This window comes from Cydia strobilella, chromosome 11 (assembly GCF_947568885.1).
Source record: "Cydia strobilella chromosome 11, ilCydStro3.1, whole genome shotgun sequence".
NCBI lineage: Eukaryota > Metazoa > Arthropoda > Insecta > Lepidoptera > Tortricidae > Cydia > Cydia strobilella.
Window position 1 is genome coordinate 7,057,112 of NC_086051.1, and position 288,358 is coordinate 7,345,469.

Genomic DNA, 288,358 nt, shown 5'->3' on the forward strand with positions numbered 1-288,358 from the left:
ACACGAATACTGTGGTTACTTCAAACACGATTTTCCATTACACCCGTCAACTGCGTTTTTATAAAAAAAGTTGACATGAAAGGGTGCGTGTATAGTAGCAGACAGTGTTTTTTATAGGTGAGCAATTGCTGTTCCTGAGAATCCTATTACCCAAGCGTTCTGTGCTCAATTTTTTGGTGTAAAAATCACATTTTTTTTCTAACATAACATTAAAACCTATAAAGAACGGCGTTTTTCACCATCTGTCACCCGCAACTCAATGATAAACAAACAACATTTTCATAAGAAGAAAATAACAAACGCAGACACGGATTGCCTCTCATTCCGGAACGACAACAAAAGCTAACAAATCCTGTTTGTCCCGCGGTGATTTAATACAAATTATTATTAGACGACATAAATAACGTTGCGAGGGCGACCGGCTCCTTAATAAGTAATAAAGGGGTCATCGTTCATAAGGAAGCGTGCGGAATTAACCTGCACATATGGTGCTTTGTCAGTGGGCCGACTTGCGTGTGTTTTACTACCTTTTATCGTATGTTATGGCCATTACTTAATGACTTAGATATGTTGAAGACTTTTGTAAGTTATGCAGTTTTATAATGAAGAGTAGGTATTAAGTTATTTGAATGGCACTTAAGGCCAGGTGGGACATTGAAACCATGTGGTGCTTAAGGCGCACTTGAGCGCCCCGAAACGCTTTTAGCTTTTTTTTTTAATTTATTTATTCACTTTAAATATTCATACAGAGTACTTACCATCAGCGCTACGAGCCATAAAGCGTGTATCGATAGGCTTATTAAGTTATTACAAATAAATGCTTACTATTATTCTGGTTATCGTGAGTTTCAAATAAAACCGGCCAAATGCGAGACGGAAACGGAGACGGAATCACACATTTTTTACAAAATTTCTTTTTTTCCTTATGATTGAATCACATTTTTTTTATATAATCACGCTTGGTTTTTCTCTAGATGTGGAATGTATAATAAACAGTTTTCTGTTAATTAATATTTTTCAAAATTTTAGGCCTAGTACTTTCAGAGATAAGGGGCGGGGACGGGATGGTCCTAAATATATAACTTCGAAAATTATCTAACCGTAAAATTATAAAATATATATACATATTTAGAATTCTCACAACAAGCCCTTTCATTTGATATATACCTAACACGATAAAGTTTGAGAAACTTTTTTTAACATTCCTAATTAAGTAATTTATTTACGTTAACCTCCTCGGGTCACCGACTTCTAGTTATATATGTGTACCAAATTTCAACTCATTCGGTTTAGTATTTTCGGAGCAAATTGCCTGTGATAAACGGACAGTTACTTTACGTGAGATAATGATTATTCTAGTAAGTGTAAACCTAGCTTTACCCATGATTTGTAATAAACCCCAACCCAATACCCAACATGACACCAAATTACCGACAAAGTGTCACAATATGTCACAAAGTGTCAAATTACAAAATTGAATTTTATGCGAGGCGTTAAACTTCTATTGTATAACAAAAGCAAAACGTAATGCTGCATAATAATGTTTAAATTGCAGTTGACCCCTGGGCCGATAGCCGATAGTCGCTTGTTAGCTGTCGGGTAACAGGTCTTAACTATTTTCCTGGAAACGCTCTTGGCTCTGGGCATGTTGGATTTGCCCGTTGCATATCGTTAACTCTGTGGACGAGATCAAATTTCTGTGGCTTGACGATCTTGGACGATATTTAAATAGGGTTAAATTATGATATTACTTTGTCAATTTTTCATACCTTGAGGCAGTGTAGGTGTTATTTTATGAAGAAGTTATATAGAATATCTAAAGAATAAAATATTCCCTAAAACAACCATTTCCAACATTTTTGCGTCAAATATCAAAGATAAATAATGAATATTTTCAGCCCCGTTTTTGCTTTTCTTTTTATATAAAGAAAGTCGTCACACAGTGCTTTTATTAAAATCTGGAAGGTTGGAGCTGAAAAAAAATATTTTTTTTTCTAAGCCCGTGCACAACGAAAACGCTACAGCCGCTTTGGGGATGCTCTATACATCTCAATCGCAACGCAACGCGGGACAAAATTTAGCTTTAGCAATCCAACGGCACCTTAGTTATTCGCTTAGTAAAATTAATTTTCAATGCTGACTGTCTACCGTGTTTTCAAATATGACAGCGTCGGCTAAGGGCTGTATCACACTGGCGATTAGCGAGCGAGTTGAAAGCGAGGCGAGCGCTCAGCGAGTTCGCCGCGAGCGCGCAACGAGTTCGCCGCGAGCGGGCAAAGATCTCGCTGCGAGCGCATAACTATTTTGCCGCGAGCGCGCAATGTATCTGTTTTCAAAGAATCCCCGTAAGTACGCACCTACGCAGCGAAATCATTGCGCTCGCTGCGCGAGTGCGCGCTCAACTCGCTTTCAACTAGCTCGCTAACTAACTAATCGCCAGTGTGTATAGATAATTATGATTTTTTGGTTTTAAATTAGGGCTTAAACATTTTCTTCTGTTTCAAATAGAACCTCTTTTTATTGAAATATCCACACACTTTAATGTACCGGAACCAAGTAACCCTGGAAACCAAGCAAAAATCTACACAACCGTACCACAAATAAATTTACGTCAGTTCATCGGGAGCGCAAAATTAAGTTCGATTTAAAATCATAAAGCAATCGAAGGGAAGGGCGGGTATTTCGTACAGGAGTGTATGAGGGTATGGGGTAATAAATGAAGAAGGCCGTTAATAACTTAACGCCCGTGCGGGATAAAGTAGCTGCGGCGACGCGCGACGGTTCGCCAATGAGGGTCGCTGAACAGACCGCTGATGGTTGTGCACTAACTATTGTTAGTGTTGTGAAATAAATTGGATTTAGCCCAGTTTCCGCTGTAGTTTTCAGTGTAGTGGATCACGTATTTCAGGGCTTCAACTTAGTTCAGGGCAATTTTATCTGAGCGGTGGATTGTATATCTGAACAGCAGGTTGCTAAGTAATGACAAGTCTAGGCGTGGCCATTCATCAATGAGATTCGGTAACGCGCTTGAGTGAACATTGCGTGTTGTGTATTCAATATGTCATGGTTGCTCCTGCTTTATATAAGATCTCGAAGATCATTTCTCATGCCTTTACCTGCTCATACTGACCCATACTGTATCATACTGACTTCAGGCCAGGCACTGATGACATTGCTTTGAAACAACATTTGTTACGAAATTAGACAGATAGGTACTAGTTATTTAAGTGGGTAAACAACAAAGCTTAAAATAGCCCTCTTAAAGCAGTTACCTATTATTTATCATTATCTTACTTGATAATGGTTTGGTCACAATTGAAATAACATCTACCACTGTATGAACAAATTTATTGTGGCTAAATGAAACAAACAAATTTCCTTAACCTTTATTGCAAGAAACATCTTTTTAATAACCACATCAGGTGTGGGTATAATTTCATTTGTAGTAATAAACTGCGTTAGATATTTATTAGCGTGCTCTATTCATTGCTTATTAGTGGGTGCGTGCCGGGCATGCCGAGAGCTACTGTGGCCGAGTAGGGTTAGCAGTTAGCACCTTTATTTGATGTCTAAATGTGTGCCAAGGGTTACGGCGAAACCCTGATAGAGAGAGTGAAGAAAGATTGGAATTATGAGTAAAGGACAAAAAGTAACCGTATTCTATCCACTTCCCCTTAAACTTAAACTTACGGTCCTCCTTCTAGACCTGTTAGAGCGGGAGGCACCTATTAACTAAAATGATATGATAATACCTATTTTTTTATATTACTCTAGCAGATTGCTGCTCCCTGCTTTCGCCGGACTGCAAGTAGGTAGTAATTAGGTGGTAGTAGTAAACGTAACGTGCGTATTATACACAACAATCCATATACGCATATCGCACCTAACTTTTAACTTAACTATGCCCATAGTAAAGTCATATTTAAGACGTGTGATATGAAACTAACCCTGAACAATAAATGATCCTGAAACATTGCCAACCCTAGTTCAAGCAAGGCTTGATTCGTTTAACCCTTGATTGCATGAGCTTAATCCTTTCTTAGCTGGGGTCAGAAATAAACTAACAAGTGAAACGTATCACTAAAATTACATTGACGCAATTTCTGAAAAATGTCGGATGAATGTAGATGTCTGATTTCTGTTACAATCTGATTACTAATTTAATACAACAGTAGGCACTCGGTAATCCCGCTCAGTTTACATCTTGTATGGCCCGCTCTGTAATCCGGCAGTAACACAGCGGAACGCCGGATTACAGAGCCGTTGCAATTTAATATAAATTAATTGTTCGTTAATGCATCATCTTCCTCTTGCGCAACCGAAAACGTTTTACATGTTGAACATAATAATAATGAGAACCAACATGTTGCCATTGTTTTCTATATAAAACTTTTTACATATTTTTTTTTATAAAAAAAAATCATACAAATCCAACAATCCGGCACTTCTTACAATCCGGCATGGGGGAAAATTTTCCAGTGCCGGATTACCGAGCGCCTATTGTACTTACCTTTATACATTTTATCTACTCACATATCATAAACCTTTAAACAATTTGATTTGTCCACATTTCTGAAATCAGTCGAGATGAGTGAGATGACTTTTTATTCGAAATGGCGTAACATGGGGTGCCTGAACACATCACATATAGAGAGAGCTTACTCGTATAAGTACTTATTATGAGCATCAATACTATGTTTATTCTTTTACGAAAATTGGTATCGTATTATACCATATTATGTCACGGTCGTTTAAGTAATTAAACCCGATGTCATGCTACCTGAGGACGGTGATGATGTCACTATCAGGCCAATTCGAACGTACATACACTGACATCAGAATGATATCATTCAGTTATCGTGCATTTCGCTCGTACTTGTCCGTACATGTATCTTATGGCGCCAGCGAAATGCTCGATAGCTAAATGACATCATTTTGATATCAGTGTACGTTCGAATTAGCCTGTCGCTCTATATACTCTGAAATCTAGCTAAAGTTCATGTTGACGGATAATCTTTTAAAAAAATATGTTTACTACACACCTCAAAAACATAAAAGTAATTCGCAATTTACTATCTGTAAATTCCAACAGCAGCGCCGGCCTCATGAGCCATCGGAGCGTAGATAACTCCGCGCGCCAACTCTGTAATACGAAACTCACTTGTATTAAGCCCTCTCTGAAATAATTTTGATATCCTCAAAGCTGAAAGGGTTCGCAAAGCGCCGTAATTCCCGTGCCACTGGCCACAGAGCCTCCATTACGTTACTAATCGGCAGAGTGCCGACACTCTAAATATCGCTTTTGCGTAAATTTATCCAACCATAAATAACGACTCTATGAAAATATAAATGTTTCCCTTTTTTCTATCGTTTTCCGAATTTCGTGCTTTTTTTCATAGAGTCAAAAGCTTGAACAGACCACTTTCGCATTATGGAATTGCCAAAACTCCATTTGAATACGACGGTAGAACATTTCATGAAAGCGTAGACGCGTCAGCAAAAATTTACTTTATCCATAAGGCAGAGTGGCTCAAATTGTTTTGACGTGAAATTTTGTTAGGACCTTTCGGGCCCAGCGTCCGCAGTGAGCGTAGAAATTCTAGAAATGAGATATTTTGGCAGTATTACGCAAATTGGATAGCTTTCAACACTCAACGGAGTAGGTTCTGAACTTTCGCGGGGAAAATGGAATTAAAAATATCATAAGACGTAAACATGTCGTAGGTAATGATGTTGCTTCTGCAGTGCCTCACTCGGATAAACCAATTCAAAGTTTGAAGGAAACTGTACGGAAATGTTAAAAATGTTACCCGTTGGTTGCCGAGTTTCAAAATAAGCGTTCGTCAAATCCCCATCCACTGAGATAGGTACGAGGAAGCTTTGGCATTAGTTCAGGTAGAAAGTTAATGATGGTAGAGATGATGAGCCGGCTTCACGATCTTGCATATTGATATGCCATGCAGGTAAATCCGGCTTTGAGTAATTAAGGACCTATAGAGTCCTATTAGCCCCAAGACTAAGATTAGTCATATTCCTGCGCGTACGCTTACGTAGGTACAGACTAACCGAGCAAAACAGGGGAGAATAGCATTAGGTAGTTGTTCATGAAAAGAAGATGCATAATTTTCATGAATGACTACATTATATTGTCTTCGGTTACCTTAATAGTTACTCATGAAATAAAACTATGAAAACGGATTGACCACGAACGCTGTAAAGGGTTCGAAACGTCGGGATGTATTTTAAATTCAATATAAGCGATATAATCCGTTTTCATAGTTTTATTTCAATGGCTACATTAATTTTAAATATTCAAAGTATATATTATAAGTATTAGGTTATATGGAGTTTGGAAAGATTAAAAAAAAATATGTCACCCAAAAGTACGAAAATATGACGAATTAAACCGATTTATTTGGTACCATATATATATGTTAATATTTTAAGATTATTAGCTACCTAATACAAATCTTGTTATAGGTATACAAATAAATAGGTGATGGTTGGTTACTATTATGCAAAATTTTATATTCGTTAATAGATTTAAGTATATCTATTTTACAAAAAGGGTTAATTATTTAATTAGTTAATTTATTACTCACAGTACGTAGATATTTATGTATCTATCGTTTTCGTTGTCCATCCACCTAGGTACGTATATGGTTCTACAACACGATACAAATTAACCTGATTATTGTGTGCCCAAATTAGATCCCCCCTTAACTGCCGATGGATTATGGCCCACTTTAACGGATTAATAATTATTATAATAATGATCTCATTTCCATAGCTAATGCCACGGTTTCCGAGCAGCAGCATGCAGGTAAAGATTCATTATGGCTGCTTATCCTTGTAGACTTCTATTTTGGAAAGAAATGTAATTAAATAGACATGAAATGTTTGCAAATGCCTGCTATGTGTTTAATACTACAGTCTATTTGTTATTCTTTTTGGACCTTAAGAAAAAATACCTATCGTTTTCCAAAGATATAAGTTTCAACATGACCTAACAATAATTCAATTGGTTGATCATAATCTTACCACATAAGCAAGTACAACACATTAAAATAACCTACGTTACGTACTTACTTAAAGAGTTCAAGCAACTGCCAATGAGTCACATTCGGAGACAACCAAGCCCTCGGGAAGCATGTGAGATTAATAATGTAATGGTCCATCAAACTACCCAGTCGGTAGCCACACTCCGCTGTCAGTGAACTATATCATGTATCTAATCAGATACTCCAAATGCCAATAAAAACAAGGAAATTATCTTAAAAAATCTCATCTGTAATTTTTGATAATTACACTATATGCGGACGAAAATTAACCAGCGTGGGACGTAGACACACATACAAATATAATTGTTTCTTATTAAAATCGATGTTAATCTTTTTTCGGAGCAGATTCCAGTCTGGGCTCCATCGCATTATGTTTAAGAATCGACAGCTATAATTTCTGTTCAATCAAGATTTAATTGTTTTAATGAGGCACATGCGTGAATGGCCGGCCCAATTATTGTTTATTTTTAATCGCCTCAAGTGGTTTTTATGTTGGCAACCCAGCACGCATGGCGGCCCCGAGCAATCATTTTCATTATTTTAATAATGTAAACTTCCAATAATAATTTACAGTGATTTGGGGTTAAACACGTTAAGAGATATTTATGCATTCCTGTGGAGATGCGAAACGATGTTTAGCTGTGTAATTTGATCCTCCGTTGATGAGCCTATTTTTCTCAGCCTTACTGTATGGAAATAAGGAGAAAATATTTTCGTTTTTGATACATTAGAAGCTGTCCAAACTGGAATTAATCGACTCCTTACACACAAGAACAGTCATACGAGTAGGTATTTTTTTACCTAATTTAATTACTGATCTTGAAATTTTCACATACCTTTAAGCATACTGTTGCAAACCTATCTATTTTATTAAGTATACTTATCTCTGTTTTACGCACTCGTAAGGAAATCTGGGTACTTTTATTAGCTCTAACAATGTAATTCAGCAGTACTAACACTATTTGGAGGGTGTAAATAGGGAGGCCATGGTCATAAAGCTGAGTAGTGGGGGCTAACAAGTTAATCCACCCGCGGGCTGGCGTATAAAGTTTATATCACGCTTTGCATTATGCTTCATTATCTTAGCAATTTTTGCTTTGTTATGTTGCGCCAGGGCTGTGCAAATGTGGAAATATGAAACCTTTTTGCGAAACACGCCGCAATAAGGGTTTTAATCAAATAAATGGAGATTTTATGTGACACTGTTAAACATACATATTACGTTAATGTAAAATAAAGAATAGCGGTAGGTACAGGTACACAAAAAACCAACAGTTTTATTTTTGGAAAGTTGGGGTTAATTGGCAGTTTGGCATAACCCTTCAAGATTTGCAGGAAGGAGCTTATGGTAATTCAGTTCTACACGGTTACTTCAGCCACTGAAAACCTGAGACACCCCAACAGTTTTTTTTATTTTGAACTCATCTTGAGTATTTATTCTTTAATCCGATACATATAAAAAAAAATATTTATTGTTTACTTTTCTTAACAATTTTATTCGACTGATAATTCTACACAAGATACTTCGTCGTTTGAGTGACGTCAAAAAATTGCTAGTTACCATCGTAAACACTGCTAACAGACCATTTGCATACCTTACTGCTACTTAGATAAGGTTTACCAATGGCCAGTTAAGGGTGTTGCTCATTGACAAATAACGTGTCAAATGCTAGTTATATGATATTGTCGCATTACAAACTTGTAGACTTGGCATGTAAACATAATAAAAAAAGATAAAAAAAAATTACCCCCATTAAAATATAGCGCAACCGATTCTCCCATCGATTCTGAACAAACTGTTTTTAGGTTTTCAGTGGGTCATGAGTCATGAAACACCGTGTATAAGTAGGTCTCGACTCTCACCTCTGAAACTACTAACTAGAGAAATTATATCTGCAATCAGCTGCAATGAAAACACCCTCACTTTGTACGGACTTCCGATAGTGACTTGCATTATTTGTTTTTTTTTCTGTATATCCACTATTGGTAATAAATTTGGTATTAGTAACGAATAACTTATTATTAGTAACACCTAGCTATCTAACGTACGTACCTAGTCAAGGTCTAAAACATATAACCGACCATATTTCTGTAGAAAATCTTAGATCCATCTTGGTTACGAGGCACGTACGTACTTAAATAAATCATATAATTCGGTAGTTGTTTAAAAACGTTATGAATTATCAGACACACCTTGATTGTATGTTTGCAGTAACTAGCTACGTAGGTTTTTCTTCTAAGAAAAAACCGCAAAAGAGTATTTAGTAGTAAGTTACATGTATGGATTGGAAGGCAGCTACTAATGCAAGTGAAAGATCGAGAAAGTCTATTGGAAATAACGTTTAATAGTCCTTTAGGCAAGTGGTAGCTCGAAACTCGCACGAACGTCCGTTTTCACTCCAAGTGTGACCAACAAACAATAGGGAGTATTTCTGGAAGCTGACGTACGCCATATTCTTAGTCATAAAACGCAAGGGAATAGTGTAGAGTATTCTCAGTAGTGTTTTGTCGGTGTCTTAAGTATTGTTTTGAAAGCAATCCGCAGCCCTGTGTCGCGCAGGTGAGACAGTGCGTCGCCTGGGGCGCACCACCGCGTCGCTGCGCCGGCGCTCGTCCCCCACTTCCCCGTTACGGCTCCGCGTGTAAGTCACGCAACGCGTTAAGCGGAGAGGCGATTTTTAAATTGTGCCTTGCGTGTTGGTTTAAAAGCCCTGTCGCGCAGATACAAAAGTTCGTTTGCCCCCGCTAATCCATGTTTCGGCTCCGCATGTGGGACGCGCCTTGGCGCATGAAACAGCAAGTGGTTTTTGACATTTCAAGGTGCTTTTTTATTGATGGGGCGCAGAAAGATTTTTGTTTGGTATAACTGTCTATACATAGTCTAGAAGTAACGGGATTTTTTACGAGCTGATGGATAGTTTTCAGTAATTAATATGTCTACAACTACATATTAGATTAGTATTAGGATCTCTTACATTTATGACATGTGGAATAATAATGATAATCGTTGCGTTAGGTGCGCGATTTTCGGGGCAGGTTGAAGTGTAGGTACTTACTACAATAAATCTACTCACTAGTTAATTAGGAACCTTCATAATTGAAACATTCAGGTTTGCTTTATGAGGAAAGGGGACGGCTGCTTCTCCGTACAAACGTAGTCCATATTTTCCTCTCTGGATATTGACATGTAAAATATTTTTTACATCATTTGATGTATATGAACCTTAGCTATGCCCCTACGTTTGACTTTTTTTCGTATTTTTGGTTATTGTTAAAATTAGGAGCGAAAAACAGATTTCATACAAATTTTAAATAATATTAAGGACTTATAATAATTAAAAATTTAAAAAAAACAAACGTAGGGGCATAGCTGTGGTTGATATACATACAACAAATTGTGTCAAAATATTTTCAATAATGTAAATTTTTTGAACTATTTTAGTATTTTGTACAACAGGTTGAATGCAAAACTAGACTTATACCCACTTAGCTATGCTTGTTGTAAGAATACGAACGAATACGACGCGTCCTTCAAAATATGGCGTACGGATCGTACGATGATACAGATAACTTACTAATAGTCGTAACACGATTGTGTATTTTGATATTTAATACTTAATAACCATTTTGTTAAGGTGACAAGACTTTTATTGTGTAAGTACTACTTATAATTTATAATTAAGTGAATAATTAAAAATTAACTAATTCTGTCCTTCGCTGCCTGAAACACATAAATAATTTGTATTTGTATTTTGCAGAAATATCCAGAGAGGAAAATGAGGACTACGTTTGTATGTCCGGGCCTTTACTTTCGTCTTAAGCATAAAGGTCTGTTACCCGCTCCGCTACTGCACAGACGTGTCCCGAGCCCTTCGCAGATCGATCACTGGCGTAACCGTCAATTAAGTTATACCACGCAATCTATGCACTAATCATCGGCATTTCCCGCCGAGAGCCTCGTTGTGAACTTTGGTATAGATTCAATACATTTCCGTATTGTGCGAGCCCTATTGCGTAAATATAGAGAAAATGGTCGGTGCGGGGCGTATTTGAACCGGCATAACTGTTCCGGTAAGACTTTCCTGGCTTCTTTAAATTGTTCTATGGAACAAGTCCAATTCTTTTAATCAGTGACATCATTTTATCGTCGCCTAGTTCCCATAGTACAAGATGTGCTTAGTTTGGGGCTAGGTCGATCTGTGAAATATTGGCCCCAAATATATATATATATATATATATTATTTATTTATTTTTACCTATGTAAATGTTGGTTTTGATCAAGTAAAACTGTATAAATTAACCTAGGATGCCATGGCCTCGTAATTACCTAATGGTAAGGCCCCAGCTCACCTCGCACCATCCTGCAACTTACGCTACGGGCCAAGAAGTCGCCCCAAAAAGCCGAACATGGTAGATACCTATTGCACTTGCGACGTCAACCGAACGTTGCTGAATATTTCTTCAGAATTTTTCCCAGAATCCAGGGGAAACCTCGGCAAATTTGAATAAAATACTCAAATAAAATGCAATCCATTAATAGTTTTTGTTTTATAAGTAAGTATTTAATTACGTTTCAAAAAAAGCCAGTGCAAAAATTTTTGCTCTTTTTCATGTGTGTATGTTTTAAGCAATTTTGCGTCTTTTATCTCATAAAACGAAGTGAACAAATCCCGATTCAGTCCCGTGTTAGTTTCAAAAGTATGAGTGAAAATCGTGTTAGTTTAAATCAATATGAAGTGAACAAAGTCTGTATCTAGGCCCCTTAAATGTTTTCTCCGAGTTAAAACACATAACTTTCAAAGAGAACATTACATTTATTTCACTTTACTCAAAATTGGTGTTATTATGAAAAGCAAAACAAGCAAGATACACTGTTGTGTCATTTAACGACATCAACTGACCAAACAGCATTAGAACGAAATTGGCCATTTTACTAAAAGCAGACAAACCTCAATTAGAAGGAATAAATGGTGACGCCATGGAAATGACTAAGGGTTTTCATACAAGATGTTCTAATTCTTACTTGATCGTAGGGATCTTATTACCCAACTAAGAAGAAGGTAGAGTAATATTTTTTGTTAAGGAGACCAATATGTGTGTGTTTTAGGTACCTATACCTGCTGTAAGTATATATCTTTGGCATCCGTCTTAATTGTGGACATGGTGTGTTGTATTCTCTTGGAGAGTACCTAACATCAGGACCAGCATAATTCGTGAATAAGAACTCTTTTAGAAATATCTATATATATTATTTGAGAAATCGTCTCTTTAAGTTAAGATCGTGTGTTGTCTGAGAGAACGATGGAGACCGAAGTCTTTTGAGGGTTGGTTTAAATTTTTATATCATAAAAATGGTTAGAGCGATGTGGAACTACGCATTTTGTAGCCGTTGTAAGACCACGGACACTAGCTCCATCTGTTCATTGCCATGGCGGTGACAGGAGTCTCCATGCACGACTCATGCGTGTTTGTTTGCCACGATCGTGAAAGAAAAAGCGTCGCATAAAGACGAAAGCATTAGCAGCAGCCTGTATGAAGGAGCCATTAGAGGAGAGTTAATCTCGATGACGGAACACATTACCGCGTAATGAGTGGAGCGTGAACCGAGGCCGACTTACCCGAGGGTTCCGAACCACCCCTTCATTCCGTCGAGTCAACCTCTAGTGAACCAGTATAAGAGCGCTCTCTGATTACGTATAGTTGGTACGGTTTCCCTAATCCACAGTTAAATTGGCATCTTCGAGCAGTTGCTTCAGGCATGATCGCTAGGTATTGTGAATACATGTCCATATAATATAAAGGCATTTCTCACTGCGTCGTGCCAACGGAATGGTAACAATAACCAATAGAAGAGTACTGATTTTAGGTTGTCCTTAAGCATTGTTTTGAGTAAATAAAAATCTAGGCACTACTAGGCTAGGCTACGGTGGCTAGTTTACCGCTATAGTCCAGCTTTAGTGGTATAAAAAATGTATGCATTGCTTTGCATCGTGTCAAATTCGTCACTCAATTAAGGGGTCATCCATTAATTACATCACACGTTTAGGGGGAGGGAGGGGGGTCAAGAAAATGTGACATGCTGTGACAAGGGGGACGGGGAGTCACAAACTTTGTGACGTCACTTTAACTTATTTAAATTATTTTATTCGCTGTACAGTTAAATAACAAGTTTATGGAACGATAATCATTTTTATTCGTTTAATTTTCTTTCCTAATCAGTTTTGGGTCATAAAATTACTAATATTTCTTTAGTCAAAAATATTTTGATAAAATATTAATAATACCTACTTAATTCGATTTGCCGATTTCTTTCAAAAAAATGTTATGTCAAACCAGGGGGAGGGGTTTGCCAAATATGACCAAGTGTGACAAGGAAGGGGGAGGGGTCAAAAACTTGACGTAATTAATGGATGACCCCTAAGTCAAAACAGGGTTACGAATCACTACTCGTAACCCTGTTTCGACTTAGGGGTCATTTATATATGGGAGACCGAGCTTTGCTCGGAAAACATATAAAAACTTAAAAATGCGAGTTTTTCCAGAGATAAGCCCTAGCTAGGTCGATTTTTCGCCCCCGAAAACACCCATATAGCAAATTTCATCGAAATCGTTAGAGCATTTTCCGAGATCTCCGAAATATATATATACAAGAACTGCTCGTTTAAAGGTATAAGAATTTTTCTTCGTTAATAGTGTCATGAATATTGTTAGGTTAGGTTGGGTTTTATTAGGAGAAATCGGAAGAAGTGTTAATTAGAGGCCAAGACACAGTAAGTAAGTAGGAAGACGTCTGTCAAATCCGAGTCATCAACATAACTACCATTAGGTAGATGTGTTTCAGGTGTTGCTTATCAGCATTGGGCATACTGCAGGTTTTTTTAAAGCGCTCCCAAAATAAGCTTATATTTGCCCTGATGTACGAACTTGTGTAAATGGTGTGGGGGTGTCACATGGATAAAATTTAATGAATGTTAACTTTTTTAATACTTACCAGTTACAAGAAAATTGCAAGTTTCATTATACATTGAAACCATTTAATAAGGACAGGACATAATAGTATTATGTGACTGCTACATAATAAAAGGCATTAAAATACGGGTGTGGGTTTAAGAAACGAACGAAGTGAGTTCTAAATTAGAAGTGTGCAACTGTGAACTTGTGGGCTGGCTGCTGCAGTTGGAAATGGAATGTTGGCAGCACCTTTCAATGTACTTGTACAGTATACATATTACATACTACCTATTGTCAAATATCTATCGAAGTATCCTCGCGCAAACTTCGATAGCAAACAACTAAATATATATTATAGAGTTGTTTCGCTGCGGCACTCAGTTACGTGATAGGTATTACTACCAGGTAACAAGATGGCTGATTAACGTTATTGAAACTTGATCGAGACACCTGAGATCCAGATCTAAATTCTGTTGTGCCTTACCTCTTATCAAGTATTTTTTTTAACAGCATGTACATATATTTTTATTGACCAATAATTCCGATCCACGTCGGCACCTAATAAAAGGTAGCTGTTGTTATTTTAAATACACCTCATGTTAAGTGATTACGTTAGCCAATTTATGTCGTTAATAATAGCTTTCTGCGAGATTGTTGTGATAATTGTGTGCTCGACCGCGGCGATTAGCGATTACACAAAACTTGTTGGTACTTTGTTGCAAATTGCGCCTGACTGTAGTTGCCGAGCAGTCAATAAATACGATTTACTGACGCCTCAATTTTGCCAAAGGTCTATAAAGTTCGAAGAGATTACTGTAAAATTAGGAATATCCTGGTTTGCAGGTGAGGGTGAGGAATGGGTCGCCGGCGGCGGCGCGCGAACAATACGGCGCACACGCAGCGACAAAGCTCTGTAGCGCCGCGGGCACGCGACAAGGACGCCCTTACCTGTCACCTTAGCAACCGACAGAGACAACTGTTTTTGCACTCGTGAGATTTTGATTTATCTCGTATAATTATCGAATAATAATCTGCTTTGCATCTCTCGTTACAGCATTACGATAATTTCGTCCCATTACATCGGGTTCTAAGCGGCGACCGTTCGCTAGCGCACAACGATTGATAATAATCGCTCGCGAAGTATAATGGCGTACACCCACGGGTAATTATTGTTGTGCAGTCGTGAGTTCGTGAGCCGGTGGAATGGCGGAATGCATCTCCTTGGGGGTTGCGCCGTAAACCAACACGGCCGGGCTGGTCGCTCGCGTAAATAACCGATCGCTTCCCGCGCTAATGATAGTGAGCGCGCCGCGAGCTCTCGTCCCGGTCCTCCGCTCTTTAATCGATCCAGATAAAATAATTACGAGTATTTATAAGTGCTCACACTTAATCGCAACTTGATACACGTTATTAAGCGCCCCGCGTGCGTGACCACTTAAAGTTTCCTCGCGAAATCTCTGGGAACGCGTTTGTTAATTATTGAACCGCAATCGGTCCATGGAAACACCACTTAACCTGTAATTATCGCAGACAACGTGCGATTTTGTATCCTCCACAATAACAGTAAAACCGGCCGGACTGTATGCTACAATGAAGTCATTCCTTTGTGTCGGAGGAATCACCTCGGGGATCGAAGGAATTCATCTCTGGCAAACGTACGCGTAAAATACGAGATGTTGCATTGATGTTTGGTCACGGCGCATCACGGACGGCGGTTACATAGTTAGTGGCGCTGTCCGCCGTGGGCTCCGTTATCCCTCGTAGCTAATGATTGCCTGGCATTAAGGCCGGCTGTTCCGGGCGATTATTGGATCAAACAGATAATTTTATATCGCATTGTCCTGGAGCGTAAAATTTTCTGTTGTTATTACGGGGCAGCGCGGGCGGCCGCTGCCGAGTGCCGGTAATCCGGTATCGGCCGATCGGGCGCGGGCTCCCAGAGAGGATCACGAACCGTACCTTATCGATTCAAATGTAATTAACACTAGTATTAGAATTGTATCTAGTGGCTTAACGAGCTTAGAGCCATAAATTAGGCAATTAAAAACACCGAGTCAGTTTGCAACAAAATCATAATACTATTTATGATTGTTTGATTATTTATTCGCTAGTTATTTCATCAATAACAATTCTAATTAATAAAGTTGTTTAAACGCCAACCAGGTATCACGACATCAATAAACATACTACCATTATGCTATTATCATGAAACTATTAAATGACAACGTTTTGTGCAATAACGGCTTTTATTGCGGCACTTAAATTGTAACAGAAAATTATGAATAGAGCTCTGGTTGGGAACGGCGCGGTAAGTCCGCCGCTCACGAGCGCTATTCGCTATTCTTCCTTCGTGTAATGAGCCCTCTAAATCAAACAATAGCATTAAAGTGTCAATACGGCCTCGATAACACCTCGCCGTTTTCTTTTGCACGCAGAATTATGGCCATAAATCCCCCCAGAGGCCTTTACACGGTGCGTTCAGATCTTCATTTGCTCGGCCGCTCGCGTCCGTCTGGGGTGCAGTAATATTTATTCCAATTAGGCCTTCCGAATTCAATTTAAACGAATTGATGCTATGTATTTGCATGATTGAGTAATAAACAAGGAACCTATTGATTTTCCGCTCGGGGAATGCACCCCTTGGTCCAAATGGGCGCTTTGAAGTTTTTTGTGAAATCTTTTTAGGAAGGTGTAGGGAAGTAGGGGTAGATGATGAGGCGGTTTCAGTGTACCTACCGTTCTATGACTTGTGCCATATATTTCACAAGAGAAGACGCGTTGTTTCTCAGAATCACATTATGTAGGTACGTGCGTCTCTATGTTTAAGTTCCTAGCATTGAGAAATTTAATAATGTATGAAATTGTTTTATGACACAAGATATCTGTTTTTTTAAACATGGGTGAAATATATTTTTTAACTATTCTTATTTAACTTCCCTTTCCAACAATTGGATTTTTTGTTTATACAATGTGACTTTGTCATCTATCAGCTCCATTTTTAACGTGGATTCGCATTAAGAAACGAGCTTTTAATGCAATCACTGTAACTGCTCGAACGTTGTCTGTCTGCATTCGTATCTCTCGGGCTGATCGTGTAAAGGCACCTCTAAGGTCGGAAAGCGCTTGGCATTTGGCGCTACTCGCCGCAAATGACTGTCTAAATTATGCGGTTAACTCCTTGACTAGGGCTGTTTCTCGGCACCCTTTCATAGACGACCTTTTGAATACATCTACGTTGGGGAGACTACGAAATACCGATAGAGGTTATAGGTACATTGTTAAACATACTATGTAAGCTTCCTCGGATAATTTTCTATGTTGTAATGTTCACGTTACAGTTGGGGGTCGTGTGTACTTATGCAGTTGTAGATTATTTTATACAAGATGAGGTCGCAATATATTAGCGCTGGGACTACAAGATAGATCATAGGGATCATAATATGGTAACCTACCCAACTATATGTAGGTACTTGTTGGATAAGTACATTGGTAGATATTTTATCTAAAGTTCAATCGAAACGTCGGAAGTCAGACAACCCTTAAAGTCATCTACTAATCTCAAAATCCAACTTGACATTGGCATTTGGACGTTACAAACAAGCGCATTCGGAAGGGGTTGAAGATATCGCAACCCCTGCAGGTCGGGTAAACAGTGCCGCAATTTGTACTGCCGACGCAACCCCGGTAATGTCCGAGTGAATAGGGGTGAGTGAAGGTCCGGTCCCTAATAAAAGTTAAGATTCCTCTTTTAGATGTTTTAATTTTGCAAGTTAAGAACGGGTTTCTTTCGAAAAGGTGAGTAGGTAACTTCTATTCAAGGGTAATGAAAAGCTAAATAGTAACATTTCTTAAAATATAAAATAGTCAGGTGTTCAAAAATGGGGAAACAAATTTACTAAGTTGATGTTCAGTTTATATTACCTACACCGAAACTAAAGAAAAGTTTTTTCAACACACTTGCTCAAAACGACGTTTTTATTCCACCGATTTTTGGCTCATAATCCTAGATATTAAACACGCGTGCTCTTTCAGTGTATTATTCCACTCGTGCTTTTTCATTATATTATCCGACTGAGCTAAGAAGGTAACTGCGATTGCTAATAATATGCATGGAAAGGGAGCCTTCTTTAATTGGTCAGACTGGCGGGCACCGGCGCGCCCGAACGCCTGCGCGGTGCGCGGCCCGGCCGGCCCGCCCGCCACGCCGCCCGCGGCCGGGGCGAGGGGCGGCCGGCAGTACGAGTATGACAGATGCAACACACAATACTAACTGTTTTAACTATTAAAATTTGATTAATATGAGTTTCTTTTTTTTCTCGCAAGTGTGTTGAAAAACGTCGTATGAAACGCGTGTGCATTGGTCATCGGCTTTCTTATTGCGCGCTCGCTTACACCTCGCGCGCACAATATCGCCTCGTGTGTAATGACCAACTTAGCACACTTGTATCATAATGTACTATTCCCTAATCATGGCCTTGCTTGCATTTACCTATATCATAGGTAAGTAATTCCGTCAATGACGCTTGTGTTTTTTGTGTGTTGAAGACACACTAAGCCCATTGAACTGTGTCCGAAAGGGATGCATTTTCCGATCCCTGACTCGTTGAAGCTTAGAGGGAGCGTTTCCTTTTAACATTCGAATGGCTGAATACGGTCCTTGCTACAGCAACAACAATTATGACTTTCCAAAACATATGCATGTACATTACTTTTCGATCGATTAAATGATATAACTACATATTTATACAGTAGCACAAAAAAGAGCTTTTCAAATGAATTGAGTTGTTAATATTGTTTTAAATAGAATTCTAGATTTTTTTATTAATACATGTACGGTTCTAAATTAAAAGTTTACATTCAAGATTTTATATATCAATATTAACGACAGGGCACAATTCTACAATTTAAAACTTGAGTTCAAGAATTTGAAACACATCATCGTAGTATTTTCACTAGACTTATATTGACCGTGATTACCTTTTGTATTGTTTAAGAGCTCCCGATATCTAAACTCCCGGTCAATATAAGTCTATTGAAACTAACCGTGAATCATTCAAAACTTATCGTAGTATTTTGTTACCCACCAACATGGGATAAAAAAACTTCTAAAAATGCATATCCATGCAAAAACATACCCTAGAATAGCAAGCTTGTGGCATTCTCGCCACGAAGTGACGCTGCTAATACTCTTGACAGTAATACTAGGGTGTTATTGCAATCGTTTATCGACCATTGAGTGAACCAGCGTAAGTGTGGTCTTCAATTTTATATTGAGACGTGGCAATTAGACGACTCACTCATTTTTACCAAAAGACGCGTCGTAATAAGATTCTTAAACAAGATAACCAACTAAGATCGTGAGATGAGAGCAGCGCACTACCGGCCAACGTGGCTCCGGAAGGAACGTTGGGTTGGTCCAACATCATCATTTACAGCCCATATAGTACGTATCACCTCACTGCGTCTACATTGCTCCTTGTACAAAAAGTTCCGTTAAGTCCTTGATGGCTCACTGCAAACTGGGGTCTTCACTGATACCTTTGAATTTATTCTCAAATGTAGTTTACAAGTCTTTCAGTCATTTCTTGATGAGCTCTGGATCGACATGACGACGGGTTATTACGGATATCATAGAGCCCGACTCTGATATTACTTTCTTGTTCTGAAACTGTTATGGTTTTGATCTAGCAGCTGTTAAAATAGATATTTCTAGACCGAATCGTCACTGTTGGACGACTGAGCAATCAAATCCATAACAGTTTCAGAACAAGAAATTAGTATCAAAACGGGCTTCAGGTCACAAACGATAAAAATAAAATTAAAAATCAATTCCAACTCGAATCGATACGCCTTTATAAATCTACGATAGCTTTACCAAATCCCTTTTTTTAACGTTAGGAAAATGCGTTTACGCATGCCACCTGGCCCGGGGGAGCCAGGAGCGATGACGGACTAACCAGTGGTAGGACTACCGTCTAAAACCACCAACGAATGCCGACTCCGCCTTGTAGAGGAGCTCCGCAGGATCACTATCAGCATTCGACTGGGTACAACTTTACCAAATCCCTAATAATAATATTATAAATGCGAAAGTAACTCTGTCGGTCTGTCTATTCACGCCTGAACTAAACTGCTGAACCGATTAAGATGAAATTTGATATGAAGATACTTTCAGGCCCGGGAAAAGACATAGGGTAGTTTTTATCAAACATCATTCACACATCATCATCATCATCATTAATTCATTCATTCATTCATTCATTCATCATTCATCAGTCACAGGCAGAAACTTGTAAGTTATATGTTGAGTACCTTACTGAAAAGTCTAAATTCAGATCTTCGTATTTGACAACTTAAACGGCTATATACAGGGTGGCTCAAAAAATAAGTGCATTCCCGTTACCATGCAGGGAGGTTTTGGGACTATACTGAGCAACTTTTACTATGGGACCAACCACGAAATCGCAAAAAATTACCCTCCCATAGAAAATGGACCAGCCAAAATGTATGAAACTGTCAATTTTTTTTTAGCGATTTCGGGGTTGGTCCCATAGTAAAAGTTGCTCAGTATAATCCCAAAACCTCCCTGGCAAAGGGAATGCACTTATTTTTTAGTCACCGCGTATAAGGTAGCCTAGAAAGGAGTATCGATGTGAGAATCTATGTTAACACACATGAAAATCTGTCATAACAAAAAAAAAAAACATAAATAACTGTGTGTCACATCATTCTGGTTGTGGTGAGTCGGTTGCTCAGCTCAGCACGCGTTGGTAACATGAGGCCTGCGCGAACGCCGCCTTCATTAATCACCCAACTTCGCGAACTCCACCTGACGGGATATTTTCCTTTAACTTTTAAGCTCTGTTCAAAGTTTTGATGGACTTTGAGTTTTAAGTAAGTTGAATAGTAATACATCTTGTGTCGCTGCTTCTTTATAGCGCTTTAAGGGATTACAAGTAGCTTCGTTATTCTTGATAGAAGCTTGATTTATGACATAAAGGTTAATATTTAGTTTATATACTACTCATGTATTAACGTTCTTATCATGTATCATGTATTGAAGGTTCGAGAGCTATTAAGAAGTTTATCTTGGTACCTATATGAGAAAAACCTACATTATGTTTATATGTTCCCTACCACATAATGTATACTTATAACTTTACGTGGAAACTGTTAGCAAAGCTGCCTACTAATCTACATTTCGTTTTTGAGTAAAATCTCCCTGATTTTATAATCGGTTGGCAACATTTCATAAATCATAACCAAACGTCAACACTACATCATCATGATCATTAATCCCTAAGTAGGCAGTTATGTAAAATAATTCCATTAGGAAAGGGCCATTTCTGTCTAACTCCGAATTAGTTCCACCTTATTGCCGACTTGAGAATTTTTATCACAGCTAAAGCAATCAGAGCGCCAATAATTTCCCTCATAATGACTCGGTGGTCGTAAAATTTGAGCATTGCGCCAAAATGGTGGCACATTAAAATTCCCTCTCAGTCGTTATAACCGGAGTTATCGGAGTCGATCCGGGCCGGTGCGCTCCCGACCGCCGTGCCGCCGCCGATTCGGCACGCTAATCCGAGATGGCGAGTTTGTTAGTACAAGTTGATTCATAAGAGCCGGTGCGATGTTTTTAGTGAGAGAAAGAGTCTAAAACCCGCATTAACTTTCGTGATTTAATCTGTAATACTATGCTATATGGAAAAAAGTTATACTGTAATACTAAATGGAAAAAAATCACGGGGGATCGAAAGCGTGGCTCGAATCTGATTTTTTGACCATTACTCGATAGAAAAAAAACCCTAAAATAATAAATTTGTAACAAATTTTGCACAAAAGCTGAAAATTGCTTGTAAAAAAGAGCAATATCATGTTTGATCGAATTCATCGATAACTTTTTTTATATTTAAACCTACAAAAAATTAAAATTAAAAAACATGATATCCGCGATCCCGGGCACGAACACCCATGGATCTCGCTCAGTAAGAGTGAGAGAAGAACTTAAACCTACAAGGCCTTAAAAGCAAGCCTATGATCTGTCTGATGGATGACTTATTGTAACGTTCAGCTTTTTGTGTTCCAAATTGGGATTTAGGGACAAATGACACATGACAAATCAACATTTGATAATTATGGTTGAATTGGATATTTATAGTAATTGAAATCCTGGATCGGGGATGCTGTCAAATCGGCGACGAGTGCATCGGCGGAAGCCCGATCGGGACAATCGGCATTTCCATCTCAATCGCTCTCCCCGCTCGCCACCCGCCGTTAGTTTTCTTTTTTAAATCGCGCGTTAAGGATTTGGCGTGAATGCGTAAAGGGTGGAGACCCCGCCGCCCCGCCTCCTCATATGTTCTCATCTCTTGCGAAGCAGAGCTTTTCTGAAGCAATTGTGCCCTTATAAATAGCGGAGTTAGCACTACGCCTCTACTAATTCGCCGCTGCCTTGTTTATGTCCGGATCCTTCGATTTGCAACACAAATGGATATAAAGTAGCCCTCCCGAGGCAATGTTCGCTAAATTTTCTCTTTTTTTCTGTCGAATTATTCGTTTAACAGGTTGTTTTTTAGGGCTGATAATAAAACCCTTATTACAGTCAGCCGTGAAAGACAGGTACCTACAGTTGTAAACATTTTTTTAATATTGACTGCCATGACTAACTTTGTTTATTTATTGAAATCAGATCATTAAATCATCGATAAATACACAAAAATGGTAGACGGAAAAAAATGACCCAGGATACCCATCAATTATAACTATCTAGGAAGCATTAACATAAATCAACAAAAGAAAAGATTACCCCGCATCTGAGCCCGGACCCCTTCCGTACATAACTACGGTCCTCCATCGCCCACACTCCTAAATTCTTCACTGCAACTATGTTTCATATATGTAAAATAATGCGGCTGATGTATCCTTTACCTCCTTGAGGCGGTGGGGTTTCCCCCCTCGCGACTTATTCCGATATAATCAATAACTTAGTGAGATCCCCTTTGCATCCGTGTGACAGTGCCGCCAATCGAACTAAGGGTTGTTTTTTACTTTTCTCTTCAAACACGGCCTGATTAGAGACCGTGTTTGGGGCTGTTTGAAGATTTTGTTTCACGACTGGCTTGCCCCCGAAAGACTCATTTTCCAGGCTGGGCGTAATAATGTTTACTTTATGTTGCCTCTTTTTGCATAAGTTGTGTAAATGTTGGCTCTGCAGGTTAGGAGTAACGGCGCTGGAACTTATCATTTATAAGCGACACAACCTAACGGGCTGTACCTCCCTCCAAATGTGAGTTTATAATGTATTATTTAACTATACATATATCTACCTTGCTGGCTTTTATCTCTTTCAATAATATTTTTTTCATATCTCCACATTTACATTCAAGTGTGTCAATCAAGAGATTAAAACTTTCACGATTTTTATACAATATTAAATTGTAAAACGGTACTTGATTGCGTATTTAAGTTCTAAGATGTACCTCTAACGTTTCGAGGACGGCGTTGTCCCCGTGGTCTCGGAGAAGACTCTGGCTAAAGCTGACATCAAAATATCGTGCGGCTAGAAGATGTTCCGTATTTTAATATATTATTGATCGTAGAGTAAAAATAAATATGTTCTAATTTGTAGAAAATTTTATGTATAAACTAAAAATTAAACATTTATCCGAAGTAATTATAATGCTATTCGTACAGATATTCGAGATATGAGCAAAAATATAAAAAGGTCCCCCCCCTCTCAGCACCCCCCCCACCCTCAAGGACTTTTAGTATGTTTATCTGGACACCACAACGTATAACTATATCAATTTTCAAAATTACACTAATTATTTTCGCTGATTGCCCATATTCGGCCTAAATCTAATAATTTTCCGAAAAATTTTAGTTAAATGCCTACAATCCCAAAAGAAGTTTCACTTGCATCGTGGTTTCATAAAACTACACAATAACTTTTTTTTATTAGGTACCGTAAAAACCACCCACCAACTATAATCCAGTAGGCTACAAGTTCAATAAGTAATTAAATGTAAATACTAATTTCTTTTTGGTTTTGTTTTGGTTTATTCTTTCATTTTAAAACTTATTGCATTCTCTTTCGACTGTTGAATATTACGCTACTTAAATACGTGATATAATTTACGGTCATGGTTTTATTAAAAAAATATCAGCCTAGAATAAATTTAAGTGGAAAAATTACTACCTTGGGTGAGACTTGAACTCACGGCCTCTGGATCGATACTCCAGCGCTCTGTCAACTGAGCCACCAAGACCTCATCCATAGTCAGCAAATCTTCCCACTATATGGGTCTAGAGGACCCTAGCGACATCTACCGTAAGAGTGTTACACTTCTTAAACGGCCACCGTAGTTCCAAGTCATATTGGAAATTCACCAGTTACGATGTGCTACCCATTCTAAATTAATTTTTAACAAGCAGAAACGTCTGCGATCGATGCTATTAAGCTTAGAATAAATTTAAAAGTGGAAAAATTACTGCCTTGGGTTACTGGCTGGAGTATCGATCCAGAGGCCGTGAGTTCAAGTCTCACCCAAGGCAGTAATTTTTCCACTTTTAAATTTATTCTAAGTTTAATAGCATCGATCACAAGACGTTTCTGCTTGTTAAAAATTAATTTAAAACAAAAATTGTGCATTTAATTCAAATCCTACTTCATTATCAGGAACTTGTGGTTATAATAATCTCCGCGCACGGTCGAGCAATTATTGTATATGTAGTAATTCACAAAACACAATTAAAAACACCTTGAAACCTATTCCAACTTAAAAATAAATAAAAATACAATTTATCTGATTTTGATCTATGTTTATGATATCTGCATCTATCGCTTGCATCAATATAGACCGGGCTGAGCACGGTACCATTTTTATCACCTGTCATCATGCCTGTCACGTTCTAACAAGTAGGTAAGTGCGAAAGTGACAGGCATAGTGACAGGTGATAAAAATGCAACCATGCTAACACCGCAGGAGGCGTATTCTGATTGTAATACGAGTAACAAGTTATAAATTTGATCTGGATTTGTTATGGATATGATCTCTCAGCGTTGATGCCTTTCTTTCTGGTTAAAGAAATGTGAATGATACGTTACCTAGCCTAAGAGAATTATGAATAATTAAATAAAATTAAGGGCGCTAACATTCATTGCATATATTATATAATAAACACATAAGCTGGCAAGTTATAACAAAAATACTAATATAAAATAATTAATTAGCACGTTATTGTATTGCTTGCAAAGCAATTTTGTTTTTTTAAATTAATATAAATGTTCGGAAAATAACACCTGATTCATTAAATTACTTGAAATTCATGGGCTTCCTCTTAAAAACTGATTATGATTTAAAGGCGTATTCAGATTATAACAACAGGATGGATTCGATCTGGATTTGTTTTGGATATGATCCGACAGTGTAAACCGTGACGTTACTGGTTGAGGAACGAAGACGACGCAAGAATACGCAATCGAAGTTACAAGTAAGGAGAATCAGGAACGGTATTCTGTTTTTGCAATTTGTTAAGGAGTTTGATTTTGATGTGATACCTACAAGTCAGTGCATTTCGTGTGCATCAACAAATGCAAGCGGTCATCAAGGTTACAAGATCAACCTGAACAATTTTTGTTCAGACACATTTAAGCAGTAGAGTGAGAAGATTCAAGCAAATCTCGTCCTTATGGTAAGCGACAAAGTGGGACCTTTGGCTAGACATCGACACATATGTAGATAGGCTAGATAGCTCTCTGACGTTGATCAGGTCTACAATGCACCTGAAGAGTTTATTTGGGTTTATGATATTGTTTTTATAATGTATGTAAATTGTTTAATAAATCGTCATAAACATTAATACAAATATTGTTAAAGTATAATATGTACTTGATTAATGCTTGTAGACTAAAAGTATTATACCGCTCATGGTGGGCTAGCACATGATTGGCGCGAGAGTATCTCGCCGCGACATAGACTACCCGTCCCTCTTTAGTTCATACAGTTAGTAAAAGACGGGTAGTCTATCTCGCGGCGAGATACTCTCGCGCCAATCATGTGCTCGGCCTACAGGGCTCATAGTATTAGCGAAATTACTAGACCTATTATGTTCGCGATAAACTCAAAAACTACTGAACGGATTTTTTTGAACGGGGTGGTTTCACCTATCAATAGAGTGATTCTTGAGGAAGGTTTAGGTGTATAAAATGTTAAGGTTTTGTGTAACCTGTGGGAAGCCGGGGCGGGTCGCTAGTACTCGTATAAAATATATATATATGTAAACACCGAACTCTCAAACGACTTGTAAGGTGCGTTGGGGTAAGATTGAACGGGTTTTTCATGTGGGGCATGTCCAGGCGGCAAGGTTGACTATTTAGGAGCCGGGAATTTAAATTCGAAACGTGTTCTCTCTTAGGTCATTTGTTCTATACTAACTATCTATAACTAGGTATGCGCTCGCACGTATAGCCTAGGTACTTAACTACTTAGACTAATTTGGACAGGTAAGATGAAAAGTCGCCAGTAATGCTTCGGCATTTTGCAGCAGTTTGTAGGACTAAAAACACGTGAGCTAAGCCGTACAATTAACTTAATGATTTCCTTTTAATAGTTTAAAAATAGATGATCAATATTACCCCACGAATCAAAGTAACACCAGCCCGCGCAGCATGGTTCCCCTATCACTAAGTCCGTCACTTTCGCACTCACATACTTGTTAGAACGTGACAGGCATGGTGATAAGCGTACCGTGCTACGACGCCAGGTTACCGGTATGTGTATCATCGCCAGATACTTAAAAGCCTTGCTTAGTTTTGGGCTAGGATGATCTGTGTAAATATACAAATACATAGTATACACATAGTACACACATACACATAGTATGTGTATGTATACATACTTACTGGTACTTACGTTCGTCGTTTATCGTGCAGATGAGTCTGGAATTTCTGAGGCGTCCGTGGCGTGTATCATCCTAGTTTGTCTTTTATAATAACATATGTTGTACATCTAAATACTTTCGAATATTATTTTTGATCTCAGGGCGTTCGTCTTATATCAATATAGTAGTGCAAATAGTACAATTGACTGACATATCACGTTGTTTTTTTTAAATCGGAATGTGCCACTTTGCAAGTCAAATGTTTACTGATATTAAGATTTTGAATGAGGAGGTTAACAATTAGTTAGGATTTTTTTTATATATGACTAGATGTACATTTATTTATTACACAACATATACTTGCAGTAGGTACGATAAATTATAGTCGCCAATTTCTCGAAGACTGCTTTAAATCGTGTATTTTCTCTCATATAACTGTACTTTACTTTACTGTAATACATGTACTGGAATGGAACAGCTGCTGAAGACCATAAACATACTTTTTTGTTAATAGGTTATAAAAACAAATAGTCTGGCAAACTAATTTTGTTAAAAATAGTAGAATAAACAAAACTATACTCATGCATCCTTTTGGGACAGACGGCATGATTCTCTATGCTTAAGTATGTTTCACTGACAAGCGATCGACTCTTGCCAAACTAATCATATGTAGGTAGCTTTGCCCAATATTGTTTAAAAGTAGTATCCGCAGAATCATTAAAAATAAACCCCAGACACTCAAATAACCAACTTAGGTACCTAGTTGTTTCTTTAAAGTTAACCCTCCTGCGCTTGAGAATTCATTCTAATATGAGAAAAATTCTCCCTGTGAGTACTTGAGCATGTTTAAGAACTACGCTCGTAATATATTCAATTGATTTTGCATTATTATTAAGTCCTAAACAGCTATTTGAAGGTTAGTAAAATAAAACTCCGTCGTCTGATAAACTAACTTTGAGTTTATTTTTACCATTTACACTTGACAATGTATTCGTTATCTGTTGTGGCTACGGCGGTCGTAGCGCGTAGCGCGTAGAGGCCTACGCGCAGCCATGCGGTATAAGAAACTAAACGCTACGTGTATGGGCTGCTAGTGCCGCAAATTAGCTTAAACAATATTTCTCGGAGAAGTGACAAACATTTGCTCAAATCACACCAATCAACAAATTAAGAACAAATTGACATTTCGAAGAATCAATAAAATATTACAATTTGAAAATGATTTATTCATTTGGATCAGTATAACATTTTTCGTTAGATTAAAATAGTAGGAACGGTATATTTCACTAGTAAAGAATTTTTAAAATAAGTTCTCGTTTACACAGTATTAGGAACTATGATAGACACAAGTGCTACCTTTTTACGATCGTAAACTTATTCGTAACCAACATTACCTATAGGATTAGGACAGTCTACACACTTTCATGTTTATAGAATAACAAAAATATAATAATTAATAAATATCAAGGTACACTGAGATTACATTTACACAAATGATAAAACAAAGAGAAGTATCCTATACAAATAAACAAATAACATGGCCGTGGGCATTCTGCAGCAGATACAACAGACTAATCCGAATTAATCTTAAATATTAAAATTTGTATTCGGAAAGTATAGTGAAACTCTAGATGCGATAATATTGAAATATACATAGGAACCATGATTCATTCCGCGGGCTGACGTCCGCGGAGACACAATCGCACTACCGACTTGTCCACCTACGCTAACTCAAACTTACATACTTCCGATTACAAAACCGATCCAAATAAAACTCCTAGGGAACCTAGAGCGGCCCGGCGCGGCGCGGCGCGGAGCGCAGGCGAACACAACTTCAACAACTACCGCGCGAGCGGTCGCTCGTAATACTTAGTCTTAACACATGTACTCAACGCACCAAATAAAATAATATGTTGTAGTAACGCGCGCCTTCGCGTTAACTCGCGGGCGCGTCGTCTCCGCTTCCGACAACACTCGATGGTGCTGTCGTCGCGTCGCTCTCCAAATATAATTGCAGCCGTATAACTCGTACGACATTCGATTTGGGGCAACTAATGCTTTAAATATTCAGCATGCGCACTCTTAAATAGTTGTCAAACGTTTTAATTTGCATATTTGTTATCGAGAGGAATTTTAATATGAGTCGTACTGCGCAACGAATAAGTATAAGTTAGCATTTCCCCGTATCTCCAAGGATTTCGTTTGCATTATTACTTGGTTACTGGAGGCGCTCTTCGCTATAATTTCCTCAATAATGAGTGTAGAATAAAATTTTCAATCAAAACGTTGGTGAATTTAACCAGTAGCGAACAGTGAGGAGCGAAACGGAGGCGGAGGCAACGCGCGCGCAGTCATTGCACACATACCTATAGGATAACAAGGACCTCCGGAAGGTAACCGGTGGAATAAAACATTGCACTTTACTAAAAAACAAATCAATGTTGTAGTAGGTTTCACTCGTAGATAAAATATTGTAGTAAACTCCACTAGATAAAATGTAAATATGTAAAATATTTCAAATAACTTGATCTGTGCCATCGAAAATATAAGGGACTCCACGCACACGGTAAAGTGATGAATGTACATGCGAGAGCATTACATGCGATGCGATGCATGTACTTCCATGCCCTTGGACTCACTTACGCCACTACTAATAATCATTACTATATCAATAAAAATTCAAGAATCACACTTAGTTCCAAAATAAACTCACTTGTTTGCGAGGTAGGCTGAGCGCTGGCGCGCAGCCCGAGTTTCGAGTTCGTTCGTTTTGGAAAAGTTTGCTACGATAATAATTATAATTAACTGTTACCAATAAGCCTACGCGGTGTCGCGCCCCGCGGGCGGCTCGGGCGCGGCCGTGGCCTGGCCTGTACAGACATCACTTTCATCGAAAGGTAACGCGCGGCGAGCCCGCGTACAGGCGCGCCCGGCGAGCTGGGACCGCGCGGGGCCGCCACCGCTCTACTGCTTAACATACGTACCTAACTTCGCTTCATGTTTTAAAAAATCATATACGTATATCACTATATATATCTTCATACATTTACGATGCGTCAGGAACTTCTTACGAGAACGTATCTATGCCTAAAATTAGAACGATTATATGTATGTATTACATAGCTTTAAACAATAATTAAATCGTAATTATCAATATCGATAATATTATATGCCATAAAGATAGGAACTTGCTTTCCTGGGAGTTGATGTTAAAGAAGAAAAGGCGCCAACGCGGCCGCGGTCGCGTGCTGTCACGATAAACGTATATAATAAAACCTGTCTAACGTATGATATGAGTGCGCACGCGATACGCGGCCGCGCGGCGCTCGCCGCGGCCGCCTCCCAGTGCGCGGCGCGCGGCGTCGGCGCCGTCGACCCGCCGACTAAACGCCGGCCGTCGGCGCAGCCCGCCGACTAGATTCTTAAACGGGACGACGGTCGGCTCGTGATTAACCTAATACTTAAACTAAAAGCTTTAAATGTTTCATTAGGAAAGTGCCGCCTCTGCGGCTACATTCATCAACGAAAAGAAGCGTTAAGATCTAATAGTGAACTGCTGCGTTGTCGGACAACGGAGAGAGCGAGGGGCTCTAGGATAGTAACTATACATTTCGTCAGATTAGGATTAGTGTCCGGCGCTAGCGAGGGGTAGTTCGCCGGGCGGGGGAAAGCGGGGGCTAGGCGCGCAGAAGTTGGCGTTGGAATCCTTCGGAGATGAGGCATCTTGCGCGGCGCGTGCAGCTAACAGAGTGATCTGGTTTACCACGTCCTCCATCTCGTGCGTCAAAGGTTCGGCGGGAGGGGGCGGAGGTGGCGCTGCGTTCCTTAAATGCGCTTCTGTCTCCGCATGACGCCGGAAGTCTACTCCTGTGCGGAAGCGCTCCCCGGGGCAGGTACGGCACTCAAGCGCTGGCTGGACGACTCTGATAACACCGCGCGCGTTCTCGCGGCCCGTGTAGCACGAGCGAGCTTGATGCACTTGCAGCGGCCCAGGCGAGGGAAAGGCTACTTTGCAGTGCTTGCACACGTAGCAGAGATCGAAGTCGAGCTCGCGAGCGCCGGCAGGTGGCTCAGGGGCGGGCGGGGGGAGGCGCAAGGTTGACGCTCCAGGGTCGGAGGCGATGTGGCGGATCTGCTCAAGCGTGGTGGCCGGCAGCTGAAGCACGCTGGCGCCGTTGCCCGTCTCCACGATCAGACCCTGCGGCTGTGGCTGAGGATGCGGGTTGCTAGGGTTGCCACCTGTAACAAAACAAACCTTACGTTAGTCTCCTTGTGTTTTGGTTACTTACTATTGCTATTCAGTTAAGACAAAATGGGATTTTGCATCTATAAATAAAATATATGCTACTTCAAACAGTGTAAATAGGTCGCAATACTGCTATAAATAAATCAGCTGTCTATAGGGTTAAGTATCGACACGTGTTATGTAACGCCTTCTCGCGAGCTCTCAGACCCGGCTGCAAAGGGGTTAAGCCTCTTACAGTGAGGGTCATCGTCGCTACGAATGCCTTTACAAATTGTACGTTTAAAACCCTGTAAATTGACTTATGTACCTACCAACAAATATTTGTTTTAAGAAAACATGTTTGTTTTCTTAAAACAAACATTTGTTGGCAGGTACATAAGTCAATGCTGCATGTTTGCAGTAATGTGTAAACTATTTAAACGAAACAGAGCAATTTAAACTAGTTCCGAACAATACTCGCACCAGCTGTCATAGATATAAACCGTACCAAAAAGACACTATCACCACCCAATTTGGGCTCCCCATTGTTCCAGGATCAAGAAAGTCGCTCGCGCAGGTTATTTTACATGCGTGATGCGTTTCTAACGAGCCCCGCGCTGTAATTGATTCGGACGCTGCTTTATGCGGGCTATATTCGCGAATGCATAATACATAGCAGCCTCAAAGTAAGGGCCATGCCACAAGAGCGATTGTGCACCGATACAGATACTCGCTCCAGTTTCCCTCCTATTTTCTCTGGTTAAATGGTACCAGGCCTTATATCGCTAGTGCGAACTGTATAATGAAGCAGCTAGATGAAATTTATTTTAAAAGATTCAGGGCTCCACGGATACATATTAACTTTTTGGAACGGACACCTTTGAAGTAAGCGAAGAAGGGATTCGATTCGATTGACACTAATAATGTTCACAGTTAAATATTTAAAAACTTCGCCATCGGTTACGTCAAGAAACGAAGATTAATTAGGAAAAGATAACATTTATTTTCATATTATTGATCCGCCTGTATATACATTTGTTCATCATATACATCAACTATCTTTGCAGCTGACTGTACCTTATATACACTTGATAGATCATAATTGTTATGGTTTTGTACACTTTTGCAAAGAAGACGTAAATATCACCAGGAAGTAAATATGGACTTTATAACCGAGCTTTATACGATCAGCTTGAACTGCCTCTACAGACTCCTAAGTTATACTTATCTCTGCACCGACGCGATCCCGGCCTAATCTCATGCGGGAATCTGCTTGAATAATGTCGTGCGAAACGGAGCATAGCTTTCAATCAGGCTGTTAACAATCGCCCGCTCCGATTGGTGGATCGTGGGCTTGGTAATGAGACCAGCAGCGGGCGTTGCTCATACGTATGTCATGGATCGACATGCTAATGATCGCCGTAAATGGCCAAATGTTCCACCACGTTAATAGGGTTGACGTATGGCTGTCTGGCTGAGCTACAAATTCAACTAGACGGAAAATGAACCATATTTATTCACATAGAAAGTCAAGCCTTAAGATGCTTTAGTCTTTTTGATCACTCTAATTTAATTAAGGATATTTGCTTCCAACAAATGCATTCACATCCTATCTGCATGATTGTATAATTGAAACCTATAAACGAGGTATTTACGGAGCACAAAGCCGGCTGCCACAACACGCCGCGGCCCTGACGTTAATTCGCAACCCTTTCTGCCAATTAGTTACAAAATAGCCACACTATTGTGATACTAAAACGACCACACATCGCATCCAAGAAACGTAAATCAAACTTCAAGATTGAACTTTACTCGGTTGGTTTAGAGTTCGTTTTGAGTTGTTAGGAAAGCGCATGGAATGGTCAGTTTCTTTGGTAGCCAGGTTTAAGTCAAAGGGCTTCTTAATCCGGACTTGTAGGTCGTTACGCGTTATTATAACGCGCTGGCGACGGCGTTTCTCTGCTCATTTACATCTCATTAAGGAAGCTATTATTGGACTTGAGGACGATGGTTCAGGGCTTCTACTGACTTCAGAGCTATAGCTCTTCTACTAATCAATTATAAATTTTAATTAGCTTTTATAAAGTCTAGGTACCTCTTTTCTTCAAAATGGCATTTGGAAAATGTATGTAGGTATTAGCATTAAAATGATGGTAAAAGTAAATATTTTACTTCGGAGTTGATTAAAGGTATCAACTATCTAAAGGACAGTTCGAAGTGATACCAGTCAGTCCGGCGTGATGGATCGTAATTAGACTGGGCAAAATAAGACTGAGCGACATCTAAAGGACAGAGATTTGAAGCGATTAGGTAGAAATGTTTTCCTCAGTAAACATAGATTCACTTAAAATTTTATTTTCTGGTTTCTTTGCACGAAATTGATAAATTTCAACATTTTGCTGATAACACGAGTATAAAGCGAGTTTCGGCATATCATTTGATTATCTTTTTCTGTAGGTATGTTAAGTATTGGAATACGTATGGTTTTGAACTAGTTACCATGCATTTCTATCATCAAATCGATCTCAGCATCGAACAGCGTATTCCGTAAGCGTAGTGGAGTGGACAGCGAGTGACAGCGCATCACTGTCGCCCGCCCATCGGCCGAGCAATTAGGCTAACGGAGTTTCGACTTAGAGCGAATGTTAGTGGAATAACGCCAGCGTTAACCTTAGCCTTCTGATGGTCACTTGGATAATTCTGAATGCACGGTAGGGCTTTTATTGCTTTGCATTCAAATAAAACAAAATACATATTTCGGGCAGAACCTTAACTTTTATTGATGTCGCGGGCCCCGCAGGCCGTAGTTTGGAAACCTCTGCTTCGAAGTATCAAATATACTGGAGCTTTAAAGGATGACTAGAACGGTCCGGGCCCAGGCCGGGGCGCCCGACACTTCTATTTCTATGACAGGTGACGGTGATCACACTTTCTATGAGACGCCCCGGCCCGGGCCCGGACCGTTATAGCGTAGCGTGAGTCATCCCTAAGCTTTCGACTTATCGTAGTCATTGGAACGGTGAATCGAGATTGGTGGGACTATAATGACACGTGTGTTTCAAGTCGTTTGTAGACGAAATAATAAAATGTAACGAATTTTTCAGTTTATAGTGTGTATCGATACACAGAGGTACATACTTATAGCGAATATGTGCCCTTTATACAGGGTGAAATTATAACCACCTTTATGCTACGTAGTGACTTTATAGGTCATACTGAACAACTTTTATTATGGGACCAATGCCGAAATCACGAAAAAAAATGGCTGTTTCATACACTCCGGCTGCACGGCTGATGTGATGCCGCTGATTTCTATGGAACAGCCAAATTTTTTACGCGATTTCGGCATTGGCCCCATAATAAAAGTTGTTCAGTATGACCTATAAAGTCACTACGCAGAGTATGAACAACGGTGGTTAAAATTTCACCCTGTATATCCTTAAAATGGATGGATCGATTTTGTTGTTGTCTTAACCAAGTTGTGGCATTAAGTCATCCTGAGTAGGCATCATGTACGAGACTCGTATCAATCATCTTTGAATTGTATACTACTTATATAATGTAGAGTTTTGTAGAGTAGGAATATAATTAACAACGTAGTTTCAAAGTCGCTGTTTTGATGAATACACATAATTGCAAGTATTTATCTGTCTCCCTGTCTCGTCTCTATGCAGACGAGTGCAACGGCATGGTATGATATACGTATTTACTTTGATGAAATTTCAATACGAGCTTCTTCGAATCAAATTGAAAGTAAGTCTTAGGTCAACGAACTTGTCATTGTACACTATGCATATTTACAAAATATCTCTATCTTACTCTTACTCTAATAAAAAACAAAATGTTTGGTGGAAAAATGGTATTAGGCTGACTTCTTTAACATAGGTAGGTACGTAATGAATTATTAGATAGGTACTTCGTCTCTACTTTTTCAATATCCTAATAAACGCATTCTCAGCATAGTTTATTTTTTTACTATATAGAAGGCAAACGAATAGACGAATCGCTTGAAGGTAAGTGATTACCGTCGCCCGTGGACACCGGCAACATCAGTGCGTTGCCGGCCTTTAAGATGGGAGTCCGGACTTTTCTTGAAGGGAAGGTCGTATCGGTCCAAAAAATTAAAACAGAAAACTATAAAGTATTGTTCATCATAAATTAACTAACGAATTAAAATGAACGTTTAAGGTTATACGGAAAAATTATAAAACAGACCATTTTATATGAGATTTGAAATACAAACTGTCTTATTTTCATCGCTTCTGACAAGTCTAGAAACTACAAAAGGCATATATGTGGGTTGACATTGACTCATGTAACCCCTTGCCAGTGCGTTTTAATACGATCGAAGCCTTAGGTGTCGGCGCTTTGTGCCGCCACCAGAGCTCAGAGTAAGTACTCGAATCCGCTTTGTCCGCGTTTACTTGTACCGTAGTAATTGAATTAAGACACGATGTTATGTGCTTATTACACGAAAAATGCGTGTTTCTGTTTAAAATATAGTTTGTAGTTAGTACTTTTGATACGTATGATTTAGTTTTTGTTTGATAGATACAGTTGCTAAATTATCTTAGCTTCTGTAGATAGTATGATTCTCATTGATCTGTTAAACAAGTGAAAGTGACATTCGCATGGCAACCGCAGCTGCATTACAGTTGTGATATTACTGTTGCGGCTTCGACGATCGTATGGCCTTGATCGTAAATAATTTTAAATTTTAATTGCATTTCAAACTGCTTTGTGAAGTCGGTTTTTTTCTGTTAAAGATTACATCCATATCCTTTGAACCGGATAGAATTAGGATGTTACGAAAACAATCGACGAGCGTTACTACAGCCGAGCAAACGATGTGTCACGCTATCTAAAGCGATAATCGCCACTGGCCAGTTGCAGAGGGACGGTCACCATCAATCAGCGGGTGGCCGGGACACTTTGAAGTTGTTCAAAAACGTTTGTGCTATTGAATCAGCATGTACCTATGTCCGATTGCTGTATCTCTACAGAAATTCGCGAAGATATGTTGTAAGTTCGGCTGACTTGTGAAGTTTGTTTGGTTAATGTGAATCTTATGTTAGGTACACATAGTAATCTGCACAGTAGAGCGAGCAAATAGCAAAATACAAAGTAAAAACAATATGTTATAAAATTGTTAATCAAAAAGTTATAAGACCAAATAAAAATCCGATAACTTCCTTCCTTCTAATGCAATAAAAATAAGTTAGTGCAGATTGCGCCGTAACGTTAAAATGCAAAAAAAACTCAATTTCACTCCCGCGGCAATCCTAACGGCTATTAAGCAATGATTTCATCGAATCTTCTATCCATCATATTAATGCTCGAGTGGCTGCAGTATTATCCCACTTCCCTGGCTGCTCGGGAAATCTCACCGCGTTCAAATATTTAATTACTTTAAGACCCGATCGTTTATAAATTCTGGCGAGAGTGCTATCATAAAACGCGCTAATGCCTTATAATTAAAATATTCTCAGCAAGCCGTGGCGTAATGGCACCTCCGGCGGCCGTCTCCTCCGTCGAAAAAAACGCATAAAAAATTACATTCACCCCAGAGGACTCACCCCTTGTGTCGGGAAAATCGATTAAAAAGAGGAGTCGCGGGGCGAAGTGGCGCGGGCGCGGGGAGGGAGTTTAATATGTACGAAAAAATGCACGACGCCGCGGGAGCGAGGGAGAGATCCAAGGAGCGACTCGAGTTGCCTTCAATTTTTATAATTACGTTCATACGTGAGCGCGGCTACTGCGCCAGCCGCCGAGTGCCGCCCGCCTCCACTCTCAGATTACTTATTTAGAATAGTTTCCCTCCCGACACCGTCCTCTCTCACTAGTAGTTACTTTTTAATTTTTAAATAGCTCCTTCAATTACTTTAACTTTAAAATGAACTATAACCATTGCAAATATAAACTCCCGGTGAAAGCATTTCCTCAACTCTATACTCTATTCGGAAACATCGTTTAAAAGATCCCGTGGACGTTATGAGAATAAAAGTATTAATGACAACACTTTGGAAGTAAGTCGTATTATAACTTTTCCGTTTCCGCGACAAAATCAATTTCCATCACTGAAAGAGCTCCAAACTTTTCCACATACACAGCAATCAAGGAAAGAAGGGGGCAATAAGAACGGGATAACCAACTGGAGGACGTCATCTCAGGAGACGGTTTGCAAATGAGCGGGCCACGTACTTACACTCGCGTGCCTACACACACATGCGCTAATCCTCGTCCACACACGTTACGTACAAGCGTACATTTTATAAATAGATATCGCTTTTTTTATCCGGGAACAAGAATACGTAGGGGGAACCCCCCGGAGGAGGGGGCCCTGCGGGGGACGTGTTGGATTTCAGATTGCTACGAACTGCAAAAATGAGGGATGAAAGAAATATAGCTTAAAACGCAGATATTTCCCGGCGTCTTAAGGCGCTGGAGGGGGCGTGGGGGCCGCAGGGAGTGTGTGGAACAAAGTAGAGTGGCGATATTGAACCAAAATGAAATGGTAAACGAACCGTGCGCGTCCGATCTAATGCGAATTTATAATTTGGACATTGCCCCGGCCAGCGCACTCTTTGAACTCCGCGAGGGTCGGTTACGGTTACGGAGGTGAATTTACAAAGAGTGCGGATGTGATTTATAAATAGGGGAGTAGATGCGTGTGCTGACCGTTCGTTTTCGTTAGTGGTTTTTTCCATTAGGCTTAAAAAATAATCAGGCGTGGAGTCAACCGTAAGAGTACCTACTTTGTGCCGGTAGCCGACTGTTTTTAAGGGCGCTGGTTTTATTTGAATCCGTAGGTCATGGTTTTGATTCCTTGCTTGTACTTGTATGGCATGGAGTTTTGTGGTATAACCTAACTTATGTACGAAATATCGTAATTTGATATTTGCCACCAGCTTTTAATTGAAGTAAAAACCACAAAGGGGAATGTTCTTACAATATAGAGTTATAAAAAAAATTAAGCTTTATCCAATTTTAGGATGAGGGAGCCTAGCAGTGCCGGGTTGCATAAAAATCCGATGGCAAGCCGCAACTATATAATTTATATCCTTTTATTCGAGCTTGTAATGAAGTAATAAATTGTCTGAAAATAGGAAAATCGACAGAAATCTTGTTCTTTGGGCGCTCAATCTCTGCAGCCTAAACAAACTACAAGGAAATACAAGTTATGGACGAAGTTTGGATGTCAATGAAGCAGTCGTTTTGGCACAATGAGCGGTGTTTAGGCGTTTCCTCATTGCGCTAACACGAGTGTCCGCTGCCCTAATTGTCGTCGCGCCGTCTAATCGGGATATGCGCCACGCGATAATTGCGACAGATTACTTAAAGAGCAAGCGTCTTTTATACGTACAGAGGCGTCGAGAATGAATATATCGTCTTAAACCCAAAAGTCAGTTCATAATAAAATTGTTAATAGCTCCGTAGATTCTACTGTTAAAGATATTTCTTCCGCTAACAGATTAACGTCTGCCCGTAAGTGAGTTTCATAAATCTGGGATTACGGAGATCGTTGTTCTTTTCATTTCACTTTCACCTTTGTCTTGCTAAAAGATGAGGTTTAAACGAGGTTCAACAAAGGATTCTTTTGAAGCTTTTTACAGTACGCAAGACACCCCTTTTCTTTGGGTGAGTACATTGTGTTTTCCAAGCACAGTTCGTTAAACCGCCTTCTTGAGAAAATATGTGGTTTTCTTTAGACGACAAGTTTACTTATAAGTCTACTAATCACCTGGAGTTATATTAAAACTATAGAATGCATATGTTTTTATCAAATAACGTTCATATATAATTCCACAAATCAGGCCATCCATACACCTATTGTACACCTAACCTGACGTATGACGATAATTAGATAACCTACATTATAGTAACAAAATAAAAACTTTCAAACAATCGAAAGGGGACCTCTTGAGTACATCGAATTTTGTTTTCCTTTTACCTACTCGATTTTTGTATCATGCCTTCGAGAATCCGCCTCTCAGTGTCCTGTCCTTAGTAATAGGTATTCGTAAAGGTGTTTAGTGCGAAATGTCAGGTCTCTTCGACTACGTCGCCAGATTGCGGACGAGTTAACTTTATTACCTCGTCGAGGACGACTCAACTGCAGTGTTAATGTTAATCGTTGCTAATTGGTAATGAGCCCGTAGGAGGAGCGCGGGCGAGCTAAACGTCGCCTTAACTCACTCAATGGCATGTACTAGTGACACACAATTTAACTATTTTTACACTTTATCTTTAAGCATGAAAATAGGTCGGGGGAAATTATGTTACACCACATAATAGTAAAAGTGGCATGAGTAAAAACAAATAATTTTGTCAGACACCTGTATACATAGCGCGTATAGCAATAGGAATTATTAGTGACTAGGTACTTAATTACTATTAGTCACATTGCTACGGGACTTTGATTAAAACGGCCCGGATCCGAAACTAAGAAGCAAGATTTCAAAAATGTCTATAGTTTTACTGCAGGCACGTGACTTGATAACTCCCGTTCGGAACAAAGTGCACCGTGTAAGTGGTAAAGTGAAAATTGCGTACGTGAACTGGAAGAAAAAATATTAAAAATTAATCAAGCCTCCGGGGGTAAGGGAGCACATGTGTCGACAAAAAACCGTCTCCCCGGTATTAGGAGCAGCACGTGCGAACAGCCGTTACGGCCGCTTCGCCAGCGAGTTAAAAGTTCCTTCGGACAAACAGAGGATTTGTCACAATTACGACTGGGCGGCGCGTCCCTACTTGATTAAAACCTAAATCACGTGACGTGTTTACAGCCGCGCCGGAGGTGTTTTCAATTTGCCCAGTCCTAGACTCGCCATTGGCGTTCCGGACACGTCCCGACGCACCTATCTGGGGGCAGACCGGCGTTTTGAATTTGTTGCGAATTAAATTATTGATGACCTAATCGGCCCGGCCGATCTCCTATTCCTCGGACGTGCTCGCCCACTGGGAACCAGCGCCGGCCTAAAAGTCACGTCGCTTAATTATTTTAAATGTCGCGCCCGAAATCCGTCGACGATGGCGACGCCTCGATGTTTCGCCACGGTAGCGTTTCGCTCGTAAAAAAAGCTACGTGAAAAGAGATTAACATTTGAATTAATCGGGAGATTAAGCATAATGAAAGAAAATCTCATTACGTCCCGCATAATGGCGGTGAGAAATATCGCCGGCGAACGGAAAGACGGAGGCGTTATAAAAGAAAAGGCGAGCGCGAAGAAAATTAAAAGCTCGAACGAAATTAAAAAATGTGAAAAAGTGTAATCGACGCGGGGCTACGATTAGGGGGAAATGCAAACACGGCGGGGCCGCGGCTGCGCCACTGGAAAGTTCTCAATTAAAGAAGGCCACGGAAAGACTCGTTGTAATTAGATTCTTCCTCATCTCCTTAAATCACCGCCGCTGACACTTGGCTTGTTTAATTTGTAATCGAGACTTGTTAGCCTGGGTTCTTTTTTTAATTTAATTTTCTCATTTATAGATTGATTAAAATCAAATCACTTACCTACAGTCGCTTACTGTCTGCCTCCCTAGATTGCACAAATCGATTATTTCCATTATCAGTTTTGTTTATTATGGTGGACTTAACGATTTTGACTTTGAAGTCCTCTAGACGAGAGACGTGACATTTCTCAGGGCGTGCGAAGCACCTCCGTAGTCCTCGAGAAGATCGAGCGGTAACGACTTCCTCCTCCGTCAATTGCGTGTCCACCAATTAATCGGAACTCAGGTAATCGAGTAAAGGGTAACTAGCTTGTCGTTGACTTAAATGTCCATTACACTTACTGACCGACACACTAATGTAACACGAGTACGAATAAATGCCTTAAGTTGTGATATTCACAACATTGTCCAAATAGTGCTTTAGAAAGCTCCGTCAACATATTGATATATTAAAACAAAACCCAAATTGAATAAATAGTTTCTATCTCTCTTTTTTTTTATATTGTATATTTTACAAAAGTATCTAATATCATTCTCTCATCATCATCTATCATTTCTCTCTTGATATATTCACAAAAGAAATTAAGTTGACGCTTTTATTTTCACATAAAAATTAATAACATCATAAATAGGTACGTAAAGCACAAAGTCATCTTCCCTAAAACAACCTCGTAATCGCAATTAGAAACAAAAATTAAAGCAATCAAAGAGCTCGACACCTCCGAGGGACTCCCCTAGCAAACAAGTACTCAAAGTGAACTCGGAATTAATTCCCGGTGTCCGAGGCGGGTAATTAAACAGCCTTGTGATTACCGACTTGTAGGAAGTCGGGGCTCGGATAAGCGGTCAGTCCGGACAATTAAGCTGGCTTAGTCAGGCTGGGAGACGTCGACGACACGACTTGTCAACATATTTCTTTCACGGTATTCATTAAGTACTTATAACCTGCCTATTCTCACCGATTTTATCTACGATAATTTTTCGATCGTAGAGACGAGTATAACTATGATGTTAACAGAGTGTTCCTTCGAGCCGGATAATTAATTCGAATGATGTAATTACTTTCAGAAAATAACAATTGCAGGTGGAATTTTTTAGGATGCTTCTGGAAGCAAACCATAAGTGTGTGTGTAATTAATACTCAAGAATTTAGCATAGGTTTGTTGTATAAATCGTGTCGGCGCCGTCTCGTGAGGCCTCTAGCGAGCCTTAAGCCCGCCCACGACGAGGCGATTAAGCAATTAACGCCGGAGGGCGGACACTCGCTCATTTAACTTTCCTTTGATTTTCCTCCACTCGGTTTTTGCGGTTTTCAGGAGGGGACAGACTTTGCTGTTAATGCGATTTAGGAGTTGTGAACTTTTGGTGGTTTCGGAAATGTGAGTTTTACGCTAAGTTCAATTAAAAGGTTTTTGGGAAGATTGAGGGAATCTTCCAAAAAACCTTTAAATTAAATTTCTTTTGTAGGTACAAAATTGATTTGAATTTCCTGTGGTTTAATAGTGGATATGAGCTTGTATTATAATTAATCACAGTTTCAGTTAATTAAGACATGTAAAATTTCATTAATCTACCTGCATTTACAGCTGCAGTTATTAATAAGTAGGTAATTGGTGAAGCTTGATTACTTAAGAAATAAAAGTCAATCTTAACAAAGCAATTAAATAATTCGCTTCCCAAAACAAAACAATTATCACCTCACAGCCTTTCAGTCCTAATTCCTAAACTCCGCAATTAAACAAACCTCAGAAGGGCAAGATCATTAATTAAACAACTAGAATCATCTCGCAAACAAATAAACCCAACCCTTTCCTTATTAGCCGATGTTCGCTTTAATTCAATGAAGCCGCGAAAACTGGCGAACTGTGAAGGGTTGATTTGCATGTCGGAAGGGTTAACTGGAGGTTCGTTAGGGCAACAATTAGGAGGGTAGGAGGAAAACTCGTGGGAAAATTGCGGCAGGTCAGGGAAACTGCGGGGCTTAATTATCACTTTGTGAGACTGCCGATGGTGCTTTTGTTTTACAAAGTTGTTCGTTGCGGTTTTAGCAGTTTGATTCGCGGTTTATGCACGAATAGAAAGAAGGTAATTTATAGGGTTTGTAAAATTTGCTAGTATTAAGTTACAATATATTTTAATTGTATAAGCAGTGAATACACCTGAGCATGCTGAAGACCGGGGAGAGTGGAGAAGATTGAGTAGGAAAGTGGACCCTGGTGCTAGGCCGGGAAAACGCTTGGTCGAAGAAGAAGATAAGCAGTGCATAGTAGGTATCGTTGATAAATCGAAATCTATATTAAACCGCAAATATAACTACATGCTACTACATAATATTGTCTTCGGTTACCGCGATAGTTACTATGATGGTTCATTATTTTTAGTATGTGGGTATTTTTCCACTTTGTTGTTTTTCCTCAGCCACCCGTTGACCACGAACCATGTAAAGGGTTCGAAACGTCGGGATGTATTATAAATTCAATATACGTGATGTAATCCGTTTTCATAGTTTTATTTTACATGCTACTTACATCAACTTTATTAATTTTTAACGAGATCCAACCGCTTGTTCCACCAAATACGATGTGTATTTATCTGTTACAAACACAAACTATAATTAGCGTGGAGAATTTAAAAAAAGCTACAAACGACAAAACGCTTGTTAGACAAATGAAGAAATATTTCAAAACACATCGGAGGCGTTCCTCATGCATTCCTTATTCACTAATAATTCGTTCCGAGCGGAGAAATTACAGCCTTACAATTATATTAGTATTAATGAGAACTTCCCACTTTGTTTTTTGTACGCCTTTTTCAAACAAACCCTCGCTTCTGACCCGAAAGAATAAAATTCAAACAGAAAAACACTGACTTTTAATAATTAAATACGAAGCATGCTATCAAGCGGTAGAAACACATGGTTATTAAATTATAGAAGTGTCGGAAGAACACGAGGCTATAATAAAAATTACACGATACACTGATGATAACATGTTTCAATTAAGAACAATTATGAGATACGAGTAATTGTTGGGTTTTTGTAAGCATTTCACGCTCTGTTTGGCTTGAAGAAGCTCGTGTGCACGCGAGCGCTTTTACAATTAATTTCCATAATTACACACATTCTTGTGTTGGTTTAATAGGTAACAAGCACTTGACATGGGAACAATTAATTCGTGTAGGTAGTATAAAACACACATGTGTCTTAACTATCTCACAATAGGTTCCGTACAATTTTTTCTGGAGCATATATTTATTTTGTTTCCTAGCCAATAAGTTACATAAAAGGTCATTTTAAAATTTGGGTTGTTTAGCTGCTTTTGTTGCACGCAAGTTTAATGGGCCGGCGTGGGTAGGGCGGCCTGCGTCCGTATAGATCGATGCAATTTTGATTGATTGCATTGCTTAGTGTAGTGTAACCAATCTTATTGAAAACTGCCATTGTATGCCATCGGAAAGACCGGAGCTGCGTTCGACGCGCCGCTTGTCAAATGGTTTAAATTGAAAAAAAAAAATAGGGGACAACCCTAAAGCGGAGAATGTGACATTTTATATTTTTGAGAGTTATTTTACTGAATTGTAATCGAAGGTTTGATAGGCATTTTGTGGGTATAGGGTATAACAATATCTAGGATCAGAAATATAACAAACTATGGAAAGTTCAATTTTAATATGTATGTATAGGTATTAAGTTTCCATACTTCACTATTAATATAGGTACGATAATAAGGAATAATTACAAGTAGGAAATTAGGTACTACGTTTAGTCACGCCTTTAGCTAATATGGATACATTAAGAATTTCAACTTTGACATTGTTCAAATTGACTTATGTATTGACAGTCCAAATCAGAACATCTGCACGATCGCAATGTAAACATTAGTGAAATAAATTAAAACCAATCAGTTATAAATCGGCACGTGATTGTTAATATGTAACACTTTTAGAACAACGCTAAAACCAACCCTCTTTCTGCAGCAACAAAGTCCTCATTGAGTTGAATCATTCCGTTGGTGCAAGCGACGTTGACATATCAAATACAAACGTCGATTTTATTTCAATTTAAATCGATTAGGCAGTCAGTACCAAAAGGATTTAATATAGGAGCCGATGTTTGGTCTCTGTTTGCACAAGTGATTTTGTTTAGCAATGATTTCTTTGTATTGACCTATCTAATAAATTCGTTACAAGGGATATCAAAAACACCAATCAACTCTAGTAGCTTCAGTTGTAGGTGGTATTTAAAATATGTATATCTTACGTAAATGTATTTTTGCAATAGACAGTTCGATTTGAACTTTGCGGCCTAACGAAGTGTATTTTTTCCGAATACAAAGGAATGTAAACATCCTCAGAGAAAACAACAATTAGAATAATGCCGATATCGGCGGATCGCCGCGAGCACCCTCGGTACCACCCTACCTCCCCATTATTTTATCTAATCAAAAAGTTTTAAAAGGAAAAATTATGCCGGCCTTTATTATGAGTCAACTTTCTTTCGGAGGGGAACAGAGGATATATTTTTAATAACGACGCTAAAGAAAGTCATCGCACGGAATAAGGAATTCCTTTCGCGGAAATGAGAGCCTTGTCGTTATCAGTGCGAAGTTAGTAAAGGCGCTTTGAATACTTTTTAAATCAAATGCGATCAAATAAACAAGGATGTACAAGAAAGTGTAAAAGAAAATGTTATTTATTAGCGCTAACAGTATCATATATGATAGCGTTGTTGGATAGGTGGGACTCCCCTCTGCTGCAAAAGCAGTGGACAAAACTCCACACTGCAGTAAAATAGGTAATTACGTAGGTATGTAGGTTAAGATTAGTTTTATAATTCCACTAACACTATTTTATAAGTTAAATGTAAATGTATGTAACTAACAACTTTAGATTTATTTCCGAAATAAAATTATTTTATTATTTGTTTTATACATTCATGTTTAAAATAAATAAAAATTACAACGACATTAACAACAAAATCTACTTTGTATTAATATGAATCCTTCAATACATTTTACCCTTAATTACAAAAATGTTGTATAAACAGGATCAGTTATGAAGTTATTGAAAAAAAATGGTAGATAGATATGTTATGTTATGTAGTAAGTCTAACTCCAATAAGAAAATCGTCGAATCTATCCAACAATTTACTTGTTAGAAAATTAGCAATTACATGGTTGCAGTTACAGCACTTTAATGGCTGATTATGATCGATAAAATAATACGTTCACGTTCAATTATTAATTCTCAATTTTCTAACATCAAAGCCACGCCAGCTAGTTTCTTTATAAATTAAGGAGGCGCAAGAAAAATACCCTAAAAAAGCGAGGGTGAGATCTCTCCCTCAATTTCTTTACTCAACGTTTTCAGTAAATATGGTTCGTTTATTAAAACTGGCTAACACTAAAATGAGCTCTGCTGGTTGAAATTTAAGAGTAATTTTTCTTCTGAACACGTTTGTGTGTTTGAATAATATTTTTGCGAGGCGGTATTATTATTGCACACCTTGTATGCGTAAATCAGGGCCCAGGGCGGTACATTGCTTAGACAAAAAGATGCAATTATATGCAAAAGGGGAGAAGGATAATGAGGTACTTTTCTTCGGTTTCAAAGGTTGTTTGAAAAGTTAGTAGATCCTTAATAATTCTTTCTAATAAGACTATTTATCTTACTAAACTGAAAACTAACTGCGGAGCGTTTCTAATAGGAAAACTATGGTTATCATTGTAATGAATAATAAGATTTAGTAGTGTTTTACTCAGTGAGCTGCAAAAAGGCCTTACTTACCTTACATAAGGCCTGACCCGTAAAGTTTTTTTACATGTAACTTTCGATCGATTTGCCACTAATATTTTGTATTCGCAGGAAAATTAGAATAAACATGTCACAAAGTCATAACAAACTTAAAGGTTCCATTCCAAAGAAGAAGGTCAAATCATTGCTAAGGCCTGACATTGTCGACAGAATATCATTGAAATATATACATACATATATTAAAATATTAAAGTAAATAAACCAGAAATACTTACCAGTCAGCCTTGTAAAAAAACTTTACGGGACAGGCCTTATTTTTATGTCAATAGATTTTTGAATACCATAAAGGCTCGGCCAAACACAAGGTACGACGCAGCGCCGCGGTCGCGCGGCGCGACCGCCGCCCATGCTAACAGGTTAGCGACGTCAAACAGACTGCGTCCCGCCGGCGTCGCGCCCCGCTTCCGTTGCGCCCCGCTTCTGTCGCGCTCCGTCGCGCGCGTCCACGCGGCGCGGACGCGCGCGAACGCTGGGTCACACATCAGTCGGACGTGAATGAGAAACCTTCCGCGCGCGTATGCTGCTGTATCGGGCGCGAGTCACGCCCGCATCGCGCCGCGTCCGCGCCACGTTCGCGCGCGCGATGAGGGCGTGTTACGAGCGCGAGGCCGGCGCGATCCGCGCGCGACCTGTTTGAACAGGCATCACGCGGCGCGAACGCGGCGCTGCGTCGCGCCTTGTGTTTGGCCGAGCCTTAACGGTGGCAAAAAGTGTGCGGCCGGCCTGATGTTTAAGCAGCCACCTCAGACTACGGGCGCGCTTGCTACTTTAGTGGAGTTTATTTTAATTATATTCCTTAGAAAACCTACAATCGTTGAAATCATTGAAATAACGACAAAAATAAATTTACTATAGGTATCTAGGTACTAATCTACTTATCATGAATTACCATATTATCACGGTCATAATCATAACAAACGTAAATCACTAAATAAGAATTTTTTAGGGTTCCGTACCTCAAAAAGAAAGAACGGAACCCTTATAGGATCACTCGTGCGTCTGTCTGTCTGTCCGTCTGTCACAGCCTATTTTCTCCGAAACTACTAGACCAATTAAGTTGAAATTCGGTATACATATGTAAGTTTGTGTCCCAAAGACGGACAAGTAACGTAAACAAATGAATTTTAAACATGGGGGCCACTTTTGGGGGGTAAATGAGAAAATTAAAAAATAAAGTTTTTCAAACTATATCGAGTTATATATCAAATGAAAGAGCTCATTGTGGGAATTTCAAATATATCTTGTTTATAATTTTAGGATTAACAATTTAGAAGTTATTCAAGAAAATAGGCAAAAAATGACCATTCCCCCCTTTATCTCCGAAATTCCTGGGTCTAAAATTTTGAAAAAAATACACGAAATAGATCTTTACCTACAGATTACGGGAAAACCTATTAGAAATTGCAGTCAAGCGTGAGTCGGACTTAATTACTTAGTTTTTGATCCGAGCCCTACGGGTTTTTTAAAGACATAATTTACTCACGTTTCACATAAAAAATGCATTGTTTAAATTGTGTAATGTACGGAACCCTTGGAACGCGAGTCCGACTCGCACTTGGCCGGTTTTCTTAAAATGTCTTACTGGATAGAGGTGAAGGTGACAATAAGTACACTCAAGAAGAATTTAAGCAGGTCACTTTTTTTTTTAATACCACGTCGGTGGCAATCAAGCATACGGCCCGCCTGATGGTAAGCAGTTACCGTAGTCTATGGACGCCTGCAACACCGGAGATATACACACCGGACATAGTATTGATATTGCCATTTTACCATTTTCCATTGTTTGTGAGTATAATAAAGTATCTGTATCGAATGTATAAGAATCTGTTTACAATAAACATAAGCAAAACCGCGGAATTAATAGAATAGTAAGTGCTAGAATAGTTTTTATGGCAATATTAGGTCAAGGTCGGGTAATGGTATGTATTCTAGTGATAATTGTTAATCTGTTTTTCAACAATGTAATTGTAAATTCACATTTGTTTTAGGAGGTAGATAATTTGAAAACTTGGTTTACCTATATTTGCGGCCAAGTATTAAAACAATAGCGTCACTGTTAAAAATATTGGTTATCGAAAATATATCTTTTATGTCTAAGCGATGTTATCAGAGCCATTTAAAATTTTCAAGTATCCATTCCTTGGTTTAAAAACTTAGTGACAAAATAGTATTTCCCAGGCATTGTACATTAGCGAGACGTTTAATTCGTCGACGGAGTGGTCGTGTGAGTTTGTTTGTTTACGACTTCCTCCGCCGCGCCTAAGCCCGTAAAGAACGAGTGTAGGGCCCCACGCTGCGCTCTTTTACGTCCACAAAAACACATTTCCGTAATCACCTTATAAAGGGATTACTATAAATAAAAAGGAAAAAGGAAATTAACCGCGTTACACGAGGAAAAAATCCCGTCCCCTCGCAATATGTGGGCTCCCACTGATAAAACACTTTATGTACGTTTTTCGCGTAAATGAAACAATATGTTATTATGTATTCCTGACAGTTCTAACGATACTCCCGGTGAAGCGTAATCAACTTTATGGCCATAAAAATTGAGCTCAAATTGGAATGAACTACGTTTATAAAATACACAAGTCAGAAATCATAAATATTTTTTATTTGTTAAAAATTCTTTACGGTTTCTTGTTTTTGAGGTAAGCGTTCTGGTTGTAATTATTGGGTAAATAAAATATATTATAAGGAGGGCCGCCCCTTGCCTGAGAAAATACATAAAAATATGCAGCTACCCCCGTAGGTTTAGGTTTATGCCCGGCCGGGCGGCGTGAGTAGGGGATAAAAAAGAAAATGAGGAGTTATGTTTTCGGTAATAAAGGACGGACGAGAGAAATCGTTTAAGACGCCGCCAAATGAGATGGAACGAATATATTTGATTATTTTTATGGCGCGGAATGGCGATACGGCCGGTCTCGGACTTAATGTCTATTTGTTTTACTAGAATTCAATATTAAATATTGTTTATGGAACGGGTTTAGGACACTTGTTAATTTTGAGTAAATGTAGCTATAAATAGTATGGGTAAAGTAAAAAGCTCAATAAATGCTTTTTTTTTCTACGTAGTTATTTGTGTGAAGCACTGGCAATATTGACATGGAGCTTAAGTCAAAAACTGAAAATGGACGGTCAGTGAGTAGACAGATTTTTAAGTATTTTAGGTGTAAGCACTTATACTTGTCCTCGAATATTGAAGAATTTAAATAATTTGAAGTAAACAGTCTCCTAAATTCTAAATGTCTGGCACTAAAAACTTTCTATAGTCAATATTAAACATTATGTATCAATGTAATTTCGACTACGTGTTAGATTGTATTCCAATCAATAAATTAAAATTAATGTTTGTAGCTAATGACTGAAATCGAAGCTAGGAAACGTGTCGTTCCGATTTATTGCAGTCACAATTGAGAAGCTCGTTAGTTTTATGGCTTCTAAAAAAGCGGACATGAATCAATACATGGGACACAAAGCGTAATTTATTTGTCCGTCCGTAATGCTCGGGTGCAGGAGAGAAATGGGTTCAACTAGGACTTTATGGAAAATTTAGCACAAAAAACAGAGAAGTAAAAGATGACTATGTGAGAAAAAAAATGTATTTTTTATAGACATAATTTTGATGTGTAGAAGATGCAGTAGCAATAGTAGCTCTATCTATCCGACCAAAATTCTACTGCATCCTCTTCACAAAAGGTCAATATAACGGGTAGGTGTCGCAGCGGGATAAGTGTAATTGGACTTCATACTGACTGGGGCCTGTTTGACCTTACCCAAGCTTAGCTTATTGCTACTCCTAATTCCTTTTGCGACGTCATGAGCTGGTGCATGTACCGCACTATAGGTCGATTTTAAGAACTTCAAATGCATGAAGTGGTAGTGTGTGTACCTAAATTACAAATATGAATGTGGCTACATACTTGCACTTGCTTAAAACTCAACATTTGTGTAATTTGTGGCAAGTTTAGCTAATATAGTAGACCGAGGTGAATCGGATCACAGGGCGAATCAGCCGGCCTAGCCAAGGTGACAATCGCTATCGCTTCGACAACGAAACGCTTTGTGTCTCTCTATCACTCTTCCATATTAGTGCGATAGTGACAGTTGCGTTTCGATCGCTACGGAGCGTTAGCGATTGGCGTGTTGGCTACGCGGCCTGATCAGACAAAAAAATTTTTGATATTGAAGATATTGCTTACCAATGGCTGGCGTCGCAGGCTAACAGAAGACATGAACAGCGCTGTTTTTATGCCCTCCATCAATGCAGTATTTCAAATATAAACGGAATACATCATGATCCGATTGACCCTGTGATCCGATTCGCCTTGGTCTACCCTAGTCGTATAATCTACTTGTTTTTCTTGTGAACTTGTTCAAAAATAAAAGTCAGATTTGCTTACTTTTCAGGAGAGACAAGAAACTGCATTATATATCCAATTAGCGACCAATTATCATGGCCAATTTTTGACTTACGCAGTATTGTTAGCTAAGCGACGATATGTAAATCTTTATCGTGAAAGGTGAAAAATGATATTTTTTTTTAATGTTTTGCTTTACACGCACTCGTATACAACATCCCTATGGAAAAACAGCGGCCGGCGACCCTTGCGACACGTAATGAAGGGAGGGCAGAATGATATAATGCACTTTTTTATTGCGCACTCCTTACCCACAGCTAAAAAAAATAATTTTATATCTTAACGTTTTGACAATAAGGTCTATAACACTCACCGTACGCAATTTTTACTATTAGCGTTTTTTCTGTATGTGTCTGAGAAGGGTTTGTGTCAGAGGGTTAAGCTCCGCTTGATAAAAAATTTACGTCTAGTTTCGCGAGGATGAACTTTGGGGGTCATTGGAGAGTTTTTGTAATAGTTTCTTGCAATCTTGCTCACTGGCAAGCATAGCAGGGTCCGGTCTGCATGATCAAATAAAATTTGTTTAGCGTTCTAATTTGGTCGAATGAAAAATACGAGTAAACTAGTGGAAACTGAGCAAACAAGTTATTTTAATTCATTTGGAATCAAGCGTCCCCTATAGTCGTTGAGATTCTCCTGATTATTTATTATTCTAATTTAATTCGGCTCCGAGCGTCTTCGTCGCCTGTGTTTTATCGTCAGGTAGTCTCAGTTTCTAAGAAAAAATATTTATATCTCTCTCTATTAGAAATCCCATTGTTCGCGCGAGGGCGCGTCAGCACGCGACAAAAGGAACATTAATTATAATATCCGATTAAAAAATGCCATTTAGCTACGCGTGAGATGTCCTTTGTTTGAGATGATTGAATTTGGAATTACCAACATTAGCTACCTTCCCGAGGGAGATGCGTAAAAAACACTCCGTACCTACCTACTTATACGAGAGATAATTTGCGGGTTTTTTCACCCGAGTTGGGGCGAAGTGACATAAAGATATCAGATTACGGAGAAAGTGCAACGAGAGGCGAGACACGGACAAACTACGGTATCAAGACTGCCGAAATATGAGGATACAATTCCATAAAGCACATCGGTTGGAGGAAACATGGGAGTTATGTCCGTACGTGCCCACACATAGTAATTAGATATTACGACTCCCAGCTAATCGTAACTCGCACGGGTGTTGTTTTACCCGAAAGGGGGAATAAATCACCGCACACTACGTTGGTAACATCGCAACACAATAAAAAAAACAACAAAAAAGAAACAACAACAGCGTGTGGAACAAAAGAAATTATACCGACGCGCAGATTCATCGCGAAAAAAATAGTTATGATAATAAAATAAAATGGTTAAATAAAAAGCAGTAATAATAACGGTGGAGAACAATGACGCGCATGCTACATTTTATGCGTTCCAAAATGAATCAAGGTTTGTTTAGCTAGGCTCGACATAGATTAAGCTTTTTAATGTCCGCGCGCGACCCAAGTTGGCAGCTGCCGCAAATTTTTGGATTAAAGTCACTCAGAACGAAGTGAACACTGCATTCAAATGAGACGTTTTGTTTCGCCTGTCCGCTTTTATAATAACTAATGCTAGTTAGAATTGCAATTGTGACTAAACACGCGCCACCTTATCTAAAGTGCATTTATAAATAAATTATGAGTATGAAATGAACAGTTTTATCCAAATCCAAACCGGCTAGGAGTGCTTTTATGACGCGGACATATTTTTATAATAACGTCGGCACAGATGCACTATTAATCTCTTAGTAGTTATTAAATCTTGGAGAAGCGGGACGATGTCGCAGGCGTATTATTAATGGAAGTGTATCACGGGAGCCATTAGATACGTAATTAACATCGATCGATGTAAAAAAACAACATCCCGAGTGGTCGGAGGAAAGGGAGAGTCGCGTCACTCTCACGACGAATAAAAACGTCATTAAAGATTGATCGTCTTGAGGAAGTATCATTAATATTATTCAATTAATAAAATGTAATTTCGCGAGGTACTCGCCCCGACGAGGAAAAAGCAATTAGTGGCTAGATTGCGTACCGTCAAAACAACTGCGTCGAGTGCTCAGAAAAAAAAACGCGAGGAGCATTCATTAAAACGGATTCGCGAGGGGTGAATACGTAAGGAGTTTTTTGCATAAGACAGTGGCGCCCTCGTTTTTCAAAGTTTTTTTTATACCGAAACCAACTATGTGGGCGCAGTAAGCGGTTTTCGTCACACTTGCAGTGTTAGTGTTGCAAAGTTTTTTTTAATTGCTCCCGTAATAACTGTTGTTATGGTTTTATGGTGCGGTAATGAGCAGTCGTGACATTTGCATATAAGCGGGGACTTTTTTTTTCTTCGTCACTTTTGTTGATGAGGTTTTTTAAGCGTTTTTTTTGTTTTGTATGTAGCGTGCAGTGTGGCTTTATTTCAAGTTAGTGGTTTAATATTTCAGAAGCATGGTTTTATAATGGAAGGGGTGGTTTTAAAGTGTTTGCATTGCCTATATTGTACGAGTGTGAATATAAATGTGCTCATTTTGGGTGATGTGAACGAAAAAAAGTTTAACGGTTCGTTAGAATTTCATGCCAATTCCATCGACAGGTTGGCAAATTGATTGAGAGAGTTGAAAAGTTGTTCGCATGTAAAAGACGAGAATTGCCGTCAGTAAAGACGGCTATCACCCCTCACTCGATCCTGCCGATGACATAAAGCAGGCACGCATAAAGCGGACGATTCGGCAATAGCGGCCGATTATGAACGACGATAGTCTGACGTGCCGACGGCTCCGGTTTGGTATTAGCAATCATTAAATTGATAATAACGCTATATTGCCGATACACCGCTTTTCTTTTATAAATATCTCTCACGTGAACCCGTGCCGTGTCGTGTCACGAACCTAACAGAAACGATCGAAATATTCAAATGGCGATATAAAAAAGACAAGTTAGGTAGCATTTAAAAACCTTGTTTGTTCAACGACGAATCGCTTCTAGACATGATATTATAGTGCATCCGAACCGAACGTCCCTACCCTACCCTAGGGCGACAGCGACAGCCCTACCATGTCGTCATTTTAACTCTTAACTGTAGTTAGTTAAAGCCTCTTTTTTCATGTTTATAAGCACAGTGACGACCTACCACTAACTGCATTTTAGACAATATCTAGAGTTAAAACAAGAAAATGAAAGAGAATGTATTGGGCAAATATACTCGAGTTGGTAGACACTTATTAGATATTGTATAGATCCAAGTAGAAATGTATTCTAATAAGTTACCTTTTGTCTAAATTGTTGGTGCTTGCATATTTAACAGGACATTAAATTTAAACGGAGGTAAATAATTTAAATACAGCTAGGAATAGGACAGACTCTCACTTAGGGCCACTTGCACCATTTACTAACCCGGGGTTAACCGGTAAAACCTGGAGTTACCATGGTTACCAGTACATTTTGACACTGAATTAACGGTTTAACCGGTTAACCCCGGGTTAGCAGGATGGTGTAAGTGGCGCTTAGGTGGGTAGATGGGTAACTGTCATAAAGAAATGTTTTAAATATTACTTTGCATAGAATATTTCTACATTTTATTTATAATAAATATGATATTAAAAACACATGGTACACGTGCGGCCTGCATGTAGCTCGAGTCACGCTATTTTATTACAAATCAATAAATTTAACATTTAAAATAAATACGATATATAAAACGAACCACCGTTCCGAAATTAACTACATGAATATTCATATAAATCAACATTACCGGGCAACAATGGCACATTATCGGGTAGCAATTTATTTGCCTATTTATTGAAATTTGTAACGGGTTTTAATATTTCCATTTAGTTAGCAAATGCATAGACTAATTCTGTTACTTTCCTTTATTGATTATTTATATGCAACAGAAAGAGACAAGCGTATGCCCCACACGATTTCTAATCAAATTGATTTTGTCATCCCAATGGAAGCCATTGATAGGATTTTTAATGGTTTTAAAAAAGCGACAATGGCGCGGAGTCGATGCGTCGGCATTATTTATTGCTAGTCGTAAATTGCAGTCGAAATTAAATCGCTGCCAAATCCCGGCTTCCTTTCCCGCGTAATGATCTTTGTTATTTTTCCAATAATTGGCAGATGGAGCTGATATCGTTCCCCGTTGATTTTAGCTGCAATACTAACATTACTGCCCATTAAATACAACCGAAAGTTAGGACGAAACCCGATCAAATGAGAATGAGTCAATTTTTGTGACAATAGTTCAAATTAAGTTGTCGGTTTTGTATTCGGTGATATGTCGATGATTATTAAAACCCTCCCAACTCTAAATTCTAAAGCTTATTTTAGATTTATCTCGCCAACAAACTGCAATCGCATCTCGCCAACAAACTGCAATCGCAGTTTGGCGAGGAATATAATTGTAAGAAAATTGTTGTGATGTACATTGAGATAAATAAATTAAAAAAATAAAATAAAAAGATCTCGCATTATTAATATAGAAAGGATAAGTACTTATTGATTTTTATTCTTATTGTCTTGTGAGATTAGCTGGAGTGACAGTTTGCTAATAAATTCAAATTTCCAGTTTCATATTAAACCTCTCTTTGAAAGACTACAATACCCCCTCCTTAGTTAAACAAAGCGGCATCTATAAACATCTCGGAGAGCACAAAAGAGACGCGAAATAACGCAACCGCACTGTTCTGAGGTGCCAAAGACAATGATAATTGTTCCACGTGAAATATAGTGTTGCCACCGACAAAAGGCATAGAGAAAAAATGAACATTTTTTTCATTGTAACGCTGGCCATTCACAACAGGTAGGGCGATGTGGGGTGGGCATGGACAATGGAACCGTATCAATGGACCATGCCAATATTTTTTTGCGTGAAAAATATTAGGTATTGAGAAAGTTTTGGATATTAATTACTTGTGGAATGATGAGCGAAAGGCGTGACAGGCGAGTTTTTCGGCGTTATGTAAAGTGAAATCCACTGCCTGATGTTGGTGTTTACATAGCGTTTATTATATTGTGGTGAACTGGTGAACATTTCCAGAAATCGAACTATCAATATAATTAATAATCATACGTCGCACTACAGCGGGCATTTTGCGGGCATGTCACTTCGTAAGGTTCACAAATCAATTTTCGAGTTTTCAGAATAAAGTATATTTTGTACTTAGTATTTGGTACCTAGTATTTGAAATGTGCATATCCAAATACCTTAGCAACTAAGGCTGTACTTACGTTAGTTAGGTATCTATTAGTTTATATCCCTTCAATTTTAAATAAAAATAAGACTGAAACATGTCGAGCGTTTTTGACTTAAAATACGTGAGTGACCCGTTATTAATATGTTTAATATGTCTGTGTCTCACGGAAGTTTTGTTATTAAAAATAAGACTGAATAATATGTAGTATATTTGATTTAACAACTTACTTATTATGCGAATATATTATTAATATTTTTATGTTGTATATAAATATATATGACCTTTCCGTGACTTAAGTTCGGACTGCTATCCTAGTATCTTATCCATTTCAATACGTAGGTGTGGAAATTAACAAATAAAGTAAATCTTTCTATTAAATAGACGCGACTGCACCAACAAATACAAGTATGAACGACAGTCATAATGACACATGTCAGCTATTTATTAGTTTTAGATGGCCACTTTAATGGGCTTATCAGTTGTCACTTCAATAGTTATTTGTTATACAAGGGTGCAAAGTTGTATTTTACCCGCGAGTGTAGAATTGAAACACGAGCAAGCGAAAGGATTCTATAGTTGAACCACGAGCGAAGCGAGTGGTTCTAAAATAGAATCCTGAGCGTAGCGAGTGCTTCAACACACGAGAAGTAAAATAAATTTGCACCCGTGTGTAACACAAAACTTCACCTCACGATAGCGAGGAAAGTGCAACATCCACAGGCGTTAGATCATCTTCATCACTGGAATCACTCATTTTTTTACGATATTATGACAGAAAACTCTGGAAGTTGTGTATTTTTACGGAGTCGGTGAGAAAAGTTTTTAAGTAAAAAATTTGTTGACAATGTTGACATTTCTGACGTATGAAATGTCAACGATGCGTTTTGAAATTGCATCGACTCAACTTGTGCGTTCAGAATTTTATTATATTTAACATCATTATAAAAAAACAAACGTTTCTTATGGAATTTTAAGGTTTACGACTTAAAATAATTAAATAAAGCTAAATTTGATATTTTTTATTAGATTCTCAAACTATTTATTTAATGATAATTAATATCGAACGAACCATTATCATGAGCGTTTTACGTTTTGTTATCTGTCAAGCTACTTAAACACGCTCCATCCAAGGTCAAATTACTTTCCCCACTAGTGGATAAAACGCGTTTTTCCCCGCTTGTTTTGAAGGTTAAAAGACAACTTTCCGAGCTAGTGAGGGGAAAAGAGTACACATTAAAGATTAATACATGATAACAGGTAACTATGTTACAAATGCTAAGTACATGTACTTGTAAGATGTTTTTTGTAAACCTTATCAAATGACTTGCCCGAAAATGCCCGCTGTAGTGCGACTTATGTTAATAATTGATATAGGGTGCGTTGGGATAAGATTGAACGGGTTTTTCATGCGGGGTAAGACAAAAAAACGTCCGTATGCCGAAGCATAGCGGGCGACTTTTCATCTTACCCCGCATGGAAAACCCGTTCAATCTTACCCCAACGCACCCTATTTATGTATATTGTGTCAAAGAAGAAAGAAGGTAAACAAATGGGCATAAGCACACCTATTATATACGATAAAAAATTATATCCATTGCTTTATAGTTTAAAGTTATAGGTACTACTATTACTATACTTTCAGAAGACGGAATGTTTATAACTTTTACAAAATTTATGAAATAATTAGTTACTTACCGCCAATAAAAAAACACATTAGAACGAAGTCAGTTTCATGGTAAACGACTATAATTATAGTTATCATTTTGGTACACGGATTCCGTAAAAAAACCGGTTCCAAAGTTGATTCAACACAAATTAATTACATGAAAAAAATTAAATACCCAAGTTACAATATGTATGAAAAACGTTTCAACAGAGGGTTATCAATAAAAGCTATTTGTTAAAATCGGCAGCTGCATGCGCAAACGCATCGAAGTGTGAACCCGAAGCTTGTGACAATGGGCCTCGCTTGATGAGCGCGATAAATTAATAACACCCTGTGTATATGTTGCTATACTGTCTGCTGTAAATGTGACGAACGTGTATTTTCGTTACACGCCAGAACGGCATTATAGGTAACTTAAAATATCTACATGAGTTACATTGATTGTAATGTTACGCACAAAACGCTTCTTGAAATACCTACAAACATTTATGGGGGCGGTGGCCTATGAGTAGATCTTTATAACTAGTAATAGGGTATGGTAATTGTCACCATTTAAATATCAAAACTAAAAAAGTTATATTTAAATTACATACTATTTTATTCGAAACTTGGCAAATTAGGCATAAAAGCGAAAATGAACGATGAAAAGAAAAAACCGGCCAAGTGCGAGTCGGACTCGCGCACTAAGGGTTCCGTACTTTTTAGTATTTGTTATAGCGGCAACAGAAATACATCATCTGTGATAATTTCAACTGTCTAGTTATCATGGTTCATGAGATACAGCCTGCTGACAGACAGACGGACAGAGAGACGGACAGACAGACGGACAGACAGACGGACAGCAGCGGAGTCTTAGTAATAGGGTCCCGTTTTTACCCTTTGGGTACGGAACCCTAAAAACAAAATAATTAATTAAATTGTTTTTCCTGGTGCATCTTTTACTGAGGTGTGCAATAAAGAGTATTCTATCTATCTATTATCTAATTAGCCTGTAGGCTAATAGCATAATAAATATGGCTTACTAACTAGCAGATAGGTACTTAGCTTAATAACCTTTCTTGGTTATCTTTTTTGAGTAAAGACTTGTTAATATCTAACAAATAGCATTTCTATAGCATTGTTTGTTATTGTAACACTTTGAAAACTTGTTTCTTATTTAGTGCCTAGGGTTTAAGGAAGAGATTAAGGAATGAAATTCTTTTGTTTTTAAAACAAGGTAATAACAATTGTACAAAAGATTAGCAAGCTGTTATAATCTTCTTTTACATATTATTCAACCTTAAATCTTATCATCGTTACGCAAGGTCGTTTTTCACTCGTATTTATTGTTCACAAGAATTTACGTCACAGGTTTAAAATAAAAGAAGCTGAGGCGTTTGTTAAGGGATTATGTCCCTTGAGATACGGGACTGCACCGCAATTGTACCAAGACAATGCGTATGAGTTCAGGTAGCTGTTCCTATTTACAAAATTTACAATCTTAACTTTACAGCTTAATATACAAAACAACTTCAAATATAGCTCTTATACTGTAAAGTTTAAAAATGACATGAACCTCGGCAAATGGAAAGTGACTAAACGAGAACGTAGGTTCCGCGAAACTAATGTGACTGCACATTGTTATTCGTAAGTTACAAAAATGTTAAGTTCTGTATTGTTAGCAGTGATGCTTGGCCAAGATAAATTAAATTTGTACCGATTTGAACACAAATGATTTCAGTTTGTATAGGAATACATTAGAATGAAACTGGCAGTTCAAACTGATATGGTAAAGAAAATTTAAATTCAAAACGTGATTGTCAGTTTTTGGAAAACGACACTATCTTTTAAAATACATATAATATCTTTAGATCTATAAACAAGATCTTCGATAATGGTCTGGCTTAGTTTGACACTGATATAAATTCCTCAAACACACGTGAACTCATGAGGTAAGATCAATAATGATCGTCCATCTTCAAATTGCGTGACCATATTTGGACTAGATAACGTGCTCAGATGTTAGTTTTACATATCTCTACCATGGATAGACAAACAAATAAGCCATATAAATTATAACCAATATCGATCCTATCTCAGAACAGGGTAAAAATGGAAACAAACGTATTGGAGTCACTTCGGCAAACCGAGATAAAATAAATATTTTAGGGTGGGCCGCCCTAAACAAACACATTCAGGATTTGCCGGCCGATATTCGAGTAGTTTCAATTTAATACGCCGAATTTTTCATCACGTCTCCTGTCTCTCAAAAATAGGTTTTACGCTTTGTTGTTAAGGTCGATAGTCTTTTGGACGTTATGATGGAGATGGATAGTCCGCTATCTTGGATGATATTTGTTTATGATTTTTTTCCCCGGCGTCTTCTATGCAATCAGTCGTTCATATTGCTCGGTAATAATAAGTATAGGGAAGAACAGTACGGTAGGTAAGTTAGGTAATTAATGAAGAACTTAAAGCTTCATAATAACTTGTTGATAATCACGTAAAGGTAATAAATAAGTATTGAAAGTCAACAGTCAATAGCGGAAATAAGTAAAGTCTGGTAATCTTGTCTCTTGTTTGCTCAGGTGTTTCGCACGGTACTGTTTCTGACGTGCAAAAACTTAACCCTCTAAAGATAAGTTAAGTAAATTAAGTCGAAGTATGTATTTGTTATCGTCTACTTTAGTTACAATATTTAAATGATAATAAATTATAGATGATGTGATATTAAGCTAAGGAAGGCCGTCTATCAGGTAAGACCGTCTACAAGCTCTTTTTCGCTTTTAACTCTTACTGAAAGCACTAACGCTATTACAGGAGGTCGGTAGAGCAGAAGGATCAAAGCTCTTCCTTTCTGTGTCTGAGCAAAGTACGTATACCAGAGTTCTTGTCCTATTCTTGCCTTAAGAAATGTATGGACATTGACCACATTGCCCTTAATTAAAATTTTAGTTGAACCTTATCGATCTTTTTAATCGTCATCACAAACATAACCTTATACATATCCAGACCTATACACAACAAGTTTTGTCTTTTCAGGTTTTAGATTATTCAACGTCTAACTTGACCTCGTGATTACACTGATTACCTACCTATTGACCTATTCACTTTCAGGGACTTACAAGTTCTTTAGTGGCAATATAGTCGGAAAGTATCCTGAAGGCCGATTCCAATTGAACATTTTATTAACGTTTGAATCTTGTTACGAAACGAGCCACCAGTTTCAGTGGTAAATTCATAGGCTCACTAACCACAACTGAGAGGTTCGCTTAAAGCGATTTTCGATTAAACACGCAAAATCGGAATCTCGGAGTAGTCGGAGTGTACAGGTTTACTAGAGTCAACCGGTTGCCTGCGCTTGGATACCAAGCTGTCATTCTATCCACGTGCGCGACGGTGAGTTGATCGCTCAAGCAATCCAGTTTAAGTGAGTTCACTGATTACACATAGTTGGGTCATGATACACTCTTTAGCTCTAAGAACTCTCGCCCGCGCTGGTCCAAGCAAAATGACACCTGGAAGACAATTCGAACTTATAGCTAGATGTCAAAACTATGACATTTTGTTATCATTCGCTCGCTCGTGTACAAGCGAAATGCACGCGCAAATGATAACAAAATAACATCATTTTTATATCGAAATGTAAGTCCGAATTAGTTTCCATAGATCGCCATTCTCCGCGCCTTATAATTATAATTAATACTGTAAGCTTCATTCAAGTCCCGGGGCGGTGCGACGCGTTATCGCGCCTTTATCGCCCGCGTGCAATATTTCTTCATTAAAGACGTGCCACAGAGAGTGTGGCCGATGTAGCAGCAGTATTGTAAACCGAGCATATTGACTTTATATTTTTATGCAAAGGGAGACTAGTCTTAAGTAATTCAAATTCCAAGAAAAATATGTCGAGTTATTTTTTTTGTTACAAAATCATAGTTCATTCGGTTTAGGGGTCAATTGAATTAGCTTAATTAATTTACCTTGCCACAACGGTTAAACTTCTTAAAATTGTGATTTAAATATTTAACGCATACCTACGTAAGGTTAAAATAATATTATACGTTAGGTTAAAAGGAATATGTCGCTAGTTATAATAATATCATGCAAGTAAAAACTATAACGCAGTCGTCCCTCAGACAATTGGAGAGAATAACAAAAATAAAAGTTGATTGACCTTTATACTCCACGAATACTATCAATATTAAAGCAGAGCAACTTACGAGGTTTGCTCCTTTGCATACATTCACATGTAAAGGGGTAACGAATCCGACACGAAAAATTATTGAAAATATTTTAGTTTAACTTCAATCTCGGGGTATAAGTTGTTGCTATAAGTACATAATATAATATATTATAGTCTGTGCGGAAAGAGAAGAATCGTGGAATGTATTGGGCCCCATAACATTTCAGATTTCTACGTCAAAAGGTCTCTGAAAGGTACCTGTGGTGGTTACCGAAGGTAAACAACTAAAATTGTATAGAGCTTATTATCCTCTCGTATCAATAAGTAATAGTTTATGTGAATTCCATGCTACAGAATAAAAGGCACTAAAACTCAAGTGTGGGTTTATGAAACGAACGAAGTGAGTTTCATAATAGAATCACACGTGTTTTAATGCCTAATTATGTACAGTTACATATACTGCATTATCTACACACATATTATAAACTTTCTATGATATATTCACTAACCTCATATTTCAGCTGACATTGGGGCAATCCCCAATGGGCATAGTTGCTCTCTGGCGGAACTCGCGGATATGAGGCGGCGTCTCCGAAATATCGTTATCGCACATTTTACACGAAACTTTTGCTATAGTTACTTATAAAAACAAAACAAATTATTTTTTTACTTACAATCTAATTAAAAAATAAACTGTACGTCAAATGGCGGCAAATGAAAACTTTTTTCACTCATATCACGCATTCGTAGTTTTTTTTCAGAGACAAACTAGAGTCGGGGTTTATTGCCATATCGTTCGATACCAACCAACTATCATGTGAGATTTGTCAAAATTGTATGCAATTGACATTTCATTTCAAATAAAACGTCATCACGACTGATATTAGAATAGGGGTCAAATTGTCTTTTTTTTCAGAGATGTTCGAAATTTGAATGAAGCTATTACAACATTTTCACAGATAAGAAATTTGATGTTACAAAATAGTTTATCTTAATGTTGGCTATTATTTACGTATTTTGAAGGCATCATAGTGGTTATGTGATATGTGTGCAGTCGTTGCAGAAGAATAAGCTGGAAATGTATAATTACACTAGCGTCTGCCTACGACTTCGTCTGCGTTGAATTAGTATTTTCACCGGTTCCATAGCAAATTACACTACCATTTTCACCCCCTTAAGGAATGAATTCCAGGATAAAAACTATACTAGGTATGTATGTCTTTCCCGGGACTTAAACTATCTCCATACCAAATTTCCCCTTAATCGGTTCAGCGGTTATTAAAGCGTGAAGAGGTAACAAACATACAGTCAAACCGAGTTAGACTGTACCTAAATTTGTACAGAAAAAAAAAACAAAATATCTAAACACGCTTAAAGTTAAGAACACCGACAAATAAACAAAGTAAACAGGAGGCTCTCGAGACTATTTATCACTCGCATGACAACTTGAACGATTATAATTTTAAGTAAACTATTGTGTTTCACAATTAATGAAGGTTTCTCTGAAGGGAACCCGATCGGGATTCGGATAGTCATTACTCTTTGTGCGACACTTGCCCAGGTGCGTTGATTTTTAGGGTTCTGTTGGTACACGAAATGTTTTGTAAGATTTCGCCGTTTAGACACAAGTTAAGGAAAATGCGCGTATACAATATACAGTGGCTTAAAATAATGGATTATAAATATAAACCGATATGAATAAGGATACGATAAAATAAGAGATTCAGTCCAATACCCGAATTTTTTTGTACAATTGCACGATTTTCAAGGACATAGGACTACAAGTTGTGATTAAAAATTTTAAACATATAATGTGTAGGTCCTCCTGGAAGGAAAAATTGAAAAGACGAGAGGCAGTGGAAAGCCTAGAATCACATACCTGAGCCAAGTAAAAGAGAATGCATCGTACGAGCAAATCAAAAGACTGGCTCAGGAAAGAAAGGACTGGCAATTACTCCACCGACAAGAGCAAAGCTCTTAAGTGATGATGATGATGAATGTGTAGGTACTACATATTTATGCGGAGGCCTGAAATATGTCATGTAAAATTTTTAAAATTGAAGCTACGCGAGTATACTTTTTAACACCTACCTATTATTTATTAACGTACTATTTATACCAAAAGCAAATTAAAAATTTGTCATGCGTCAAATAAACTTTACCACAAAACGTAGCAAAGCATCGTCGCTTCCTTTCATTAAATGTATGTTGTGGACAGGGATGGCGCTTTACGAGATAGCATGTGAGTAAAAAGGACGCTTGCAGCGTTGATTGATAACTGTGACATAAAGGTGGCAGATGAAAAATAATAATTATTTCACCCATTGTTAAAGGTGTATGAACTTGATTAGGGTTGTCACCGTTTCCGAAATTTTACTTTATAACAAAACTAAATACATAATGTAATAAACTGAAATACGATAGCGGAAGTAATAGGTGTGATTCCGAAGACGAGATCAGGATTAAATCATAAAACACAGGCAATTAATTTGCAATTTCCATGGTTATCAATGGCAGCCAAACACAACAAACAAGAACCCTTTATATTTTTAATTTGTAGCTTGGGCTCCTTAGCCCTTCCCTTAAAACCGCTACTGCCTGAAGTCATGAAGAGACAGCCATTTAGGCATTCCAAGGGTTGAAAAACAGACTGTATAGTTACATTTGTACCTAAAGAGAAAACAAATTAATTAATTTAATTAAAATAGATGTCATATATTAAGGAAAAAGAAAAAGTGGTGAAGGCCGGATTCGAACCGGCGTCTTTAATACCTAATTCATATTCATTTACTAGCGGCGTCGGGGTTTTATTAATTTAGTTAAATTAATTTACTCATTTATTAGAATCGTTCAGAAACTTGAGTACAAAAATAATTAAATTAAAAGATAAATTCAGAAAAGAAAAGAATAGTACATGTCGATGCTGTGTAGATATTACATTTTGTACATTTATTTCATTTCATATATTCCAAACTGCTAATTAGATTGACAACCCTACTTCAGTCAGCCGGCTGTGCAGTTCGCATTTAGTCAGGACTAGACAATACACTGTGAAACGCGCGCAGGTAGACGTACCTTCCTAAAACAACACCGCCTTTTACCGCTGGACAAACACATATACTGATCAAAACCACCCTTTTGCTCTTCAAATTAAGAGTTACAGGCTCGCAGAGTTGCACGATTCTTAATGCATTAGTTAATGTTGTCCAGGTGTACTTATATATTTTTTTAGTTTTCATTAGCTAAGTTCGCGCTTTATGGATCACGATCGACGGTTAGACGGACGTGTCTCATTGTTTCCTCAAATACATGAGAATTTTGTCAATAAAAGCTGGGTGGTTTGTTTTTTTTCGGTTTAAGGCCGAGTTTTTGAGTTTGTGTAATTTATTTTAGCCTTGTTTATTCAGGGTATTTATGTGTGTATGTTTGAATGGCAAGGTAAGCGTAGATACGTTAAGAGACTTCTAAGATTTGAATAATTTAGCTTTTAATCGCCTACTTGCTTATTATTATAGGTACGAACGGTTCGTGAACATTACGTTGAAACTTAAAAACAATTCAATTTACGTACCTACATATTTGCTCATATAATAACTACCTACGTTGTAGTATAATACTAATACATTGTTTGGTCATCGTGCAGTAGTTTAATAAGGCCGCATCGACCACAAAGCCTAATAACAGATCATCGCACAAACATGTGTAAACTACGCATTAACTAACCTTCTAACACGGTAATGCCACATCACAAGTAATACATGCTTGTTGCCTTAAATAACTATTACCTAAGATACATACCGCACATTCGATGTCACCGTGTGTTGAATACAGGTTGTTAACAGTTTCACTACATCGTTTAACAGTTTATAATTCTATTAATATAGGCACTAAGAAAGTGATACCAGCCGTCTAGAACTTAGAAGGCCGGGAACAATAATTACATTAGCCCGAGTACTGCGGTTACAAAAACGATGCACATTAGCGAAATGTGAGTTTACCTGCTCATTGCGATGTGGACGATCACTTTGTCGGCATCGACAAAGCCCAGCTGCCGTTCCGCCTTGTTTAACAGACTCTCGTTAATTATCCCTTCGACTAACCAAAATCTATAACGTTTTTATCCTTTGTATTAAGAACGCTCTTTGAAAACCACGCACTGGAAGCGAAATAGTTAAATCACGCGGACGCTTGAGATCATATAAATTATCAGATGTAAAGATAATGAAGCATCGCAGCTATCCCAGGAATTCCCGTCTCCTCGTTCATTACAAAAGAGCTAACAATGAGCTATGGCACGTTCGTTACGGTCATTATTTGCTAAGCTTAATTACCTGGCCTATTCAACGCTATCTACAGAACCGATCGATATGAAATAAATCAATTTAATCTAATTAAAAGCATTACATGTTTTTTGTTCGATAACGAAACAAGACGAGGTATTAGGAGATGGAGTCGTGGAGATTAGGAGGTGAGGTTGGAGCAGCGGGTCACCGATCATATCTCGACAGTACCTACGTCAAGCCGTCCATCCGCTGTCGAGGCTCTCTATAAATTATTTATCCAATCTAATTTAATTTACATCTCCCCTGACCTTTCGGTGTTGCATCGACTCTAGAAAAATAGCTCTTAGAATCCACGTGACTCATGCAACTTTCATGGCACTTATTGTATTACGGGAGGAATCGCATTAGGCGGAGTCCGGCGGGATGTTTCGGGAACGCGGGGAATCAGATGCGTGCGCCGACGACATGAATTTGAAATGTTCTGGTTGATTCCGATTAAATAATGTGCATGGCGCCGATGGAAACTCTAGAAGTTCAGCTATTCAGGTGTCGTTCGGTGCATCGGCCGCCTGGCCGGGCCAGGAGGCCGGGCTGGCGCGCCTCGCCACGCAGTCTACGGCGGAAGTTTACGACCGAACGCCAGCCACTTTTATTGACTACCTCACATCGAAGCCTCCTCGCAGCCTCCCATTCACTCCGTAAGAAATATACTTTTTTATTGCTGTGTCACTTGGGTAATTTATTGACAATGAACACACGTGCATTTCTATTAATATTTTATGTCGTAAGAGTTTTTATACTGCCTCGTCCGCTCGTCCGAGGCCATTGTTGTACCTGGCCGGACAGTTTGTTTTATGTCCACTCTAGGGGCCCGTTTAATTGTTGTTATTGGAATTAATTGTAAGAGGTCGCTTGGCATGCTTGCCTTTTGATGTATGGCTTAGTTCTGGGGGGTATAAAAGCAATTGCATTGCTGTTTGCATACTATAAGGCCACGCCGGCAGGACAAATTGTTGTAGTAGTTATATTTAATATAGCTCTATAAAACTATGTATTTTACGTTACAGGTAGAGTCCTAAGGCACGTAAGCAGCAGTTTAGCAGACAATGAGCTCCTTGGTTGATTGCAGGTTTAATCGACCGACCGACTGGTAGACTGACTGGTCAACTGACTGATCAACAGCGCCATAAACCATCTTCACTGTCGCCGTAAAAGTCTCGTGCGGTTTTTCATTTGCGCTGCGGAATTATATCCGAAATGATGCGGATTCTTCGCCAAGGGTAACCGGTCAAGTTTAAATGCCGACAATTTTATACGATATCAAGAATTGATTCAAGATATTAACTGATTATCTACACCTATGTTTATTTTGAGAAAATATTCTTCAATAAATTGTAGATAAATCATAGGATTTATCTACAATTTATTAAAGAATAAATTATGTACCTACCAAAGGTATACCTACATACCGAGTACTCATCATATTGCATCATGCGTTACAAACAAAACAAAAAAGTCTTGCAATTCTTTATTACTTACTACGGCGACGCAACGACCCAAAGTGAGAGTTGCAGTTCTTTGGACAATATTAAATTACTTTTTATTTAATTAGATATATCCGGAAATGTAAAGACAACTATAGGACGTTTTAACCTATAGTTTTTTGTACAGTCAGCTGCAGAGAAAAGGTACCCCACGTCCATACTAATTTACAGAACTTTGTATGCAGGGGGGGTGCCTTTTCTCTGCATCTGACTGTACAAACAAATCAACGATTGATCCTACATTACGATCATACACACTCTTTCAGTAACAGCATACCTATTCACTCTCGTTATGAAGAGACCTACATACATGGGTTGCCCCAGTCATAAACCAGAAAAACTGACGGAGTCATACTATTCTATTTCTAGAATGCGCTTAAAACTGAGCCTTAGAAAGGCCCATTCACACTGCAAACACTGAGGGCCTACCGCGAACCACGTTCGACGTGTTGCCTCTCTGTCGCACTTGTAAATTCGTACGAAAGTGTGACAGGGAGGAAATACGTCGAAGGTGGCTCGCAGCAGGCCCTCTGATCTATGCCCCGTCTCATTTCACAAACAAAGTCACGAATACAATTATCAGCAATAACATTTTCCGAAGCGCACGCAACGGGCCCAGTCATAATTCTCGTAAATATCGACAGGCCAAGTATCGGCATACCGCAGAGTATGTGCTATATAATTAACAGTTACCCGTTATGGTCACACACACAATTGCATTGAGAACAATAACAATTACTTCACCACCTAATTTTGTGTGAACAAAATGCCTTAAAATTAAGTTTATGCCTTTTTGTTTTGTTTGATGTTGAATTGCAGAATGCTGCAACATAACATTGTTTGCTATTTAATGCGGTCATAGTTTTTCACTTTTTGTTTCTTTGTGTAACAATAAATAGCACTCATTAATATAATTTAGCAGTTACATTTTGATCCGGTTACCTAATTCATTCCAAATTAGCATACCTACTGGCTAGCGAAAATTTAGGACTAAAAGTAGTTTTTTTATACCACGTCGGTGGCAATCAAGCATACGGCCCACCTGATGGTAAGCAGTTACCGTAGCCTATGGACGCCTGCAACACCAAAATCCAAAAGATAAGATGCAAAATCCCAAATGTCATCTCTAAAACTAAGTAGGTACTTACAAATACGGCAGCGTCATTTGAGCTGACGGATACGTACCTGTAAAGGAAAAAAATTGCGTTATTTTTTAAATATAAAATTGTAAGATATGTCTGTAGGTATATTGATACTTATAAGGTGTGTACCATATAAACGTATGTGAACATACAAATTTTACTACAAGCGGCCTATAACTTGCTTCGTAAACAAACCACAAGGTAGTCTTTCAAAAATGGAAAAACAATTTGAACAAACTAGTATAGAGGCACAGTTAATTCTCAAAGAGGGTATAGTATAAATACCTCCTATAATATATGGCTAGAAGAAACCACATATTTAGCAATTAATTAGTGATAAATGGACACTCTTGAATTCTAGCTTAGTTTTTATTTCAGATCAAAATGGATAAAGTGCCGGTAAGTGTGAAACTACAATTATTCGCAGGAAAACCTTAATTAATCTAACCTAACTTCCTACGGCAGAGATAAGTGACCTGCGCAACATATGCGCGTATTACACAGATTTAAAACAGTGAGAAGAGACCAAAGAAGTTATTATTTTATTATTTATTAATTAATTAAAGAAAACAAAAAAATGGTTTAGCAAATTTAAGCTTTAAACTTAAGCTTTAAGCTCTAAACTTATGTACGAAATATCATTTGATATTTAAAAGTCGCTTTTCGGTGAAGGAAAACATCATGAGGAAACCGGACAAATCCCAATAGTTAAGGCCAAGTTACCCTCTGTTTCTGGGTTGGAAGGTCAGATGGCACTGGCAGTCGCTTTCGTAAAAACTAGTGCCTACGACAATTCTCGGGATTAGTTGTCAAGCGACCCCAGGCTCCCATAAGCCGTGGCAAAAAAGCCGGGATAATGCAAGGAAGATGAATACTTTAGTCCCACATCTAGCACTGTCACATGCTGAATGCGTGCACTGTGCGCTGCGCCCGCGCACCGGAGCGCGCGTCGCAGGCGTCGCTCGCGCATTCCTACGCTTTTTCACCAGATTCCCTCACGCCGTCTCGCTCCTCTAATTGCGCTTAATTTTTCTTCGTGCCTGTTTAAATACGGCCTTGCGTCCGCGCCGTTTAACATTGCTCAGCCTGTTTTCTGACTTAGTCCAGTTCACTTTCGTATTCGGGATAGTTTTGGCACTACATAGATTATAGATTACTAAAACGGTATACGAAATCAAATTTAAACTATCGTGAGATAAATTAATTTAACTAACTTAGCGGTTTCACTCACTTATTTTTAGTCACTCGCGCGACATGTTTCGGAGAGTAGGTCTCCATTTTCAAATTTAACTTTAATTTTTTTAGGCTCTCCGAAACATGTCGCACGAGTGACTAAAAATACGTGAGTGAAACCGCTAAGTTAGTTAAGGTATATGAAATCTACGCACTTAGTTTCTTCTTTACGTAGTAAAATAAAAGAGCTACATAAAATTTGTTACTTGAATAAAACATTGCCTCATATAATTAAAACACTTTTGGCATTTAAAGCTGCTATTACCTAACACCTTTGTGTTCAAGCTAAATCAAAGTGAATGCTGGTCTATCTACAGTTGTTACGTTAAAGGGCAAGGCAATAAAGACAGCCTAATCAGTCAATGGGCATTCCCTTGAGCAAACCTCGTTGTGACCGGTCAATTCCGCTAACGACAGTAACGACCGCCCATCCGCGCGCTCTCATCAACATAGTAGCAATGAAACCCTAAATCACACTCAATTTAAGCACAACAAGAAAAACCTGTGATTCAGTACGTACAGAGAGCATGGGAACGCTGTAACGAGGCAAACCTATTAAAGAAGCGAAGCGTAGAGAAATATCTCACGATCCTCATTACAAATTATGACCGCATTCCCACTTCAGCCTCTATTAAAGAGCACCAGCTAGGAAATGAGTCGAGGAACGAGGGGACGCAATTAATATGTGATAATATAAGCAAAAACTAGCTCAGAATAAATGACAAATTGCCCTCGATAAAAAGTGAGTTTAATAAGTGCGAATGCGAGATTCCCGGGCTGATAGCCGGCCGAATGCAAGCTGTTGTCAGCTCTCATAACTATTTATATTCCGGGTGCTTGCTGGCTGCTGCAATTTATATTGAAATGACCGCGCTATTTCGCTAAGGAGGTAATTTAAATTTTAATATTTTTGTTGCATGTTTGGTATATTATTGGATATAATATTATGAGCAGACGTTTCCTGTTCTGATAACTTTGAAACTTTTGTAGATTATTTACAATACGAAGCTAGGTAAGCATTGTGATACCGACAGATCAACCAACATAACTATCTAATATACAATTAGTCTATATATTGTATAGACCCGGAGAAACCCATAAAACATTATTGTATTCTCATTGATAATGATTGATGGTGGGCGATTGATTTAAAATATGTTTTATCTGTAATGTCTGAAAATTACATAAAATACCTAATTTTAGTGTTTTAACCTCTAGCACTTGGTGCCAACGTAAGTACTTCACAGCTTTATTTTAAATAACTAACTGTATCACATAGCATCGATTATAAAAACGAACATAATAAAAACTAAACAATGATGTCACGAAACTTCATTCCGCACCGCACCGCTGACACGACGTGGCACCTCACAACAACCTTTGTCCTCTTGTTACCTCCAAAACGACCACCCGATAAGAATAGAGACAGGAATCCCACAAGCGCGAGCCGATTAAACTTCTAGGTGAAAATAAAAGAGATTGTTTATAAAGCCGGGGAAGACGACATGACAATAGACGCCGGTGATGGACCGAGACTTCGCAGCGTTCGGCGGCGCGCGCGCTCCACGCATCTCCTGTCCCGATCCAAATTCGAATTTACTGTCACTGATTTAGAGTTCATTAATTTGAAGACGCCAGTAAAACATGCGACTATAAGAAGATGATTTGGAAGAGTGGGGGCGTGATGCGGGACAGAGAAAGCTAACGGGGAGCAAGGAGGACGAAGCTACGTGGAGGGTCACAAGCGTGATGTCAGGTCAGCCACTTTTGCACCTCACCATAACAACTCGTCTCAAATTATTATGGACGCTTGATAAGTGTTGGTAGATTGCAGCGTCTTGGTACTTTACGATGTTAATTAAGTGTTTACGTTGCTAGGTGCACTAGCGCCGGAACAATGTTGACAGTCGTGGCTAGCGCCGTCCTATCTTTTTTGTTTGTCGACACGTCACTCATCGGCTACCGTGCTTTCACTGCTCTAAAGAGAGCGTTGACATACCTACAAAAAAACTACGCAAGTGAATACGAGCACTTCTGTCGATCAAGTGATTTGATTATCACGCGATGAGAAATTATCTACAGAATCTGACTCCATCTTAGCGACACCACGCGTCGATAAAATAAAAATACTTTAGACGGTCGAAACAATATTATTAAGGTAGTACCTACACATTTTAGATGACCGTAATAAAATAATATTATTAGTGTAATAATGATTTATAGCAGTAAAAACGGTTATGATGTTGGCCAATAAAATTCCCAAATCTCTTTGCGTTTTAAAATAACTCTAGATTAAGGATAAAAGACTTGGAGCTGGTTGAATCTATTACGTCGGTCTCTTAATGCGTCTTAATGTGTATTTTACGATTGGTATACAAGACGAGAGCTGTTTTACAGCAGTTCGAGCGATCTCTATCTGGTGTTATTAAATCCTCTGATGTTCCGAAATACAAAATTATGAATGAGGAATAAATCAACGGGGGCGGTCGTAAACCGCTTTATGTTTCGTTCTGGCGAATACTTGGGCGAATCCGCCGACTAATGTAAGTACACGGAGTACACCGCACTAAAACATCCGCCAGCCACAATTATGTTCAGCAGATGAGAGCTTACTCACTTTTGTGACGTGTCACAACACCCCCTATATTTTCTTAACATTAATTGGTAAAAAAGCGTTTGGCATTATGTCCGCCTTTTGTACTATAAGTTTTCTTTTGTGCAATAAAGTTTAAATAAATAAAAAGTCCTAAATATTTGTAGAAATTTTAAAATCGGTAAAATACAATCATATTTCTGTAAGGTAGGTATGACAGTAATACAGTGAACTTTGGTTTAATAGTATTTACAAAACCAATCCTTATACTCCTCCCATAAAATTAAGCATTTCTTCGAGGCTACCTCTTAAATATACATATATATGTCATAAAGGAAAGTTAAAACCAAACGTCATTAATTTGAATAAGTTCTGTCCCACCAAAAACATTTTCATGTAAAATGTTGCCAAGACGAAACCATAAGGCTCGCACTGTCAAAAAGTTATCAGATCTCTTGTAGATGTAGAGCCAAGCTCTAGGAGCCCTTACTTCACAAACTCTACACCTTAGTCAAAATATGTGGCTTGGCCGTTTCGCTACCGTCACATGGGCATAAGGTGAAAAATTTATGTTTTTTTACATTTTGGGGATGAAAACTATTCTATATCCTCATAACAAAAACTATCTACATTCTACATACCAAATTTCAACTAAATCGGTTCAGCGGTTATTGATTCCCCATACAAAATTCCACCCGCCTTTTCACCTCTTTAAAGGCTAAAAATGTCAAGTTTTTGAATTTTTTTGTTGTTTGTGTACTAATACTACCCTTCATACCAAATTTCAGCTTTCTAGGACTTCAGGAAGTACCCTAAAGGTTTTGATGATCATCAGTGAGTGAGCGAGTCAGTGACGAAATCGGCGTTTTTAAGGTTTCCGTACCCAAAGGGTAAAAACGAGACCCTATTACTAAGACTCCTCTGTCCTTCTGTCCATCTGTCTGTCACCATGCTGTATCTCATCAACCGTGATAGACAGTTGAAATTTTCAAAGATGATGTATTTCTGTTGCCGCTATAACAACAAATACTAAAAAATACGGAACTCTCGGTGGGTGAGTCCGACTCGCACTTGTCCGGTTTTATTTTAGATATGAATAAAATCTAAAGTAAGAGTTATGCAATTAAAATGTTTTATGCTTAATAAGTCCACTATTGACATCATGTTCCGAGAATTTTGTTTATCTGGTATAAGTCAAACCCAAGTTATGAGGGTTCAAAAAACGACGAAGCGCTTCGAGAAAAGGTAAGTAGTGCCCTTGCGCTTCGCTTTGCTCGTCTTGGCGGGGGCACTGCTGTGCCCCCAGATAACCTCGTTTAAAGGTGGTAATCTTTTAAAGTTATATTTAATTGATTTGATGGTTTTCAATAAGAACACATTTCCAATTCATTTTTTATTACTTTCATTGAGGTAGTTAGCGCTAATGTATCTGCGTCATTCGGTGAAAAATCGTCAGTCACCATTACTTAAGCAACAGATCTCGTATAGAGATATAGTCAAGGCGATTTTGCTTTTGATCGCGTATCATAAACGCATTAACACTTAATGAAACATTATGAATGGCTACATATTAATGTTAGGGGTGCAGCCACGTCGATATGATAAATGTATGGCGGGTGACTCGCGCGAAGTCCCGTCTTCGGTTCCCGATTGGCACGACATTAGAAGGCAGGCCCTCCTTATAGACTTTATTCAAGCGTCAGCGCGAGCCATACATGGTAGGCCCCTGTGGAATGTAGAGCGACGACGGACGACTATTATGTAGAGCGACTACGGACGACTATTATCAAACCTCGGACTCTGACTGTATCCATAAAATACTTCTCTTCATACATAAACACTTTTACAACGAGACCAATTGAAATAAATTAGGTATTTATAAAACCCACTTTGAATACCCATAACATTTTTCAAGAGCACCTCATGCTTAGTTAAAGGCAGTTACATAGTTAGAAAGGTAATGTTTTCAATAGTAAGCTACCCTAAACAAAATTCTATGGTGCAAAAATTCACTAGTTACTTAACTTTAATTGAAAACCAAAATCGTGTTCTGAGTCGTGATACCATCGCTTCCTTGTCACGTTTGCCTGAAGTCTCTCTGAGCTCAGGTAGGCCCGCATAGTGCTTCACACATTTATTAAAATTCTTTAACGTTTATTTATCCTTGTTTGTTTTAACCGTTGCTCCCAGCCACCCGTCCGTCCTCCAGTCAGTCAATTTATTCGTCAATACATCTTATAAATGCATATGCTTTATGAATGTACAATTTTAAACAGTATCCATGCATCACATTTGAAATTCATCAGATTATTTAAAGATCTCGCATTACCATGCCGTTGAGTTTAAAAAAGAAGAAACTGTTCCTTAAAACATACAAACAATTGAACGGTCGGAGAAAAAAATATGATCAAAACCTGAAGGAACACAATGACAACTGCATGCTGATGCTGAATCAATCACAAAAAACGGAATCCGGGCAAAAACAACAATTAAAGAGTGAGGCCCGGCGGCCCAAAGAAATATTTAGAATACGTCGGCCAAGCACAATCCGGCTTTTTAGTAACGGAGGGCTACACGTGTCCTGATGTCGTCTCTATTGGTTTAGCCCAATTAATGGCATCTAATGCGGTTCCCGGAACAGTCTCACATAATATATGACCAATTTACATTTTTGTACGGTCTTTTAATCATTAAATGAACCCTTGGTTGGACCGACTTTAGATTTAACTGTTATGGGATTAAGGATACTTCGTATTTTACCTATTCAAATTAGAACCCATTAAAGTATTAGTTTGAAGGATTTTTATAAGCTTTTTTTGTATAGATTTGCTTGATATAATATCTTCTTCGACATAACTATTAGGATAGCTTCAAATAAGACTACACTACGAGCTGCCGTATCTCACTGACGCGTTAAGATCAACTTTATAGTAAGCCCTTATTTGATGGTGGTTATACGTAGTTAGCATTAAACTTATGAACATAAGCAGGGATAGGCATAAAGATTCGAAATGCGATTCGTTACGCTAATGCCGAGATGTTATCATAACACGTTACTGATGTGGGCTACAACCTGGTCATTATCCGGTCCATTTATTAATGTACTTACTCAATAAGTAAGTAGAGTAAGCTGTACCTACAGGTAAATCATTAACAATGATTTAACAAGTAACTTTATATAAATATTATTTAGATTACCTACTCGTAATGTTAGTTACACTAGTACATTTACAGTCGTCTCTTATTAAATTGAATTCCAATTATTATTTATAATTAACAAACGATTTTAGGTAATTGGCAAGTAGTCCGTCTCGTCCCAAATTATTAATTGTTACGAAATTATGTCGAAAATTATACAACATCTCCTTAATATTTGTCTAGAACAATAAATAACACTTTTTAACAAAAAATATAAATGATTCCTGACGTGAGAGAGTAAAAGTGCCTATTAGTAGTACTGCGATAGTATCGCGTTTGATTTGCAAATGCTGGCCTTGTCTGTGATTGAGGTCTGCTGTATTGACAGTACGCATTCTATGTAAAATATGAAGTCGCATCCGCAGGCATATCGGTGGATGTGGCATAAAAGTTCCTATTTAACCCCATTTGAATACCTAATAGTGTTTAAATGTGCACATTACACATGTAAGTTGGTCTGTGTTACTTTGTGATAGAGAAGGGACTCATATTCTTTATATTATTTATTATTATATTTACATACTCATATTATTATTATTATTTTTATAGCCCAAATCAGTAAATGAATATTATTTTGGATTGTTTTATATATCTCTAATGTACCTAAGGTACATAAATATTGTAAACAAGTACCTATAATATGAACATTAGAATGATGTGAATATTTTAAACATAAACAACCATACATAATATTAAAACCAGTCTTACTGCCGCATCCATTGTATAGCCTGCACATGATCATCTTCCATGCTGGTCATCCTTACAGATATAAAGCAGCCTGCCCGATGCCCATACCTTCGCCCAATCGAACAACGCAGTAACCGTGTATGAAGACGGTTAGTTCTTCGTGCCTTTACCCTTTTGGACGGCAGGTAGTGATTGAATTATGGTGGCTGGCCTCCTGATTAATGCGCGTCCACATCTGACGTACTATTGTGTGCTGAATCTGCATCCAATAAGAAAGAAGTGAGATCGGGATGCGGAATGTGTGTAAGTATCAGCATTTGTCCCTGTTTATTTGTCTATTTTATTAGTCTTTTCATCTAGTTCCGACCAATAATGAGGTTTTAGGTTCCCGAAGAGGTATTTATTTATTTAATTTAATTAGAAGAAAATCTCTATAGGTATTATAGAGGTACGTTCAGTTCTCTAATGGGAATAATTAAATACTGAAAGTGTAAACTGAAAAGTAAGTGTAAAATTTTGTAGGTGTAGAATTATTAAAACATTTTAATAAACTAAAGTTTTTGTTCATTAGCGCTTTCATGGACCAGAAGCTCTTCCAGGCGTTCTCGATACGTCTGTCGATTTCGATAGACCGCCTGTCCGCCAAAATGGAGATGGCGGGACGACTTGGATGCATTCTACCCCAAATGGTGGGAAAATGCCGACGACAGGGTAGCTAACACCAAAGTAGGCTAACAAAAAAAAAGTTTTTGTTCAAACTTTGACGAGATAATCATGCATTTGGAAAATCATCAATTTACGGTCAATACGAGAAAGTTATTTACTTATAAAAAGAACTCACAAATCGAGTCAACCCAGGAGACCACTCAGCGTTCCTTTTCCTTAAACAAACAAAAATAAATGAAAATTCAAAAGCCGAAATAAAAACGATAAGCGGATTAGACGGAACGGAGATGACATTGGAAATTAAGGCTGTTTTCTTTTGTAATTTTCTCCCTTCTCACCCGGGGGTGGGACGTTAAAAATGTATGTTTCCCGACCGGTCAGCGGGGGCCTCTCCAACATGCCGACGTCTACACACTCACTGTTTATGATACGAGACAACAAATAAAAGATATTCCCTTTCTTCACTTAATTTTGCTCACAAGATTTATATTTTTCCAAAGAATAAAATGGGTACGTGCGTGAAATACGCTCCTCGTTTGTTTCACTATCGCATTACTTTTCAATAAATCAGTCTCTTCTAGTTAAGTAGGTAACTAAGGAAAATTAATCCGCCCCGTTTCTATTTGAATCAACTTTTCCAATTACTAAGTGATTTATAATACATGAGTTTGTGATAAATTTGTTGGCAAACTAATCAATTTTTCTTTTATTATTCATAAAGTAAATTGGCTGAAAGTATTTTCGAAGCATGGAAATACGGCAATATAAGTCAGCTTGGCGCTGCATACCCAAGTATAAAAGAGGCTCTCTTAGGGCACGTGCACACGTGCCATCCAATCACCACACATTCTAAAAAACCTTAAAAGTGCGAGTCGTACTCGCCCACCGACGGTTCCAATAGGGTTTGTGCTCGAGATTTCTCAAACTCAAGACAACTTGAGAATTTTGGCTTCATTCGAGACGAGAAAAGAATAACCGGAACTCGAGAATTCTAGAGCAAAAATAGCTTTTCAAAAAGTTTTGCTTCTGATACTGATTTCGATTAAGTATAAAAAAATATCTCAATGAACATTAATAAATACCTCCTTTATGCGCGATTAAATATGGGGAAATTAAATTATTGATGCTATAACTATAATACTTCAATGCGTTTTTGTGGCATTGTCATCAAAACGTTTTTTCGTTTGTTTTTTGATGATTATTGTAATTGAATCATAGTTTTTTTTTTTTATGAAATAGGAGGCAAACGAGCAGACGGATAACCTGATGGTAAGCGATTACCGCCGCCCATGGACACCCGCAACACCAGAGGGGTTGTAAGTGCGTTGCCGGCCTTTAAGATGGGAGTACGCTCTTTTCTTGAAGGTTTGAAGGTCATATCGGTCCGGAAATACCGCAGGCGACAGTTCATTCCAAAGTTTAGCTGTGCGAGGCAGGAAGTTTCTAGAGAAACGCACAGTTGAGGACTGCCAACCATCAAGTGGTGAGGATGGTAATGTTGTCGCGTAGGGCGATGGCGAAAAGAAGCGGCAGGGATTAATCCGAACAATTCCTCGGAGCACTCCCCGTTATACACGCGATAGAAAATGCAGAGCGAGGCCACATCTCTACGCAGCGCCAAGGAGTCAAGCCGTTCCGAAATACGCTGGCAGTCGACGGCTGAAGTTCCTTGTCATATTTAAATTTAACCTATTTAAATTGTAAGACCTTAAGTCAAGGATACCTATAACTGATTAGGAATTAGGAACTTATTAGGAATGATCGAAATGAAAAATAGAAGTTTATTACTGATTAAAATACTAGAGATATAATATTAAGTTTTTAACGTTTTGATCCTTAATGTAACGTTTTAAAAATTGTTTGTTTTAATAATTTAATTATAATTAAGGGCTTTAAATTTAATAACTCCCAGTGTGAGTATTTCCCCTCATCATCCTCTCTTTTTTCGTTCTTTTCGGCTTTACTTCGCGACCTTTCGGAACTTAGCACTAACTCTGTTTGTTTACTTGGAGCCCCAATTTGTCCTTCCCATTATAATTGTTGTTTGCTTGTACAATTGTTATATTTGTTTAAATAAAACTATGAAAACGGATTATATCGCGTATATTGAATTTATAATAAATCCCGACGTTTCGAACCCTTTACAGCGTTCGTGGTCCACGGGTGACTAAGGAAAACTAAAAAGTGCAAAAATACCCACATACTAAAATAATGAACCATCATAGACTATAAACTTTAAGGCTGGTTATACATGCAAAATCAGTTCACTATTTTCAAGTAAAGATGTATATATATATATATACACGCGATAAAAATATATATTTGTTTGTTTGAAAGAAGAAATTCATTTTTGTTACGTATTTCTAATCATAATGGTGCAATCAAAAATATTTTGTTTCTTTACTTTACCAAAATTTCACGGTTTATACAAAAAGATTCGAAACAAGTGGAGAATTTGGGCTCGCGGATTCTCGAAACTCGAGAAATAAAATGGGTCGGGAAATCAGAAACCCTAGTTCCGTACTTTTTAGTATTTTGTTGTTATAGCGGCAACAGAAATACATCATCTGTGAAAATTTCAACTGTCTAGCTATCACGGTTCATGAGATACAGCCTGGTGACAGACATACAGACGGACAGACGGACAGTGGAGTCTTAGTAATAGGGTCCCGGTTTTACCCTTTGGGTACGGAACCCTAAAAAAGATTTAAGTAAGCAGTTATCTTTTAAACCATTGAGATCTTGAAGGGAAAAAAGTCGCGGCAAATATATAATAATAATAATAAATTTCTTTATTTCAATAACACAACTAAAAGTTACATTAAGTACTTATAAATAGGTAAGGATGGAGGTACATACATCAGTCTGATTTAGGTACGTAAATAAACTAATTTAGTTGTAAAGTTATACATTATGAGAAGAATGAGTCCTTTACTCCCCGTACTAGTTAAAACTGTATCACGGTGAAGTAAGATTCGTCACCCGCAAACACAATATTATTGCATAGGATTTATGTTAACAGTAGTTACAAATGTGTAAGCAAAAATAAAATTAGAATCGTATACATTTATGAGACGAACAAATAATATCAGTTGACGGTATCTTGCATTATTTCTAACATGCCGGCATCAGCATGTTGCTAAGCGTTAACTTAATCGTAAACAAGTAGAGTATGCAACAATACAGATGCATTCTGTAATTACAAATAGATGTTTACTTAGTAAAATCGTACTACACAGTTAAATTAAATTAAGGGCTTAATTTTAAAAAACACTATGCACACCAGGTATAAATAATGTACGTACTGTGTATGTGGATGTATGTATGTATATAGTGTGTGTGTGTGTGTGTGTGTGTGCGCATATATATATATACATACATATGTGTGTGTGTGTGTATGTGTATGGATAGGTAGGTATGTGTTTTGCCATTTATTTTAATAATTTTTCTGTGTCTTCGTAGTTAAGGGTATTCAGAAACTTGTCTAATAGTCTTTTACACTCATATAAACTTAAGCTACGCAATTGAATGTATTTACTTATTATATTGTACAGTTTAGGGGCTAGATTTTTTTGAAACTTTCGCGCAAAAGCAGTCTTCGATGCGGGGATAGTATAGACAATGTCAAGTCTGCGGCGTGAAGTGGGGTGGTCTGGAAGGTTTTTATGTTGAGCTAGGATTAGGCCTTTTATAAATGATTGTCTTATTGTTAAAACCGACGTATCTTTATAAATGGACTGTGTCGGATATCTAAAGGGTTTAAACGTCATAACTTTGAGAACAGCACGTTGAGCGCGCTCAAGTGTAATTAATGTAGTTTTCGCAGCACCACCCCATGCTGTGATGCAATAAGTTGCTATTGATTGACAAAGTGCGTAGTATATGGTGGATCAGGGATATTAGTGCGTATTTTGTTAAATTAACCATAATCATAATGTTGATGTTATATGTTTAAATAGTGCTATAAACTAAATTACGGATTAGAAGGAAGCAGTGGAATGTAAAGGAGATAAAATCATAAATTATTAAGGGGATATTTTCATATGTTGCCTCTTTACGGTTGTGTTTAAAAAACATTCCTAATTAATAACTGAGACAAGGGTTTTCTTTTATTTAACGTTATTCTATTTACTTCCCTGAAAGAGAAGACTATAATCTTCATTATAATAGTCTTCACGTTCCGTTCTCTATTGTTACCTAGTTACCTACTAGCCTTAGCTGCCAGTATTTTATAGAACAAACGTATGACATTCTAATTTTAGCGGACACCGCAGCTTATGATCAAACCATATTAGATATAGAATTTACGGCAACCGCATCCAAAGCCAAAGCATGCTACTTAGTGCGCGGCGGACCTAAGCCGTCGTAATTAAAGCGCTACGCGGCGAAAAACCCGCGGGCGTTGCGCGGGCGCGCCAAGAATCACGTTTTTGCCGCGTCAAAAACACGCGCCGCGAACGCGTCGACCTGCAATAAATTAGGGCCAGCGGCGACGCCGACACCGCTCAATACCGCTTAAATAAAAACATTAACGCGCTGAAATAATCGAACAGAAAAAGCGATATTGGACCGATTTGGTCGCGGCGACAACGGCGAAGGACGTGAGCCTTTTATATTTGCGTCGGCGTTTTGCCGTTTCAAAGCGGGTGATACCGAGCTCAAGACTTTAAAAAATGGCTGCGAGTTATAGCCAGGGTAGCCCTCAGTTTAGTTATGGCTGTGTTTTGCAAACGAGCTGAGTGCTTGACACCATCTTCATCAGTCAGAAAGGCTACAGCTAGTCTATATATATAGTCCTCCTCATCGGTTTCGATGACGGCGACCTCAGCAATTATGGATTACGCCTATTATGGGCTCGAATGTGGCTGGCCAGGCCGAACTTGGTCTTAAAGACTCTATTGCAGGTGCTACAATAGAGTTGGCCAGACGCGTTATACGTATACGCGTACGAGGACTTCGGTCTCTCTTTACGTTGTTGGCGTTGACGTTTTGAAGTGAATAAAGGGTTCACAATCTATAAACTGGTAAAACAAAATTGCGAGAATATTTTTCTCATCATTAAATTGATGTTAAACTGTCTTTGCTGCGAGAATATTATCTACTTCACGAAGTAGTCTAAAACAATTTACGGGTTGCACTTCCCAAGCAGTTGCATTTTGTTATTATTTCTCAATTTCTACGTCATGTCTATACATATTTATTGACTCGGCATATAAGTAAGTCGGCGGAACGGCTGCTACTGAAGGGCGCGCAAGGTCAGGCCACGAAACCAGCGGGGATTATGAACAAGTTCTATAGAACCTGTCAACTACAGCGCTGTTACGCACAAGGGATGTAACAACTATTTTAAGTCGCACCTGTTAGTCATAATAAAATACGAGGTTGTTACGGAGAGTATATGCAGGTGTTGTTTAGCAAAACAATAAGATCTAACTACCTTACGTAACCTCAAGCAGATCAAAATAAATAAAAAATTGTGATTGAAATATTTAATTAAGCTAAATTCTAACAGGCATTATAAATCTTTTTCGAACGTACACAGGTGTTAAGTAGCTTTAGTTGATTTTGAAGAACATACCTCACAAACGACTATCAATTGGGCTTACGGGAGGCGAACACGCGGTTAAATAATTTAAAAAACTTTCGAGGTTTTACTGAGAAACAACGCGCAACGTAAGAAATTCTATAATCTTAATTTTCATGCATTAATTTATTTAAAAATAATAAGGTAGTGCCCTATCGAAAGAAACATTATTTTTAGTAAGGAACTTATATAAAAAAACTTTGTTAAGTATATAGGTATCATACTACCAATAGTACTCTTATTATTGGTATCACTCGCGCATCTCCTGGCTCCACATTAATGCTAGTATATCGAGCTGTGACTGTGACGTAGCTAACCTAAACATACCCTGTTTACGTTCGAAATGACGTCAGCAAATCGTTTCAGACTTGAGCTGACATTTGAGTGGAATACCTACTTCATATAACTAAGTAGTATTTTTGTACAAATAAATAATGGTTTTATGAAAGTAAATATTTTTACAGTACATAATTATGGTGCTATTTTACCGCCCCCGTGCGGTAACTAGCACTATACGTGCGTACGTCTAAAATTTAAAGGGCCACATGTACTGTAAAACGTTGTACAATACACGTGCGAAAAGGTAATTCGCAACTCGTGACGAGTTAAAATGTATCGCCATTCGTTGCTAATTTCCTACTTTTCGCACTAGTATCGTAAAAAGTGCTTAGTAAAATGAGGGTTACTTGTGATGTGTGGGACAGTAGGGTGTTATTAAATAAGTCAGTATACTTAATACTTTTTACTTATAGATCAATACTATAATTATTGTATATAGCAAAGTTTGGATATTTGTTCGTCTAACTAGCCTGAATTAGCATTGCGAATCAGGCATTGATATTAGAACGTCAAACGTAATTTTCTACACGTTCGGAGATGGTTTACTGTGTTCAGTCTTGATACTGTATGATATGAATTATGAATTACTATGGCATAACTTTACTACCTACGAAATTCGCATAAGACCAATGCACCTTTGGCGTTTGGTGCTACGCTAACTCATATTCCATGATTTGACGGGGGGCATGGCACCCCTGGCGGCAGACAGGTACCGTTGAAAATTTAAATCGAAATTCTTAACAATTTATATGCAGGGTTTCATAATTTTTATGTTTTTTACTAATTATCATATATTCTTAGATATATTAATTTTTTATCCGTAGTGTTCAAATTTTGAATTTAGTAGTGTTAATAAATAACTTAGGCCATTCATATTATTAGCTATATATCACATTACATCATCTTATATTACATGGTGCGATAATATAAGGAGTGCCACTGGGCAGAGTGGCGACACATAGAGGACTTTCGCATGGTACTCGCCGACATCCGTTGGATAGGATATGGCACGTTGAAGAAGAAGATTTAACTTGTATGTACCACCGGTGGTCGGTATACTAGGTATACCCCGTTGTGATTGTGTTAAAGGCCTATAATATATGTACTGTAAAACGTTGTACAATACACGTGCGAAAAGGTTTCAATTCGCAACTCGTGTCGATTTAAGTTAAGATTTATGAGGAAGTATAAACTGTGATAAAATTACTTAGCCAATGGTTTCAGTCCACTGTCACCATCCAGATGGTCAGCAAAACAGAATTAGTATTCGACAATGCAATTTCAGTGCACTATCTGATCGTAGTAGGGGCGGTCCGAAAGGGGTGGCGGTATATTCATCTTGTTAGGTATGCGCCCGGATGCGCCAGCTTCGGCAAACACAATAAGAGCTTTCTTGCCTCTTCTTGCCTTCTTTCTTGCCCCCTTCTTGCCTTCTTGCCTCCCTCGCTCTTATGGAAAACTTATTAGACCGAGGCCCGCCGGGGAATCCTTTTTCCTTGGGTAAATATTTGAGAGAGAAATTAAAATTTGACAGCGGACGCTCTGCCGCGAACGTATTCTGTATGCCCGTACGTGATAGTTGGGGCGTAAAATGAAATTTATATTGAATTTGGAGTCTTTGTTGGTGCTTCGGGATACAAAATGTATTTGTCAACTACATCCTTATTTGTTAGTTAAGTATATTATTAAAGTTATCTATCGGCTTTATTTTTTGGATTTTACCTACTGTCAAACTGGATACCTAAATGACATATTTGAAATATGAACCCTCAATTACAAATGCATGGAAAAAAGTTGGCCGTAAATTACGTTATACCACACCTTAAAAAGTATATTGCTCAACGCAAACAATCAACAATCATTCAAAACAAAGTTAATATATTTGGTGACTTGTTGAGGACAGTACCGACACTACCGTGCTCTCAGGTCCTTGTAACACATAGAGTTCATTTTGGTCAATGAGTAATGTATGTATATACGTTTTAATACTCAATTGAAAACATCGTAAACATAAAGAATTATTTCTATACTAAAGTTCGTACCTAATATTCCAATATAATCGCACAGTTCTCAAAATCAATAGGGAATATTACGCAAAAATGCGTAGAGGGTGTCACTAGCACAATCACAGGGCCTACCATGAAACACGAATATCTAAAGTTCGGTTTCTGCCTCTCTATCACTCTTGCATATTCGATCGATAGAAAGGAAGATAACGAAATTTCGATTTTCGCGTTTCGCGGTAGGCCACCTGTAAACAAACCGCCTTGATACATCAATGTCATAGAGAATACTTGTCAAAAACTGTTTAAGGCATAGTATGTATATGTTACTCTATGGTTTAGTATGTGCACGAGTGCTGCACTCTGGCGGCAGAGCATCGCAGTAATACACCCCTATTCCATTCAGCATTAAGGCACCTCCACACCGTCAATACGAACGGATTCTCAATTTCCACGGCGCTCCAACTTTTAATGTGCACCTATACAAAGCGACTTTACCAATTTGACTAGGCAAAGAGCCTGAAAACTTCGAATAAGGTAAGAGTGCTCGCGTGCATTTGAAATGAGGGTTGGCTATTACTCATATGTAAATACGAGACGTGTGGCGCACATAGCTATCTCTGTTGTAATTTGGGGGTCATTTGCATATACCGGGCTATGTTTGAGGGAGTAATAGCTCAATCTATGTTAAAAACGCCTTTGTAGTTGTATATTAGGTGTTTTTATTGATATTTATGTAATTGTAGCAACATATTATTTTTCATTTCTCATGCTCTGAAAGAGGGTCATTGTTGTTCTAAAAGGTGCGCAGAAAATGATACGTGTCTGCACTAGAGCATTTTACGTTCGAAGTACGACTTTTTTAATTTTTTTACGATACGCAATTGAAATTTGAGTTTAAATGGATTTGTAATAAATTTTTCATTTTGATATTTGACTCTCCATTCCATAAATAACGATACTTTTGTCTGAATTGTTAATTGAAAGTACCCTCAAGAAATACTATAAAAATGTATACTTAGTCATGTTTTAAAAAAAATACATGCATTTTACTTTCCTCGTATTCGAAATGAAAAGTAGAGTGTTTAACTCGGGTGAAAGGCATCATTTCTGCCTCGGACTATTGGCGCTCTCACTGCATTCGAGCGCCAAAATACCTCGGCAGAAATGAGTGCCTTTCGTCCCTTGGTTAACAATCTACTATTGATTAGGTACGACAGTGTGTCAGAAATCGTCAGAAACAAAACTTGTAAATAAATATAATGTTTGTAAGACTAATACAAAACAAAATAATATGACATCTATGTACTTCTTAGCGTTATCAACTAACCAACTAACTAAACTTGGAAAGTATGTAGGTACAGTCGACGCCAAAGATTATGTTTACATTTTTCGCCTTATTACAAAGGAAGTAAGGTTAAATTGAATAGGCGCATCCTATAGGTTACTTTAAATATACCCAACTAATTGTTTAGATTAGGTTTTGAATGATTCACGGTTAGTTTCACTAAACAATTACTAGACTTATATTTAAATAATACAAAAGGTAATCACGGTCTATATCCCGGTCAATATAAGTCTAATTGTAATGATTTAGATGTTATCTAAATAAGAACAAATACAATTTTAAGATCGTAATTGACTTTTTTGTTTTTAATAGTACGTCATAGGTCATAGGACACGGAAGCATTACATATACACAAACAGGCAAAAATGCGTAGATAGTATCTCATGCCCAAAAATGTGTTCCTTTCATAAACGGGAGATACATTTCTGTATACATATATAGAGGTGGTTTAACTCATGAATATTTCAGACTTTTTCATAATTACATTGGCTATATACCGTTCGGCACACGCGAAGCAAATGTGGTCATTTGTTAGGGCGCGCGCTCGGCACGCGTCTCACGTTTCGGAGCTTCCTCATTTTTCACTACATTGGTTTTACGTGTGAATTATTGTTTGTTTCTGTTCGTTTCGTTTGTTTACGCTGCAAAGACTTTAAGGTTTAGTGGAAATGGAAACGGGAGTTTAGACTGGCTTGGATGTGTACCAAAATGTACGGTGAATTTATATTTTTCTTCTAATTTTCAGCTTGTGTTTCAATAATTCATCCTGACAACGTTTGAAAAATAATTAGATAGGACAACCGGGGTTGTAATCGTAAAACATGATATCCTAAATAAATATACTAAATACGTTTGTGGTATAATAATACCTAAATTGTGAACTCTGGGTATGGTGGAGAATTATAAACTAATAAAAAGCTATCTTATGTGAGAATTCACATACTTACCCCACCCCACAAACTCAACAGGAAATAAGTAGGTAAGTACCTATAGGTACTTTTACATAGGTACAGGCAGTAATATCTTTTAATTATTTACATAAAATAACAGCATATCACTTACAAACATTTATTTACACATAATTAGAATCAACAATAAGGTGGAACTGCACACACACGAGCTTTTCCTTATATGACCCCATATAAATTTCAGCCCCTTTCAGCCACACACGCTTATCACCCCTTACATTAAGGGGTGATATCCCAGTAATTAAGCAGGGTGGGGGGGAGGCTGCGCGGCTGGGCGTGGCGCGCAGGCGTACTGGGTATAATTACCGCTCATCGTCGCTTCATTAAGGCAGGGCAGGGTGGGCGTGGTGATTAGTGTAGGTGCGTTATGTAATGAAAATGTTGTCTTAGGTTTGTGTGAATGCGTTTTACTTAAGGATGGATTGCGAGATGCAATAATAATGGCGCGGGCGACAAAGGAAAATGTTTACCTATGTACGGTGTCGGAAAGGTTTTGGGCGGGCGGCTAGTTTTAATTGACAAGTCGTTTTGAATTTAAACAAAATAATTTAATAAAAGAAGGACATATGATTGGATATGTAATTAAACTGCTATTAGTAACGATACATAATCTTACTAGACTTGTAAATTCATGTCTTATTTAAATGGACTTCAATAAAATATTTTTATTTATTAATCTAGCGTTATAAAGTGTTACGTTAGCGTTTACTTTTTTCATTTATTTCATAATACAGATTACATTATAAATTGCAGGTATGTTAATTTACAAGAATTCATATTATGATCGTCAAAGTAGTTGTCCTGGTAACGCGGGTAGTGTGACATTTGGGGGGGGGGGGGGGTTATTAACACATTTAGTTACGGAAACCTTCAGGTCAGGATTAAGACCTAGGATGTTTAATAAGCCCTAAAGTACAAACCAACCTTTCCATCTATAAGCACCTCATCAAAACGTCACTGGATTTACGACACATAAATAAACTGTATTATTTATAAGTAATAACGTATAATACGAATAAATAAAACTAACGTATCTGGCGCACATTCAAATGAAATGGGCTCGAAATCCTAGATAAGGAGGCTTTATGAGGGAATAAGGGGGTGACGTGAAGACCTAGGATGTTTAATAAGCCCTAAAGTACAAACCAACCTTTCCATCTATAAGCACCTCATCAAAACGTCACTGGATTTACGACACATAAATAAACTGTATTATTTATAAGTAATAACGTATAATACGAATAAATAAAACTAACGTATCTGGCGCACATTCAAATGAAATGGGCTCGAAATCCTAGATAAGGAGGCTTTATGAGGGAATAAGGGGGTGACGTGAAGACCTAGGATGTTTAATAAGCCCTAAAGTACAAACCAACCTTTCCATCTATAAGCACCTCATCAAAACGTCACTGGATTTACGACACATAAATAAACTGTATTATTTATAAGTAATAACGTATAATACGAATAAATAAAACTAACGTATCTGGCGCACATTCAAATGAAATGGGCTCGAAATCCTAGATAAGGAGGCTTTATGAGGGAATAAGGGGGTGACGTGAAGACCTAGGATGTTTAATAAGCCCTAAAGTACAAACCAACCTTTCCATCTATAAGCACCTCATCAAAACGTCACTGGATTTACGACACATAAATAAACTGTATTATTTATAAGTAATAACGTATAATACGAATAAATAAAACTAACGTATCTGGCGCACATTCAAATGAAATGGGCTCGAAATCCTAGATAAGGAGGCTTTATGAGGGAATAAGGGGGTGACGTGAAGACCTAGGATGTTTAATAAGCCCTAAAGTACAAACCAACCTTTCCATCTATAAGCACCTCATCAAAACGTCACTGGATTTACGACACATAAATAAACTGTATTATTTATAAGTAATAACGTATAATACGAATAAATAAAACTAACGTATCTGGCGCACATTCAAATGAAATGGGCTCGAAATCCTAGATAAGGAGGCTTTATGAGGGAATAAGGGGGTGACGTGAAGACCTAGGATGTTTAATAAGCCCTAAAGTACAAACCAACCTTTCCATCTATAAGCACCTCATCAAAACGTCACTGGATTTACGACACATAAATAAACTGTATTATTTATAAGTAATAACGTATAATACGAATAAATAAAACTAACGTATCTGGCGCACATTCAAATGAAATGGGCTCGAAATCCTAGATAAGGAGGCTTTATGAGGGAATAAGGGGGTGACGTGAAGACCTAGGATGTTTAATAAGCCCTAAAGTACAAACCAACCTTTCCATCTATAAGCACCTCATCAAAACGTCACTGGATTTACGACACATAAATAAACTGTATTATTTATAAGTAATAACGTATAATACGAATAAATAAAACTAACGTATCTGGCGCACATTCAAATGAAATGGGCTCGAAATCCTAGATAAGGAGGCTTTATGAGGGAATAAGGGGGTGACGTGAAGACCTAGGATGTTTAATAAGCCCTAAAGTACAAACCAACCTTTCCATCTATAAGCACCTCATCAAAACGTCACTGGATTTACGACACATAAATAAACTGTATTATTTATAAGTAATAACGTATAATACGAATAAATAAAACTAACGTATCTGGCGCACATTCAAATGAAATGGGCTCGAAATCCTAGATAAGGAGGCTTTATGAGGGAATAAGGGGGTGACGTGAAGACCTAGGATGTTTAATAAGCCCTAAAGTACAAACCAACCTTTCCATCTATAAGCACCTCATCAAAACGTCACTGGATTTACGACACATAAATAAACTGTATTATTTATAAGTAATAACGTATAATACGAATAAATAAAACTAACGTATCTGGCGCACATTCAAATGAAATGGGCTCGAAATCCTAGATAAGGAGGCTTTATGAGGGAATAAGGGGGTGACGTGAAGACCTAGGATGTTTAATAAGCCCTAAAGTACAAACCAACCTTTCCATCTATAAGCACCTCATCAAAACGTCACTGGATTTACGACACATAAATAAACTGTATTATTTATAAGTAATAACGTATAATACGAATAAATAAAACTAACGTATCTGGCGCACATTCAAATGAAATGGGCTCGAAATCCTAGATAAGGAGGCTTTATGAGGGAATAAGGGGGTGACGTGAAGACCTAGGATGTTTAATAAGCCCTAAAGTACAAACCAACCTTTCCATCTATAAGCACCTCATCAAAACGTCACTGGATTTACGACACATAAATAAACTGTATTATTTATAAGTAATAACGTATAATACGAATAAATAAAACTAACGTATCTGGCGCACATTCAAATGAAATGGGCTCGAAATCCTAGATAAGGAGGCTTTATGAGGGAATAAGGGGGTGACGTGAAGACCTAGGATGTTTAATAAGCCCTAAAGTACAAACCAACCTTTCCATCTATAAGCACCTCATCAAAACGTCACTGGATTTACGACACATAAATAAACTGTATTATTTATAAGTAATAACGTATAATACGAATAAATAAAACTAACGTATCTGGCGCACATTCAAATGAAATGGGCTCGAAATCCTAGATAAGGAGGCTTTATGAGGGAATAAGGGGGTGACGTGAAGACCTAGGATGTTTAATAAGCCCTAAAGTACAAACCAACCTTTCCATCTATAAGCACCTCATCAAAACGTCACTGGATTTACGACACATAAATAAACTGTATTATTTATAAGTAATAACGTATAATACGAATAAATAAAACTAACGTATCTGGCGCACATTCAAATGAAATGGGCTCGAAATCCTAGATAAGGAGGCTTTATGAGGGAATAAGGGGGTGACGTGAAGACCTAGGATGTTTAATAAGCCCTAAAGTACAAACCAACCTTTCCATCTATAAGCACCTCATCAAAACGTCACTGGATTTACGACACATAAATAAACTGTATTATTTATAAGTAATAACGTATAATACGAATAAATAAAACTAACGTATCTGGCGCACATTCAAATGAAATGGGCTCGAAATCCTAGATAAGGAGGCTTTATGAGGGAATAAGGGGGTGACGTGAAGACCTAGGATGTTTAATAAGCCCTAAAGTACAAACCAACCTTTCCATCTATAAGCACCTCATCAAAACGTCACTGGATTTACGACACATAAATAAACTGTATTATTTATAAGTAATAACGTATAATACGAATAAATAAAACTAACGTATCTGGCGCACATTCAAATGAAATGGGCTCGAAATCCTAGATAAGGAGGCTTTATGAGGGAATAAGGGGGTGACGTGAAGACCTAGGATGTTTAATAAGCCCTAAAGTACAAACCAACCTTTCCATCTATAAGCACCTCATCAAAACGTCACTGGATTTACGACACATAAATAAACTGTATTATTTATAAGTAATAACGTATAATACGAATAAATAAAACTAACGTATCTGGCGCACATTCAAATGAAATGGGCTCGAAATCCTAGATAAGGAGGCTTTATGAGGGAATAAGGGGGTGACGTGGGGTGGGAGCCGCATTAGTCTCAGCTTCCTAATATAAATAAAGGTACAATTGCTACGTGATTTCAAAACGTATTAGTACAGTTGGCGGAGCAGTGATGCTGGGATTCGGGAAGTAAATAGGTTTCGAAGGGGTGTTTCTTTGTGTAGTTTAGGTTAAATGTTACTTTAAGGTGAAATAACTAAGTACGCTTTGTTTTGGAGTTTGAAGTAGTTAAATAGGTATTTTCATTAGCTAAGTACCTTAACTGTATCAGCATTCAGTTAACTTTAGAATTAACTATAAGCAAAAACATGTTTCGATGTCCGTATTGAAAAAAATAAAATATTATGGTTGTCTACTTGCTTATATGTAATGCCAAAGTTGTCTAATGCGGTTTATAGGTATATACTATGTTGACAACTGTAAGGACTACTGACTTTCGTGTCCGTCAATTAGGTGTATCTTTCGTTAGCGTAATTAATACACACAGCGCAAAATTAAATACTTCATCATACTGCGATAAGAACAAATTTTTGAAAGTGTAGGTATTGGCAACAAATATGTTTTATTTATTTTTTACCTTTGTTACTGCAAGATCACGATGGAGATCGGTTAAAACCGCGTGTGTTTGGCAGCGAGTCGCGGAGCGTGCCCGCGAACCGACCCCATTTTTCGGAGTCGCTTAAAAATCGAGTTCATTTGAAGGTTCCGCGGGCGGGTAAAGAGAAATGTCTAGTGGCATATCTAAATAGTATGATTTACATAAAAAATCGTAGCACGCGACGAGGTGACGGTACTCATGTAAATCGCCTTTTGAGAAGCACGTCACGTAGGGAGGAAGGGTGCATATATTTTTGATTTGTTCTTGCCTAGGCAATTTTTCCGCGTACCCTTCATCTTGATTCGTAATGATGCGAACTTCGCCGCAAGTGCGGACTAAATCTTGATTTAAAATAGTTCCTGGATTGTCGCGCAGTTTGTCAATCAAAAGATCTACGAACCCTTATAAAGGACGGGCGTTACCCAGCTTTCAATCACGGGCGCGCGTTACGGCCGACGTAAGGTCTACTGCCTTCATTTGTCTACGTGTCGCTCCGACCCGAATTATGCGGCGAACATGTTTCGATCCCGATTCCGCAAGATATTATCTCTCCCGTAATTTTTCTTGCCTTAGTATTCAAGACACAATGTGTTCCCCGACATGCTTAATGTATAGATATGTAAAGGAACGTAAGGAAAACTCGAGTTTCGTTTGGGAGGGAAATGAAAAAATGTCAATGATTGAGCGTTATGCCCAAGGGAATGGATTTGTAAGGGTGGGTGTTACACGTGTCTCATAGTTGAATTGTCAATTTGATTCGGAAAGAAATATATAATTTTTTTCAAGACAAATAAATTGTTCGTAGAGAATAATAAAGATAAAGTATTACGTGGAATTTCCTTCCTTTACTTGTGCTATCTAATGTTATAAAGCATTTGAATGAGTTACGAAAAAAAGATTTCTAACTTCTTAGGGGCAATGTCTAGTTTTGTCTTCTCTGTGAAATAATTACGCTTTACAAAGTGTCCTCCTTATCTCCCTTCGCCGCTCCCCATCTTCGTTTGTCCCATTTATCCTGAAAACGTTGGCTACCTACATATATGGACGTACTTACAAGCTACATGCTTCTTTAATGTGTCTCAATTGTTTATTGTACAAGGAAGTTTATTTAGTAGATACTTGGTAAATATACATTTCACATTATGCACAGTTTATAGTAGTATAGCAGTAAAATACTATTAGGTAGTGTAAATTTCACAACAATTTAATAAGTTTACCTAATTAACGACGGTTCTGCAAGTTGTCACAGAACGCTAAATGTTGCTTTAGTTTGTTTGCGAAAATCTAAGTATACACATATGTAGGTACTCGAGATTCTGTACCTTTAATTTAAGTACTAAATTAATTAATTTCACGCCTTTTGGTTTATTTATTACTTTGGATAGTCATAAATGTGCACCGATGATAATATATAATATTTGCTCGCATTCGTTTTGGTCTTGTATTTATCTAAAAAGGAAAACAAAAATGTCGCGGCTTACCGTGCATCGTAAAAAACCCGAACACTGCGTCCAGACCAACAACAAAAATACTTTATTTATATGCTAATGTAATTTATATGATGCTTAATGTCTCATAGCTGGTAACGCACGATTCTGTTCTGTTCTTTCAGGGGTTCGTATCAATAGAAAATGATTCTTATGGGGTAGGTATAAAGTGTCGTTTGGTTTGCGGTGTGTGCCGTGTGTGTCGATACGATTATGAATGCGCAGTAGGAGGTAGCTTCCAGCTTCCTTGCAGTGGGAGGCGGGGGAGAATCAATAAAAATACGCAAGAAAAGCGTTGATTATACAACTGGAGTTTGGAGGAAAACGCTTTCAATAACGGGACATGTTACTGCTTATGACTATTTGAGTATGTTATTTGGGACAGTACAAGAATTTTCATGAAAACCGGGACTAAAATCCGTGTATCAAAAGGTGTTTTGATGGTATAAATCAACAAACAAGTTAGAGATTTCTACTAAGTTTTAGAATAAGATGTAAGTATGTACAAAGACTTCAAACGGATTTTTACAGTTTTGTCATCAATAAAATAAGGACCAAATGCTTTGAATGTCCATTTCACAAACGCAGGGCGATCCTGTATTTACGTATACTTATACATAATACGATCCTGCATATATGTAAGTTGACAAAGACTGCATCTGAACTGAACCAATCCTCAACTTGCAACCAAAAGATAGTCTTATTTTTAAGACCTTAAAGCACCGTCCACACATGTGTAATATCTGTACAATAAGGTCACACGCGCTTGGGCGCAGGTATTACTTTCTTGGCCAGAATATGTATACATACTTACCTAATATACAAATAGTTTGACTGACCTGACTGAGTCTTGTCTTGCAATGGAATACTTTTTTCTTAGTCTTTAATTAATTGGAAAATTTAATCCCTTTTAAATAGGTACCTCTAATTTATTAAATATTTACTTTATTTACATCACATATAAGTTTTATAATCATAACATTAAAATATATACTTTCTTATTATAAACATTATAGTATCAACGTTGGAAAGGAGAAATGGGATAAGCGATACGTAGCTAACTTTACAAGGGAGCCAAAATACTGCAATATTTAAATTTCTGAAAAAAAATCATTAAAAATTCGTAATGAAGTCGAATGTCTTAAATGAGTTTTATATTATCCTTTCTTTATTTCACCTTTAAATAGGTTATTTTAGAATTTAGTGTCGCTTAAGCAAAATGACCGTAACAATAAATTTAGGTAAAATTATCTTACCGACATGTTTCACAAGAAATTATTCAGGTAAAAGAGTCCAAGCTAAATTTGGCATAATAATTAATCGAGTAAAAATTATCTTATTGCAAAAGATGCTTATTGTAGAGTCAAGTAAAAATATACATAGGTATGTTAAAATCGACATAGAAAATATCAAGATAAATTATCTAATCACTTCTCAAGGAACCATTTAATTTGATAATTTGATTTGGGGCACAGTCAACCATCTTACATCCTATATTTTTTTAGTTATCAAGCACAAACACTAACTTTTGTTATTATATACATACTTATGAATGTTACGATTATATAATTTTTGAAAACATGACTTGGTATTTTGTGAAAATATTCAAAGTAATATCAAAAAGAAAGTAATTCAAAAATTGACTAGGTACATTATTTCCAAGTAATTTCAGGGAAAACAGAATAAACGACAAAAGTTTTAAATTTGATGTTAGGTAAATATAAAAGATAAACGCCAATAATTCAGATTTGACAGTTAAATTCCTACCTAAATAACCTACCTAAACCTACCTACCTACCTATATTTACCTAGGTAAATTTATCTATCGATGTTAATTTGCACATAAGCATATAGTTCAAATGTCTATTAGGGCAGGTAAAAAAATCTAACCAACAGTGAAAGGTTAAATTGTCATAAGGTAAAATTATCCAAGTGAAGGACCTGTACTGGCAAATAAGTAAAAAACTCTAAGGTATGTGGAATAACTTTTCATCTCCACTTTTTAAAAAGTTGCCATAAACGAAGTCGTTTAGTGATTGAAATGTGTCCGTGATTCTCTGAATCACCGACTGGACAAGCGACACGACACGAAATATAATAATTGTTTACTTAATTTATAGAAATATATATGTATCTCCCGAGATCATAAGATAAAAAACTATACCTTTAGCATTTGTCATCATCCTAAGATATCTTGGCACATGTCTGGCTCTGGCTTAAGAGAAATTCAAAATATATACTTAAACAAAGGAAACCATAGAAACCGAGTGATGGACATTCCATCTCAGCATCGCGAAACATTTGCATAAAAATCGAAGGGACAAGCCTGGACGACCGCCTTAAATGCAGATTTGAACTGCGAGGTAAATAAAATATAAGGAATGAATTACAGTTGCTTTTGGAATATGCAAATTAGGTTTGTGATGTTTAGCATTTGTACAGTATATACATAAATATATATAGTGAAAGACTTAAACAATTGATTGATAGCCGATCCAAGCCTTTGAATTACAATTAACATTCGTCTATCATACTCGTACATCGTCTAAATTGATATTGAGAAATAGGTACTAAAATATGACTCAAATATGTAGTACGTAAAATTTACTTATGGCATTTAAAAACCTTTTTTTACAGGTTTGCAGCAAGCAAATTAATGCCATTGATATTAAATTCGATATTAAATTACATGAATTATTAAACAATGCCCATTTAATTAGACTCATTTTTATTTAAAATAGTTGAAAATGTCAACACGTGCCACCTGCGTTAATTTATAGTATTCTTAATACGCTTCGAGGTCTTGACTGTAAAAATTATTAGGTCGTAAGGTCGTAACCGAAACGAAATTCAATACAAGATAGGCTATTTTAGTACTTACCTTATTTAGTGAAGGTGTAAAAGGATATCCGCTCGATAACTTACCTGGAACAGAAAAAGTGGAATTTGAGCAATGAAATGGGAATTTTTGTCTATTAATAACGCATTTATTTAATCGTCATAAACGACAAATTGCTATTTAGAGTTCCGTAGTAAGCAACGAACTCTGAAAGTTTCCTAACGAGCGTCTGTATGTCTCTCGCTTCGATGCTTAGGTCAGATACCTTTAGTACTAACATATGCGGAGTGAAATCTGGACAAAATTCAATGTCGTATTAAATAAAAACAACATGCCTCTTTTTTATAAATTTTCATGTTCTTTAATAATGTATTTAACACCGATACATACAAGATAAAGTTTATTCAAATGTGAGATTTTCACGGCAGGTATGGTACTTTAAAGCCATCGGTGCCGAAAACACCAATGTTGTTTTTCTTCCTTAGGAAAAGCAGCTGGAGCGGTATTCGACATGCGTTAAGTGACGTTTCGTGTTGAACTTCAGTTGAATGGAAGAAATCGTGTGTTGTCAAATAGGTAAATTTGACATTAGCAATCCACAGTTAGGTGACAACGAAACCAAACCGAACCACGCAGAGTTCAGAGCCATTTTAAACCGTATAGTAGTAAGAAAACAAAGTTGATTTTTGTTGCATAATTTTTTCAATGAATGAGTTTTGGTGTACAACCAAATGATACTTTCCACAGTTGATGAACAAATGATTCATTCCACTGTTGAACTGATGTTGAAGCCGAAACTGACAGTTGTGCATCTCGAATAGGGCCCCTGTTTTTTTACATTTTTGACCGAATGACGTACCCTCATTTTCAGAGTTATTTTTTTATTTTCGGAGACGGTGGGTTTAACTTTTCTTGAACGTTTGCCGATACACATATCTTCAAGATATTTTTTAAACAGTTTTACTGCGACAGTTGAATGTGTCGTGACCTCTCTGTAAGATTTTGGGACTCAGCGGGCCTTCATTTTGTTTAATCGATCTCTCCCAGAAAACTAGCTAATGCTGTAATGTTTCCCGGAACCAGACTTTTTAGTAGTAGTTTTGTTTAAAAAAAAGGATGCAAAAATATTATAAACATACCTACAGCTCTAACCCGCTTTCACGAAATGGAATAGTACTCTAGAAATTACACACAGGTTCGCGACGGTGTTCTTCTAGATTGACCATAATTTCAGGAGAAATATTCCAATGCTCATGAAACTTACCGGATTAATTAACAAACTTTCAATTGGCAGTTAGATATAATTTCAGTTTAATTTTTTGTTTACTTTTTACATGTTCAAAACTTTGTCCAGATTTCACTCCGCATACGTTAGTAAGCAATAATTTAATATGGGCAAACATATTCGTATAACGTAAGCAGAATAAATAAGTTTTTTTATTTTAATATTGTCTTCGGTTACCGCGATAGTTACTCATGAAATAAAACTATGAAAACGGATTATATCGCGTTTTTTTTTATCGCGTATATATATATATCTTTACTTGAAAAATAATTATAGTGTATAACTAGCCTTATGAACCGATTTTGCATGTACAACCAGCCTTAAAGTTTGTAGTCTATGATTGTTCATTATTTTAGTATGTGGGTATTTTTGCATTTTGTAATTTTTCCTCAGTCACCCGTTGACCACGAACGCTGTAAAGAGTTCGAAACGTCGGGATGTATTATAAATTCAATATACGCGATATAATCCGTTTTCATAGTTTTATTTTTTTATTTTATTTCGTCCTTTAAATATTTTAAGGTGAAGTCGCGGCAGCAGCTAGTATGAATTATTAGGTACTAAGTACATCAAATGAACCGAGGTATAAATAAATGTTTTACAATGTAACATACTTCTCATAAAACCTTTTAAATGACCTTAGATTGTATGAAATGACTACACCGATTTACTTTTTCTTGACAATTAAGTTATTATCCTTTTATAGTTGATTTGATTAGTCTGTAACGGCAATCAAAGTAATCATATTATGCGTAGAGGTATGAATAAATGTTTTACAATGTAACATACTTCTTATAAAACCTTTTAAGTGACCTCAGATTGTATGAAATGACTACACCGATATGGAAAAACCGTTTTACTTTTTCTTGACAATAAAGTTATTATCCTTTTATAGTTGATTTGATTAGTCTGTAACGGCAATCAAAATAATCATATTATGCGTAGACGTCTAACTAAACAGTAACAACCAGGTTTTTTTATTTCAATTGCTTTATTAGTACGCGGCTTAACATATGCAGGGCGCGGCGTTGTACCTACTTATGCAGGGTTGCTAGTATTAGCGAGTAAAGCTTTTATTTTTTATTCCAAAGCGATTGTTTCCGAAAATATTTAGTTAATGGTCAATGTAGACCCCTATTCGTTTTGAATGACCTATCCAACTGCCTCCAGACCATAGGATTAAAGCGAAAAAAAAAAGTATTCCCACTTTACGTATAGAGGAGGAACCCTAAAAAACGGACACTGCGAAACTAAAAACGTTCTACGGATAATTCGCAAATAAAAACTTAAACCCTTAAAAACATATAGATATTATTAATATTTTCGTCACGGCGAATTTAAGAAGCTATAAATTTTTGTCATTAAAAGATAATAATAAGAGCTGGTGTCGGGAACAGGATGCTATAATGCCTTTTGTTCGCGACCTCGCCTCATGCATACCAATCAACTTCTCTAAAAACCTACATACGAGTCGTTTTAATGTTTAATTATAGACATTTCTGCATTTGTAATAGTCATTTTTGCTTGAGCTTTTACTTATATAAAAGTTGAAACTGATTTGGGTTACCTAGTTTATTCCATCCAATACATAGGTATTTATCTACAATAGCTAATTAATTTATCTATATAACTAATATGAGATTGAGAAACAGTCCAAAGAGTAAAAGAAGGAAAAGTCGTACTGAGAAAACATATTCATACTTACCTGCATTATCAATACCTATTGAGCTTTCTTTTGCTGACTGTAACTAGACACTAAATGAGATTCAACATAAGACAATAGCGTTTTAAACCTTAGAAACCTAATAATGATGTCGTTATTTTGAGTTTTACTACAAATTTTACAGCAGGGAGGTTAACAAAGTGTCAACAATATTAGAAAACAAGCAATTGTCAGCTCGTAATGTTTAAACGGTTGGCACCATTTAAGATTCACAGCCACGCTTGATAGTTTTGCGGAATATGACAGCCAGTCATTACATTACGTATATAACTGCGTACAAAAAGCTGGCAAAATATCAGAAGCCATGGCGAGGCGTGGAGAATGATAACGACCAGGGAAAGTCCCAGGCTGATTTATAGCTATATTTGAACGGGGTTCTGATCACTTTATGATAGCGAAAACTACCTTCTTTACACAAGTACTTCTCACCCAAGGCATCGTGGATCACGAAAATTAAGACCTCTATATTGAAGGCATAAGAGCTAGTCAAACCTGATTTAACAGCGGGAAAGCTCATAAGGTGCGAAATGCAAATGGCTCGGATTAAGTTGAATGTAACGAAGTAAGATGGATATTACATGAGCGTGACCGAAGATCGGATGGACATCTTCATAACGGAAAGTGACGATTTGAGGAAATTGTGATGATGTCTTGATACTACTTGATTTCCCTGTGATGCTATGTTGAACGGCTTACCTACACCTAAACGTACCTACTATGTTTCCTTATTGAACAAAACTTTGTATCATATAATGCTTCTTAGCAAGAATGAAGTAATTACCATTTTTTTAATAGGTACTAATAGAATGAACATGAATATTTAATAAACTTACAGTTAATATGTGATGTCATTCATACAACCTACTAATGAATAGGCTGGAGAGTAAAGAACCCATTCAAATATCAAGACATGAGTCACTAAGTTAGACATTAAAATTTTACTAGCAAGCACCTGGAATTTAGCGACACGGCCATAATAAAAATAAGTTTATTTAAATAAAATGCAGCGCTTAGTATGCAACTGTGCGCGCGAATCTTTCCATTGTTTTCGCTAAATGACATCAAAGTTGTGTCGGCGAGTTGTATTTAGAATGTGAAATAATTCAGTGTTCTTGGAAATATGCGCGGGCTTAGGGGTTAGGCGCTGTCCATTGTACACTAACGGTGATAAACACCTACACAGTTTTTCACCTTATGTCATGGGACTAAGGTGGATATGTGAATACATGTTTCTGATTATGAATGCAGTTATCTTTTCTGATTCGTTGAACTTAAGACAAACTTATCGATGCCTCTTACTTTGAATAGGCTTTATAAGTAAAAAATATTATTCTGTTTCTATTCTACAGCATTGCATATATTTAATCGTCAATGGAATAGTAAATAATGTAAATATACTCTCGACCAGTACCTTAATGTAAATAAAGAATAATCTAGCACAGCGGTTCTCAAACTTTTTTGGCGACGGACCCTTTTGGAGAGCGAAATATTTGACGGAGCCAAAAATAAAAAAAAATGTCCGTTTGTCACTATTGAACTGTGGACCAGACATATAGAAGAGCTGGTTATTGTTTTCTTCCGTTTTTACTCGCGGAGGCCCCAGAGGCTTTGCGGAGCCCTAGGGGTCCGCGGAGCACACTTTGAGAATGGCTGATCTAGCTAATTCTAATATACGTTCCCATAAACAGAAGGCCACATTCGTCGTCAACCTCGCGTTGAAAGTGTTGCCATATTTAGAAGGACCCAAGGTGCATTGTTGTTGAGATAAGGCCGGACCCCATCCATCATTTATGACAATTAATTAAACGTATTAGAGTTAAAAACAGTCAATACCTACTTATACTTTATGGGCAGCGAGTACATGAAACAAAAAGGTCAATTACAATATGAAAGACACGGTAGTTAAGATCATGTAAAGCTTTTAGGGTTACTTTCAAAGGCTTGTGCGATTGCAGTAGGTTCACAAATGATGAGCAAAGTTATGAATGGTCGTCTCTTCCCAGTAATTTAACGAACTTAATAATAAATGATACCTAACTTCATGATCTGGAAAAGTCAAGATGAAAAGTCAGTGTCAAATAACAATCGTTAGGTGTGTAAAAAAAGGGCAATAGAACGCTATGGTAAGGAAATATGTACCTTATTTTAATATTTAATAAGGAAGTTTTAAGTTAGAATTTGTACTACCGAAGATAATAGAGTGTATAGAGAGTTATTGTCATAGTAAATTTTGTAATCACAGTTAATTTACTGCCACCTATCGACACAGAATTAAAACTAAAAATGAAAATGTATAAAAATAAAAAAATATATATATATACACATATGGCAATATGGTATAAACATGTATATTTTTTTTTTTTTTAGAACGCCATGTAACTTTACTTTTATATATCTTTGGTACTACGCAGCATCTTATTTTTCAAATTAAAGGTAATCTAAATTTTATGAGTCCGGTAATCAATTTAACTTCAAACGTTTCTAAGGATAAAGCTTTGCAAATAGACTTCAATTACTGGGACATTTAAAGTTTTCCTATTAAGGGGTTACACGTGAGCGATCATAAAACTTATATCAGCGGGTGTTTACGTGATTTTGCGCGTTTATACAGGCCACAAGGCCGTATGATAATGCCACTGAAGGTTCTTCAGGAACTGTTTATTATTTATCAGATTACGTGAAAATCAGACAGTGTCACGTTGCTCGACAAAAACTATAAAAAACGCGACGCGACGGAAAATAAAGTATAAAAACTTTGTTATGTATTCAGAGGCGATGAAGTGGGTTCCTTCTGAGGAGATTAATATTGGTCAGGCATCAAATCATCGCGAATATTTATCGCGAACATTCTTTTTGAAAAAGAGTGTACTGCTTTGGAAATTATCTACAAACTTTATTAAAATATTTAAAAAACAATTAATGGCTTCTATTTTGTGGTTAGCATACTACCGATGGTTACTTTAGTTGCTGGTACAAAACCAGCTAGTAAAAATGTTTTATTAATAACAATAGTAACTTAAATTAGGCGGAACCTTAAAATATCCGGGCGATATTAAAATAAGCGAGACACGGCGCAGTCGCACTGTTTGGGCTACAGTCACGTACTCCCGTAATGACAAATTCTCGACCATTGTTATTGTCGCTTGACGATTTTTTCCAACGTTCTCATTTTGAGTAACAATATGAACGTGCCAATAGCACATTTTACTGGAATTAATTATGCAAAAAGTCACCCGTTGAGGTTATTGCGTTTCTATATTAACACCTCAAATGAACAGGAACGTCATGGAATTATTTTTATTGAATATTTAATATCACGGTCACAACTTGCTTAAAAAACTAAGTGTATTATTAAAATTGCAGCACCTTCGATTAAGTAAGTTTCGTCTGAGCTTAACGGTGATTATTGGGAATTCGATTATTCATGTCGTTGTCTAGATTTTTTTAAAATTTGTAGGACTTGAATTCTATGCACGATACTAAATACCAAAGTGTACACTCAGTGTCAAATACTCTGTAGCAGTCAAAGTGGCCAAATAGTTCGGTACACCATACTAAATATATGGTGTTCCGAACTATTTTACTACTTTGGTTGCTACAAAGTATTTGACGCCGAGGTAAGTACCTACACGAATAAACAGACTGTCAATCGGAATAACGAGACTGTTGTTGTTGAACGAGTGAGTTTTAGCAACCGTTGTGAAGCCATTTAAACTAACATACCTATTTTGGCACTGATTCTATACTTAGCCATATCGCTCTTTTACTTGTTTGTTGTAATAGTGATAGAGATAAGGGTAGTAGTACACAACTTGGTGGAACTAAATTTCTAGATTTAAGTATTCTTCATGTGAGGAGACCTATTGGTCTAGCTAAGTCTCTTTAGAACCCTGAGCGCGTATCAAGTACGCATGTCGATTTTGATTCATATCCTATTTAACTATTGCATGGTGCGAACTCTTTATAAGCTCTCGTCGGTCATACTAATTCGTATCAAACTTCTTGGAGAATCTAAATCGAACCTTAGAAATATTTAATGTCTTTAAAATGCAAATAACGCCATTTAAATTTCATAGAATACATACATATAAGTACCTACCTACATCATAGACAATTCGCTCGTAAGAGCGAATCTTTCAGGACTTCGATCGAAATCCTATTAAATATACATATAGCTCGATCGATGAATCCCGGTGCGAAATGTATCTACTTACATACATACTGTAAATATTTTTTTTATCAGAAATTTGGCTACGTTTCAGGTGAATGAATCTGATAGCTAACGGTGTGTGTATTTATATTTATTTTTAATTATTAACCAAGAATGTCTCATTAAAAAAAACAACAGATTCCATTTGTCACCACACGGCCTCACAGCCTACCTACTCCTACTCAACCTAGCAGTTTTAGCTCACCAAGTTTCTATCTTCAGAAGAGAAATCTGTTATCAAGCGGTCGGCCCAGATGCACCAATGCGTGTAATTGGCCAAAGACACCACAATTAAACGTTTGACGCAACGTTTATTAGCCGAGAGGCGTACGCCGCGTACGGCAATTATCGAGACGCAAGGCCGCCATTGTTCTTACATAGTGAATAGCTCAGTAGGTTTGATTTGAGCTACGTGAAAACGGCACAGATTTAAATTAAATTAAATATTTAGGGACAATCTTCCACAGATCAACCTACTAAACCTAGTCCCAAACTAAGCAAAGCTTACTTTGGGCGTATAGACAAATATATTTGCCCAATAGATATATAACATTCATAACTCAGTAACAAATATTTGTGATAAACTAACTGCTAGTTCTGCGTGCAGGTAGCGCGCCTTGGGAACCGACTCCCCCTTAATATTGAAATTGCCCCAAATAAGTTCGCTTTTAAGAAATCTGTACGTGCTTTATTTGCTAATAGAATGAAGGATTCCTAGTTTTAGTTTTATAATTCATATATCATATTGTGTAGGTGTATGTATTTATATTATATCTATTGTATATATTTCGATGCTCTTGCACATGTATGTTAGATTTTAATTTAGCTTTGCGTTTTATATTTTGTTAGAAGTACCTAGTAGCAGTAGCACCGCCCACAATCTCTCTGCTTTCCCTTAAGGTTGAGTGGTAGAGAATGCTTTTGGCATTAAGTCCACCTTTTGTACGATAAGTTTTTCTTTTGTGGAATAAGAGAGGTAGAAAGTGTAAAAGAGGTAGAATCACAGCACAGCGGATGTCATTCCAGATCTAGAGAAAACCCGACTGGGGAAGGAAAACCGCAGCCAAATAACACTAAACCCTACTCATAGTGTTGTGTTCCTGCCGGTAAGTAAGGTTGCCAGAGCTCAACGAGGGTGCGGGGTGTTAGGGTCGGCAACGCGCATGTAACACCTCTAAGGAGTTGCAGGCGTCCATACTACGGTAACCGCTTACCATCAGGCGGGCCGTACGCTTGTTTGCCACTGACATAGTATAAAAAAATGAAGATTAAATAAATAAATAAACACACAAATAAATGCCCTTACCGGGATTCGAAACCGTGACTACTCACTACTCACTTAGGCTAGGAGGTCGTTAAGGAGATTAAGTAAAGGAGTGAGCAAAATTTCGGTACAGAATACTTGAGACGATTATTGCAGTCGATAGTTGACACTGTTATTGACCGTTCTTAGGCTTTACTGCACCGTGATAAGGTAAGTATAATTATATAAGTACACAGTTTGTTGCTGGTACTGACGTTGCCTGCACGTGTTATGCAATTTAATTTAACAACACTATACACAACCCACTGTATGCTACAACCGTGCGTCGGCAGGTAATGAGAAGTCTAAGAGTATTAATTACCGCGTCACGGGGTCATTAAAGTCCTCATTAACTGCCATAATGCCTGTGTAAACAATACGTTGCAGAGGGAACCACGCCACACTGCCTTCCATCCTAACCTCAACTAACCCTCCAAACGCCACTGGCTCCTGTAAGCGCCACTTTACCATAAAGTGTAACTACCATGGCAATATCATAAACCGCTTTTGTCCGTTTTCGAAAGTGAAACTTGCTAAATGTACAATTACAGTCTACGGTTTGTCATTTGGACGATTATTGTTGCATTGTACGGAGTGATAATAATAGTGTTGTCGTTACTTTGATATGGAGCATGTGAAAAGGGGGTCTTAGTATTTGTAGGGAAGAGACCAAGCGTATCACGACAGGAAATGTATGCTTAACGTATTCGCCAAAAATGTATGTATTAGGTTTATTTTTAAATTATTGTTAAATTTAAACAGTCTAAACGGATGGAAACTTGTACTGGATGATTGTGAAATAGGTATTGTCTTAACAATTAGTTGCACAGATAGTTTATGCGACAGTAAGTGGCAGTTTGCATTGTTTGGCGCAGTCATCGTGCTGAATAGGCAGTGTATTAGCATGATGCAAATACAGCCAGTTTAGTGTTAAACTACTGGCTTAAATAGGAACATTGCGCCCGCGCGTAGTTATATTAGATTAGAAACCAACATTTAACCCTTTATATTAAAACTCTCCTATCGACGATTAGACTACCGAAACTGTAGGTAGGCAATTGGGCGCAGGAATTTACACGGTTCCGTACCATTACTCAAAAAATGGCAAAAAAATCACGTTTGTTGTGTGGGAGCCCCACTTAAATACTTATTTTATTCTGTTTTTAGTATTTTGTTGTTATAGCGGCAACAGAAATACATCATCTGTGACAATTTCAACTGATAGCTAGTCACGGTTCATGAGATACAGCCTGGTGACAGACGGACGGACAGCGAAGTCTTAATAATAGGGTCCCGTTACCCTTTGGGTACGGAACCCTAAAAATATGATCCTAATTTGGTGTTTACTCTCTATGTACCTATGCCACTCGCGCCAATAGTTATCCTAGAAGTAAAAGATCTGTCAAAAGATTTTTTCATTACAATGCTCAATGCTAATTAAGTATCCGTATATACTCGTAAATATATCGCAAACGCATCAAAATCAATGTGTCATTGTAGCGCATTTGAGACCCACAGTTCACAGGTCGAGATCGTCAGTTACCCGAAGTGCAAACCACAGTATTCATTCAAAAGTCGTATGAACCTTTAAGATTCGTACTGAGTTAAGACTTTTTCAATTTGCCAGGATTGCATAAGATTGCGGCGAGGTCGTGCGCGAGAGCATCCCTAGGTAATTAATAGGTTCGTGAATACTTAGAGCGCCCTAGACTATGTATTTTGATTGATAAAGGTGAGTGGTTAACGGATTCTAATTTATGGTGTTTCTTTTAGACACAAGCTCAAAGAATCCAGCATTCACAAATTAATAGAAAGGTCTTTTGCGTCCTGGAAACAGCAAAAGATAGTTTTAGCGTGAAAGCAAATGGGCTGCCAATGCCGGTTTGTTATAAGCCATACGATAAAGAAATGCCAATTTAAATTAGTACTTATTTAAAAATTCGTCAGCAAAATTGTTATAGGTTATAGGTTTTCGCGGGCTTGGTTTCCGCAACTCGACGTCATATTTTGCGCCTATTTTGCGTGATGGGTTGGCGGCACTACTCTTGCCAACCCAACTCTTCCAAGAAGCCCAGCAGACCCTTGATGCAGCAAAATTGTTATCTAACTATTAAGGCACTCCGCCTACTGAAGTGCGTGGTTACTTTATATCTTTGATATATTTCAGTTAATGTTAGAAAAAATGCAAAAAAGACTATAACACGATAACGTCGATAACTTTATTCTAGTGTTAGATATTTTGCATGCCTTATTATGGCGTAATATGCACTCATGAAATTGTACCATACTGACCACTGACATGACCAGTATTGTATCTGTGTATATTAGCAAAATAAATAAATTGAAAATATTCCGTAGTTATCATATTGTATAGCTAACGGAAAATATTTACTTAGGTAGGTACCACCTACTCCAGTTATAGACATACAATACGTTTAGGTACTCATGTTAAAAAATGTACATTAATTAATAAAGTCTTGGAGGGGAAATCCAACAGTAAAAAGTTTCATATACCTGCCTGTAACACGAGCAAATAATTAAAAGATTGTACTCCTGAAACGGTGACACTTTTGTTTAATAACTTTTAAAAGTATGAAGTCTTCACACTTCCTATTTTTCATACAAAATAGATATTATCTTCAATGAGTACAGTCGAAGGCAAAAATATCGATCCAGACAAATGACTCAAAAATATGTGAACACGCCTTTATTGTCTAAGGTGTAAGAGCGTACACATATTTTTGAAACTAAACGATAACTTAACGATTTGGAGTGTATATCTATTTATGCCCTTGACTGTACGCCATCATCATTAAAATTAACGTTGCTTGTAAATTCGCAATACATACATTGCGTCTCAGAAATAAACTTTGAAGTGTGCTAAATATCAAAACACAAGTTATTTTTAAAAGTCGCTGAACAAATGTTTGTCAGTTTGAGGTACTCCTCAAACCAGTACAGCCTACAGTTTAATTTTTTGCTCCTGTTACCTGGCCCCACCCGGTATTTAAATCACTTCAGAAGTTTCATCGAGTGTAAGTGAAGTTAATACCTACTTACTTTATTAAGTCATCTATTCTGTAATGCTGCAGAAAAAAACCTACAATTTATATATATACGTATATACTGTATATAGTTTTATCATTTTTTATCCAAGAGCTTAAATGTGGTAAGTATACGGTATTAACTGTATTTAGCATACTTAATTTGAATTCAGCAAAGTTATTTGAAACATTTTTGTAATTTAATTAATGCACTGTAAGGCAAGGACCCTCCTTAGTATCCGATAAAAAAATTGATAGAACTATTCATATTACAATGGAATATTTTAATTCAGAGAACTCGAATATTCTTTCATTTGTTGATGAGACTGTGGGAATCACAGATAGTAAAAAAAATATGTCCACTCCTTCATTATCAAAGTTACCCATCGTAAAAAATTGCAATTGTTTCGTACACAAAAGGTTCTTTAAGGATTCCTTATTATTATTAAAATACAATCAAGTTTAATTAAAACTAAAGTAAAGACGCAGTTTGAGGGTAACCCCTGCTTACAAAAAGAGCATTTTCCGAAAGGATTGTGGAGTCAGTTAAGCTCTTCCGTATCGAAGAAATGTTGAAGAGGTCATGATTGTCATGAATAGAAAAGTCCGAGGGGGGCATTTGGTTTCGATACACTTCTCCAGTGTCCCGTTGCCAAATGAATAGAATAAAAGAAACTGGTTCTTAGGACAAAGGACCCTCATAATGAGGCCAGCATATTGTGCTAAGGACCCTTAAAATAAAGTCCGATCTTGCAATATGTTACTTTCAAGGAGTCTGGTTAAGTGTTACTTTGAGTGTTCGTTATTTGCTTAAGTTAAGATCTGAGAAAAGATTAAGAACGATTTGGAACGAAAACGAAAAATATTTATTTGTAACTGTTTTTTTCATCCTGTCGCCGATACAGAATACTTTAAAAAATATACATACTTACCTACATGTCCATTTGGCTTAATGATCACAAAAATGATAGGAGATTTTTATATTTTTTATTAGGAGAGAAATTATATGTCCTTTTAATTACTTTTGTATAAGTGTTCTTTGTAATTTTTAATTCCTTGCAAGTGTACATAATCCCTGTAATTTAGATTCAGACGTAAGCTGTAAACTTATGAAATAAATAAATATAATTACAAGTAAGTTTAGTAAGTACTCTCGGGACATACTGTTATTTTGGTGAGGCAGTAATGCTGGCGTATGCGATGTATAGAGGTTTTTCTAATAAGCTATCTCTTCACCGACTTTGACAGAATAAAGTGCCACTATAGACGTCATATTTGTATAAAAATTTAAAATTTCCAGTGGTACTCTCTCTCCCCCTACACCGTATAAACCATGTACCGACATACTAATTTAAAAGATAATTTCCAATGACCGAAATCGGCAAATGAGCACCCAATCTGTTCCCACCGCCGTCGGAAAAACTCACGCGCATCCTGCTGGACTTCCTTATTGTATTAACTGCTCAATGCGATAACAATCCCGGTCCAATCTGGACTATTTAGCGCGCGCTCAATTAGGACGGATATGCGGGCCCCTGCTGGTGCCGGGCACGTAAAACGACGCTTGCGCATCTTATCGTGATATTACTGTATTTTCCCATCTTTCACTAAAGATCCTGCATACGTTGGCTTAAAAGATGTTAATTGAAGCACCATTTCCACAGCAACATTTCTGAGAAAAGCGAAACGATTAAGACGTTGTATTGCGTATTTGGATGTAAACGGAAAATAAATTTATCAAAAATTAAAAATATACTATGAACGTAATGGAATTTACCTACATACCTACACGGTACATAATGAAATCTTAATTGATCTTGTGCTATTTGTAGATATAAGAAAAACTGATTCTTCTCTAATGTTTAGATGCATACTACTACCTACAATCTAATATTCACTTACTATGTAATATAGAAAAAACCATATAGAAGCAAGTGCTTACTAGGTACTTGGGAATGAGATTGTGGTTAACTGGCGAGCAACATTTTAGTGGCCCAGTAGAGCGCACTGATTCTCGGTTCTATTAGTGACAAGACTCAACAATGATTTATTTTGTAACTACTTATTAATTTTGCTGCCATTTACGCTGTTTATTTCAAATATTTAAAATTATTATTATTTCTATGTAAATCGATCAGGTAAGGGAAAATCAGACATAATCGGGAGTTTCTATTTTTCAGACTAAAGAACTATTGGGACGTAGCATTAAAATCTTTATTATTTATGTATTATTGATGCAGACAAAATGTTTTAGAAATAGAACCTCCACACGTGAGGCAGACTCACGTGTGGATGTTCTATTTCTAGTGGAGATTCTCTTTACATATAGAACTATTGAGATATGAATTGATTTTGTGAAGTTACACGTGATGTGCCAGCCACGTGTCACTGGCTCACTGCACGTGGACTTGATGCATGAATAATTCCTTAATATAAAATTTTAAACCGTACTTTTCATATTTATAGCAATTTTCGGTAACCAAAGGGTAGCTGGAATTTTCCACGACTATTTTACACTTGCACAAATAGTTCGGCCAGTCATAAATATAGGTAGGTAGGTACATCTCACAGTCAAATCTATAAGGTAATTTGTGATGATTTTGTACATCATTTATTATGCACGGAATATAAAGTTTCAGGCTGAATCGATTATTAGGTACGCGCGGCAGCTGCAATTCAAGATCTGACTCTCAAAGTGGCCACGCTGGGGACCAAAGCCCGGCATCGGCACTGTATTCATTATTATAAATCAAATATGGAGGGCGACTTGTCTGCGCTCACTATGCACGTAACTTTGCGTTATCTATAAAATTAACATCGCAAGTGCTGTACTCCACGTCGAACAATCTGGATGCTTAATAGCCCTCTAACGTTCTCAAATGTATAATTAAGTATTCATTTGGACATATTGGGATCACTGGAAAAGTTCCATTGCATCGCGTGTCGTTCTGTCGTCATCGGGGTGTTTACGCATCGCTTCTGATGTTTATTTATTTATTTATTACGTTCAATGATCCTCTTCGCGTATAAATGGTTATTTAACAGGTAGGTTCTTTGGCGTCGAACCTTTCTAGACGAGATACAGTACCTACTAAGTGAAGTCATCGTGCTTGATGTTAAATTTGGGGAGATGGTTTCCGTAGCTTCCGTTTAGCGTAGAAGGTAGTTACTATTATACTGCAAACGAAAAAAAAAAAACATTTAAATAGGATTCAAGTTGTAGCCCAAGATTGAAGTGAGTTTGTTTGGACAGAACGCCACCCTGCATTTTCATTAAAATTGATCACTGATATAGTAGAAAATAAATAAGTAGCTACCTACTTGGGAGTGTAAAGTCGACGTCTCAGGTATTATTTAAGCGGTAAGGTAAGCAATCAGCGAAGCCTGCGCGCACGCTGGCGCTAATGAAAATCCGCGGCACGGGCGACCACGACCGCACCTCGTTGTCTATCCTTGGCCGTACTTCTTGAGGACTATTCTCATTTAACCATTTGTTGTTGATGTCATTATGCATTTCATGCGCACCAAAAGTGCGAGCAAGACGCCTTATGACACGGCTGTGATTGGATTTCTTTCACATCAGCATGAGCATCAGCAGAATAAGATCAAAATTTTATGAAATACCTAAGCTTAATTAGGATCGGCCTCCTTGTAACCCCCTGTTCAAAGCATATTGAGCTCTATAATAAAAACTATGCACAATAAAAAGGTACGAGAGGTTTATTTTTGTTTAGACTGAAAGTATTGATTGTTGACCTTTGTACCTATTTTAGCCCCATGTGTGAACAAAGATGTTGTTTTGTTTTATAGCCTAACGGCCCGGTTCGAGCTTTAAGATATGGATTGGATATGTCAGTGTCAAAAGTGACGTTTCTTTAAATAAAAACGTCACTTTTAACACTGACACATCTAATCCATATCGTTTCTAGACCTAATATTTGACGTATCTTAAAGTTCGAATCGGGCCGTAAGTTTGTAAAAACGCACAAGTTGAATAATGTGGTGTCTATGTTCCTGCCATTTCATATTGCATTAAGGATATTTTTATTCATTAGGTAGGTACACTAGGTTCGTGTATTATAATTTGAATGATTGGTAAGTGAACCTGCAGCACAAAATCCATACATACATATAAAAATAGAAGAATCTTAACTGGGTACCAATTTTATTCTGACGAGATATCGGCATGGCTCTATGGCATATTTTTTGGTGGTGTGATTAATTTTTAAGGTATCCTATTTATCTATTCAAGACAATAATATAATGGACGTTTGTTGTTATTAACAAACTTTTTTATCCTAATTGAAGAGTATGAAAAACAACTGTAGGTATATTTGCGTCAATGTTGCCAAGGCAAAAGTGGATTTATAATAATTACAGTCTAGTCTCAGCGGATACCTACTTAGTTAAGAAGCGATTAAAATAATAATCGTTGGTTAAGTCAGTAATGAGGCGACATCTTCCTGGTTAGTAAGTGCCTTTAATGAATAGGTGTCGCTGTGGTCGACTAGTGTTGCGACTTGATTCTTATTCATTTTTAACGCATGACAAAACTTGGATAATTTCTATTAGTTTATTGTTGTTGTTGTTGTTTCTGAAATATGTCTCACGATAGTTTATTGTTAGTGAATGAATAATATATTATCTATAAATTGCAGATGTCAATCACACTGAAAAAATTAACGATAATCAAACTCTGGCTAACGTGGGACTCGAACCCACATCTTTGGATTGCCAGTCCAACGCATTAAGTACCGATTTTGCCAGCTAACCATCCGTCGTTCACCGCGAATTTTATCCATTGCAACTGTGACATTACGTCACTAGCTGACTAGCGACATCTACACTTCAAGGTTTACAACCCTCATTCATTTCATTCATTTATTCATTTGATGAATTTTTATCCAGGAAATCATCTACAAAAAGGTAAAATGGAGATCGAAATTTGTATGGAGAACGCTAAAGCTAAAAGTAAATTTGACTAAGGGCCTGTTTACACTGTTTGCGAATACGATTGATAATATAGTTGGTCAAGTAAATCCTGTCAGTAGAAAAAGGCGGCAAATTTAAAAAATGTAGGCGCGAAGGGACATCGTCCCATAGAAAATTTGAATTTCGCGCATTTTTCTACTGACAAGATTTGCTTGACCAACTATATATTTGCTACTAAACGCAAGTATAGCAAATGTATGAACACGCATTTAACACTAACCAATGTGTCAGGCCCGTCAGGCATCTGCTAGAAATTTAAAAATATTAAATCTATTTATATTTAATAAACAATCCATATTATGCAAGTTTTGCGTTCAACAACGTAAAATAACAGCTATCAATCCTTTAGGATGTATTTTAAATTGGTAACAATAATTTAAAATAACGGTTGAGCCACCTCCAACACTAGTGCTGTTTTTATTCTTTTTCATCAACATTTCTTGGTGATAATGTACATAGTACGAGTACCTACCTAGTTTGCTACAGTCAGCAAAACTATTAGCTTAGCACACCTGCAAACAAATAAGTAGGTAGGGGTGCTAAAAGCTAATACTTTACTGAATGTACATGTTGAACTTAGTTCCGGCGTGACTTATTACTTATTTATTACTCTATTATTACTATATTCACACTATAGGTACATATATGATTTGTAAAGATACAGACGTCATTCAGCGTTTTTTAAATGAAAAAACACAATTACTTAGTGCCCTTATCAAAATAATAGAATTACTACTACTTGTGTCTGGAACCATTCACGACACCTGTGGCATTGCAAGCGATCATAGTAATCCAGATACCATCAGATGAATCTTGCACTTGTTTGTCACTATCGTTGTGTAGTTGAAGTTTTTTCGTCATAAACGAAGTACAGTTAACAGCGCAAATGAGCCAAGTAACTCGCACTTAGCGAAACGAGGAACTGATGTAGTCGCGTCACAAATCAATTTTATAAATTGAAACATGACTCCGTGCACAATGGACGATTTTTTAGGATTCCGCGAAATGTAGAGTGAATGAGTAATAATTTGTCTTTAATATCAATCATTTCGCATCAGAAAGTTTTCTTTAGAATACGAACAAAGATACGCAGGTTGACTGTCTGCAAACTTTACAAGTCAATGAAGATGGCCAATGATCAAGCTTAATGGCGAAGTTAAAAAAGAGGAGGAAGTTTATGTCCAGAAGTAAACTAGATAGTTAGTCCTCTCCTTATAGGAATATAAGTTAAGTGAATAGGAGTGGTTTTGAGTGAGTGAATAGGAGTTAAGTGTTAAGTTTAATTTAAGAAATGTGTGCCATACGATAAATAAATAAATAGGAATATAGTTCAGATCCGGAAACCGATACCAACTTTTAGTATGCCGTTTAGCATGGTATTGGGTCTCCAAAATTGCCGGGAAACAGCGGCGCCGACCATTTTCTTTCCTAAAAATGACCAATTTGGATTTTTAAAATTTTAATCATTTGTTCTGGCGAATACCAACATTTTTATGCATAATTTCTACATTTTTGGTCAGATTTTGATTTGTTTGATATTAATGTGTCAAGCCTCACATGTCATTACGTCATCTTTAATATTGTAGTTGGTACATTGCTTCACCATCCGCCTTATGGTTTGGTTGTAAAACCCAAATAGCCGTACATATTTTATTTTACATGATTTTGACTTCTTTGTAAACAGCCCTTAAACTTATATTTTGGAAAATAGTGTATGAAATAAATGTATTATATTAAATCTTCTTTCATTTGGTATGGTATCCCACACGTGTATGTGAAATACGTAGTTTGGTTGCAATATACAGTATTCACAACGAGGTGGGAGCTAGTCATTTGATGACGTCATTCCGATGGCAGGCGCCGCTGTCTCCCGCCAGTTTTAGAGATCCAATACCATGCCCAACAACATACTAAAAGTTGGTAGCGGTTTCCGGATCTGAATTATTTCTTCAACCGTTTTCCATAAGGCATAGTACAGTCAGCAGCAGAAGTTGCTAAGCGGGCGAGGTGTTCAAAATTACCTTGACACGCTCTTATTCTCTTAACAATAAAGCCGCGTCAAAATCATTTTGAACACCACGCCCGCTTAGCAACTTCTGCTGCTGACTGTACTAAGAATAGGTTGATAATGACGGAGAAAATTCATGGAAAAACAAGCTCACGTAAATGTTGTAGAAAAAAATATTTAAGTGCATGCAGACTTCTAATTTTTGATTTTGACACTTACTAATTACTAAATAAATTTATATTTTTAAATGAAAGAAAGAAAGAAAGAAAAAGCATTTATTAGCACAACATAACATAAGACTAACACTAGAAATAATTACACAGAATGAGGTTGCGCTAAATGGTTTACTCAGCTTGGTGTCACGGTGTGAGCCAACATGGCACACTCCGCGACGCTGATTTTCAGTAAGGCCCAGTAGATGGACTAGTGAACACAATGTAAAAAATAAAGAAGGGAAAGCTTAAATACAAATAACAATCAAATGAGTCGCTCGATATAAAAAAATGTCGGTTTTATCATGTGGAGCTGTTTTTGAATCAATATCTCCTACTCGATTCCGTACTTTCTACCTATTGCAAGGGCATTTTCACTTAGAAGTGTACCATTTACTTTTTTTCGAACATCCATAAAATTTTGGGTTATTTTATTTCTACTCAGAATCACGAGGACTATCGATTTAAAAAGAAAAAATGTGTCCCCAAAAAAATTTCAGTTGTAACGCAGTCATTCACTAAATAACCCCAAGTTGATGTTTGTACCATTTTTTCTGTAAACCCCCGTAAAATTCTCACTATGAAAATCAAGAACCCGCACTATCAAACCGTTTCGCCCTTGACCACTTTTTTCCTTCCCTCATTGGCGTGGTGAGTGAACTTCTAATTGGCACCGAGTGTCATTGGCTACGGCGTAGTCACGACCGTTGCTATCTTCTAAACAGGCTTTATCATGTGAACCTATGCGTTTTATTAGGAGATGGTTAACGTGGCTTGTTGCTTAAAGTGCGTTGATTCGCGTGAGAGCAATGGCCAATTGTAGTTTGTGTGGTGACTTGCATAGCATATCTAAGTAAAGTTTTAATTTTGACCGTCGACGTAACGGACGATTATTAAAGAATAATGTATCTCCAAATTCTCCAACGTTGACTGATCAGTTGCGGTTTTCTGTAAAGGGTTTGTGGTAGGCAATTACATATAAAATTTTGGTGGATGGCTTAAAAATATTATTATGTAGGTATATTTATTATTTCAGTACTCTCTCGTACTAACTCCTAGCCGAACCGAGCCGACAATCGGCCATTTATATCACAAAATACTTAGAAACTATCTGTTAATTAGGTAGTATTAAATTAGTATTGAATTATGGGAAGAGGGTTACCTACAAGTGTTATTTCTACTTGGGCATTCCCAAAACATCCCAAAGTACCTAAAGATTACCTAGTACGGATTTGTTCACACACAAATAGACAAGAAGTTGATGTATTAGTGAAATACATTGTTATATGTACATGTACATTATGTATTGTATAGTTAACCCGTTGGCAATAAATTTGCTGTCACGCGTAAAACGAAAACGTTTTACCTAAATAAAAAAGAGTTTCTAAAATTTTACCATTAGGTATATGTATAGATGTGTGGGGAATTTATTTAGGTATAAATACATAAATAAAATATACCATTAAGCAAATTTATAAAGTTTAGAACAGAACTTGTTTCGGTACTTAATCGTGTCTAAATGTGCAACAAGCCACTCTTTACCGTTTCTGCTGGTTCGTTAGCGCTTTTTTTCTATTTACTTACGACAAAATGGCGTCCTGTAAATTACCATATTTTAGTAAAATTGACACTTGGCCATTACCGGCGGAGCAACGCCCTCGAACCATCCGGATCTAATTACCAGTGTCATTAACATTGCGGAGACGGCACGTCCGCCTAGGAAATGGAATCGAATCATAAGTAGTTTGATTACAAAAAAGGCTTAATAGAAATATAATAACGTTGGACGGAGAAGAAATTGTAAAAAGATTGTAGAGCGATCCAATAATTGGCGGTTATTTGTCGATACGGTTTGGAGCGCGTAATGGGAGGGTCGACGTGACCGCGTGCGCCCGCGCCGCGACGCGGCCATTACGATTAACAGAATTCGCGGATCGATCCATATTGTTGCGTTTAGGTTTTGATGTGAACCATTATCGATTAAGATCAATCAAAGATAGTGAGTAGGTAATAGAAGATTTATCGAATTATTTATGTTTTAGGAAGACCTTTGCGGGGTCTAAGACGAGGGACGAAAGAAAAGGAACGGAGAACAACAAGTGTTTCCGAAAAACGTATTGATTGAAATTGTCTTTTTAAGATATGTGCTAAATTTAAGTAATTTTCCCCGCACATCAGTCAACGGGTATTATCTAGGCGTTGTGTAGATATAGGTATAGGTCACTTTCCTAAATTTACCCAAATCACCTAATATGAAAGACTCCCGAAAGTTTATTTGTCTCATTTCTCATTCATCTCTCTTCTTTGCAAAGAAAGCCAACGACTCGACTTTGCAAACAGAATGATAAAATAATTGATGAAAAGAATTAAAGTGAATTGCCAGGATTAGATACACCACAAGAAACAAGTAGGTATTCGACTTAAGAATAGCGAGTCATCCAGAATTTTCCAATTTAAATAGTTTATCATTCGTCTACGTAGGTATACCTATATTATGTTAATACTAGGCATATACCTATTGTGATTGTGTCTAACGCTGATACAGTGCATAAAACTACGGACATTCAAAAGGCTATAGTTTTATTCTATTATTGGCATCGAAATTATTATTTTTTACTGCCAGGCGCGTTGCAATTTATGTTTTGATAAAGCAGTTTTCGTAATGGCCTGGCCTGCCAACGTGCCAATCGTTAACGCTCCGTAGCGTATCGTAGTCATCTCTCTCTATCACTCTTCCGCACTAGTGCGACAGTGACAGAACGTTGCGTTTCGTTCGTTAAGGAGCGTTAACGATTGCACGTTGGCTACGCACCTTTTATTTTGTAAGTATTTGGAATATAAACAGTGATAAGATACTTTATTTTTTAATTGTATAAATAAAGTATCTTATCACTGCTTATATTTCAAATACTTACAAAATTACAGTTCGATGGACCAATCTAACTATACCTCGTTTTTTAACATTTGAAAAGACTGCATAAAAATTTACAACAGCCTGAGCCGTGAAATAAAAGAGGCGGCTTCTAACTTCTAACGAGCTATTTGTTAAAAAGTTGGAAGCGTTTTTGATTGACCAGGCATTTTTCACGGTAAAAGACTTTTATAGCAAATTTAACATAAAATGATTCCCATAGTATTATTTTATTGACATTTGTATTTTCGATTTTTTATGGTTTTTGATTCTTGACATTTGTATATATTACTATATTTTATTTTTTTATATGTGATTTTGTTATTTAATTTAGGGTAAGTTGTGTATTTAATTTTTTTTGTATTGTAATTTTTGACATGTGTTTTTGACATTAAAGATTGATTGATTGATTGATATACGATCTTGATGTCTTTTTATTGAAAAATGCTTAAAAAAAATTGCAAATATTTTAGGCATAAGGTCACAAGGACAGATATATTTGTAATAAAATTAACGCTTAATAAGTATCAAGTTTTAAGTCAGTTTCAACTTATTGATAATACTTTATACCATACCTCCCAAACAACTTGTTATTTTAATAAGTAAGGAAATTGATGTGTGGAGTCAGCACTAAACTTAGGTACCTACTTATTTCTCTATGGTATAGGCTACTGCTTATACTTCCTTGCGATTTAAGTATTACGAGGTATATAGAAGGATTTATAGAAGTACGAGGATTCGCTGCATGTTTATGCAAATCGGCCATTGATGTCTCAGCTATCTAATTAGGCACCCCTATTTGTTTAAGGAGTCTGTGAAATTTCACACACAATTTACTTACCTACCTTTTTAATCTATTCGTACATGTATGTTGGCCAAACATCGTCGGTAGCTTCGGTCGTGCCATATACATATACTTAGGGCCAGTTACACCAACCACATTTGATAGACTGATCAACATCACTCAGCAGTGAACTATGAAACTTCCCATACAATAAAATTTAACGAACGTTTTAACGGTGACAGGCGGTTTGATGCAACTGGCACTTAGAGCAGAAAAAATCGTTCTCGAGAAAAATGCGAAAAGTTGACTTATAATTTGGCCAGTAAGGTATCCTTTTCAATCTCATCATTCACATACGAGAGGTAAATTATGGATTGAAATAGAGGCACTGTATGTATATTTAGCTATATTTTGCTGGTATGGGTTGCAATCAGTTGGGAAAAAGGGATACGATTGTGTCAGCCCTAACGATAGAAATGATACGTGTATTCGGCCACAAATTAAATGTAAAAAAACATGGTATTTCCTTATCGTACGAAAAGTACTGCGGATACCTCACTATGGTCTCAGTTGCATAAGAGACAATTATGGCTCAGGACGTTTGTATCAAGACAAAATAAAATTAAAATTTTAGTCCAGGATGAAGAAATCAGACCTACATGTATCAGCTGCTTATGCGAAAACACCAAAAAACCCTCGAAGATTTTACTTTTTGAACCACTTGCTAAGCTCGTGTTTCTGTTTTGGCATTTTTCTCTAGCTCGGGTCTCAGACTAGATAGACTTTACTTTGTCTGCTTATGTACTTACGTGCGTCTAAAGATATCTAAATAGGTGCCTAACTTTGTTGCTTCTCAACTCGTTTCTGGCGGATAAAATACTTAGGTACAGTCAGCAGCAGAAGTTGCTAAGCGGGCGTGATGTTCAAAATGATTTTGACGTGGCTTTATTGTTAAGAGAATAAGAGCGTGTCAAGGTAATTTTGAACACCTCGCCCGCTTAGCAACTTCTGCTGCTGATTGTACTACTAAATGCTGTAGTAGCGTTTTGTTCATTATCTACGTCAGAACTTGGAACAAAGGTATTCTGTAAGGTTTCATTAGGGTTCCGTACCCAAGGGGTAAAAACGGGACCCTATTACTAAGACTCCTCTGTCCGTCTGTCTGTCACCAGGCTGTATCTCATGAACCGTGATAGCTAGACTGTTGACTGTTTTCACAGATGATGTATTTCTGTTGCCGCTATAACAACAAATACTAAAAAGTATGGAACCCTTGGTGTGCGAGTCCGACTCGCACATGTCCCGTTTTTTAATGTACTTTGAGGCTCATATTCAATTAAGTATGTAGGTATGCTCTCCACTCGACATGGCTTCAGGTATCTTCGATTCCCTCCTCATGCTTTTCACGTTGTTCCTATTTTTTCAGTTCAGTTTACTTCAAGTTTACATCGATCGACCAAGTTCTAAATCGTTGAGTCACCAGCTTCCATTTTTTAAATAAAACAACAACGAAAACTTACCTACTCACACAGTACTTGCGGTACTTCGTGTAACCCATTGCCATCAAACTGATTATATCCTTGATCTGCCTAATTGCCTACAGCCATGATATTGGTTTAATGCAAAAAACCTTTATTGTGGGCTAACAAAACGCTCTATTTTCTGGCAAGCACGTCCTATATATTGTAAGTTAACAATGAAATAATTAGGTAGTTCAGTAACGGAATATTTTTTTAACGAGATTAGCCTTATTTCTTTGTGTGCTTGTAATTTAATATTTTTTTTGTAATGAACACTCGCAGCGGTGAGTGGGAGACTGAAAAAAAACCTCATTGTTCGTAGAAGAGAAAAAGGTTCAATTGTGATATCGCTTACATGCCCTTTAGTTTTTGTGAATTAGTCGGAGTCAGTGAGACGTGTAATTTACAGGTACCTACTGACAGACGTGTATTTCGATTTATCGGTTCAGCTTACGTCTGGTACAGTCAGCAACAAAAGTACCTATCTGCCACTCTGGAATTATTTTCCACTAGCTTTTGCCCGCGACTTCGTCTGCGTGGACTTATTAACCCCAGCTAGCGTAAGAATAGCGCCTGGAGAAAGTCTTATAGCAATCATTCAATTTGAGCATAATATGCACACAAATATTAGGCAACTCATTAACTATCTTAATTCCACCATGATTCCACCCTCTTAAGAGATGATTTTCGGGATAAAAACTATCCTATGTCCTTCCCCGGGACTCAAACTATCTCTACGCCAAATTTAAACTAAATCGGTTCAGCGGTTTAAGCGTGAAGAGGTAACACACAGACAGACAGACAGAATTTCACATTTATAATATTACTAGCTTTTGCCCGCGACTTCGTCTGCGTGGACTTAGTAACCCCAGCTAGTTTAAGAATAGCGCCTGGAGAAAGTCTTATAGCAATTATTCAATTTGAGCATATTATGCACACAAATTAGCAGACACTTCATTAATTATCTCAATTCCACCCCGCTTTTTACTTTCTTAAGGGATGATTTTCGGGATAAAAACTATCCTATGTCCTTCTCAGGGACTCAACCTATCTCTATGCCAAATTTCATCTAAATCGATTCAGCGGTTTAAGCGTGAAGAGGGAACACACAGACAGACAGACAGACAGACAGACAGACTTTCGCATTTATAATATTAGTATGGAGTATGGATACTATGGAAGTATGGATATAGGTATATGTCCTCTACATCAGTTCGCGTTCTAAAATATAAGAATAAGAATAAGATAATATCTGTCACATTCTTATTTCTAAGTGATCTAAATATTTACAGGGACTTACCTACATCTTTGTATAGCTATTAGAGGATGGTAGGTAGACACTATTGAAGCGTAGTCTGATCCGTTATTTTTGATGCTGACTGTACATACATAATACTCAGACTATAATTTGTTTAAAAATAAAATAATAGATTTAGTAAACGGGGTCCCTTTGTTTGACATAATTATTGAAAGTCATAATGTAATGATTGTCATATTATCATTAGTCATAATTCTGAAACCGTTAACTTTTCAGGATTTTCCTCGGGTTATCCTATAGATAGGTTAGGTTAGGTTTGTTTTATAGCGATCCTGAAAAGTTACGCGTTTCTGAGAAAAACCAAATTATGACTAATGATAATATGACAATCATTACATTATGACTTTAAATAATTACGTCAAACAACAGAGACCCATAGTAAACACCCCTATAATAGAACAGGCACTATTAATAGGATGGTATAGACAAATCCTGTAAAATACGTATTTATCATCAGTTTCTAAATATTGGCAACATTTTACCATAAACAAGAGACATAGAGCTGCTTAAATTTGATGTTTCATTGATTTTTCTTTGTTTTAAAATTAATTGCGCCTGACTGGAGCAAAAAAAAGTTTTTGATTTGTTAATAATGCTGAAACCAATTGCAGTAGGTATCTTTCCTTAAATACTTTGAAAACATAAAAGGACGAATATGACATTCAACTTTTACCGCATACAGTTGTCGGTAAAATATCAAAATACTCGAAATTTTTCTCTTAAAACTACACACAAATATAGGTTAGCCTGTAAGTACATTACTTTTCTCTAAATAACGTGGAAGGTCACGTACTTAGCTGTCTCTCGTTAAAGCAAAAACATTAGGGAGACTGAATACTCGTTCAATAGGATTAGGTATTAGCTATAACCAATCAAAATATATATTATTTGATATTTACAATTCGCCTTTCGTTAAATTATTCCTCTCAGGTTTTTATTGTTTCGTAAAAAATGAGTGACTGCGCTAATTTTTGGGATCACGTTGCCGAGCGGACTCCAGGGACAACCTAATAGTACATTAGTGACGAGTAGGTATCATTATCATTCAAATATTATTGCATTTCCCGTTTAACGATCATTTTCAGGACATAACCTTACTAACCTGAACGTTTAAACGTGCCGCTTTTAAGAGCAAACAGTAATTTTTAGTTTTAGTACCTACTTAAATAGCTGTTAATAAGGTGTGCCCACTTTATATTCGATTGGCGATTTTCGACAATCTGTTACTTTTTGACAGAAGATAACAATATTTATTATCTAAGTTAAATTAAATATCTCTGACTAAATTTTACTTAATCTGCGGAAAGAGACTTCCAGGGTGGGTATTTAGTAAGTATTAGGAATAATTATTCTACGTCAACGACATTGAGATTTTGGGCGACCAACCCTGCGAAATTTACAATTTTTTTTCTCTCGTTTAGTTTCCCATTTAAAATAAACTTGTTTTTTTAAATCAGAAAGATGGATCTTCGCAAGTAGGTATACCTACCCATGTTGTAAATAAACCATAGCATGTGCATTATACTATTATTATTATAAATTATCGAAATATAACTAAATAATTAGATTTTAGGAGACAAATGCTAAAGATTTAAGCAAAATGTCAGCAAGTAGATACTCAGCAGCGTGCCGTTGCGATCGTCACAGGGACGTTACGTTAAAAATTGCACAAAAAACCTGTTTGTTTTAAGAATAGCTCTCAATGCATACAACTAGCAATCTGTTAACATCTCTACAGTGTTGACAGTGTTATAAAAGGCAGGCTTATAATGCAGTACCTCCCACGACGCCGGCGGGGATTGTCTCACCTCATCGAGACTTGTGGATGGAGAAACAATACTGGTCTTTGTTTTAAACTGCCAGGTACACGCCCCGCACAATGCGCTCCAGCAAAAACTTACTAATACTCTATTTCAATTACTCTGCTCACCTGCTCAGTATAATACTTCCACTTTCCAACCTAGCTGGATACTTTCTTAGAACGGGCTTCCTTTTGTTTAACATACCTTCTTATAATAAATCACGGGCAATTTATTGTTTCTAAAAACAAAAGAAACCAACTCAGAAAAATAAAGGAACCAAGGAAAAACAAAAATAACAAAACATAATTCAATAATATAAATATTGCATTTATTTCAACGAATTCTGCAAATATAATAACTGTAGAATAATTATAATAATACTATCAGTTTACAAGACTCAATCTTTCTCTTGACGCTCTAGTCGTCATAAACAATACCAAAGAATGCTTTCACTGGCTGGCACTGGGCTTTGTTTCAATAACCAAAGGCTGAATAACAGTAAATGCAGATCGCGCATAGTTACATTAAAATAAAATTATACACATTAAAATAAAATTATTGGAAGTCGTATTGGAGGCATGTTCATCAAATACCTCTTCAGGTATACAAACAAGCGCATGCGCTCAGCACGCATTTATCTACACTATGAAACAAAAAGTCGTAGATAATAAAACTAAGAAACAAAAATAAATACAAACATAACTAAAAATTAAATGAAAATAACAACAAAAATGCGATATGCAAATAAAAATGAAGCCAAAATAACACGTGTGACATTGTATATAGCCGTATTGTGTTTGTGCCGAGAAGTGAAAATTTGCATTTGAAAGGTCGATGGAGACGTATCAAGACGCTATGCCGCGGGAGGCGCGACTTTCCACAGAGTAAATAGAACCATAATGGCAACACCCGCGGCGCGTGCGCCGCGCGTTGCTGCGCTACGCGCCGCCATTTCAATTTCAACTAAATATTTGCATATCGCCTAACTCCCCAATTTCGACTCACTCTTATGTAAATGTGTCAGGAGAATAGCAAAAACTGCAGCCGGCAAGACCCCACAAGCGACTAAGGATCTCATTATTATGTAAAATTCGACAAACTTCTGTAGTGTTATGTCTGTATATATTTTTGTCCTTAGAGGCCCGCGCCATCAGACGTTAGCCTCGATCGATATTCGAAGTAACTAAACAATAAGATACGGTTATATCACAAGTTCTTAAGATGCCTCTACAAAACAAACACAAATATATTTATATATATATCTAAACAGATATACCTATCGCAATACACATCTCGAGCGGCGTCGGAAACAATTGTACAGCGCACTATTATTACATCTAATAGTATACTTTTACACGATCAACTTATATACAGTGGAGGTCCTAAGAAAATAATTTACAGACACTTGAATCCTACAAGGCACCTTATTTAATAGTAATATAGACTTCAGGCTTCGCTATGACTTTACAAAATAACTAAAATGTTTTAAATTCTCTAAAATATATAAATTTGGTTTTCATTAAAATCCTACAACAATCGACAAGTCTCTAATACCTAATAGGAGTTTTAAATATGAACAACTAGGAAGAATAATATTATGCAACAGATTACTAGTCTACACGCCACGGAGTGTTGGTTTTTCAATGAGCAAATCAGAAGTCGAGCATCGGGAGCAAAATGAAAATAAAAGACAATAGACATTGACGTACAATTTCCGAGAAAGTCTTTTGATTGGCGTCATTTAAATAATTGATTATTCATGTGGAGCGAAATGCATGTGCGCCAGATCGGTCCCATTAGATATACGAACGTCCTTCACGCGTCCTACCATTGTTGAGAATGGTTTGCATTTGAATAGCGGCGGCGCAGAGGCCGCCCACCGGTCGGAGCGGCGGCCCGCCTTCACGCCGACAATGCTTGCAGTATCACTACCAGCCGCAACGCAATGCAATGCCGGGTGACATGGACCAAGTAATCAACATAACTCAGCCAAGTTTAAACTGAAAATCGACCCGCAAAGCCACTGGAAAACCAACACTACATGGGAAGCATAAAACTATTTGAAATTAAACTTAAATTTTATTTACAACAGGACTCACTAGTAGGATAATAGAGCAACGACCGTCACGGCACGAAATGAGCTTGCTCAGTTTGCGGTCAACGGAGCGTATCTACACATGCTTAGTCCGCGAGAGAGCGAAGCTCGCCGTTGCGAGGTTCTACATAAACGGATCGAATCGCGTATCGCTCGGAAGCGGTATGCGACACAAACCGCGGTCAAGTGCACTCACCGTTGCCAGCGAGCTGTGGCCGCAGGAACGCGTTATGGAGCTCCCCGCCGAGGCCGCCTTCTAGCCGCGCCGCCATCTGCATGAGCGCCATGGTGCTGTCTTCCGCGCCGACTCCGACTACGCCGACGCCGGTCTCGAGCCGCGCGCGGACCGTGGCGATGTGCCCGCGAGTAAATACGTGATCTTGCACCGAGTACTTGTGACTGTACTTGAAATCACACACTCGACACTCCTCGGGTGGCGGCGCGTCCGACACTTCCGATAAGCCAGCCGCAAGCCGCGCCTTCTTCTCTTTCGCACGTGCGTTCTGGAACCACACTTGTACTACGCGTTTCGGAAGCCCGATCTCCCGCCCGAGCGCCTCGCACTCGGCCATCGTTGGCGTTTTATAATCGCTGAATAATGATTTCATTATTTTGACTTGTAGAGAGGACATTTGGGTGCGGAAGCGTTTGCCGGGCGGTCTCGGGGTCTGTTGCCCGGGCAGTGGTGAGGTCGGCTCGTCCTCTTCGTAGAACTCCATGGTCTCAGATGCGGTATCTGAGCGTTCGTCAGCGTCTGATCCCGGCCTTGAGAGGTCAACTGGTTTGCTGAGATCTAAGGGTATCTCCGGTTTTCCATGTTCATTGCGTCTTTCGGAGGGCTCATTGTTGCCGCCATTTTGTTGGGCAACAGCATGCGCTTGTAGTTCACTAACGTAGCGCTTCATAGATTCCTCACTGTACTGCTTGATAAATTTCTCCATGTCTGAGTGAAAGGGTGGAAAAATAGGGGGCAACATGGGAGCCCCCGCTTGCGAAAAATTTTGCTGCCGGTCACTTTGTTGGGAGCCAAAACTGGGAGTTGATTCGGTGCTTAGTTCTTCGTCTGGAAGAGAATCAACGTTGATCTCACCTCGCGCACATTGGTCGGCGTGTTTAGTGCTCAGATGGCTTTCTAAAGCACTCTTTACTTTGAACAATGCTGGGCAAAAAGGACATCGCTTATTGATGACTTGTGCATGCGCACGAAATTGCCCCTTTCTCTCTCGCGCACGTGTATTTTGGAACCATACTTGTACCACTCTTTTTTTCAGTCCAACTTCACGAGCTATATTTTCTAGCATCTTTCTAGAAGGATTCGACTCAATTTGGTACTTCTGATAGAGATAATCTAGTTGTTCAGGTAATATCGTAGTTCTTAAACGCTTGTCTTTAGGCTGTTCTCCAATGTCCACTTCTTCGTATTCATCGAATTTCCTCTTTACAGCCTGTTGGTTCATCGCTGCAACTAACGGGTGTCTCGCCTCGTCATTGCCGAGTTGAGCGTTCAGTTGTTGTAACTGTGCATGTTGCTGCAGGATACCAAATGGGGAATCCGGTGGATACGTGGGAAACAAGTTTGGGTTCATGATATGAACAAGTTGATGCTCCCGCCATAAATCAAATCGAGGGAAGACTAGGTTGCATTTATCACATTGAAAATTTCCATCTTTCTCGTCACTTCTTGGTGCAAGTGCCATGGGTGTAACTGGCGTATGGGGAGTGGGTGGCGCCGGAGATACCGGGTAGGTGGCAGCCGCGGGTGTTGGCGTGCGCGGCGGCGCAGGTGATACGGGCACGTGAGGTGCGTGGTGCTCGACTATACTCGAGTTTGAATCTTCACTGCTCAAAGTCGCTGCTACTTGCGCCGCAGCCGCCTGTGCCTGTGCCGATCTTTTGGCATCTTCTTCCTTAAAGCAGTGTGTCTTTTGATGTCTTATCAATTCATAATAACGCTGAAACACTAATTGGCACTTTTTGCATTGATAATTAAGCCCGGGAGTCCTTTGAAATCGGTTCGCATCATCGGTCGCACCTGCAGGTGGTTCTGCAGCCGGTTGGTTTTCGTAAACTTTTCTTGCTTTTTGTCTAGCATTTTGAAACCAAACTACGATTACTCTAGGACTCAATCCTAGTAGTTTCGATAGATATTCTAAATCATCGTCTTTTGGATATGCGTTATTCTCAAAAAACTCTTGTAGAACTTTGATTTGGTAATCAGTAAATCTAGTTCTGTTGGCGCGTTTGCCAGAAGACCCCGAGCTGTTGGATCCGTTCGAGTTGCCCCCGGAAAGTCCGAAATCGGCCGGTCCCCTGCCGGGACTGAGGCTGCGATTTGGGGTCAAAGGTAGGACGTTCGGGGGCGCGGAGTTTGGGGACGTGAAATTTGGATTCAACTTTGGTGGTAGCATCGACGGGTGAGGCGGCTGCGGTATACTCGTAGCCGGGATAGAGTCAAGTTGCGACTGGATCAAGGAATTCAGAGACAGATGGGTGGGCGTCTGCGGTCTTGATATGTTTTGGTGGTGATCAGAATGGTTTAGGCTAGGAGCAGGGCTTTGAGATGGTGCCTGAGGAAAGACGAAACTTTTGTCTTCCTGATGCCTATCATCATAAGAATTGTACTTTTCTTCTATCGAAGGCTCATCGTTGGGTTCCGATTTGACATCCTGATGGTTCATAGATGGCTCTTCTATTTTGACTTTCTTTTCTGGGGGAGGTTTTCCTTCATCCGAGCTCGCAGAGGAATCTAATGGCGTAACCTTCGCCTCTCCGGTCTTCTCATACTCTTCGAGATTGAGTGTCGTCGATGGCGGATTGTTAAAGTTGTACGGCGAATCCTTGTTACGCTGTCGTTCTTTGAACAGCGTATTTCGGAACCAATGCTTGATTACCTTGGTAGCGAGTCCAGATTGCTTGGCCATCTTAGCGATGGCTTCATCGCTGGGCGAGTTGTTGATGTCGAAGTGCGCTCGCAAAATCTTCAGTTGTTCATCAGTAATGCGAGTACGAGCGCGTTTCTGTCCAGCTGCAGCATTTGCCTGCTAACAAACAAAAAATATCACATATCAAATAAAGACACGGTTTCTAATACAAAAAATAATCATCCTATACTCGTAATAGACAAAGCCCTACTGGAATGTTAAAAGCATTTGTTTACGGCCCTATCGATCGCTGTTCGCAGGTAAGTTAGAATAACAAGACCCGTTGTTAATAATAAGATTCGACCCTAGCTAGTTAACAAAAGATCGTCTGTCGCCTTTATGCAAACAGATAGCTAACGTTCGAATCGTTATCTTACAAAAGTCGTCGATATCCTTGCCGTACGGAGTTCAAACAGTAAAGCTTACAGGAATAATCAGACCGGTGCCTCGTGATCGTTAAACAAACAAGGTACCTATTTAATGTTACTTATGTAAATAAAACTTAGATAACGCTGAGTGCTCTGTTAAAAACGATTTTGCGTGGTCTGTAGATAGATGGCTAACAAATAAGTTTCTAAATTAGAGAAAATATCGTAAAACTTTCGTATTGTTATGTTATTATTGTGATCTTACAAAGAGTGTAAGGTTACCTAGAATTCTATTGCGAAACTAAATTTACGCGCGAGTATAGTTTTAAAATAAGTTCTGCAATCGGGTATTGATTATTTAGGTACCTATCTGAACTGAAATAATCTTAAGTTATTTAAGTATTACTATTAGAGTCTATATTGTAGACGTCTGAGTACTCGTTACTGCCTCAGTACATGTCATCTTTAAACTTAAGTCATTGTCAATAGTCGTGACCATAGGTGACGTTTTCAATCAAAAGGTACCACATTGTCGCTTACCATACGGATGAAAATTGCGTCCTTATGGCAAGCGACAATGTGGTACCTTTTGCTTGAAAACGACACATTAGGGGATGACGAGAGCATTTAGGTACTTAAGTAGGTACCTATTACGCCTAGATGTTGTGTATTTAATATTTTGTTAGTATTTATTATACGTACATAATTTAATATCTTAAATAAACGAAAGCATTTCTTTCTTAAAACAACATATGTATGTACTTGCATAATTAATTGAATCAATTATTTATTATGTGATTGTTGATTTATTAGAATTAATTAAATTGATATGATTTTACATTTGTACAAATATTCCTTAATTAAACATACTTAAGTACCTTTAAGTACCTAATTGATTGTGCAAGTACTACTAATTAACTTTCATACTGAGTAGTAAGTTGACGTGAGGCGTTTAGTTATTATTTATTACTTAAAATGTATTACAACTGACCTGTTGTTGTTGCTGCAACATTTGTTGTTGTTTCATCTGAGCGTCGTGAGCGAAAGGCATCGCGTCGAAGGGCGGCGGGGGCAGCATCAGCGGCACCAGCGGCGGCTGCAGGTTCATGGCGGCCAGGGCACCCACGTTCAGACCCAGCGGCAGGCCCAGCGATATCATCTGGGCTACCATCGGGTGCAGCTGACCGAGCTGTTGCTGCAGCTGCAGCATGTTCAGCGCGGCTTGCATCTCCTGCACTTGAGCCGCCAGCAAGGCTCCGGCCTGAGCCTCGCCAGTACCGTTTCCGTTCTCATTAGAGAAGTTGCCGGCACTATCGCCGCGGGGCGAGGGCGACCTCTCCTCATGAGGCGCAGGCGAGCCAGCACGCGGCGAGTTAGGCGCACCAGATTTCCTCTCATACTCCGACTTGAAATGTTCAGCGAACTGTTCCAGGAACTCAAGAGGAACTTTATCTTTATGCACTTCTTCACAATGAGTTTTTAACACGAATACACTAGAGAACTCCTTGTTACAATGTTGACACGTCGATTTGGTTTCACCATCCGGAGGCTTCTCCTCGGGAGGCGGCGGTGGCGGACTGGGCGCACGCGCCATCTCACGTTCTTCTTGCATTTTTCGCCGCTGATTTTCATTGTATTGCATGACGAGGTCGAAGCCAAATGTCTCAAGTAGTTGTTTGTACATTTGCGAGTTTCTTTTGGGCGGGTTGCCCTTGGCGACCATCTCGTCTAGAGCAGCTGCGTCTACGTCAGCTAGCGGCGAATGTGCCCGCGCATCGCCAAACGGGCATGAAGTTGCGCGATGTGCGTCGAGTAACTCCCCGGTAGGAAATGACGCGTGGCAGCGATCGCACGAGGCGCTACCTGCGCGAGGGGAGCGCGGACTACCTGGCCGCGCGGGGGGCGATGAGCGCGGGCCCCCACTGCTCGTTGACGAAGGGGATGTATTTTTCGGCGACAACACGTCTTGTAAAATTTTAGCGGGGTCGTTTCTGTCCGGCTGCTCTACCAAAGGGCGCGATAAGTCCACGTGTCCGGCGGCCGCGAGTTCTTGTAACTTGCCAGCTCGCGTTTGATGTAGCACGGATCTCATATGAATATCGAGAGTGCTGCCTTGAGTATAGGCTACTTTGCAAATGTTACATTTGTAGCGTTTGCGTTCATCTTCCTCACTTGATGTGCTTTTAGGTGTTAGGGTTAAATTGGAGGGCGCCGAGCCAGCTCCCGGTGAAACGGGAGGGTTGTTGTTATTTTGTTGTTCTTGCATGGCTCGTTTCAATTTGTGCAAATGACTCACGCTGTTATAATGAACAAGTAAAATGTTCTTTTGTGTGAACGACTCTTTGCATACATCACATTTGAATGGTCTATTAGGGTCAAGATATTTCTCCATTGGATATGTGAGTTTCTCACCCTTTCGATGTAGGAGTGTTTTATTATGCGCTGTCAAATAAGACTGACGAGTGAAAGCAACTTTGCATCTGTGGCATTTGTATTTTCTATTTGGATCATTGTAAGAATCTTCTGCCATAGCTTGTGAATTTAGGTAGTCTTCTAGGAACTGTTGGTCTTTGTAAATGATGGAATCATCTGAGTTTTCGGCATCGTTGTGGCCCGATTCATCTGCTACGGTTGCACTTGAATCTCTGTCTTCCAGTTCAGCCATCTCATCTTCAGGCGTTCTTAGAGCTTCTTTGCGTAATAGCTCTGCTGTAGCAGCATCTAAAGCTGTTCCTTGGCTCGCCTGTAGCAAAGGGTTGGAGGCCAGACTACGTTTGAAAGCAGCGAGCTCTTCTTCAGAGAGTTCTGGGTGTGAAGTTTCTACGTGTTTTTGTAGAGCAAGAACGGATCTAAAGCTTCGTCCACAGAGTACACATTTAGTAGCATCACGAATAACGTGGTATTGTGAGTGAAGTTGAAGTTTTTCGACAGTCTTGAAAGCCAAGCTACATTGATTGCAGCGGTATTTGTATACATGTTTTTCAGATACAGACATGTTAGCGATGGAGTTGCGGGCATGCGCTTCTCTGAAATGATTTTGTAGCGCATGAGCGGTGTCGAAATACCGATTACAGCCCTTCTTCCAACAAACGTAACCTGGGCCTTGAGGTGTTTGTTTCAGTTCGAAATGACCAGATTCGTTTTGATGTTGACATAATTCGTCCACATTACGAAAAGTGCGATTGCAAGTTGAGCATCGTTCTGTTTCTCCGTCCGCACTTCCTTCAGAGCGTGGTGATGAGATCTCTCGCTCCTCATCGCCTTGGCGTCCATCTCCTTGCGCTTGGGCACCTCCGTTTAGCCAATGGCTTTGGTCGACAAGTAGTAGTAATCTCTGCAGGCCCTCAGAGTTGACGGAATGGATTTGCATCACGTGTCGTTCAAGAGCTGACCTTTCCTTAAATGCGTCTTGGCAAAGCGGGCAAATGAAGTGTCTGACGTTGTCTCCGTGCGATGCGGTCACATGAGCATGTAGTCGGCTTTCGCTTCCACAACTGAAATTGCAGTAAGGACAAGCGTGTGGGCCTGGAGTTTCTCGTTCTTCGTCCCTCTCGCCGGACCCTGGTTGTGACGGTTGTTGTTGTTGCTGTTGCATTTGCTGTTGTAACTGTTGCTGCGCTTGCTGTTGATGTTGCTCCAAAAATCGCATCATTTTCTGTTCTTGCGTCAATTCAGGCTTCTGATCGACCGGTTCTTTGTTATCTGCGAACAAAATAAAATACGTGAGTTATGTTTTACTTGTATGTTCTAAAAATAAACACTAAGCGCCACTTGCACCATTTCACTGAATTGTGGTTAAACCGTAAACCCAGTGTCAAATTGTACTGGTTAGTGAATGGTGCAAGTGGCCCTAAGTACCTAAGTAGGTTACAAGATCAGTAAAAGTTAAAAATAGATCATCGAACCTCCCGCTACGGAATCCGTACTGCGAATGGATACAGATCTGTAAGCCGCACGTCTACCTATACACGAGATTTATCTACAAAAAAGATTATTTCTATAAATGAAGCTCACTATTGTTCGGCGTGAACGTTTGTTACTTTTCTGAATCGAAGTTAAAAATAAGAATCTTCTCCTTTATATTATTAGTAGGTTCGTTTTGTTTGCGATGTCCCGGCAAGACAAAGGTATCGCTCTATCCACCCCGTACGTACACACGCACAGATGCATTAATGCTAAGGTAACAAGTATATTGTAATTTCGCACACAAAGAAGATACAGGACGGGCAAACAATCATTGTTCATTATTACAAAAGGTTTCGAATATTTCGTTTCGCATTGGATCAAATGCATTGACGGATATGACGGTGGGTGCGAGGGGGACAGGTAGTGTGAAGATATGTGAGAGTGCAATTATTATTTGACCAGGGATAAGTCCGCGGCGTGTGAAAGAAGCTGGCCGCATTGTTTACGCTCAAATAAGGAAGGTGAAAGAAACGGCCGGCAGGGGCGCAGGTTCGTTAAGTAACGTTACAATCACGCTTTATTAGATGAGCAACTGACAGTCTACCCCGCTATTGTACTCATTTAAGTAAGATACAGAAAAAAATGACACAAATAAATCCGAGGATAACCGTCAAACAAAAGAATTCAACGTGCATTTGAAAAATGGGTCATGAAATTTTATTTCTCAAAATCTTATATGTACATTTTAGGTAACAATTTGCAGCCGTTTTTTGGATTAATCAAAGTTACAGCCAGTGCAAAAAATAAAGCTGTAAGGGGCTAATATTTCCCTTAATTAAAACTCGAAAAATATCTCACAGTCAAGCAGATCCGAAACCAGTCGTGTCCCCTGTTCGGAACCCGTTCCATAGTTTTAATCAGTTAAAACCGTTACATCTAATGAAGGGGAGAGGGATAAGTAAGTAAATCCGAGTAATAATAGCGCAACTGACCCTAAATCCATGGCGAAGTGACCAGTGAATGTAATTATTTATGATGGAGAATCGCCGACCCACCGTCTGGCGGGAGCAAAGAACAATGCCCAGGTAAAGGGACCTTGTCTGCATAAATGCCATCTCCAACGCTTTTTGTCAATGGACAAAGGGTCTTTTCTAAGGAAACACCACATCGTTATAGCGTCGTAAAGTAGGTATTGTGCAGTGCGATGTAAGTTTTGTTTTGCAAGATTTAGGTCAGGATTTTTACAACGTGGCGTCAGTAACACAATGGAGCCTGAAAGATTTTTTGCTGCCGAGACTGAGGTGTTGCGTTTTGTGTTCCGCTTTTAGAAAATTGATTGCACACATGCACAAGATTTGAAAAGCAAAATCTGGCAAAATCTTAAAATTTATTTAGGGATCATTTTATGCGAATTCCAAGATTAACAAAAAATCCTTATACTACAAGTTCGCTTAGCAAAAAAGTTATTAAACAGAGATCCAACTGGTTCTTTGACTCAATACGAAGGGGTAATTTCAGACCGGTTATAATCTGGTTTTAATTGTAATTGATGATGAGAAACATTAATGAATAAAGAAACCAAGGGACAAAAAACGCGTCATATCCAATTATGATATGAGTAATATTATGATTCTCGTACAAGCTCTTAGTTACTTTAGCAATTACGTTTGAAATTAACGGAATTCCATTGCGGACTTGAAATTTTCCTACAAGTGATCGTTTAAAACGGTCCTCTATAAGGTGAAAATAAGTAATAAGCATAAACATGAGACACAATGGTGTAAGCCGGATTTCTTTCGCCTCCACGTTTCTCTCGAAGTTTATCGTATTTCACCGCGGCCATAAACATGCGATGGGCGATGCGGCCGGCGACATTGTAGGATGATGTAGCTCCTCATCACAAGGGGCAATCATCCTTAATGCGCGATGGCCACATACGTAATGCGAGTCATTGTCCCGCGTGTGGTACTTATGGAAAATTCGCGTTCTCAATTCAAATCTTCTTTCCGTCTCCCTCGCGCGCGGGGCGGAGCCGCCTCCGGCCAATGACAGCCTCCGCCTGGTGGCGACACCGTGTAAGGCGTACGTTATTAAAGAAACCTGTTCTAATGTTGCGCGCTTTAAATTAAATTTAGTCCGTGTGTAATTATCTCATTATTGTGATTACGAATTCTCCGCTAAATGCTGCTCGGAATGGAGATTGCCTGCCTAAGTGACGGTCACGCGGCGAGGTAAACATTGCCTAATGTCTAATGTTAACTTGTTGACTAGTTACCGAAAACACAAAACACATCATGTGTCTGTTAAAGATCCACCGAAGCACAAGTAAAAACGCAAAACAAAATTGATTAAGGAACGAATCGGTTTAAATTGGAAGGCGATAGTGACGTTTCGAAATCACATTCATAAGTCTTACTAACACAAGTATTACTTTATCGATACGAACGCCGGTAATGGTTCTGGTTGAATTAATTTTAATGGGATTTTTACGCTTTATAGAATAAAATGTTTTGAAATATGCTTAGGCAAAGTAATAAATAATCATGAATTTATTTTGCCATAGTTGTTTTGAAAGAAGTTTGTTGCGAGTAGCGACATCTGGCGTAAGGTCGAAAAACGACTTGGAAAAAATGAGGGGCGCACGCGCCGCCGATTTGATGTAATCCACTATCATCACCGTTAACCTGTTGAATTATATAACGCGTAACAGATGCTGAGCGGATATTTTTGAAGGATAATACCTATTGCCTAAAAATGTTTTGAGCAAAATAGTCCTTTTAGTCTTTCTGTCCAGGCAAAAAGACTTAAAACTGTTTGACTTATATCGAATTTTACATTAAGTATAACTACTTAGGCATTTTTAGGGTTCCGTACCCAAAGGGTAAAAACGGGACCCTATTACTAAGACTCCGCTGTCTGTCTGTCTGTCTGTCTGTCTGTCTGTCTGTCCGTCCGTCTATCACCAGGCTGTATCTCATGAACCGTGATAGCTAGACAGTTGAAATTTTCACAGATGATGTATTTCTGTTGCCGCTATAAAAAAAATACTAAAAAGAGAATAAAATAAATATTTAAGTGGGGCTCCCATACTACAAACGTGATTTTTATGCCGTTTTTTGCGTGATGGTACGGAACCCGTATTGCGCGAGTCCGACTGGCCCTTGGCCGGCTTTTTTTTTAATTTTTATATGTTGTTTTTGATTATGTTCCACATATTTTGGTTTAACTTTTTGATTAAATTAGAATTCTTATGATAAGTAGGTTAGAAATTGCTAATTATGAGGTTTATAAACGAAAGAATTTGACAAATTAGACAGATGGCTTAAAGGAAGTCGAACGCAAAAATATAACAATAGGCTATCAACGCCCTGATAATTATCAAACAAACTACTTGTTTCCTTCTTGTCACTTCGCTGAACATGAAAAGAAGGTTTAAAAAAAGAGGTATTGTTTTATTAAATTAGCTACCTACAGGTAAGTACTTTAAATTTCAGTAGAAGCAAACAAGGTGGACGCTTAAATAATCAATTTCTAAATTTTTAAAACTCAATCAATACTTTACGGTTTTATGTATTACAATGACATTGTAAATAGGAGTTTTTGTTAACGTCTTAGTCTGATATTACCGTGCCAATATAACATATTGTATTGATGTTTACCATTGTCTTGTTGATCGTATGGGCTGGAGAGCTCCGCTGGCTGAGGGATGACTTGGAAGAGCTCGGCAACATCAGGCGTGGGGTCTTTGCCTTCAGAGCGCCTTTGCAGTTGATGTATTTGCTCCATCTGAAGATGCTTGACGGAGCGCACGTGCTGTAGGAGCGGCAGACGGTGCGGTGCGCCAAAACCGCAAAGCGCGCAACGGTACACGCGCGGGCGTTCACGGGGAATTCGCGACACACACTCTCGAAGATGTCTCAACAACAGCGCGGCAGCCTCGTGCCGGGCCCCAGCTGCGTGCAGCTGCAACTTATGCGCAGAGTTCGTATAATAATCACACGCACAACACCTAATCTGAACACCACCGACTCCAGCACTCCCGGTTCCTACACCACCGCAAAACTTCAACTTCCATTCGTTTCTCGGACCTCCTTCTTTTACGTGATTCACATGCTGCAACCTCTGTAAATGCTTATCAGTTTTGCAATGTAGCTGGAAATTTGCTTTGAGGTTTGTCTTGTATGTGCAGAGTTTGCATACGTAATGACCGGCCACCAGTGCTAGGATTTCCTGCTCTCTGATCTTTGTGCGGTCCTGCGCGAGATGGTGGCCCAACGCTTCGAGGGAGTCTGTTGAGAAGCAGTTGCAGATACAACAGTGGAAGGTTCTCTCCGGCTCAGGATCGGCTGGCTCCGGTGGAGGCTCCATCGCGTCAGGGTTTAGGCCGACATCTAGATGAGCACCTAGTTCAGGTGGCGAAGGTCCAGGGCCACCCGTCATGAGTTGGATCATCAAAGCTTGGTTGTACGCCATGTCAGCTAAAGCAGCCTCAGGATTTGGTGGAGGGGCATCACCAGCGCCATGGAAGTGGAGCAAGCTCTCCAGCTGTTGTTGGCTTTGTTGTCTGTGATGTAAGGCTGACAAAGTCTGCATATGTTTGACGTTTTGCTGTAGTACAAGCATGTTGTGTGTATGCTTTTCAGATGTCATATGTATTCTGAGATTTCGGGCAACATTTGTCTCGTAATTGCAAACATCGCATCGGAATGTAGGCTTTGGTTTCTGACCTAGAGGAGAGTGATGTGGTAGAGGTGGCTTATGTGGGCCTGGTGGCGTGTGCTGAGGAGCAGGAGGTAAAGTGCCTTCTCCAGGATTTCCTCCGTTTTGTAGCTCTTGCATGTTATTTAAATGCTTATCAGACTGCATGTGTATACTTAAATTGCCTTTCGTTGTTGTGGAGTAGTTGCACACTTCGCATCTGTAGGGTTTGTATCCACAGGTGTATGTTTCGCCTCGTGCAAGCCGAGGATGTGGCTGACCGGCTATACAATAAATACAACTCGTTTCAGCTTCTGGGTGCTTTTCCTTCATATGGATTTCAAGCGTTTCTTGATATTTGTAATGCCAGTTGCATTTAGGGCACTTCAGTGTTTTACAGGAGTTTCTACTGTGCATGCCAGCAAGGGGTCCTCCCAGTCTGCCAGAATTTAAAATTAATTCACATTTCGGGCAGTCTGCTCCAGACGGTCGTCCTCCGAGGTGGTCTGGACATACTCCTATCGTCGTGCCAGATAGAAATGCCGGAGGTGTTGCTTGGAATGGCGGGGAAGAATTTGGACTTGCGCGTGGCTGCACTGACGCGTTTATCGTATGTGGGTGTGCAACGGAGATCAGGGAATGCTGTGGAATCAAAGCTTCTGCTATTGACCGAGGCGGTCTCCATGCCGGTGGGCTCGGCCTCCTTTCATCACACGTTCCGTTGGGTAACATTGAGTCACTGTCTCTATCAATAGGTGTCACCATTTCAGGTCGTCTGTCCATTGATGGACTCGATAATTCTGATACATTCGCGGGGCTTCCTGAAGCCGACGCTCGCGGTGGCGCCGTTGCACCTACTGGCTCTAAAAATGAGACTAAAGCTTCTTTATCTTTCCCGACACACTGAATGATGGCGGAAGCATTTTCTTTTGATAAGGCGTCTCTTTCCGAGTCAAGTAATGATAAACTATGGTCCGACTGGGCATGCGCTACAAAAGATTTGGCGTATCCAAAACTCAATTTACATATAAAACACATAAGGATTGGTTTCACTGGCACGCTGACAGGACATTCCACAGACGGGGATAGGGGTCTCGGGGCGTCCTTTCCTCCCCGAAAACTGAACACACGATAGCTGTGCATGACAGGCGCGTCGGGTCTCGCCCGGGCTCGTTCCGCTGCGAGCCTGCCATAAAGTGCACCGTACAGAGATGGGTTCCTCGACACGTAGAACGCGCTCGCTATCTGAGGGAACTCGAGCTGCCTCTCCACGACGTTGCTGTCACGGCTGTCGACGATGCACCCAGGTTCTATTTTGGGGAGCTCGGATAGGCTCGTCTCACCCTCCGATAGCTCGGGATCTTCAATGATGTAGGCGGATCCATCGGGGTTGTAGACGATTTTGCCGTCGAAGCGCTCGACATCGGAAGAGAGCGGTGGGGAGTCTCTTCGTGAGGTGAGATCAACGGCGTCTGGGGCAGCGGGGGGTGAGGTGGGCGCGGGCGCGGATGACGGCGCCGGCGCGGGCGCCGCCGGTGCCGCGGGCGCGTTGCGCGGTTCCTCCTCAGGGCTCATGTCGCCGTCGTCGTCCGGCTCTAGCGCGGCGGAACTTTGCGGGTCGTCGCGCTTGCGGCGCCGCTTGCGCTCCGGAGGCGGGCCGCTAGCGGGGCCGCCGGGCTGCAGCGGCGTGGGCATGGCGCCGGGCGTCAAGGGCCGGCATCACATGCTCTCCTGTAACAAGCAACACAAATATGTTAATAAAGAACATCGTGACAGTCAGCTCTGAGTCACTAGTAGGTATATCTCTAGGTATGAGGTGCCTTGGGAAGTAGCTACTAGCCTGACTTAATCAGGCTATTAAATGTAATTCCCATTACCTATACAAAACTGAAACAATTGTAACTATATAATTTGTTAGTACTAGTGTAGTAGTAGGTAAATTATATTACTATATCTAAATCCATTATCTATAGTATTATTAATTATAATAGATAGCAGGCTTGTTTTCTAGACTATTTAATTTAACTCTGATTAATTTTTTATTCAATTGATAACCGTGTTACCGATCAATGAGTCAAAGTCAATCGGCCATTTAAAACATCAGTGCACATTGAATGTGTCCGACATTTCTCACGGGCCAGTTTCACCTAGTTAGCCGAAGGTGACCGCTCAATGGATTTTTGTATAGAATAGACCCGACCGGAAAAAGGAGGGGTCGCTCGCTTATGTCACTTGTTTTTGTTTCCAAAGATACACTGCGCACTACATTTGTTTTTTTATGTCAACTGTTACATTGTAGCTACAGTCAGCTATAAGTATTCGATCAAATACTTAGACTGTCACTCGCTCAAAAAAATATTTATTTAAAGATAAGACTTTCCCATAGAATGTTCGTATATATATATATATATATACTAAGCTTACCCAAATTAAAATACATGGTAATCGTTGCTTATCTAACCGACATTTGCGCAAACAACTACGATCAATTTATCGGCCTGACAGCCTGTCAGTGCTGTCAATACCGACACTTCTACAATTAACAAACCAACAAACATGTGAACCTGAGAAAATACTTTTTATAAACACTTTAAGAAAGTTCACTGAATAACAATCCTTATTACCATTACATAAGAACTTATGGTGATGAATCAGTCGTGTCTACCGATTACTCCGACTGATCAATAAAGTAAAAATTCGTTAAAAATACAAGATTAACACTTCATCTTCGTTATCTCGGTGTTATCAGAGATATGTGTCCTACAAATACCCGAGCAACTAGGACTGGAATAATATGTATTTACTTAGTTGACAGCTTCGAGATAATCAATATCACGAAACAGTCGAATAATGATTGAGATGTAACTTCACACTATACAAACCTACCAAAGTATGTTTTAAAATTCCAGAGGATCATCAGTCTGATTAGGGTCGGGTGTTCATCAGTTAGCCACTAGTACACAAATAGCCAAGCGAATATCTGGCGAACGCGACGTTGCTCCGACGCTTCGAAACAAGGTTTAAACATGATTTAGCTTTGCCGTCAACTTCTAAACGAACTCCATAGTACAAGTCCAAACGTCATGGTAGTTAAAATATATAACCACCTTAAAAACGACATTAAAGCTCAAGCAAATAAGAAACAATTTAATAAAATGTTGAAATACTTTCTAATAAATAAATGCTACTTCGATTTAAAGGACTTTTTTAAAAATAATTTTATAATATGAATATTGTACAATAATTTATTTATTTTAATACATTTATTAATGATCTCATGTGTAATTAGAAGAATTGTTTTATGACCTGATATATTATTTTTTTAGAAAAATTAATAATTTGCTACATACAATACAATATAATATGTTATGAGTAAGCTATTGATATGCTGTGCCCTTACAGAGTCCATGTGAGACATTGTATATCATAATTTACATCTATACTGTACCATGATTGCAATAAAGAAAAAAAAACACTTGCCTGCCGTACTCCCCAGTTCGCTCGCTCCATTTACGGATGAGTGAGACAATAGTTTCAATATTTCGTAAAACTTTTTGGGAAATAAATGTAAGAATTTTTTCGCTTCATGCCTTTTTGTTAAGTTTTAGAAGAATCTTAATATTTTTACTGCTTAGTTCTTCTAGTCTTTTTCGACGTAGGTATTATGTATCTTAAACTGATACATAGTTTAAAAAACAGATGAACAGAACCGCGTCGGGAGGGGGGTGTCGATCATTTAACCAAAATCTGATGTCGAACATTTAGCCATGGCTAGTCATATTAAAACGTAATATAAATGTTACTTGTGATAAAAAAAAAAACTTCAATCATAGCCAAACTTATACATAAGAATAATTATGGAAACTAGTTAAAACAAAAAACAGATGTTACTACTACCTTACTACCATGATAATTACATAGTAATTCGACTTATCATATGTTAGAAGTTAGAACCATGTAATTTTTACGGTTAATCACCATGTTCCGAAATGTTAATTTTTGAGGATAATATATAAGTAAAAATATTTTCTTTTATTTTTTTGTATTATATATCTTTGTAATTAATGAAAACTGCGTTCTTAAATTTGTGGGGCTTATTATTTTTTAATACTTAAAAACATTAAAATTTGGTTAACTCTAAGAACACCCCCCCCCCCTGGTTAATACTGTCCTATAGGGTGGACACTATTAGCCAAATTCCATTTTTTTCTAAACGCACAATAATGTGAAACCTGTAAGGAAAATTTAAATTTCTTGAATGCAAATTTGTAGCCAATTAAATAGTCTATCGATTAATGTTCGCAATTATTTATTTCAATCGAAACTTTGTGAGATATGACCGCTCGAAAAAAGGGGTGGTTAACTGATGAACAACTCACCCTACTCAAACCGTCCCAAGTTGATTTATGAGTTTTATTTTAAATACTTTTTAATACAGAGGACAGCCTGAGAGCAGCTATTGAAGCTTTATATTAGGTATATACTGACACCTACTAACATTTCAGAAAATATATGGATACCTATAAATAGGTGAATCACATGTCACTGTATACGAGTATATCGTATAATTATTATTTATAATGACATTACACTACGTAAATATTTCTTGAAACAATATCAGTAAATGTCTACTTTTTGTATAAGGATGCGTGAGTAAATATCAACGAAAAGAAAAAAATCTTAAAGGTTTACGTAGGCATACTTACCTATAAGCATTATCTTACTATCTACTTACTTACTGGCTTATTATATTATAAGCATTTATTTTCCTTGAAAATCTGCATGCATTAATGAACATAGGTAATTCAAATTCCATTGAATGGCCTGACTAATTCGCGGATTACGCCATGTACTAATCATATTACTAATGAATAAATAACTGGCAGGATGTGACTGATAACGTTATAATATATGTTTATTATAATGTTAATATGAAATCGGGTATACCTTACACCGGATATGTCTGATAAGGAGTCAGCTAGACTTGAATTAGTAAAGTGCGGACGATCATAAATTTATTTGACCTATTTAAACTCAAATTGCTCTATCTAACCAGAAAATTATTTGACATATTAAGACAAATTTGTCTTACAAGATTCTACCTAAGAGATACTCGTACATATTTAAATCCGTAAATTAAATAATTAAAATAGTGATTGTAAGATCCATTACGTTCAAAAGAACATGTAATTTTTGCTTTCTAGTTTCTAACTACCAAATAAGATGCAACGTGTTATTTAAGAAAGATTTACTCTACTGAATTATTTTACAAGATTTTGATTTAACGAACTATAATGTCTATTTATAAATTGTATGTTTGTAAGATTCCACGAAGTGATTAATACATATAAATATCTGTGTAATATGTATTTATTTTGTGATAGCAAACGAGCACACGATCGGCTTGATGAAAAGCTGTCACCGTCGTCCAACTCGTCCATGGACTTATTTAACTAAGCAACATCGGAGGAACCCTTGAGAACCCTGAATACCTGCTTCTTTTGTAGCGCAAAAGAAATTCCTCAGGAAGGGAAAAAGGGAACACCTAGTTGTGTGTTAAATTACGAGCGTCAAAGGTTTTAATTAATCGCTTAGGAATTAACATCCAAAAAAAAACAATCCAATTATGTAGTTAATCGATGAGTAGTTGAGTACGTCCTTAAAAAAAATCTTGTAAGTTCCCAAATGCCCGCACCTATCCATGTTTGCTCTATCGAGTGTGGTCCTTGAAATTAAGTTGATGCGTGATAAATTATATCAGGCGATATTCTGAACAAATATTGGCCCAGGCGACAGTTACGAGTAGTTGTGTGAATGAGTTTCCTTGTGTGATTTTATCTATTTCGTGGAGTTTTCTTGGGTTTTTGGTGTAAGATTAGATTTGGTTAACTAACCTAGTAAGTTGAATCGTATTTTAGATACCTACTATTGGGTATGAGGTTAAAATGTAAATACCCATGGAATTGAAAGATTTAACATCATCACATGTAATTAATTTAATAATAAACATGGTAGGTAGGTACTAATCATCAACAGGAAAAAAATCTCAAAAAAGGAATACAAAATAATTATGTAATTATTATAGTCTGTCTCAGCAATGGCAATTTGTAGATCATTTTGCAGTGCTAATGTGTACGCCTTGGATATTATGCAAAGAGCTGGTAATTAGACTGAGGTGAACGCCCTACTTGCTATTAGCAGTAAGGGTCATTTTCGCCAGACTTGCAGCCAACTAGTTGATAACAAGTCTTATAAGAATTTCTAGTTGGAATTTCCATATGAAAATGCTCATAGTTTAACCTCTCTTTGTCAATACATTGACATTACTACAAGCTGATATTTTCTATTCAAATGGAGTATTATTTTTAAATTATGGAATAAATGCGAAATCATAAGGCTTGAATAGTTGAAACTATAATTTGAGATTTGCAAGTGCTGGTGGTGGCGGAGTCAATGTTTAATGAGGGGACACGTGCTCAGTTTCCCACTATGACAATCACTGGAGTTGTCAATTTCTACCAATAAATACCCCGATGCCTGCACCAGAACTAATATCCGATAAACTCACACACAAATAAACATAATACGTAGTTACATTTCAGTGCAAATTACTTACGCCGATGTGTGTGTGAGCGTGAGAAAACTACGACGGAAATAATGATGCTTGTGTGCACCAATACAAATGCTGTTCCCGTGTTCGTATATGTCGTTCACCACACACACACAGTTATCAGCGCACGCACACAATCGAGGATCCCGCATCAAACTAGTGTTACAATAGTTACAAAGTCCGTCATAATGAAGATGCGCGCTTTTCAATTCATTAATGAGGCTCCCACAATGCTATGGACATTATATACTTTGGACGATTTTGTCAATAGCCAATGAGCAGCAAACCGCATGATCACCAGCTAATCTGCGGGATTTGTTTAAGGAGAAAGTCAATCAATTATCATTTAAGCTGATAAAGCGTCAATGGAAGTGAAACTGAGAAGAAGTAGCTGATGTCAGTGCAATTGCTTCAGCTGTATACGAGTATATTGTATATATTATAAATTAGCAAACAACATGCTGAGTCAATCAGCATTCTCATTACCGGTAGACGGCGAAATGGGAATTCGTGAGGCACGGATCACTTTCCAATAAGAATTTACTGGCTGGAAACTGCGACATTCATGGTCATTAAATGTTTCATGCCGAAGCTTTATAACGGGCTAACGAGTATCATACGACGTCATGTCACAGTGTTACATATACGTTATGATTGTGCAATAGAAACAAGGCGTCGTCGACGCGAAGTCGATAGCGGTAATTCACAAAAGCTTCGTCATTGTATAAGGAGGATCATCATAAGAGTGCTCCAAGTGACATATACTTGTCACGAATCTCGAGCGCAAGTTATACTTCGGGTGTGCTCACAGTCGAGACAAAATGTTTAGTCCAGTCCAGACTGTCCAGAGCAAACATGCGCAGGGGCAAAGAGATGCGCTTGCGCGGTAACGAGAGCCGCGCGGTAGACTACGTCCATATTAATAATCGAGGGTTATTACGCGAGCCCTCATTAAGTCGTCCGCCGCTCGCCCCACGAAACCGCAGAACACTGCTAAATAATTACCCCCAGCCGCTTTCTTCACGAAAACATCGTAAAAGCGCATTAAACAACATCTACTAAGTCGGCGCGAGGAATTACAATAAATAAAGTATTAAGCCCGCGTTGTCAGGCCGGACCGAAAATGTCGAAAAGCTATTAATGGAAATAAAATTGAGCGAAGTCTGAGAGAACGATTTACTTAATACATTGATAATAAGTGGAGGGAATGTATGTAAAATGTTGCACGTAATGGAGGTAGTCTCGTTAGACGTGGGAAAGCCGATGGGGATCGAATCCGGCTACTACATGGTAAGGATCGCGATGTCTACCGTTAGGGTTTAACTTTAAACCTTCATTAATGGTAATGCTCCTGAACTTGGTGGCTGGGAATGGCTCTTTTTGCGTGAGCGCCGGCCGAGGCGCGTTACGGTAATAGCCGTGTTCGACACGGGGCCCCGGACCAGCAAGTGTAGGTACGTCTTATGAGATTCCTGGGATGTTTCCCTCTATGAGATGTAATAAGCTTCTATGCCAATAACATCTTTTCTCTAAGAATTATGGCTGCCATTAAATTTTCAGTAAGCCACATACCTACGTATACCTATACTGTCAACAATTTAACGTCGCGTCGACTTGCTGAAAACTACGTAGGTATAATATTATTCAATTGTTTTTACGATAATCGGGTGTTCTCGTTAAGATCCCAAACGTAATTGATTCCTTATGATAATAATATCATCCTCGAAAATTTGTGTGTTTTTAAAATCATTTAATCCATGTAAGATTTTACATCCATAAATCTCTCAATCACTTGCTAATTATCGGGTATTTTATGTAAGTATAATTAAACTTTCGTAAACTTTTGAAATCCAAGTGAAAGCCATAATTAAAACGTCTGTCATTACACACGATAATGAAGTGACAGTGCGAATTCGTAAACCACACGACGAGTTACAAAGACGAGACGTGAAACGGGAACCTCACTTGTTGATTAACGAACGACGATTTTACTTTCCCATTAATTTGAGTTTTAATTAACCCCAAAACAAAGCACCGCGTGATTAACCAAATTACGAAGTTAATTAAACGTTAAACCGAGCTTCAAGGATCGTAAATACTCACGAGGTACTTAATCGCCGAATTGAGATCGAGGGAGATGATTTTATGATTTATTTGCTTGGAAAGCTAATTGTTATGGACGCCCGCCGGCTGTCGCCATTGTAACCTCGATCGCTGCTGCCCAAAGATATCAGACTTGTTACCTCTATCGGCGATTACAATCTCGCTTTGAAAAAGATTAACAAACACTCCGTTCTTTATACAATTAGGTATACCACTTTTGATGATTTGTAGTATTTAAACAAAGCTCGAGTGATTCGTGAGGTAGACATCGCGTGAAGCTGCAGGTACCCTGGCGGCGCCACTCCGCCAATCTACTCTTAGGAACCGTCAATTTGTGTCTGTAATTATTGCGGACCCTTCGATACTTATTTCTATTTTTTCTTCGCTTAATTGTTGCAACAGATGACTTTTTTGTCGAACGACCTCAAAGAGAGCGGAAAGGCATCAAACGGAGCGTCGAATTTGGAAATAATTATACATAAATAGTCCCTTGAGCGGCCGATTAAGACAATTTCCGAGGCAAATTGCCGCAGACGAGCATAATAGCACACGCTCAGCTCCGTCATAAATAAATCTGGATTACGTTTCTGTACGAGATTAATATTGATTCGATCCCGATGCTTTCTGCTATTAATACCTACATAATGCCTCGATCGTGTTAAAACTTTAAATAATCACGCCAGAGCCGGGGCATAATTACAATCGACAAATTGCTGGCCGTCATTAAGATGATAACGGGTAGATGGTATCGGTCGGTTCCCAATAATTAATGATCGATAGATGTGAAATAATTAATTAGTGGCTCAGGTCGATCCTAAGGCTCGGAACAAAAAACAATGACGTGCGGTTTTGGTTCTGGCGCCGCGACATCCGCCGCACATCTCCTATAATTTGAGACCTCGAATTAGTTTTAATTTTATATCTCAGCGATGAGCGTGACGCCATCTTAAAGTTCCCGAGAAATGTGTCATTAATGTTAATTTGAATGATTATTATATGTTTTCTTGGTTATAATTTGAATTAGGATTCCGGTGTCTCGAGTTTTTGTTGATGTTGGTATCACGTTAGTGTGCGGAACCACACAGGCTTTCTCGTCGGAGACGTTGTCGCCCAACAATTACAGGGCTTATTATTATAACTCACCCAGAGTTTGTTTCAGGCTATCCAGCATTAGACTGACCTGCAGAGAGGCAAACATGTAAAGGGTTCCAGAGTCAAGTTATACTGGAGTAGGGTCTAGCTCGCAGGTGAGACAATTTTGTGAATATAAATGGTGTCGACTTGTAATGTCGGAACAATTACCAGTGAGGGCATTAAGCAGCAAAGTTTGGTCGTGTAATGTGCTGACTCGTAATGGTCTGCGGGTCACTGGCGACTGGAAAATTAGTTCACTTTAACTATTATTTAATGTCGTTTTATAATGGTAGTGTAGAAAGAGTTTCGATAAATTGTGGGAATTTGAAGATTTGAATTAAATAAAGCTTGATAACGGTTTTGTGAACTGTTTTTGTTTACCTTCACCGAAGTGTGGTAGTGATTTCCATTCAAACATTCAAGTTCAATCAAAATGTAGATGTAGAACTTTGTCTAAAATTCTCTCTAAGTACAAAGTAGAATTAATAAGGATTTGGTCTGGTTACCAAAAGTTGCAACAAACATGGACGCAAAAATGATTCTATGTTTTTTTCAGTTCGTTTCAATACAACTTTTGGCGGTCAGACTCTTATACCTTCGATTAGCTACCCTCCTCTATAAACCTCGTCAAAATATTTAGATATCACGCTAGAAGCGAACACGAAAAGGTTCTATTAATTCGATCAGCCTTCCGAGAAGCAACGATAGCATGATACTGGTATGTAATTACACGAGGCTATTAACATCGGCCGTGTACAAACATGGCGTATGATTGTTGGTTTCGTTTTAATTGCGCACACGCATCCACCAGTTAGCTCTCCCTGATTTACTCGTGAGAAATGTAATATTAATTTTATTGACGTTTACAATAACTGATAACTCACAGGGGTTAGAGATTGCGCGGAATTGGAATACTAATCGATTTTCGCAGTTTTATTACTCTGCTCTAGTTTGCTCTATAATTCTATATTGCTTGCTTTGACTTAAAATTTTTACCTTCTTTTTAAGCAACGTAAAATTGAAAAAGGATTGACCATGTCCTGGTAATTTTTAGGCACTCAATCATGCTTTTAGCGCCAATTGAAGGAACGTTTCTACCGAAATAAGGCAACTTCTCCGAAATCGCTTAAAATATTTAGGTAAGTACCCACCCACATTTGACGACCGGTCTGGCCTAGTGGGTAGTTACCCTGCCTGTGAAGCCGATGGTCCTGGGTTCGAATCCCGGTAAGGGCATTTATTTGTGTGATGAGCACAGATATTTGTTCCCGAGTCATGGGTGTTTTCTATGTATTTAAGTATTTATATATTATATATATCGTTGTCTGAGTACCCATAACACAAGCCTCCTTGGGCTTACCGTGGGACTTGGTCAATCTGTGTAAGAATGTCCTATAATATTTATTTATTTATTTATTTATTTATTTATTTATTTATTTATTTATTTATTTATTTATTTATTTATTTATTTATTTATTTATTTATTTATTTACTATACTTGCTACTTATGATAATAAATACACAGAGAAGATTGAACATTTACAACGATTCTGAAGAAATGCTGTATGCAAACGGTATGAAAAATATAGTAGTCTAATAGAAAAAGTTACTGCCACGAGCCTAAGGTAAAAGCAAAATAACGTTGGCAATAATAACGTACGACACCGAGGCAACGACGACTCGAGAATTTCATATCACCACATTTACATGTATTCTATTCGCAGAACTAGCGGCCCGTCCTCCCCGTCGTTAAATCCGGGGAAAGAATATCTAAATTCAATTACAAAAAGGCTTCTCCGCGAGGTGTGCCGCTGCACCCGCGCCTCCTACGAAAAGGGTGTATAACAACTCAATTTCTTCACGTTATTAAGATGGTGGGGTGCGCTGGGGTGGCTTATAGAACACAAAAAGAATGCTAATTTAAAACTCTTATTGCCGTGTTTGTATGTATGCGCGCGCGCTTTATGTATCATTCTCGTAACAAAAGGCTGAGAGAGCCGCCGCCCGAGCGCGTAATTTCAATCTAATATTCAATTTGAGAAGTATCGCGAGCTCGAGCCGCCATCTTTTATTTATTTACTCGAGTCTGAGCGTTTTCTTCGGATTTCTTGCTTGTCGTTGTCAATGTTTGTAATAAACGCCTACGAAATTGCTTTTATAAATCTCCGTTTTAATTTATACGTTTGGCTATCAATTCGGGACCGTATTGATGAAACGGATAGGAGGAGGTGATCCTCGGATCTATAGATAATTGCTTCATTCCCACGGGCCGAAGAAAATAAATTTCACCGGTTACAATAGGTGATTTCCTCAGACTGCTCCTAAACGGGGGGCGATAGACGGATAATGCTTAGATCGTGATATATTAGCCTAGGAGCTAATGCTTACCTATTACCATACCACACCTTGGGCATACACCTAACGGACTCATTTAAACTTGGTTACAATGTAATGCGCAATTTATAAACCATACTTTCTAGTCAGGCATTGTTTAAAATGGATCGTGAATTCGAAAACTCCCTACGAGCACGATATCTTATCTCTAGAGACCTTTGAAGCCAAGGTAAGGATAGTCTAGATACGTCGAAGATTGTCGTGTGCGAGTTACCTCATAAAAATATAGTTTTATTGTATATCCGGTGGCAATATAAAATGCAAGAGAAATAACACGAGGCGATGCGGGCCCTATCGATGCACCAGCATGCACTGACTTGCATTTGTCAATACACGATACAAGCTTGGGTCGCTGTGACCTGATTCCGAGCCCGTGTCGCTTAAACCTTCAAAAATATGCGATTGTATTTTATCCACTCAAAGTACCTAGTTCACACGAACTCAAATATAATTTCCTCAGTGCCATTCCTTATGCAGAGGTACTTGGTCTGCTTGATATGCATGCACCATGCATGCTTTAATATACCTAATTGTAAGTAGTGTAGAGCGAATGGATATTTTTATCATAAAGAATAGTACAGATGTAGTGCATAATTGTTTGCATCGTACTCGTATTTTCTCGAAAATGTTCGTATTTGTCATGCTACTTCTGCCAACCTCAGTACTTATTGTACTGAAACTTACTGAAATAGCATAATACGTTCGTGCGTTTCCGTGAAAATACGATGGCAAAAAATTATGCACACATATTACATCTGTACCTAATATTTAAAACACTGACAATAATAAATAAAAAAAATCTACAAATAAGTATAACGATTTAGAAACCAGTCGATAACGAAACCATTTAACAACCCGCTATCATTTAAATACAAACCTCATTATTGCAATTACGTTAAAGTAACAATCGAGGATTGTAGCCGTACCGATCGCCTAGTAGCTGCTAAGTATGATTTTTAGCCTCTTACCGTGTGCAGAAAGCGTGTGCGGGCGTTTCCTGATAATTTGCCTGCGTCGCCGTCGCGCCTGCCCCGGCGCACCTAGCGGAACCTCCGCCATTTCGCCACAGGTTTGTTTGAGGAAGGGGAGGCGATCCTTATTTAAAGATCACCTACTTATTTTTTCGTTAAACGAGTTTACTAACCTTCTTCAATGTATTGTGTTGTGCTACGTTCCGAATCGGAAATTGTAACAAATAAAGAACAACCTACATCGTTTTTAAAAGTTGTAAGAGTATCTTAAGCACATCAGAGTTTAGGTCAACATCTAAAACTTCAAAACTCATTAAGAAGTTTTATTTTCTAAAATAAAACACGAAGGTGCTCTTGATGACCAGCACTTCTGACTTAAAAGTGGAACATAATAAAAAAAGGGATCAAGATAAAATTGACATTGTCGCATGATAAATGATCAGATTTAAATTTAGGAACCAAAACTTAAGGCAGCGCACCTCGAACGCGACGAGGCCGTTTATAATTATAATTAATATTCTCACCGTATTAAGGTGGTCGGCAGAAAAAAACGAGATTCGACGCGAGAATTAATAACAAACAAATGGGCTACCTGCTATGTTTTTTGTGCACCCTACAGGTAGACGTTAGGACCGCGATGATGAAAGGAACTCATACGCGTCTGTCTTAGATTTTAAACAATAATGTCTGATTTTGACACGGTTGCACCTTTTTATGGGCAACATCGAGTTCATTCACTGGAACTAGCTTCGGTAAACAAGGCAAAAAACGGATGCATCGGAAACAGGAGTTCACTACTGTGAGATAAAAAACCACGTCGACGTGAGTGTGAGGTCGAATGAATGCGTCTAACTGTAACCTTCTTGCAAATGTCGCCTACCTGATGACAATTATAGATGAAGCACAAATAAGCGCTCTGCCTACGCTCTCGGGTTACTCCGCTGTGACTTATTAAAAAAGAAAACAAAAAGTAAGCTGCATTGGAAACAAGAAACCAACGATTCGAAATCCGGGACAAAAGAGAGGAACTCTCTAAACGTGATACCATAATGACAAAACAGAAATATGATTTCGATTAAATGGTAGGACAGGGACGGGAAGATCGGGTGCTAGTGTGGGTGCGAGGAGCACAGGGCCATGGTTAATAATAAAAATATTTTATTTGTATAGCGGGGTAAAACACCCCCGCTGCGAGCTGTTTGGTCGGGCCGGCATCCATCATCATTATATTAACCGATTTAACACTTTTGAACAGATTCTTTTGACGGTAGGTGGTACACGCGGGGACAAATGTGCGGATGAAACTGGAAACGTTGATTAAAGCTTTAATCGTTAACATTTATAACCGCGGCTAGAAGTGCCGCTGCAGACGTCTGAATTCGATGATACAGCAATTCATCAGCGCTGTATCTCGGTCTAGGTTCAGCCTCCATGTTAGGCAACGGATTCCAGACCAGTCTATACAATTCCGTCTTTGGTCAATCTGCAAGCATTAGTAATTACATAAATGCGGCTCGCGGTGAACTAGGTTGTATATTTTGAACAATATTGTAAGTAAAGCTATGTGATTAAGCCATATATATCAACCAAATACAGTTAACGCTATCCTCACCGGTTGTATTTATTGTAACATTTTAATAAACAAACTTACAAATCGCTGCGCAAACCCGTTCAGTAGTAGTGCAAAAAATAGTAAGTCTACATTTGGTAGCCAGTACTTTAGCCTGCCCAGAAGACTTATAAGGCGAGCTTCGGTATTATTTGATTGCATAATTGATAACATTTTCATGTCAATTATTTTCCCGTATAACATTAATTGACGTTTAACATGTTCATGTGATTATAAATATTGAACAGTTCGGCTCGGCCGGGTCATTTAAGTATATGACGAATTACCGAGTGATCAGTCCATTCAGGTATAACAATTAAATGAAATGATGCATGTCGATATTAAAGTAGGTATTGATATGCAAAGTTGTCCATTACCGATGCGGGCGGTGCCCGTCCCGTGCTCTACTTTGTCCGACTGGTTGTATTTACAAGCCTAACTCGTAATGATTCTAACTATTGTTGGGTACAATTTTCTCACGATAATGAGTAATCAATGCCGATTTGTGTTCAGAAAATTTGCAAGATTGTTGCAATTAGGTGAACGGCGGGAAGGGCACGCATACCGCGGCGCAAGTTAGCGGCCTCACCCAATAATTAGAGGCAGTGATTAGATGCGAGATAAGCCTCATTCCGCTAATTACTCCCTAAAGCTAAAAGAACGGGCTTCGGTTTTTGCCATCGACATAATTTAATAACCATATTAACCAGACCGATTATATAGATAGTGCTCGGCCTCGAGCGGTTCTCGCTACCAAGCGTAGTCGCTCCAGCGCAGCGTGTCATCGACGCAATCTCGCGAGGTCAGAGAGGAATGACCATGTAAACATAAACTCAACATCTAATGAAAGCAAGAGATGTTCAGTTCTCACTGCAATCACTGTTCTTCAGAATTCATTCCCATTACTATCAATTTAAAACGCCAGCACACAAGCACGGCCGAACGTCGCGTGTGGCTAACTCAATAAGGGCGATACTTAGTGCTCGATAACATCTAATGAACGCAGATCAAGTCTAACAACATTCAACATACTTACAATTTCACGCCACGGTCCTTAGATTATTATTATTTTAAACCTACTTTTTTGTACCTTTCTACCTACTAAAGTAATAAAACTGTTACGATCGACAATATGACCTGCGACGAACGAATCCCATTAACTTCGCATAGGTTTAATTAGGGGTACTCCGGTCGCCCACGTCAACGTCTGTGTGTGGGCAATCGAATTAGACCAGCAGACAATAGCGAGTTACCACCCTACGTCAAAACGTTTTCTCGCAATCTTGGATCGGGATTAAGGGAGTCGTCTCGCACGTTTTATCTCCGATTGTCCGCGTTAAACGCGCACTTGTGAAGTCGCCCCTCTAGAGGAAAATTGAAAGCGATCGCTTTCCCCGCTATCTTATCTGTAGTGTTAGACTAATTAATCGATGTAGCGCGATCATCGTTAGAGGTAAATAATGCTCGCATTGAGCGGAGGAGGTGATTTATAGGTGTGAATAGACAAAAGTGTCGCGGGCGGAGCGGGCACAATGGTGAGGAATGTCGTCGCAGGCCGGTCGTGCGCGCTCGTGCTCGGTCCACGCGGATTATTAATAACGCCAGCGCCCGCGCCGACTCGCCCCGAGCGACCCTCCACCTGCGTCGCGAGCAAGCCTGACCATCACCCTTTAATTTATTCACGGTGCCTTTTAATGACCGTATTGATGCAAGATTCCCGATCGACTAATTCTAGTGTTTGCGAATATGATTTAAGATCAATCAATCTTTTGGCAAAATTCGTAAATTATTACATTCAGTCTCCCCTATCCCGGCTCCCTAACAATGCATAACAATACAGTCGCCGTGGATTATAACTAATTCCCCAAAATTGTGTGGGTTCATATTTGCGGGCAACAATAAGACAAAATAGTGATAATGTCACATGTGCGTACAGTTTGTCGCATTGGAACTAATTGCGATATTTCGTAATGTTGGGATTATTGAATGTAACATCTGCCCGATGTGACGTACTAAAAGACAATTTATACAAAAAAAACACAACATTAAGTAGGTACGAGTATACTTAAAAACACACTTTACACTAGTTTCAACTAATATTTCGACTTTTGGAAAGGGAAAGAGTTTTTCTACGAAAAGGTGATATAAAGAAGATCACTTTGTAATGTTTTGTAACAAAAACAACGAAAGTGGAAAGGGCAAAGTGCTGCTCGATGCGTGTCGAAGTGAAAATGCAGTATAAAATTACGAATCACGACTTATTGATACCGATGTTAGTAAATGAGAGCACTTTTTGTCGCCGCAGCCTCAGCCCTTCGTGTCACGTCTTAAACTCGCCACATCAAAATTGAATCAGAAAAAAACTACAGTTTACCAAATCACCATGTACTTCATTATCCATTGCAACTATTCAGTGTTCATTCGGAAAAAGTCGTAGTTTGAAAACACTTGGTTACATTAACTATTTTTGCTCCATTTATTTGGGAAGTTTCTGAATGTGTTCACCTCACGACTCGTTTTTTTGCCGTTTCCACCGACCACTTCTTACGCAGTGATGTCGTGAGTGGCTCGATTCGTTACCGAAACTATAATTAGTTTTACCGTTATTGGATATTTTACATTTTCATTGGGTGGGCTTGTTGATTGCTGTGGACGAAGAAAAGCGTGACAGTCATTTGTTTATTTTCTAAACTACAGATTGACGAGACGCCATTAAACGTTTTACGGGCCAATTTTATATAAATGTAGTTTCCATTAATGTTCAGAGTTGCGCCGTATGATGGATCTATCACGGATTCGTGGAACTGTTGGTAACAGGCATGCGCACCTACAATAACAGATTGCGTTGTATAATTAACACATCTGCTGCTAATTGTCGCTGCCCGCGACAAAAACTGGTAGTTTCGTGTAACACTTATTAGGCATGGAAGCGCGCCTTTCCTTCAAAATTTAATTATCGACATTAGAGCTGACACCAAAAACGGCGACAAGAAATTAGGCGTCGACGTGAACAAGAAACTGTTTGCAAAACTGTTTACAGGCGATTCCGTTTCGATTTGTAGAAAGTCGATAATTGTGTACGACGCCTGAAGCGCGGAGGACAGTCAATTATTCAAAGTGTAATAATTGATTGGATTTTAGATTTAATGACTCGTTAGAATGTTAGTTGACAATAGTAGACACGGGGTCGCTAAATGGATGGCATTATGTCCATGCACGGCGACGTCAAATATGAAGAATGATCTCCCACATTTGTCCTGGACGTCCCGACTCCATTCAGCGGCGGGACAAAGCACTACACTACAACATTACATTTGATATTCAATCATTCATCATTTATTATTTTGTTGGTTTTTATATCCTACACAGAAATACTCAAACGGAGAAATTTAAAAAAAGGGAAAGAAAATAATGAACTCGAACGGATACGAAATACGCGCTACAATACCACTTATTGCTGTTCTATTTAAACTACATGATGAAACCGTTAAAAGCTAAAAAATAAATTAGCATGAGCATGCAAAGACAAATAAAATAAGCTGATTCACAAGTCGGCAACAATGTACGGCCACCAAATTATGGTACAAGTAACTACATCTTCGAAAACGTTTCACTCGTGATTGCTGTGTTAACACCGCCGGCCAATGATGCCCTGCGATAGTTATTTTTCTAGAAACGTCGTAAATATTAAAGCCAACATGCTTGTTAAACCCTAGTTTGAACAACTTAAAGAATAAAGTACTTTGTGTGTCTAAGAAACATCAAAAGCTAAGCTTACCCAGCGTTCGATTAATGGAAAACTCCTAATCAATGTACATGGATGTGATATAATTAAATGGAAGGAAAGTACATAAAGTTAGTAGTAAGAAGTTTAATTAATCTGCTAGCTGACGTAACGCGGTTCGTTTTCTTTCTATTAGTGGCCGAAAGCGATTTGTTCAATTGATTCGCCGAGGCGAGCTCCAGTCTCAGCACTGTTTGTGCTAAGAATTTGTGGAGTTAACGTTTCTAAAGATCAAAGCGAGAATGATTAGCGGATCACTTGTAGATACCGTGTTGCATAAGTGGATACTAATAGTGTTCATAGATATGTAATTGTGATTTACGTTTTAGCACTTCGTTACCGCCAAGGATAGCCAACATTGCGTACAAATACCATTTGATCTCCACGACTGAGCGCGCTGATGACTATAATTATTATGTGGAGGTAATTGTGGAAAATTATTGTAATAAACTTTCGAAGCTGACGCCATCACAATCGAAAGAGACAATGTGTCCCTAATGAATACCGGGGCAAGTAAAAGAAATTATTTACGCCACACAACGACAGTGCTACAAATATGGAGACATAAAGATGATGTAGAAATCTGGGTAATGATGTAAAGTGAATGGACAACGGGGTAATTACTGTGTGCGCCAGTGGAGATGCTTTGGTGCGTATCGTCACTACGTTAATTGTCGAGCGTTTCTTTCAAACTTGGATTCTGCTGCTATTGTTGGATTTTACCGCATTTGTGTTTTGAAAATCGGAGTCTTTACTGAGATAAAGATGTGATTATTTCGAGTTTTTTAAATGTCTAGAGCTAAGTTTAGTTACCTCTTCAAGCCGCAAGAGCAGTGCTATTTTTACATTAGAGATTAGAACAAGTGTAGGTAAATCAAATTATTTATGTTCTTCAAATAGTAGGTATAATAGATATTCGTGGCAACTTTTCCAAATCATGCTAGCGGAACATTGAGCATAGGCTAGTAAATCAAAACTTATTATTTGATTTGAACCTGTCAAGTATTGAGTACCTCGGTTATTCACATTAAACAAAATATGTTGTGACTTGTGACACAATAGAGTCCGTTTACTTAAGCTTCTATTAGCTCTATTCCAATAAAGAAGACGACATTTCGAAGACATTAAAATTCTCTGGATCGTATAATTACATATGACACATTTTAACATTAAGGTGCCCACGCTCGGTGTGTTGTGCCTCTAAACTCGTATAATTTGTGTTAAAGCTGTAATATATGAGACGTTAGGAGTCCCTCGCGTTCCGTGCATTTGATCGTTAATAAAATTATCAAAATCTAAACAGGTTTTACGAACGCTCGTGGACTTATGAATGGAAATGGTCTTTGGGAATCCCAAATATTTCGAGGAGTCGTAAATAATACACGGCGTGATATTTCCGCTGATCGATTTTATTAGGTCCATCTAGTAGAACGGACCTGCGAAATCGCTACTGGATATCGAAATGCGCACCTAAATAATATTATAAGCGACTGTTATTTTAATGATTTAATTATAATATTATTATGTTTAAGGCGCGGCTAATGGCAGCCGAAGCGTGTTTTCGTTAGCTTATTGCTACTTTGTGCCGTTGTCGATACAAAATTTAATTGCGTAATTAAAGAACCAAAATAAGATTAATTAGCGGCGGTTGTGTTCGCAATAATGTATGTACAAAGTTCGGATTAAGGGAGACTCGAGTAGTCAACAAAGACGTCTATCAGAACAAAAGTTATAGTGACATACGCCTTTATATTATTAAAAAAATAAGGACTCATGTTCCTGAGTAGTGAATTAAATATCTAAAAATGGTAATGAAAATATATGACACAAATATACCTAATTATCAGTGTTTACAATCTCACTTACATATTTGTCAAAGCGCGACGCGGTGATCATGAGTATATTAGGTAAATGTAGGGAGTAAGTATTGTATTGTATTGGTGTTGTCTGAATAAATGATTTTTCTATTCTATTCTAAGTGCTGGTATTTTGCATCTCTGCTCACTTAAAATACAAATTTCGTAATTTTTTTGAGCGATAACATGTTGATCTAGTATGCAATGTTAGAGTCGTGATTCAGCCGGACCACTTAGGTATAGTTTTATGCCCGTAATTATTCCGAGCACACGTGGACGAGCTTTATGGCTGTACATGCGTTGCCTTATAACATACCCACAACTATACCACCTACATCGTATATCTCTTAAACCTGCTATTGGAATTTAACCTTTATCTCGCGCACAAAAAGGTTTGATTTGTCACAATATGCCTGAACAGGATAAGAGATTACAAAAGTTAACAAAGTTACACCTTTTTGTTTTATAGGTTAACGACTCTACTATTAATAGTCCCAAACAGCTGCAGGTATGCGAGGAAGCTTATAAGATTATAATCAGTAATGCATAAATTATTGATTTAGGTACAGTCAGCATCTATAATATATCAGATCTGACAAAGCGTAACGATTCTAAAAGCAACTTTATCGAATGAGGCGTATGTGCGCGTTCGGAATTTTCACCACCTCGTCTGCTCTGTCCGATATCTCGGAAAACCATAAGGACGTATCTACTGAACATGTAAGTAAGTAATACATATGTCTTACTTATTTGGCTTGAAACTTTTCTAACCGAATGAATTGTACTTAATATCTTGACCGAAACGTTACCGAAGGTCTCCGTTTTGACTCGGACAAACTGCTTTCGTATGTCCGGGTGTTCTCCTCTACAGGTCGCAATTCTCAACCGATTTTCGTGAAATTTTGTGAGCAGATTCAGTAGTTATATATAATTTTTCTGTCGTTTCTTATTTTTGGGAAATGTTCAAAATGGTGGAAATAGGCATTAAAGGACTTAAGTGCAATTTTAAGCTTACGAATGTTTACGCGAGGTCTACCTACAGTTCACAGTGCCACTGGTATATAATTTATATATATAATTGACATTCATCAAAACACTCCGTCAATCCTAGTTAAAAAAGATGAAACGGATGTGTATAAACATTTTTAATCGATAGCTATGTATAATGTAAACATTATGCCAAAACATATTCAACTCACAATAAAATCGACTGTGATATCGTTCGAATAATAAATATAATTTATCACTGACACCTGACAAAAACGTTGGTGTCGCCCTGGTATCATCTCTAGACAATGATATGAACACGATATACGTAAAACCGGTGGCAGTAACAAAGCATTTATAAGCCTGGCAACCTTGAGGATTACTCGTGGCAATGGACTGTATGATAATGCCGTAGAAATTAAAAATAAAGCATTGACAGAAGACGCACGCAGTCTATACTACCTTTTGAATTTAAGCTAAAGAGGTTTATGTCTAACAAGTTATTGACAGGTTCTCGAATATTTTCTCATGCCAAGATACACCGAGCTTGTATGAGAGTCAACGTACAGAAAGAGATCTATTATAGAAATTGAGCTAGCATTTACATATATAGGTAGGTTTAGCATGCGGCTAATGTTTTAAATGTAATGGAAAGCGCATAGCTAAGTAAAAGAAGCTATATCAATTCATAAAGGTACAGATTGATGTTAAGAATACGTAGGATCCAAAAATGAGGCTGCCGCAGCGATAATGAGAGCCAAGCAAGTCGAGTAAAACCGGTAGTAGGTTCATCTCGAGTCATTACTTGCACATTCTGTTTATTAACGACGTGGTAATACAGATTTCAATCAAAACTGCTGTTGATTAATTTTCTACTTGATTACGGCAGCCGGTTCCTCTATTTTTTAAGTGTTATTTGAATGTAGTGAACCCATTTTAGTTGTAGGTACTTTTTTGACATTGGACATAATTGAAATAGGAAGTGAATTAATTTAGATTAGAATAATTTATCTATAACACAAACATGATATTTATATCATCCTTTAGTTGATAGAAATGACGCCATAATGTTCGCGGAATCTGGGCGTGTAGGACATGACATATTGCATCTTTGAGAAAATAAAGACGTATGTGAAGATATGCCTACGACGAATACGACATTTTTATACTAAAACAGTGATATTATAATGTTACACTAAATTTCAAGTCACGTCATTGTTATCTCTATGGTTTAGCGACATTATCTTGGTTTATTCCACTCATCTAATTAATACACATCCTATTACAAAAGCCTTGAACTTTTGGTTTGTAAGAAGTGGACAATAGAGTTTTATAAATAAGTTTAGTTAGTCAAATAGCGAACAATCAAGGCGACGGACAGAGCCGCGTATCTAAGTAATTAATCGTGGCTTATGATTGATTAAACACATTAAACCCGAGCACGATTCCCATTTAAATATTAAATCTATTAGGCAAGTGACATAATTCTAAGTACAGTTTTAATCTAAATTATTGCATGAATCGTTTGACATTTTAGTTTTGGAAACAATATGGGTGGCTCATGCATAATGGATGACGATCAAACCTAATGGAAAAATTATTGAGAATTTATGTTAAAGCAATAAATAGTATTAATTGCTCGTTACAGATAAACTAAGAGAATTATGTTAATAGAAACACGAGCAATCAGGAAGAGCTGAAATCATAATTGCTAATTTTGCAAGAGAAAATAATGGAATAGGTAGGTATAATGAGTTTCAAGGGGCTAGTTTAATGAATGTCCACTTGACAATATTTGTTAAGATAACAAGGTAAACGAGGATATTTATCGACATGAGGTTGTCGAGTGGACAACCCTTTACGTGCTCACACCCATGCGGCGCGCGCTCGACAAACACGCGCTAGTGATGCGTAACGCAAACTCCGATGTCGATATTTACCCGAACACGGTAAACACTGACACTCGATATTTGTCCAACTCGCGAGCAAATGGCGTGAGGCGCTCGGGAGTTGTTTGCGCTAGTGAGATTCACATGACCGCTACTGTAATTAACGAAAACTAACACACAACATACAAATCTCAATATGGTAGCGTATGAGTGAAAAATTATATGTGATTTAAGACAAGCCTTAAATGTTGTCGTATTTCAAAAATGTATTTTATTATACATAAATTAATAGTTATTTGTGCAACAAGAGAGGAAAGTTGGTTTTTCTTGCGAGTGTTTATTTTGAGTCCCGAGAAAGCGAAAGATTCCATAATTGAATCACGAGCAAAGCGAGTGATTCTAAGGTAGAATCTTGAGCGTAGCGAGGGACTCAAAACCACGAGATGTAAAATAACTTTGCTCTCGTGTTGCACACATAATTTTTCACCTCAGTAGTGAGAACATATTAAAGGTTAAAATGTATTTCAAATTGCACAGAATAAACAGAAAAAAAAGTAATATAATATGTACCATACCATACCATACGATACGATACCAAACCATACCATACCAAACCATACCATACCAAACCATACCATACCATACCATACCATACCATACCATACCAAACCATACCAAACCAAACCATACCAAACCAAACCATACCAAACCAAACCATACCATACCAAACCATACCAAACCAAACCAAACCATACCATACCATACCATACTATACCATACCATACCATACCATACCAAACCATACCAAAAAAAATGTAATAAAAGTATGAAGTGGCAGTTCATGGCCTTCACTAAATTAAAAAGCTACTTCGTTTCACTCCCTGGAGTGAGGAAAGTCGCACTTTCCTCACTCCAGGGAGTGACGAAAGTAGGCTTGTTCGAGCTGCTGAGGTGAAAATTAAATATCTTTATCACTACATATTATAAAACAAAGTCGCTTTCCGTTGTCTGTCCATGTGTCCCTATTTATGCTTAGATCTTAAAACTACGCAACGGATTTTGATGGCGTTTTTTTTAATAGATAGAGTGATTCAAGAGGAAGGTTTATATGTATAATTGGTATAGGTTTAGTTGTTAGATTAAATTAGTTGAACTACTCGTGCAAAGCCGGGGCGAGTCGCTAGTTTAACAATAAGCGCAATTTCGCAGAGGCGCAGAGGCACATTGCAGTGAACCCACACCATTTAATAATTGGGTACCTATACACATATTGGTATTTTGTGCGTCAGCTATAATAAGTATAACTTGACCAGGGTTATAAAATAAAATAAGAGGAGAGAAAAAAGGCACGTTAAGCCATAACTTCATTTTGAATTCTGTGCAGTGTGTTCCCGTATCAGCTTGAACGGCGCAGCAGGGGGCGCCATCGTTCTCACCTCAAGCGTGTGGTAGCCGGTCTTTAATAAGTATCGATAAAGTATGTCGATAAAATATGAATATGTATAAATATTTTCGATACTGCCTAATTTCGATTAACTACGCGACATGAATGTTTGATCCACTAACGCCGTTCGTGTTAGAATGTTGGAAAGGAATATCTGATTCGTAATCGATTGATATTCATCGATAATCGCTCGTTTGATAAACTGAAATTCCGTACGTGGCTGTGAATACATTCCATTCTTTTCTCATACAATTTATATTTGAATTTGATATATTTGAGTAGAAATTTTACATCGTAACTGATTTCGGATCTTTTCTATTTGTTTGTTTAAGCTGTAAACGCTGTGAATATGTTCAAGTTTAGAACTTTAGATTTGTATTCGACAATAATTTAAAACGTTTGTAATTTTTCATTTATAATTATCGATTCCAAGACATAGCCGAAGCTTATTAATTGTTAAATTAAAATTGTCCATAAATCTGCTCTCATCCATTGTGAAGGTAAGTTATCATTGTCACGCGCTATTCAAGTGTAAATCTCCATAAATCGGTGCCAACGTTTAAAAATAAAATAAAATATTTGGGGACCCAAAACAGGTTTTCGATTTCAATTTGTAAGTCGAATTGTTCGTTATTCGATTAATAGTCGAGTAAGTGTCGCCGGGACAGCACTAATTAATCTCAGAACCGTGTTTCACATTAATTAACGAACTAACACCTTGACTGCCAAGCTATACACAACCTAATCTCAGCTACAATACGGTTGAATTTCGTTTAAAATTTAAATTTAAATCTGAATGTAAGCGTACCTGTCTACATAGTGCGTTATCGTTAAGAATAAATGTGACAGTGTGAGGTCTGTTTAATTCATTCGAATATAAAATTTCTTCTTTTTTTCGCCTCGAGTCGAAATGTCATCCGCAACAATGAGTATGGAACGACCGTAATTAATATAAAGAGTAGTTTACACGATATAATCTGCCTGAGCTGCGCCTTCCGTGAGACGCGGAATTATAGTTTTTCAACACCAATTAAATAGTGACGCCTAAATGTGACCGAAACAACATAACTGCCAACGGGCATTAGTGTGCTGTGAACTGTTGGCACGTTAGATCAACGTGGACATGACATTACGAGTGAAGAAGGTGAAAAAATTATAACAATTTATATAAGGGTGGCCCAAAAATACGTTAACAAAATTTTGTTTATTATTTTTTTCTCATTTAAACGTCTTTTACATAATTAAATTAATAATTAAAACCACAATCATTTAACAAAGAAAATCGAATTATCTTTAAAACATCCTCAATTAGCTTTGATACACAAGCGCACACATTTGTGAATATTATCAATAATATGCATCAGTACAAACAATCTTGGCAACGTATTTTTAGTTGTTTGCGTAGCTCAGAGACCCAACTTGCCATACTTCATACTTGTCATGAGCGGGACAGATTGCTTTAAAAACCAATGGCCGTTCGGGTAGAGAGGTTCTTCAGTGCTGGCGACTGCGAACCGGAAAATGCAACAGGAAAAATCTGATCTCGGGTTTGGAGTCTGGACGTCTTCCGGCTGATATGATGATGATGCAGCTTTATTTCAAAGAAATTACAGCTGTTGGATAGCCGCCAAATAAAGAAATCTATAAAAAATGTCCATATAAAATGTCTTGATCATTATTTCGAAAAACGAGAAAAAAAGTTCAAACAAAAACAATAAGTAAACTAGAGCAAGTACTTAGAGGGGGCGCTGTTGGACTTATTTAGACTTATACAAACATTAATGCTCGTATAATTGTTACCGAGCGACACAGCATGTCCACCTTTTTGCCGCCGTCATCAAATCGTGATTGTCGCATTCCCAAAAACTTAATTGTGTTGGGCAGTGTTGATTATATGGACATAATTATATACGTAACCACATCCGAAAATGTTATTAAAACGCGCTTAACTCGCGCGCTGAGTAGGGAAAATTGAGGACATAATCTCATTGTAAAGGGACAGCTTTGATTACTAGCCTTGGAAAATAGTGTAAACAAGTGAGTGGATCAACTTTTTTGTTTATTCTGTCCCGTTAACCAGGCGACAGTAGTAGCATCAGTTTGTTAGAAGAAATGTTAAACTACGTTCTATTTACTAATATGCTACCTAAGTAGATGACCCATTTTGGAAAGGCCATAGGTACTGTCATAAAAATTATGTTTGGTTATTTTCAATACCATAAAAAACCTAGTTTTAAGAGTGACCCAGGCGACCGTAACCACGGTAACGAGTGACAAGAAAAAGTTGATTCACTCAAGTATGTAATCACAGTGATGATTTATATAAAATAAATAAGTACCTGTTTAATAAGTACGTGTCTAAATATTTAGGGCAGTGTTGCTCTTCTCCTAACCTCCTAAGGCCCCGCATCCTGATTATACAGATTATCATGAACAAAAATTTGTTCAGCCAAGGTATCAAATAGGTTCACTAATAAGACATATCAAATGCATGCAATAATTTGGTAGCCCAAGGGAGATTCATACAAGAAAATACGATTTAAAAAAAGGAAAACTCTATGTAGGTACCATTAGCTTTGACCGCCAAACACGTCAACTGACGCGCGCGGCTTTAGCCCAATATCAAGTAATATCAACCAGTGTAGTCTCGACAAGGTTTAGGATGTCGCGGCGTTTCAAGGCTGAGGAGGGGGATGTTTCGACGTTTATATGTAAACTAGCTTTTGCCCGCGACTTCTTCTGCGTAGAGTCAGTAATTTGGGTAGCTTATTTTTTTCCGATCTGCTTTTTATCGATTTCCCATACAAACTTCCGCCCCCCTTTTCAAGCCCCTTAAAGGATAAATTCTGGGATAAAAACTACCCTATCTCCGTCCCCGGGAGTCAAACTATCTCTATACCAAATTTCAACTAAATCGGTAAAGCGGTTTAAGCTCGAAGAGGTAACAGACAGACACACTTTCGCATTTATAATATTAGTATGGATAGTATGGATGGGGTCATCCATAAATTACATCACACGAACTCGAAATTTTTTTGACCCCTCCCCCCCTTCTTGTCACACCTGGTCACATTTGGCTAATCCCTCCCCCCTGGTGTGACGTCACATGTTTGGCAATTTTGTTTTCAATGACACCAACAATTTCAATTACTTAGTTTTTCATTATTTTAACAAAAATTGGCAAAAGTAATGTTAGAAATTTATAACACGAAGCCGATTAGGAATAAAAATACATTATAAAAACAATTATCATTGCAAAAACTAGTTATTTCATAATTTAACAGCGAATAAAAAATTCAAACCCCTTTTTGGTTACAGATGTAGACGTGACAAAGTTTGTGACCCCCCCCTTGTCACAACATGTGAAACATTTTCTTGACTCATTTCCTCCCCCTAAATGTGTGATGTAATTAAAGGATGACCATAATGCAGTATCTTTAACATTTTACAAATGAACTTCTGTTAGGTACATCTGCATCACTATTATTTCAAATCTAATAATAAAACATATTTAGTCCATTAATACAGCCACACCTGTCCTGATACGTATAAGGCTTGTAATTATTATGCACATCCCGCAGTGGCCCGGGGGCACTATTGTTTTAAGAAGGTTTTTATTGCTTTTGGTAACTCCGAACAATGGGATACTTGGGAGGGTAATTTGGGACGTCGGATGCAAGTCCAGGGGACATTCGAGGTTTTTTTTTAATTGAAGAAGCTTTGGGTGTAAGTACATTCTCAAATTTTTTTGCAATGTTGGGACAGTTGATTTTTTTGAGATTTTTCGTTATTAGGCTCTGTCCATCAGGTGTAACATGCTCGCGCGCAAATTTGCAAGGTGTACAAATGATGTGAAAGTGACTCTGTTCAGAGCATTTTGTCAGTATTTGTATAGGTACCCGTCTACCTGTCAACTTTGGGTTAACTTCAGTAGAAAATCATTTTCAACTTGGCGAGTTTAATACAATGACGCTTTTCGCATTCTACTGAGGTTACCCAGGTATTGTAGCGCATCGAGCATGTTTGCGGAGGCAGGGGTGCCCGACTTCTTCGCCTTCATCAGAAGTCGGATAGCAGGTTTCTGGGAGAGATTGAGAAACAGACAATCGAATACTTAAGACCGTCTCCGAGAGCCTGTACAGCCCCATTATTCGTTACTGCATGGTCATCCGTTCACCATAGCGAGAACCAAAAGTGAAATACATATGTATGTGACAGTACATTGTACAATTTATATAAAATAAACTAGTCTAGTCAAATGGCGACTGAAGCAACTCTTAGTTTGTTTAATGTTAATATAGCATAATTTCTATATGGACTTTTGTCTGAAATAAAGTGATTGTTTTATTTTATTAAAGGATAAAAAGTACTACTACTAAGCAATTAGGAATTAATTCACTATAAAGAAAAATATAACTATAATAGATAGGCAGTTAAGTTTGAGGATTGTAAGTTGTAAGTCAACATTATTACTTGAACTAACTTGGTTGGTTAAATACAATTTCAATTGTTTTTAAGTCTTCTAAAAATTCAATTTAAATTACGCAAAATACACTTTTTTATTTCAGAAGTAGTTTGAGTGATTTTTAATATATAGGTAGGTACTTATAATTGAATAACATGCGTGACTGACTACTACATAAAATATTATGTATTTGATGATAAAATTTAGATGGCCCAGTTGGTTAATTAAAATCCCATTCCACTCGTATCATTTACAGTTACAGCCATAGATATGGCAGCGAACATTCGATTACACACCTGTATACAATATTAAAACATAATTAAACCATAAACAAAGATAAAGCACGATCAAATAGAACGCCGCCTAATCTAGCCTGATTTACAATTAGTGTAATTACGAGTTAATTGGCACCAATTTTAATGATAACATGTAATGTACGGAATTTTTGTTTATGATCTAGGTACTTAATACCTGGAAAATAAAGAAACATTAATAGGTACATAACGATACAAAAGAGACCACATGTATGATGTTAATAAGTTTAATTTAAAACCATTTTACAAAACTTGTGCCATTTTTTTATTTCCTCTAAAGTCATAAACACCGCCATATTTTAAAAATATAATTTTAAATAACGATTAGATTCGAAGCAAATGCTACTTATTCTTGACATATGGCTTTCCTACTGAATAAAATACCTACACCATTAAAAACATTAAAACGTAGGAATTCTCTAGATTATTTATTACTTAGCTATTTTCGAAACAGTCCCATTCATAACATAACAAGCAGCACAATGCTACAAACACAAAACTTAATTAAAGTGACACTCCGCATGCATAATGAAATGATTCACGCACAATCGAGGGAATAAAAATGGCCGCCAAGATACCACTGTCGCTGGCAAACTTTTAAATGCACCTTTTTACCAATTGAAAACGGTACTGGATATGCAAGTTGAAGTCTAAATATACTCAGTTTTAATTTCGAAAACGCTACTCGATGATTCCTACCTAAAATACAATAATGTAATAGAATGAGGATCAGACGAGAACCCTCATTGACCAAGCGGGCGCCCAAGGAAAAGTGGTGGAACTTCAAGTAGGTACTTACTTAACAAATTAAACTACTTATTTATATTCATTCGTACGCATAATATAGAGTCAAACGTAATGAAAAATATTGTAATTTCTAACAGGATTAAGTTAAATGATACAAAGTACTTAGTAATATGCGCACATGTTTTTTTTAATGTGAATTCTTAGTAAGGTGGCCGTACTAGCTACAATATGCAAAAAAGAAAAAAAAAACTACTCAGATACGGACTCGTAAAGTGTAAAAATTGATGTTGGTATTTATTAAATTAAGTCTGATTTTTATTATCTTTGGTTGCATAAACTAGGAATGCGCATTGGTATCTTCCAACAATCATATTTTAATAGGTTCTCCTTATTTATATTTTTCTTTAAACGTATTCTTTACTACTGCTCTTATCATGGCCTTAATACAGATTATTGTATTTTACATTTTTACATTTTAGACACAGATTCCATTCAAGCTAAAATAATTTTTATACGATAAAATTTTAACAAGACTCAAGTTACCTACTGATCATTGGAGTTTTTCATCTAGACTGTTTGAAGGCCCACTTAAGTTTTTGTCTAGTTAACCGTAATATAGCAATGACCGTTTATCGATTATTTAATAGCAAACATTGGCGATAACGTTTTGGGCACTATCACTAATTATTGACAGATAACACGTTTATTACCACACTGAAGTACCCGACAGTATACTTAGGTACAATATAGACAGGATTACAAGATACGGCTCTTATCAAATCATTCATGTACTTTATTTGTCTATGTATCTTTATTGATCTAGACGTAACAAACCTTGATGATATTAATTAAGTATTCATCTATATATTGCATAAGAATACTTATTTTATAAATACGAATAGAACGGCTTTTCTGAAAAAAAAAAAAATTTTTAAAATCTTTAAGTATAATTAACCAGCTTAACAGCAGAAATCTAATTAAGAAATATCTATAAAGCTCGATCGTGCAAATATTCTATAGTAAAAAGCCTTATTCGGTGACAGCACAATCGATTTCCGATTCTGTAAAAACGTAATTCGTTGGAGGCGTCAAAAACCGCGCGCAATGTCAACGCGAAACGCCGCGAGGCATCCGTCTTGGTGGTGAGGCGTTTTTTTAATAGCCAAATATCTTTTTATTTATATGCTGTGTTGAGGTTCCATTTTCGAAAAATATTTAATTGTATCAAGGACAGTGTTTTGTTTAAAAATATTTCAATATTTGAACGTGCCATGCTGTGCTATTTCTTTTAAAATGTTTAAATGGTCATAAAAATCAATATCATTAATTGTACTTCCTATCAACTATGAACTTAATAAAATTATGTTTTTTAAATTATTAAAAAGTTGCTAAATATTGTAGCATCGCGATTGCACTGAGTCACAGCGATTATGGTTCAAAATGCCCTCAAAAGCTCAGGACTTCGATCTTGCCATCTCTCTCGGACCAGTTTTGTATGACCGAGAACTAAGAGGGACGGAGTGATTGTTCAGATTGAGTATTTGAGAGCAGAGCCGCGAGTTCGTCGGCTGGCCTTGGCGGAACCAGTTCTCGGCCCAAACTCCGGCAATTATTCAATAAAACAAAAGCATCGCGCCATTTTACTTTTACCAGAGAAATGCGATGCAAATCCATTATAAGTTACAATAATTATTTTTTGATAACTCGTTTCAGTTTTAGACGAAGTAGTACGTGCTTATTTTTTGAACGCTAGGTGGGTTTAATTTGATTTTTCAAATAACTGCCAAAAAGGAAGAGGTTTTTATACTTTCCATTCAACTCAGTGGCTTTTTTGTGCACGCTCTGCGATCCCTACTACCATTGCTAAGAGATTTAAATTTTATTTCCTGTATACATATAGTACTTAATACTTATCATCGCCCATTTCAACTTGGAACAAAAATAGTGGAAGCCTGTTTATATGATTTTCAGATTAGAATTACATATTATCAATGAACTATGGCGCGAGATGCGCTCAAATTAAAAGGTTATCCAATCAAGATTTTAAAAGTTATAATTCGCGTACAGTGCTTAAACGATGAAATCATTGATTTAAATAATCCAAAACTAAGACATAAATATCTGCAACAACAAAGATCCTGAAATCGCGTCGGTCTAAATATTAACAAGATGCCCGTAACTAGATGCTAAGGCATGTAATAAATGGTACCCGTTAGATCTAATATAGAGGCTAAATACAACCCGAAGACTTACCCATTCTCTACGCACGTGCAGACCGAATGGGTCCTATTATTGAAAGACGGCACGAGCCTCTGAAAAATGTACCACGAAATCTGATATGGCACATAATCTATTATTAAGAAGAGAAGGTATTGTACGTCCTAGAGGCGAACGAAATATTTCAAATGCAAATCGTGCTAACGCCATGAATGTAATAGTTTGTCGTGGTCCGCGCACGCGCCGGAAACAAATTATCATACCCATATATGCACGTACGGAATCGACGAAAACATTATTGATGTTGCTCGCTCGACATAAATTGCGCTAACGAGAGAATTTGAACTAGAAAATGCTTCCAAATACGACCGTTGAAATGCATTTTTTCTTGCAACTTAACTCAATTAGCGATGTTTTGTCGCCAGCCAGGTGTAACCATTACAAAATTCCAGTTTTCACAATTAAGTTTCTATCATTATTACCTATAAAAGAAAACATAATTGCATTTCCCAACGTAAGCTGCAACACAACGTTCAGTACCTATTCAAATTCGGAAGTTAGTTCTGATGGCGTCACGTTTTGTTGACATTCGGTTGCGCGGCGGAAATGGAACACTTCTAGATTAAATTTGAAAAACTTAACGGTTGTAGAACAATTTGTGAGGTAAACGGTTGACACGGTGACGATGAATGAGGGATACGTACGTGTCAAATTGTAACGGTTTTTTTAGGCGTGTCGTCCTCAATTGAAATTTAAATGCGGTTCTATTTTATTTAGTAAAATTGTCTCTTATGTTACAATATTTTATTTTATAACATTTAAGCTTATTTATGGGGTAACTGAAACGAAGAGTCATTCAGTGACATCAAACTGAGTAAATAAGGAAATTTTTGCAAGTCCTAATAAATTACAATTATTTTTTGGGATAAAAAACTTATTCTATTCTATGGTTATTCTTAAGACTTGTTATTACATATGTTTCAGTTGCAGTATAGGCCGGGTAGAATATAAAGAGGCATTGTGATTCTGCGACGTAATGCGATGTATCTAGGCGAGGTGCCAACGGCCTCAGGTCGGTGACTTTACACTAAGATATACCAATTCTGATAAATCTATCATTTTGTTCGTGTGCTGAAAACTTAGTCTTGCGACTAAGAGTTCTTTTTTTTAACTTAATTTTTAATTCACGTATTTTTGATCACTCGCGCAAGATGTTTAGAAGAATCTAGATAATACCTACGTGAGTTAAATAGTGAAATAAGTTTAATGTTAGTATGACCTGTATGACTCGCGAAAGTTTAAATTCGGTTTAACACTTTAAACTCTCGCGTTTTGTACATATAAATGTCATTACCGGGTCTAACGCGATTAAATTTCATTATTTTACCTTTTAGACCCGGTAATGGCATTAATTTTGTTGAAATTCGGTTATTTTTATGTGTTAAAACGTTATTTAAATTTAATAGAGTAGATGTTCCTATGTAAGTTAAAATCACGTAAGGTAAATGAGGTAAAGGATTGATCTCTTAATGTCACACATTGAAAAAAAATCTACGGTAAATATATAGTAACTTAGGTACCTGGTTCTATTTTTCTTTAAAATTTCTTTGTAGTTTTACATGTATGTAAAATGTATAATTATTCGTGCAATAAAGAATATTTACTTACTTACTTACCTGTTCCTGAAATTGTGTTGTACCTAATGTTGAAATTTAAATACTAAGCTAGGTACTTATGAAATAAATACGATCGTTAACTTCCAGGAACTACGATAATATAAGTTTTACATTGAACCATAAAAAGTATTTGATACTAGGTACCTACATATTAATTGTGGAATGGATTAGTTCAACTAAAAAAAATACTTTACTAAAACTACACTACAAATTAGAGTAAGTAATTTACTTGTAACAAAAACAGATACAATACTTTTTGATGAAAAAACAGTTACCCATTATAAAATCCCCACAGTTTATTGTCATAAAGAGACTCAAATTTAAGAATTGAAGCACCATAACATGAAAATTTAAATTTAAGCAAATACACAATATACTGACATTTGAACAAAGCGAAATTTCCACCCACGCTATCAAAGTTCCAATTTTAAATTTAAATCAAGCTAATACATACATATCTACGTTATCTCCCTATCTGTTGTCCATCTCAACGAGCTGTCATGATGGCCTTATCTGGGCTTGACGAGTTTCCCAGGCGTTTCGGCACTAGTTCCACTACCGCCTGATAGATGGCGTGACTGGTGGCGCTACTCGCGGTAAGCGAGTTTTCTAACGGCTCAAATTAGATTTTACCTTTTATACGATTTTCTGCTACGAAGTAGGTACAAAATGTGATCCCTTCCCTTCCATTACATGCAAAAGTTATAAAGTAAATACTTTACATATTATAAATCTAGTTTTTTAATGTTTTTACCAATAAAAATTTCAAATCTGAAATCGGAGTTATTATGAAAACTGAATTAGGAACTGGGAAGGGAATTTTCAGTGCCCTAGTTTTAACATCGAATTAGGCAATTAAAAACCAATAAGAAGCCTATTTAACTATTGCTGCGATCTTATTTATTTAAAAAAAAAGCTTTAAGGGCAAATAGTGGTTAGACTGGAATTAGAAAACGTAGAAAACATTACCTAGAATCATTATCTTTACAATAACCTTATGGCATGCTATAATATAGCTCGATATATGATTGATTGATTGATATATACAATACATAAATAAATAACAGATATATATATATACGTATAGTTAGTTTTAGGTTTTGTTAGCATAAGTTTAAATTGTACATGTTAAATGTTAATGTAAATTATTTGTTATTAAAAGCCCCACTTAAGGAAACTGTAAGTCTAGCTTTAAGAAAATGTCTAGTGTTATGTATCACTATAAAATACTGTTTATAAGGATTGTAGCAATTTGTGTTTAGGTATCTGGAAAGATTAGTATTTTGTTAGAAAAAAATAACTGTTATATACGTATATATATTGGTATATTTCGTCTCTCTCACAATGTAAGTGCTAGACACAGCGATATATAATTTGGTATCGTTGTCGTGTGTGGTGCTTAGCTATACTATAAGATATATTTCGGTTTCTTACGGTATATTAATATATATTTCTCCGTCTGTGACGGGCTTAACCATGATTTCTGTGACTAAGACCATTTTCTATTAGAAACAACAATTACCTACTTTGGCCAAAGTGAACAGTATGTTTTGAGTGAATGTTAGATCGTAATATCATATTCATATATAGCTTCATATAAGGGCGATGGTATGGAACACGCACTCGTGCTGGTATTAACTACTGCCCTAATTATTTTCTGCAATTAAATAATCTAAGCAAATTACATATTGTAATTATCCTTAGAATTGTAATACCGGACAGACCATTAATAATTTTCATTATTGACGGAACATTTGTGATCGATCATGATGATGACTAGGGTACAGTCAGCTGCAATTAAATCTTGCACAACAAAGGGAGTAAAACATACATAAATAAATAAATCGACCTAGTCCCACAGTCTCAGAAGAAGAAGTCCCACAGTAAGCTCAAAGAAGCTTGTGTTGTAGGTTCTAGAAGGGCGCCATCAATTTATTACGTAAGACGATTTTTGCCAGTTTTTGACCCCCTCCCTCCCCTATGTAAGAAAAAATAAGAATAAGCTCCCTTCCCCCCTATATTACGTAAGAATCTATAGGAAAAAATGAATACACGTTTGGTTTGTTTTAGTTTGTTTTTCAAACAAATCATTTTTGAAACGTTTATTTGTACCTACAAAGGTACTGGAACCCGTTTTAGCTGCCTCTGCACTGTGTTTTATGCCATCAAATGCAGTCTGGAAGTATTATTTTAAACGTCATAATTTCACAGAATTTAAAACAAAACGCATCTTTGTAATCTTACCTAAGAACTATGAAAACCCCCTCACTCCCCTTGTAAGAAAAAATAAGATATGTTCGACCTCCTCCTCCCCTTAATCGTGAATGGCGCCGACGATATATATAAATATAGTATAGTGGATATTTAATAAATACTTATATTCCTACGTAGAAAACATCAGCTCGGGAACAAATATTAGTGATAAACACACAAATAATTGCCCTTACCGGGATTCGAACCCGGGACCTACTTCTTCGTAGGCGGGGTCTGACCGACTAGACTAGGAGGCCGTCAAAATAAGATTGCGTCAGATATTTTTGTTACACCCTTTGTTTTATAAGATATTAATATAGCAGGTGATTGTACCTATTCCTATAGGCACCTAACTCCATGTGAGCTGATAGATTTATATTGTTCAATTAAAATCGAAATTGCCAAAATTCTGACAAAAAATCTGTGTCAGCATTCGTGAACTTGTACTATTGATTTAATTGTTACACTAATCTTGAAATTTATATTAAGTAAGTAAGCTTAAATTGCGTGTCCTTTATTAAACTCAAATACCTAATCCCTTAAATAAGCTTGAGATACCTACTTTACCTGTATAAGTAAATAAACAAAAAAAATATTTTGCACGGAAGTAGGTACATATCAGTATATTTTAGCGTCTTATACCTATCAATAGTATAGTCATGGCACGTATTTCATACCTATTATTATGAATATAAACATTGCCTTTATGATCATACAGATACATACGATACATGTGTCAGTTTTAGGTAGCTTTGCTTCGTAACTTGGTGTATAAAAAATACCTAATTAATTTAATGTAATTTTATCAACAAAAATAATTTAATTCTAATACATATTTGTATGAAAAAATACGCCATTGTTTTAAAAACTGAATCTTACCTAGGAAATATTCTACACATTTCAGCATCAATATTCATCAGCATACGATTATTAAAACATTTTATTCACTAGCTCCACCTAACGCTTGTTTTCGCAAATACCTATCAATTTTGAATAGGTAAGCAAACTGATTACCATACCTACCAACAGTGGCATTGTTCCTACGCAGCCAAATCAATTACCTAGTGGTAATAAATTAAATACTTTTCCCTTGGCGATAAGGATCTTTGGTATTTGATTAATGAATCAATCTGTGAATATCGATCTTCGGGAGATTGGGAACGGTTCTGATACGGCCGCCCCGTTGTGAGAATGCGACGCGTTTTGTTTTTAACCGTTTTTTTTTTTTTTCAGCAGTTTTTTTTTAATACTTACATACATAGGTACTTACATACTCATTATCCATAGATTGTTTTTAAATGACTTATGTAATATCTATTTAATCAAATTCGTTTAGATTTCAGATTAATTTGGAATACCTATCTAACGGAAATATTCCTAATATATAATACATACATACTTAATTATATCTTTCCTGCGGCTTAATTAATTAAAAATATGTACAATAATTTTTTGTTTATAAGTAGGTATTATGACATCGGTATAAATTTTTTTTCATGGGTAATGTATTAGGTTACTAATCAAGTAATCAGAAAGGTTCTTGGTACTTACCTAATATGGTCCCGGTTTCACGGAATATGCATCCGCCCAGAGAACTATAGAGGTCTCCTGTTCCGTTCTAATTTGAATCTTTGTTTTGACAAATCAAAATTGCATTTTCCTTGACAAGTTTTGATGTCTGGGGTCTGGGCGGCTAGAGGTTATAGAAGTAATTGAAAAATTTACCTAGTTATCAACTTCACTAAAACATGTACCAACTTACATATTATATAAGTTTTATCATAATATCCCGATATTTCTATTACTATTTTAAATAAATAAACGTGTTGAAAATTTGTACGTAAATAATTTTGGCCAACATAAATAAACAAATCATAACTACTAGGTAAGTAGGTATTCCTGAGATATCTAATACCTAACAATAACAGGAAGGAAATTGGCAAGGGAAATTACTTTCTTAGTCTAAAATACGCACCAAAATAAATGTTGTTTTGATAAGGAATTAATAAATTTAGTCCAAGGATGCTGTTATGATACTTATGATCCATTTGTTTTATGTACTTTTAGCAGACTTTTTTTTTCTGCAAAGCGTTTCAAATTCGATTATTTTTAAAAATAAACGCTGGATTCATGACAGCAGTCTGTTATCAGGACAATGATAGGTAGAAATAATAGTCGTTTTAGGTATTCAAAAATAAACACCTACCTATGACCCTTGCACGGCAAGCGTTTTTTCTAGTGATTAGGTAGTTTTTACTGTTTTAAGTAGAATGCACGATTTCTAGCTGTAATCAGATCCGATCAGTTTAACAAAAAGTTTGTTTGTTAAGTACAATTAAGAATTAATTAAACAAATTGAGGTTTTCTTTTTTGTATATTTTGGCGTCATTTATTTCGTACCGGATTAATTTTTAATTTTTTTCAATATTTGTTTGTCCTCATGATTATTTTCGATTTTACCTACTTAGCTACTTTTTTGTGTTAAACTTGTCCACGCGATTTCTAATAAGATTGTGTACACAAAGGAAAAGTAGGTAATGAATCGGTCTACAATCGGAGCGCAATCAACTCAAGTCACTTATAATTCTTATAATCAAAAATCTCATTAATGCCAGCTAATAAGCTTTCGGTCATAAACCACTGGTTTAATTAACATATAAACTAACACCTACAGTCTTATGAGATACCTAAGTATAATAAGGTTTCGATAACACTGTACCGGGCTTTATTAGGTTTGCCAATTTGCACTTAAGATTTTAATTGCCATTTGAAAGTTGCAATCTTGCCCGTTCCGGCGACTTGGGCTATCGGCCAACAATGTTAATAACGCGCCAGTGAATCATTTTCTGGTTTTCCAGTGAGATTCTCACAAGAAAATAATTATAATAATTACAACCTTTTAGCATCGCCCGCTGAACGGCTAAACACGTCGCGGCATCGCATTCACAGTCACAATATCACTTGTCCAGTATCCGGATGATGAAACAATCACAGTCAAAACACAAGGAACTACACCGTAAACACTTGGGAACTTAAAAGTTAGTGTGTGTGAGTTCGGAGTAACGACGCGCGACGCTTTACTGGCAACGGTCGCCGGCACACTACGCGGTCGCGCGCGCTGGCCCCCCCGCGGCGTGCGCCCGCGCCCCGCGAGGGGCGGGGCCGCCGAGCGAGTCGAGGCGAGGCGAGCCTTAATTACGCTACGGGCGAAGCGGGACGGCGATAGCGAGTGGGCGCGATCTATTAGCACGGAGAGCGGGACGACTCGTCTTAAGTATTTTGTATAAGTAATGAGGGGTGCGGGGCCGCATCTCCCGCCAATCTTTAATGTTGATTGCCGCCTCTGAGGCCCCTCATTAACGCCTGGCCACGCCTCGATTTAATTACGATCGTTTAATTGTTTTTGCGCGATTGTTCTCGAGGTGATGCCTCGTCTTAATTGGCAGGTAATTAACTGGCGCCTGAATAACTAAAATGTTGACAATTTATTTGTGTTGTTTATTGTAGGAATTAATGATAGAGCTCGTTAAAAAGCGATGATATCGTTATTTAAAAGTCAATACTCGATACGAAGGCAATTAGTAGGAGTTGCTAGCGGCTAAAAAAATAATTTAAACATAAGTTTAGTACTTAATTAAGTCTTATAACTGCATATTGATGTAATTGATGATATTTCTACATAAGTGCAAAACTAATTGAAACTCATTCCAAGCGCCAGTTGGATGGTATGTGGCATATAAAACAAACCAACCAACAATAGGTTAATAGATAATTAGAGGGAAGCAAATAACTAAAATAGAAATATCCTGCTTTTGCTAGGTAATGTCTATAAGATAATTAAATTTTATTTTATTTTTATGCCAATCTGCATAATTTTTTATCTATTAGGCACCTATTTACCTCTTAACCTAGGTCTACATATACCTACCAAGGTAGTTAGGTATATCTATTTATTTTGTTTCTTAGGCAGAAATTGGGTTTAGGTCGGTATTTGGTGCAAAAATATGATGTCTAGTGGCGACCAAAAGATTTTTCACACCTATCGATAATATTATTTCGTCACTACTTCGAAAAAACCTCGTACCTATCTCTCACACTTCACACTGCTACTCAAAGTTGAAACGTAGTAGATGGTAGTAGGTAACAGTATGCAACCCGTACATTTTTCTTTTTATTGACAGAACGAGATACGAGTTTTTTCAGTTACTTAAGCTCATCACAGACGGAGCGACAATATATCGGCAGATACCGACAGATACGGCATCTGCCGATATCTTGTACGTAGGTACTATTTGACAAAGCCCACACACGAAACTGTAATATACCTATATTTTGGTATCTGTCGATATCTTATCGCAAGGCATCTGCAGATGCCGATGCCTTGCGATGTATCGGTCGGTATATTTCGTCTCTCTCACAATGTAGGTGCTAGACAGAGAGCGATATATATTTTGGTATCATTGCGTGTGTGGCTTAGCGATACTCGCAGATATCTGTCGGTATCTGTCAGTATCTGCCGATATCGGCCGATATATTATCGCTCCGTCAGTGACCAGCTTTACTATTTGTTTTACCTAGGTCATTGCGCTAGTTTCCGTCCAGCTGTAGTTTTCGTCCACTTCGTAAAATTTCAATATAAACGTACCTTGCCGCACACATTTGAACTTATTGCAACCCTGAATGTCTAAACAATAGATCTATCTACATATAAAAATATATTTCGCAATTTAAAAAAAATTGCTACTCCGACGGACGAAACTAAATCTGGCAAAAAATAAAAGCTGGATGGAGACTAGCGCTATGACATAGGCATTAGGTACTTACCTGGATTAAAATCCTTTTCGTTGTCTTGTTTTTTTTTTCCCAAAAAATGTGATGGATGGATGGGCTTTTTGTATGGAGTGACATTTAGTTTTTAATTTTTCTCAAGAGAATTATATTCTACAGCTGGAAAGATAAGTATGCACTATTAGCACTCAACTTGTTTTATTTATTTGATAAAAGACAAAAATAAAAGCGTATGACAGTGGTCAGAAACAAGACAACGAAAAGAATTTTGACCCACCTGCTTATGCAGATAAAGCAATTACCTAAGCTACAATCGCTCCATACCATAGATGAAAAATAAACCAGACTTAGATAATTAACTTCATTTTTATATTCCAATCTACTTTTATAATCCATGCACTTTTGAAAGTTTAATACCTACTTAGTTTATTTACTTATATTTATTAATTGTGATTTATATTGATTGTAGGTATTTAAGGTGGACTAATTATATTAAGCGATAAAAACTTAATATACAACAATTAGTTTCTTCTTGTACCTATTGAGTACTTCTTGGTACCTATGTTACAGCTACTATTTATTTTAGGTCCTATACCCATGAATCTTTGATACTTAACGTAAAACACGCTAATATCTAGTAATTATGTCTTAGGGACTACCACGAAAAATCTCGTTATTTGCCTCTCTATCACTCGAATATGCAAGTGATGGAGAGGCAAATATAGCGGAAGCCGCTCGACCCCAATTTCAAAGGAATACCGCAAATCGATGTACAGGTTAGCCGTTTGGCACACACATACTAGAGGCCACAACAAATTTTTTGACCCGCAGTTCCTAAAAAAATTTCGCTGCGGGGAGTGGTAAAACATTATTTTTTTTGTATGGAAAAAAAAAAATCCAAAACCTATCGAGTGTATACGAAAGGGCTTTTTGAGGCGATTCTAAAAATATATCACATCATTACATTTCGGGCATTTTTTTTAATTTAAAACAAAAAGAATTTTCGAAACATACCAAGTGTGGGCTCCTCCAGACACGATATGGCTGATTTTTTTTGTACAATATACCAGAAATGATACGTGATATCCTCATGTCTAACCCCAAGAAAGCAATTTTGAAAATAATATCATTAGCATTTTTTTTTTAATTTTTCAATTTTACAAAGTGACAGTTCTACTTCAATACCTATTTCACGAGACTTATGGAACTATACTGCAGATACGGTACATATTAATCATAAAATGATCCGTAATATCCATACATCCAACGGGAAATACCTCTTTAACCCTTTAACTGCGCCTTTTCAACAGTTGGTATAATTTGTTTAGTTATTGACACAAAATATCAAGGTTGTATCCTCCAGCTACAATATAATTTACTGATTTTTTTTTGTACAATATACCACAAATGATACGTAATGTCTAAGATATCGAACCCCAAGAAAGCAATTTTGAAAATAATATCATTAACAATTTTTTTCATATGTGGTATATTGTACGAAGAAAATCGATAGGGTATATCGTATCTGAAGGATACAATCTTGATATTTTGTGTCAAAAACTAAACAAACTATACCAACTAATGAAAGGCGCAGTTAAGTAGTAGTAGTAGTAGTAAATCACTTTATTGTACAAAACAAAAATTGTTAACATGAAATTTATATAAATTTAGGTACAAAGGCGAGCGAGGCGAGGTTTAAAGGGTTAAAGAGGTATTTCCCGTTCGATATATGGATATTACGTATCATTTTATGATTAATATGTACCGTCTCTGCATTATAGTTCCATAAGTCTCGTGAAATAGGTATTGAAGTAGAACTGAGTCACTTTGTAATATTGAAAAATTTAAAAAAAATTGTTAATGATATTATTTTCAAAATTGCTTTCTTGGAGTTAGACATGAGGATATCACGTATCGTTTGTGGTATATTGTACAAAAAAAAATCAGCCATATCGTGTCTGGAGGAGCCCACACTTGGTATGTTTCGAAAATTCTTTTTGTTTTAAATTAAAAAAAATGCCCGAAATGTAATGATGTGATATATTTTTAGAATCGCCTCAAAAAGCCCTTTCGTATACACTCGATAGGTTTTGGATTTTTTTTTTCCATACAAAAAAAATTATTAGTATCTACTTATAGGTAAGGAACTTGTTAGGGTAAAGGAACTACTAACCTTCCTGTATTTATTAAATTTCATTAATACCTATATGATTGCAAATTATCGATATCGATAAAATATATTGCGTTGTACGTACCATTATCATGAAGTTTTTTCACCAAATTCCGATGTTTTACCTATAATCTTTCTCGCCCTTAGCTTTACAGGATGGCCTAAAAATATCATGTAAATCATGTAGGTAATTTTTAAATATTATATACTTATGTAATCACCTAATCACTTTTACAATAAAATTAACTAAATTATTATTTGATGGAATTTTAATAATTGTCAGAATGACTAGAGTTAAAGTCATATGTCGCATATTTACAGTTGCGAATAAAATAAATGTAAGAGGTTTGCAAAATAGTTAATAAAAGTACCTACCTACCTTTCAACAAAAAAACACCTAAGTGAACTTGATGCTTATTCTAATTGTAACAACTGGTTATGAATTTGATCTGGACTTGTTTTTGATATGATTTGTCAGCTGTGCAGCATCAGTGAGATTTCCATAATCATAACAAATCATAACAATAACAAATCCAGATAAAATTAAGAACCAGTTATTACAATCAGAACAAGCCTCCTTGTGTATTGTTAAATAGTCAAAAATAACAAATGAAGGAATGAAGTAGAGACGAGGCGGCCAATATTTGAGCATCCAAATTTGGAACTTGGAACACAATTTAACGGTTAAGATGACCAATTGTTTGTTTTGTGTCATATTTCTTCTTAGTTTAGTGCTAAAGCTATCAATATAGGTATTATGATGAATATTGCAATGAAATATTGTGAATTACATTAGGATACCCAGCATATTACTAAAAAACCTGTAGTAAAAAAATGAAGTTAAACAATACATAAAAAAAAACTATGAAAAAAACATTACATGAGACCAATTTTTCTCATCGCCCGTACAAAGGAATATAGACTACCTAAAACAGTGAGGTGGAATGGAAGTCACTCACAAATAATGATAAAAAGTTATACCGTAAAAACATGGAGGTGATATATTATTTGCCGGTACTGTAGTTGTTAATTATGATATTAATTTCTTCAAGAGTAAGCCGATCACGTTTTGAACGGTTACCAACCTCTACTTACATACCTTAAAAAAGGCTGAACGACTATCTATTATTTAAAAAAAAACGCCAAAAACTGAAACGAAAGACAATAGGTATCTAAGTAGGAGGTAGGATCTAGACAAAATAAGAGATTTCCCGTGGTCCTTTCGAACATTGAAAATGAAGATATAATTCCGTACCCAAAGGGTAAAAACTGGACCCTATTACTAAGACTCCGCTGTCCGTCTGTCTGATAGCTAGTCAGTTGAAATTTTCACAGATGATGTACATATTTTTGTTGCCGCTATAACAACAAATACTAAAAAGTACGGAACCCTCGGTGGGCGAGTCCGACTCGCACTTGGCCGGTTTTTTTCTCATAAGTACCTATATACCTACTATACTTATGTGTTAGAAAACAATCGGGTTTGAGTTTATTATAATTATTAAAGAAATTACTTTTAGATGTTTTATCGCAAGCATATTTTGTTATAGGTAAATCATAACTGTATTATTTTTACCATTAAATTTGGATACGGATACCCAAAGGGTAAAAACGGGACCCTATTACTAAGACTCCTTTGTCCGTCTGTCTGTCTGTCCGTCTATCTGTCTGTCACCAGGCTGTATCTCTTGAACCGTGATAGTATACCATAGATAGACAGTTGAATTTTCACAGATGATGTATTTCTGTTGCCGCTATAAAAACAAATACTAAAAACAGAATAAAATAAACATTTAAGTGGAGCAGGAGCTCCCATACAACAAACGTGATTTTTTTGCTGTTTTTTCCGTAATGGTTCGGGACCCTTCGTGCGCGAGTCCGACTCGCCCTTGGCCGGTTTTTTATGTTGACCACCAGACTTCCTTGCACAAAAAGTTGTTTTATAGGCAAGTGCGAAGTGGCGGATAAACTGCCATCTTCCATTGTGCGGTAGCCCACCCACGACGACTACACGGAATTTGTTGAACTATAACAAGGTAGGTATAGGATACATCGGCTGTTTTTGGCCTTGAACTCGAACTCAAACATTTATTTAGAGAATTTTGACGTTTAAAAGTGACCTTGTGGCCTAGGTCACTTTTAAACGTCAAGTTGTTTTACAAGCAAAAAAAAACCGTCCAAGTGCGAGTCGGACTCGCGTTCCAAGGGTTCCGTAAATTACGCAATTTAAACAATGTATTTTTTATGTGAAACGTGAGTGAAATGTCTTTAAAAAATCCGTAGGGGACGGATCAAAAAGTAAGTAATTAAGCCCGACATAAACTTGACTACACATTTCTAATAAGTTTTAGACCCAGTAGTTTCGGAGATAAAGGGGGAATGGTCATTATTTGGCTCTTTTCTTGAATAACTTCTAAATTGTTTATCCTAAAATTATAAAAAAAAATATTTTTGAGATTCTCACAGTGAACTCTTTCATTTGATATGTAACACGATAGTTTGAAAAACTTTATTTTTTAATTTTCACATTTACCCCCAAAAGTGGCCCCCATGTTTAAAATTCATTTCTTTACGTTACATATTCGTCTTTGGGTCATGAACTTACATATGTATACCAAATTTCAACTTAATTGGTCCAGTAGTTTCGGAGAAAATAGGCTGTGACAGACGGACAGACAGACAGACAGACAAACAGACGCACGAGTGATCCTATAAGGGTTCCCTTTTTTCCTTTTGAGGTTCGGAACCCTAAAAAACCAAAAATCCATAAGTTAATATTATAAATGCGAAAGTGTGTCTGTCTGTCTGTCTGTTACCTCTTCACGCTTAAACCGCTGAATCGATTTAGTTGAAATTTGGGAAGGACATCGGGTAGTTTTTATCCCATAAGTCATCTTTTAAGAAGGTGAAAGGGGGGGGGGGGGGTAGAAGTTTGTATGGGTAATCGATAAAAAGCAGATTGGACTCAAAATAAGCTACCCAAATTACTAACTCCATGCAGACGAAATCGCGGGCAAAAGCTAGCCAATGCAGTTTCTGCATGTCGAATAACACAGAAAAACTATAGTTACCTAAACAATATCAAACAAACAGGCGTAAAAGTGTCAGAAGTCAGAACTAAAATAGGTAAAAAAAAACCGGCCAAGTGCGAGTCGGACTCGCGTTCCAAGGGTTCCGTACATTACACAATTTAAACAATGTATTTTTTATGTGAAATGTCTTTAAAAAAACCCGTAGGGGTCGGATCAAAAACTAAGTAATTAAGTCCGACTCACGCCTGACTGCACATTTCTAATAGGTTTAATCAATTTTGTATATTTTTTTCAACATTTTTGACCTAGTAGTTTCGGAGATAAACGTGGAATGGTCATTTTTTTGCCTATTTTCTTGAATAACTTCTAATCTGTTTATCTTAAAATTATAAAAAATATATATTTGAGATTCCCACAATGAGCTCTTTCATTTGATATGTAACACGATATAGTTTGACAAACTTTATTTTTTAATTTTCTCATTTACCCCCCAGAAGTGGCCCCCGTGTTTAAAATTAATTTGTTTACGTTACATATCCATCTTTGGGTCACAAACTTACATATGTGTACCAAATTTCAACTTAATTGGTCCAGTAGTTTCGGAGAAAATAGGCTGTGACAGACGGACAGACAGACAGACGCACGAGTGATCCTATAAGAGTTCCGTTTTTTTCCTTTTGAGGTACGGAACCCTAAAAAGCGGCCAAGTGCGAGTCGGACTCGCGCACGAAGGGTTCCGTACCATTACGAAAAAAACAGCAAAAAAATCACGTTTGTTGTATGGGAGCCCCATGGAAATATTTATATTATTCTGTTTTTAGTATTTGTTGTTATAGCGGCAACAGAAATACATCATCTGTGAAAATTTCAACTGTCTAGATATGACGGTTCATGAGATACAGCCTGGTGACAGACAGACAGACGGACAGGTGATTCTTAGTAATAGGGTCCCGTTTTTACCCTTTGGGTACGGAACCCTAAAAACGAATATACATATACCTATATAAAAACTTATCAAATTATTCTTAGAGATGTATAGGGGTAAGATTTGAAGACTTGGGCGTTTAAATGTAGGGAGGGATTGACTAAACAACTTGTAGATATTGCTTAAAAAAAAGATAGGTACATATGTAAGAAAATTTTATAAGTAGTTTGCAACACCTACAAAGCAAGTTAATAGGTAGTTAGATACAAAGCTTTATAATAATGAATGCATGAGAATGTTTTTGTTTTTTGACATTGAGTAAATCCAATGTCAAGTTTGTTTACATTTTAAACTTTTTTATATCCATTAATCACGTTAAAAAAAAAAACCAGTTCAACAGATAAGTTTTTGGCGCGTAATCCGCTCGAGTTCGACATAACCTATTCGGTTACAAAAGCAGCGCGGCCATTGACCCGCGCGGCCAACCCCTGACCTTGGCTTGTACCAAACGTAAACGCGATGCGCGCTTCCAGCCGACTGACACTGTCACGTGTATCTAAGCTTTATAGGTATTTACTTAACTGTACGTGTTAGTAAGCTTTACAGTAAAAAATATTGCGTGTTAAAAAAGTATAGTCTTTATGTCATTCTCTTGACTTGGACGCGGCACAGTTAAGTATCATCAGGTACCTAATTTCAATAAAATGTTAAGACTCTTATGTATGTAGGTACACGACACGTTAAGGCATAATATCTGGGAGACCGAAAACATATAAAAACTCAAAGATGCGCGTTTTCTCAGAGATAAGACCTAATAGCTAGATCGATTTTTTGCCCCCGAAAACTCCCATATAGCAAATTTCATCGAAATCGTTCGAGCCGAAATATATACATATATGTACATATATGTATGTAAGCAATTACTTTCATATGCATGTTGTGTTTGACTGTTTGCATGTTATTGGGTGAATACTCGAGCAATTTGTTTTTATTGTCACGTTTTCAATAAGTTTATATACCTATGTATTACCTACACCTGTTGGCAAACCTTAATAAAATAAAATAAAACAAAATGTATTCAAACATTAATTGCTCGTTTAAACGTATAAGATTTTGTCATTTTAGTAGTTTTCTAAAATACCAATAAAACTTTATTAACCAAAAAAAGCATACCATCAGATCCACAGTGCAGGCTTCGTCAGTCGTCACATTATACAGAAAGCTCATCCACCTCAGGTTTCGTCAAAACAGAATGTTCGTTTACAGAATGGTCGTGTAAGTTTTCTTAATTTCAGAACGTTTTAAATTGACGATGTTCGCGGCAGGAACGTCCGTTACCTATTCTTAGATTTCAATTCTCGTGTCAACTGAGTGTTTTATAAATTACTATAATTTTTATATAAATACATGACTACGTGTCCACTGTACCTACCCACTTTAAGCCACTTATCCTTATCTCACAAGAATGTTAGATAAGTTTACCTACATTAATATTTGTTCACATATTTTCGATTTTTCAACATAACTTCTGTGCAAAAACAAAGTCACATTATGCCTTAAACATGTTCGGTTCACACAACGCCCCCTATGTAATACAGTTAAAACTATTAGCGCAGAAAACCACCCTAGCTTTTCCGCGTATGAGGAAAACTGTAGAAAAATCCGTGTGTGGAGCGAGTGTGTGACTTAGCGGGCTCGCGAAGAAAGTGCTGCCATCTTTTGACGGGTAGGGTGCGACGTTAGTTCTTAAGGACTAATTAGGTGGCAGACTGAAGCTGAGAATTGGTTTTCATGCCTTTAGGCTTTGTTTTAACTTTTTATATCGAACTTTAGAGGTTTGTTTCTTTATTGTGCAACTTTATTGTAAAGCCTCGCGTTAGAAGGTAAGTTGGCCCAGTTGGGAAAATTTCACAAAAAAGGTTTTTGTTTTGGATCCAAATGAAAATGTAGGGAGGTGGCCTTGTATTCGCATTTAGGTACCTATTATAGAAGACTCGTTGAAATAACTTGCATAAACGTCAGTGGATGATTTGAAGTTAAATAGTACCTAAAACAAAAAAAATAGGTAGGTAAGTATACAATTTTACAAAAAAAAAACAAAAAAAAAATTACTGAGATAGATATATACTAGTAAATACGAGCCCCGATGCAGTTGAGTTAGTCTACTGAAGAACATAATTATTATTTTAATATTTTTACTAATTTCTAGATCAAACGATTTACTAATGGGGCCCAGTGAAGCTCAGGCCCATTATAATAGTGGTACTTAATGCTTAATGTACCTAGATAGTTTATTTTGATCATAGTTATAAGAAAACTGCACGAGGCTTTGGTATTTCTTGTATTTATATTTCGTTATTGTAGAATATCCATACAAAGTAAAACTATATTTTTCTACAAACTATATGTTTGTATAGTTCACTTTTCTTAAATAGGTAACATGTGAATATATGAATAGAGTGGATCAATTATTATTGACCTTTATTATAGTCTATTCTGAGTCTCATACTTTTTCGACGTTTTATGTACAGTCAGCAAAATTATTACCTTAGCACCCCTGCATACATAATAGTTTTGCTGACTATACGTAAATGTTTAAGAAGTAGCTGGCTTGACTCTTAATAAAAACTGTAATTGAGAAAAAAATGCAACCAACTTGTTAAAGCTACCTACTACACACAAAAACAAAAAAAAAGTAAAGAAAAAAATTAAATAGTAACCCTAAATCGAGGGTGTGTTCGAGTGATATTAGATATCGTTCGGGTGACATTTTCGCAAAATCGATATCACCCCTTATTGGTAGCGAAATGATTGAACATCCTTATCGCGACGTTTTTCTAATGGCGGCTCGTGTTTGAGACCCTTTTACTTTATAAAGGAGCTTACACACGTACTGTTTAACATAGGTTTTGATGTAGGTAGTAAGTATTATATGAATAATTTATTATATCGAAAAATGTTATAAATGCAGTATACAATAATGATAAATTGTTTCATAAGTAGATTAGAGAGTTTCATAGAAGGTGTTTCATTGTCGACATAATTGCGGCTTTGGGGAATAGAAAAGACACATACATATATATATTTTTAGACACTATGATACTACCAAACAAGTACCATACATACTTGTTTGCCACAATGACCCAAAATGAGTCTTAGCCAATTTTTATTAGATAGACCTATCTAATAAGACATATTTTCTAATTCTAGAGTTTTGAACATGTCATCAGCTACCTAACAACGAAACGAAAACCATTTTCGACGTTACATTTTTCTCTTTCTAAACGGGATTTGAGAAAAACAGAGTCCAGTAATAGTTTAACTGATACCTAAGTAAATCACTTAACCGTAAAAGAGATATCTACAACCAATATACGCTCCGTCTAGTCACCCGTCAGTTTTTTCCCGCGCCGCCGCCGGACAACCGGACTAGTGTGTAGCCTCCTTAACACCCCTTTTCTTTTTACATGTCGCAGCTAACGACAATACGAAATCAATACCGACACCATCGATGCGAAAATCGTGAATAGCGAAGTGACGCACACATATGTGGATGTGTGTGGGTGCAAATCATATGCAAGCTTTCGGTGTGTGCGACGAAGACATTTTGTAGGGTGACCGTGTTTTGGGATTTTGTGGGGTTTTTTAGATGTCAATCATGCAATAGGGGTTTAAAACTAGTGGATAAGATTTCAATATCAGGTGACTAAGTATAATGTTTGTTAAAGGTATATACATATCAATATGAATAACAGCGCTGGTGGCCTAGCGGTAAGAGCGTGCGACTTTCAATCTGGAGGTCGCGGGCTTAAACCCCGGCTCGTACCAATGAGTTTTATGTACGAAATATCATTTGATATTTACCAGTTGCTTTTCGGTAAAGGAAGACATCGTGAGGAAACCGGACTAATCCCAATTTGGCCTTGTTTCCCCTCCGTGGTTTGAAGGTCAGATGGCAGTCGCTTTCGGAAAAACTAGTGCTTACGTCAATTCTTGCGATTAGTTGTCAAGCGGACCCCAGGCTCCCATGATGTGGCAAAATACCAGGGTACCGCAAGGAAGAAGAAGATATATTATTATGAAGTAATTCATTCAAATTTTCTATTATTATTAGCAAATCGATCGATCATCACCGTCATTCTATTACACAAGGTGTATTGGGATGGGATAAATTGGAAACATGATTATTTCAATAACCACCTAAACGAGAAGAACTAAGTAATCGATAATTGATGAAATATTATGAATCCTGTAATTAAGCTCACTTTCATCAAGGAGGCCAGTTCAATTTTATATTGTGACATCAAAATTATATGTAAATGATGTGAGTCGCCTGTGGCCCTGTGCGTCCTTTTCGCGCCAATAGGTACATGTAGGTATGTACAAGTACGAGCGAAATGCACGCATTACTGACATCATTTATATATCACAATGTAAGTTTGAGTTGGCCTCCAGAGCAACAAAGCTATATCTAAATAAAGATACATAAGATAAGTCTCAACTATGAAGAGGCATTACGAAACTGTTTCAACGTCAATCACATTTGAAACCCGTCCGTTCTTATCGCTCAACCTTGTCACCCCACAAATTGGTAAAAAGAAAACGCATTAACACATATATGAATAGTAACACACGCTAAGAAACGCACACACTGACGCGCCCCCACAGGGGGTTTCCTTTAAAAATCACCCCGCGCGGAGCCTTTTGATAAGGAAATGCAGACATTTGTGGCAAAGCTAAGTACCGCTAGTGTCAATAGTTGCTTAAATGTCATAATAACATTGAGTTAACTATTGTGGCTTCCAATGTGAATATTAAAAGGTACATTAATATGTTTGATTTATGTTAAGAAAGTAAGGTATGTTTACGTGCACCTAACCATTGTTTTTGTAAACAAAATAATGGCCTAATTAGACTGTTAAAAAGTCAAAATGTTAAACTGTCTATATACAATTATTTAAGGTAACTATCCAAAAGAGTCTACAAAAAGTATTTTAGGTACCTAATGTAATTAAGTAGTAGCTATTTTTTAAAACCGAAAGTTTTATTATGTATGTATAATATAAATATTTCTATCAGTATCAACACACCTAATTTGTTTGGAGCAGCGAACTTCCTACTGCTGCTTATTTAATATTTGTAATATTTTTTTGTGATTAATATTTGAAAGCTGAAATTCTGACCAGACATGTAAAGAACTGAATTTGTATATATTAACATCTTATAACTCGTGTTCCTTCAAATAAACGATTATTAAACTTGAAAGACGCAGTACTGTGTTAAAGACAATACCAATTCGTTAAAATACAACATTACCTAGGTAGGTAAGTGTCCTACCATTAATAAGCAATGATTAAATTTAATAAAATAAGTATTTGTTTGAAACGTCCAATCTCCAAAGATCAATTGGACACCCTAAGAGCGTCTTTACATTGTCCGATTCGATATCGGATGTAGGATCCTACATCCACGTCGTCTATCCGCGGGGGCGCGCCCGGGCGCCGTCTTAAGCGGTCACGCACACTACAAAAAGAATTATATTTAATTTAATTTTAAGATTTGTTTTAATGTACCTATTTATTAACAAGTTTTGGGAACAAATCAAATTATTTTATTAAATATTTTTGATTTGTGTTTTTTAAGTAGTCACACTACTATATATAAATTAAAAACTGTAATAGATGTCATATATTAAAGAAAAAGTGACGAAGCCCTCCAGTGGTGAAGGCCGGATTCGAACCGGCGTCTTTAGCTATCGCGGCTAACGCCATGAACCCCTAGGCCACCCCGCCACGGCGGTGCCCGTCCGAATTTCTCGACTATATGCCATCTTAGTAAGACTAGGCGTCTTTGACCAGCTCTAAGGGCAAGCAGTGCACGCTTGCACCTCCTACACGAACTCCTTACGGATTTACGTTGTAGCGAGAGAGACTGGTGCTGCCATCTATGAACAAGTTTTGGGAACAAATCAAATTATTTTATTAAATATTTTTGATTTGTGTTTTTTAAGTAGTCACACTACTATATATATGTACCTATTTATTGTTATTTTAATTGTGCTCGTGATTTTAATGTAATATGGATCTTGTTATCTGCAATAAAGAAATACAATACAATACAATTATGCTTACACATACGCACACAAACAAATATTATCGGCCCGACAGCTGACGGGGGGCTCAGGGGTATTACCGCGAAAATCGAAGTTCGCAAATTGCGGGCATTTTTCCCTGTCACTCTAATTACACCTTCATTGGAGTAAAAGAGAAAGATCCCCGCAATTTGCGAATTTTGGTTTTCGCGGTAGCCTCTCCGATATGGCTGAATTTATCGGAAGCACCTGACCGATATCGGACGTCGGAACGCACCTATGACAGATGAAACCGCTGCAGGAGAGTGCCATTGGCATTAAGTCCGCCTTTTTGCGTTATTTATCGTTATTAGGGTTACTTACGTACCCAAAGGGTAAAAACGGGACCCTATTACTAAGACTCCGCTGTCCGTCTGTCTGTCCGTCTGTCCGTCTGTCCGCCTGTCCGCCTGTCCGCCTGTCCGTCTGTCCATCTGTCTATCACCAGGCTGTATCTCATGAACCGTGATAGCTATATAGACAGTTAAAATTTACACAGATGATGTATTTCTGTTGCCGCTATAACAACAAATAGTAAAAAGTACGGAACCCTCGGTGGGCGAGTCCGACTAGGACTTGTCCGGTTTTTAGTAACAATGATTTATTAAATGCATAAATAAATACAATATTTTCCTTCCTTCCGACATACAATATCGGATCGGATAATGTAAAAACGCTTTTAAGCTATAGCAGCAGTGTAAAACATTTAAATTGCCTCTCAAAAGCCCCAAAGCGAGAGATTCGCTAATAACAGCCTCCCCTATTAATTAAGCCCGGTTTTAATTGGCTTGAAAACGCCACCTGTTGCGTCTACCGTCCTTGTCGCCCGGTTATCCGTCTCACCCGGATCTCCGGCCCGTATCCGGATATACCAAACACTGAGGGATATGGACGCTTCGAAAATGTCAATTTAAATTGAATGCAAATTAGGGAACTAGTCAAATTATTTAATTAAATATTTTGATTTGTGTTTTTAAGTAGGTAGTCACACTACTATATATAAAAATTATAAACTGAAATCGATGTTGTTGGACTAAGTTGCATATAAGGAAGTATATTCTAAGATCATGAATAAGATAAGTCATTCCTGTTAATATACTTACAAATTGGCATTGAATTCTCCAGTAAAATTATTCTAACAAATATCCCTGTAGGTATTAGAAAAAAACTCCTTACGAAAAAAAATGTATATATCCATATAGCTCAATCAAGTACTTGATATTTCCAGAAATGCCAAGTCCATACTGTCGATATCATTGGGCCCAATTTTCAAATTAAATTCCGTTTTAGCTGACTCTAATTGGGACCAAATCAAATTTTCAGTATCCCGTCCCTTTGTTCACGGCTTGGACCCTCTTAATTGCTTTACGAAATAATGAATTAATTTTATTTACTTTTTCTCTGTCCGGATCGCATTCCGAAATCGGTTTTGGCAATTAAAATTGTCCTTTGGCGCCATTGAATGCTAATTGGAGTAGAACAATAAAGAAATATAATTCAAATTAAGTATATTTGATAAACATTGCACAGCTTAAGGAATTATGGTATTGAGCAGAAGGTAAATTTGACTTATTTTAATTATAACTCGTAACATGGCAACCTGTAAAATACGGTTATGTTGTATTTCATACATATCATGACAAAAATTGAGCGTCAACGATCATTATTTGGTGGCATAAGTAATAGTAGAAAGTTGTAAAAAAAATGCTCAATAAAACTCTTTACTACCTACAAAAAACTTTGTGTGATGTTCCATCAATACTTACTCGTAAGAAATACTAGTAATAGGCCTATTGAATTATTTTTAAACGAAACCTTTATTTTTCACATCATCATGAAGCCATCATTGTATGTAAAGCAAATAGCAACTAGAGCCGTCGCAAAAACTGTCAGTCAACTCGTCACATACTACAACCGAGACCAGCATTCTATTCAACGCACTCATAAATTTAATTAACATCAAAAAGTCACATAAGTTTAGGTACCAGTATCGGAGATCGGAGACCATCTTTATAATTTTCCGACAAGAACTATGGTACCATAAAGTAGGGCCTACCACATAATTCTACCGATAATGGTAGCACGACGCCTACGCTGGAATTAATTAACATGTGATGGTCGATACAGCGGGCTTAAATATCGGTAGACCACAGATCAATTCGACTACACAATCCTGCGTTATTGAAAACTGGGATAACTGAGAAACGGGGAAACATGTATGGCGTTTAAGGGGTGGCAAGTTCAAATCTGGGCAAACTACACTCGTTGGCAGATGAGAAGTCATTAGAGTATTGTTGTACATGTATTTTATTAATTGGCACCAGTCAATTAATAAAATACATTTTATTGAAACCTTTAATTAAATATTTAAAATGTTTATAAAATGTACCTATTCGCTGTTAGAAATTTACGAAATTGTAATTCTTCTGCACTCTGCACCGAATTATTTCGTATTGCGAATATAATACTTAAAATAATCTTTTAATATTCTGTCACACATACTTGACTCGGTAAATATTAATAACTAAAATTTTGAATGATGATGATGAATGAATTTGAATGATTTTGTGTATAAGGGAGAGGAGAAACGGGAGTTGGAAGGGGCAGACCTCGGCGGACTTTCTTTGATCAGATCAGGGAAATCCTGAAGAAAGGCCAGGTCAAGAGCACCCTAAACCGGCGAGCGTGTATGAGGAATGTTATGAAAGTGAAGGAAGCGAAAGAGGTATGTCAGGATCGTAGCAAGTGGAAATCCGTGGTCTCTGCCTACCCCTCCGGGAAATAGGCGTGATTATATGTATGTATGTAAAATTTTGAAAGAGTAACATAATAAACATCTATTTACTTAAATGCTTTTGAAAATCGAACTTATTTGTGCACAAATCTTTTTTAGCTACGGCCCATATCAGGGTCAATGAAACATAAAGACGATACTTACTTATTTTAAGGTGTGTCTGTGGAAATGTGTTACAATCATTGTATATTTAGCCACAAAATTATTACATCAAATTTTTTATCCTGTATTTTAGAGTTAGGTCAGTGGTGGGCAAAGTACGGCCCGCGGGCCAACTCCGGCCCGCGATAGGATTTTATCCGGCCTGCCGAGGGTCGTTCGAAGTAATTAGTATATATGGTTCGTGATCCCGTGGAATAATAAAAATGCATTTTTGCTGCAATTCTGGCTCTCCTCTGAAATTACTTAAACTTTCTGGCCCCCCATGTAGAAAGTTTGCCCACTTACCTAACCAATCAACTAATCACGTAATGTACCTACGAGTAGCAGCCCTCGGGCTCTTTTAGGACGCAAGCGGAAAGAGTTAAGATGCAAAGGAATGTATAGTTGATAATTAAATATACTAAGCATGTGTGGTAATAACAAAAAAATGTTGTTTCTGTATAACGTACGATGTTAAACATGTTGACATTTTATTATTCCTTACTTTTCTTGAAAAATGATAATAGGGGTAGAATTTTTGTTGCTATCGATACGGTAAATTGAAATAGGTTACATCTCTAACCCACAACGTGTGGCGTGTGGCATAACAGCAACCCACGCAAACACTACATACTATATAGGTATTTATTAGAGAAAATTATGTTTTGGAAAATTAAATACAGATGTTATCAGTACATTGTCGTATTGCAGGACATTATATTAATTGTGCTTTTTAATTCATAAGGTAGGTATAGATAAAATTAATTTAGTAGATTATTTTTTTCCTGAATACTTATATACTTAATTGCATGTATAAAAAGACTTTATGTACACCTACATGTTCTAATAAAAATTATTAATTATCTGCATAGGTAGGTATTCTTTATTTAGAATATTTTACAATCTTATCGCATACCTATTATAAACTTGTTTAATAAACATTGATCTTACAAAAAATCCGTCAAAATGCATAACGTCTAAAAATTAATGTGTTTAAGTATGTTCATAACTGGTTTCTAAATAAATTTAGACATCTCAAGATTAGGAAGAAATTAAAAGATATTATGATAAGACATAATTAATTATCATTTATAGTGTCGTTAAATTTAAGCAGCCCATTTCAAATATCGAATTAAGAAAACTATCCTTTAGGCTTCGATTTTCGTATTTTATCGTACTTAACATCGCTATCAGCTATTTTGTGACCGTTGTAAATACTTATGAATGAACCGAACTGACCGCTCAGCGCGTGTGTCGTGTGTGTGAGTTTTTTGTGAATGGTCGGCGATATCCGGTCCTATACAACAACGTTTCAACGCTATAACGACTTAAGCGACTACAAGCTAACGATACAATATACCAAGAATAGCTGTCAAAAAATCATCAAACGATTTCAGTTGTATATTATAACTCGATCTGCTAAATAATGACGCTTACGCCATGTTAACTTTAAATAATTGTCAGTATTGACTGTTCAGGTTTTGTTATCATCTTTCGAACTCTGTCTAAACAGGCGATATAAAAATGGTGTTTTATTACCTTTTACAATTCTCGATCCCGGAGACTATATAAATACTGTATCGGGTAAAAAACCGTTGTGGTGTCAATGAGTGCTGTTTTAAACAATTTAAGGATGGAATTTCAAAATTAGTGCGTATCATAAAAGTATATTGCGCTTGCTGCACGTATGAAAGCTCTTATTGGATATCTTTGGATGTTTAAGTTGTTTTAAAATATTTTCATGATTGTGGAATGGCGGAGGCGTAAAAATTACCTCTTTTGAGTGGACTGTGAGCTAAATAATACATTAATATATTCTGGTCATCGTGTATGTTTTTATGTCAAAATTTAGTGACAAGTGTAAACACGACGGTTTAAGAATGACAAACACCTTTACAATGTTACACTGCAACGAATCAATTTATGACTCAATATTTGGTATCAAAGTTGGTATGAAATCTAATAAAAACTACCAAGTAATTGTGGGCATGTATCTGCAATCTTATATGTTGGAATTTACTTATGATGATATATACCTATACAACTTTTCAATAAATAGATAAACAACATGGCAGAAAGTAATTTAGGTATGTCGAATCTTATCCTAGAAGAAATTACCCAACAAAAACATCGTTCTATACAAACGCGATACAAAAATGAAATCTAGAAGCCACTAAAGAACAAAAACTCTCAATTCGCGTCTCCGTTTCGGATATGTTAATAAATAGATAAACAACATGATAAATGGCAGAAAGTTATTTAGATATATAGAATCTTATCCTAGAAGAAATTACCCAACAAAAACACCGTTCTATACAAACGCGATACAAAAATGAAATCTAGAAGCCACTAAAGAACAAAAACTCTCAATTCGCGTCTCCGTTTCGGATATACTAATAAATAGATAAACAACATGATAAAAGGCAGAAAGGTATTTAGGAATATAGAATCTTATCCTAGAAGAAATTACCCAACAAAAACATCATTCTATACAAACGCGATACAAAAATGAAATCTAGAAGCCACTAAAGAACAAAAACTCTCAATTCGCGTCTCCGTTTCGGATATACTAATAAATAGATAAACAACATGATAAAAGGCAGAAATTTGTTTAGGAATATAGAATCTTATCCTAGAAGAAATTACCCAACAAAAACATCATTCTATACAAACGCGATACAAAAATGAAATCTAGAAGCCACTAAAGAACAAAAACTCTCAATTCGCGTCTCCGTTTCGGATATGTTAATTCGGATCCGCTAACGTATTCAGGCTCGGGCCGGGCCGCCGCGCAAAAACGACATTTTTGGGATCGTGCAAAGGCGCTTTTACTGGTGTAAAACGAATTAACGCGTCCAGAGACATATATATCACAACTGTTTGGATTTAGATTTTAGAAGTATTTGGATGTTTCATAATATATATATATATGGTTCAAATACTTTTCAATAATTTTACATGGATTACAATACAATATCTATTCAATACACATCTTACTAAAAGAAAAACGAGATTTGGCGTGAACTGGCGCGTAATAATAGATTTTTTTAGGAGTTAAATGATTAACGCATCCAGAGATAAATATTTCAGAAAGGTTAGCTCTCACAAGGAATTAGTGCGGTAATTTAAGGAGGCATCGACATAGATATGTTAAGATGACGGGTCATTTTGATTCACGGTTGTCAGGGAATGATGCTAGAGTACATACTTTTCTATGATTATATATAGTATACCCTCATAGTTGTCCATCATCTCTCTAGGCACAAGTTTTTCAAGCTGTGAAACTTTTACAATTACCTACTTAGTATGGACACTTCATTCATATCACAAATGGAGTAAAAATGGGAAGAGTGATTCAACCTCACGATTTAAAAATTCAATGCTATCCTGTCACATACATTAAGAGACAGAAACAGCAAAAACTCCAGGTTAGCACAAAACGAGGCATCGCCTTATCAAAATTTAAATTCGGAAAGAGCGGCCCTCATTTCAATAACCGTTATTTTTAACCGACTTCAAAAAGGAGGTTGTTTTATCTCCCCCCGGGATAGGTGATTGATAGCCCCTTGAAACAATGGACACTGCAGCTAACTTCGCGAGTCCTAACGCTTTATTTTGTTTTGTGGAGGAATAAGGAGACGATAATAAACGTCGAGATCGACTTAGATTCGGGATTAACGGGTCCGCAGCTGCGAATTTTAATAAGTACCGTTGGTAGAACAGAAATTGATCTTATTATCGGAGTCTTAGAAGGTTACGTATACTTTGCCAAGGACACGGAGTATTGTCAGAGCTTTAGAAACAAAGGACATACAAATTGCAAATACTATTAAGACGGACAAAAAGGGATTTTAAGGAACATTCAGAAGGAACAATTTAACTGATTTCTTTTTTTGTTTCATATCCAAATTGTCGTGAATATAAGTGCGAAAGAAAGAGCCTGAATAAAGCAATTCATTTAGACAACAACATTACCTACCTAAAGGATCTCCTTTGCAATAAAATTAAAGCTGGCCATTATCTTACTTAGACTTAGGGTTGGGTCAAAACTCATATGCAAAAAGTAGTACATATTACCTATCCTTATAATATCTACAATTAGTTTTGCGACAACCTACTTCAGTGATTTGATATTTGACTTGGTCAGAGTAACTACGTAAATAATTACCTTTGAATGGAATTTTCTATTTCAATTTAACTCAAGCGACCCCTTTTTCTGCAGCAGCGCAGAAAGTTCTAGTTTCCTTCTCTTCCGCCCTATAATAGAAAACGTCTGCGACTCATCAAATCCGGTCATGTCATTAGATTTATTTAAGGCGCATATACTTGCCACTGACTTTAACCTGTAGGTATCTCTTCATTTATTTCATTTTTTATGTCAAAATTCATTATCGATTTAACAACAATAATAATATTCATAAATGGTACACTAATCATTCGCTGTATTTAAAACCAGTGTTGGCTGAACGTCAATTGCAATTAACCATTAACCAGTACAAATTGAACCGCAAATCGTAACGGATGGTTACAGTTTACGGTTCAATTTGTACTGGTTAATGGTTAATTGCATTAACGTTTCGGCCAACACTGTTTAAAACTAACTATTACGCTTACACGTCGACTTACGTCAACAAACAGTTTTCAACAATTTTCCTTTGTAGGTAGATGTTGATTGATTGTTTTTTTATTACCTATGCATTTCAGTATTTAGTAGGTATATCAATTGTTAGTAATATAAACATAAAAATAAAATGAAAATCCGTAGCAGTAAAAAAAGTAGGTACACGAAAAAACTTAGTAAAAAGGTAAATTAGTTTTTTTGTATATAACCATTAACCATTGAAAGGTAGATTTTAGGCTGTTAAAAATTTCCAAAACCAGCAAGAATCGCCTTAAGCCCTAATAAAACTAATGCAAATCCTTACTGGCGTCCTAGTTGCATTCGCCGGGTTGCAAGCAGCAGTTATGTGATTGTGAGTGACAAGTGCTATAATTTGTTCTTTACAAGCTATTAGCTTAGTGTAAACAGCCTGCTGTCTCATGCGTGTAATTTGGAGAAGTCTTTACAATGATTATTCGAGCATGGAATGCTTTTACTTGATCGTAAAATGTTGTGCAAGGAATAGTAGGTTATAATGAATGGGTTTAAGATCGGATATTCTTTACGAGGGGTAATTGTAATGCATGCCTGATGGGTAGCCTCTAGGATGTAGGGCGGTTTAGTTATAATGTAAAACATGTTCATAGATATATAGCTGATAGGAGAAAGTACGTGTGTATGTGTATGATAGGATCCTGGTCGAATTTTTGGTCATCTTTTTGCATTGTTTTCGAGAACGATTTTTTCTGATCTATACAGCACCATCGAGATTTGAACCACCGCACGCATATGAAAGGTTAAATACGTTCTTTGATTATTTATGTTAGCATTTATGGAGTCTAGGGTTCGTTTTCCAACTTTTTTTCTTCCTAAGACCTAGCTGATTAACGGCACGCCTCACTCATGTTACTATTACACCATAGTTATCGCTGGATACCACAGCAGCCGAAAATTTAAGCGCACGCAATAACCATTCATTAAATCCGGCTCTCCTGGTTTAAGTACACAGCAAAAACAGAATATTATAGCAACAATGTCACAGACAAGTCTCGTCAAACACAGGCGGTAATCAGCCATACACAAAATGACAGGACTCTGCTCCCTGCCCGTGAAAGCGCCACCAGCCTTCGCCGCCATACTACAACGAAGCTCGATCCATAATTGTCATTAAGAAGACTTCACGTTCTAATGACATGTCTTTTTTCCATGTAGGTATAATTGTCTCGTTGGCTCGTCGTGGTTGTTACACAGGATAATGTTCATGTACTGCCTTATGTTGTTATAATCAACGAGTTTTGTGATACATTATGTGTGCACTTTTACTTTATTATATTGCGGTGTCGTGGCTTTTATCTTTTGTAAATGTATTTGCCTTGATTTTACAGGAATTGAAGCCCGCGCTTGCATCTTAGGCACATGCTTTATTAGCTTTATAATAATTTCGACAAGCGCAAAACTTTTATTTCCATTGCTGCAAATGTACTTAATTCTTCAAACATCTGTGTCCTTATTTTAATTTAGGTATGTAGCGGTGGTGGCCGAGTGGATCTGACGTCCGACTTTCAATCCGGAGGTCGCGGGTTCAAAATCCTAGCTCGTAACAATGAGTTTTTCGGAACTGGTGTACGGAATATCATATGATTATATACCAAGCTTTTCGGTGAAGGAAAACATCGTGAGGAAACCTGCATAGACCCGCGAAGAAATTCAAAGGTGTATGTGAAGTCCCCAACCCGCATATAGGCTGAAATATTATATAATTATGTATTTTAATATCTATTCGATTGACCATTTTCTTGTGCCTTGTTCCCAGTTTGCGTAGCATGTTTGTGTCCCTATAGTAGGTACAGTCAGCGTCAATAATAACGGATGAAACAACGCGCCAAAAGTATCTGTTACTAGTCTAATTGTTCTATTTACGTATAGAGACACATCTCTGTTTGTTAATAGGTACTTAATGTGACGCGTATAGTAGATACTTTTGACGCGTAGTCTGATCTACTAGTTTTGATGCTGGGATGACGTACGTCATCTCGACATTTCCTGCCTTTTTATATCGTTTCTCACACAGTTGTTCCGCCTTTTCCTTGGCTCTCCTTTTATGCTTAAATAAACCATATGAATAAAATAAAAGTTTATTTACCATATTGGTTTCATCAGCCAGTTCCGTCTATTATTTTGTCAATAAAAATTATACAGAATACCAGTGTTTCATAAATTTTAATGATTATTGAGTGGGATGCAAATTAAAATATTATCTTAATTCGCATAGCGTTTTAATGGCTAATAAACTTCCATTCTTATCTCGAATCATATTTATAAAGGGAACTTTGGGTAAAATCTCTGTATAAAAATGCAAGTATTATAAGGTACTGTTTCGTAGGTCCATATTTAAGATTTTCAATAATTATTTGACAACCTGTTCTTACCATTTTGCATAATCAAAACAAAAAGAACAATGTACCTAAAAACGTGCAACAAAATAATCACTGTGACGTAACAAATAAAATTAAGTAACATAAACAATGTCCATCTAAGATCTGATAACACTAACAAATTAAACTTAACATTTCAAATAGATAAAATCACCTCTAACCCGTCTAGCCCCGCGCTCCTCAAGTCTAACATCGAAACACAATCAGTATGATTATGTTGCTAATGTATATATTGTATTAGTAACGTTTGTGAGAAGGCAATTAAAATTTTTATGTTAATGTCGCTGATATTACAGCGGCATACTGAACGAACGCCTCGAGTCAACCAGCATTATATATTACTATGATACGTAAATAATGATCGTGACAATAGATAGGTTCGGTACTGGAATAGAGAAATGGCGCAATCCTGGCGTGAGCTTAGAGTGCGATCTGTTTGTCTAATAATTATGGAAGAGTTGCTGGCAGTGGCTGGGAGTGACTGAGGAAAGCCCAGATGCGAGTAGTAAGGAGCAATATGAAGGTCTACGTTCAGCAGAAGACTTTGGCTGTAGACTTGTCGTTCTGAAGATTATACTGGTGCGCTCGATGCGAGAGTTTCCTAAGCGATAGGAATACAACTACAGCACGAGACGGCTCGAACCGGTCCAACGTGCTTTTTCAAGCATCAATAATTAATTAATCAAAACAATATAAATGATGCTTGATGACTTGGCTTTGTGCTATTGCTTGACACAGGTTAGAATTTGATGGATATTTGCGGCTGGGAATTAAACATTTAAATTAATTGAGTGCTTTGTTTAACACAAAGTTTAATTAAAATGGAATATCTGCTTAAGATATAACAAAAAAAAATCCTAAACGGGGAATGCATTGTTTTAAGGACTATAACTCTCTTATTTCAATATCTCTTCGCTACAACACAACCACTATTTAGTTGGAGAAGTTATTGTGCTCTTTTATATAGCGAAACAGAAAGATGCTGCTTGGATACAGTGCGAAATGTCAGAAACTCGCAAAAATAAATTTGAATTCAAGTCATAGGTAGGTAGTAGGTAGATATCCCTAAAATCCATTAATTAAAGTGAAAATTACATTGTAAGCTAACAATGTAATTTTCACTTGCTGCATAAACATCTGCTGAAACAAGAGTATAAGTACTTACCTAGTATTCATTGTGAAGTATGTAGTAGTTTATTCATTGTATATGTATATTTTAATATTTTTATTTTTATATGTGTATTGTATAATTATGTAGTTTATTATGTTTTTCAGTTGTTTGCAGTTGTTCCAAATTAAATTCTATTACTTTTCTTCTTGCACAATTTTTATTACATCTCTGTTTAGCCCAATGGTCGACTGGTATATAATGCCTTTAGGCATTAAGTCCGCCATTTGTACATTTGTATTTTGTGCAATAAAATTTAAATAAATAAACTTTACTGTTCAAATATAAATCGTTTCTGATGTCACTGTACGGATTTTTCCTTGTACTCTGTGATTGCACGTTAGCTTTGTTTTCAATTTCCCAAAAAGCTTGTTGCAAGACTTGACCTGCGACCGACGGTTCCCAAACAAATGGAGTTACAAATAAGCTATGTAAACAAGCCTTGAAACAAATCGAGTCATACATCACTGGCGCGCCTTTATGATGTGTTTCACACCTGCCTGCAGTCGACGATGTTGGCTGATTGGCTAGCTGGGGAACGGAAAGGCTAGAAGTACCTAAGTAAGAGCTCACTTAGGCATTTAACCTTTTTATTTGTCTACGGGATTTCTTGGTAGACCAACGAACCTCGAAGACAGCCTGTATGCCACTAAGACTGTCAAGGTTGCGTTTATTTGCGATGCAACTGCGAAAATTTCAATTTACGTAAATTTTCGCAAGAGCGCACTCGTTTCATTGTCTTTTCGTTTTACAGCAAATAGTAGAATTTCATAAATCGTTCGCATATACTTAATAGTAACTAATTCCTGTTGCTGTGATATAAAAAACGTCGGCACCAGATCAGTCGAAGTCGAAATCGCAACTTATCGGCCGTCGTATGAAACGGCCGATAAGTTGCGATTTCGCGCGGGATTTTGATCTCGTAGCTAGAGTTGTTTAGTAATTTAACACTTTAAACTGTCGCATTTTGAACACATATTTAATTATACATTGTTTACTTAGATCTCCGTTGACATTTTGCTGGGATACGTCAGTCTTTCCGTGACCACAGCTGGAGCAACTCAGCTGAAACGTTGGAGTTTAAGGTACAAACAATAAAATTAAATCGCGGAGAACCCGTTCGTGTAACTAAATATGTTGTTTAGTAATTGGTAAGATTAAATTCACCTCTCATCGTAGGTATTAGTGCCGATTCCTGTACTTATATGAACATTTAAATTCCTATTTTAGTGTAATAACGATTAAAAAAACTCCTCCGATCGTTAACTATCGATAATTATTTTCGAATTATTTTTTAAAGGCGCGCTAACAAACTTAAGTGGTCCGATTAAGAGCACGATAAATCCTATCGCCAAGTCATTTATCATAGAAATGTTCCAAAACTTGATAGTAACGTAATCAAACGCCGTCATTACTCTTATAATTCTAGAAAATTGCTGTTGGGGCGAAATTATCGGCCTATTACGAAACCCCTTCTTTAATTACCAGCATGTATGTTTGTTTGTGTGTTCCGCCAGCCATTACTATAATAACGGCAACCCAATTCGAGATACGAATGATTAAAGTTGATTAGGAGTCATTTGTACTTGTTATTATTAAAACGTTTTCTTATTGAATTAGGGAATTATTATAATCGGTATTGCGCGGTATTGAAGCAAAGGTAATTATGATTTCCTTTTGTACTGACATTGTCATAGTTACGTAGGTACTTGTTTCAATTGAAATAGGGGTTGATTGTAAACTCTTACTGAAATCAATCTAGCCCCAAATCAAATAAAGATCTTTGGAAAACTGCATAGGCGATGTATGTATAGACAAATAAAAATAAAAGATGCAGATATGCAACATGCAAGAGACTCAGGAAAAAATACAGTAGGTATTAGTGTTCAGTGTTTATCATAAAATGTCTTTACTAAGATTTGAACTTGATCCTCCAGTAGCTTGTAGGCTGGGCTAAGAACTATATAACCTTATAAACTCGTACGCCTTATTATATCAATGGAAGAAACCAACTCTACGGATTTTGACTGATTTTACTGAACGAAAACGTTCATTTATTGCAATATTTACATAAATCGATTCCGTTAAGTTCTTTATCAGAAATCGAAGTTGCTGGGTCATTAAACTTGACTTCCTGTCAAATTTTTGAGGAATTAAGTAAAACAGGTTTTTCGCGAGATAAGCCAATAATATAGTTTTCTACAAGCCTAATAATATCAAATATTTTGACGATAATCTGATTCATTAGGTGATCTAACAGGTGGTATCTATAAAAAAAAAGTGAAAGATTATTTGAAACAAAGTACAGTGAGAATCAATAGTAGCAGATCAGACTACGCGTCAAAAGTATTTACCATTCTCTAACAGCCGAACAAAAAGTGATATGTCTCTATATGTAGCAGATACTATTGAACGAGAACTATAATATTTGGAGTATTCCAGGATGGCAGATACTTTTGGCGCGTTGTTTCATCTGCTACTATTGATGCTGACTGTACTTCAATGCAAAAAAGGCTGACCCCTGATTGCAACAAATTTCCGATTTTAAATATTACTGTGCTGAAATAAAAAATAAAAGTGACGACCTTTATTCTTAACAAAGTGAAAAGGACATTGGGACGTGTTTGATAAATTGGTAATACCCAATAATATATGAGCCTTCGTGAGATTTTTAAGAACCTTCAATATATTTTCAATTATTTCAGGATATTTTCCTGAATTTTTCGGACTTTTACTTGTACCGTAGAAAATGTATCACAGAATCGAAGCCTTAATTTATGTTGGATTTGTATTGAATCGCGTGTTCCAATTAAGCGAGCGCCATAATTTGTGGCATTACCGGCCCAGGCGCAGATTACTCCGGTCAACGGGTACACTGACCTTAATCATTATTGTGAGCCTAAATGTTAAAATAGAAACAACAAATACATGTCAACTTTACTTCAATAACATTAATACGAGTCTAAACTGTGGCTAAAATATTTTAACACTAATAAAGCTACTGCTGGACAACATAGGCGTTTCCCGCAGTGATGTAATATCGCTTATAAAATTGTATATGCATGCATTCTATTACATTTTATTGAAAATAAATGATGTTGATTGGTTGATCTAGAGACTGGACAAGTGTATACGTATTTATATTTTTATTGAAAGTATAATGTTACTATTTTATATCAACTACGACTTAATAACCAAACCTCGTCCTCGAAAGTCCTCGTTGACTGGGTTAACCGGCGCTTGCGCAGCCCGTGATGGACTAATCCCGCGCGGACACGCCGCGGGCGCGGGATAAATTACGCGATCGGTACCGCCGCATGACAAACCCCTGGGCTGTTCTGCTACATAATATTTTTAATGTTGGCATTTGGGACACCGTTGCTCACAGCTAGGTACGAATCTCATATCCTGATAGAATATATCCTTCTCCTCGCATCGTGTTCTCATTAATGAGGGTCGATTGAAATTAATTTTCTTCTGATAGGTGATATTAAGCTAATCTGTATCTGTTCTTGGCAGCGCGAAGTGCAACGTGGAGTATGTTGTCAAAAATTGTGCAGATTTGACGAGATCGGCTATCGTCCAACTCTCTAGTAACCAACCGTCAGGAAATATCGTTTTTAAATCATCTTATAGTAAGTGTTTTGGGTCGGTTATATGACAATTTTAACGCAATAAATAAATTTTCAAGTACAATAGCCGGTATTTAGTTAGACTGAACTACGTTGCACCTTAAAACCGCTTACGCTAGCCTTCACCAGAGTTCTCGAAGCATCAGTATAAAATATTTACAGTTTAGGTTTACTCCTCAGCGATTAAATCAGATGAAACATATTTTTTAAGAGGAATAGCTCTTAAGTAACATTCGGATACCAAATAAATTCTAACTATATAATACAAATATTGAAGTGATATAGAATTAAATCTCGTCGCAGATTCGCCCGCGGCCGGCCAGCGTTCGCGCGCTACAAATTACAATCAACACAGCGGACATGTTCGCACGTGGGTACGAGACTTTCCCTATCAATCCTTCGTTATCCTTCCAAAAGGACCTATCTCTGCCGCAAACATAAGGTCCAGTATTCTCATTGGTTTATCGAATACAGACACGTCGACTTTTCAAATGAGCCAGTTTAACATGATCTGGAACTCAGTAACATCCAGGTAAGCGCACATACATTAGTTTTTAAGAGTCTTTGATCGTGTATACTTTGTAGGTATGCCACTGGAACACTATTGGACAAAATTCCTTTTGTAAGTGTGAGGAACAACGAATAGGTACATATACGCTTATATTTTATTCTAAGTAATTTCTCTATTAGGACACCTACACTCTCGTATCTGGTCCGCGGTTGTAGGCGTTTCTTTTGTTTACAAGTCGATAAATCTCGGTTTCCGTGTGGATTAACATAGTTGTTTGGGATGCAGTTATTAACACGGACGCGTGACGGGTTTGGAGTTTGATTGTTAAAAGTCGAAGGGTTTCGAAATCTAAGTGCTGTACCGGTTTATGAAGATACTAGTAACATCATAATTACCTATAACTCATGCTGGTGGAGCTGATTAAGCAGCTCTCTCCATCAAGGTTTATTTGCGCAACAATATTTTGGACAAATTATTAAATATTTTAATTTCGAATTTAATTAATAAAAAAAGTTGCATAAATAATTAAGGCATCATTATAATTACAACATTAGATAGTGACTGCCATTTCAGGATCTGTAAAGTCATCCTTTATTTAATTTATCTGCGCCTCTGTCACTTCAGTATTACGACTTTGAAACCAGTTCCAATTCAAAATGGCCACTGAAGCCGATAGCGTCGTCTCACCCGCACTAACACCAAAAATGTTATAGAAATCGCTTGCTAAGTTATCGCTTGTACTAATAGGAGAAACCAGCATAAGAGCACACTTCGAATACGCAATAAGTGAGACACATTTGGAGGTTCTTCTACACTGGTTTCTCTGAGAACCTGATACTTCCTCGCTGACGTAAGCAATAAGAACACGTGGCCAGTAAGGATTCTATTATCAAACCATACGATACGATTGTCGATTGGTGAGATAGAATCGCCAACGCTGATTTACAATCAGGATTGTCGATCCGTAGTCGCCCACGCGCATGGACTATTATCTTTGGAAGACTACACGCATTATTTATGGTAAGAAGCTTTGCTTAGGATTATGTAGATCGAATGCCAACAAAGTTTTGAACGAGCATTGACTTTGTTATCATTAATTAAATTTAAGTACGTGTACCTATATGACTCATAATACAAACATAATATTTACAAATACAATAGAATATTTTTGTATTTATGGAAAGTAAAACGGACATAAATATTTATAGATTTCTTTTTATTGATTAATATTTACCCAATTATTGAACTATATACTTACGTTCTATTTTAAATGTTAATATTTTTTATGAATTAAAGTATATTTTTAAATAATTTTAGGTTTTACATTGCAATACATTTTGAAGATTTTTTCATTCATAGCCAGCAGGTGAAATTTTTATGAAAAAGTAGTTGCCATTGAAAATATAAAACTAACAATTTTAAGTTAAATATCAACCACCATAAACATTTAAAGTGACATCAGTATACCAGATTTACATCAAAACATATAAATAACGAATTTTATCACACCGCATGATATATCCTACTGAAACTCACATAAACTGGGATACTTCGCTCACGATCACAATGAAATTTATTTGCAAACAGGCCACACCTTTGATTGCTTTAGAATTACGAGTGCTGATTATAATTGTGCGGACAGCGGAGCTGATGCGCGTGGCCAATCGCGGCTTAATGACGCCCTACCAGTACCACTCGGCTCGCCGCAGAAGGGGATCTTTGCAGACCAACAGGTTTGAAAAGGTATATTTTTGATAAATCGAAATATATAAAATTGTTAAACAATTTTCTTATCAAGCAGATAGGTACATCAGCGTGAGATGTTACAAATTTTTATATTAGTCGAAAAAAAAAAACACCGTTGCCGACAAGACTTGAATTTGCGCCCTTTCGACACACCGCACTGTGGGCAAAAATTCGGCTCTTATTGACATAGAAACCAAAGTTGTTATTTTAATTTTTTTATTGAAATAGATTTTGCCCAGCATTGTTATGGTAACTTTTGAATTTGGGACGATTTGGCATAAAGAGTGTCGAATTATGATTTTTTTTCCAAAAAAATGTATGGAGCAGGAATAATTCAAGAACCGCAAAAAAAAACCGCAATATCCTCGCAAATGGTAATAAACCACGACTTATTTGTGATTTTTTGGCATTCTTTATATTTCCGTAAGGGGTGCGGTTTTTTTTAAATCGTTTATTGTTTGTATGGAAGACACACAACCCAGTTGAAATTATTATTTTTTGAAAAAATGGGTTGTTACGAGCATCTAAGAGTCCCCGGCAAGCTCGGTTCTCCATACAAACCTAGTTAGGCTCTCAATCTATATCAATAAAAAAAATGAAAATAAAAATTTGGTTTCTATGTTAATGAGAGCCGCCCACAGTGCACCGGTCCGATTGCTCTTAACCAACTGGGCTACGGAAGCTGACTAGAAGCGTGCGAATCTTTCTATTCCTTCTTTTATTTACACGTCATAGGGAGGATAAGTTATATCCATTATCGTTTCCATTTTTCCTTTAATATAAAAAATATATAGAAAAATATTACCATTTTCAGGTCGGAATCGGATCGCAATCGTCACGATATAACCTTTCATTTATTTTCCTGCCCCAGAACTGGTAGGTTCTAGAGTCCAAGACTTACCAGTGACGGTAAGCCAAACATATCCGTTGGACAAGCCGGAATTTATTTAGCTAGACATTTCTTCCCCGTATTGTAGGATAAGGGGCAAGTATGGACGCCTTTCGTCATTTTGTTTGTTAAAATGTTACTATTCGAAACTACCCTCATAAAAATCTAATAAAGTACCTAATGGTATCTTAAAGCTGGTTGCAAATCGCCCAAACGATAATGTTATGCATTTGGCTTTGCGCATCATCTTCCTCGTTGCGCCGGTTTTTCCACGGCTCATGGAAGCCTGGGGTCCGCTAGCAACTACTCCCAAGAATTGGCGTAGGCCGTTTTTATGAAAGCAAATGACATCTGACCTTGACCCAGAAGGGAACTTGGCTTTAATGGGATTTCCGGTTTTCTCACGATGTTTTCTATCACCGAAAAAAAAAAATTTTGCTTTGCTATTGCACAAAATAATGACGTGCTCGTCAATTAGTGCCAATCATTTTTTTTCATGGTTATTGCGTATTTTTTACATGTACCAAAGTATGCGTCTGCGCTTAGCGGGCGGTATCTGCGTAATGCACGCTTATTCGCGCACTCACCTTCGCACTTAATCGAGAAATATGGCGCTCATGCCCGTATTTATATTTATTGCCCGCTCGGATTAAGACGCGATTTATATTGCCCTCATTAGTGCTAAGTTGATTAGTGCTAGCTTGCTGCAAGTATATAATATTACATGGACTGTGGCCATTTAAGGTATGTAGAAGCGATTATAACAAACGGGTTGCAAAAATAGACCAAAACTTAGTTTTTTATTATTATTTTGATTCAATTACGACTATTTAAGTTATCTACATACATTTAATTACCTAAATATGTATATATGCCGATAATTATGTAAAATCAGTACCGATTTAAATATTTGGTTAAGTATTTGTATGTGTAAAAAAGGATATAACTTTTAAAGTAAGTACCTATCGGATTTCTGATCAAAGTTTGGACTCCTGATCAGCTGGTCTGACGTAATCGTGCTAGATTTTGATGCAGCTGAAAACTGAAACTATTATTAATAGGAGAGAGAAGGTGCCCATTAAAAGGTTTTCTACAGCAGTTAACCTCTTTGGGCTGTTTACTGCTACACAAAACACATGGCCCGATTAAAAATGTACAGACAGACGAATAAATTATAAATCCCGGTGCGATAGCACACTTCCATCTGCATTCACAATTTCACAGGCCAAACTTGCTGTATCTTCCCCTCGCTTCTAGAGTTAAAAACTCAGGCTAGCCAGTTTAATAGCGACCTAAAGATACTAAACAACTAGATGTAATTAGAGAGCGCCGTTATACTAGTCTATCAAAGATCGGATTAGGAAGGCGACCGGAAGAATACCCCAGAACGTCCCCTTCCGTCCACACGCGACGAAAAACTTCGCGTGTTTTATAATACTACTTCATTAAATTAATTACACCATGTTAGTTCTAGATCGCAGACATCCCCCAACAATACAGCTATATTCACAAGATAAGCACACCAGATTTATTGCATGCATTTCTTTTGTCAGCTTCGAAATTGTACTCGCATAAGTTAACCGAGATTAAAGTAATCGAACTTATAAATTTTGTCCTCTCACCTTTATAAGGAGAGCGGCGGTGTCGACGCGAACTTTGCACAAATTAATGGGAGGCATTATCAGATCGAACCTCGTACATGGCGTTTATGTTGAGATAATTTTGTGTGGACTTTTTTAATTCTTTCACGGTTGTTGTCGGCACACGACGGGCGTAGGTGTCGAAAGAAGTGGGTCGAGATGATACCGCCAGACACAGGGCGCGATTCTGCATAGTGTTTTAGTAGCTGGTGACAACAATTAGGATAGAAAATCCCGCAATGCCCTCTTTAAATTTTTATTCAATAGTTTGCCACTTTTGTCAGTAACTTCATTCACTTCGATTCCAGAGAAGTGTTTTAAATATGGAAGTTATGTCACGATTTGTTATTAAAAGTGGTCATATATATTCCAGAAATGTAGACACTCTGAATGTCGGGTGATGACTATGTTTATTTAAAAATATGCATAAACGAGACTTTAAAGAGAATAAGATACTCGTAGCTAATGACGTGACGTACTTATCTATTGAATGCATTGGAAAAGTGTTTAATTAAATTGTGCTTTTCCATTTTAGACCACAGTATGATACTATAAAGAGGCTTTCTAAGTGAGACTCGTGGTGTCGCAGACTGGCCATAAAACAATAAAAAGCCATTAAACGCAGGCTTTAAAACCAAATCACTAACTGGATGGAGAAATCTCATTATAGATGAAATTGGTTGATAAAGTTGGAAAAGCATTATAATTATAAGATTTTGACGAAGCATGTGGTGGCTGTTATTGTGTGTAGCAGCTAAGACAAAGTCTGCGTTGTGTATATGAGGTAAAGTTAGACCAAGATAAGTCTGCAACGATTTTGATAGCACACGCAGTGCAAGTGTTATTTATACGTCATAATTTCATAGAAGTTTGACGTTTAAAATAACACTTGCACTGCGTGTGCTATTAAAATCGTTGCAGACTTATCTTGGTCTAACTCTACCTTAATTTTCTTTTTCCGTATTTAATAATATTTAATTAAGTACTCAATGGTCGAAGATTTAATCGAGATCTAACACGCTTTTACAATTATCGATAATATTCATAAATTTAAACGAAGCAATTACTACAGGTAACCTTCTAAAGCTTTTGCGTTTCAAAGCAAAATTGTTTCCATACGGATTATTAAAGAAAATTAAGGATATTTCTCACTTAGATTATTATTCAATAACCATCAAGAACCTCAATTCTTTTTAAAAGTCCATTACAAAGGTAAAAAGTAATGTAAAGTGAAAGATGGAGTGCAGATGAAGATAGCGGGAAATCGTTACAAATTGTCACCCCATAAAATCTCTGTGTCGGGCACAGAAATGAATAATTAGCAAGCTTTTCACAGAAACAAGAGGCTTTGTCTTAATTATTGCATCATTATAGAGCCCCCTCGACCCTTGACTCCAGTGATATCGGCTAATGAAACTTAAGAGGGGCTGAAACTTGCAAGACAAGTAATTAATTCCGTCCAACACCCGTCTTAAAAAATCCTTAATTTCCATTTAGCGCACAGATTTTTTTCGCGAACCAAACTCCCGTGGATTTCCTTTCCCACGGAAGGGAATGTAAATGTTTCGTCGCAGTTTCATTTGAATTAATTAACGAATCTAATGACTGCAAACTTTTTCATCGCCCTGATCGCCATAACAATGTTTATGGTAAATAAAACTTGTCAAGGAAATGCTTTTTTGCCAATCTGCTGGTTTTTCTTTTTAATTCGGCGGGCCCCGGGGTTTGTGGGGAATTGTTTCGATTTATTCGTGTAATTAGCGAAGTTTGTTTCATTCGGTTTGTTTAATTCTGTTTTCGTGATACTTATTGGTAAAACAGTAAATTAGGACGCAAATTTTCTTTTTGTTTCGTTGTTTTTCGGTTGAATAATAGAACATTGTTTACATCGTATTGAACGCTGGCTGAATTTAAAGTTTTTTTTCTTGTGAATTAACGTCCCTATTCACGGTCATAGTACTTAAAGAAATGTAATTTGTAATTCAAATACATACATATACTTGTGCTTATAAAATTGTTTATGCAGATTAGTACTGGGGGTTATATAAATGTCCACAATGCTGAAGATGTTTAACTATTTGATATTGAAATAAAAGTGAGTTAAAAAACAAATGTTTAGACAGGATTGCAATGCTGTAATTTTTTTTAGAAGAATCGCTGTCAAGTTTTACTAATTTTAACAGTAATTCTGATTTTTAGATAGTATGATTAGCTCAATTGATAACTCATCGATGAAGTAATAAATATTTAATAGATTAATTACTAATACTTTAACAATAAATAAATTATCACGCAGAATACAAACAAGTTAAACGAGTTGTGAAGTGAAACAATCTTAATGATAAATCACATTAAAACTCTCCCCAAATTATGACAGCCAGTCACTAAATTAAACATAGACGAAAAATTCAAAGCAACACCCTGCCCACTAATAAATTACAAAGAAGGGTTAAAAAGGAGATCCAGATTGTTGTTCTATAAAAATTTAACCCGTTTAGCGGAGTTGAGTAATAAAGATTAAAAAGTTTATTTTTTAACACTTTCGGTGCTAATGAGGGGGCGTTGGAAACAATTTGAAGGATTACCTTCTAAAAGCTTCCGTCAGGTTTTAATTGAGACTTTTTTGTGGGCCGAAAGGCTTTTAGCCCCTTTGACGCGTCTCGCGCCTTGCCTTTGTGCCGGTTTGACGGTAATCTATTAATGACGAAAAATGCTGTTACATTTTTTATTGCATAACAAATCTATTAGCATCCTATTAGGTGATATATACACCTAAAATTTATTTATAAATCCATGATTATTTAATTCAAATTACTTCAAAATTCAATTTTCTGTCATTTATATTTAAACGAAAAATGCCTGTCAATGATTTTATTAATATTTTATAAACTGCTGTTTGTTCAATCTATCTATCATTCATCACATTGAAGTTTGAGTGTGTGTGTGGTTGAAGTTGCTGCCAATTAAATAGAAATCTCAATATTCCAGGAAGAACGCGAGTAAAATTTGTACGTATTAATCGTATGCATTATTGTTATTGTTTTAGTTAATTTTAGTTTTGGACACTTAGAGACCTTATACACCTCTAAGATTTTATTTTGTTTTAAATTTATTTTATATGTAATAATACCTTTATTTTTAATGATTCTGACAGGTAGTCCCTTTACATCTCTATGTCAATTTAAATTTGTAATTTAGTTGTTTATAGGTAGACATACTTCTTACGAATTATGTTGTGATTATGTGGCGCTATGCCGTCTTTAATGTAACATACAAGCACAAATGTTGTATCTCACTGAATTAATTTACTTTATATATATTAATACAGCCCGGCAACTTGAACATGTCATGCTCGCTTAAAAGTCTTTGCTTACGGTGGCGTCGTTGATCGGGTCGCCACTTTCCCGAATGAAGGTTGAGGGAGACGATGGCTGAGATACGCGTCATACTCGTGAACAGGTGCTGTTTGTGGAGACCGGTCTGTTTAAGTTTACACGGCCTTCATTTTACCTATGTAACTTTACTTTTGAGTGGCATTAACGTGAGGCACTTCATTCGGTTCTTGTATGTTTGTCTGATTTAATATTTTGTCTTTTTATTAATTATAAAACAATTCAAGTCTCGGAGACCCTTTACATCTCTGGATAATTTGATGATCTTTTTTATTATTAATATACATTTTATCTCTGACACCTAGAGACTTTTACATCTCTAAACAATTTTAGTACTTCTGTTATTTGTATAGTTTTTATTCGTTTTTTTTTCTTGTGTAATTTGACATTTATATTTATGTAATTGTTTTTTGTAATTTTGGGTTAATTTTATTGTTTGTAAAAATTGACATGTAAAAGTGCCCCTGTGGCTATTTGCTGAATAAATGTTTGATGTTTTTGATGTTTTGATGTTTCATAATGCGCACGTACTTCACAGATATAACCTACTTCAGTGTTCGCATTTTAAAACAGTCCAAGATAAAGTCTACGGATGTAAACAACATGGTATAAGTTCCCCGTGTCCAAGTGTAGGTATTTATACATACATATCCCTTCATTCCTTTTGCTGTGCACAGTTGCAAGGTCGGACCTGCAATGTCTTGTTTATAGGTATAAAATAATTGTTTGCTACATATTCATTTTGCTCTCATTATTTAACGAGTTTCACGAATTTATTACGTAAATATATATTATGGAATAGTTATTATAAAATAACTTTTTGATGCGTAAATAATTATATATGTATTATCGTTCACCGATTTCTAATAGGTTGATTTCCCTATCTTCCCTATCTTGACCTTAATACGCAGTGTTTTTGATTTGACGAATGCAGTTATTTGTGTAATTTATTCGCAAAAACAAACTTCACAATGTATTAGGCGACAAACAACATTGCCATGTCAACATCTCATTCACGCTCAACAATGACTCATATAAAAAAGCATAACTCTAATCTCGAGTATGACATTACGAGAATACCAATGCATGCGCGAAAAATCGATCGGGCACCGTCTTAAATTCCTCACCCTTTTCGAGGGCGCTCCCCCTAAAAAACGAAAGAATAGAAGAGGGAAAAAATCTAAATCGTCTCATATCTCCCCCCTCCGTTGCCCGCCCCCCCTCGGACACCTTCGACGTCAAGCGCCCTCCTTATTTCGTATGCGAGCTCCTCTGGCAATCATTATAAGGATATCGATTAGGCCCACGTCTCTAACCTGCCCATATCTTTCTGGAACACTCGTGTGTGCTTAGGATTGAAGCAAACACTACATTTTTATCACACTGAAAAGTTTAAGGGTCACTCATGATAACAATATTTTTTAAAGCTCTACTGGTAATTTTAATAACAAAACTTCCGTGAGACACGGACACCGTGAGTACCGCGAGCGTTTTTCGACTTAAAATACGTGAGTGACCCGTTACTAATATATTTAATATCTCTACTGGTAATGTTTGTTTATTTATGTTGTTGGTTTATGAATATATAACATAATTAAAAACTAACTAGAGTTAGAATATATGCTTCGACTTAAAAATCTCCTTCTTCTTTGTTTTCACGATTTAAGAAAATTATTTTAAAATACCGCGCAAAGCTGATTTGATTATAACAATGGGTAACGGCAATACTCAAGAGTATCATTAAGTTACTACATTTCTCAAGTAGGTACACAACGTTATTATCACGTAAATGCAAATTCAGTTTGAAAAATGTATTGTGTGCCCATCTCAAAATATCAGCAGGTTGTAAAACATGTAAACACATGCAGCGTACGCTCTCAAATTTGCGATTGCCTTTGTCACAAGAAAAGACTCGTAGTTAACAAGCGAGGACGGACCGTGCATAAGCAGATGCAAATTGTTCCCGTTAAACTATTTCGGAAGGTAAACACAGAGGGTCGCGGGCACACGTGGGCTCCCGAGATCCGGGCAACGAGATTAAAAATGCTGGATGGCGGACCGCTCTGAGCCGGGTCGAGTATGAGCCAAGAAATATTGGAGTTTACGAAGAAAGCCGCTTTGGGGATATGTAAATAGGAAACTACAAAAGTAATGTTTGAGTTGGGACGTGTCGTGTGAGTGAGTGGAGGAGAATTATTGCGGCCTCGAATTTGCAGGGAAAGTGGATCCAATTTAGAACTTGACTGATTAAACACTCGGTCATAAACACAATAAAACTAGCATACTACGTCTGTTGGCTGCGGAGAAATGCAGAGCATAATGACAACTTGAAAATGCACCGCGAGCGTAAAAAATGCCGGACGTTGTTGAATCATTCGAGATTTAAAGAAACCAAGATTTGTTGATAAAATAGAACCGCCCGACGTTCATTTTATTTGCAACAGTTACTCAAACGTTGCCAAGTAAAGATAAAATAATGTCGAGAAAATTAAACACGTCTTAAACAAAACAGTTTCACCGCAATCAAGCGTCTTATACTAATTTGTTAGCTGATAGTTCATAATTACGGAAGTGTCTCATTTGATTACTGTTATTAATACGTAAAGTAAACAGAGCTTATAAGTTTCCAAACAGTTTAATTGTAGAAACAGAAATGTTAATTAAAGAGCTTATCCCGCGCAATGACAGGCCGTTTGAATATAGAGGCCGCGTGTCTGTGTGAGTAGATATATCCCGTAAGTGCCTAATTCCGTTTGGCTGAATCTAATAAATCCCAACCGCTGAGCGGAGAATATCTCAAAGCTGTTTCATTATTCGGCATTAGCCAGCGGTCGGCCACGCAAATCTTAGCGTCCCTCCGTCCCGGCCAAGAACCCCCAATTTCCTTCATTACTTACCTCCCATCCGAGACAATGGCAAGACGACGACAAGAAAAAAATAATAATAATTTCAAGTGGAATAACGCTGAAAATCTTTTCACGGGAAGAAGAATTATTGTTGTTTTGCAAGCGAGCTCTCAGAGACAAAATGCACCATCCTTATTACGCCATTGTTCGGTGTTACGAGCTTTATTCATTTTTACTTGGCTCGACTTGAATGCTTATTAATTTAGGACCGTGATAAGCTCAAATTCTTTTCAACGGAGAATGGAGAATTTTGCCTATTGTAAGTTATTTCACATCTTATTGAGTTCGTGAAATATAAATTCAACCATGAAAATTCTTCAATACAGCTCGAATCAGTGTTACCATAATAACTACACCGTACGTTGCATGTATTGGAACAAGTATGTATAAGTATATAATGAAACGTAAATATACATCACGCCAAGCGCTTTATGGTAATCGAAATATGCCGAAATATGTTGTTAAGAGGGCAGAAAACTACTGCCGAACATGCGAAGGATGAACTAAGCTTTCATATTTTGCGGGTAACCTATAACGAAGCGACTTTCAAACTTTCCGGACTGTTGTGTGTGTCGTTGGGATTTCTGAGACGACAAAAAACATTCCAACATACCCTTTATGCCACTATTGGAACAATATTGTGAAATGAATCGTGCCAGTAATGTAGGTATTTTTATAACAGCACAAGTCATTTGAAACGTCACGTAAACGAATTTGCGAGGTGGGGGTCGTTGTAAAAATTTGAAGTTGCTTAGAAAGCGCTCGCTCGAAGCAAGACAAACCGCCGTCCCCCCGGGAGGCCGAGTCAAGAGTGATTACGGATTTTAATTATTTTTTTAAGCCGGTGGCAGAGAGGTGATGCTTCCCGAGCCGAGGCTTATGCAAACAATCGACTCGCACTTGGAATTAATCCGACTCCGGTTTTTTCCTTCGCGACAAGGAATTAACAAGCAAAGAAGTCATTACGTCGGAAGATATTCGAGGATTCCTTTTAATTGCGGCTTCCTTGACATTCGGCTTCTAATTAGTTCGTGTCGGCGAATAACTCTTGACAAATTGAATTTGTCGTGAAACCTTCTTTCAGGCTATTTGTAATTTATTTTTCTCATTAGTGATTTAAAATTTAGGTATTTTTTAGAAAATAATTACGAAAACACTTTTTTATATAATTAAATTTATGTATCAGTTATCTTGACTAAGATTTCATCCCCAGTGAGCAACTTTGTTACTGACCTCCGACAATCCTTTAGATAGTAACTAAATGCGGAAGCGAACGTAACCAGCAAACGCATTGAAATCACTCATTTATAATTGAAATTCAATAGAGCCTGCTCGTTAACGTCTTCTAACTTCTATTTCTATCGATAGGACCACAACTACGTGTCATTACGGTGCATAACCTGCCCCCATTATCCAATTATTTCTAACCTTTCAGCGGTTCAGTAATTACTCCACTTGCTAAGTCTAAACGTCCTGCATGACAGTCTAAGTGATTGTATGCGGTGAATACGGCCCGGTAATGAATTATTTGTGCATCGCGTGCACTGAGAACTTCTAATTGTCTGGTTTTATGACGTGCCGGCGATTTTTATTTACGGTTTGGAGATTTGAGTTTAGGGAGTACGAAGACCATCGATAAAGGTTGATTTGGGAACTAAACAGCTTTAAATGATTTCTTAATTGCACTTTTTTTAAAGGAAAACAATAGTAAGCATTAGGGTTCATCATCATCATATACTTAAGAGTAAGTCTCTTGTCGGTGGAGCAATTTCCATGTTTCGCGGTCCTCTGCCTTCTCTTTGACAGCCTGATACGACACGACGTTGAGTTTTTCCTTTATTTGATGCATGTACGCTCTCCTTGGTCTTCCCTCCTTCCTCTTTGCTTTAACTTTCCCTTCTATGATGTTTTTGATAAATTCGTCGTGTCGTATCAGGTGCCCAAGCATCTTTCCTCTTCTATTATCTATAGTTCATTAGGGTTCAAATGGATAAAATTTTCTCTTATTAAAAATAAATCATTTTGTTTCATAGAAATTCCCTTGCATTACAAATTGTTAATAATTTCCTACATATATGGCACTCCAGTAGAGGTAAAAAATGTTTAGTTCTGTAATTTTTTACTGCTAATTACATACGCAGGTCTTTAACATGGAGTTACGTTGTTATTAGAAAAATAAAAGTGAACCTTGAATTATGGTAATGTGGTAATTATTTATATACGACAAATATTAAAAAGTACGGAACCCTCGGTGGGCGAGTCCGACTCGCACTTGGCCTTTTCAATTCTTCAAGCCTCAAGAGCTCTTTTCTTTAAGAAATGTTTAAAGCTGTGTTACGGGTGACTCCCGAGTCACCCGTTGACCACGAACGCTGTAAAGAGTTCGAAACGTCGGGATGTATTATAAATTCAATATACGCGATATAATCCGTTTTCATAGTTTTATTTCATGAGTAACTATCGCGGTAACCGAAGACAATATTAAATGTTTAGAAAATTTATTACAAATATAAACACTAAAATTAAACATATTAATAACCGGTCACTCACGTATTAATATGTTTAATATGTCTGTGTCTCACGGAAGTTTTGTTATTAAAACACTAAAACTATTGATTTAAAATAATCAACGAATGTAGCAAATTCGTTTAAGTAACTTACATGTGCATTTACGTAATGACAACGTATAAATAAATGTTTTATCGTCTAATAAAACTTTTCCGGCATACCTACGCCATGTTTTTTTCGGCGACATTATCATGTTTACGATAAATTTATGACGTCGATGCAGCTTTAATAATAAATCATAATTAAGCCTCCATTGATTCGGTATGATTCATTAAAATAAAATTTCCTCAAATAAAAACAATGGCCAGAAAAGGCTGACTCATTCTCTCCCGATTGACTCATTTATATTAACGAATAAATCTCATCAATGCTCATTCGCTCCTCGGTTTTCCGAAGATCTCCACTAATTGAAATTGAAATCTGATTTTCCCCTAACCATTGAGCTGAGCCCAGTGATTAAAAGTATTCGAAAAAAATACAAATAATCAAATTACAATATCGCTAACGACTTCTCCCCGGAATCCTTTTTATATTTTTGGGGAATAAATTAAAAATCTAGGAAGGGAAGAGGCCAACAACGACTCAGGTTTTTGTGCCTGTAAGCCCGGATTTCACTAACGATGCTCTATTATTTCGGGGTTTGTAAACCTTCTTAGCATTTTCGTGGCTCTGAATTTGAAAGCGGTTCTCTAATTGTTACAAAGCTTTGCAAGATTGTAATTATCAACTGATTTTTTCCAATGCGACTCTTTTGATACTATGAAAACAGGAACACCGTAGGTATTACGTTTCGAATACAAAAAAAAAATCATCTTTTAGGATGACCCAAGAGCGTATTTTTTTTATTAATACTTATGTATATCGTCGCCTAGTACTCAAGTTTAAGCTTTTCTTAGCTTGGTTGGAACTAAGTAGATGTGTGCCCTTCGAAAACTAGGTATTTCCCTAAGTTTGACAAGGCAGTCTTTCATTTGAAATAATTACCATGCAGTACTGGAATATTCCTCAGTTTACCCTCGGTCAACGACTCACACGAATGCAAATGAAAAACAGTAATTACACTACAATTTCCTATTGCAGCGAATATTAAGACTGTTTCCCGTTAGCAAGGCCTACATCTACGTTTTTTCATTGCCATTAAGCTCATACAAGGCTCGCGGAATGAAAAATTGCCCTATTTTGAGGATGGATGACGCGAATTAAGAAAGTAATTACTCATCGGAAACGCACGGAGGCGGAATGTTAATAAGACGAGACGGCGGGAGATATTTTTCATTTCGTCCTCGGACATCGTCAAAAAAAACTCACTATTTTGGTGTCAGTCTATGACATCAGTTTATGTAGATCTGTCATTTTTACAGTTCCTTTAAAAGTTTAACTTTATAATTAAGTATTTGGTACTGTGGTATGTGAGTTTTCATTGTCAACTGACGGCATGTTGTAATTGTAGTTACAACTTGGTAAGTGTCGTTTAAATAGCAGCAACCTCTTACTACATACATTACTTAATTATAGCTAATTTAGACGCCGACAACTTTGATCAATTCTGAACACAATTTATCTAGCGCATTCTACTCTTAACAACATGGCAATCAATCCTTGATCTTATTACAACACTAATAAGGATCAAGGCTGCCAGCTCAATAAGGCAGCAGGGATGACACGTTTCACTTAGCCTCAATGTGGCTGTGTAATTAAGCCGCTACGTGTTAATTACCGCGTTGATGCCTCACCTTGCCTCGATTAATTTCCTTTGACATGACCCTAGCTTTGTTTTTCTATGCGCGACGTTGATCCTAATTAGACGAACGCTCTATATTTGTTTTAATTAAACGTAAGTGTTAGGCCAAAATCTTGCCAAATCTAATAACATAACTATGCCATTTTTATGAGAGGTTGTGCAGAAAAAAAAACAATCTTTTTTCAAGCGAAACTTCATCAGAGCTTAAGCAGTTGTTAAAAACAAAATAGGATTAATCCAATCTACAAAAACTCTCCCAAAACTCTTATAACCTTGTTAGACTACATCTAATCCACCCATCAGCTAATTAATCCGGGCAAGTTTTTCACAAAAAGTTTCAACTTGGCCGGAAGTAATTTCACGCCAAGGCATTAGGGAGGCGAACTTCACACTTAGCTCTCTCGGTAAACACTCATGACGTTTCGTAATTAACGGACGCAATTAGTGGTGGAGCTCGGACGGGGGTGATAAGTGGTCGGAAAAAGTTCGGGAGAAATTCGACGGATTACGAGACGTGGCCAGACGTTACGGGGTGCACTAGAGGGCTATTCCTATCGCTTACAGAACGGTGCAGAGTTGCTCGTTCAGGCCGACCAGCGTAAAAGCTCGATCTGACTACACATGCTCATTATAGATCGCGAGGTCACGTTACACACTGGTTGCCCATGAGACTGTCTTCCCCCGCTCATACAATCTATTAAGAACACATGGCCTTGTGACCCGACTGTTCATGTTTGCTCGGACTGAAGATTTAGATAAGGAAAATTTTCTGTGGTTTCTAAGTACAAGCATTGAACTGCTAATGTTTGAATGGTCTTACTGGCAATTTAAACAGTATGATAAGACAGGAATGGTGCAAGTCTCACATTCTGAAATAAATGATGATTTGGGTAGGTAGTTCAGTAAATTATCGATGTTCCAATTTTTGAAACACAAAACAATCACAATGTGCTTAACAAATGAATTGGTCAGTCGTGTTTTTATTTATAAAATTTATAAGTAGGATTTAAAAAAATAATATTATGAAGACATGTAAAAATGCATACCTACCAACTTATGAAGGCTATATGAAAAAAAAAAGATGACGTGTTAGAAGTTTTAATATTAGAGTATTAGTCAAATAGCCGTTCTCGGTAATCTGCTACATTACAGATATTAACGATAAGTGTAAGTACACTTATGTACATTACGTAACTTATGTCGTTAGCAAAAAACGCGATGTTGCAAATAGTATCCAATGCGTGGTTCCGTATGATTGTCGTGTTATGACAGCGCGAGTTGGCAACGGCGGGTCGGCGACCCCACTCCGGGTTTTAATGATAAAAAAATGCGTACCTACAAGGGGAGGCCGGGGAGGCAAGTAAGTGCCATCGAAGGAGGAAAAAAACTACGTAGGAAAATATTTGGTGCGACAGGTTGCCCCTCGCTCCCCTTAAGGGGGACCTTGATAAAAATTAAATCTTAACGACGGAAATTTAAAGATGACGCTCGAGCGATCAAGAAGAGTGCACATCTGAGCCTGGGGCGGTTTAATTGGGCCGTGTGTATGTACGTGTTAGGGTACACCGGTGTGTACCTATAGCATTTTTTATAAAAGATGTCGGTGATTGATTGCCAAATTTTCGAGCTTCCTTGATGGAGATTGGTGCCTATGAATGCTACCAATATATATTTGTGTGTTTTTAAAGCCGATTGAAATGTAATTTGAAAGACATGCGATGCTTACAATTTTTTTTTATTAAAATATTAATTTATTTCCGTGTCAACTATTCTTAACGTAAGCTGACTGTTAGTACCTAATTGTCTAACCTTTTAAACCTAATTACCCTAATTTTGAACTTAATTTAATAAGTTTGTTTATTATTTTCATCACAAGACAAGATACGCGTTTACGAAAAAAAGTTAAAAACTACAATTAATTACGGTAGATAAATATACAAGTGTTCCTAAATTCGTGAGAGTAAATTTTACCACAGACATATATTTAAATTCGGATCAAGTTAATAACATTATCGACATCGTTAAAAACACTGCCACGTAGGAATTACGAAAAATAAAACATTATGCACCAAACTCCAAATTCGCTGCATTGAAATTCAAATGGGGATGCAAGAAGATTTGCATCGGGGCGGCATCGACTATTGATTTTCTTGCGTCTTGAGGCTACCATTGCAATCCTACTTGTTTAAACTTTTTATTTTACTCTTCACTCGCGTTTTTTGTTTCAGCTCCTCGCCCTAGGCATGCTCCCCTAACGCACTCCCTCTTGCATAAAAAAGCTTCTAATCGATAATTTGTGTGGGGGTGCATTAAGAATATCGCCAGAACTGTGCTCGAATGTTTTTCTGGGCGCTTTCAGATTCCAACCCTAAGGCTATTTTATTTTTGTTTTGCCGGTCCGTTCATATTAGAAATTGAAAAAACTCCCTTAAAATTTACCTAATGGTATTGCTAATTTTCCCCATGGATACCCATCAGGTTGTATGCGGAGCTGTAAATGAAGTACCTCCGCAGCGTCAAGCAATCTGAATGTATTTTCCTCAAGCTTACATGTTTGTTTATCCCTCACAGTACAGACGAAAAACTTATCGTACAAAAAGCGAACACTTCGCCACGCCACAGGGCATGATACAAATCGTATAAATAACTCCAATTTTTATACCTCATCTGCAAAACCAGTGTTACCGGTCTACAATGAGAACGAAAGGAAGGCATATATGTCATACACATGTAACAAGCTTGTATTAACATTTCATTCGAGTTGGCGGATGTAGTAAACAATAATTGATATTCTTGTTGCCAATAAGTTGCTTTGTTCTACAAATGGATTGAAATAACGTTTAATCCAACTACCACTGTGTTCAATGGTGCTAATGTCGTCTGACGCTGCTAGCGCCTCAGCAATTGATAACAACAATAAAACGAACGGACAGATCAACTGTAAACGAGGCCATTGGATCTAATCAGCAAAGACGCATGGCGGCTAACTGCCAATATCTGATGCATCGGATCCGTTCCCATTGTGTGTATTCTTTATTTTTTTTACGGAGGGACGATAATGTTTTTATGGCCGCGGAGGATCGCCTTAATCAGGGGAACGCGTTTTGATTAAAGCTGCCAATGTTTGGACGGTTCGCACTTGCTCTGAGGGTCTACACCTCATCTACTATAGTGTAAGTGTATACATACTTATATAGGTATGTACTTATGTAAACACTTACGTATGTACAAATACAGTTTGACTCCAATTAATGAATAACAAAATCATAGACACTGAAAGAAGCCTAAATAGATTTATAAATAATTTTCATAGCTGGCAGATATCTATTATAGGTATAGGTAGGTAATAGCGCTGAGCTACTTAGGTAGGTCGATGTCTTCTTTAGTTTTTTTTGGTGAATAAATTGGGCAGTAATAATATAGTGAATGAGAGAATAGATGTCCAATACGCTAATATGGTTGTTTAGGTTGTTGCTTTCATTTCTACATGAAATTATTGCATGCTGCATTGCACGTGTTTATATTTCTCGATGATGTTTCTCCTTCTTCTCCACAACATTCACATTGAATATTACGTGAGTTCCAAGGTATTCATATTCATATACTTCATATACTTCATATTCATATACAAGGTATTCGTATTCATATACTTCTCGCATTTAAGCATTATATTGCTTATCTGTGACCATAACGAAACAATGGTAGTCGCTTCTACTCTACGGGTGAATTATTTTTAGTTTAAATTATGTATCTCTAAAATACTAAAGCTTTTTAAACCCTTTTTAATCACGAATTGGATATTCTGTTAAAATACGAACTCGCAACTGAATTCGCTTGATAAGTATCTTACGGCTATTCCTCATATGAAGCATTCAGCGCAACGTCCGTCCCTCGGAATGCCATCAAAACATGATAATGACTCCAAAATGGCAATTCAAGGCAGTTTTTCATAAAACGAGGTATATGAGTCAAGAACATTGGAGTCATAAACATACCACCCCACACTTTCACCCCTTGCTCGAAAAAGTCACCCCCGCACGTACGTAGAAACAAAAAAGGGCACCAAAGGGACGTTACGCATCCCAAGTAAGCGAAGCTCATTGCTAGGGTCTGCAGATGTCTTTAATGGCTTTAAATTATATGTAGAGAGAGCTAACTGTTGTTCGTGTGTGAGTGGGTGATAGATAGTGCTGTGATATTACTTCTGCGATCTATGATGGTGCTCTCGTACTTAATTTTGGCCGATTGAAAGGAAAAACGGACACGCCATTTATTTATATCGACCTTTTCTTTATAATTAGGAATGATTCATATTGCCTTATTGTGCAACTATGTATACGTATCATGCATCGGTATCGATATTTCAAGACATGACTCATTAATTATCACGGATTCGTTAAAACTTACGTGATTTTAATTTGTCCAGATACTTGAGTGAATCATGACGTGTTAAGGAAAATGATAACTATAATTGCAAGTTCTTTAACAAGTTTTATAGTGCACTGAATTGATGCCTAAAAATAGTCGGTTAGCAGGCAAAATACAATGTATTACCTAATTATACGAGGTGGGTAATTTTTATTGCGGCGTTTATCCTCAAATGGGTAGTAAATATGGCATAATAGGTGATTTGAGCTCATTGCGTTCTACAACAGCCTAGTGCGCACGGATTTCATTATACGGAAAAAATGGAGAAATTGGAAAATAATGTCAATTACCGAGTACAAGCTTGCCTGAGTCGCAGTTACTTATCATTACGTATGTTGTCGTGATTGCGTAAATAGAGACGATTTGGGGGAGGGCACCCCCCTCCTACAGTTTTCCGCTTCGCTCGTCGCGCCTCGCTTCAGCTTGTTAGTATAATCACTGCCTTGTCTACTAATGGGTCTTCTACGATGTCTGATTTGGCATTGTTTGCCGCGTTTACAAAATCTACATAAGTTTTCTTTCGCAACATTTATGTCAATCATGTTAATGTAAAGAAAAGTTGTTGATTCTCTATTGTTATTTCTTGAATAACGATATTTTTTTAACTTACGTATTAATCTTTGTTCCACGAATGTAGTTCGATGTGAATTTTGAAGTTAAACTCACCTTCTGTAACAAAAAAACAACTGCATCAGAAAATAGAATATAGCCCTCTGGGTGCCCTCAAAATTAAACAATGAAAATGAATAATTTTACAAAATTCCGCGAAAGATGAAACCCATTGTGTCGTCAAAAATAATACAATTTTCGTTCCCATTAATATCCCCCGTAAAGAATAATTCGATGTCTATTGAAGTAGAATTTTAAAATATGTGTGACAATTATCGGAACAAGACGTTAATACTCTTCTTACATTGTGACCGGAGATAGCAAAAAAGTCCCCTAGCTAAAGGAAGATTTATTCGCAAATTACTTATAAATTTTACCTTTATCGTATCATTCTACGTCGCTTCGGTGTCATGCCCCTAAGAAGCGTCTACCTATCCTGTTCCAATTGATGACAACACGTGAGATAGATTCACGTTTTAGAACGTCTTCGCCGTGAATCGGAGTCGATTCGCGTTTCGCGTTTCATATCAACAGCGAGCTTGGTTATAAAAATGTATTTAAAACGTCCCCAAAGAAATGATTTATAGGTAAAGTGTCGTAAATTTGTCCACTTGGATATAGACAATAGGGGGCAATAAATAACCGGTTACACGGAATATCGGGCCTGTTTAGTTGGGGTGATATTAGGGCTTATTTACGTTACAATATTGGAAGTGTGGTGAGAGGTAAACGGACTTTGAAACATGTGATGTTTGTGTTTTGGATTTAAGTCAAGTGTTTATAAATATCTTAGTATTAAGCAATGTATAATAATGTGGACATAATTGTCAATCGCTCTCGCAGACTTTCAAGATACAGGCTCAGCCTAGTTTGGAGTCTGATGGATATATCGATGCACATGTCGATACATCGATACACAACAACCTTTATGATAATAAACTATTTGTATTTGTATTTTGTATTTGTATCTGACGTAGAGCCCCGGTTCTCTAAAATTTTATACTCTTACATAATCATCGTCATCGTCAACTTAAAAAAGAGTACCTATATTTATATTTCGATGCTAAGGTATCTACAGCAAATCTTTACACATAAGTAGTTAGTTTAGAATGTTGAGTGTTTTTCATATTTCTCATCACATGCATAAAAATTGACTAGATATTTTAAACCAACAAAAAGATTTAGTTTACTTTTCTTCAAAATTACAAATTGTATTGTTGACTTATAATTAAAGCATGAATACATGAGCCTCGCTTTAAAATCCTGGTGCAACACCATTGATAGTATTGATAACCATGTTGACTTTTAATTTCGGCTGTATCCTACAGTTAGATATAAGGATGATCACAATCATAATTCACATGGGAATATTCATGCCTCGCTCTAAATACACCAGCTAATTTATGCAAGTCGGTACACTTTTTTATGTATAAAAAAATGACAAAGGCCTTCGTCAGAAATTGCGATCACGGTGTCACCCAATACTTCTTAGGGGACAAAACCCATCAACCCTAACCTGACGTGTCATTGTACTTCTTTATTTTTGTCACTTAAAAGATTTTTTTCTTGATTCAAATGCCAAGGAACAAAAAGCGTCTAATTGTAACAGTTTTTTCTGCAAGAGATTAAACTGGCAGTTTTTTGCGATGTATGCCGGCTGGGATGCGCGAATTTTAATTTTGCTGTAACTGTAAACTTTGTTTCTTGGTTGTTTTTATTTTCATAGCCACCATTTATTGTTTTGAATGTCTTATATGTAATAAAAAAAATAAAAATATGACTATCAGTTTCTGATGTCACTAATTGCTTTTATTTCGATATTGCATTATTTAAAATTACGAGTATCTTCAATCGAGAAGTTTTATTTAACATGCTTCTATAACGATTTAGACACGATTACTCACGATACTTCAAACTTGACATGCTTCATATCGTAGAGGTACCTACGTACAATAATTATGCTACCTGCGAGACAGGAGGTGAAAATGTTGAAGCATGTTATTAAACCAATCCGATCCTTTCGAAAGGGTTCGATTTACCAAGGAACTTATAATAATTGCGCACAAAGGAGATCCGGTCAGGGCAGGATTTCTATTATTTATAGTTTCCGATCACCGGCTGAATACGCCTTAATTATCGATTGCCGTTGTCACCCTCGTTTCTTAAACAGTGACGATTGCGTGTGAAAGACTTTCTCTCAGTTACGAATCCAATTTTTCTTTCAAAATTGATTTAATTCGTTACCAATTTTAAATTGAAGGTTCGACTTTCTTATATTTATTCTTAGTTCGTAACGGTTCTTACGCCACCAAGTGGATGCCGGTAAAGAAGCGTGAGCGGGGTAGGTCCAGGAGAAGATGGCGAGACGACTTTGACACCTTCCTTTACACCTGGCCGAAGGAAGCACAAAATCGGGAGTTATGGAGAACCAGGGAGAGGCGTTTGCCCAGCAGTGAGACACTCAAATAGACTAAGAAAAAAAAACGTTACGTTGCAATTTTTTTGGAACATAATTTCATATTAAAAATAATTTCATTTTAAAGGTTCACTATTTTTTCGTAATACGTAGCGGTAAAAAAGTACTTACGTCTACTTTAATTAAAATCGATCAAGCATGTGTGTTGATTGTGGCATACCATAAAAGGACCGTAAGATTCTAACCCCATGTTTGCAAGGGTTCCTTACCTGGGCCGTTTTAATAGGCCAGAAATTGTTTTGAATGGTGTTTGATAAGCGTGAAGTTTGTGCACGGATTAGGAGCAGATCGTCAGCGTATTGCTTTGTCGAGACTTGGCTCTTAAACTTTATAAGCGCGTAAAAAAATATCTAATTTCAAGTGTTAAAAAATAAACCGAACATGAAAAATTTCGTTTTCTTGCCAATCTTACACAAAACGACCTAGATCAGCAAAGTTTGTGTTGTGAGTACAAGAAATAATATAGTATGTAATTTAAATTTAAACAAATACAATGAGAAGAGAAAATTAAATGATGCTCGCATAAAAATAAATGTTCGGTTGGTATTGATGTCATGAGTTGTAGTGATTATGTTCAGATTTACATCTGTATACCTCATGCTGTGGATTTAAAGCTTGAGTCATTATTAAATGAAAAATGCCTGTCATGAAATTTTTTGTGAATTTTGACGACGAAAGTTTGAGATCCATTGATCATTAGAGCTGTTACACATTGATTTCTACTACAATGAACTGCAAACTCCGCTGGTACATTGTAAAGTGATATATTTATATTATTTTCTTTACCCCCTGCATGATCCGACGGACAATAAACGTACATATTCATAGGTATGTATTTACTATAGGGTTGGAGCCTGTTGAGAAACGTTTGAAAAATTACATTTTGGTTGACTTCTTGGAGATTATGTCTCGTTTGTTTGCCTTGTTGATAGTGTTTATTTTGGATCTTACTCAACCGTTACAGAATAGATTTGTCAATATTTAAGTTCAATAGTTGTTCCAATTTGTATGTGTATGAGAAACTGACTAATGTTAATTTTATTTTTTAATTTATGTATATCTTCACATTGTAGATTTGGTCTTTGAAATGTTATCATTAGTAAATTCACATTAACAAAGATATGTCAGTCTTTACTAATACACTATAGGGCTTCTCTTATTTGCTAGGTTAGGTTATCTATAATGCGTCTTATTTTATTTGAAACCAACTAACAGTTAAAACATTTACGACATCAAAACCTGCCATTATAATTAACTATCAATGTAGCAAAATTTACACAAAAACGTATTTCTGAAAATATGCAAAAATGGTTTTCTTTCTTATTTTAGCAAAATACAAACCGTACTGCCAGTGGTTAAATTCTGCTTTATCAACACCCAACCAGCGCCACTACATGACCGTTAAAACAAATACATAAAAAAACAGTATCAAGTTTACTGCCAAACTACGATAAATCGACTTTACACGCCTTATCATTTCACACGGGTATCAAGACGTATCTAGAATTCAAAGTTACGTAGTGACGTCGAAATCTGTACTAACGTCACTATGGTATATTTGGGGGTCGTAAAAGATCCATTCCTCACGGTTTATTCGTCGTAAAAGGTACTGCAATATACGGGTTAAATGTGTATCTAAATGGTGCATTAAAGTTGAGATACAAACTAGTCGAGTGGAAACCATAAAATATTCGGTGATATGAGTTAGGCAGGTTAACTACTTGTTGTACTAGTAGATCAATCTTGTAAATTGATTTACCAATTTTAGTGTGAAACTTCGTTTTTTATTTGTATAGTTAAATAAAAATATGGTCCTCTATTATGTGTATCAACTTTGAAATAAAATACCAGTAAAAAAAGGTTAAAATTGTACCAATTAAACAACAATTTATCGCAAAAACGCTGACTCCTACCAGCTACCATCAGAAAAGTATTCTAGCACCCTCCACCTGGTTGTCCTATCATTCATAAATAGTGCACAAGTCCATCCTAGCCCTAACACTATTTGGTTTGATTTATAAGATTTAATAAACAACCGCACAAGGATTTTTATCAGGTAACAGTAAGCATGTGAAAATTTCATGTAACCGCCCTAAAATTGCTTGCAACCCATAAATAAGGAACCAAGCCCTTGTCCTACCGTTTGACCATAAATATGACATTAGCAGATCGTATAGGTGCATCGTGTTATTTGACTTTCTCTTAAGTCTTTGTTACGATATACTTTATGTGCAGGGAACTTTATGTCTGTTTAACTTATTGTTAAATGCTTCTTAAGTTTTATTACGTTACGATCTTAATAATATCTTGTTTTGTAATAAAAATATGTTTCGTGGGTCGTAAATATACTGGCAATATTTTATGTATTTTTTATCTTTTTATATTTTGTTTATTTGTCAGATTAGTGAGAAGATCACTTTAAAGTGTACTCTTTTTAATATATTTTTTATTATAGTATATATTAGTCTCTTTAAAAAATCTTAATCCAATTTTTAGCATGTAAAATTCCATTAAACTTTTTTAAACCAACAATCAATTAAACACACCATAAAACAGCGCTGTCACTCCACTAATTACAATAAAAAAACATTTTCATACCCGTATCGATGTGAGACAACTTTATTTAGAAGAAAAAAAACGGCAAGTGTCAAAAGGCGCGTGAAGTGGTCAGCCGATGGTGCGATAAGGAACCCCACCTGTGACGTCCCCTATAAAGGGGCCTATTCATTGCACAGCCGAGCTTGACCATTACCTCCACTACTTCAGTTGCTAATATTCTAAATGTTGTGAGTAAATAGTAAAAATTGAAACAAAGATTGGTTTGTTCAATAAATTAGTATATTGCAAGAATTTTCAAAAAAGGAACTGGTTAATGTAATTAAAAGAATCATAGAAAATTAATACTGTGATTATTACCAGATGTTAGAAAAAAAATCTAAAGTTACTGTTACTGCGCGCAGAAAGTCTTTGAATCGTGTCACACTCACATCTATAATGACTTACATTAAAATGCTTTACGTAATTGGAAGGACAATTAAATTTCGCATACAATTTTATGATACATTATTTAGTCCAAGGCCTAGTCGGTAGTGACCCTGCCTACAAAGTTCGAATCTTGTGTGTTTATCACAAATATTTGTTCCTGAGTTATGGATGTTTTCTATGTATATACCTATAAGTATTTATATATACCTATTATATATATCGTCGTCTAGTGCCCCCAATACAAGCCTTATTGCTAGCTCGATCTGAGTAAAATTGTCCTATAATATTTATATATTCCTTTTAAACGCTGGTTGGCCATTAATATTTAATTGGCCGAATACTAATACTAACGCACCTTTGGCGACATTGTGAATGAGTTTCAAACTCTTATTGATAATAAATTATTAACTTTCAGCTGATGTCTTTTATACTATTCAACTTTCATTTCAAATTTATTTTGTAAATCGTGGTTATTTTCTCCTAAATACAAAAAAATGCCGACGTCATTTTCCTGCTATAATAGCCATCATTTTCCTGCTATGGTCGTTATATTCCTGGTCCAAATTATTTTCATATTTTTACTTCTAAACTATTCACTTAAAACCGGCGCCTTATGTATCATTCAAATGTGTTTATTTATTTCGAAGGTGTTTCTGATGTCATAGTTATTTTTCCCAAAAACTAAAGAAAAAAACTGACCAGTAAAATAATGCAGAAATTTCATTCCAAAATTATATCGGGTCATAGTTTTCGATTGAAGTCAATTGAGTTAGTTGAAAGGTATTTGCTACTGACAAGTTCACGTTAAATTACTAGAAAGTTAAATAAATCCTGCTTCAATAAAAATATTTATATAAAGAAATATTTATAAGCAGGAAGGTTTAAATAGTGAATGGTTTAAGTGTTGATAAATGCATAATTATTTTTCAAACACTATTTTTATTCAGCTCCCTTTTGCACCTTTGATCGTGCTCGACAGTGAATAGCCAACATTAACTAAATATAACATTGTACTAAGTTAACGTCCACGCCAAGTGTGTGGGTGATTAGAATAACTGCATACTTCGAACACAAATCATTATGGTTGTTTTATTTCCCTAATGTCTTGATAACATGACATGCTTGTTATTGCTTTTTTGATTGGAGCGTTCTGGTGCCTAGTTGAAAGTTGAAATTTAGTTAATACTAGTATTGAACTCTAATGATAAATTCGCATTGTTTAATAGTGTTTTGTGTTTATATTTTAACTTTAGTGCCATAAAGAATTCTTTATTAGTTGGTCATGTATGTCAAGTTTGTTAAAATAGGTATACATAGTTACGCATCCCACATTGCCGTCTTTTCCATCATATTAGTTTGTAATGATTTCTATGCTTTTGTCTTTGTTCACTCATTTCACCTTTTAATCTTTATTCATGCTATGCTATCATTTACAACAAGTTAAATGGATAAATAAAATATTGTTTTGTATATTTTTTTAGAAATAAATACCATATTTATTCGGTCAGGTGCAGTGCGTTTCAAGCTCGCCTGCTAAGACCGCAGACTTGCTAATGACCGCTACCCCTTCCTCGTCTAGACATTGTACGCAATCTAATTACCGTACTTAGGTACTTACACGTGTGTCACGGTTTGCACAATCGATATATTGAGCGGAGTGACCCGCGTAACGACGGTTGTGCTACTGTCTACTTTTGTAGTGTGACAAAAGTGAAAGTAAAAGATATTTCACTAAGGCAATTTTTATTTCGGAAGTACCAATTTAACCTTTCGGTTGCGCCCATGGTACAAAATGCCTACTGGCATTAAGTTTTGTGCAATAATGTTTAAATAGGTATATATCTAAAAAATAAATCAAATTATTGCATTAAATAAATATTTTGATTTGTCTTATTTTTAAAAAGAAATATTACTATGTAAATTAAAATTTAAAACATCGTCATATGTGAAAGAAAAAGTGATTAGGGCTCCAGTGCCCAGGGCTGGGATCAAACCAACATCATCTGCATTCGCGGCAAACGCAACCACTGCTGTAAATGGCTGTAATTGCAGTAAATATTTTTTTATAGGACAATCATTATTGCATGCAGACTATTCAAAAGACGATAAGGGCAATTTTTTGGACATTATATTTAATTGCAAGAAGAAATTAATGATTTTATGGAGTTAGTACGTTGAATAAAATATTTTCGAATACCTTACGGCGATGCAATATGGCTGCGGTAATCAACTCGTGCTTTAATTAAATACTTACATGCACGGTAATTATACCACGCAATGCGGTTGGCAATTTTACGTAAAGTTTTATTTAGTAAATTATTCGAGTCAAGACATTTTGTTTCATGGATTATTAAAACAATTTTCCTTAAAAAGTAGATACGAGCGAAAGAGAGAGAGAGATCGATAGAGAGAGAGGAGATATACTATAAACACATTTGTTTCGTGCACTTAGGTACCTGTTTTCTTTGACTTTGTTTTGACATTATAGAAAAATTGTCTAGAAAACTACAAGTAAAAACGAAACTATATCAACTGTAAATTGCTAATGATACACAGACGCCTTTGGTCCTTGTTCACAATTTAGTATATTTTATTATGACCAGGCCGAAAGTGACGGACACGGGTCGCGTCCGGCCGGACGCGGCGGACGGACGGCGCCGGACCCTCGCATTCACCACCAGTCAATAGCGTCCAGTTGATTATCAATTAAACAAATGTCCGCTAAATATAAATGTCGTATAACGTGTCGGTTGAAACGGTATCATAGGTGTACGATAGATCACTAAGTATGATGCTACAATCGTAATAGTTTCAACATCTTTAAACAAAAAAGTTGTAATTTCAGTTCATTGTAATTTAATTGCCAGGTGAGGCTTTTTTGAAATTATCGTAGTTTTTGAACACTGGTCGTAGGCCAGAGTCTATGTACATACATAGGTACCTATTACATTATAATATAACAATACATATTGTAATAAACGAAATATATATATAGGTAGCCATTTTTATGAAGAGGCGAAAATAGAAACTTGCCTTCGTTTATAACCTTAATATCTAAAACACAAATGTTTTTCATCACACTTGACAAGAAATTACTCTCCTTACTCATCATCGGGCTCTTCCTCGAGTCTTTAAGACTTCGTTTTAGCCTAATTCACGACACTAGCACCAGCTTTTGTTTCCAGCACGTCGAATGTTTTCAAATATTGCTCATGCGCCCTAGGCCGTTGCGTGGTAGGTAATTACAGTGTATTTAATTAAGCAGCGGGTTAATTTGCGAAGCCGTACCGCGCGCCGTAGGGTTTCCGATGACCTCGCTCATTCGCACTTGCTGCACTTATTACGTACCTACCTTATAACGTGTATCCTTCAGGGCATGAAATTTTGCCATGAAATTACATTTAATAAACCAGAAGAAAATGTATTTATGTCCACATTGAATTTAAAGCCAGATAAAATGCAAGATTTTTTTGGACAAATAGGGAAATTTACTTTTTTTGATACGATAATTATATGTCCTGAAAATCATAATATAAATTCGTGTAGATTAGTCTAGGATAATTTATATTGTAATTTTATATTATGAGAATAAATAAAATATCTAAATCTTATTAAGGTAACTAAGAAATTCTTTAAAGTGGGCATACTTACTACGTAACGGTACGGCTCTATAACCATTATCACAAAACACGTTTTTTTATTTCTATAGGTTTTATTATTAAACACCCAAGTTTTTTAGATCACCTATAATTTAACAGTTGAAAATATTGTGATACAGGTAATGGAGAAAAAAAATATAGAAAATTATAGCCAGATACAAGTTTTTATGTAGTTTGTGTAGTATACCTAACAGCACAATAATTCATGTGTTAAGCTATTAGACTTTTGAGCTTTGTAAACATTACATTCAAATAAAATCATATGTTTTTACTGGTTGTTTAATATATTATGAGTCATGCATAAGGCCTCATAATTTCACAATTAAACTACAACATTGTGGCTTTGATTGCAAATCGGCAACCCTGCTCATTCGCGTAGCCTACGCCTTGCACTTTGCACGAAATTTTATGCCAGTTTTTAACCTTTTGAATAATCAGTCACGCAGTCTCAATAGTTTCCCCAAAAAAAGAAAAAAAGAATATAAAAACTTTCTGCATTTCATTTGTAAATTACAGCTGTTTAATATTGCGGCTAGTTTTAATTTATTCTACCGTTTCAAGGATGAATTAGCATTTTTTCTTTATGAAATATTAATCTAGCATGTCCGTGGAATTTAATTACCTGCAATTGGCAATAAAACTGCTCGCAAATTGCGGCCTATATTAATTTTAGTACTTAGCACATTTTCTACGTAGGAATTTCAACTCAGAAAAAAAGTTAAACCACAACTCTGAAAAAATGTAATCTCCAAAGAGAGCCTTACACGTAATATCTTATTTTCCCAAGAAAACATGTAGTAAATTTTATTCCCTATATTAAACAAGGGCATCCGTGTTAACTGCGTATTGTGACTCACGCCATCTTAGCAAAAACGAAGTATATTGCCACTAGAGCCCATATAACCATACGCTCTTTCATAGTCAACATTACCGAGCACGCATAACTAGCGAGTTATTCAAGCATTCTGCACGAGCCAGATTTGTCGCGTGTCCATAAATATATATATTGTAATTTAAATCTTAGATCGCTTAACGGTCGGTCATAAAAAATGTTATGCAAATTCCGGTGACACGAGCGCATCGGAAGGGTTAAGTTCTACATTCGTATGCAAAATATTAGAAATTTTATTCTGCATTTTTATCTTTAGTTCCGCAGCTAATATAGCATGTGTGGAATAAACGTGTGTTACTATTTAAAAAAGATCAAAGTAAAATAAACATTTTTAAAAAATAAAACGCCGTTATGGCTCATGTATTTAAAAAACAAAGAATAGTAGAGTACCTACATACACATTAACATGATATAGACATTAACATGATTGCATCTATTTAAACACGCGGAATGGCGTCTTCAGGACATCTCTTTGATCATTGTTATGGAACCGGCTATCTTTATATAAAATCATAAAACATAATATTACAACTGTCACGTAAAGCACAAAAACCTTATACCGCACGTGCTATACTAGGGGCACTATGCAATATGCAAATGGGCAATTTGGTATCTCACCACATTACATGACTCGCTAGATACATCTTAGGGTAGGTACCACATATTCGATTTAATTATGTAAATAAGGAAGACAATCTTGCCACACGCCTTTTATTAACTATTCAAATGCATGCAAAGCACTTGTAGGTAAGATAGAGCAAAAGAAATAATAAATTGTATGTATGGTAATATATGTGAGAATTATTTAAACAGACAAGCGGCAGACACTGCCGGGTAGCACGCGGCGTCAATTGCACTTATTAAAATTAATCACTATTAATCATTATTATTCTAACGCCAAGGTTTATTGTATGATTATTTTAAGTGTATACAGCAATTATGTGTGAGTTCCATACATTTAAGTACATTTAATTAACGAAAATTCTATATAAAAAGGTTTCAAATGAGCAGCCAAAATCACGGTCAAAGGAAAATATTTTCTAGAAACACAAAATGAACCTATAATTTTAAACACTTCCGCTAGTGCGCGAGGGCTACACAGAAAGAAGCTTAGTTTGGAACTAAGTCTAAGTAGATGAAATACACGTTAAATATTTATTTTTTTGCATCTACTACATAATACAAATCAGTCGCAATAGTCAAACCTTTAATAATGCTATAGTGAATCACAACAACTTAAGCGGTAGTTCTATAAATTGTCTGCCATTTTAATATAGTTGTTTTATCTTGTCATTGTACAGTTAACATTGTTTAAGTAAGAACAAAAGCCTTTCAGAAGTATGCGCTGCACGGAAGCCCTGACGTGTGTCGCAATGTTTTCCACACAAGCACAAGTACGCGGCACAATTAGGTTTTCAGTCCACTGAGATGGGTATAGTTTTGTTACAACCAACCCCATTCTACCACCGACCATTGTCTATATCCAACTAAACTTCACGCTGCAAAAGTTAACGAACAGTTTATGCAAAACGCGAACCGTAAAAATAATAATCTAAATTGCATATTTCTTTTGTAAAACGCCAAATTACGAGAACCGTAACGGATCGATCGACTGACTCAAAACAGTGCATTTAAATATTTTTTCAATCAATAACCGATATATGCAAATTCACAGAAGACATTGTTAGTCCCACTGCGACCGTTAACGCAACAATTTGAAATTTCATCAAAGGTACCCGAAAAATAATAATTGATTGAGCGCTATTGTTGCAAATGATACATAGACCCTTTAGCTTCGAGAGTTCGGTTCGAAATTAACCAATGATAGGACTAAATTTAATTTTACGATCGGATACCTGCCCCTGTCACTACAAAAGTTTCGTAATCAAATTATGCAGCCGATGCCACTATTGTCGGCTACATGCATAAATTTAAGGCATTTCATTGTAGATGCGAGGTAGGGTTAAGATGCTTACAATAATAGCTGGATGTATCGAGATGGTATTGAGCGTTAGAACGAAGTCGTGTGGGAAGAGGGGTACGCTTCTGAATGATACTTATCAGATAATTGTAACGAATTATTGCATCTGTGGCTTAACTTCTCTCCAGTCACGTTCCTAAGCATTCCATATCTGAATATAAACTTCGAGATATTTCTGAAAACAATAAAGGAAACTATGGAGAATCACCTGCCATAACACGACCTCGTTATGTTAAAGAAACTCTACCGTCAAAGCGCCAATCAGAAATCTTTGTAACAAATCCCACCCTTAGCTTAGACACTGCGAATATCGCGTTACAAAAAGTTCGTTACTAAAAGAAACCGTTACTATTGAAGGGTATGACAGTGGGGCGATCCAATTTTAGCGAAATTCTTGTAGCAATGATATGAGCACGGGCGATGCATATTTAGAGAAAAGTTTCGGAGACGCTACGAACATTGATATGTAGATGAGATGGCTGGGGTTATTGAAATTAGAGATAGGTATAGAGTTATATAGAATTCAAGAATATCGGAGCATTACTCGGAGCGGCAGACAGGTGGGAGCGTGTGTAACGTTACTACCTACGATATCATTTCTTTTATTACATTTCAAGCGAGAACATAATTGTTTTGTAAATAATTTAAGCATTTAGGCTGTAAGAGGCTGGTATATGTTGGGCCACTTGGGCCGTATTACATCGGTTATGACGTGATTATTATGTTTTTCTAACATTTGTAAGAATATTTTCTTTACATTTTTCCTTACATTATGTTATAAAATTTTCCCTATTTATGTTCATTACTGGACGTGATTTAGTTGTTAGAGTTGAAGTTAGATCATCAGTTTTGTCCTTCTATTTAATTTCATTAAGTGTTTATAGAACAAATCAAATTATCTTATTATGGAGGCCTTGGTCACTATTTCTTGCGTATATTATGTAGTCCATTCAGTTTTTACAAAGCTACCCATTCACTCAACAGATCACCATTCACCATAAGAAATAATCTAAGCACGAGTCAAACTAGCATACAAAGAATCCACGCGCTTATTTGCATACCCAAAACCGGTTTGCACTATCTAACATTTTAACACCCTAGGCCCTTAGCACGAGGTGCGGATAATTCATAAGATATTCTATACTACAGTATAATAGGAATATACATTTACATAAAGTCCGGCGCGAGCCAATATTTTGCATAAGAAGATAACACTTCGGGGAAGTGTGGTCCGTATTAAATTGATGCTGGTAAACGTTTGTCAGGGGCCTCATTGATTTCATTGTTGGTAAGTAAGTGTATGGTAATGAGGTGATATATTAAACCTATGCTAATATAAAAATAAGCCGTAAATTAAATGCAATGCATGTGTCGGACCACCGGTACAGTAGCTAAATTTACGTCGGTATGTGATAATTTCCGACTAGCCAATTGCCATTTAAATCGCCACGTGCAGATGAAATTAATTTTGGTAATTTATTTAATGAATGACTGGTCTAGGTACCTACTATTTTCAACTATTCTTCAAGACATTGCGATTGGATAAAGCAATCATATAATACCATAACGTTTCATTCCCGTAGTTCAACAGAAAAGGTAAAACAAAATTTCAATTCTACTGCACCAAATTTGCCATAAACGTAGGAGTGCAAGGAAATTTTATTTAAAAACCGTAGCAATTTGTCAGTGTTCCGTATCGGGCAAGGCTCAGTCAATAATAAATTTTTAGCTGCTTTTTTCTCGTTTTCGGGTAATATTAAACACGCGAACTCGGAAGACGGTATACCGGTATACTTTTCTGACATAGTAGAACAACGTTGCAAAAAACTATATTAATTGCCGTTGAAAGTTTTATGGAGCAGAGCAATATATTTAGTTTTACTAATTTGTGGTAGAGCGGAACGTTTATTTGAGTTTAATGCTAAATGAGGAATTGGTGGAATTGCTCGTGTTGTGGCTGGAGCTACCGGGTGAGCTAAGTAATGGCGATAATTTGTTAATCTGTGTCGCGGAATGCAGTGTGCTCTTCAATTCATCACTTATATTCAATTCTGATGTTACCTATATATTTAAATCTTATTAAATGTCGAGAATTGGTAAGATCAGGGAATGCTCTCTCACTACACAACCGTTTTTAGGGTTCCGTACCCAAAGGGTAATAACGGGACCCTATTACTTAGACTCCACTGTCCGTCTGTCCGTCTGTCTGTCTGTCACCAGGCTGTATCTCATGAACCGGAATAGCTAGACAGCTAAAATTTTCATAGTTGATGTATTTCTATTGCCGCTATAACAACAAATACTAAAAAGTACGGAACCCTCGGTGGGCGAGTACGACTCGCACTTGTCCGGTTTTTATATTTCTATCTTCATCTGTTATTTGTCAAAGATTATTTATTAGATAACTCAAAATCTATAATACTTAACCCCGGTCACAGTCAAAATATCATATTAGAGTAAAAAATCCCTTATAACTTATAACGTATCTGGTACAAATAAAATATAACTACCTAAACACCCACAACTAACGAGTATACACATAGCTACAGTCAAGGGCATAAATATATATACATTCCCAAAATTTCCAAAATATATGTACGCCCTTACACCTTAGACAATAAAGTCGTGTTTACATATTTTTGAGCCATTTGTCTGTATCGATATTTTTGCCTTCGACTGTACATTATAAGTAAGCTATATAATATTTGTTTTTACTGATGTTTTTGACTATACGGCTCCTAATGTTCTGAGCTAATTAGTCATACATTTGCACGTAATGCACGTTTTGCTTCAATATACCTATAATATTTTGTGTACATCGTTTTGAATTTCTTTTAATGAATATAAACACTCTTCAGCAATTATATTATAGTATAATCTTGCACAAAATAGTAATTTATGATGGAGCACATTGCTATGGAAGCATGGTAAATTGGCAGCGTGTGCGCTGTTTAAACTGTTTGAAGCGATTTGCCGGAGTTCGAACGACTTCCGATGGACGAATTCCTTGATTCTTTTTTTTCTGTATTTGGATACGTTTTGATTACGATACGATACTTTTTAGTGTCATATTTGTTTTTTTTTGTGGTGAATATTTTTAAATGTAGTTCCTGTACATTGTGTTTCTGTGTAATGTGAATGTGAAGTGTTCTGCGATGGCGATGGTTTAACTTTTAAGTTGACATCAGTGACAGGAATTCCTTTTAAATTTTACCCACTTAATTCTTGGAAAGCAATAAGAATTGCGCAAATTCTTAGTAGACCAATGGATAAGAAAATTAATCAATTAACTCGAGGGTGATACTTATACGAATGGCCAGGGAGGAATATTCCAATACTTATGCCGTATTCTAACAAGGCCGAGGCTACTTCGGCTAGAATTAATCAAATCAACTAACCCCAACCCACTACTTTCCGATATAATTAACGCATACTTGTATGCGTGTCTGGACAATACGCGATTGACCTTTGTATGTGTGCGGTAATGAACGATTATAGGAGACCGGTCTATGGTAATCAATAGACGTATGTGATTGGCGGGGGTGGGTTAATTAGGACTTTAGCACTTTATGTTAAGGTTGATTATTAGAATGGGTTTTTTTGGTGATGATGCGTTATGCGTTTGGGTGTCGGTGAGTTGTTGTTTCCTGGTGTGTGTTGATGAGTCACATTTTTTTGTTTCGTGGGTAAGGCGCGAGGGCGCGTGGGGTGGCGGTACCCCTTGCTTGGCGCAACCCCATCTTATTAATCAGTGAAGTACCGGCCGTCTCTTCACATGTCTATTTGACTTGCCCACCTACACTAGTTCTTGCGTTTTCTTGATTTTTGTGAAATATTGCATGCCGGATATGCTAGACTGTAATTAAGATTTGCTACTCATTTGTTTGGTAATATACATTTAAAATTTAATTATGAGTTTATACTGGTCCAGTACTGGTGAGTTAATTAATGTAGTTATACTTACTTGCGAAAGTTCCTAACAAGATCGAAAATTGTAACATAGCCTACCGCGGAAAACATAAAAATAGAAATTTCATTATCTGCCTCTCTATGCCACAAATACGAGAGCGAATTTTTTCGCGATTAGCCCTATTTTTAGAGGTTAGGAAATAAAAAGAAGAATAAATAAATCATTAGTTATCTACTCGTTTGATAAACAATCAAGAATAATAAATTATTCGAAATTCTATTTCATTTAGGACGACCCTATATGATTATGAGAGCTTTAATTAGGCATTATAAGTTTCCGATATCAAACTTAAAATTAATGTATTTTACGCTATATTTTACTGCCGACCAGCCGATTGCGGCGGCAGTGACACCGGCGCGTTAAGGCGGAGCTGAGACGTCAAATTAAAATTCTATGTGACCAGTAAACGGTCCAAGTTTCGTGCTCAACTGAATAATTACACGAAATACTAACCGTCCCCCTTCCATTACTGTGTCGAGCGAGGTGTTGCCAGTTAGCCCCTATAATTAAAGACTGGCGACGAAAGTATCGAATGTATCGACTTAACAATCAATACCAGTCTGATCTATAGAAAAGAACACAAAAGCTTGAGTAGATAACAATCCCCACCACCCCTCATTAATAACATACGACCTCCCTATTTCACTAATTATGTGTGTTGCGAATGCATAGCATTATCATTCTACGCACACATGTGCACTTAATGGGTGGTGTTAACCCGCATTAAAAGTATTAAAGAAAAATAAATCAATAATCGGCGTCGAATTTATAGGGAGTCGGATATAGTTATTTTCTTTGTTTCGTGAGGCGATCGCGTGCTTTTCGGCTGTTGTGATAGCTGAAATGTTAATCGGTGATAGGACGTTCCGAGATTTTATTAAAGGGGACTCTAATTTTTCCCAATTTCGAATTTCGAACTTAACCCGTGAACACACTTGTGAAAACGATCGTGTAAATTCACTCGCTCTTTCCGCACTCGGGCTTTCATTCTTTTGTTTTCTTTCAAGCTAGTATTTCTGTGGTTTTAGTGTTGAGACAGTTTTAGTTTCATTGGATTTTAAAACGTGCGCATACGTTTACTAGTTCATTTACCTTTGTTGGTGTAAATTTGAAAAGTTTCGTAATCATCGACGATTTTTATCGCTATCGCGTGTTAACTGCTAAACATCGTTTTAGTGAAAATAACCAATTAGAACACATGCTTAATACAGGGATACCTTGTTAAAAACTATTCGCGTTCGCTTGTCAGAATCAACATTTTTTTCTTATTGTTTAGTCCTACTTATTATGATTATGAGTGAACGAATTATCTGCTCCAATTACTTATTTGCTCAAGAAACTAAACTTATTGGTTTTCTAATTCAAAATTGGAATTTGCTAAATTCTCAGACTAGAATTGCGCATTTCGTCGGATCGCAAAAGCCGCGGTAGTGTGGTTTCGTGCGTAGTACGCGCGGCGCGCGTGTGTGAGTGCCTTGGGCAAGGTCAGGGCTGCTCTATCAATGGTCAATCTCGTTCGTGAAAACGGCCAGTTACAAATCGATGCGTTTTAATTTTAAAAGACAAACGTTAGGGTGCGCTGGTGAAGAGTTAAGTAGACATTAGAAGTGCTTATCGCATTGAATTTAAAAATATTTTTTAGTCGAATTTACTATTATATTTTCTTAGGTAGAAAAAGTAAAAAACAATTCATTATTTTCACAACTTTTGGGAACAAATCAAATAATTTTACTAAATATTTTTGCTTTTATCCGGCCTTCACCACTGGAGGGCTTTGTCACTTTTTCTTTAATATATAAGATCTATTTCAGTTGATAAATAATTATTTTGCCATAATTATGCAAAAAAGATTACCCTTTTTTAGGCCAAAAAGTACATAATTGTTGTGTTGTAAAAATCATAAATACAGGGTGACATTAAATTGGTGATACAAAACACTTGATTGTGGCTCAGTTAATGCCCAATAGTATACTACAGTAACTCCGTTGTTAAAATTAGCTGTATTTAATTATCGCTAATTTTCTAATAAAACAAATAATTAAAGTCCCGAAGTGTGGTTACCCCACGTTAAATACCTAACTGTCATACCTGTCACTCGATGTTTTCAATGTAAGTTAATAATTATCGATATCACCATTAGTGACACTAAAGCCCAGTCTAGACGGACGGGAGAATTATGGTGACATTTAAGTGCTCTAAATTAAAAAATAATGCCCCTAAACGCGCCTACTGGCGTCACAAATCTCCATTGTATCGGTCATAATCTTACAATCGAAGAAAAGGGGAATCGGCGGGCCAAATTGGCGTTTGCATCCACACCACCTGATTTGATCAGACGATTTAATCAGATTAGCACAAAACTGTTCCCGTCTGGACTGGCCTTAAGCCAGCCACACACAGCTGGCCTAGTCTTATGTACCCTGATACATTTATGGTAATAATAAGCAAATCAATTTAAATTAAATTATTTATTAATGTACGTAATCTACCGAATGTAACAGAATCTTAAAATACCAACGTTTCAATAAGTAGTGTGCACCTACTTTACCTAAACGTATTTTAAGATGTGTGCAAAATGCCCACCGCCTTCCTGGACACGAAGTCTAATTCATATGAATGATTTTGAGTCTGCATTGGCTTTCACAGAATTGAACACCTCAATTATCTTTTGGCGAAGTTCATAGACGGTATTTGATTCCCGTGCGTACACTCTCCTTTTAATTTCGCCCCGCAAAGGATGTCGAGTCGGCCATGCGAAGATTGGGACTTCGAGACGGCTTTGCGACTGGGCCGTTTCGTCCAATCCATCTGTCAGGGAACTCTTGCTCCAAATGATTTCGCACACTTAGAGCAAACTGCGCTGGTGCACCATCTTGCCGGAAATGAGGATTCTCCAAATTTTGCTCCGGCACTTCTTGTAGCAAAATCGTCAACACGTTTCTCGAGAATAATTTTATCTTAAATTTTATTGTAAAACCGAAATCTTGCATAAAATCTTATTTTCTTTGACAAGTGACAAGTACTAATCAAAACACGTTTACATCATAAACTGTGGCAGGTGATTGATAACCAAAGAGGAAAATGTTCATTTGAAATCATTTAACCTTTTCTTTGTTTATCATTATGTTAGGATAACCATGTGAAGCCTAAAAAAACAGGATAAAATAAAAATTTTAAACAAATTACTTTTGATTATTTTTAAAGCATCAGACTTAATTGAGGGGCTTAGTTTAGGGAAGATGTATGTAAAACATTGATTTTGTATCACCAATTTAATGTCACCCTGTATATAACTCTACATGTCATACGAGCAGCACTAGTGCATAATAAAATATCTTTTGATTATCTTTATGTTACCCTTCTCTAAATGTCTCCATTAAATGTTACCTCTATTTATAACAATCGTATAAATTACTGTAAATTAATTGCAGCAATCTGAAACTTGATTAAATTGTCTCAAAGTTATAGGACGTGTAGGCTTATCGAGAGATATAAATAACATTAGTAGCGTGAGAAATATTAATGTGAACATTGTGAATGGCCGAGTTTAAACCTGGAACATGCAAGTGTTTGAAATAAAGCTGTAATTATTGTTTGCCAGTTCTGTATATTGTGCAGTTTATATCGGGGAAGTGAATTGAAAATATTGAAATACGATTGTTTAGGTAGCCGGTGCGTGAGATCGCTAAATAAGAAATAATATCGCCGTTTTTAATGTGATTCTTTGTCAACTTATTTTATGAATACTATAAGTCATAATAATTGATTAAAACCTATTATTACCTTCTAATTAAAATAACACGAAGAATAATAAACGCCATCTAGTGAAAATGTGTCTACTACTACTTAAATTTATGTTAAGACGTTTCTATTAATACATGGAGTTATCATAGGTAACTCCATGGAATTATCATACGTAAACTATAGTCTATAGACTATCAAAAGAGAATAAAACGCAGCTACAAAAAAAAATACAAAAAAAACATTTCTCCGTTAAAAACATTGAAAGCTGTCACGACTAAATACGACACAAAGCAACCAACTTATCATAGGAACTGTATAATTAATCAAATGGTTAATCAGTGCCGAATGAAAACACTGTAATGACCCGTTTCCTTGGAGCCGCGTGACGTCATCACATTTCGAATGCAAAGTCACTGTTTGCATTGATTTGGTGCTTAGTCGTCCATTTTAGTTTAGGTTTTAGTCCATAAAAAAATTAATCGTGATTTAAAAGTTCTATTGATTATTACGAGTGAAAAGTTTCGTTGTCACTTTGATAATAAAAACCTGTGACAGAAAGCCAAATAGACACAGAACTGATATTTTCACAAGCAGAGATAGTATTCTTTTATTTGCTTAGTTTCTATTATTTGTACTGAACTTGTTATAAAGTATCTTCTAGTATATTTATTGAAGGAAAACAAAATGTAATTTACTTAAAAAAATCTTCATACCTACGAGGGGAGGTACAAATATTCGCGGAATGAAGTAGAAGGAGTTAAAATGGTACAAAACCTCTGCTTATCTGGTATAAGAACACTTTAGAAAAAAAACATGACAATTCAAAACCATCATTTGTTTTAAGATATCGGCCTTTAAACAAATTATTTCGGAATAAACGTGCGACTATGGAGCAAATTGAATATCTTGCCGTGATAAAATTTCTATCGAAGCAAGGAAAACCTCCGCGACTTATGATTAATGAAATTAAAGCCGTCTACGGGGACCAGTGCCCTGCTAAAACCATGATTTACAAGTGGCATGGCCTCTTCAAACATGGCAGAGAGTCAATTGAAGACGACCCTTGCCCAGGACGGCCGATTGAAGTCGGATCGTCGGATATCGTTCAAGTTGAAAAACTCTTAGCTGTATTAGTTGGTGTATCAGATACAACAATTTTGAGGATCCTGCATAACTATCTAGGCATGACGAAAGTGAGTGCTAGGTGGGTACCGAGAACGCTCAAACCGCAGCAGATGCAACAACGAGTTGAAGCATGAAAGCAATTTTTGAATCTGTGCGGTGACAATCCTACCCACATATTGGAACGAATTGTGACTGAAGAAGAGACTTGGGTTCATCATTTTGAACCTGAGTCGGAACAAGAGTCTATGCAGTGGCATAAAAAGGGTGCACCACCTCCGAAGAAGTTCATGGTATCAGAATCGGCCGGAAAGGTGATGGCTACGATTTTTTGGGATTCATACGGAATTATCATGATCGACTACAAGGACTACAAGGGTGTTACCATAACTGGGACATATAATGCAATGCTATTAGAAAGACTACGTGAAGCCATTAAAGAAAAAAAAGGCGGGGAAAACTGTCACAGGGTGTGTTGCTGTTGCACGACAATGCACCGGTTTACTAGAGCCATGTTGCGACTGCTGCTCTTAACAGGTGCGGCTTCGAATCGCTGGTTCACCCACCCTACAGCCTGGATCTGGCCCCCAGCGATTATTATTTGTTCGCAAATTTAAAAAAAGAACTACGAGGATTTTTTTTTGTGACGATGAAGAAGTGAAGGAGGCTATTTCGGCTCATTTTGAGGTCAAAGATAAAAAATATTTTTTGATGATCTACATAAATTAATTTGTCGATCTGAAAAATGCATTAAAGTCGAGGGTAAATATATTAAAAAAGAAAAATACTTCTATTGTTTTATTTATTTTGCAAATACTTCATTCCGCGAATATTTGTACCTCCCCTGACTCCCCTCCTATGTCCTTTTACCATCCATACTAATACAATAAATGCGAAAGTGTGTCTGTCTGTTACCTCTTCACGCTAAAACCGCTGAACCGATTTGAACAAAATTTGGTTCGGATATAGTTTGAGCCCCGAGAAAGGATATAGGGCAATCTTCATCAATCATCATCATCCTTCCGCGCCGACAAAGTCGCGGGCAGAAGCTAGTGTACCTATAAACATACAAATAGTTTTATCTTCTTCCTCGCGTTGTCCCGGCACTTTGCCACGGCTCATGGGAGCCTAGGGTCCGCTTGGCAACTAATCCCAAGATTTGGCGTAGGCACTAGTTTTTTACGGTAGCGACTGCCATCTGACCTTCTAACCCAGAGGAAAAACTAGGCCTTATTGGGATTAGTCCGGTTTCCTCACGATGTTTTCCTTCACCGAAAAGCGATCAAATGATATTTCGTACATAAGTTCCGAAAAACTCATTGGTACTAGCCGGGGTTTGAACCCGCGACCTCCGGGTTACAGGTCGCACGATCATAACGCTAGGCCACCAGCGCTTTACAAATAGTTTTATAATACGAAAAAAATTAAATTAAATATTTCATAGTTTTTAACTTTTACCCTGCTAAATCAAATTAAAAGAAACAAAACGACGTTTTAGATGTCAAATTTTATAAATTCGGCCCAAGCTAAGTACATGATATTTGCCATGAAAAATTGGGGCAATGTTTATATTCAAGTTTGTGAAAAGTTAGTTTAGGCGGACTGTATACCAATTAACAATGTAAGTAAACTAAAAAGTGTAGCTACCAAATAAGTTCATTGACATTGGTTATAACGCATTCGATAGCGACAATCGATATCGAACGTCATCTCTCACGAAGGGGGTCTTCTCGTGGGGAATAAAAAGTAAAAAGCAATCAGTGTGGCATAATTAGTGTTGTAAGTATGGGGCGCGTTGCCATGGCGACGTCGATACCCTGCTTACCCACCGCGTTAATTTCGAAGTGAATTAATCGAATCAGCGCGGTCGATATCGATTGTAACTTCACTATTGACACGTTTGGTTACTGTTTTGTTTTATTCGGTATTTTTATAGTGCTTTGCAACTGTTTGGGCGATTCAATCTGAAATAATCTGTATTAATAATTACTGGCAGAGGAAATGCGGTACCTACACAAGCATTGCTGTAGGTTCCTAACAGGATACCTAGCCACTATGTATTGCCATTACGCGTCATTTAAAATACTTTATGATTCCATGTATCCATGTATGTGTTCCTATCTATTTCTTATTTGAAATTTGACAAATTGTAAATAAAATAGCAATTAAGTATTTGTTTTATATGGCTGTTTTTGAGAAATATCTTTTTTTTATAAATTATAAAAAAAAACATTAATCAGTCAACTGGTCTAACTCAAAGAATTTATAAAACTTTTTTTCACATTTTATACGCCCGGTTTAAAAAAAAATTGTAGTAGCTTACAAAATACACCTAGTTATTTTTTTTAAATAAGGTATATTTATGGTATACAAGGTTAGACAGCCAAAATGTAATGAAACAGCAAATTTTTTCGCGATTTCGGGGTTGGTGCCATAGTAAAAGTTGCTCAGTGTGACCTATATATTCAGCCCGTAAATTATTGCAGGTGACTAAATAAATACCTCGTATAGAAGGACGGTTAGAATGAGGAAACTATTAAGGATTTAGTTTTTGCTATTTTGGCTATGGAATCTTAAAAATCAAATATTGTTAGTTAATCATAACGCCTTCAATCCCCCGCCATTAAAAAACAGTGTTTATGAAATAAATATTACTTGTTATAAAAAATATATATAGGTATATTTATTTTTCTACTTTTTTATATAAATTGTTATTAACTAACTCAATCGACATCCCGTCTCTAAGCTACCTGTGTTTATCCATTATGAGCCCAACAATGTCTAACCAAAATTAAGGAGGCATTTTTAACCACCTTTTGTATTCAAAATTCGATAATTTATTGCCGAAATAATATAATTATGGTCGACTGACGGGACGGATTGGCTGCGAGCGGAAACTCCAAATTAAAGGAGAAATTAAAGCGGAAACATTTGGCCAGGGACGTCAACCCAATAGCTTACCGAACGCAGGTTTATCGAAGCCATCTCATCCAGTATAAATGCTCTCAATATTTACGCACAATTGGTATGGATCTATAGATAACCTTATACTGGTCGGCTCAAAAATTGTACTCACCCGCGCTCGCGCAACTTATGCGAATACATGGATTGGGCCCGCTAGCAAGATGGCGTTGGCTCGATTATTGTCTGTTCGATTTTCGAATAATTATTTCGCCGCGTCTAATTGCTGTTTAGTCTATGACTCAACTTTTTTGTTAGTCGTTATTAGTTACTTACTAACTTTACGGTTAGTAACTTTCTATATTTTTTACCCTACAGCGCGACGTATAGGAGAGTCATGTGTTTGTTTAAGGGCCACTTGCACAGATCACTAACTCGGGGTTAACCGGTTAAACCTGGAGTTACCATGGTGACCAGTACAATTTGACACTGGATTAACGGTTTAGCCGGTTAACCCCGGGTTAGTTTTATTTACATAATCGTTACTAGAGTCTGTGCTTAAAGAGAATCGTAGAATGTATTGGTTCCCACATAATACACAACTCTTCTCTTTCCACACAGACTCTAGGTAGATATCTACTAATAAATCGGGTACTTAAAGTTGTATAGTAAAAATTAATTTGAGCTTAAGAAATATGGTTAATAAATTAATTTACGAACAAGAATTGGTCTACTTTTGATAATTATTTTTTAATCCATTTGCTACCTCAATTGTAGTCAAATAAAAAAACAAATTAATTACCCGCGAAAAATATATACCATAACAGCTCAGTTTACAATTATCGACTTTTTCTTATTGAATCGTTGCTAAAACCAGTTGGTATGTACAAGCAATTAAGGAATCGCAAAGTGTATTAAAACTTTAAACGTGATAGAAAGGCACTATTATTAGTAGAATCCGTAATTTCTTAAGATACTTTTTCACCTAACCAGCTAAGACGTTGATACAACGACAGACCGACGTCGCGTGCAAACAAACCAATAGTCTGAGTACTAACTTACTTTATAATTATTTTAAATTAACTATAGACAAGTCTGTGGTAGTTCGTTCAACTTTATTTGAGTTTGGAAGGTGATAATTTCTCAGTTATATCTATTTTACTAGGTGCCTTAACGGTCAAAGTTTCTTATGTTGAATGTTTGTCAATTCCATGTCAGCTGTTGCATTTTTATGATTATTGTTCGTAAACAAAATAGACATGGAATTCGTACATTTCTTTATTTGTTGCCAAAACAAAAATTCTAACAATATTTTTGATGTTTGGTGTTTGTACATAACTTTTTACTTATGTAGATTTTGAAATAAGCAATTTATAGGTGAATTACGGTGATAATTTTTTTATGAAGTGTAGTCCCGGTGTCTTGCTATCTATATGTAATCAAATTTAAAAAAATTACCCAGCTCTTTCCAATTAACCTACCTATCTACTTCAGAGAATATTATGCTACTCCAAAGATATAGGAAATATGTATGTAGCAAAACAACTCAATATAAGTAATTAGGGTTACTCGTTAGAATTTTATCTCTGTTATATGTCATACTACCTATTTCTTTTTCTAACACACATTAATAACAATTCATACTCATATTGCCAAACGGAAAACACAATTGAACCATTATAATTTGCTAAATGAAAATTGTTAAATTTTCAAAAATGCAACGTTGCCAGCTCAGCAACCGCTCTTAGGATACAGGAAATCTACGCCAAAGCTCAAGTGCTGTTATTAAAACCGAAAGGCCATTAGCTTATTACATTGTTCCCCGCAAGAATGTCGGTAAAAATAAATTGTCTTAATTGTGCAGCTTACCACAATCACCGCACTGCTTAGTCGTTAATGGAAATAGACATGTCAAAACTAGGCTCTAGAGCGTAATGTAAGTGGTTTTACTTAGGCTGGGTTTGCACTAAACTTGTCAACTTTTAGGGTTCCGTACTCCAAACGGAAAAAACGGAACCCTATAGGATCACTCGTGCGTCTGTCTGTCCGTCTGTCACAGCCTATTTTCTCCGAAACTACTGGACCAATTAAGTTGAAATTTAGTACACATATGTAAGTTTGTGACCCAAAGATGGACATGTAACGTAAAAAAAAATAATTTTAATCACGGGGGCCACTTTTGGGGGGTAAATGAGAAAATTAAAAAATAAAGTTTGTCAAACTATATCGGGTTACATATCAAATGAAAGAGCTCATTGTAAGAATCTCAAATATATTTTTCTTATAATTTTAAGATAAATAGTTTAGAAGTTATTCAAGAAAATAGGCAAAAAATGACCATGACCGAAACTACTGGGTCAAAATTTTAAAAAAATATACAAAATAGATCTTTACCTATAGATCACCGGAAAACCTATTAGAAATGTGCAGTCAAGCGTGAGTCAGACTTAATTACTTAGTTTTTGATCCGACCCCTACGGGTTTTTTAAAGACATTTCACATAAAAAATAGACTGTTTAAATTGTGTAATGTACGGAACCCTTGGAACGCTAGTCCGACTCGCACTTAGCCGGTTTTTTTCTGTATTTGAGGTTTCTAAGATACGGCCTGGAAATTTGATTTTTGTACTACTTATATTGTACGTGTTGTTACAGTGATAATAATATGATCTCTAGCGGCTTTCAGATTGTTACTGTGGCAAGATAGTATAGAAATCAAATACTTTAACTGTAGACACTAGAGTCGTACATAAGGAGTATGAGTATACTTACTAGGGCATAATTTCTAATCGTAACTTATATCAGCCAAAACGGCCTCCAGCGCAGTATTGCATCTTTACCTGTCCTGCACCAGTATTGTTAGCTATTAAATAATTTAATTATCTACAATATTTTGCACTACTTTATTGATTGATTGATTGACTATTCGACAGAATATTGTTTTAGTAATAAAAATGAATAAATGTTGTTGGTATGTAAATTATTCAGAAACTGTAATTTTGTTTGCACGCGTTCATAACAAGCGTTTTACAAGTTTTTGTACTCTTTGAAACCACATAAAAGAGCTTACAAGCGCACAAAAGTTACAAAAACATTACAACCCCTCCCTACGGCTCGAGGTGGCAAATAGCAAGCGTGCGTAATACGCTGCAATCGTAGATATATATTCGAATAGACGACGTATGTATTCGATGTTTTGTATGAAAATCCACCGTGTGTTTTTATAATTAACCCGCGCCCCAGTATCACAGTAGTATGGAACTCCTATACTAACTATTTAGTATAACAAGTTTGATATTAGGGCGCTTCACGGGTTAAGCGAGAGATGGGCTTTTTTGTAATTATGCATTTGATTTCAACTTTAATTAAATCTAGATATGCAAAATGTGTGTTTGTTTATATTTATACAAAAAATACATTCGAATAATAATCTAATACAAGTTTTATGTAACGTCGGAAAATGTTAAACAGAAATATAGAAATACAGACTTTATTGGTAAATATAAACAGTACATTTTACACGTCATAAACTTAACTTAACTTTTATAAGTCATTTATTCACTATTCTATAAGTACAGATTTTACTTGGATCTTACAAGGATCCAAATTAAGTTCAAGCAGGTATAATAATTCTTCTTTTACGAATATTGTAGATGACCATTTCAACTTATATTTTTTATGATATAGGGAGGCAAACGAGCAGACTAATCGCCTGATGGTACCTAAGTGATTACCGTCGTTTAACAAGCAGAGGGGTTGTAAGTGCGTTGCCGGCCTTTATAACTTTGTTTGAAATTGACTGTATTTGTTTGAAATTGACATTGACTGTATTGACTTTTATTTATGAATGTTATTAATTTGTTTGAAATGGACTGTATTTAATTATTCATGAAATAAAACTATGAAAACGGATTATATCGCGTATATTGAATTTATAACACATTCCGACGTTTCGAACCCTTTACAGCGTTCGTGGTCAACGGGTGTCACCCGTTATTTCATGAGTAGCTATCGCGGTAACCGAAGACAATATTATTAACAAAATTATTATCAATTTTTTTACGGTTTGGATTATTCATTTTTAAATAAAGGGTAAAAACGGGACCCTATTACTAAGCGTCCACTGTCCGTCTATCTGTCTATCTGTCACCAGGCTGTCTCCCATGAACCGTGATAGCTAGACAGTTGAAATTCACACAGATGATGTATTTCTGCTTGTTATTGATTTTTTTGCCGTTTTTTGCGTTGGAGTCCGACTCGCACTTGCCCGTTTTTTTTTGGATAATCTACATAGTTATATATCTGTAGCTGCAATACTTCCAGCTCGCTCGCGTGTTCAGCCTTCAATGCAAAGTTCAATGTAGGTTGTATGCAAATGGCTATCGATTTTGAATCTCACCTGATTACTTAACTAATTATTCAGCACTTAGTGTTTTTCTAGATTAATTCTACAAAGCTTTGTAGTACCTATACCCTATACAGCATACAACTCACTTTTAAATAGGATGTATAAATATTAGATAAATTAGGTATGTTGATGAATTACAGTCAAACAAATTTCTACTTTGGAGGGCTTTTATTACTTTTGCTCTGAGGGGCTTAAGCTTAGGCTCTTAATTACTATCTTACCTTTAGTGTAGCGCGGCTGGCACATGATATCATTGCCATCAGATTTAGTTTTTCATAAGGCTCCGTTCACCGTTATATTAGTACACACATATAAACACTAAACACGTTTGTTTATTTAAAAAATCTGTTACAAAAATTGTTAGTTTTAACTCAATAGAACGACTTGAAGAAGCGTAAGTTTCTTATACGTCAAAATTACTTTGTTGTTTAAAAAAAGAGACAAGAAACTCAAGCTTCTGCAGGCGGTTCAGAATAAATCATACAAAAAGGAATTAAATAAATCACTCATGAGGTTAAAATGTGAACTTTCTCTAAACAAAAGGCATTGTGCATGCAAAAGTGCATTCCTCGTCGAATACTTTTCGTCGCCTGCGACTCCGTGGCGCGTTTCATTATTTTATTTATTGAAAAAAACATTTATACATTTTCGTGATTTATCGTTGTGCTCAAAATATGAAATCTGAATCACGATTGCTATTGTCCTGCCGTAAATAAAATTAAATATCCAATAAAGTAGCCTTAGTCGGTTCGGATTGCATAATAAAATTAACCAATTAGTTTTAGGAGTAACTATTAGTGTCGTTAAAGAGGGCAGTCAAGATTTAATCGGCCACAAGAATTATTCATAAGGCTTGATGGTGCATAAATCATTTGCAAGATAATTAAAAATGCCCTTTTGGATTCTGAGTTGCGAACCTGTGAATTTTATTTATGGTATCTCCAGTCATTGGTTCATAAACTTTCTAATTTGCTGTTAAGGCCGACAAACGTAAATTTTGTAATAAAAACAACGCCTTCGGTGGTAATCTGGTCGCACGTCGAGGTTCCTAACCACATCCGAGGCTCAGCGTTCCTAACGTCTGTCAAAGTAGCAATTAGATCTGTGATTGTGACCGTAAACGCTCATTTCATATTGCGTTTGATTTTTAAAAATATTTTTTATTTTAATTTGGGATCTTTATTTTCCCTCGGTTTATTTATCTTTTGAAATAAAGACAATGAAAGAAAAAGAGCTGCAAGGTATCATTTACTTATACAAAAAAGTGTTCATAAAATTGTCCCTCAAACAAAATAACAACGTAACAACACCCTCACGCATTAAAATCGTTCAAGTCTTTTGAGCATTAGGGCATGCGAGAGAAATAAACATAGAAACTCGAAAAATATTCCTCACTTATTTTCGCTCGTCAAGAAAAAATTATACTAGAAGAAAATATACAAATAGCACCCAACTATTTAGTCTACTACACCCACTAGCTTGAGTTTACTTTTTATTACAGTTTTTTACAACTGTAATCGGTTGGTGATTAATGGCGGAGCTATGACTTTTCGACGTCGTTCTCAAAATTTAATGTCTTTATAATCGTCGTCGGATGCCGGAAAAATAACACAATTTAACTTTAATTACACCAGTATGCCACCTACCTTATTGAGCGTAGTACACATCTTTATAATATGTACATATTTCAACACTTTGCAATATAATATACATTCGCGAACACATGCGATTAACCCGTCCGAGTCAGGTAATTTATTTTTAAAGCTCGTAAAAATCTCACTCTTTAAACTATAAAAGTAACATTTTAGCGATGTTACCAACCGAGCAGTTAAAAACCCCTAACTTTTTTTTACAAAGAATTACCTTTACATCACTGGCTAACTCAACATTGTCGTGACACTAAGAACTTACGCCTTGCTTTTAAAACGTTTGATAATACTAAATCGCTCGTATTTACATACTAAATTTACTTAGCCGTCACACGTCACAAGAAATGCACTACTTGCATCCATAGTTTCACGTTAAAACCTCATTATGAATAAAAAAACGAGATGAGAAAAGTTACGTTAAGACACGAAAGTTAATTAGGAACGGAACGAAAAACAACCGTAACTGGTGGCGAAGTTAGTCGTTCTATGTGGCCAATGGTATAGGGCACACACACAGGCTCGGATGGAACCGTTTCCAAGTATTTGCATACCGCCCGCCCAGGCGCGCGCCGCCGCCCAGCCGCGCGACAGGGACGGAGCATCCCCGCGACAATTTTGAACAATCATCACTAAAAATTGAAACTTTACTTTAAACAAAATCAAATCATTTAATCGACTGTCTTCAAATCTTTAAATCTCGTTTTTAATTTGTTTGTATACATTTATTTTTTTAAATTGTTATGGAAATTAGAGCGCAGGGTGAAAGGGATGAAAGCAAATTTATCGCCGTCGACTCGGAAGGCTGATAAGCAAATTCGGAGGACCACGAGAGAGAGCATGAATGAGCGAAGTAATCCTTTAATGACGCGTCGAGTGATTCCGTGTGAGCCTCTTTACACGTTTAGTAATCGGGATGACCCTCCAGCCGTTGCATCATACAAACATAATTAGATGCGCTCTTTTATAGGTCAATGTGTTGAGTAAAATTATCGTTTTTGAGACAATGTGTTTTATGTAACATACCTACTCTAAACGTATAAACAGAGAAACTAAAATAAATTAAAATATGATTTAAAGACATACTTTCCGATAAATATTTTTACCTTAATACCAAATACTAATAAATATACTACTACATACACTATAGATACATACTCAATCAATATATTTAATTAATATAATTTAACTTAAAATATAATACAATAAGTACATATAGTATTTTTTCTTATTGAACAAAATCGTATGCGTACTCAAACACTTTTCTTAGCATTGATAGGTGTAGTATTAATTCTCATATGAATATATCTGCTTGATTATACATTCTAAACAAACTCTTAATATTATAAAACTAAACCTGAAGTTAATAGAAACAAAATTAATTGTAGCAAATCGAGAAGAAACAAGAAGAATATGGAAATATAAAAATATATGTGTAGGTGTAGTTGATGTGAAATATCATTAGAAGTATCATATATATAATACATGCAATACTTATTTCTTTTTAGATTCAAGACTACTTGTAAAAACTTGTGTTATCATTAGCAGAAAAAATGTCGAAGCATTTCAAGTTGCATTATAATATTTATAATGCAATGCAAGTGAACAAAAAGTATTTGGAATACGTTTTTAAATCCTAAGATTGGATTTTTATTTCGAGTTTCCACGCTCCTCCTCGATTTGCTCGTTGTCATAATAATTATAATAATGACTTGAATTATAAATTTAGTTGCTAAAGCAAAGCAGTAGTTAAATGTAAGGTTTTTACCGTTAAATATCGAAAACTATTTGACAAAGATAAAATTTGGATGTTTTTTTTGTAATATGCTATTAAACCAATTAAAAAAATTGTGTACATAATTAAAAAATATATACTTTATATCGTTTTATGTTGCATGTATGTTTATTTTGTCTATTAATGCACGCTTTTAAAGGCTATGCAATTGTCTAATGATGTATTGTGTTAACTAACTTTCATATATAGTTAAATGTTAAGGTAAATGCCGTTTTAATTACTTTTAATTTTCATAATAGGTAGTGCACCTAATGAAAACGTTTCAGCGTTCAGACGTTTGTGTTTTGTCCTTAATGAAAACACACAACAGACAAGAACATTGTAATTACGGAGACTACAAGATTTATTACACGAGGATAGGAAACTAAGCACACGTGACTGCGGCATCGCATACAATACGAACTATAAAGCAAAATTAGCGCAAACCAAAATCTACCTTAATAACACTGTAATTAACACGAATTTTCGGTCGATGACACGCACACTTACGCTGTTATAGAGTGTCGAATGCATATGCATTTTAAGTCCGATGTGTGTGAGTACCACGAAAGCGTACCGTGTAGTAGTTAATTTTTGCGCAAAGCTGGTGCGAGGGAGACAGGTGGCTCATTTAGAAATAGTTTGCTTAAGTGTGAGGGGGATGGTGATGTTGGGGGTTAATTAATGAACGTGGAAGCCTGCGCTCTTTATTGCTTTCGTGGCTCGACGCTAAGACGTCGACGGTTAAAGAGTTTTCCTTCGATAAAATACTAGCTGGAAAATAACTGGAGATACCTAGAGTTTGTTTTTCCCGAGATTATTGGTCTTTATCGGCATTTTACTTTAATTAATGGTTATTTGGGGTCATACAGGCTTTTGTTTCTATTTATTTCGCCCTTTAGAACCTAGACAATTACATAAAATGCACGTAGAACTACTGGCAGGTTAATATTAGCCTGCAGTCAGTGTCGAAAATGCGTAGTCCCTAGCCACAGTCCTCGGGAGTTCTATATAAAGCTGAATATCTTTTCACGGCGGTTATGCGGGTTTATAGCATATCATTGTAAGGACCAAGAAGTCAACTCATGTAGGTAGACACACTGAATTAGACACGCCAGTTACTCAGTTCATTAGTGGCAACCAAACATGCTTTTAACTCCATAGGTGTCACAACGACAAGTAAATAACTTTGAAAAATAAATATATTTGCATCAGTTTTTACCTTGGAAACTATGAGCTACCATTATCGCAGCCCTAAACGCCCAGACAACACAGCAGAACAGAATAATAAAACATAAGACAGTTAATGCGGTGAATGTTTTCTTAATTTCATCCCCGCTGCGTGAGTGTAGTGGTTAAGAAATTAAGAAAACGCCCGCAACGTCTGCGCGCCACTTAAAGATGGGCTGCGGGGATATTCCATTTCCCGGGAATTCATTTGTTATAGTCTAGCAAACAAATTTTGTCAATAACAGTAGATAAAAAAACCGGCCAAGTGCGAGTAAGAGACGCGCACCAAGGGTACCGTACTACGCAAAAAAACGGCAATTTTTTTTTCAATTCTTCAACATTACTTTGAGTCAGAAATATACGTCTTGATAATGATAAGGTAATTTACTGGACACGAAGAGATCAAATCAACAGTTTACAAAATTTTGTTTTACTCCAAAGCACTCCAAAGGTAAATAAAAACTTCACAGAGCTACGAAAATGTTACTGGATTTACGAATCAATGACTAGTTGACAGAGGAGTTCTAATTTAATGTTTATTCCCCAGAAATGTTTCCGCGATTATTTTTGAGAAAATCCCGGGAAAGGCACATCACTAGCGCCACTTAAGGCGCCGGCTAAGTGAGTGTATTGTCTTCACAAATGGTTTTTGTTCTAATAAAACCCTAAGGTTTGTTAATGAGCGCAATAACGTCTACTGTTTATATGTTTGTTTTGTTTAATGAAAGTTTTTGTTTTGGTTTTGGGATCAGTTTTAATTTCATACGCTGATATCTGGGCTGTGCTGTTCTCCAATACTAAATAACCACAAAAAAAGGCTGTGAAATGTACTTGTTTTTTGTTTGGGTAAAATTTTGTTATACATTCACTTAGTAATTTTCATTAAAATCGTTAAGAATTAAAAACTCAAAAATTAAATGAAGAAAAAGGGTGATATTATTTCATAGCAATATTAATAAATTCTCGAAACCTTCGTATGGTCTAACAACTTTTTTTATAAAATGACCGTATATATTTCCGTTTATGTAAAAAAGTGTAAAAAATAATAGTTTTTTTCTTTTGATAATGTTTTTGCGAATATTAACGACTTGTCTTTTGATAGTATGCTAGATTAACCGAACTGTCATATTTTAGTGGAATGCAATAAGATCGGGGGCGTCACAGCGAGACTCCGAGGGGAGTGCACGCACACATTCAAATCATTGTTCATACGAGTTAGGGTTGCCAAAAATGTTACTAGCCTCGTTTACATTCACATTATATCAATAATTTTGGCCAATTTAGTGTATTTTCTTTAGTAAATTTCAGATTATAGGTTTAGACCTAAAATATGTACCAACTGTAACAAACAAGAAAAAAGTAAAGGAAAAAATACTTATAACTTATAGTATTGAAAACAATTTCATCTATCTAGGCTGCATCTTTTGTGGTAACTGATCAATAGCCATTAAACATTAAGCCATTAATATTCTATCAATATACTTTTGCAGCTGCTTTTTTGTCCTAAAAATTCAGACGTCTTTATTGACATTCGCTTTAATAGTGGCGGACGTATTTTGTAAAATACTAATACAATTAACTACATAAACACACACTACACACACACACACACACACACACACACACACACACACACACACTATATACACTTAATTACATAAACCCTAGAGGTTTACAATGCAGGCAAAGGTTGTATTAATATTTAAAGTGAATAAAAAAATAATAAAAAAAAGCTAAGTAAAAGTATTTAGATCAGAACGGTTTCACTCACTTGTATTTTTAGTCACTTTAGGAGACATGTTTCGGATTCTTTGGGAATCCTTTCTCAGCTCAGCTAAGCTTACATGCATTCAAAACAAAGGTATTTTAGCAATACTACGCTGGAGTGTAAAGCTTTAAATATGCTAAAGTAATTGCAGTGCCAAGTTTTAACTTCAGAAGGACTATATGCTTATTTGCCACCGACATGGTGTTACAGAAATTGTTTGATTTTAATATTCATATTTATCAATTAATGGCTTAATGAACAAAAATAAATTACAGGAAAATATTATTCGCTGCAGACTTTTCTTGGTCTAACTCTATTTATCAATTTAATATTTTCCTGTAATTTATTTTTGCTTCTATTTCTGAAGATTAATATAGTTTATTATTCAAGTAGGCATATTACAATGCGCTTATGAACGTCAAATAAAGCTACGCCGACTCTAACCCTACACCTCTGCCTCGAAAAGATTTAAATCGCCCCTCAAATGGAGGAGGGTATCCCAATATGGGACCGGCAACGAACTCGGCGGCACACATCTTTTAAAAACATTACATCTTATAATTAACATGAATTAAGAGTAAATAAATATAAAAAAATACAATTTAAATTACTATAGAATTCATGCAATTACGTACATTAGGTACTTTTATAGAAATTTGATTTAAATATATATGCTCATCCAGCACTATTAACAAAATCCAGCATATTTACCCCTCTCTAGATAACGTTTGGCATCGATGCGCCAACCCTAAATTTGGTAGCATCATACGAGCTACAGGATATCACCCCTAAGGATTAGCGCTGCGGCTATAGGATTACCACAGCGGTCGCAAATGAGGAATTACTGATTGCAATTTTTTTTTTTTTTTTTTTTTATTAGCCAATTTTGGTGTCCCACTGCTGGGCAAAGGCCTCCCCTCGTTTTCTCCACTCGACCCTGTCATCGCCATTTTCCCACCATTTGGGGTAGAATGCGTCCAAGTCGTCCCGCCATCTCCTTTTTGGTCTGCCTGAACCCCGGCCTGCACCGTCTATGGTGCTCCGTGGGTCCCACTCAGTAACCATTTTGGCCCATCTTTCCGGGTGCATGCGACAGACATGTCCCGCCCAGTCCCAGTCCTGATTGCAATTAATGTCCTATATATATAAAAAACCGGCCAAGTGCGAGTCGGACTCGCGCACGAAGGGTTCCATACTATTACGCAAAAAAACGGCAAAAAAATCACGATTGTTGTATAGGAGCCCCACTTAAATATTAATTTTATTCTGTTTTTAGTATTTGTTGTTATAGCGGCAACAGAAATACATCATCTGTGAACATTTCAACTGTCTAGCTATCACGGTTCATGAGATACAGACTATCTGGTGACAGACAGACGGACAGACAGACAGACAGACAGACGCACAGACGGACAGTGAAGTCTTAGTAAATAGGGTTTAGTATTTTTATTAGTTTTAGTATAGTAATTTTATTATGTTTATTGAATAAATATCAAATACAAACGTGTTTGATATTTATTCAATAAACATAATTACTACTACTATATTAAGAAGTTGACTTGGCAACTGGATATTAGAAATAAAATTAAAAAGTCAAGTCAAGTTAACACAAACTAAAAAAGATGATTCTTCGACATATTTGGAGCAGTGGATAATAAACTTTCATAAAGAAAAGATTGACTGAATCACTGAGATATATCATATATGCGAGGTAATATAATATTGTGCTGAACACCGGTAGTACATATTAAAAGTTAGGCATTAAGTGCTTCTAGGTACATACTTGTCTTCCGTGTAAAAAAAGAATATTAAGTAAACATGGCTGTGCAGGAAGCTACTTGTTATCTAAATTGCAAATTGTCTACTTTAGACATATTAGTAACTGAGTTTTTATATTAAGTGCCGTAAAATGTGCCTACTTTGCTCCTCACTGGGTAAATGTGCAGCACTAACAGTTTTTATATATGAAAACTATATCACAACCTCATCTAAATGTTACAACATAATACTAGTGGTCTATTTTAAATCGGCATATATATCAACATACCTACCACAAGATAACAATTTTGTTTTGGAACAAATTTTGGACCAAAGTAGGGAGATTTAACGGTATGAACTACTTATAACACTTAAAGAAAAAACGATAATAAGTATTAAACAATAAGCAAATTGTTATAATATTGCGAAAATGTCGTTAGGAAAATTAAACAACTGACTAACAAGACTGATGCTAGATTTAATACAATATCATATTTCTTGAATTACATGAAGACATGATATAACTAATATTGCATGTATATTGCACATCGATGCAGTTTATTCACATGACTGCCTTTATTGAGAGCTACGAGCCACAACTGGTGTTCCATAGACTGTTTATGGAAACTGAAACAGCAGTATCATAAAGTTTTTACAACGCGACCGGCACTCGTAAACAGCACTAACTTAATGTTTTACGCACCCGGATCCCGCTGTTTATACTCAAATTTGTCTTAAACACACTCACTAAGACTAAATTAAGCAAATTATTACTTACTCACGCTAAAATAATCCAATAAGATCGCCCAGCTACACTGCAACAATTAATTCAGCATATTCAAGTTCATATTTCACGTTACATCGCCCTAATAGTAAATAACGTCGAAATAAATTCCATACAGTAACAGTCGAACAACTTTTGTTTACATTTCAGACGCGAAACGTCACATGTATCCGAGTTTTGACAGATGATCATAAAGTACAAACACAAGCGCAGTCACATTTACATACGCAACGCCGCGAGCGTAGAACGGAGCGTTCCGCGTGCGATCGCGAGTTTATATATTTAAATTTCTTATGGTTTTGTGAATTTTACGGTCCGTTTTCAGTTCGTTTTTCGTGTGTCCGTCACACAGTTTGCCTTAGTACTGACCACAGCTTAGGGCGCCGGCCACGCGGCGGTGTGCGTGTGTGAGCTTTCTGCACGCGATCTCTCGGAGTCGGGACGAGTGGGGCTTGCGTGTGTGTGCGTGAGCTTTACTTGTAGTATCCTAGACTCATTGACTGCCGCCCTTATTGTATGAATGTGGAAAAATTATAGTGTCGAGCTGTGTTTTGCCTGAAACAGCGATGCGCGTTGTTTATGACCCGGCCTGGTGCTCCAGAGCACTTAAGTCCCCAATTTACCGACGTTAATGTCCGTACGTTTTGTTCTGCGACACATTATTCCTAACAAAGTATGGAGTTCTGTAATTACAGACTGAACGACTCTAGAAGTCTAGAACGTTAAGTTAATTCGTTGTTTTGTTTTTACCAATTTGACAATTTATCATTTATTTTTCAAACTCAGAACATTTTAAAACTTAAAAAAAGTTCACTGTCAGATCAAAGTATTGTTATCATTTAAGCTATAGGCAAAAAGGTACCTATATAAGTATGTGTTTCATTATCTAGCAGGCAACTATTCATGTTGTGGAAATTAGCTCCATACATGATTTTTTAAAAATTTTGAAATCATAATTTATATCGTTTGAATACCGGAAAAAATAAAAATACTTTTGTAAACCTTCACATTATTTTATTAAAAATATTAAAAAGCGGCATAATTTTGGACGCGAAATCGACAGAGCGTGATGACGTCACACGTTGGACGGTCCAACTGACATTTGCTACTAATGACACTTATGTGAACTAATCTGTCGAACGCGTGACGTCACGTGACGTTTCGCGCGTTTCGCTCACTAGCTTTTCGCGGGCAAATTTGTGTACTTTTTATTTATGATTTAAGCAATTAAATGCCAATTTAACAACGGAATGCATTTGTAACATGATATAACGGTAACAAACATCGGAAAAAATATTTCGTTCAAATATAAACTTCATGCATGAGGCTAATTATTTGAAATTAAGGTAATTTATAAAATATGTACGTTCAATTTAAAACAATGACGTTTCAAATAAGGAAGTTCTATCAGCAAAAACATGATAAGGATTTTTTCATACTCTTAACACTCATTCACCACATTTAACGTTTCTTTTACCAGCCGTATTTTCAAGATAGTATAAAAACGACAAGTCCGTCAGATTTACGAGTGCAATAAACGAAATCAATTTATTTAATTAACAGCCCACTTCCGTTCACCAATGGCTCAATCACATTCATTAGAATATTCTCATAGGATTATAAACAAAAGGTCTTTTGTGCGTTTGCTTCATGGACAGCTCAAGCGATTTCCTGTTCCTAACGCTTGCCGAGCATATTGGCTCTTATCAACTGACATTTATTAAAAAAAAACAACAAAAAATAAGGAAAATTCTCTAAAGTTGAAAAGACTGTAAGGTTCATGCATCGGCTTAGAGCGAAACATTGACAGCTTAGTTGGTTTATGAGCGCCTAAATCAGGATCCCATTACGCTGATTTCAGACAATCATGCTCTAGCGATTTTTTTAAATTTTCCTTAAAGTTGAAATTATGATAATGCTTAGTGGGTACAAAAAGGGTAAATGGGGTTAATTGAGGCGAAACAAATAAAGGAAGAAGAATAGCTTTTATTTAATTTTGTTTCTTTCTCAGAAATCAGTCTTTGGCTGATATTTATATAATTATATACCTACTTAAGTAATTAAAGTATAAGTGATCCCATGTCACAAGGTTGCACTAACGCTGGTTTTGCAAACCCTATGCATGGTAAATACCTAGTAATATCAGGGCAGTACTTAACTGAATGTTGGGCGGAGTGGAGTGACGTCAGCTTGTAGGGAATAAAACGTAGCTTATAATTAAGCAGGATTCAAAGATATTGCGGTTTTCAATATATTTTTTAAGAATCATATTTCAATAGAAACAATGAGCCTTCACGTAAAGGTTTAAGAGGGGAGGGAGATAGGTCCGAGTGAGTGCCTAATTATACTATAAATCAAATTAATTTATATAAAAAAAATATAGCGGGTTCGCGTACTTATAACGTATAAAATAATGTTGTATCCTTATTGTATCCATAGATGGTAAATATATTATCCATCTCGTTAGTCGCCATTTGTGTTACATAGTAAAAAAGATGTGGGGTCCTGAAAGTCCAGCTAGGTATCCTACCTGCGATACCTACACCCATATATGTTAGCTTATTTGCCTTTTTATCTAGTAACCAGAATAGTGATAACACTATTTTCTAATAATAGATGAAACATATTTTCACTGTTTTTTTATTCTTAAAATAAGGTCAACTTAGCCTTCTTTCCGTGCTTTGTCCGAACACAGGGCCTTAAGGGTCTCACGGGCGTTTAGATCTCTAACTTTTTACTTCGGACCCGGGGATAGTTGTTATACCTGTGGACCTTTCAGCCCCTCTCTACCCTTAACATCTTTATGGAAGTATCTCATCCTTTTTATAGTTCATCATACAACAGTACGAATAAACCTTGATCGTAACATCTCCGAGAAATATCAATATCAAAGGAGCATCATACGTTCGCGTTTTTACACCCCGTACCTAGTCGCCGAGAATTTTTATTTTCTATTCCCCGTGGATGCAGTTACACGAAAATACGGTTTTACTTTGTAAATAAAGACGTATGTTGCATTGGATTCTCTATGAAACTTGGCTCTTTCAGAGTAGCATAACGAAGTGTATCTCGTGCGTACTTCATATCCACAGATATATTATTAAATTGACATCGCATGTATCGTTTTTCACTTGCACTCTATTAATCTCATTTTTCACAATATTTCAATGATTTTTCAAGGAAAAAAAAATCTTGTAGCTGCCCCTTTCTGTTGTCATAACATGAACCTCCCACATATGATAACTTGTTCGAAACAACTGCAAAACGTACGATTAACGAGAAAATAAAGCAAAAGTAGTAGTCACATTCGGGAAACGGAAACATCTATGAAACATTCTTCGGTAAAATTGAAGAGCACCGACAAGATCACTTTGATTTAGTGATAAAACTAGTATTGAGGTTAAAAAATTTACAAAATGTGCTCTGCAGTCAATGACCGCTGTTGTACATTTGTGGTCTAGTTTGATATATGTCTGTGTTCATATCTCAGTATCGAGCCAAGATGAGGCGAAGTGAGATTTATGATTCAGAAAAATCTCTTAATGGACCATCCTGCGCTTGGCCGTTCGTGATAAATGTGCAATCTTAACTTGGGGAATGCGCGAGAGTTTTGACTTCATATAATATATAATGGACTGCTAACTGTTCGATTAATGTTTAGACGTGTTTAAAGTGCCGTGGACTGTTAAAGGTTGACGTTCTTTTGTTTTTAAAGTGAATAATGGACCGAGATGACTTATTTGTGGGCTTGTACTTGAAGCAAAGTGAGTCATGCTTCATATGATAAATATATGACGTGCCTTTGATTTTAATTCGCACTTCAAGAGTTTATTATAGCTTAGTTTCTTGAAATCAAAATGGCCTCGCATGTTGCATACAGCATTGTAGTTTAAATAATTGATATAGTCCCTTCGTATTTAACAAATAGCAAGTTGGAACGTTTTAAGGTGTCCGAATATTACTTAAGGCCCCGTGGGTTCAGGTTCTTCTCTTCCTCTTCATCTCGCAAGCGTGAGCGAGAAGGCTGCGAGTGTGCGTGCCCGGGATCGCAGATATTATGTTTTTGAATTTAATTTTTTGTTTTTACAAAAAAGTAATCGTTAAGTTCGATCAAAATGCAAAATAAAATTGCGCATTTTTTAGAAGCAATCTTTACATTTTTAGATTTTGTGCAAAAATTGTTACAAATTTTTAAGGTGCGTTTTATACCTATGTTCGTGACTTTTATCGAGCTAAAGTCAAGAAATCAGGTTTCGAATGGATGAAGTTACTTAAGAAAGGCCTCAAGATTGCTTATTAAATTTTTGGCAACCATATATCGTCAGGTGACAACCAAAACTCACTAATTAACATCACAAGTTCATAGCCATAGTGAACCGTATTGATAACTAAATAATGTTTATTTTTGTTTAATTATATTTTAGTAATTAGTGAGTTTTGGTTGTCATCCGACGATATGGTACCTATAGGTATAGTGATAAAAAAGCGCCAAGATTTTTAAAAACAGCTGGCTGAACCTTAAGAGCTCCAAGCAATTCGGACATCTTAATAAAATCTAACTATACCTCTAAATATAGCGTACGTACCTTTTAGTTTTTTTTTATTCCAAGACGATGGCAAACGTGCGTACTGATTTTAAGCTTACAAGGATTCATCATTCTTGGGAGCATTGGAATCTTACTTGCCATCAGAAATACAACACTACATAAAACTTGAAAACAGTGAAGATTTTTTTTAAAGCTACCTACTATTAACCCTTAAAAAACGTTAAAACTTCAACTGAAGCCTTGTATGTATTAATATACAATTGCCATACAAAATCCAAATTATAAAGGTACACTTATAAAAATTATTAACATAAACACAAGTCAAACGAGAAGTTGTCTTAATTTTTCCAACCAAATACATTGAACATTAATTTTATTTGAAAATTAACTTTATGTAGTGTATAATAAAGTGTACATTTACAAGCTACGCGAAAACAAGATGCGAGGTTGTAAAACTAAGACTTAAAAATTAAATAGATGCCATATGGCGTCCGAACGGAAGTGCGTATCGGCTGTCAGCCCTTTAATATTATAATGAAATGTTCACATTTCTTTCAACTGACCAGTTACAAAGAAGACAATGGGCGACGCCAGCGCGTCCGGAGGGTTCGCGGATTTCGGCCGAGTTTTACGTTGGCGCTGTTCGAATTTTAAATGACGCTCGAAGTTTGAATTTCTTATTACTGGAGACGTGAGAATTATAAACACTGCTAAAGGCACCAGTGCTAAAACATAATAGGGTTGTTGACACATGTCGAATTTTATAACTAAATCTCGTTAAATAGATAGAAAATGAGCAATTTATCACAATAAATTGGAAACTTAAAAAAAAATATGGAAATAATAAAAAAAATATAAGATCTCAGTAACTTTTTTTTAACTTCCAAATAGGAAAAAAATATAACATTTAAAAAATAACAACACATAACAACAACATATAACATTTAACATTTAAATAGGAAAAAAATAATGGTACCATTCGATTCCATACATTAAAAAAAAATGTATAGCGACAATATACATAAACGCAATATTTCACCGACAAAATCGCAATTTCCTTGTTTTCCATACATCGAAACGGCTTCTAAGCAATAGCGACGTTATATGGTGACGTCACGATGAGCCATTTTGTTAGAAGCGTTTCGTCAGTAAAGTGCGATCGCCAGACTTTGACCATCATTTTTGTGACTTTCGTATTGCTTACAATGGGTCCCATACAGACATTTGATCCTCAAAACAAACCTGATCGACTGATGCCATTAATAAAAAAATGTCAACTACCCTATTGTACATTAATATGCTGTATATAGTGTATGTAGCTAATTTGTCTATTACATAGGTGATTGTTTTTTTTTTGTCGTGGACACTACCTGCTGTATGAAAATTGAGTAGGTACACGTATCAACATACCATATAAGAGAAATTAACTTCTTTAATCTCTATTCATATAGCGTGAAGACCATAAACGAAAGCTACTTGTACTATGTGCTGTAGGTATGTATATATATATATATGTATTTCTCGCACCTCGCTTCTCGCACCAACTATCTAAATTTTGACTGACAAAGGATGCAATAAAGGTTAAATAAATAAACTAACTCCATATTTTGCAATGTACATTCAAAACAGGTCTTTATTAATACCTCGTCGATATCAGCACATTAATGTGTATGTGTGTTATTTAAAAATATTAGCAGATGCATTTTCAAATAGCTCTGTTTAGCTTTGTCTTTCCCATCACGGAACAATGGTGTTCCGGACCTTTGGGAGGCGTGCGCGAAGCTGAAGTCAACACGTTGACACTTTAATGAAATGTAAGGCGTACACCGAACGAATGCTACCCTTGCCCGTGTCATGGGACGCACGCAGAGGCAGCACCCGCCAGGGTGTTAGGACTATTGAGTTGATGGAATCTAAAATTAACTAGGAATAGGGTGAAAGCGATGGACTAAGTAGTTTAGTCTTATTATGTTGATTTAAAATTTAGATGCGAAGAAAAGTGACCGCTCTATGTATTCAAACTTATATATATGCATTGCATACTGTATTCCTTTACTTTACAGATTCGATTTATTATAATTTTTAAGAAAAAAAAACCGACTTCAATGGGGGATGCCGCTGGAAGTTCATTTATTGTTGATGGTGCACTCTTAGATTACAGACAATGAAATGAAAAATACAGCATTTTTTGGCTAATTATGTAGAAAAGGAGGTAAAACCACCCAATTTTCTAGTAGCATTTCGTTTTTGTAAGGGTCACAGCTCTAACCTAACCTACTTTTCTGATAGCAGTTCTGTTCTGTGAGAATCGCAGTTCAAAATCCACCCACCCACCTAACCCACTTTTCTAGTAGCATTTCCGGGTCCGGGTCTGGGTCCGGATCCGAGTCCGAGTCCGGGTCCGTGTCCGGCTGTCCGGGTACAAGTTTGGGTCAGAGTGCGGTCCGGGTCCGAGTCCGAGTTGGGGTCCATGTCCAGACCCGGGGCCGGGTCCGAGTCCGGGTTTAAGTTTGGATCTGGGTCCATAAGGAAGAGAACAAATCGCCAAACGTAAACTATGTGTCATTGAAGAATTCCATTCTGATCATTATCAGCAGTTCCACTTCATCAAATGTCACTTTTTTAAATGTAAATGCTGGATTTGTTGATGAAAATACAAAAATCACTATATGTATGCCTTTGACATTTGAGGAGTTCCCTCGATTCCTCATGGATCCCATCATCAGAACTGCGTTTTGACAAAAACGGGACCAATCTGTATGTATATACTTACAATCAAAAAATGAATTTTCAAAATCGGTCCAGAAATGAGTTATGGAGTAACAAACATAAAAAAAAACATACAACCGAATTGAGAACCTTCTCCTTTTGAAATCTTGAAGTCGGTTAAAAACTTAATTATGACGGCAGTCACACTTACAACGGTTACGTTGCAGTTGCATTTACGTAACGTAATGCATGACATGGAACCCCAGCGATATGACAGGTGACATATAATGCCATATATTATATTCTGCAAAGTGTGCACGGAGCCGTAGTTGTACATTAGCACATCTTGTATGTACGCAATGAACTTTAATGGTAAAGATTCACGACAGTTGACAATTGGCTCACATCTACATATTCAACAACGGCTTCCCAACAATTCTAAAAGTCGACCTCTTTTTATTTACACAATTTACACATCGCTCTTGCAATAGGGTATTTGCCTGACTAGTCAAATCAGTTTCTTTTTTCGAACGATTTAAAACGATTAGCCACTGGAATTTATATGAAAAAAGTGACGACACGGTGAAGTAACTAACTCTTCATCCTATCTGATTTATTAAATAGAGTTATATTTTCTATCTGATTTATTCAATAGAAATCGTGTAAAAAAAAATGCCGTCTACGATTTTCTAATCAAATTGTGATGCTTTATTTTGTGCATGGTGTGAAATAATTTATTTAAACTACAGGCTACATCCCTGTTGATTCACTTTAAATATTTGCGCGTGTGAGGGAGGGAGCTCGGACATCGACAACAATAAGGTTTACCCTCGCTTGACCTACAAAACTTTTGACCAACTGTAACGTTACGCTGCTGCTTGACCTAATGTAGTTTTTCCTTATAGGTACTGTCAAGTGTCAACAATCAAGAATTAAAAAATCTTATGAATTTTATGTAAATTATTTTTGGTGCCAATTGTTAATCCCTACTATTTGCAAATGAGATTATTGTTATTTATTCGTTATCTCTACGTGTCATCCTAAACGGCCGGGCGGGCTATAAAGTAGTATTTATTTAGATTGTTATTACGCATGCATTTACTCGTCAGTTCAAGAATGAAGCATTTTACTGCGTAACGCGGACAATCGCGAGCGAGCAGTTTTACAGCGGGGCGGTTAAATAGGTTCGCCTTGCCCTTAACGCGGGTGTCTGTCATACCGAGGCGAATGCGGTGTCTTCGTCGTTCCTTCGTCAGCGACGAGTGTAACCAATCAAGAATGTCTTTCAAGGCTTTTATGGTGGCGACTTTATAGTATGTTGCCACCTAATTGTGGGAGGCTAATACGTAAATACTTAGGTACATTGAGCTAGTAATGTCGTGTCGTAACAGGAAGGCAAAGACAAGGCACAGGATTATTTACTTACATAGAAATTATTGATAAAAATAAGTACGGAAACCAATTTGTTTCATGATGTTTATAAGTAGAATTGGAATCTTGAGAGACATTTGTGAATTAAATCCTGATTAGTTGGCGTAATTAATAAGTACCTTGTTATGTTTCCCGGCCCATCCTCCAGGGGATCAACGACATCCCGTTGGGGCACTTGCCATCGATCGTCCCGCACGATCTGGGGCTCCAGAGCTGCGGGGACGTTGGCGCTGACGAGAGCCCTTCTAAGGATGTCGTTGAATGGAGTAGCGAGACAGGCGGCCGGCGCCCGAGGAGCAGGAAAGACCGTGACGACCAAGTTCGTCCACTGGGACCCCACAAGAAGTAGCTGTGGTCTGCGCAGACTGGGATTCCGAGACGGAGACCGACGGCTATGCGCAGAGTACTTGGGTCGATCAAAGTACCCGTGGTGTTGGGCGAGGGGTAGGTGTGAAGCCATTGACCCAACTCCGGTTTGGATGCTGCCAAGATTCTCGCGAGGTCCTTACCTGAAGATGTGTGAGAGTGACAACGGATGTTATTGTATCCCAAGCGATTTGTTTTTCAGATCTGGATGGAAAATTTGGCCTCGGTCCAGCTAACCAAGCATTCGTGACCCCATCCTAGCACGCGATTTAAGGATTTTACCTGCGAGAACAGACTTACTGTGGATGGAGAACAGAAATGACAGCAAAGCGACGCCAGAGATATTACAAGTTTCCAAGCCGCCGAACCTTACTGGTACTACTGGTAGACAAGCCTGAGTCCAGGCCTGCTCGCTAATATTAACGTTAAGAACGGATTCAACGGGACTTCAGGATGGAGTCTATTAAGCTGATCAAATTCGGGAATTTCCAAATGGGTAAGCAGAATTTTAAAATGAATAGAGCACAGTGAATATTAATTTTGACTAGGCGGTTCGAATGAGTTGTGAATGCGATCCCAACAGATGAAGGCTTTCTTTAGAAGTAATTTTGATATTCATGGCAATGTTGTTGAAGTTTTGAATGGTTTGTGATACGGCGAGTGGGTCCATTTTGTCTGAAATAAGTAACTCACATTTATTAAAATTTAATTCAAGGCCTATAGAGTTAGACCAAGAAAAGTCTGCAACGATTTTGATAGCACACGCAGCGCAAGTGTTATTTTAAACGTCAAACTTCTATGAAATTATGACGTATAAATAACACTTTCACCGCGTGTGCTATCAAAATCGTTGCAGACTTTTCTTGGTCTAACTCTATCTCTACTTTTTATTTGAACTAGATCTGCCAAGATGGTCTGCGAATCTCCGCCTTTTGTCCCATCGTCGAGATACAACACGTTTAATTTTGAATTTATATTATGTATTATCAAATCAAATTAATTGCTAACTAAATATTGCTGGCCCAAGAGGATCACCCTGCTGACAGTCTACGGCCGAAATAATTTAGTTGTTTTTGTGAATTAATTTTGAGGGAGAATGGTAGCATTGGAGAAGGAAATTGTAGATTTCTGGGACATGAATTTTTATTTCGTTCAGCAGGGTGTCCCTGTTCACGGAAATGAATACGTTTTTAACGTCTACTTTTAGAAGCAACTCGCACATGTCACTGAGAGCACGAGTTTGAACGGCATGAACCTTTGCCTGGCAGCGTCCGCGGGTACCAAAACCTACCTGTACGGGTTTAAAAAGTGTTTGCAATTTCGAACGCGTCAGTCGAACACAGACTTTTGCAGCCAAACGTCTAAGCGTTGAGCCAACAGCGATAGGGCGCACCCCCGCATGCTTCTTCGTAAGGGCAGTCTGAAGTGGAATAGCAGGGTTCGATGATGGCGTTTGGCAAATTGTTTGTTGTTACGGGGACTCGGAAGAGAGGAAACAGGGCATATGCGGGCGTGGTGGATCCGCGATTGGTGTATGGAGCCCCTTTTTTGTTGTAAAGCTTCTGTTGCATTAACATTCCATAGTAAGTAAAAGTATAGCTAAAAAGTATAAGCACGAAAGAGGTAGATCACGATTGCACGATATCAAATAAAAATTATTTTGAAGAAAACGTAGATTTTTTTTGCATTAGAGTGGTAAATATTTTCACTTAAATATTTTCACGTTGTCAGACGTCAAGGCGACTAATAGCGCCCCCAGCGCCCCTCGCGGGCGCCGCAGGTCCGGGTTGTTGTATCGCAGAGACGAAATTCCAATGCAGCTTCTCTAAAATTGCAATCAGCGTGGATAAATCAGCAGCCGATTTTGTTTATTTGTTCATTTTAATATACGTTTAAGTGAAGGTGAAGCCAAACAATTACAGTAAATTGTAAGCATTTACTTTCAACTTGTCTGTCTGTAAAGTTTTCTTTGATATAACCAATTCCACGAAATTATTTATTGTCTACGTTAGTAATAATAGTATAGTAATGTTAACCTTTACATTTTCTTTAGGCACAAAGTACAAACGACAACTGAAGTTCTTTGACAAATTTTATTTTGGTAGATATAATATAAGATAATATCTACAATAAAAAAATATGATATTATCTTAATTAGGTAAACTAAAATAAGAAAATGTATGCATTTAAGCAAATTTATTAATGTAGATATTTCGATATCATTTTTACTACAGTTCGGTGCGAATTTTATTACGGTGTGAAGACACCGCACCTTTAAAATTGAAAGTGACGTAAGTGGTGTTTTAGTGCGCAATCGGCGAGCTAAACCATAAATCAAAGTTTTAGTGTCGAAATGTTGGGATGCTCTGGCCACTGGGGTGGCCAGTATTAAATATTTTTTTAAACTCGTTCTGGTTGCGCGGAAACAATATGACATTGGCAACTGGTGTCTATTGTTCCGAGATGGATGATGCATTTCAGACTTGAGCGCAATGGTATGAGTTGACATTCTCTTGGCGTTGTAAATCAGACGTCTCTATAATTTCTCCCTATAACGTTTATAAACGGACATCGGATTGTAAGGGGCAAAATGTAATGACGGGTAGGTTCCTATAACGATAACCTCAATTATCCGTGTTTTCCGTGTACTAGTGCGCGCTCCAAGTTTCGCTCGCAATAATGTAATTGGATAAAAAGTATTGATATGAAACAAAATAACAAAACAGTAACGAATTGGGGGCCACATAAGTTTGTAACAAACTAAGATCGGTTCTGGCAAAATATTTAGTGTTAAAATTGGTTTGACCAACTATAACTTAATTAAGCTTAGAATAAAATTAAAAGTGGAAAAATTACTGCCTTGGGTGAGACTTGAACTCACGGCCTCTGGATCCAGAGGCCGTGAGTTGAAGTCTCACCCAAGGCAGTAATTTTTCCACTTTTAAATTTATTCTAAGCTTAATAGCATCGATCTCAGACGTTTCTGCTTGTTAAAAATTAATTTATAACTTAATTGTTTATAGCTGCATCTTTAGGCTTATCATTTTCATACCATTAAAACTCATTGTCATTTCCCCAGGTCGTTCACCTCTCGTTTAAATATAACGCCGCCACCCAGAAGATCATCACCCACAATAACAAAGTAGTGGGTATGCAGAAGTGATTAAATTACAACCGCCGTAAAACAATGCCCGCAAAACCGCCGTTCGCGATTCCCGGTACCAGAATTAACCTAGAGACCGGTTCAGAATAAATAAATTGTTACGGTTTTGATTTTATTTTGATACGACCATGAAGGTAGCTCACGCTGATGAAGTGAATCATGCGTGAGATGCACGTCAATCACCAAAACTATCTTTCAGGTCGTATCAAAACTTGTTCACAACCATAACACAATATTAAATCCGAAACGGACTCCTGGGGCTACATTCAGAAACGGAAATTTAATACCAATAAAAAATGTTAATGGCTGAATCAATATTTTAGTGTCACTCTCAAATAAATGCCCTTACCAGGTTTCGAACCGGGACCTTCTGTTTCATAGGCAGGGTCTCTACCGACCAGGCTAGGAGGCCGTCAAACCTCCGTTAAACAATTCTAAGAAAATGCCAATAAGTATTGTCCTACGGACAACGGGACAGAAAAACAACCCGAAAAAAGTTGATCCAACCTGAATCGACGACGATACTCATAGAAAAGTCGCTCTCCTGTGGTGAATTTGGCTAAACCAAGTTTTCAACAGGGCCTTCGTCATCAGGGGTGGGTCATTCTCAAAAAATATGTCTGCGCTGTAAGTGCCGCGACCCATAAAAAATGTATGAAAAGAGTCACTCAGCTCTACCTCAGTGGAAAGGCAGCCTTCAGTGTGTATTGGGATGCTTTTCGGTAGTCGCTTGCCTCGGAGTTTATACGCTATACTATCGTTTACACCGTTAATTGGCAATTATGTATGTAAACCTTATTCGAAAGACAAAGTCCCATCTATGGTCAGTTTAGAGCATTGCTGTGAGTTAGTAGGTACACTGCCTTCGATCACTATACGTGGCGTCTTTATTTAGTTTAGTTATATCTACATCTCTCATACTTACTCGAGCTAGCGATAGAGAAGTGACAATTTTGCTACGTGATTATGTCTTCTGTGCCAAGAGAAACCGACTATGAAGTATAAATGAATTGCGTCACGCTCGCACATTACCTATATATGTATTTTTGTGCTCTACTAGAGCAGCTCTAGAGTAAGCAAAAGCGCGTACTCGTAGCTTATGTTTTCGTTTCACCGCGATTTATGTCTAAGCATTTTTTTGTCGTAAGAATTTAAATAAAATTTAAGAACCACCCATGAAATTATCTTAGACTCGATGTTTTATGCTTGACAGTTTAGAAGTAAGCATGAAGTGAAAATGAGTCATAACTCAAAGAATTATTGAGCATAAACTTTTCGCAGCATAACCAATAAAATAGTTTTGTATGCTTTAGGAAAATTTGCATAAGACTTGAAACTTCTAAAATTTATTGAAAACTTGAAATTGCGTATTGATAGAAATTGTGTTTTGTGCTGAAGACGGTTACGGCTAGGTTTTAACATGCCCGCAGCATTTAATTTGTACCTGATAATTATTTTGATACTTCCAGTGCACATTTTTGTCAAGATACTGAAATTTTGTTGTCAAAATATGTTATTTTCTGAGTAGTAGCCTTACTACGACTGATTTAGCACTGTCAAACTGACATTCGCTAACGTCTCCGTAACTTATTACCTTATATATATCTCGCTCGCACTAATACGCAAGGACGAGCGAGATGCATAGAAAGTAGGTTACGCACACGCACGTCAGTGTCAAACTGGTGGTAGCCGTAAAGGTAAATAAAACTCGATAAATCTACGAGCAAATAAGTACTAGAAAGGGTATCCAGATTTTAAAGTGACGATTTGATATTGATATCAATTTCATTTATTTAAGGACCAACTGAGATAATTTTTGTTAGTACAAATATGATTAGTATTATACTCTATACAGTGCATAGATATAATGTCATTCTTTGTTATAAATTAATTGAAATTAAGAATAAATTAAATTGAATCAAAATACAATATAATAACGTCATTTAACCGATCTGAAAAATATTTTATGAACAAAAATATATATTTGGTCAGCCAAAATGTATACTTGGTCAACTACTTAAGATTAGCAAGTATTTCTAAACCAGTTCTCAATTAATGTCATACTGAGCTGCTCTAAATTGATTTGGTTGGCAAATTAATAATTCGATCGCCAGTAAGCGATCCTCCACTATATATAATCAAATTTTGTTAAGCAATCAGTGGGTAAGCGGATTATTTCATTTTGGATTACAATTTAACTGATCCGCAAAAAATGGTTAGCTGAAAAATCTGTTGATCAGCAAATGTCTAACCAACCTAGCCTACCCTCTTTGCTGAACACCTGATTTTTTAAACAAAAAAAATATTGGCCATCATTTGGTTACTTCCATTTCATGTTGTCCTTCGAAAACCTTACTGCCCAATCACTAGGCGTATGGGTGGGGTAGCAAAACTGTAACAAATTGGAAAATCTGAATATAATTAGAAAGCACTTGAATTTAATTACAGAATCATATTATTGACATAGTATTGTCTAGCCACAATGTGTCTACTCCATTGTGACATCGTCCCATACGTCGCGCGTCGCATGTCGCCAGTGTCCATTAATTTGTGCTCTTTACTACTTCGCGCAAAGTAACAAGAGCCGAGTAATAATATTTCTAGGAAAAACTGTTTAGGTCGTCGGACATAAATAAGGAACTTTTTCATTTTACATAAGGTTTGTTTTAACCTATACTTTAAGTTTAGCCAGTAGTGACTTCCTATGAAGCTGGAGGGCCTGAGTTCGGATTCAGCTGTCTATGTATTTATGTATGTCTCTATTTATTTAAGTATTTAAAAGTATGTACAGTGAGCTGCGAAATTGCATGGAGAAACTATATATATGAATTCATTTATAAAGTCGCCATGCACTTTTGCGGCTGATGGTACAGTCGGTTGCAGAGATAACTGACCCCCTTGCAAAGAAATTTGGTTGCAGGGGGTCCACTATCTCTACCTATACAGCTGACTGTACATCCTTACTTATTAGGTACACATCATTAGATAGTATATCTACGCTCGAAAAGTTTGGGGTAGGTCAATACAAGTAGGTTTGATTCAAAATATGGATTTTTACGACGTGGGCGTAGTACTCGTATAGGACTACATGTGTTTTTCGACGCTATAAGGACTTCGTCAAGTTCTCAAGTCGTAACTTGGTGAAGAATTTTACATGTGGACCTTCTAGCCCCACCTTACCCAACAAAAATGACGAGAATGAGAACTTTGTATGGTGACTAAAAAACTTTTTATTTATTTACTTGTCTCTGTCAATTATTATCAAATTGAATGTCCCATTTTTATCAGGATGCCGCACATCCCAACGCCGTGTATCACGGCTGTCACCCGTCATCTCTGATTAACTTTTATCGATCCCCACTTCCATGCGGAATCTTAAATCTGTAATCTCCACTTTTTGCATCCCGACTCCCGCCATAAGGATACAATAAACGTATTTCACACGCGCACACTTAACGTTTAGGTATCGCCTTATAAGCAGATCGAGAAATAATAAAAGGCGAGCGAACATCAAGAAAGCAATAACATCATTATCATAGCAAGTCGGCCATCTCTTTCCAATAGGTCTCACCACACCCTTGGCCCCGCCTACCGCGTATCGCCCGTGTCACCTGTGTATCTTGAAACATTACACATATGCAAAACTTTCGCGCTCGCATCTCCGTACACGTACAGCCTCCACCCACACAGGGCCCTAACCTTATCCGTACGCGGCTGCAGCTGCAACACATGCATGTGTGTGTACGCCTAGTATAAATCTGCAAGATAAAAATTGTGCTATATTGCATCGGCGGCGTGAATCGTGATTTTCTTTTTGTGGAGATAGTGCCTAGTAAGTTGTTTGCGCCTAGAACAGTGGTCGATATCTCAGTTCCGTGTCATCGACATGATGTTTTGTTTGAAGCTTGATAAAAATACACTCAAGAATATTAAAAACCAGTACGATTTGTATGGAAATTTGGTGCAACGTATACCTCCCATTTTTATTACCCTTGAGAATATATGTAAATATAAACTATAGGTACTAAATGATTTTTGATTGGGTAATGATTTTGCGCTAATGTCACAGGTGCCTACGTAGGAGAGTCGTATGTAGGACATAAACCTCTACTTATTGTAAATTATTTTAACATCTTTATAACCATGTCTCTGGCAAATAAGGGTTCATTCAAATTCAGAATGCTTCGGGCTTGCAAGTCGATTCCAGGCTAGTACTATTCATGAATAGATAATAAATATGTACTTAAGAATTTTATAATATATGCGCAGAGCAAAATTTAGATAATTAAAGGTACAAGAACATAGTATATAAATACAAGCAAGACGTACATCGTTAATGCTGATCTGGGGGCACGGCAGTGCCCCCGCCAAGTCGAGCAAAACAGAAGCACGGCCGTACCATCCTTTTCTCGAAGCCATTCAGGCCATTTTCGACGTCCTGTAATTTTGTGCTGGCTAGAGCTAGAGCCCTGAATTTTCAGTGACATATAGGGCATGATATGGCTTACATATATTCCCAAGAACATTCAATTTGAACTTGTAGTTTAAGAATTATTGCATGTCAAAGTTCCTTAGTTTTGTCACTGACACACTCACGATCATCATAATTCTAAGGTACTTCTAGCAGACCCACGAACTCCAAAATTTTAGCGTATTAAGCCAATAAAAACTTAAAAATACTGCAATATCAGTCACGTTTTAAAGATTCAATAACTGTACAAGTAAGTTTGTAATCCTATATAAACATATGCGATAACAAAGTTACGTTTGCAGTTCCTAAAATTAGTATGTTAAGTATAGGTACACTACGTTGTACGATGTGAGTATGAATGAAGATGTGTATCATTATGATATGTGTATACATAGTAAGAGTATGGTATGGGTATGACTACACGAAAAGAAAGACTGTCTACAAAAAGAGATGAGATCCCATCAAAAACATTACATGTAAAAAGATGCAAGTCTCGCAACCCAGTTCTTCTACTACAAAAAAGTTTTGAGATGTAATGTGATACCAAGTCGGTTATTTTAGTCAGTGCCAGGGGGTGTATCCGTAACAATATTAGATACTTACCTTTTTTATACTTATAATGACTTGGCAATCGCACGGCTACATAATGACATAAGGATAATTCGTCAAATATTTGAAATAATCCTAATTGAACATAGTGCTAGCCCTAATAATGACATACAGTTTGAGCAAAGTAAAGCATTGTGTGCGATTGCCAAGTCATTATATGTATTAAAAAAATAAAGGTAAGTATCTAATATTGTTACGGTTTTAACACCCCCCGGCACTGACTAAAATAACCGACTTGGTATCACATTACATCTTTTTTGTAGTAAAAGAACTGGGTTGCGAGACTTGCATTTTTTTACATGACATGTTTTTGATGGGATAAAAATTACACATCTCAAGTGTCTATGTATAACGAAGTTACTATGAATTTTATCACAAGTGGCCTTATTAAGAAATACCTTTACGCGATATATTTAATTGATATAAACCACTAAATGTTTAAAGAACACTATTGTCGCAATTAGATAACTATGTGCACCTAAACAATAGCGAACTACAAACTCCTAGTTAACACCATTACACCACGCACGCATTTCAATCGCCAATTTTTCGAACTTCCGTCCCGACCGGTTATTAACTGTGATTTCAGCGGCCTACTACAAATGTTACTATCCAAGCCAAAATCACCCTTATAACGTTACGATTTTGCGACCTTATATCCACTAAATCCATATAAAATCAAAGACAAGTGGCCGTAGCGACAAAACCAATAAGGGTGTATTTGATTTGAATTGACATAAATGACTCGTATTGTGCATGAAACAGTTAACTACTCGACGTAATTACGACTATTCAATGCATTGTTCAAATATTTCAATGAAAATGAGAAATATGTAACTGTAGTTTTAATTTTGTTGACCTGACGTTGTTACAGAGCTGAGGTTAAAGTGAGGTCTTCGTAATTTAAATCATGTATAAATTCACTCACGGGAGCTGGCGCAGATTTCGTATATTATATGAAATACGCGCCAGCTTCCGCACCACCTCAGCTCTGTAACAGCCTCAGGTCAACAAAATTAAAGCTACAGTTACATATTTCTCATTTATAAAAAATTTGACAGTTATTTACTTACAAATCTCGCGCTAGCTCTTATAAATCACCCTATAGATAGCAAGCAATACATACGACTCGTTTGATGACGTAGTATTTAGCCAATGGACCTATGCAATATTCATACGCGTTAACGACCTCACACTGGAACGGTCCGGGTCCGGGCCGAGCCGTCTGGCACTTCCGTTTCCTATAGAAAGGACCACCCATCATAGAACACGAAGTGGAAAATGGCTCGACCCGGATCCAGACCGTTATAGAGTGAGTCATCCTTAGCATCTGCTCATCCTCTCTGTCTTTTGCAATTGTATGCTTCTCATCTAGGTGACCGATTCAATCAATGTTTGGTTTGATAAACTTACTCGATTCCTTTGTTTATAATACAGCACTACCGGGAAACAATGTGCTTTAAAGGGGCCCACTGACTATCAGTCCGCCGGACGATATCGGCCTGTCAGTTTGACAGTTCCGAACAACTGACAGGCCGATATCGTCAGGCGGACTAATAGTCAGTGGGCCCCTTGTGGCTTTCTGTGATTTTAATAACAAAACTTTCGTGAGACACTGACATATTTAATACATATATTACACCGGGTCACTCACGTATATAAAGTCGATGATTGCTCGACATGTTTGGCTCCATAACGAACGCTACGCTTGTACACTTTCTATGATCCTCGAATATGGGGTGAAGTCAATCAAGAAATAATTAATTCCCTTTTACGCCGTTTCCATGCTTAGTTCGAACACTGATATAAACCTATATCCGTTAGATAGAAGCTAAAGGACAACGGGTATAGTAGTAAGGGTCATGGGTCATAGTCAGTCAGAAGACTGTGCAAGAAACCAGCTTTCTAAAGGTGACATTTTCTGTTTTTCTCAACTATTAGATCAATAAATCAACCATTCTACGGACAAGCAATGTGCTACATTAGGTGCCTAAGTTTACAAATCATAATAGCAATTTCGGTTACATTACGTTTGGCTGTAGGACGGTTCGCGCTGTTTTAGACTTATAGCATTTTTATTTATGCGTTCGTTATATGTCACAACGTTGTCGCTCGTAACACTACTTTTTATACTGCAATTATATTTTTTTAATAGACAGGGCTTATTAAAAAAATGTTCGCCGGCGGTACGAGCATGAATCATTTCCCTGATAATTACCCTGCCTGCGCATAATTTCAACTATAATTACTATGTTTTGGATAAACTGTAGCGCACACTGACTCAATGATTACGTCCGCTTACCGTTCCTGTAATTAAACATTTTAATAACTGTGCCGGTTAGGGTACCGTTTCGTTGGGACCGAAAACGCGAACAGCTGGTACGCGTGGTTTGGTTTTTCCTTATAGCGCGTTAGTAACTTTTGGAAAGAGCTTACTAAATACGTGCACACTATGCGTGCGTGCTGTGTTCAGTCTAGAAAGACCTCTAACATGGCGGGATGTAATCATCAGCATGAAAGGATGCCAGCAGGTCTGTTTAAACCGTTGGATTAGAGCAGCGCACAGAGCCTTTTGACTAATAATGAACGAATGATTATGTGTTGATGCAAAATAATTCAGTAATAATTAATGAAATATGCACTTTAACGAATTATACTATGGCTCCACATACGCAAAATTCACTTACCTCAACGTCTCAACTGCGTTCCCACACATGATCTGCATTCATGATTCACCTCGGCTCGAATCGTCGCATCGAGACTGTACCTTAACAAAAAATAAAATTAGCCTCCGTGGCCTGTCACGCTTAGTTTGAAAAATCGTTACATTTATAAAAAGCATAACGTTGAAATAAAACCTAGTCTCTTAAGTCGTTCTGGTTATAAGAATAATAATGCACTAATTATTGCGCTCGCGCGCACCTTGACGACAATTTATTTCTCATTACCGTAGGCTTGAACCGATTTAATGACGATAGTTTTGTTTTTAATTTCGCTAATAGCACTTTAATTACGACTGCGATTGCTCTTGCGCAATGTGTTTGTGTGTTGACATGTCTATTGTGTTTGTGAAATACTGTGTAAGAAATTACTTAAAATGAACAACTTCAAGGATGTCTCTTGATAGATGAGTCAATTAATTTTTATTTGTTAATATTCAAATTGTAGTCGGATTAGTCGGAGTAACGTAATAATTCATTTTTGACAGTTACGTTCTTAAGTTACTCCGACTATGACAACCCCATCTATATCGATCTTCCCTCTGTTATGAAAAAAAAAAAATGTTAATGAAAAGTAAAGTACCCAATCCACAGACCCAATCAAACCCCTTACCTAACATATGTCATTTTAGCATTGCTCATTTTTGGCAATTAACGATTTAAAAAATTATACCGCTTAAATATTCGATCGTATTGAATTTTGTCTATGTCTTAATCTAGTCTTAGGGATCGGCTAATGAAAACGAGGCTTAACACTTAACCGATCAACATTACAGTCATCAAGAAATATTGTGTCCACTTTACAGCCGTGCCAATCTGCCCTAAAGGCCCATTCACACATGACCGTTCGATTCGCACGTCTTTTGTCTATCTCGAGTTTCAATTCGTACACCATTGTGTCGCCCGAGATGAGTGGACGGTCGTTAGTGGGATCTCCAGGCCTTGTATTCGCATTCATTGCGTAAGCGATGACAAGCAGAGATCTCGGTATAACCAGCATAAAGTGACTCCGGAATCCGTACAAAATATACATAATCACAAAGCGTATTATATTGGTTTGATCAAGCTATTGACTCGCTAGTGTTAGGCGAGGGATTGGATCGACACCCTTAGCAGATAAGACGTACAAAGGAGATCGGGCGTAATCTGCGGTGTGAACGAGAAAACGCGTTTAGTGAACAGCCCGCCTATTAATTGTGCCCTTTTGTTATACGGTTAGATCAGACGATAGTTTAGTGGGCTCCGGGATTGTGGGAATCGGTTGTGATTGTGGCCAAATGGGTGTTAGTGGTTAAGGCTGTCCACCTACTACACAGACACCTCATTATGAAGCGTTTACAAAGAGTCTAGGTCACACATAGGTGCAATTTTACTCGTAATATGTTACGATTAAAGCAGCACAACTAAGTTGTATTCTACACCATTTTATACTATAACAGCCCAGGTACAGTTGACCTCAAACAATGTTTACATTTTTCGCCTTATTGCAAAGGAGTAAGGTCCAAAGTGTAAACATCTTTGACGTTGACTGTACATCCCTAAAGCTAGATTTTAATAAATATTTAGAGTACTGGTCTTAATCGTGGGCGCAGCTGAAATAAGCGGTTAGCTCCCATATGTACTAAAGGCCAAAGCAGGATAAGGGAAATTTAAATTTAAAAATAAAATTTAAAAATTTACATTTTTTAGGTAAGCATGATCCATCCTAGACTGCATCGGCACTTACCATCAGGTGAGATTGCGGTCAAGTTCTTGCCTTTTTGTAATAAAAAAAAAAAAAAGGGAAGAAACAATGCCCTTCATGATTAAGAGCTGTTTTTTTCTATAATTACATCTAGTAGTAAAATTGTGCCATGTTTTGTTGAAAAATTCCCAGTGAAAACTCAATTTTCTTTCAGGACATATATACTATTTAATTAACCAAAATGAGAAAAGATGGTATGATAAAGTTTAATACTTTTAGAGAAAAGTCATATTTCATGAATTCGGATTTTACTTTTTCCCGGCTGAACCACTGGGCTATTAGAGGAGACTATCACAATAGTTTCATTTTCTTTAATTGTGTATTTTATTCTGCATGAGTCCTTATAAGTGTATTTATATAAGTAATCATCAGTTATAAAAAACTAGAAATGTTAAAAATATTTTCCCAATTATTAGTGCATAACTATAACTATGTTATACTAAACCTGATTATCGGATTGTTCCTCATAAGACTTGCAGACAGACAAGTCGTTCACTATGGAGACGTAATATTCATTAATGTCACCCACACCATCAAGAGTGCAAACACATGCGTATTGTGTTTGTGAATGAGAACATTGTAGATGTCATGTACGGGCAGAAGTGTCAATATTTTGTCATTAACGTAATTTGTTTTTATCTATTTTGAGTTACTCATTTGTGTTTTTGGTCTTATTCGCAGTAGTAGTTAATGATACAAGGGGGCCTAGCCAAGCTGACAGCCGTACGCCAAACGAAAAGAAAAAGCGTATTATGATGACAGGTGCTACGAAAAGTCAAGTGACTTTCCACACCTACATTAATTACATTATTTCAGTTTGGATTGGCGTTTTCTATACGATTGTCACCTTGGCTAGGCCCCAAGTACTCTTCCATATTTTTGTATAATGAGGCAATTGCCTCACATTTTTTGCATGCGGCAACCTACCTAACGATTTGAAAAATACTAAAGATGAACGTAGATTAACGAAGTATATAGTCGTGCCGAAACATTTTTGAAGTATATATGTAAATGATTGACGAAAAATATTTTGCCTAATGTCATTTCCTAGCAAATTTTTCGCATAATTTCATTTCGCCGAATGATCAAGTTGCAACTCAATATATTTAAGTAATTCGTATTATTTCCCAACCTAACGGTTAGCAACTGTATGTTTGGATTAAAACTTAAATATACAGTTTTCAAAACGCAATGTTTTAGGTAGCAGAATGACTTCGTAAGTCTAATATGAAACATAAAAAGTTTATTTTTGTAATTTAACATCGTTCGATGCAAAAGAAGTCGGTTCTGGCGGTTTGGTCGCAGTTCACCTAACACGCTCCTCCTCGTTTCTCGAATGATTTGGCGAAAGAAATGTATTTCAAATATTGTATGTCAACAATAATCTACTTAACAATAATTCTACCAAGTAAAACGTTGTCATATGAAAATTTGCCGAATATTGGTTGCCAAAGTAAAAGTTGGTGGGCAAGTGAAATTCGGACAATAAAACTTCGGCGAAAAGGCAAAACACCCGTAGAGGTGTATGAGCACAACTTCCTTTGTAAGTGTCTTTGCTGGTCAAAGGCTTAGGGAAAAATAGAAAATATTAACTAAGATATCGCATCTTGAAGCGCGACAACCCAACATCTACGTCCACCATATTTCAACCACGTAATCAAGCAATATTCTTCTTAATCAACCCCACCCACTGGGGGTCGATTCGACCAACAAAGGAATTGATTAAGTAACTATACCACGATATTACCCCGCAGTATTATTCGACTATAATAAAGAGGGCTCGGTAACCGTGGTACTTAATGAGAGAAAACTTGATTAGAATTCGTATTAATCTCCGAATAAGTTGGGAAAGTTGGCTCGCTCTGATTGGGCCAACGATAGCTGGATCTGATAATGGTACTTAGGGAACTACCCGACTACAATTTGTTTATTAATTATGTATAATAAATTATCTTGTTATTTATGATTATGTTTATGATAAAACAGAAAGGAGTTGATGTTGATTAATTGGATTCTCTTACAAAAAGAATTACATAAGAAAAATTAAGTGTTTTCTCAGCACGTATGAAAGAGGAGTTGACTTGGCTGACGGAACAAACAGGCAATCAAACCAATTAACCCTTTGTTTTATTGGGACAGCCATTTAATTACCCTTAATAAATTTATTGGAGCCATTTCTAAATAATTTTATACCTACCTCTAAAATGCTCGTACTTTTTAATCGATTTTCTTAATCAAATCAAATTAGTACTTTTTTCGTGTAGGAAATGTTCTGCACGCAAATAAGCATTTAAAAATACAAAATAAACGATGACATAAAATAAACGGCAAAATCTGGAACGGATATGCGCCATAAGCGAAGCGTAAACGGCGTTATCTTTATATTGCGTTGACTTAGAAGTTTGCTTTTTTCACTGCTCTAAGGAGGAGCAGACCTGAATATTTGGTATTATTAATATCAGCTTGATACCACCATGCGTTTCAAAAAAGCTAGCTACTGAGCTAGAGGTATGGAGAGGTAAATATTAAATGTATAAATCTGAAAATCACTAGCGACTTAACGAATTTTTGATGGTAAAAAAAAAACAACTAATTTACTGACAGATTTTTAAGGTTGACTGGAAGAGATCCCTTGTAGGGATAAGTTCGCCTTTGTACATTTTATGTATTTTGTTTCATTGTATTTTAACCTGTCTTATGATAAAGTGTTTACATACATAAATACCTATATACATGTACTATAATCCGGCGCTATATCTATACTAAGTTATGCTTATAAGTAATGCAATAACAGTTTATTGCCTTCTCTTGTTCATAGGATGTATTAATTAGGAAGGCGATAGCCGAGTGACGCGGGACATTTATTAC

At 37.0% G+C, this 288,358-nt stretch overlaps 1 protein-coding gene and 1 long non-coding RNA gene across 4 annotated transcripts; one reads left to right on the plus strand and one right to left on the minus strand.

Moving 5' to 3' along the window:
- Positions 1–27,836: 27,836 nt before the first annotated feature.
- On the minus strand, positions 27,837–177,496 carry LOC134745440 (zinc finger homeobox protein 4). Of its 3 annotated transcripts, XM_063679476.1 has the most exons (6): positions 177,285–177,496; positions 136,897–139,666; positions 130,323–133,033; positions 126,239–129,083; positions 77,363–77,402; positions 31,001–31,136 (listed from the first exon to the last, which is right to left on the minus strand). In XM_063679476.1, the coding sequence occupies exons 2-5, from the start codon at positions 139,628–139,630 to the stop codon at positions 77,371–77,373; spliced, it is 8,322 nt and encodes a 2,773-aa protein (XP_063535546.1). In that variant the 5' UTR covers positions 139,631–139,666; positions 177,285–177,496; the 3' UTR covers positions 31,001–31,136; positions 77,363–77,370. The 3 variants fall into 3 exon arrangements, with proteins under 3 accessions (XP_063535545.1, XP_063535544.1, XP_063535546.1); XM_063679475.1 differs by lacking the exon at positions 77,363–77,402 and having other exon boundaries at positions 27,837–31,136; positions 126,239–129,080; XM_063679474.1 differs by lacking the exon at positions 77,363–77,402 and having other exon boundaries at positions 27,837–31,136.
- Positions 65,778–69,333, plus strand: LOC134745468 (uncharacterized). Its single transcript, XR_010128184.1, has 3 exons — positions 65,778–66,822; positions 67,254–67,404; positions 69,189–69,333. It is a non-coding gene; the product is annotated as an uncharacterized LOC134745468 (long non-coding RNA).
- Positions 177,497–288,358: the final 110,862 nt, after the last annotated feature.

What these genes read in the sequence shown, in the direction of transcription:
- LOC134745440 (XM_063679474.1), bottom strand. Translation starts at nt 139,630, where the DNA reads ATGCCCACGCCGCTGCAGCCCGGCGGCCCCGCTAGCGGCCCGCCTCCG. An exon ending in TGTTGCAGCAACAACAACAG is followed by an intron (nt 129,084 to 130,322) that starts GTCAGTTGTAAT and finishes TTTGTTTGTTAG; the next exon opens with CAGGCAAATGCTGCAGCTGG. An exon ending in GCCACAGCTCGCTGGCAACG is followed by an intron (nt 31,137 to 126,238) that starts GTGAGTGCACTT and finishes GTTTTGTTACAG; the next exon opens with GTGGCAACCCTAGCAACCCG.